Consider the following 220,966-nt stretch of genomic DNA (forward strand, 5'->3'; position numbering starts at 1 on the left):
TTGATTATGATGCACTTTAATATAGATTTCTTTGTATTTCTTATGTTAGCATTAATTGTGCATCTGTGATCCATGGGTTTAAAGTTTTCATCAAATTTGGAAATTTCTTTTTTCAAATATATTTCCCCATTCTCCATTCAGGGCCTTCAACTACACATGTATTAGGCTGTTTGAAGTTGTCCCACAGCTTACTGATGCACTTTGTTTTTTATTTTTTATATTTCTTTTTTATCTCTGTTTTATTTTGGACAGTTTGTATTGTGACGTCTTCAAATTAACTAATCTTTTCTTCTACAATGTCTAAACTGCCTAATCTGATTAATTTTTCACCTCACAAATTGTAGTCACTAGAGTTCAATTTCAGTCTTTTCATATCTTATTTGCCTTTATTCAACCTTTTGAACATATGGGAAATAGTTATTATAGCTGCTTTAATGTCTTTGTCTGATTCTAACATCTGTGTTAGTTTTAGGTTAGTTTTAATTAATTGATTATTTTCCTTATTATAAGTTGTATTTTCTATGTCTCTGCATGTATTTTTGTATAATCTTTCATTAGGTGTCAGCCATTGTGAACTTTACCTTGTTACAGGCTGGATATTTTTATAATCCTATAAATATGTTTGAGCTTTATTCTGCAATGTGTTGCTTAGAAATTGGATTCTTTAGGGTCTTGCTTTTATAATTTATTAGGAGGCTCTGGAGTAGTAGTTAGTCTAGAGCTAATTATTCCCCATTATTGAGGCAAGATCTTCCTGAATACTCTACACAATGCCCATAAATTTTGAGTTTTTCAATCCGACCATTGATGACAGACATGATTCCTGGTCCTGTGTAAGCACCAATGCTTGTTTCCTCTCATTCTTTCAGATGATTCTTTCTCAAGCCCCGGGTTTCCTCACATGCATGTGCTGATCTGTATTCTAGTGAATGTTTTTTTTATTTTGAATTTTATTTAATGTATGTTTTTATACAGCAGGTTCTTGTTAGTTATCCATTTTATACATATTAGTGTATACATGTCTTTCCCAATCTCCCAATTCATCAGACCACCACCACCCCCCGACACTTTCCCCCTTGGTGTCCATACGTTTGTTCTCTACATCTGTGTCTCTGTTTTTGCCCTGCAAACCAGTTCATCTGTACCATTTTTCTAGGTTCCACATATATGCGTTAATATACGATATTTGTTTTTCTCTTTCTGACTTACTTCATTCTGTATGACAGTCTCTAGATCCATCCATGTCTCAACAAATGACCCAATTTCGTTCATTTTTATGGCTGAGTAATATTCCATTGTATATATGTACCACATCTTCTTTATCCATTCGTCTGTCGATGGGCATTTATGTTGCTTCCATGACTTGGCTATTTTAAATAGTGCTGCAATGAACATTGGGGTGCATGTGTCTTTTTGAATTATGGTTTTCTCTGGGTATATGCCCAGTAGTGGGATTGCTGGGTCATATGGTAATTCTATTTTTAGTTTTTTAAGGAACCTCCATGCTGTTCTCTACAGTGGCTGTATCAATTTACATTCCCACCAACAGTGCAAGAGGGTTCCCTTTTCTCCACACCCTCTCCAGCATTTGTTGTTTGTAGATTTTCTGATGATGCCCATTCTAACTGGTGTGAGGTAATACCTCATTGTAATTTTGATTTGCAGTTCTCTAATAATTAGGGATGTTGAGCAGCTTTTCATGTGCTTCTTGGCCATCAGTATGTCTTCTTTGGAGAAATGTCTATTTAGGTCTTCTGCCCATTTTTGGATTCAGTTGTTTGTCTTTTTAATATTGAGCTGCATGAGCAGTTTATATATTTTAGAGATTAATCCTTTGTCCATTGATTCATTTGCAAATATTTTCTCCCATTCTGAGGGTTGTCTTTTCGTCTATTTGTACTTTTCATTTGCTTTGCAAAACCTTTTAAGTTTCATTAGGTCCCATTTGTTTGTTTTTTATTTTATTTCCATTACTCTAGGAGGTGGATCAAAAAAGATCTTGCTGTGATTTATGTCAAAGAGTGTTCTTCCTATGCTTTCCTCTAAGAGTTTTATAGTGTCTGGTCTTACATTTAGGTCTCTAATCCATTTTGAGTTTATTTTTGTGTATGGTGTTAGGGAGTGTTCTAATTTCATTCTTTTACATGTAGCTGTCCAGTTTTCCCAGCACCACTTACTGAAGAGACTGTGTTTTCTCCATTGTGTATTCTTGCCTCCTTTGTGATAGATTAGTTGACCATAGGTGCGTGGGTTTATCTCTGGGCTTTCTATCCTGTTCCGTTGATCTATATATATGTTTTTGTGCCAGTACCATATTGTCTTGATTACTGTAGGTTTGTAGTATAGTCTGAAGTCAGGGAGTCTGATTCCTCCAGCTCCGTTTTTTTCCCTCAAGACTGCTTTGGCTATTCGGAATCTTTTATGTCTCCATCCAAATTTTGAGATATTTTGTTCTAGTTCTGATAAAAATGCCATTGGTAATTTGATAGGATTGCATTGAATCTGTAGATTGCTTTGGATAGTATAGTCATTTTCACATCATTGATTCTTCCAGTCCAAGAACATGGTATATCTCTCCATCTGTTTGTATCATCTTTAATTTCTTTCATCAGTGTCTTATAGTTTTCTGCATACAGGTCTTTTGTCTCTTTAGGTAGGTGTATTCCTAGCTATTTTATTCTTTTTGTTGCAGTGGTAAATGGGAGTGTTTCCTTAATTTCTCTTTCAGATTTTTCATCATTAGTGTATAGGAATGCAAGAGATTTCTGTGCATTAATTTTGTATCCTGCAACTTTACCAAATTCATTGATTAGCTCTAGTAGTTTTCTGGTGGCATCTTTAGGATTCTCTATGTATAGTTTCATGTCATCTGAAAACAGTGAGAGTTTTACGTAGTATTTTCCAATTTATATTCTTTTTATATCTTTTTCTTCTCTGATTGTCATGGCTAGGACTTCCAAAACTATGTTGCATAATAGTGGCGAGAGTGGACATCCTTGTCTTGTTCCTGATCTTCGAGGAAGTGCTTTCAGTTTTTCACCATTGAGAATGATGTTTGCTGTGTGTTTGTCATATATGGCCTTTATTATGTTGAGGTAGGTTCCCTCTTTGCCCACTTTCTGGAGAGTTTTTATCATAAATGGGAGTTGAATTTTGTCAAAAGCTTTTTCTGAATCTATTGAGATGGTCATATGGTTTTTATATTTCAATTTGTTAATATAGTGTATCACATTGATTGATTTGCATATATTGAAGAAGCCTTGCATCCCTGGGATAAATCCCACTTTCTCATGGTGTATGATCCTTTTAATGTGTTGTTGGATTCTGTTTGCTAGTATTTGGTTGACAATTTTTGCATCTATATTCATCAGTGATATTGGCCTGTAATTTTCTTTTTTTGTAGTATCTTTGTCTGGTTTTGGTATCAGGGTGATGGTGGCCTCATAGAATGAGTTTGAGAGTGTTCCTCCTCCTGCAATTTTTTGGAAGAATTTGAGAAGGATGGGTATTAGCTCTTCTCTAAATGTTTGATAGAATTCACCTGGGAAGCCATCTGGTCCTGGACTTTTGTTTGTTGGAAGATTTTTAATCATAGCTTCAATTTCGTTACTTGTGATTGGTCTGTTCATATTTTCTCTTTCTTCCTGGTTCAGTATTAGAAGGTTATACCTTTCTAAGAATTTGTCCATTTCTTCCAGGTTGTCCATTTTATTGGCATACAGTTGCTTGTAGTAGTCTCTTAGGATGCTTTGTTTTTCTGCACTGTCTGTTGTAACTTCTCCTTTTTCATTTCTAATTTTATTGATTTGTGTTCTCCCTCTCCCTCTTTTTCTTGATGAGTCTGGCAAAAGGTTTATCAATTTTGTCTATCTTCTCAAAGAATGAGCTTTTAGTTTTATTGATCTTTGCTATTGTTTTGTTTGTTTCTATGTCATTTATTTCTGCTCTGATCTTTATGATTTCTTTCCTTCTACTAACTTTGGGGTTTTTTTTGTTCTTCTTCTAGTTCCTTTAGGTGCAAGTTTAGATTGTTTATTTGAGATTTTTCTTGTTTCTTGAGGTAAGATTGTATTGCTATAAACTTACTTCTTAGAACTGCTTTTGCTGCATCCCATATGTTTTGAATCATCGTGTTTTTGTTGTCATCTGTCTCTAGGTATTTGTTGATTTCCTCTTTGATTTCTTCAGTGATTTCTTCGTTGTTTAGTAACATATTTTTTAGCCTCCATGTGTTTGTGGTTTTTGTGTTTTTTTCCCCTGTAATTGATTTCTAATCTCAAAGTGTTGTGGTCAGAAAAGGTGTTTGATATGATTCAATTTTCTTAAATTTACCGAGGCTTGATTTGTGACCCAAAATGTGATCTATCCTGGAGAATGTTCTGTGTGCACTTGAGAAGAAAGTGTAATCTGCTGTTTTTGGATGGAATGTCCTATAAATATCAGTTAAATCTGTCTGGTCTATTGTGTCATTTAAAGCTTGTGTTTCCTTGTTAACTTTCTGTTTGGATGATCTGCCCATTGGTGTAAGTGAGATGTTAAAGTCTGCCACTAGTATTATGTTACTGTTGATTTCCTCTTTTATAGCTGTTAGCAGTTGCCTTATGTATTGAGGTGCTCCTATGTTGGGTGCATATATATTTATAATTGTTATATTTTCTTCTTGGTTTGATCTCTTGATCATTATGTAGTGTCCTTCCTTGTCTCTTGTAACGTCTTTATTTTAAGGTCTATTTTATCTGATATGAGTATTGCTACTCCAGCTTTCTTTTGATTTCCATTTGCATGGAATATCTTTTTCCATCCCCTCACTTTCAGTCTGTATGTGTCCCTAGGTCTGAAGTGGGTCTCTTGTAGGCAGCATATATATGGGTCTTGTTTTTGTATCCATTCAGTGAGCCCGTGTCTTTTGGTTGGAGCATTTAATCCATTCATGTTTAAGGTAATTATCGATATGTATGTTCCTATGACCATTTTCTTAATTGTTATGGGTTTGTTTTTGTAGGTCCTTTTCTTCTCTTGTGTTTCCCACTTAGAGAAGTTTCTTTAGCATTTGTTGTAAACCTGGTTTGGTGGTGCTGAATTCTCTTAGCTTTTGTTTGTCTGGAAAGCTTTTGCTTTCTCCATGGAATCTGAATGAGATCCTTGTCAGCTAGAGTAATCTTGGTCGTAGGTTCTTCCCTTTCATCACTTTAAATATATCATGCCACTCTCTTCTGGCTTGTAGAGTTTCTGCTGAGAAATCAGCTGTTAACCTTATGGAAGTTCCCTTGTATGTTATTTGTCATTTTTCCCTTGTTGCTTTCAATAATTTTTCTTTGTGTTTTATTTTTGTGGATTTGATTACTATGTGTCTTGGCGTGTTTCTCCTTGGGTTTATCCTGCCTGGGACTCTCTGCACTATCTGGACTTGGGTGGATATTTTCTTTTCCATGTTAGGGAAGTTTTCAACTGTAATCTCTTCAAATATTTTCTCTGGTCCTTTCTCTCTCTCTTGTCCTTCTGGGACCCCTATAATGTGAATGTTGTTGCATTTAATGTTGTCCCAGAGGTCTCTTAGGCTGTCTTCATTTCTTTTCATTCTTCCTTCTTTATTCTGTTCCGCAGCAGTGAATTCCACCATTCTGTCTTCCAGGTCACTTATCCGTTCTTCTGCCTCAGTTATTCTCCTATTGATTCCTTCTACTGTATTTTTCATTTCAGTTTTTGTATTGTTCATCTCTGTTTGTTTGTTCTTTAATTCTTCTAGGTTTTTGTTAAACATTTCTTGCATCTTCTCTGTCTTTGCCTCCATTCTTTTTCCAAGGTCCTGGATCATCTTCACTATCATTATTCTGAATTCTTTTTCTGGAAGGTTGCCTATCTCCACTTCATTTAGTTATTTTGCTGGGGTTTTATCTTGTTTCTTCATCTGGTACAAAGTCCTCTGCCTTTTCATTTTGTCTGTCTTTCTCTGAATGTGGTTTTCCTTCTCCGGCTGCAGAATTGTAGTTCTTCTTGCTTCTGCTTTCTGCCCTCTGGTGGATGAGACTATCTAAGAGGCTTGTGGAAGTTTCCTGATGGGAGGGACTGGTGGTGGGTAGAGCTGACTGTTGCTCTGGTGGGCAGAGCTCAGTAAAACTTTAATCTGCTTGTCTGCTGACGGGTGGGGCTGGGTTCCCTCCCTGTTGGTTGTTTGGCCTGAGGTGACCCAACGCTGGAGCCTACCCGGCTCTCTGGTGGGGCTAATGGCAGACTCTGGGAGGGCTAATGCCAAGGAGTACTTTCCAGAACTTCTGCTGCCAGTGTCCTTGTCCCCCCCGCCTCTGTAGGAGACCCTCCAACACTAACAGGTAGGCCTGGTTCAGTCTCCTATGGGGTCACTGCTTCTTCCCCTTGGTCCCGATGCACACACTACTTTGTGTGTGCCCTCCAAGAGTGGAGTCTCTGTTTCCCCCAGTCCTGTCGAAGTCCTGTAATCAAATCCCGCTAGCCTTCAAAGTCTGATTCTCTAGGAATTCCTCCTCCCGTTGCCAGACCCCCAGGTTGGGAAGCATGATGTGGGGCCCAGAACCTTCACTCCAGTGGGTGGACTTCTGTGGTATGAGTGTTCTCCAGTCTGTGAGTCACCCACCCAGCAGTTATGGGATTTGATTTTATTGTGATTGCGCCCCTCCTACTGTCTCATTGTGGCTTCTCCTTTGTCTTTGGATGTGGGGTATCTTTTTTGGTGAGTGCCAGTGTTTTCCTATCCATGATTGTTCAGCAGTTAGTTGTGATTCTGGTGCTCTTGCAAGAGGGAGTGAGCGCACATCCTTCTACTCTGTCATCTTGAACCAATCTCCTCTAGTGAATTCTTGAGGGATTCTCTCTGTGCAGCTCTGTAACCACCTTGGTCTACCTGGACCCTTGGCTCAATCTTCTTGACTCAGAGACTTCTGTGGGCTCTGTCCAGGTGCCCACTTCCTGCACCCCGTCCTGGAAACTGTTTCAAGACAGTAAGCTGAATCAGGTGTTGGCTCACCTTGTTGTTTTTCTGTGTCTCAGGGGTCACTGCCCTTCATTGTTTGATGTCCAGTGTCTTAAAGTTACACATATTTTTCTGATTTATTGTTGTTGTTCTTCTTTCAAGTGGAAGAATAAATCTAGTCCCTCTTATTTCATCTTGACTGGAAGCAGAAGTCTTTCCAAGTTATATTTTTGAAAGTTAAATTTCATTCAAAGGTAATTATAGGCAACAATTAGATGAATCTTCCCCTGAACGCTTTTCTTTTAAAGAACATTATCCACCAACACCCCTTTGTCTAATTTTAAAGTAATTTCTAGGATTGCTAGGATCTGGATAGAAATAGTTAAGCCAAAAGGTAAATTATATAGACATTTCCCCCAACTATGCATCTTGCTTATCATTTAGCAATGATTCCTAATCAAATGTAAGACTGCTCTTGCGGGCTCATTCTCCCTCTCCTAGGGTTTCAGAAGCTGAAAACCTTCCCCACTCCCACCCACCAGCCCCAGCCAGAAAGCACATGTGGTTGCATCTATTTATCAAATTATTCCAATCAGGGCTTCCCTGGTGGCGCAGTGGTTAAGAGTCCACCTGCCGATGCAGGGGACACGGGTTCGTGCCCCGGTCTGGGAAAATCCCACATGCCGCGGAGCGGCTGGGCCCGTGAGCCATGGCTTCTGGGCCTGCGCGTCCGGAGCCTGAATATTCCAATCAGTCCAGGTAACATCACACAGAAATTGTGGGCAGAAGGAACCTTGACCAAGTCACCTGATGTTCTCGTTTCATTTTCTCCCATCTCTAGCTACAAACACAAGTCTGCTCAGTTGCATTGTTTTGAGAATAAAATGTACAGGGATTTGAACTTAAAATCTGTCTTCTTCCCCCAAATAATTACATCATTACTCTGTACTTTTTAAATGAATTGACACTGAATCCCCTGCCCGCTCACCTCAAAAGTTAATATTTAACATTTTTGTTTCTTCTGCCATTTTAGGAGTTGTTATGGAAGTTACCTGTGTATTGGTTTAGCAAATAGAAACTGGGTACATGAGGAACAACTGTGCAGTATTAATTGGAAACTGAATATAAAAATAGATGAGAATTGAGACTTTACTTTTCAAACAAAAAACCTTGGCTGGTTTGGTTTTAGTAATTCATTTAAGACTTACTTTCTGCTAATTATTTACTATTTTGTGACTTCTTTTACTTAATTCGTTTTTAATCTGTAATTTCAGTTCTCTGAGATCAAAGGGCTGACTAACAGGGTGAATGAATTCACCTCTTCCTGGTGCCTCGGGCATCACTGTGCTTTAAGGTTACAAGGCTAGGGAAGGAAATATTTCTGGTTGTTGTCATCAGAGCTTGAAATCCCATTGGGGTGACGGGATACGTTCATAGAAAGATAAACATATATCAAGCACCAAAGGCTGGAAGAGACAGAAAGAGCAGGAGTAATGTACATGAAGAAGCCATCACCATGGCCTCCAGTTTAAGAAACAGATCATATAAGCCCTTCAGTATGAACTTCTTCATCCAGTCCAAGTACAATCACAGTCACCCACCTTTCATTTTTCCAACAACGTGCTTGAGTACCCACGTGCCTTATTCACGAAAAGTTCAGTGTTTCCTTCTCTCCTTGGATCATCTTCATATATGCTCCCCCACCCACTGTGTTTAAGAAACCTGGGTCTCACTCAGTCTTCCTCAGTGCAGATGGATGGTTTTGGAAATACACAGAGTCATGTTTTTCTGGACCAGATACTGACTGTTGCACTATTTGGTACCAGGAATGGATCACAAAAAAACAGACCCTCAAGATGGGAATCTGAGATTGGTCGTCAAATTGTTTGGGCTGGAATATAGTGACAACCCTATGGCCAATGAAAAATAGGACCCGGGTAGGGTATGGCATCAATGCCAAAAGAGGTGTTTGAATTATGGCCTGTGACTGCCTTGGATGAAGTACTTCTCAAAGGCAAGGCTTTGGGACACTGAGTGGCTACTGCATTTAACGTTTCATTTCATTGGGAGCGATGGTGCCAGGATCGTGTGGTTGGATGGCTACTCTTTACTGTACCAAAGAGCCTTAAGTAAAGAAAATGACAAGCTCAGGACTTTAAATACTCAATTTAAGGCCATCAGAGAACCCAAGAACTTCTGTGATAGCCCTAGAATAATCACTGATCTCTTGTAGCCACAGAACTGATAGAGACCTACAGTTGGATGATTTGGTCTGAAGAATTACGAGAGAAACTGATTTAGCAGCCTCTCCAGTTTTCTGGCATAAACCTTAGGGCATTAATTGAGAACTGGGACTCTGAGAACCGAGATGGGGACATTTGTGTGGATTCGAACAAATAAAATGATTTTGAAACACCAGAGGTCCCTAAGTCACCATTACAAATGGATTCACTCTCTTCTCTGTGTCCAAGGAGACGAGACTCCTTGTCCTGGTTGAAAACACCCTGTTAGGTTGGAGTGCTATTTTATAGGAAAAGGTACATGCTTTGGGTCAGAAATTAAATGAATATTCCTCCCACAGTCAGACACTGGTCCAGGATATAGGTGGTAGAAGTTGGAATAGCACCTCTCAGTCTCACACCTGAAATTTGCTTCCCATTCCTGCATTTTTAATGTCTGAAGGTTTAGTGGACTTACTTTATTTCTGAGGGGAGCATGTGTCCACCAGGAGACACATCAATGGTTCCAGGTAAACTGCTTCTCTTGCCACTGAATCAATACGCAGAGAAGGAGGTAAATTACTGACTGGAGTAATTGATTACAATTATAAGAGGATGTAGGGTTGCTACCACACGGTGGGGCAGGTAAGACTTAGTCAAACCAGGGACTCTCTGGAATGCCTCTTAATACCCTCAAGTCCAGTAATTAAGGTTAAAAGAATGACTGTATTCATCCAATTAAGGATGCTGATCCTTCAGGAATGAAGATTTAGGTCACAATACCACATAAAGAATCCCAACCAGCTGACTTCCTGGCTGAAGTGAAAGGGAAGATGGAATGGGTAATAGGAAACAATTAGAAATATCAACTAAAGGCTCAGGATCAGCTATAGAAATGAGGGCTACAGCAGCTGGGCATGTTTTCTACTTTGTTGTTATGTACATGTTGTTTATGATGAACCTCGAGAACGTTATGCTAAGTGAAGTAAGCCTGTCACAAAAGGACAAATACTGTATGATCTCACTTATATGAGTTACCTAGAGGAGTCAAATTCGGAGAGGAAAAAAGTAGTTGCCAGGGGCTGGGGGAGCAGCGAATGGAGAGATATTGTTTAATGGGTACAGAGTTTCAGTCTGTGAAGATAAAGAAGTTCTGGAGGGACTTCCCTGGTGGTCCAGTGGCTAGGACTCTGTACTCCCAATGCAGGGGGCCTGGGTTCAATCCCTGGCCAGGGGACTAGATTCCACATGCATGCAGCAACTAACAGTTCTCATGCCACAACTAAGGAGCCCACATGCAGCAACTAAGACCCAGCACAACCAAATAAATAAATAAATATTAAAAAAAAAAAAGAAATTCTGGAGATGGATGGTAGTGATGGTAGCACAACACTATGGAAGTACTTAACTGCCACTGAAGCGTACCTTAACAGTGATTAAAATGGCAAATGTTACATTGTGTGTATTTTACCATAGTTTCTTTAAAAAGCAGAAGACTGTTCGAGTTGTCAGATGTAGGCTCAAATATGGGTAGCAGAGCGTGTATGGAGTAGTCAGAGGTGGCAGAGCAAAACGAGCTTTTGCTCAACTCGTGTCTCCTACCCCTAAGTCCATCCTTCTTCTCCTTTTTTATTTTTAAGAAAAAAAGAAGTCCATGTTCTTTAATGTACAAAAAAGTATGAGTAGAACCAAAAGTAAATTAAACATTCTCACATTTGTTTACACCACAATCTAGTTCTTTATATTACCTTTACTATATATATATATATTTTTTTTTTTTGCGGTACGCGGGCCTCTCACTGTTGTGGCCTCTCCCGTTGCAGAGCACAGGCTCCGGACGCGCAGGCTCAGCGGCCATGGCTCACGGGCCCAGCCGCTCCGCGGCACGTGGGATCCTCCCGGACCGGGGCACGAACCCGTGTCCCCTGCATCGGCAGGTGGACTCTCAACCACTGCGCCACCAGGGAAGCCCCAGTCAACTATCTTTTAAAGAGACTTAAATACTCAGAAAGCCACTTTCTAGAAAAATATTATAAATGAGAAGCAATGGGGCAGAGAGTTGAGCATGAGCTGTGACTTTTTTTTTTTTTTTTTTTTTGCGGTATGCGGGCCTCTCACCATTGTGGCCTCTCCTGTTGCAGAGCACAGGCTCCGGACGCGCAGGCTCAGCGGCCATGGCTCACGGGCCCAGCCGCTCCGCGGCACGTGGGATCTTCCCGGACCGGGGCACGAACCCGTGTTCCCTGCATCAGAAAGTAGGTGGCAATTTAGGGATTGGGAAAGAGATAAAACCCCAAACAGCATTTCGACTGTGTTTACTCTATGCTGTGTATACAGCCATCCTTTAATAGGCTCCTCTAGAGAGCTGGGGCTAGGATTCTGGAGACTACTTTTCCCAGACTCCCTTGCTGGCTTGTTCCTGTTAGATTCTGTCAGCAGGAGGTACCAGAGGGAGACCTGAGGCCAGAGGAGGGAAAGGAGACTTCATATGTTGGTTTCTGCCAGCATTCCTCCAGCTCCTGGCACCGTCTCCAGCCACAGCCCAAGTCCTCTCTCAGCGAGGCTAGGAGCAGTGGCAGTTGGAGCCCCAGTGGAGCTGAGCTCCTTAATGCCCTGTCCACACCTCCTGGTTTCCCAGAACTCGTCTCGTCTCTGAGCCCCTGTGGAGTCAGGCCTCTTCCTCAGGGGTCCACACAGCTGCTGGGGCCTTGCCTGAGCACCGGTTGAGTGGACATTGCCCTCAGGAGTCTGAACAGCACCTGTAGTGCCCTTCTCTCAAGCTTTAGTTCTGTCACCCCACCTCTTCTCTTCTGTTTCCTCAACCCAAGGGATTTTATCTGCCTCCTGCAGTTATTTGTTTCAGGGTTACCTCAGTATCTCCATTGTGCTCTCAGATTTCCAATACCTAGGTAGCCAGTTTTTTACGTTAAATCCCTTCTGTTTAAAGTACTAGTGTGGTTTCTCTTTTCCTGATTGGATCCTGATTTATACAAGTCAAAACTAAGGGATTAGCAGAAAAAAGAGGGGAGAGAGAGGGAGGCAGGGAGGGAAGGAGAGGTTTAATAGACCATTGACCCTCCCCTATACCTGGCAGAAGCAACCTTAAAACCACCAGATAGAAAAACTCACAAACCATGTCACATGGAACTCCCACAGAGAAGATAATCTCCTTTGAAGGCCATTACAGTTTGCAAAATCCCAATTACCAGATTAAACAGCAGTTTAGAAATAGCTGAAAAGTGACTTAGTAAATTGGAAGAGAAATCTGAAACTATGCAGATTGTAGCACAGAGAAATGAAGAGATGAAATATATGAAAGCATGATTAAGAGAAACGAAGGTTGGGATGTATGAAACTAGAGGAGAACTGAGGGAGAACAGGTAACAAGGTCGTTTTTGAAGAGAAAATTGTCCAGAATTGAAGAAAAATACGGACCTCTATCTCAAACAGGGCTTTAAAATGACAATAAAATATACGTGTAGTGTTTTCTACTTATATATAACGTATGTATTATATTATTACACTCATCAGTCATAAAAGAGATTTTCAGATTGGACAAGAAACACCGTCTATGGGGAAATTCCCTGGCAGTCCAGTGGTTAGGGCTCTGAGCTCTCACTGCCAGGGGCCTGGGTTCAATCCCTGGTCTGGGAACTAAGATCCTGCAAGCCACATGGCGTGGCAAAAAAAAGAAAGAAAGAAATACCACCTATGCCATTTGTAAGAAATCCGCCTAAAACATAATGAAATCCCAGGTTTAAAGTGAAGGAAAATGATATACGAAGAAAACATTTCCCCCAACAAAGTTGGTATAACAATATTAAATGTTATGGACTGAAGGTGTGTGTCCCTCCAACCCCAATTCATATGTTGAAGCCCTAAACCGCTGTGTGACTGTGTTTAGAGGTAGGGCCTTTAGGGAGGTAATCAAGGTTAGATGAGGTCATAAGGGTAGGGCCTTGATCCAGTAGGACTAGTGGCCTTGTAAGAAGAGAGAGAGAGTCCAGAGTTCTCTTGCTCTCTTGCTCTCTCTCGCTCTCTCTCTCTCTCTGCAAGCACACACTAAGGAAATACCATGTGTGTACACAGCGAGAAGGCAGCCCTCTGAAAGCCAGAAAGAATATTCACTAGAAACCAACCATGCTGGCACCCTGATTTAGAACTTCCAGCCTCCAGGACCGTGAGAAAATAAATTTCTGATTTTTTTAGCCACCCAGTTTGTGTTTTGTTATGGCAGCCTGACCTGAGTAATACATTAATAGTAGATAAAGTAGATCCTGTGGCAAACAAACAAACAAACAAACAAAAAACAAAAGAAAGAAAAGAAAAGAAAAAAGACAAAGTATTATTATGGATAAAGAGGATCAATATAGGATTTTTAAAAAATCACAGAGAGTCAGGAGGGGGAATTTGATGATCAATAATATTATAGGACTTTTAAAAAAATCACAGAAAGTCAGGAGGGGGAATTGGATGAAGGCAGTCAAAAGGTACAAACTTCCAGTTATAAGATACATAAGTACTAAGGGTGTGATGTACAACATGATAAATATAATGAACACTGCTCTATGTTACATATGAAAGTTAAGAGAGTAGATCCTAAGCGTCTCATCACAAGGAAAAAATATCTTTTTCTTTAATTTTGTATTTATGTGAGATGATGGCAATTCACTAAACGTATTGTGACAATCATTTCATGTAAATCAAATCATTATGCTGTACACCTTAAACTTATGCAGTACTATATGTCAATTATATCTCAATAAAACTGAAAGAAAACAAAACAAAATTGCAGAAAGTTAAAACAATCCTGAGTTTGTACACTCTGATGATTTAGCATCAATATATAAATCAAAAGTACATAGAATCAAAAGATCATTTGATAGGGACTTCCTTGGTGGTCCAGTGGTAAAGAATCTGCCTTACAATGAAGGGGACATGGGTTCAATCCCTGGTCGGGGAACCAATATCCCACATGCTGCGGGGCAACTAATCCCGCACGTCACAACTACTGAGCTCGCGTGCCTCAACGTGAGAGCCCACGTGCCGCAAACTGTAGAGCCCACGCACCCTGGAGCCTGCACACCACAACTAGAGAGAGAAAACCCGGACGCCACAACTAGAGAGAAGCCCGCGCGCCACAACAAAGAGCCCACATGCCTCAACGAAGATCCCATGTGCCACAACTAAGACCCGATGCAGCCTAAAAAAATAAATAAATAATAATTTTTTTAAAAAAAGATCATTTAGTAAATCCACACATATAGAGATTTTCATACATGCTGCTTAGAAACTCCAGATCAAATACAAAATTAATATAAATGTAAAATTAGTAAGCTTGATCTCAAAGATGTATAGAACTCTGTCCAACAAATAGAGAATTATTAAGTACATTTGAAATATTTTTATAAATGTATTAGGACACAAAAGAATTAAAAGAATTGATATCATGGAGAAGACGCTTGTTGACCATGATTCAGTAAAATTAAAAATAAATTGGAAAAAATTAACCCCAAAGAATATATATTTTATATATTGGGAAACCAAAGCCGGTTGTTTGAAAAGCATAATAGCATAGGTAAAGGTCTGGCAAGGTTAGTCAAGGGAAAAAACAGAGAAAGAGAAGGAAAAGAAATTTTAATTTAAGGTTGAAAAAGGGTGTGTAAAAAAGTCAGAATGCTATAAAGCAATTTAATGCAAATGAAAACCCATAATATATTTTAATAATACTTAATAAGTTCACTTCAACAATCCAGAGATAGTGTAATACCAGAAAATAATGTAATTTATCATATAACAGATATAGGGAGAAAACCTACATGATATCAATAGATTATAAAATCATTTTATAGCATTCAATATCAATGCACAATTAAGTCTCCCCACTCCACCCAGAAATGTAAACTACAATTAGAAGGGAAATCCCTTAGCCTTAAGGGAACCTAGGAGAAATCTATATCAAATACCATATTTTAGTGGTTGGAAATTAGAAAATGTCTCTTCAAAATCAGGAACCAGATAAGGATGCTCATTATCACAACTTCTATTGAGTATCTCTATCTTTCTCCTGAATAGCACAAAGGCTTTAAAATTCTTTAATTCAGAGAGGGCATACCATTCCCTGAATACACTTACAAATATGCTTTGGAAAGGAGAAAATGGATCCACAAGGAAAGTGTGGGATCCAAGAAGCAACAAAGATGCATAAAATTATCCAACGCTTTAGACATGTCAGTGGGGACACGATTATATTATGATTTTAAAGTTTAGGGAATTTATTCCACTCATTCTTTTTTATTTAACAAACATTTGTTCATATCCTATCATAGGAAGTAGGTGTTTAAACATTTTATTATGGAAATTTTCAAACATACCCAAAAGCAGAATAGTACAATGAACTTAAGCAATTATTAACAATGAAACAAGCTTCATCAATTATTCTTCAGCAATTATTAACAATGAAACAAGCTTCATCAATTATTAATTTTTTCATTAAACTCTTCACTTTTGCTGCTTGCCTCCAGTATTTAACCCAACTCCCAGATAGGTATAATTTCACCAATAGATACTCCCATACACATCTCTAAGAGATAAAGACTTGAGAAAGATAAACACAATACCCTTATCCCATTTAATAATCACCTTAACATCATGTAATATGTATATGCTCAGTACTATGTGTCAAGAACATGTTGAGAGGACTTCCCTGGTGGCGCAGTGGTTAAGAATCCGCCTGCCAATGCAGGGGACACGGGTTCGAGCCCTGGTCCGAGAAGATCCCACATGCCGCAGAGCAGCTAAGCCTGTGCGCCGCAACTACTGAGCCTGCGCTCTAGAGCCTGCGAGCCACAACTACTGAGCCCACGCACCTACAACCCGTGCTCTGCAATACGAGAAGCCATGGCAATGAGAAGCCCATGCACAGCAATGAAGAGTAGCCCCCACCTCGCTGCAACTAGAGGAAGCCCGCGAGCAGCAACGAAGACCCAATGCAGCCATAAATAAATGAATTTATTAAAAAAAAAAACATGTTGAGAAACTTAGATGCCTGCTGAAATCTTTATACAGGATCTCGCTACAGTTTTCTTTGGATCCATCAGTCTTTATAAGCATATGCATTTAATTTGGTGTTACATTCCTATATTTATTGAACCCAAGAGGTCATTCCAATGATCACTGCTTCCTTTTCTAAATCGCCACAGGCCATCAGTTTAATAATGCATTTTGGAATTTTACTTGACAGCATTTTCTGGAATGATTCATTTCTTCCCTTTAAAATGCTGGATAAATAGCTTCAGTCTTTTTTTTTTGGAATAAAAATTTTTATTAGTATAATTGCTGTGCAATATTATATAAGTTACAGGTATGCAATATAGTGATGCACAATTTTTAAAGGTTATACTCCATTTATAGTTTTTGTAAAATATTGGCTATATTCTGTTGTACAGTGTATCCTTATAGCTTTTTTAAAATCTAATTTAATTTATTTTTTTATACAGCAGGTTCCTATTAGTCATCCATTTGATACACATCAGTGTGTACATGTCAATCCCAATCTCCCAATTCATCCCACCACCACCACCCCGCCACTTCCCCACCTTGGTGTCCATACGTTCGTTCTCTACATCTGTGTCTCTAATTAGCTTCAGTCTTATCTTGCTACCAGTCCTTTTCTTTTGTCGTTATTATGCAATAACCTAATCAGATAGTCTGCCACCCAACACCTGAGTCAGATATTTAAAATGCTCTTGAGGAGAGGTCGGAACATACGTGGAGAGGTGGGAGGGGCTGCAGTGTGGAGGTCAGGAGCCCACAAAGGTAACTTTTCCCCCGTCACAGTGATGGAGGACCTGGGTCTGGTGAAAATGCTATGGTGTTTGCCTTTGCTGCATGTTACGTGCCCCACACCCTGCCGATGCAGGGGACACGGGTTCGTGCCCCGGTCCAGGAGGATCCCACATGCCGCGGAGCGGCTGGGCCCGTGAGCCGTGGCCGCTGAGCCTGCGCGTCCGGAGCCTGTGCTCCACAACGGGAGAGGCCACAGCAGTGAGAGGCCCGCGTACCAAACAAAAAAAGAAAAAAAAGCTGAGCGAAAAAGCCAATCAATACTTCAGACCCTCATGCCTTTTCCATCCTCAGCCCTCCCCTCCTTGTCCTTCTCTGTCAAGCCACTCAAATATCCAGGGCTAAGCTTTTAAACAACAGAGAAGTTAGCTTAAGAAAGAGTCCAGGTCTGAGACAGAACTCTGGGGAGACCCGGATGGATGTGAGGGCAAGTCCAAGGGCAGATACAAGGGCAGAGGGGAATAGAAGGGTGGAGATGGTGGGGGCAGGGCAGGGGGCGGACCGGCCGAGGGGTTGGGGGACACTCATTCGTCTCATCCTCTTCCCCACCTCTCAGTCACGGGCTCACTCAGCAGTCAGGGGGCCGGTTATGGAGACATGACAAGGCTTCTCTCGGCCTCAGCCCTGCTCTTCTGGGGAAGGTGAGTGAAGTATGCGCTACACCTGTTTAAAAAGCATGGCCATAAATGCATGCACAGCGATGCACCCCTGAGGTTACACACAGCCCCTGGCGAGGTCGGTAGGGAGACTCTCTCCTCTGCATTCTAGGTCTGGGAGGCATCTGCCGGCGAGGTCCCTGACAGGTTCCCCTGTGAACTCTGGGCCGAGTTCTTAATTCATTCGATCCACTTCCCCAGGGAGCTCCCCTGTGTGGCTTTTTGTCTAATCTGAGTTTTCCAAGTGATGTCCCTATACCTTGCAAAACTTCCCAGAGCCAACTTGGACAAAGGCCAAAGAGGACTTCAATTAATCCCATCCTTTTCATGTCTGGGTTTATCATTGAGATCAAGGCCTCTTTTCCATAGGGAAATTGGAAGCTCTCTTACTATGAATGAAAACAGAAGCGGTTGGTTAACAGCACCAGTTCTTAATTACCTGTTGGTTTTGTCTTGGCAAAGCTTTCCTGACCTGAAAGAGGGAAAAAAAAAAAAAAAAAAAGGTAGTGTTCTTAATAGCTTCTTTGAAATACATTTGTTGTTCAATGCTGGTCTTCCTGGGCTTAGTCTCCTAGCCTCGAGCTGGATAAATTCAGGACTGGGAACTACCGGGACACAGAGGTGATTTGAATGAACAGTCTGTAACTTGTTTTCTTCCTGCTATTTGGTATTTTCTCTGTCATGTATAAATCATCTGATCCAGACTTTCTGGAGTGCCTCCAGAGATTTCTTTTCTTTTTAGTTATGGTAAAAATTACATAAGATTTACCATCGAAACCATTTCTAAGTGTACAGTTCAGTTGTGTCAAGTACATTCACGTTGTTTCAGGATCAGTCTCCAGAATGCTTTTCATTTTGCAAAACTGAAACTCTGTACCCGTTAAACAACAGCCTCTCGTTCCTCTCCCCCCAGCCCCTGGCGACCACCGTTCTTTCTGTCTCGATGAATTTGACTACTCTACGTGCCTTGTGAGTAGAGTCACACGCTAGTTGTCCTTTTGTGTCTGGCTTATTTCACGGAACATAATGTCCTCAAGGTTCACCCATGTCGTAGCATGAGCTCCACAGATTTTCACATCATCCATCTGACTTTTTCTGAGCTTTTTCCTTTCCCCCACTTTCATACGACTGAGCTAACAACAGATAAATCTGTTCATTAAAAAAATTATTCTTTCAGGACTTCCCTGGTGGCCCAGTGGTTAAAGACTCTGCGCTTCCACTGCAGGGGACACAGGTTTGATCCCTGGTCAGGGAACTAAGAATCTGCATGCCGCATGGTGCAGCCACACACACAAAAAAATTATTCTTTTCAAGGAGGGAAGCAAGAGAATTTAAGACAAAAAGGTGTATTTGAAAGAGGAGAGAAAGAAGGCAGGTAGAGAGGCTTTGAAAGCACTGCTGCAGCAGCAGCATGGGAAGGAGTAGAAGCAGCAGAGCAGTAGAATTGGGGATGACACGAGGGGACACTGGCCATCCTGTCCCCAAGGAAACTCTGATGGGGAGTCTTCCTCATCACCAGCCCTGCCTCCGAGCAGCCTGAAGAGTGGAATCCCTACCCCTGATGCCACCGTGCCTCTAGGAAAATCTTTTTTTTTTTTTTTTTTTTTTTGCGGTACGCGGGCCTCTCACTGTTGTGGCCTCTCCCGTTGCGGAGCACAGGCTCCGGACGCGCAGGCCCAGCGGCCATGGCTCACGGGCCCAGCCGCTCCGCGGCATGTGGGATCCTCCTGGACTGGGGCTCGAACCCGTGTCCCCTGCTTCGGCAGGCAGACTCTCAACCACTGCGCCACCAGGGAAGCCCCACAAATGGGTTTTTGTTTGCAAAACTATTGGCCTGTTAGTTTGAGTGATGGATGTTAGAAAGGGCCACTTCTTGGAGACATTAAAAGTATCTGGGGCTTCCCTGGTGGCGCAGTGGTTGAGAGTCCGCCTGCCGATGCAGGGGACACGGGTTCGTGCCCCGGTCCGGGAAGATCCCACATGCCGCGGAGCGGCTGGGCCCGTGAGCCATGGCCGCTGAGCCTGCGCTCTGCAACGGGAGAGGCCACAACAGTGAGAGGCCCGCGTACCGCAAAAAAAAAAAAAAAAAAAAAAAAGTATCTGATATGTGTGGACAAGGTAAAATAGCTTGAAAATGCCACCCTCTCCACTGCCTCAGACACCTACCTGCCTTACATGAACATGGAGAAGTATCCACTGAAGCCCCCAGCTTGCACCTCTTACAGATGGGGCTCGTGGCTTCCTGGGTCCAGGAAATTGGTTTAGGGAAATTTCTGACCACACGATATCAGAAAGAGGGCGCAGAATGTTGCTTTGGGAAAGTTGTCCAAGTGAATCCTTTAAAGAGTGGGAAAAGTAGGTTGGAATTCCTGTGTATCAGTCAGTCTTAGCTGGCTTGTGTTTTGGTAACAAACAGTACCCTGACTCTCAGGGGCTTCCAGCAACCAAAGCTGTTGGCATGTTGGCCACAGGTCGGCTGAGGTCCTGCTCTGCATCTCTTTCATCCCACGAGCCTGAGCGAGGAGCCCCTCTGTAGGATATACTGGTCTCAAGGCACAGGGCAGGGAATGATGGTGAGACCAAAGGAAGGATCTTAAAACCTCTACTTGGAAGTGACACACATCACTTCCACTCACCTTTTATTAGCCAGAGCAAAGCACATGGCCAAGGCTGAGGTTGCCGGGTCGGTGGCAGTGGCAGGGAACATGGACACAGGCACAACCTACTAACCCTCCAAGGCTGGCGAGCTGGGAGTGGGTCGAGCTTGCAGAACTGGTTGCATGAATGGTGTTGTGCCTTCTGTGCTGATAACTGTTGGCCTAATAAATATCTCTGGCTGAAGCTGGTTTTACTCTAACTTTGTAGTGAGGCTGGAGGGGGAGTGGATTCGTTGACAGCTCCCCTTATCTAGCAAAAGAGCCCAAGTTATGCACACACCTCCCCCGACTCCCTGAGAAAGGCAGATGGCCCCACGAGTGCTGCTGGACTCTCATTCCGTGGAGCCTTTTCAAAGCTTGGCTTCTGCAGTTTTCCCCAATCTCTCTTATGCATCATCAAATTCTTCCTTTTTACTGAATCATTCCCATCAGCACATAAATATGCAGACGTTTTTCTCATGGACCTTGAGGGCATTATGCTAAGTGAAAGAAGTCAGACAGAGAAAGACAGATATCATGTGATTTCACTTATATGTGAATCGAAAAAACAGACAAACAAAAAACAAGCTCATTGATGCTGAGAACGGATTGGTGGTGCCTGAGGCGGGGATGGGGGCAGGGGGCTTGGGTGAAAGGAGTGAAGGTGGTCGAAAGGCACAGAGTTCCAGGTACAAGATAAATAAGTCCTGGGTGTAATGTACAGCATGTGACTATAGTTAACAATACTCTACTGTATACTTGAAAGTTGTTAAGAGATTTGGTCTTGAAAGTTCTCATTATGAGAAAAAAAAATTGAAACTGTGTAGCGATGGATGTTAGTTAACTAGGCTTACTGTGGTGGTCATTTTGCAATATATACATCTAGCAAATCATTATGTTGTATACCTTAAACTAATACAATGTTATATGTCAACTGTATTTCAACAAAAAGCAAAACAAACAAAAAAAACCCCAAATTCTTTTAAACCCTCAGCCTCCTTCGGTTATTGCCTTTTGCCTGTTTCTTTTCCAAGAAAAACATCTTTAAAAAATTGTCTCCACTACTCTTTCTACTCCTTCAATATTGAATCATTCACTAACCCGCCTCGGTCTGCCAGCACCTCCTCACTAACCCGCCTCGGTCTGCCTGCACCTTCAGGATGCCACAAAACCCTCTGCAGAGATCACCAGGAACCTCCCTGTTCTATGTCCAGTAGACATTTCCAGTTTGCTTGTGTTGGCCTCTCCGTGGCATCCAATACCACTGCCTACGGGGTCCACTGAAACACTCTCTTCTCCTCACTTCCTCGACAGGACCCTCTCCTAGTTTTCCTTGTGTCTCTGCTCAGTCTCTCCCGAATGGAGCTCTGATGTCTTTTCTGAGCTCCACACACTGATGTCTAGCGTGCTCTGCCTTTTCCCTCATATCACTAAGGGCACTGCCCCATGGCCAGACATGCATTCCCAAACACTCTAATTGTTATGACCTGCCTTCTCTCTCTCCCCTCTCCTCCAGCCCGTTTCCAAGTCCAAACGTTTCTACCTACAATTTCTTGACTGTCTCTCTGCTGCCACCGTGCAGTCTAGGTGGCTACCACCTTCTGCTTACAGAGTGACAGCAGCTTCTTAAAACAGGCTTGTTTCACTACCAGTGAAAGAGGATTTTGAAAACCCCAAGAGATTTGTTTTGGCCAGAATTTAAAGAGCTTACAGTAATATCCTTATTTGGAATTTGTGATTTAAAGGAAGGAAGGATTAAATACAGTTGTGCTTTATTCAAGGATTCCCAGTTAAGCGCCTTTAAAAACATATTTTGAGCACATACACACACAGAGACACAGAGACACAGCTGGCTGTTTCAGGTGTGGTTTTCATTGAACCAGCTCTGTAAGAGGGAGAATTCTGGGTGTGCTGGATTGGAAGGAGAGGAAGTAGTTCTGGGCTTTCCCAGGTGATCTGGGGGGGTCCACACCTCCTCCAGCAGGGACCATGGGGTTCTGGCTCCAGGTGGCCCTCAGGCCGCAGGGCAGACTCGAGAATGGAGGGCTTGTCATGCACCTGTGCCCTGACCTCCAGATGATTCCTGGACAAAACCCAGAGCACCCTTGGAGATGATAGCAAAGTGTGGGAGGAGATTTATTTTTCTTCCCATATAAATCAGTGTAATTTGATACCACTTTTCTACTGCCTCCACCAGAGGGACTAGAAAGTGTCTGGCACCCTAGTTGGCACTGTGGTATTTCTAGTTGAATAAATAAGCATCTTTTTTTTTTTTTTACAGTTTTAAATTTTATTATTTTTTTGAATTTTATTTTTTTTTTATACAGCAGGTTCTTATTAGTTACCTATTTTATGCATATTAGTATATACATGTCAATCCCAACCTCCCAATTCATCCCACCACTACCCACCCACCAGCCGCTTTCCCCCCTTGGTGTCCATACGTTTGTTCTCTACATCTGTGTCTCTATTTCTGCCTTGCAAACTGGTTCATATGTACCATTTTTTCTAGGTTCCACATATATGCGTTAATATACGATATTTGTTTTTCTCTTTCTGACTTACTTCATTCTGTATGACGGTCTCTGGATCCATCCACGGCTCTACAAATGACCCAATTTCGTTCCTATTTATGGCTGAGTAATAGTCCATTGTATATATGCACCACATCTTCTTTATCCATTCGTCTGTTGATGGGCATTTAGGTTGCTTCCATGACCTGGCTATTGTAAACAGTGCTGCAGTGAACATTGGGGTGCATGTGTCGTTTTGAATTATGGTTTTCTCAGGGTATATGCCCAGTAGTGGGATTGCTGGATCATATGGTAATTCTATTTTTCATTTTTTAAGGAACCTCCATACTGTTCTCCATAGTGGCTGTATCAGTTTACATTCCCACCAACAGTGCAAGAGGGTTCCCTTTTCTCCACGCCCTCTCCAGCATTTGTTGTTTGCAGATTTTCTGATGATGCCCATTCTAACTGGTGTGAGGTGATACCTCATTGTAGTTTTGATTTGCATTTCTCTAATAATTAGGGATGTTGAGCATAAAGAAGCATCTTGAAATATAAACTTTGTTACCTTTTTATTTTATTTTATTTTCTTGCGGTACACAGGCCTCTCACTGTTGGGGCCCCTCCCGTTGCGGAGCACAGGCTCCGGACGCGCAGGTTCAGCGGCCATGGCTCACGGGCCCAGCCGCTCCGTGGCATGTGGGATCCTCCCGGACCGGGGCACGAACCTGCGTCCCCTGCATTGGCAGGCGGACTCTCAACCACTGCGCCACCAGGGAAGCCCTACCTTTTTATTTTTGAAGGAACCAAAAGTCTTTCCTAAACCACAGCTTTCATTCAAAATGAGTAACATAGCAGAATGTCAACCATTAGTTTTTCTTAAAAATCTCTATTTCTGCTCAATTATTCAATTGTTAATTGTGCACTAAAGTATTTAAAAATGAATTTTAAGGTGGGAAAGGGATCTATTAATGATCCATGCTATGAAAGCAATTGCGCCTTTGCTTTTATATATATATAGAAAGAAAAGGAAAAAAGTCAGTGTCGTGCCAGGTATGACCCATGAACTTCCTTTTCATAGTTCTTTTCCTTCCTCTTCTTCAAAACAAATAAATCACTAAACCGATAACCCAAAACAACCCCCCACGACAACTTATTCCTTTTAATAAAAGATTAATCAGTGGCATGTCGTTTGGGAAGAGGGGAGCAAAACCCAGTCTTCAGCAACTGTGGGCTCTTCCTGGGGAATAAGCACCTCATCCTGGCGAGACTTTCCCAGCTGTGTTGCTGACAGATGGAACCAGAGAGAGAGGAGGGAGGCGAGGGGATACATTTCAGGGGCTGTATGAACGAGCTGAGCATAAATCTGTTCAATAGATTAGGCTTCCGTTTTCCCTTTCTGCAGTATGAGAAATATTAGAGGTAACTGAGATAGAAGTCCTTTGTGTATGCAAAGTCTCATTGATGGTGTCCCCTCAGCAAACATAATACAGTCTTGAATGTATACATGTTCCGGCCCCAGATGAGTGCTGTGTGCTTAGTGAGTTCCGGGTGCTGTGCTTGGTGGTCATTCCATTTTTTTCCGCCGAATGGCCTCCCCTGAGCAGGGCCTCTCCCTTTCTCCATGCGAATCTAAAGCGAAGGTGCCACGGGGGAGCTGGGACTGGGGAGCAAGCCATTTGATCCTAAAGTCTACAGTCCCCGCCTCTGCTCTGCACCGCCTTCACGTCCTCAGCCTTCACCCGCTTCCTCGGGTTCAGGCGCCCTCCGTGGGCCCCAACCCTGCAGAGCTGCGGGCACATCAGCCACCATTAGTGTCCTAATGGTGCATGGCGCCATCTGGTGGCCAAACTAGGCAACTGTAGGGATCCACACTACATCCACTGTATTTGGGAAGCATGACTGCTTTATTTGGGGTGACAACAGAGCTCTCTAGCTGTTCTTTTCTTTTCTCTTTTTTTTTCTTTTCTCACAGGATAACATTAACTCATATGCTCAAAGAAATTCATGTTCCCATTTTAACTGACTCATGGTAGGAACAGGAAGTGTTTATGTGGACAGAAATGGAAAAGGGGAGGATCGCAGGAGCAAAAATGGGTTACAAGGAGCATTTTATTTTATTTTTAAATTTCATTTAATTAATTAATTTATTTATTTTTGGCTGCATTGGGTCTTCGTTGATGCACGTGGGCTTTCTCTATTTGCGGCGAGCAGGGGCTACTCTTCGTTGCGGTGCATGGGCTTCTCATTGCAGTGGCTTGTCTTTTCGCGGAGCACAGGCTCTAGGTGCATGGGCTCAGTAGTTGTGGCGCGCGGGCTCTAGAGCGCAGGCTCAGTAGTTGTGGCGCACGGGCTTAGTTGCTCTGCAGCATGTGGGATCTTCCCGGACCAGGGATCAAACCTGTGTCCCCTGCATTGGCAGGCGGATTCTTAACCACTGCGCCACCAGGGATGTCCCGGAGCATTTTATTATTAATGTAGTACTGATGCCTCTTTTTCTGGCATGATTCAAAGACAGAAGTACAAATGTGCAGAGGTATTGTGGTAGTAGCACTTTCAGAAGTATATACCATACATCTACATATACAGACTTCTCTCTTACATTATACAATATATATGTTCTCTCTCTTACATATATACAATATGTATATTCCCCACTTCCATTAATGTGAAATGTAAGCAGGACTAACAAAGCCCGGTACATGTTTACTCATCCTCACTTGTACATCTGCTAGCGTTTCCTGACTGCTCTGCGGAAGTTATGACCCATTTCCCTGCCTGGGTTCATTTTAGGATAATAAGACGGTGATTTGTTTTGTCCAAACCTGTGCTACATGACTGTGAATGCTGGGAATTTCTTTGACAGAGACCAAAGTCTGCCTCTCAAGTACTATACTATGCCTTTTCTATATTCTTCGGCAGTAGTCAATTCTGCTTAGGAGACAAGAAATGCAGGCAGAATGGATGAAACTCCTAAGTGTTAAGTATAGATAGTAGGTAAGCAAGTAGCTTATGAAACATAAGCAAACCTAATAGGATATATTAGATATAGCTAATAAGTAAGTTGATCATCTGAAAGCCATGCTAAAAGTAAGCAGAATAAAAGGAATATACAATGGGACAAGCTTTATTCTTCATAGATAGAAAGATGGAGAGACCAAGTCACCGTGCTTGCCCTAAGCTGGCAGCTGGGTCATGCCCACGTCAACCACACATCGGTGATGCCCAGTATATCCCATCTGGTCCTGTATGTGCTCTGCCCGAGAAAAGTGAAGTAGAACGTTGAGCTGCACAGGAGGCTAACTGGCAAGCTCCAGCTGTGGCCAGGTGCGCACACCTGAGTCTCTCTGATAGAGCAGGTGGTGTGTTGGCCCCCATGCCTGCTGTCCTTTGGGTCTGCTTGCTCTACACGCAATACTGGTCCTCACATGCGTGCTGCCAGGAGGCGATGCAGCAGAAAAAGGGAGAGGGAGAGGGAGGGAGAGAGAGAAGAGAGACAGGACATGTGAAATTTGTATGATCTGGGATTCAGGCAGAGTGGTCCTTGTTCCCCCCTTACACCCCATCCCCTAAGCCTGTGCACCTTTTGGACCATGAGTCTTTCTGATCCATGACTGCTGGGGTACCTCACCTCAGTGGTACCCTTGGAGGCTAACATCACATCCAGGTAATTCCTACATAACAAGTACAGGTAAGGGCTAAGGTGTTGAGAACCCAGAATTTCTATGTAGGAGGGGCTAAGGGACAACAATTTGTTGGAAAAGAGGCCGGGGACTGTCTTAAAGTTGTATTTACATAGCAAACACTGTTTAGAGCGATGGAGGTAAGTGGGGGCACTTTAAACCATCAGTCACTGAGTTTAAAAACGTTTATCCTTGGGAGGCACACACAGACTGAAATCCGCACTGACCTCGAATGACAGCAGGTGCCCTGCTGAGAGCAGCTTGGGTTTGGGGGGAAGAAGACAAAGGAGGAGTTGCTGATGATGGAGGAAGCCACCAACAGGAAGAGACCGGTAAGGAAAAGGTGGCCACAGTTGGGCTAGAAAAACCTGGGAGCTGCACACCTGGGGAAAGTCCTGGTCCACACAGGCCTGGTTCTGCCCAGGCCCCAGAGAGCAACCCTGAGTGTGGAGGAGACAGACCTGGAGACACCGGAAAAAAGAAGCCAGGACTCCAACCTCCCAGGAGAGTAAATCCACAGGGGACTCTGCTCACCTCAGGGAAGCAGGGGGCTGCCCCACGTGGTTGCGAAATGCAGTCTCCACTCCTGCGTGGGAGACTGGCTGATGCTTCTGAGGACATGGAAACCTTTTTACACACAGTTCTCATTGTGCATGGTTAATGTTTCTATGATTTCCTATTTCTTCTCCCCCAACATTTTATTTTGAAATTTTTCAACCAGAGAGGTTGAACGTATAGTGCAAAGAACACGCAGACACCCTCATCCAGGTTCATCAGTTATCCACAATGTCTTGCCACTTTTGCTTTGTATATACTTATTTTTCTGAACTATTTGAAGGTAAGTTGCCTATATTTTGACACTGTGACATTAGGTTAGAATCATTAGCTGTGCTCCGAGCAACACAGAAGAGTCCTAAAAGTACAGTGTTGACGACAAACAACAGAGTGAGATACATTAACAGAACAATATATTTTATATACTACATTTTTATAAATCAATAAAACCTGCACATCAAACAACCATGTACCTTTTTAAAAGAATACAGAACAAAAGAAGGCACAATAAACACCAGAGGACAGTGGTTTGTTTATGGAAGAGAGGAAAATGGAAGAGGAGACGAGGGACAAAAGGAATCAAACAGGAGAGCAGCTTCCCACAGTGCAAAGAGGCTGTTACGTCATGAACTGAGGCATACGATGAACCCGACCATCTGCACCTAAAATCAGAAATGAAAGCCAGAAAGGAACGGAAACAACAGACAAGAAGATGGGAGGGAGAAGAGAGAGGGAGGGAGGGAAATAATAAATGAATTTATGCCAAGTGAGGGGAATCCTGGAATTTCAGATTTCTGCAAATTCTTTTGGTTTACCTGCTCTCAATTCATATTTAGCTTCATTTGGAAAGTAGTTGTATGTGTTTAGGGGAAAGAGCTCTCCTGAAAAAAAAAGAAGAGTGATAAACCCCTTTCTTAGTACATTATATTTTTCTTAATCATGAGTCAAATTCTCAGAAAAGATATGCTTGTTTCTACATTTAAGATGGAAACCCAGGGAATTCCCTGGCCGTCCAGTGGTTAGGACTCTGCACTCTCATTGCCACAGGTTGGAGTTCAGTCCTTAGTCGGGGAACTAAAATCCCACAAGCCTTGCGGTGAGGCCAAGAAAACCCAGCAATTTAAAATGACAAACCACTTATTTTCTTATATCATGCAAATCAAATTTTAAGCTAGATTTTTTTTAAACTTAAAGACATTAATATCCACCTCTTTTGGTCAATATCTTGATTTCAGGGTTTAATTAGAGCCCCGTCAAACATTCTTCCAAATATTTACTAACTAGCACTGAAAATTAAGTAAACAATTCTGTCTATAAGTAATTATTAGTATCTTAGTTTGCCTGCCAGAATTTTATGCACTTTGATTGTTTTTCAGATGTAAACACAGGTTAAAGTCTCCTTTCTGACATGAAGATTCAGAGGATTAGAACATGAGAAAGAAAACCGAGAGAAACACTACCTGGGTGAGTCTGTAAACGTTTTGGGCATAAGCACATTCCTAGCTCACCTCCCCCCACCCCTCCGGAAGGGAAAGAAGAGGTGATTTCTCCGGAAGAATTCAGCTGAACTTTGATCACTATCTATTGTCAAAATTGCTAAGAGATACCAAATTTTATTGTTTTTGAGCTTTTGCAAAGCTTCCTGGATTTCAAAAGGCAAATGCAGATGAGGTTGGAGGGAAGAATCCATCATAATTAATCATAGAAAAAAGGGGAAGAATTAAGTCTGCAAAGACAGAAACGTTAGAAATAGCCAGTTTAAATCATGGAACACTCGGCTAGAGGGATGGCAGCGGGGTGCTGTGAGTGGAGCTGTAATTCCAGGTTTTCTTTGAAGGGGGGTGGAAATCTGTGAACCCTTACAGGCTCATAAATTTTATTATATCACAAATACCTCCCCTCCTAAGTTAGTGTGAAGATTATGGCATCATACATGTAGAGCACAGTGAAAGTGCTGAATAAATGTCAGCTATCGTTATTATTGTTCCCAGAAAGATGAGGGTACTGACATCAGGGTGACCAACCCTTTCCGTTTGCCCAGATGCTCTAGGTTTTAACACTGAATGTCCTGTGTCCTGTGAGTCCCCTCACCCCCAGGACACAAGCAGTTCCAGGTTTTCAGCTTTTGTTGGGGTCGAGGAGGGTGGAGGAAAGTGACTGAATTCCTATTTTCCACCATCAAACGATAATCTCCTGTCAGAGGCCCAGCATTTCCTGTTTCTACCCTATCTTTCCCTCACACTGTCACCTGCCTGCAAAAAAGAAGGAAATTCTTGTCCTGGGAGACAAATCAGCACATTGTCCTGAGGAGGGCGGCCTGAGACTCCATCGGGACTTGGTGTTTTCGGCACCACTCAGCAGCTACCAGCAGAGGGCACACTCCAGCCTACCCTGATCCCTGTCTGTATCCCCTCCCCTGAGTTTCTGCCTCCTATGAAGTCTTAGTACATTGCTCTTCCAAGCTTAGATGTGTGCATCCCTTTTCCTCTCCTGTTTTTCCCTCCCTTCCTTTCTTTCTCCTTTCTTCCTTCCTTCCCTCCCTTCTTCTCTCCTTACTTCCTCTCTCCCTCCTTCCCTTCGTTTCCGTGAGTAAAGTTGCAAGGAACACAAGCTCACAATCACAAGTCACGAAGCACACATTTTAACAACCACTATGAATGACAGATTTAATAGGAAAAAATATGATCAATCCCACCTGCAAAATCTACAGCTATGAAGATAATCAGACACAAAATATAAAATAAGTATCTTTAATACTTAATAAAATAGGGCATTTGAATTATGACTAAAGAACAAGACATTAGAAAAAAAGAAACAGAAAAATTTGAAAAAAATAAAGTAGAACTTCTACAGATAAAAAAAAAGGAATTTAGATATTAGAGACTCTAGATGGGTTAACAGCAGATTATACATAGCTGAAGAAAAAATTAATGTATCAATATATAGCTGAAAAAATCCCCAGAATGCAGCATGGAGAAATAAAGAGATAAAAAATGTTAAAGAGGGCTTCCCTGGTGGCGCAGTGGTTAAGAATCCGCCTGCCAATGCAGGGGACACAGGTTCGAGCCCTGGTCCGGGAAGATCCCACATGCCGCTGAGCAACTAAGCCCGTGCACCACAGCTACTTAGCCTGCACTCTAAAGCCCGCGAGCCACAACTACTGAGCCTGCGTGCCACAACTACTGAGTCCACGTGCCACAACTACTGAGCCCGTGCGCCTAGAGCCCGTGCTCCACAACAAGAGAAGCCACCACAATGAGAAGCCCGTGCACTGCAACGAAGAGTAGCCCCCGCTCGCCGCAACTAGAGAAAGCCCGCACACAGCAACGAAGACCCAACACAGCCAAAAATAAATAAATAAAATAAATAAATTTTTAAAAAATGTTAAAGAGAGTTTGAGCCATAGGACAAACTAAAAATAGTTCTTACCAGAGTTACGAAGGAGATAAAGAAAGGATAGGGACAGAGGGTAATATCTTGAGAGGAAAGGAACTAATAGTTTTCCCAAACTGATAGAAGATATGAATTATCGGTTTCAAAGGTTTAGTAAATCCCTGAAAAGACTTAAAAAGAAAATCTACATGTAGAAAATCAAAGTGAAACTGACAAAACCAAAGACAATCTTAAAACCAGCCAAAGAGAAAACACAGATTCATTTACAAAGAAATGACAAATCAGACTCTTGATTTCTCAACAGCAATGATGGAAGCCAAATCAAAATGGAATTATAGGGCTTCCCTGGTGGCGCAGTGGTTGAGAGTCCGCCTGCTGATGCAGGGGACATGGGTTCGTGCCCCGGTCCGGGAAGATCCCACATGCTGCGGAGCAGCTGGGCCCGTGAGCCATGGCCGCTGAGCCTGTGCGTCCGGAGCCTGTGCTCCACAACTGGAGAGGCCACAACAGTGAGAGGCCCGTGTACCGCAAAAAAAAAAAAAAAAAAAAAGGAATTATACTTCAAAGTACTGAGTCAAAATAACTGTCTACTTATAACTGTATACAGCAAAAGTATCTACCAAAAGCAAGCATAGAGTAAGTATATTATCTGACACACAAAAACTGAGAGAGGTAACTACCAACGGTCCCTCACTTCTGTTTCTAGAGAAACTTCTCAAGAATAGGGTTTAAATGCAAGAGGGAAGAGATATGGGGATATATGTATATGTATAGCTGATTCACTTTGTTATAAAGCAGAAACTAACACAGCATTGTAAAGCAATTATACTCCAATAAAGTTGTTAAAATAAAAAAAAGAATAGACTTTAGGAAGAAGAAAATAAACTCACAGGGAATGTTTGAGAAGCACAATGAAATAACAAGCAAAAAAGAAAAAAGGTAAACAATGACAGCACACAGTAATAATAATACTTAGTGTGGAGTTAACACTTGTGGAGGTAGAAATCCAATTTGTGGGGCTAAAAACCAAACAACATAACAAATAAAGTAATAACATAGACTAGAAGAGGAGTTATTAATGTTAAACATTTTAAGGTCCTGTGTTATTCAGAAGGAGAGTAAAGACAATAATTTTATATATTAAATTAGATATGTATTAACATTTCTAGAGCAACCATTAAACAATACAAATAGTGTATAACTTCCAATTTAATAGAATGGAAAAATTGAGGTGTGGAAAAAAACTCAACTCAAAAAATGCAAGAAAGAAGGAAAACTATATGTATATACAAGAAAAAATAAGAAATAATATGTTAGGGACTTCCCTGGTGGCGCAGTGATTAAGAATCCGCCTGCCAGTGCAGGGGGCACGGGTTCGATCCCTGGTCCGGGAAGATCCCACATGCCACAGAGAGCTAAGCTCGTGCGCCACAACTACTGAGCCTGCGCTCTAGAGCCCGCGAGCCACAACTACTGAAGCCCACGCGCCTAGAGCCCATGCTCTCAACAAGAGAAGCCACCCAATGAGAAACCCGGGAACCACAACGAAGAGTAGCCCCCGCTCGCCGCAACTAGAGAAAAGCCCGCGTGCAGCGACAAAGACCCAAGGCAGCCAAAAATTAAAAAAAAAAAAAAAAAGAAAGAAAGAAAAATAAAAAAAGAAAAAGAAAGAAGAATTGAAAAAAAAAGGAAATCATAAGTTAGAGAAAATAGATGTTAGAGTGAGTCCTAAGTTTAAATCTGGCAAAAAAATGTAACAAGGCCTTTCTGAATTAGAGTGTGTAACTGAAAGACATTAAAGATGGGTTAAATGAAGAGACATGATATTCATTGACAGGAAGACTCAATTTTATAATGTTCTCCACTTTCCTCTAACAAGCATCCTAATAAGTATGTATGTGTGTAACTCCACTTATTCTAAAATACATAAGGCACAGCAAAAAGCTAAAAACAAAAAAAAAAGTCCGAGACACTCTTAAAAAAGAAGAGCAAGGTAAGAGACACCAGCAAGATCTCAAGACACAGTTATAACATTTGAGTAATTAAGCAAGTGTTGTACTGGTGCAGGAATAGACAAGCAGGTAGATGGAACAGAGCAGAGAACCCAAACACAGACCATGCAAATATCGATACCTGACATGACGGAGGTAACATCAGAGATCAACAGGGAAACCAGGGACATTCAGTAAAGATAGAAAAAATGTGTTTCCGTTTTAAAAAAATGAATTATAATAGATGGCAAACCATAAAACACACACACAAAATCAGTTCTGGATGATTTAAGAACTTAAATGTGAAGGCTAAAACTTTGAATTGGAGGGAATTCCCTGGCGGTCCAGTGGTTAGGACTCGGTGCTTTCACTGCTAAGGGCGAGGTCATCAAGATCTCAAAAACACAAATCATTTAGGGAAAACTTGATAAATATGACTACATTGAAATTAAGACTCTTTATCAAATGGCCCATAAAGACAAACAACAAACTAGGGGAAGCTATTTCCAACATAAATAACCAACAAAAGATTACTCTCCAGAGTATTATAGAACTAAAGATAAATTTATTTAAAAATCAAGCATCTCAGTGGAAAAAAATGGGCAAAAACTACAAACGTCTTTGTAGACAAAAACACGAAGAGTCCATAACCACAAAAAGATGCTCAACCTCATTGGTAATCAGAAAGTACAAAGCAGTAATCATAATGTGGTACCTTTACACCCGTCAGACTGGACAAAAGAAAAAAACAATTCTGAGAACACCACAATACCAAGTGTTATGAAATAGCGTGGTGGAGACACAGCCTCTGGCAGCGGGACTGTGTACTGCTGTGAGGACATACTCGTTAGAGCAATTAAAATCATCTATAAATAGAAGATGGGTATTTCCTCCTTCCTAGCAATTCTCTTTCTAGGATTTACCTTGGAAAAGCACTTGCACCTGTACTCAAGGAGAAACGTGTGAGAATGTTTATAGCTGCTACAATTAGTGATATTAAGGGGTAGAGGGTGAGGGGGAAGCAACATGCATATTCATCTCCAGGAAGACAGATAAATTGTAGCATGTTTAATAAAATACTATGTTCAGCTACAGTAATTGATGAACGATAGCTATATTCCTGAACACAGATGAATCTCACAAACATAACGTGTGAAATAATAGGTGACAGAAGGAAACCTAAACGATGATTCCACTTATATAAACATTCAGAAGTACACAAGCGTAAAGCAATGGGTCAAAGAAGCCTTAACTGTTACTGTATAATTTGCACTTTGTAATATCTGGTCCCTGCATGGTTCATTAAGCTTCAGGCTAACAGAAAATTAAACATTAACTATGTGGCAGGAAAAAAATCTGCGAACTCAAAACCTTCAGAATCCATCTACAAACTTTTAGTAAATATCCGTGCAGGAAGTTAGAAAGATCGTCTTAGGCTACCTTTAAAATGCCATCAGTAAATCAGACTTGATCCTAAGTTCTGGTCCTTCCTCAGGCCGCCCGAGCATGAAGTACTGTCACCTGCCCGCATTAACTTGCTGCAACACTGGTCCAAGCGGGTTGTGTCCGCTGCATGCCTAGACCACCGCAGCGATCTGTCTGGACAGTGTCCCTGGAGACGCCTGAGCGACATGTCCAGGGCACAGATCTCGGCTCTGGTGTTTGGCGTCGGGGGCTTTGGCGCTCTTGTCGCTGCCACCGCATCCAATGAGTGGAAAGTAACTACCCGAGCATCCTCGGTGATAACGGCCACTTGGGTTTACCAGGGTCTGTGGATGAACTGCGCAGGTAACGCGTTGGGTTCTTTCCATTGTCGACCGCACTTTACTATCTTCAAAGTAGAAGGTAAATATAATAGCTTTGTTTGGGGTAGAAGTAAAATGTTGCTTTTCCCCTTACTGTGCTGAAGTGGCTGTATACAGTTGGCTGTGAACTGAGTGCTTAACCCAAGTGCCAAGATTGGCCTAGGATGGACGGGGTCTTTTACATGGCAAAGGAGAGTTAGGAATAACTTTATGGGTATTTTAGAAAAGTACCTAGCGAATAATAGACTCCAAAGAAAGTGACTGGCTTCTTTCACAAACTAGTTCAATTTGCCTTGCATCATGGAGGCATTATATACTATATTTGTACATATATTATATATACTTACATATTTATACACACATGCCGTCAGCAGATCACACATTATTCTAAATTCCTGTATTTCTCAGGCCATCTGAGCATAAAATCCATACACACATATGTATATTCATATATATATATTCACAGTGATAGAAGCATATGAGAAGACAGAGAGTGTTGAGAGAGGGAGGAATTCTGCTTTTAGAGGAGTTTCCATATTTTTTTAAAAAAACTCATATTTAGGGCTTCCCTGGTGGCGCAGTGGTTGAGAGTCCACCTGCCGATGCAGGGGACGCGGGTTCGTGCCCCGGTCCGGGAAGATCCCACATGCCGCAGAGCAGCTGGGCCCGTGAGCCATGGCCGCTGAGCCTGCGCGTCCGGAGCCTGTGCTCCGCAGCGGGAGAGGCCACGACAGTGAGAGGCCCGTGTACCGACTGCGAAAAAAAAAAAAATCATATTTAGTGATAAAATAGCTGAGCAAGAAAATTTTAAAAGGTATTTAGGTGAAAGAAAATACCCATGATCTTTCCCTTCTTGCTACTTGGTTTTATTAAAAATATATATGTAGACAAGCTTTCAATGTTTTGCACATTAGGAACTATTACAAGCATATGTATGTTAAAGAGGGAAAACATTTTAAAGGCATTTTCAGGGAATTCTCTGGCAGTCCAGTGGTTTGGACTCCGTGCTTTCACTGCTGAGGGCCCAGGTTCGATCCCTGGTTGGGGAACTAATATCCCACAAGCGTGCGCGGTGTGGCCAAGGAAGGAAGGAAGGAAGGAAGGAGGAAAGAAAGACATTTTCAGTATAATCCATAAGAATATTGAATCATTATGTTGTACACCTGAAACTAATATAATATTGTAAATCACCTATACTTCAAAAAAAAGGAAAAGGGCATTTTCATACCTCAGCATACCTCCAGGGGCACAATTATTGGCTGTTGGCTTGTATGTCATTATAAGAATCACTATCTGTATCCGCTTTCTGCCTATTTGATTATTTCTACAAATCTGCCACAAGTTGTGGGTTTATTATATTTAAAATTGACCCTGGTATTTGATAATATACAGACTTTTCACAATCAAATGGCAACACTGTACCCTGGCCCCAGTAAAGAAAATGAAATAAAATTTTAACTAGGAAGTTACCAAAGCATCATATTTGATGGGATTTTGTGTCAAGTATTCACGTTATTAGTCCACAGTGCGTGCCAAAGAATAAAGAGAGGATACTTATTTAAAGCCAGGAGATTCTAATGACAATCGAGGGACGTGTTCAAGCTTGGACACCCCAGTTAGGCCTCCAAATAACATGGACTTTCCTGAGCACCCATTAGAGGAATCAATGCTGGTCTCTCTTCAGTCCCAGCTACTAAACTTACTTTGGGATATTTCAAAATTGTTCCTTCTAAAAAAAAAAAAAAAATTGTTCCTTCTACTACAGAAGGTTTCCCTAGGTGCAGGGAAAACTGTTAAAGGAGAAGAGAATTATGGGGACACGGTTGTCATTCCACAGACCTCTTGGCCCATTCCCACCTTGAGGCAGCAGGTAGAAGTTATGTCATGTGGCTAAGTGCATTTCTTTGTTCTTTACTGAGCTCATCCTTTAAAAATATATATATATATATTTTTCTTATTATTCTTCATTCTGTATTCCTTAATGAAGCCCAGGTATTGTGAAAAATAGGTGTTCGACCTTACCTCCAAAGTAGATTTCTGTTAGGATTTCAACAGCTGCTTCCAAATGCATCTTGGGAAACGTGGAGTTAGAAATTTTGCTTCTAAATAGTGTTGGTGGCGGTCCAAATAATCTTCCACCCTTAAAACTTGACCCTTTTGATTTTGCTTCTCAACAGTAAAAATAACGTATTCTATGTCTGCCATGTACCCTGCACACGAGAGGTAATTTGGAAAACCTTGTCCACTGACAATGCTTCAATTAGAATTTGTAAAATTCATTTAACATAATCTCTCCACTTTCTTCATCCTGAATCAAAATCTTTATCAAAGATACAAGTTGCTACAGAAATCTATATTCAACATCAGGAACACTGATTCATATTTCCAAAGGAAATGGACACTCACCAGTTTGGATTTCCTCATTCACACGGAGTCATTGCTGACGAGGCTGGTTGCTTTTCCTTTATTCCTGTTTGAAAACACAACAGTGGGGTGTTGGGAAGCTTTCTATGCCAATAGGCTCTCAAACGTCACAATGATTCCAAATTGAGAAAAGAACCCACAATCCAAAGAGGAACGAAAATGGTTATATCGCATTTTAAAATAATAAACGATTTAAGCCAACATCATCAATTTGAGACAAATCTTCTTAGACTTAGGCCACATTAAGCCTCCTCTAAGAAAGAACAACAGAAAATCTTTTTAAACTGCTAGATTTTTTTTTCCTTGCTGGTTACATAACGTCACTGTCAAAGTCATACCTTCTAGTTGCTAACTAACCCTCTTAGATGACCCAGTATAGCTACAGTTTTTTAGGAATTCATTTACATTAGTAGTGACTACAACCTTAAAAGATTTGATGTAAGCCAGCATTTCTTTGGACAAGGGGCATTTCCAATTGTGAAAAACACAGGCCCCCTTCAACTATAGTTCTGTGGAATCAATTTCAGGACAACACCATAGGGACACTTGTAATTCAATCCTCATTGTGGACTGAAAACTTCTTGACTCAATTTCAAAAGCAACTCACTGTCTTTAGATGCAATATCCACTCTAGGCTGTGTCTCTTGTTGTGTTGTGTTGTGTTTTTCTCTCCTCTCGATGTTAGTAGAGAGTTTTAACTGTGAAAGCAAAGCATCTCTCACAGGGAGAGCAGCAGTAATTTCTGACGGGGAAGGCTGGATCCAGAAAGCATTGCTCCAAGGAGAGAGTAAAGCTGAGTCATGGTTGCCTCGAGGGCAGGGACCTGGTCTGTGATGTTCTCCTTGTGCTCCAGGCACACAATGGGCTCTGGATACATATTTGCAAAATGACTGAATGAACAAAATAATGAGGAGACAGTTTGTGATGAGGGCAAGATTGTATTCCTGGACGAAGGCTGGGGTGTTGAGGAATGATTTAGGATGGGTACTCAGGCAGGAAAAAGGAAGATCACTGGACAGCAATCCAGCTGACTGAGCTTCAAGTTCTGACTCTTTTATTAGCTAGTCTCACGATCTTGACCTTGGTAATGAAACTCTCTGTGCCTCATTCATAAATTTCCTCCTCCATAAATTGAGAGGGCTGGAGGCCAGGAGTCCCTTAAGGTATGTTTCTACTTGAAGTTCTCTCAAGAACTTTACAGTCCTTGACCACCTCGAAGTAGAAGTTCAGTACAGAATGATGGCTGTGGGACTTCCCTGCTGGTCCAGTGGTTGAGAATCTGCGCTTCCACTGCAGGGGATGCAGATTTGCTCCCTGGTCAGGGCAACTAAGATCCCAAGATCACGCATGCCCTTTGGGTGCGGCCAAAAAAAAAAAAAAAAAAAGCTGGCTGTAAGAGGCTCCTCTAACCCTCTAACATAATTGATCCTGATAGCCCTTTTCTCCCCCTCCCATTATCTATTATCTTGCCGGCTTCCTGGTTCCTGACAGTATAGAATCTTATCTGCATCTGTGTGGAGATAGGTCTAAATGACCTAAATGACCATATGACTCAAGTGAGTGTGCCAGGGTTTCGGTGGAATGGAGCTAAACACTACTCTGGAAGCTGGCGGTCACAGGATGCTGGCTGCGTGTAGGAGTGTGGACCGCTCCTCACCTGCCTATCCTTCACCTCTCTCCCCATCCCCTTAACAGCCAGGCCATAAGGATGGGGGGAAAGGAATGGCATTTGCTAAAGAAAAGGGTTTCTGTGGGTGTTTATTCTCATAGGGGATAGTTTGGGGCCATCTGATGTTATAACTTTATTTTTTTTATTATTATTTTTTGCGGCACGCGGGCCTCTCACTGTTGTGGCCTCTCCCGTTGCGGAGCACAGGCTCCGGACGCGCAGGCTCAGCAGCCATGGCTCACGGGCCCAGCCGCTCCGCGGCATGTGGGATCTTCCCGGACCGGGGCTCGAACCCGCGTCCCCTGCATCGGCAGGAGGACTCTCAACCGCTGCGCCACCAGGGAAGCCCTGATGTCATAACCTTAGATTTCTTCCTGGTTGAAATGTGTGCCTTAGTCCACAATGAAATAGCAGTGAAAATTGGCTTGAGTAATTTAGATGCTTCGAAAATATTTTCAAAATAACACATTTGATAGATCTGTGTACACTTGGAAGGCATTTACCTTTAATCTCAGGACAGGTGTCCATTTGCTAAGATTCTTAGTGCTTTCTGAGACTTAATTTCATTACATAAGCCTAAGGTTAATTTTAATTTAGTTTTATTTTCTTGCTGTGTTCCAAATGCATATATAGTTATCTAAAAGTGTATGGAGGGCTTCCCTGGTGGTGCAGTGGTTGAGAGTCCGCCTGCCGATGCAGGGGACGCAGGTTCGTGCCCTGGTCCAGGAAGATCCCACATGCCGTGGAGCGGCTGGGCCCGTGAGCCATGGCCGCTGAGCCTGCGCGTCCGGAGCCTGTGCTCCACAACGGGAGAGGCCACAACAGTGAGGGGCCCGCATACCGAAAAAAAAATAAAATAAAAAATAAAAGTGGATGGAAAAACTCAAGTTCTGTCTTTGGCAGTTCTCACCCCCAAAATAAGTATAAGAAACATTTGATGTGTTTTTATCCTAACAAAAAATGGCATAGTTTTATGTTTACTGACACAATCAATGACCCAAGGTAGGTGAATTGTATTTTCTCAGTAGATTCTGGACAGGAGGAGCCGCCAGAAAGTTGTCTCTGTGCCAAGAGGATTGGACCCACATGCTGAAACATGCCCACACCTTGTGGCGGTGAGGATGGTGCCAGAGCCCAGGCAGCCCACAAGTGGACCTGGTCCCAAGTCAGTCTGCTGCAGGGTGTTCAGAGGTTTTCAGGACAGCCTGTGTCCATCAGTAGCTCCTCTCTTAGAGGCCAGGACCTTATCTTACTTATTCTGATATCCTCGGCACCCACCATTATGGCTGGCTCCAGGCAGGCTCTCAATAAAATTTGTGGATTGAACAAATGGAAGAAGAAATCAGCATTTAATAGATGCATAGGGACTCTCCTCTCATGTCACCAAGCTCTGGCAAAGGGAGAAGCCCTAGGGAAGTGCTTAGGAGAAGAGTCATGAGTGTTGTGTTGTTTTTTTTTTATAAATTTATTTATTTATTTTTATTTTTGGCTGCATTGGGTCTTTGTTGTTGTGCGTGGGCTTTTCTCTAGTTGAGGCAAGCGGGGGCTACTCTTCTTTGCAGTGCATGGGCTTCTCATTGCGTTGGCTTCTGTTGTTGCAGAGCACAGACTCTAGGCACACGAGCTTCAGTAGTTGTGGCACTCGGTCTCAGTAGTTATGGCTTGTGGGCTCTAGAGTGCAGGCTCAGTAGTTGTGGCGCACGGGCTTAGTTGCTCCACGGCATGTGGGATCTTCCCGGACCAGGGATCGACCCCGTGTCCCCTGCATTGGCAGGCAGATCCTTAACCACTATGCCACCAGGGAAGCCCACCATGAGTGTTTTTTTATGATGAGATTCAAGAAGCACTTTTTGAAGAGCAGGATGATTTAGAGCTTTGCTTCTTGAAGTGTGGTCCTCAGACCAGCAGCGTCTGTATCACTTGGGAGCTTGCTAGACATGCACACTCTCAGGCCCCACCACAGACCCATAGAATCAGAATCTGCACTTTAACAACATCTCCAGGTGTCCCCCATGCACGTTAAAAGGTAAGAAATTCTGTATAAAGCTTGGACTTCGAGTCTGATGGACTCAGCATTTACTAAGGGTCTTAATCTCCCTGTGCTTCAATTTTCTTACCTGTGAAATGGTGATGAAATGAGATAACATAGGCAAAGTGCCTTATACAGTGCCAGACACAGAGACATGCACCATAAAGGGTAGCAGTCATTCCAATAAATAGAGATTTCAATGCCTGGAGAGCTCACATCTCAACAGTAGGAAGGTGACCATTACTTCTGCTCCATCTATTTTTTTCCAGCCAGGACTGCAGTAGCTGCTTCCTGGAATCCAAAACCTAATAGAAGGATGCCTCTGACGTCTTGTTGCATGTCTTATGTGATATTTATAACAAAGCAAAGGCTATTGTGCTCTTTGGACTATAGTTTATGCTTATCCTACAGGTAAGGATTTGCTGTACCTCATAAGGCAAGACCACACTTTATTTAGAAGTCAGTTTCTCACCACAGATGTGGGACCGTTCCTTGTGTCAATCACATGTTGCATCTGCAGAAATGGGGAGAAAAGGCCCCCTCTGGGCTCCATGGTAGGGGATAGAGCTTCACCAGACCTAGGACGTGTTTGTGTTCTGGACAGTCAAAAAAGGACAAAGGTTTCCAGGAGTATTCCTGGCGCTGAGAACTGGGAAAAACTTTGTGACAAACAGTTTAATATACTGATTTGAATCACATTTGCATTTTACAAAGTGCTTTCACATATATTATCACATTTATCCAAAAGATGGTATTCTGTAGTCCCCATTTTACAGACAAATTAACTGAGGCTCACGAGAGAACATATTTATAACTTTGTATGGTCATCTATAGAGCTTTTGGGGAAATGTTCAGCCTTTAGTACTAGCCCAAAACCTGTGTTTAAATCCCAACTCGGCCATTAATTCTTCGTGTGACCTGGGATAAGTCACTTAAATTCATTTTGTTTCCCTTCCTCCCCGCCCCCCCCCTTTCTCTCTTTCTCTCTTTCTCTCTTTCTTTCTCCCTGCAGAGTGGCTTGCAGGATCTTATTTCCCCGACCCGGGGTTGGAACCCTTGCCCCCTGCAGTGGAAGCACAGAGTCCTAACCACTGAACCAATAGGGAATTCCCTCCCTTTCTTATCTATAAGATGATAATGATGATATCTAGTTACATACCAAAAGTTTGTAGGAAGATCAAGAAAAAGAACCCTATTACATGAAATAGACTAGTATATGTTTTTAAATGTACCTGGACTTAGTTTTAATCAGGGATGGTAGGACACACAGACATGAAATGCTGTCATGAAGGAAGAAGTTTTTACACTCACAGATCCCTAGAAGTAGGAGGCCTGGTTCCCCACACAGGACCCTGCTGGGAAGCTCCAGAGCCGGTCAGAAGGCAGAAGGAGTGAGAGGAAAGCACCTGCCAGAGGCTTTGTTGAGTTGTCTGGCCCCCCCCCCCCCCCCCCCCCCCCCCCCCCCCCCCCCCCCGGCGCCGGGTTGATTAAGGTGGAGGAATGTTGGTTTGATGTGCGAAAACTTGACAAAGGACGTCACTGGGGTGTGTGCTTTGGATTAGCTGATTTGTCTCTGAAAGCTGCACCTGTGTGTTATCTCTAAGAATCTGCTGGCCCCGGGAGGGCAGTCCTCCCCTCTGCTCACCTGCCACACGAGAGGGCCTCCATGCCAGAGCACGGAGAATGCAGAAAATAAGGAAAGGCGGTGAGCGCGGTACGAACACGAGATCCTTTGGTGGTGTTTGCGTAGGGAGGCCAGGAAGGCTATCCCACCTCCCCTTTGTGGCTTCTCATGCTTATCTGCTCGTCAGTATTTGTCTTCTCGTGGTGAATATTGTGTGTAGAAAAGGCTCAGGCGTATTTCTCTCCGGGCCCACTGCTCCTCTCTCGCTCATTGCCCGTCCGACCGCACGTGCGGCAAGCTGGCGCTCCTGCGTCTCCTCTGCTCGATTCCCTTACAGACTAACTCGCATCCTCAAGGGGATGAACTCAAAGGACACCTGAGCAAAGAGCATACTGGGGTTGGTAGTTTTAAAACTTACTGCCGCTGTGCGTTTTTAAGTAATTCCAGAGCACTTCAGAAAGCAGTACTGCTCTTAGACAAAGCCAGAACAACTGATCTGAATATTTAAGTAAATATTTAAACGGAAATATTTAAACTGATCTGAATTTCAGGAGAAAATTAAGAATTTTTTAATTCTTTTTTTTTTTTTTTTGCGGTATGCGGGCCTCTCACTGTTGTGGCCTCTCCCGTTGCGGGGCACAGGCTCCGGATGCGCAGGCTCAGCGGCCATGGCTCACGGGCCCAGCCGCTCTGCGGCATGTGGGATCTTCCCGGACCGGGGCACGAACCCGCGTCCCCTGCATCGGCAGGCGGACTCTCAACCACTGCGCCACCAAGGAAGCCCTCCTTAATTCTTTCTTAAGAAAATTAAGAATTGATCTACAATTAAGCTTTGGCCAGATTTTTGTACGCATTACAGGAAAAACTGATGGCCCAAAATTAACAATTTGGTAAATGGCTATGAGGCCATATTACGACTACAGAAGGAACCCTGTAAGTAGTTAAGTCACTTATTCATTAATGAGTTCCTTTCATCAAAGCATTCGTTAGATTCCCGGCACAGAATATAGGTTCTGGGGGCTCAGTGAGGAAAGCACAGGGGCCTATCTCCGTGGATGTGCTGCTTAGAGGGCGATGATCATTTAGCAAACGATTAGCCCGATAGAACGATAAGTGTTATCTGGGTTTAAGTTCAGGGCATAGGCAGACTTCCCAGAAAAGCCAGTGCTTGAACTGTCTTGAAAGATGGGTAGAAGTTCACCCAGGAGGAAGAAAGGGGGGACATTTCGGGTCACGGAACTCATCCTGCTCTACAACTTATTAACTGCGTGACACCAGGCAAAATGCTTAACATATGAGCTCCCCCGTCTGTAAAATGGGAGTAATATTATCTACTTCAGAGGGTGGTGGTGAAGATGAAGTGAGTTAATTTGTGTAGAGCGTTCAGAGCACGGCCTGGCACGTACGAGCAAAGACCTCCAAGCAGAAAGGAGCCGAGCGCCTCGGGGACCAGCGAGCACATTGGAAAGACTCCACGTGGATGTGCGGGAGGACGTCAAGATGGGGTGCAGGTGCACATGGAGGGGGACTTGCAAAGGGACCTGTAAGCTCTATGAGGGGATTTTGACTTTGTCTTAGAGGAGCCGGAAAGCCGTTGAAACATTTTGAGCAGAGAATCCCTGACAGGACTTGCATTTCAGAAAGATCCTGCAGTATTTCATGTGAGAACCTGAACCTCATGTGAGGGCAACAGTGGGAACAGACAAGGAAGGTACTTAGAGGTAGAACTGATAAGACCGAGTAACTTGGTGACTCATGAGGGATGAAGGGGTCACGGGTGCTCCGAGGTGCCTGCCCAGAGACTTGGGGGCAGTGGAAGGGGAAGCTGGCTACAGAGCAGGTCCCACCCTAAGTTCCATCCCTTCTCCCAGGACAGTATTTTCCAATACATACCAAGATCTCAAGCAGTCAGGTTCTCAACTTAATGTTTGGCTTTAAAAATCGATTGGATAGAATGAGAGAGAATAGTTAGACTGAATTTAATTTAAAAAAAAAAACAAGCTGTGCTTCTTAGATGTTTAGTAAAAAAACAACAGGAAAAGGTAGCAGCCATAAAGATTAATGCAATCCGAAGTGCCAATAATAGCATAAGAATGTCCAAATTGGAAGGGTAATAGCCCCTCACTCCTGCATATTCCATAGTCAAATTGCATAGTGCTGGTCTTGGGCACCATATCTTAAGGAACGTGAATACAAACCACATTCATTGATGTGAGAGGAGGGTAACTAGGAAGACGAGAGATCTTGAAATAAATTCACATGGGCAATTGTTTCATCTGGAAAAAAGGAAAAGAATATGATGGGTAAGGGTGTGAGAGGGATGGAGGAAGGGGAAGAAGATGAGTACCACTCCTGGGTAGACGTTACGAGGGAATCAGAGTTAGGGGCTCTCTGAAGAAGCTTCTATCAGAGTTGCCCAACAACGGAACAGGCTGTCCCACAAAGAACTGACTAGAAGTGTCTAGAGGAGGCTGATGCTCCTCTACTCAAAAGGTGGTAGAAATAATTCCTGCATTGGCCGGGAAGACACACTGGGTAATCTCTAAGGTCTTTTCCGGTTTGAGATCTGAGATTCTGTGAACATGTAAAAATAAAAAGAAATATTTAAACATCAATATCCCTGAAATTGGGGGCATTCCCTTGACCCCTGCCCTTCTCCCTGGTCATTGCCTTCATTCTAAGGTCACATCTGGTCCTTTCATTCAGATGTTAACATTATGAAAAATCTTAGACACCATTCACAGTGTTCCCTTTGGGCCTTAGAAAACGGCTTGTATTTGAAAGGGGCAACGGAGAAATCAGAATGTGGTAAGAATGGCTCTGACTGTTCGGATTACTCTAACAGACTCACTCTCTGAGGACTTTCTATCCTCTGCGTGGTTCTGGGCTGAGTCCTTCTCTTGGTAATCAGTGACTCTGAGATACAGATGGAGCTGTTGGTCTTGTCCATGAATCCTCCAGCCATGCGTGACCACAGCCAGCAGAAAACAGAGCTCTGCGTCTCTTCATCCGATAGACTCTGAAGAGGGGCTGGGCGGCGGGGCCGTTTCTCTGAGGGTTTACTTTCTGCACGTTATAAGCAGCTGGGTAAGAAGGGCAGGGTGAGCACAAAGCACCACTCACTGCAAACAGACCAGACCACACGCCAGAACCTTCTCAAGATAGCCTGGTACCACCCGGGTTATCTGCGATACAAAGCATGTCTGAGGATGACTGCTTTGGAAATAGTTGTTCTTTCACGGGTCTTACTTTCTTTTAACTCAAATAGTTGAGATGAGGAGTGGAAATCATTTTCCAACAGTAAGTTGTTTCCTTCCTGAATTTTTTTCCTGTCAGGATTTTCTCTTCGTTCCCTGTTCCCTGACCACACACACCCGACTGCTCAACTGCGCTTCACTAGCTTCTTAAAATATTTGTAATTATCTTCCATTATTAACTTAATTGACAGGCCTTCTTTTCCTATTTACAGATCTGGATTCTTCCCTTAATCAGCATGAAATTTTTTTAACCTTTCACCCTGTCTTATATCTTATACTTTTCATTTTATTTTTTTCTATGCGTAAAAGTTACGCTTTACACTACATCAGTCTATGGGAACAAATGCTGTATCTTTACATTTCTGCCCCAGTTCAAATGGAATCCAGGCAGAAACTCCAGACTTTTCCGCGGGCCGCTGCCCTGAATATCTCCGAGCTTCCTGGCAGTGCTTGTAATGATCTCATTTCGTACTTGCTGTTGTCTCAGGGGAGAACTCAGGTTCTTCTCAATAGGGCGCAAGTCCCACCACCACCAACACCACCACGGCTCCACCTCAAACTCCATCAGCCTTTCCTCTAAGTAAACACACAAGGAGAGTAAAAGCTATGCATTCTATGCAAACATAGCTTTTAGAAAAGACTCCCAGGCATAACTCTCCCAACAACATCACTGTGCACAAGCTCATTCCACCTAGAAATCCAGTGCCCTCATTTCTCCTCAAGGTCATATTCCATCACTGCTGGCCTCTGCATCCACCCTCTTTCTCCCTCCCTCCCTATGTCAACTACAGAGAGACACGTCCCAAGGGTTCCAAGACAGTGACAATTTCAGTTCACCTTTGGGTAGGTGTTTCCCACAAATATACCCACAGTCAGGATGGCCAAGTCAGGATACGTGTTGGTGTTGGTGCCACATTGGACCAAGACCCTTGTCTTCCTCGCCAACAATTTACAAGTTTTTATTTATTTTCGGCTGCATTGGGTCTTCGTTGCTGCGCACGGGCTTTCTCTAGTTGTGGCGAGCAGGGGCTACTCTTCTTTGCGGTGCGTGGGCTTCTCATTGGGGTGGCTTCTCTTGTTGTGGAGCACGGGCTCTAGGCACACGGGCTTCAGTAGTTGCAGCATGTGGGCTCAGTAGTTGTGGCTCACAGGCTCTAGAGCGCAGGCTCAGTAGTTGTGGCACATGCACTTAGTTGCTCTGCGGCATGTGGGATCTTCCTGGACCTGGGCTCGAGCCCCTGTCCCCTGTGTTGGCCGGCGGATTCTTAACCACTGCACCGCCAGGGAAGCCCTCTCCAACAATTTGAAGAAGATCGATGCTGAGGCCACATCACTGCTCAGGCTCCCCTCCCTCTCTCCCCTCCCTTTTATGGGGTTGATGGCAGGGTGGGAAGGGAAGTGCTGTCCTTTCTACACTCTGGCCTCATCGTAGAGGTTCAGTGGAGATGGTAGTAGAGCAGGTAGTGTGTGAGGATGATAGGATGGAAGGGGGTCTGGGGGACGATGTGAGGGTCTTAGTGCCTTTCAGAAAACTTGACTATGTCGACTGAAAAAAATATGCAACCTAAAAGCTGAGAATTATATTTTATTTGGCGGACAAAAATGAGGACTTGGGAATTCCCTGGTGGTCCAGTAGTTAGGACTCCAAGCTTTCACTGCTGAGGGTGCGGGTTCAATCCCTGGTAAGGGAACTAAGATCCTGCAAGCCGTGCAGCACGACCAAAAAAACCGAGGAATTAAGCCCGGGACACAGCCTCTCGGATAACTCTGGGAGACTGCTCTGAAGAGGTAACGGAGGAGCCAAGATATATAGGAGTTTTTGCAACAAAGAACAGGTAGTCGGAACATGAAAAGATTACTGTTAATTAAAGAAAACCAGACATCTCAAGTATGTCTGGGAAGATCAAGAGTCTGGGCTCACTAAAATCATTCCTTTGATGTGCACCTCAGTTATCTGGGGCCAGTGTCCTGTGCTTTCTCTTCCTGAGGGTCCTCAGGATGCATCATTGGGGGTGACTGCAGAGCTGACTCATTCATTCACCCTGCAGATACTAATGGAGTCCCTCCCTGTACTATTCATTGTTCAGCACTGGAGACACAATAGAAAACAAGGACAAACAAAGTCCTTGCCTTCATGGAGCTTAGGTTTTAGTGGGAACAGGAGGAAATGAGGGGGGTTCAATCGACTGAATGTCTCTCCCAAATTCATACTTTGAAATTCTAACCCTCAGTGTGATGGTTTTAGGAGATGGGGCCTTTGGGCAGTGATTAGTGCCTTTATAAAAGGGACCCCAGAGAGCTCTCTCCCTCTCTTTCCACCACGTGGGGACACAATGGGGGTTTGACAGTCTGCCAACCAGAAGAGTGTTCTCACCAGAACCTGACCAGGCTGGCACCCTGTTCTCAGACTTCCAGCCTTCAGAACTGTGAGAAATACACTTCTGTTGTTTATAAGCTCCCGCCCCCGTCGAACTCTGTGGTACTTTGTTATAGCAGCCCAAACTAGCTAAGACATAGGGGCTTGGGGAATAGCCCTCAAATGCCATACATGTCATAAGTATCCTTTCTGGATGAATGTTCGTCAGCTTCATCTCCCTAAACCTTTTCAGTAACACTCTGTTATGGCATTTCTGTTGCTTTCCATACCTTCTTTCATTGAATTTTGAAGAACTACAGTTTGACCAACAAGGAGCCAAGGTTGGGGCATAGATGGATTAAATGGAAATTTTCTCAGTGTGTTTCAAAACTATAAGAATATTTGGTCCTACTTATTAAGTAGTTTATTTATTTATTTGGTCTCCTTGGGTCTTCGTTGCTGCGCGCAGGCTTTCTCTAGTTGCAGTGAGCGGGGACCACTCTTCGTTGTGGCGTGCGGGCTTCTCATTGCGGTGGCTTCTCTTGTTGCGGAGCACGGGATCTAGGCGCGGGGGCTTCAGTAGTTGTGGCTCTTGGGCTCTAGAGCACAGGCTCAGTAGTTGTGGCTCACAGGCTTAGTTGCTCCGCGGCATATGGGATCTTCCTGGACCAGGGCTCAAACCCGTGTCGCCTGCATTGGCAGGTGGATTCTTAACCACTGTGCCACCAGGGAAGTCCCTGTCAATTAGTTTTTGCTAAAGGTCATTCCTTCTAAAGCTACATAGACTCATGGCAATGCTCAAAGCAAAAAGTGTGCCTGATACTCTGTACCGAGGATTATTTTCTATAGCCAGTAAAATAGATTTAAAAAATTCTCTTCCTGTAGCCTACTGGCTAGGGGCCCTGGGATTCAATCCAACCCAAACACACACATCCTATCCAGTAGTGCAGTGTGATGTCGTTAGCCTTTTCCCTCACAGTATGTTCAAAGAAATTGTTCAAGGTTATTTCTTTGTGAAGTTTTTGATTGGATTAAAACACCAACATAATTGAATTTAAACTGTCCAATGGCAATTTTTTTTTTATTAAAAATAAAACAAATCCTAAACTCCTGGGGAACAGAACCAGTAGCTTATATTTCTCTCTCTATTGCACAGCACTTACCTAGCTCAGTGCCTGGTACAAATAAGAACTCTGTAAGTTCATTTGTTGGATGAATGAATTTACTTATTCATGAATAAATTCTTTATTCATGAGTGAACTTATTTATTCACTCATTACTTTTCTTCCTTTCCTTGCATTTTATCTGCCATTTTCTTTATTCTTGGGACTCAGTAATACTTTTCCTATCATTTTCAATAAGAGAGCTGAATAAATGCATATTGACCTGACTTGAAAAGAGTAATGGAAACAGACAGAAAACCTTTAGCAATTGGACCCAAAACCTCCCAGTGAGTTGCAGATTAATCCAGTGAACTATTCCGGATGTTTTGGATTAAGGAATTCTATCCCAGACAGGTCACACTCTCTTACTAACCTTGGGTCTGGTTGAAGGAAGATTCCTCTAATCCAAAACATCCTGCGATTTTAATTTAATTACAAAGCAGCACGTTGTACAAGTGAGGTTGGACTTCAAGATGATGTGGCAGGAAGTCCCTGCTTTGATAATGAAAACAGATGCCATCTAGAGCAATAAAAATGACTGCACCAGGCCAAGCAGTCAGAGACAGGTCCAAACAAGCTGGAATGGCTTTTAACGTGATGTTAGGAGCAATATAATTCTGTGTCATTTGGGGTTAAACTTTTTTTTTTTTTTACACCATACAGGAAAATCAACTCAAAATTTATTATAGACTTTTTTTTTCCTAACGTCTTTATTGGAGTATAATTGCTTTACAATGGTGTGCTAGCTTCCGCCCTACAACAAAATGAATCAGTCACACATACACACATGTTCCCATATCTCTTCCCTCTTGCGTCTCCCTCCCTCCCACCCTCCCTATCCCACCCCTCTAGGTGGTCACAAAGCACCGAGCTGATCTCCCTGTGCTATGCGGCTGCTTCCCACCAGCTATCTACCTTACGTTTGGTAGTGTATATATGTCCATGCCTCTCTCCCGCTTTGTCACAGCTTACCCTTCCCCCTCCCCATATCCTCAAGTCCATTCTCTACTAGGTCTGTGTCTTTATTCCTGTTTTACTCCTAGGTTCTTCATGACATTTTTTTCCCCTTAAATTCCATATATATGTGTTAGCATACGGTATTTGTCTCTCTCTTTCTGACTTAACTTCACTCTGTATGACAGACTCTAGGTCTATCCACCTCATTACAAATAGCTCAATTTCGTTTCTCTTTATGGCTGAGTACTATGGGGTTAAACTTTAATTTCACAGTTTTTAAATATAAAACTACTTTGCTATTTGCACACCAAGTAGACCGTCTAGCCATCTTTAATCTTTTTCCTTACTTCTCGAAACACAACTTATTTTTATGTTCTGCCAACTCTTCTTTCTGACCTCTTACATCTGTCTGTTTGTTGTCCCCATAAGATCCCAACTCTTTCCAACCTCTGCTCTCCTGTCCTGTCCCACTTTGCTCTAAGGAACTCCAAGAAGCAAAGGTAACCCCCCTGCTCAAGAACATTTGAATATCTATCCATCCATCCATCCATCCACCCATCCATTCAACATCTATTAAGTATCTTCTATGTGTAAGGCATTTTGCTTGGTTTGTGAGGGCAGATCAAAGAAAACCAAGTTATTGTTTCCATTCTTCAAGAGAGATTTAAACTTGAAGGCAAGATTGAAGCAGAAGGGGGAACAGGAAAAAGATGGAGCTGATACACATAAATATAAGACACGTAGAGGCCCTACCAGGTCGTAAATAGGTCCCAAACCAAACTCATCATGTTCCCCCACAAACCACTTCCTTTTCCAGCCTTCCTCGTGTGGTCATGCTCCACAGCTGCTCCTCTGTCTTCAGGTAGCATTTTATTGTACCCATCTCACGTCCACCTCTATCGTTGTCATTTATGCATTTGTCCACTTCTTGAGGAGGACTCTGTCTTGAACCTGGAATCTGATGGCAGATCTGATTCCTAGTCACCGCCTCATCTCTGGAGATGACTCCAGTTTCCAGAGGACAAGACACTTCTCGAGGCCTTGATTTATGCTAAAAACCACTTTACTTTTTTCCTTCGCCATTGATCCCCATTTCTTCTCATCTCCAAATTATTTGGCTTTTCTTGCTGTGTGGTTGAATCTCCAGAATTCTACCTAAGTGTTCCTTCCACTGTCCCACACTGTGCCTCAGTCCCATCAGCGTGAATGTTTTCCTGACCTACTATAGCAACGGCTTATGAAGCCCAGGGTTCCCTTTGGGCGGGGGGAATCTGCATTATTCTAGGAAAAAAAGAACTTTGAAATGAAACAACTTAAGCTTCCTAAACCAAACTCCTGAAGGCTGCTCTGCTTTTAAAATCAAAACTAACTATTCCTATCACAACGCAAATGCTTGAACTCTCTGTGCTTCTGTGAGATACAGAACACGAGAAACTGCCCTTTAAAGAACACTTTGCATGCAGGATTTAAGCTCTATTACTAGGTCAGCCTTTTTTTCCCTCTCCACATCCTTGTAAAATGTTTACAAGCTTCCCAACATTTTCACACAGTCTATAATACACACAGACACCCTTTACCCAAGCCTAGGATTCCTTGTGGGTTGGGGGAGGAAGCACGGGATAGGGATGAAGACGAGATGGAGAGATGCTAATAAAATGATCACCACTGACGGGAAAAGCTGTGAAAGATGCTGGAAGGGCAAGAGAGGCCACAGAACATCTCTTCAGTGGAATGCCGGATTATGATCTTTGCAGGTTGTTTTATTCTATAGAGTTGAACATGTTTGTTTTTCACTAGGCTATTTTACAACTCCGTTAAGGTAGAAGTTAACTTGCAGAAAACTAATAGTGATACAAATGATTCCTGTTCACAGCAGTGCAAACGATCCTGTTCATGGCAACCGAAAGGAATTTTGTCAGGGAGAGACTATAAAAACCAGTTGTAAAAGAGGCATGTACCACAACGTTCATTGCAGCTCTATTTATTTATTTATTTAGTTTTAACATCTTTATTGGGGTATAATTGCTTTACAATGGTGTGTTAGTTTTTGCTTTATAACAAGGTGAATCAGTTATACATATACATATGTTCCCATATCTCTTCCCTCTTGCATCTCCCTCCGTCCCACCCTCCCTATCCCACCGCTCCAGGCGGTCACAAAGCACCGAGCTGATCTCCCTGTGCAGCTCTATTTACAATAGCCAGGACATGGAAGCAACCTAAGTGTCCATTGACAGATGAATGGATAAAGAAGATGTGGCACATATATACAATGGAATATTACTCAGCTATAAAAAGAAACGAAATTGAGTTATTTGTAGTGAGGTGGATGGATCTAGAGTCTGTCATACAGAGTGAAGTAAGTCAGAAAGAGAAAAACAAATACCGTATGCTAACACATATGTATGGAATCCAAAAAAAAAAAAAAAAGATCATGAAGAACCTAGGGGCAGGATGGGAATAAAGACGCAGATCTACTAGAGAATGGACTTGAGGACCCAGGGAGGGGGAAGGGTAAGCTGGGACGAAGTGAGAGAGTGGCATGGATATATATATACTACCAAATGTAAAATAGAAAGCTAGTGGGAAGCAGCCGCATAGCACAGGGAGATCAGCTCGGTGCTTTGTGACCACCTAGAGGGGTGGGATAGGGAGGGTGGGAGGGAGGGAGACGCAAGAGGGAAGAGATATGGGAACATATGTATATGTATAACTGATTCACTTCGTTATAAAGCGGAAACTAACACACCATTGTAAAGCAATTATACTCCAATAAAGATATAAAAAAAACAAAAAACAAAAACCAGTTGTAATATCTTACTGATTCCATCGTGAATTAATAATAGTTAATAATAAATAACTCACAGATTAATGATGACCATTTATTATTTGCATGAGAGTCATGATTTTACCTTTTTAAGAATTAATTACCCTCTAACGCTGCGTCACTGGGTTGCTTTCAGATTACAATCCTTATTGTCACTTCTGCTTATTTTATTCATTCAGCCTGTAAGGAGAAGTGTCTAAGTTTATTAATAGCGTAACTGATTTTCTTTGATCATTCTTTGAATATTTTTCAGAAGTAAATAACTTTCATAAAGGCAAAGAATTTGCTATCAAAGGAAACCAAGAGTTCCAGATGAGTAGTCAATAGCACCGAGGGCTGGAGATGGTTCTGTCACATGCGCCCCTTTGGCACAGGTGGTTGGGAGCCACTCCGAAGATGGAAGGAAGGGAAAAGAAATCAGGGCCTGGTGACTGCTTGACAGAGGAGGGCGCTCTTGGGCCAGAACACATTGAAGTGTTTGAGGCATTAAGTGCTTAGAAAAGAAGACCAAAAAGAAAAAAAAAAAAAAGTTGGTCAAATACCATCTTATTCTAAATAGCAGCTGAGTGTTAGCTAGAAAAAAAAAAAGGAGGGGGAAGAATTTGTGAGGGGATCTGGAAGCAACCAGAAATGGGGAAAAGATAAGCAACTCTAAGGATTCTGCGATGCTACAATTCAGAGCTTTTAGCAGTTCAGTTCCTGCCAAGTATTTATCTGATTGGAAGGGAAAAGACCATCTGTGGGTTCAGGGATACAAAAGAGAAACACCTAATTTATGCTTGTTCCACTGATCAGAGATTATAAGCTGCTTGCGCGGGACTGAGGCCTCCACAACCTGTTTGCTTTGGAGGACACAAACTCCTGCCCTCCAGGGGCTCACCACTAGTGGAGGAAAGAGAAATAAAAAGGGAGTAACGGGGCTTCCCTGGTGGCGCAGTTGTTGAGAGTTCGCCTGCCGATGCAGGGGACACGGGGATGCAGGGGACACGGGTTCGTGCCCCGGTCCAGGAAGATCCCACATGCCGCAGAGCGGCTGGGCCCGTGAGCCATGGCCGCTGAGCCTGCGCGTCCGGAGCCTGTGCTCCGCAGCGGGAGAGGCCACAAGAGTGAGAGGCCCGCGTACCACAAAAAGGAAAAGAAAAAAAAAAAAATTAAAAAAAAAAAAAAAGACTGGCAAAGCGTCCTGAGGTGGGTGAACCCTGATGGGATTTGCCTTTTGGGAGGATCGTTCTGGTGGTCGAGGGGATAAAGATGGGGGTGGCATAAGGGTGGGACAGACCTGTGTGGAGGCTGTTCTCTGGAGCACACGCGGCAGGTTTAAACTTGGGCGGCTTAAACAACAGAAATTCATTCTCTCACAGTTCTGGAGGCCAGAACTCCAAAGTCAAGGTGTGGGAAGTGGTGGCTGCCTCTGGGGGCTGCGAGGACAGTCTGTTCCCTGCCTCTCTCCTCGTTTCTGGTGATGTGTTGACAATCTCTGGTGTTCCTTGGCTTGGAGACACAGCACCACCATGTCTGCCTGCATCTTCCGCGGGTGTTCTCCCTGTGTCCAAACGTCCCCTTTTCATAAGGACACCAATCATACCAGCTGGATTAGGACCCGCCCTAGTGACCTCACCTTAATTACATCTGCAACACCTCAAAGCCACATTCTGAAGGACAGAGTTGCAGGACGTCAGGCTGGTGTGAAATGGAAGGGGCCAGGGCTTATGGGCAGGCACTGGCAACTCTCACCCATGTTATTAAACACTGGCTATAGAACAGTCTACAGCGTGGAGGAGTGCCTTCTCAAGGGTTGTACTCCTGTAATTATTTCTTTTTCTACTTCTTTTCTGTTCCTCCTCACAGCAAAATTTCTCACAGGAGTTGTTATAACCACTGTCTCCACACCTTCACACACTGTTTTCTGCTCAACACAGTTTTATAGGGTTTCTCTCTCTCTCTGTCTTTAAAATGCTGCTTTTTCTAAGTCAAAAATCTCCACTTTGCCTAATCAGATTGTTACTCTTCTGTTGTCAGAAGCATAGGTTCCAGCTTTTCCTGCACGTCTGTGATAGCACATTGTCTCCCACCTCAGTCTCCTTGGGTGGGTCTCTACCTGTAAATGTTGGAGGGCTTCAGGGCTCTATCTTTGGTTTCTCTGTCCCTCTCTCTCCTTTTGGTTTGTTCCTATACATCTTATTTCTTTAATGAAAATTCGTAAATAACTCTAGGAAAATGTCAACACGTGGGCCCCTCACTGCTGTGGCCTCTCCCATTGCGGAGCGGAGGCTCCGGACGCTCAGGCTCAGCGGCCATGGTTCACGGGCCCAGCCGCTCCGCGGCATGTGGGATCTTCCCGGACTGGGGTGCGAACCCGCGTCCCCTGCATCAGCAGGCGGACTCCCAACCACTGCACCACCACGGAAGCCCTCAACACTTTATATAATCTGTTTTGGATATATGTACATTTGAAAAATAAAATTGGGCGTATTTTTAGCATTCTTATTTTTTTTGCGGTACGCGGGCCTTTCACTGCTGTGGCCTCTCCCGTTGCGGAGCACAGGCTCTGGACGCGCAGGCTCAGCGGCCATGGCTCACGGGCCCAGCCCCTCCGCGGCATGTGGGACTTTTCCGGACCGAGACACGAACCCGTGTCTCCTGCATCGGCAGGCAGACTCTCAACCACTGCACCACCACGGAAGCCCTCAACACTTTATATAATCTGTTTTGGATATATGTATATTTGAAAAATAAAATTGGGCGTATTTTTAGCATTCTTGAAATATTTCATATTAAAAGAAGAAGGGAAATTTACTAATCATTTAGGAACACTTATAAAGTCATTAGCAAGCCAAAACACCTTCTGATAACATTCACTTCTTCAGCTGTCATTCTTCGGGCAATTTCAGTCTCACAGAAGACAACTGAGACCAAGAGGCATCTAAGTTGCCAAAATTGTGTGTCCAAACTCATCATTATTTTTCCTAGCCGAGACTCTCAGATCCTTACTTTAAAGCCTATTAAATCTTACTTAACAAGCCAGTTTAAAAATAGTAAAAAGTAAAATACTATTAGAAAAGGAAAGAGAAGAAAAATATATAAAAAACGGACATGAAAGTTTTAAAAGATAAATGGTTGCTATTAAATGTATGTAAGTAAATCCACAAACCCCTACACCTGTGTCTCATTAGGCCCTAAGGGTATTGGACCAAATGGCACAACACTACTTGCTGATAATGATACCAAATAATTAATAATGTTTGTCATCATATTCTGCCCACTCTAAGAATGGAGGGACATCGGCAACACATTTTAGAAAAATGCCCATCAAAAAAGTCAATATGTTTTGTTTTAATACTGAAACACAGTGGACTTCCTTTCTGTTGTTCATATTACAGTAGAAGCCTTCACTCAAAGGTGTGACCCGAAGGATGGGAATTGCACACACAGTAAGTTGTAAGCTCTGTGAGGGTAGGAAACATACGTTTCATTTAGATTCAATTTGCTAATTTTATACCCATAGCTTCCCTGAGAGTGCAGTTGAAAATAGACTGTCTAGATGGAGTGAAGGGAAGTCCCTTTTCAGAAAACAAAAAAGAATTCTAGAGTTCTTTATGTTCGGGAAGAGCATTTCAGCTTTTTAACCCCTGAATGTCATATATCTATGATTATCCAAAACAGAGATTTCACATTAATATAATGCAATGCAAATTAATTTTATAAATATATTTCTTACCTCAAATTCTATTTCTCTTAGTTCAACTGAAGTCCCATTTAATAAACAGAAAAAAAGTTTAATGAAGAAAAAATGGACCTGCTGATGGTAATTTGCAAGGGATGGAAGGAGGTTAATGATGATCACTTTGGTAGTGTGTTATACATTACTTTTTAAAAATTGACAGGAGATAGGCTAAGTCTGGCCTTCTAATTTTCCTGATTGGGTTGGAGAAAGCTGTATCTCTATCGGATGATGTATAAGCCTGTGAAATTCTCTAAGGGATCCATGGGACAATTTATTAATATGAATCTCAGTCTCTAACTTAAAAAAAATCTCTTTATGTTCTCTATTATAACACTTCACCTTTTGCATATATAATCTTCATCGATATCTTATTAGTATTCCATAGATTTTCCTTCTTTCTCTCTTTTTTTTTGCAGGGCAAGTACAGAGATTTCTCATATCTGCCCTGTCCCCGCACTCCATAGCCTCCCCACTACCAACATTCCTCCACCAGAGTGATACTTTTGCTACAATTGATGAATCTACACTGACACATCGTAGTCACCTGAAATCCATAGGTTTTTTAAAAATATATTTTATTTATTTATTGGCTGCATCAGGTCTTAGTTGCGGCACGTGGGATATTTCCTTGCGGTGCGTGCATTCTTGTTGTGGCATGCGGGCTTCTCTCTAGTTGTGGCACGTGGACTCAAGGGTGCACGGGCTCTGTAATTTGCGGCACATGGACTCTTTTGTTGAGGCGCGCGAGCTCAGTAGTAGTGGCGTGCGAGCTCAGTAGTAGTGGCGTGCGGGCTTAGTTGCCCCACGGCATGCGGGATCTTAGGTCCCCAACCAGTGATCGAACCCTCGTCCCCTGCATTGCAAGGTGGATTCTTTACCACTGGACCACCAGGGAAGTCCCCCGGAGTCCATAGCTTACGTTAGGGTTCACTCTTGGTATTGTGCATTCCATGGTTTTGGACAAATATATAATGACATTTCCATCATTATGGTATCATACAGAGTATTTCCATTGTCCTAAAATCCTCTGTGCTCCACCAGTTCATCCCTCACTCCCACCTCCACCCTCGGGCAGCCACTGATCTTTTTATTGACTCCATAGTTTTGCCTTTCTGTCATATACTTAGAATCATAAAGTATGTGTAGCCTTTTCAGACTGGCTTCTTTCACTTAGTTACAAGCATTTAAGTTTCCTTCATGTTGTTTCATGTCTTGGTAGCTCATTGCTTTTTAGTGCTGAATAATACTCCACTGTCTGGATGAACCAGTTTATTTATCCATTCACCTACTGAAGGACGTTTTGGTTACTTCCAGGTTTTGGCAGTTATGAATAAAGCTTCCATAGATTCAAAAAAATTCCTTTCCTTCAAAATTAAGCATATAGTCAGTGAGTTGACTTCCAATATGCATCCAAACCAGACTGAAGAGTTACCTCCTTTGTTCTACTTCATACTCTCTCCATCTTTGCAGGAATTGCATTATTACTATTAGCATATTAATTTTTCCATCTTCTATTCATTTATTTTAAAGAATGCAGGAAAATGTAATAAAACACCAAAATGGACCTACAAACAAGTGCCATTATAAGGCAGACTTGGTTGTTTTATGGAAACTGAACCAGTTGACTGACAGGCAGAGATGGATGGCAGTGCTTGATAGCGGCTGGATGAAAGTCTAAATCTGAAATAAGAAAAGCGGTTTGAGGGCAGCAGAGTAAAGGCTGCAGTCCTATAGGACACACAGACGTGTGCTAGAAACAGCCTGCCTGGCAATCCTGATTAACGAGTAAAGACTTAAGTTGACTGACTATTGAAAAATGATAAATGACACATACATACACACTAGTTGGTGAAAGGCGTGGAAACTGTGGTCTCAATTTAGAGAGAGTGGCATCTCTGACAGGATACGGGCAAGCTATACTACATAGTTTGATTCTGAGCTTTGCATGGACACATGACATGGCGTTACATGTATCCTTACAGATCAGCTCATTCTGAAGAGCTTGCACCTCAGGCTTTCTGACCTAAACTACTAGATTTGGGTCAAAGGCCAGCTGCTCTTTCCCAATTGCTTCTTATCCAAAGCTGCCACCTTATCTTGGTTCCTCTGTGTAGTAGACAGTGGTCAGTAGTTAAATGCCATCAGCAGGCAGAACCCAGCAAAACCCACTGCAAAGTAGAAGAAGAAGAATATCCTTAGCTACCAAAGCTCAGGCGTAGTCAAAGGTTAGGAGTCCAGAAAGAACCTACAGTTGAGTCAATAAAAGTATTAACCATCAGCGCAGTAAACAGGGTTCAGTGCACAAGTCAGGGAGCTGGCTGATCCTCAGTCCACAGGTGAGGTGACATACGACATGCGGTTGCCATGAAAGAGAAATGAAGGGATGGGAGTGGCAGGCAGAGTCTAATAGCCTCTTTGCTAAAATCCTCACAACTTCTCTGTTGCTTTCGTCACTGCACTCTCAGGATACAGCTTTTGTAAGTTCTTCCATTCTGGCCACTGTTCAAAGCTTTCAATACCGTTTTTTTTGGTTTGTTTGTCTTGTTTTTTTGCGATACGCGGGCCTCTCACTGCTGTGGCCTCTCCGATTGCGGAGCACAGGCTCCGGTCGCGCAGGCTCCTGACGCGCAGGCTCAGCGGCCATGGCTCACAGGCCCACCCACTCCGCGGCATGTGAGATCCTCCCGGACCGGGGCACGAACCCGTGTGCCCTGCATCGGCAGGCGGATTTTCTACCACTGCGCCACCAGGGAAGCCCCTTTCAATACCGTTTTATCTGTTCCTCTTGCAGAACTATTCCCTTCGTCCTTCTTTGATGCTCTTCCTTACTTTATGTAGGTCTTTGTTTCTGACATTATTTTCCTTCTCAATGAAGAACTGCTTTTAACATTTTTTGCAAAGCAAGTCCACCGGCAGCAAAGTCCCTCAGTTTTTGTTTGTCTGAAAAGAATATTTCTCCTTCAGTTTTGAAAGATCATTTCACAAGGTACAGAATTCTAGGTTGGTGATTTTTTTTCTCTCAACACTTAAAATTTTTCACTCCACTCTCTTCTTGTTTGCATGATTTCTGAAGAGAAGTTGGATGTAATTCTTATCTTTATTCCTCTATAGCCAAAGTGTTTTTCTTTAATTTGAAAATAGTATACCTAGTTGTAGGAGTTGGGTTTTTTTTTTTTTTGACATTAATTCTGCTTGGTGTTTTCTGAGCTTCCTGGACCTGTGGTTTGGTGTTTGACATTAATTGGGGGAAATTTTGAATCATTATTGTTTTAAACGTTTCTTTTGTCCCTTTCTCTCTTGCTTCTCCTTCTGGAATTCTCAGTAAGCAGATGTGGAATCTTTTGTATTTGTTCCTCAGTCCTGGATATTCTGGTTTTTCTAGCCTTCGTTCTCTTTGCCTTTTGGCTTGTGTGGATTCTGTTGATATATCCTCTAGCTCAGCCACTCCTCCCTCAGCTGTGGCCAGTCTGCTAATAAGCCCATCAGAGGCATTCTTCATTTCGGTTACTGTGCTTTTTATCTCTAGCATTTCTTTTTGGTTCTTTCTGAGGATTTCCATCTCTCTGCTTACGCTGCTCATCTGTTTTTGCATGCTGTCTACTTTATCCATTAGAGCCCTTGGTGTATTAATCATAGTTGCATTTAAATTCCTGGTCTGATCATTCCAACATCCCTGCCACATCTGGTTCTGACGCATGCTCTGTCTCTTCAAAAAAAATTTTCTTTTTGGCTTTTGGTGTGCCTTGTAACTTTTTTTGGATATGCAGACACAATGTCCTGGGTTAAAGGAACTGCTGTAACAAGGCCTTAGTAATGAGGTGGTGAGGTGTGAGGGCAGGCAGTTCCCACAATTAAGTCTCAATCCCCCAGTGAGCTTCTGCCTCTGGACCATGAATTTCACAAGTGTTTCTCATTTTTTTCTCCCCCCACCCCTTCCCTTATGTGGGACAGGATGGCTAGAGACAGCTGGAACTGGGTATTTCTCTTCCCCCAGGTCAGTTAGGCTCAGTTAACACCCCAGCAGGTTAGACTCTGGTTAACTAGTTTCCCCCAAGGGCAAGCCTTGGAGTCTTGGGGTCTATTTCAAATTGGCACTTTCCCCCCACCCCCAGCAGGAAGGCTGAGGGATTTTTCTCTGGTATTTTCTGTAGGATCCTGGTGGAGCTCCTGGAGGAAAATCTCACCGTGTTGTGAGTCCTCGCATGACTGGGTCCCCCTGTAGTTTCTAACTCTCATTGTCACACTAAGCCTGCAGCAGTTGTCAGTTATAGTTCTGGTTTTCCTCCCCAGGCACAGGTCCCCCTGGTGGTTTTGCTCTGGGAAGCCTCCATTTCCTCTCTTCACTGGGGGGGCCTCCCCAGTCTCGGGGGTGGCAGTTTGCCTAGTGACCTCCCCTCTCTTCCAGATGCAACAGGTCTCTCTTCCCTTTAAAAAAAATCTACACTCACCCAAGTTATCTTATCCAATGCCATGGATTTTTTGTTTTCACTTTTTGGGGATCTTTTTTTCTCCCAGATTTGGACAAGGCTGGCTCCTTCTTGGTTTCCCATTTCAGCTCAAGTTTCTTGACTGTGCAATTTAAATCGGGGTTTGCTGGCCGTCTCCAACTACTCTCTTTTATTTCCTCTTGAGGAGATAAAACTTACATGCCTTTTTTACCATTGATCCCCAGTTTAGAAGGGTGTCTGATGGATGTTCAAAAAACACTTGTTTAAAAATGACTTATTTAATCATTCTGCTATTGCTGAACGTAGAATGTTTATAAATTCTATTATATTGTAATAAGCACTGCTCTGATAAACATGTGTACATAAATAAATTTGTACATATATGTGTCTATAATGACTTTTTTTTTTTTTTTTTTTTTGCGGTACGCGGGCCTCTCGCTGCTGTGGCCTCTCCCGTTGCGGAGCACACGGGCCCAGCCGCTCCGCGGCATGTGGGATCTTCCCGGACCGGGTCACGAACCCGTGTCCCCTGCATCGGCAGGCGGACTCTCAACCACTGCGCCACCAGGGAAGCCCCCCAGGGGACATTTTTGAGTAGCAAAGGCGGTCAGAGCCTGAGCCTCCTCTCTCCACCTTCTGGGGTGCGTGGGCTCAGAGCAAGCACTTTTGGCAGAGTTTGCAGCCAGGTACTAGTAAGTGGGTGCCTGCGCGCTGGACCCGGTGTGCTGTTTAGCCCGCCTACCCGCCTCCATCAACTGCGCCTGCGGCCTTGCCTCACACCTGCCTGTGGCTCCTGGCAGCGTCCGCTCGGACCCCCTTCGTCCGGCAGCCCTGCACCTTGCGCGCTGGCTTCGCCTCCCAGGCCTCTAACAGCTGCGCGTAGAGGGCGCTCCTCCCCTCCCCGCCCCCGACACTAGGCGTTCCCGGAAGGCGGCGTGGCTGGGGGTAGACGCGCACGGAGCGGCCGCGGGTGCTCCACTCCAGGTTCTTACGGAGCGGAGGCGCCCGGGGCTCCAGACTCCCCGCTAGCGCCGGCAAGATGCTGCCGGCGTACCCGGAGGTGCCGCCCAGCCCGCTGCAGGACGCGAACCTCTGCTCCCGCCTGTTCTGGTGAGCGCCCCGCCTGAGCTGCGACGCCCCGCTAACGCGGGCCCCTGCCGGACGCCGCCGGCGCCCTTTAAGCGGGCAGAGTGTTGGGCAGAGGGAGCGCTTTCCGCCGCCGCTGGAGCCTCCCCACGCCGGCGGCGTGTTCCCCTTTGCGCCCGGGCGCGTGGGCCGGGCGGGAGCAGGCCCGGGGAGGGAGACCCGGCGACCTGGTGACTGGGGCACAGGGTCTGCCTCCCTTGCCGCTAGTCGCCCCGCCAACCTGCAACGCCAGAGAGCAGGAGGCGGGGAGGCTGAGACCCGAGGCTGCCCCGGGGGCGTCACCACCCAGCGGGAGGAGGGACTGCAGTCCCTGCACCCCACCGTTAGCCGGCTTCCCCCATGCCGCTCAGGAATTCGCAGTTTTGAACTAAAGCTGTAGCCTTTTTACCCCAAAGCAATCAGCTTATTAACAACCTCCTGTATCTAGTTAGCGCCCTGGACCGCTGCCGGCTTCCAGTAATATCACCACCTCTTCCCATATATCTTATGTGACAGCGCGTTCCAACTGCACCCGGCTCCCTCTGTCCTTGTGTTTATGACCACGTCTCTCTCTGCCTCCCTCTCTCCGTGTGTGTCTTTCACTGTATGTCCTGGTACCTAATCATAGCAAATTTCGTGTTGGTGAAAAACACTTATTTTTTATTTAAGGATTAAAAAACACTTATTTTTTATTTAATATTTATTCTATTCTTGAAGACGTTTTGATTGGGACACACAGCCACTACTGGAGTGTGTATTTGACCAGCTCCTTTCCCTATTTCGAATATTTCCACTTCCACCTTTGAGGACCACTCTGGGGATGGGGTCCCTGAAGCCTGAGGGGTCTTATCCATATCTTTAGCCTTTGGAGAAGCAGTGCATGGTCTTGATGCAGGTGGTCCTGCCTAGGAATCATTTGGTCCTGAAACCACTGAAGGTTCCTTGAACTGGGAGGAAACACACAGATAAAAAACGGCTCAGAGAGGTGAAGCTCTTAACTAAAGTTTTCCATCTAGTAGCTGGGACTACTAACAAGATGGGCCTGCAACTTGGGGCTTTTTTTTTTTCTTTTGGTTATTTATTTGGCTGCATTGGGTCTTAGCTGTGGCACACGAGATCTTTCGTTGCAACGCGTGGGCTTCTCTCTAGTTGTGGTTTGTGGGCTCCAGAGCGCGTGGGCTCAGTAGTTGCAACACACAGGCTTAGTTGTCCCGTGACATGTGGGATCTTAGTTCAGCGACCAGGGATCGAACCCTTGTCCCCTGTATTGGAAGGTGGATTTTTTTTTTTTTTTTTTTGGCTGCGTTAGGTCTTCATTGCTGTGCACGGGCTTTTCTCTCTAGTTGCGGCGAGCGGGGGCTACTCTTTGTTCTGGCTTCTCTTGTTGCGGAGCACAGGCTCTAGGCACGTGGGCTTCAGTAGTTGTAGCACTCGGGCTCAGTAGTTGCAGCATGTGGGCTCTAGGGCACAGGCTCAGTAGTTGTGGCGCACGGGCTTAGTTGCTCCGCGGCATGTGGGATCTTCCCGGACCAGGGCTCGAGCCCGTGTCCCCTGCATTGGCAGGCGGATTCTTAACCACTGTGCCACCAGGGAAGTCCAAACCTTGGGGCTTTAATCACACTTGGGTGATTATTAGATCTTTTGTTTCTGGACCTTAACCCATTCATCTTTCCCGCAAATTCTGATGTTTTCTTTTTCTATGGGATGGTCTAGGGGATCCACAGGGGATGGGAGCTCCTATGCTTGTTTTGATTGTGGTGTATTCAGTGTGTGTAGCTACCTCTCTTGGCTATTTTATGGCCCGTAAGGCAAGAGGGGCCTAGAAGAAGGTGTATGGGTGTAGTTAAAGTAAATACTAACAAAGTAGACACATGTCTCCTTAACTTCAGGCAGGGCATGGAACTCTCCAAACACCTTCTGTTTGTGCATTTTCAAAATGTATGTGGGTGGAAATGGGAAGGTGAAGGCTTCTCATTGATTTTGGTAGGCACCCATTTCCAGTTTTCCTGCTGGAAGGAAAGGAGCTATTACCTCTTCTTTTACACCTGAAGGCACTGAAGCAGAGAGGTTGAGTAAGCTGCCTACCATCACATAGCAAGTGAGTGGTGGTGCAGGATCCCAAACCAGGCGGTCTTGTTCTGGAGCCTATGTTCCTTGTGTAGGTAACTGCTGTACTTGTCACCGAATTGGTCGCCTGGACTCATGCCAGGGTCCTAGCCCAGGCTGAGAACCCTTATCTTGGCCGGGGCGGTTGTTTTTCCATCCGGATTCCCACAGCCAGTAATTAAACTGATGATGAGTCTGAAACAGCACAAGCTTTATTCAATGGCCAAAGAATGGAGAAGCAGGAACTTAGTTCGCAAATCAACTTCTCAACCCAGTTTGGGCTGAGGCACTGTATATATATAGGAGGGTCGAGGTAAAAGGGAGGGAATTGAGTCAAGAGAGGGAGGAATATTCATGACTTATCTGAAACAGGCTCTTGTAACAGGTGAAATAGCTCACCCATCCTCACATAGCTTGTAAATGACAGAACTAGGATTATGCCCAAAGCCCGGTTTCTTTTTTTTTTTAATTATTTTAAAATTTTTTTTTATTTTTTGCGGTACACGGGCCTCTCACTGTTGTGCCCTCTCCTGTTGCGGAGCACAGGCTCTGGACGCGCAGACTCAGCGGCCATGGCTCACGGGCCCAGCCACTCCACGGCATGTGGGATCTTCCCGGGCCAGGGCACGAACCCGCGTCCCCTGCATCGGCAGGCAGACTCTCAACCACCGCGCCACCAGGGAAGCCCAAACCACAGAAATTTATTGTTTCACAGTTCTGGAAGCTAGAAGTCTGAAATCAAGATGTCAGGAGGTTCAAGATCTCTCTGAATCCTGCAAGGGGTGAGAAATGGAATATTGCCTGCCGTATCAGTAAACAAGGATGTCACACTCATCAGCGACTGCAGCGCTCCAGAATGAGCTGGTGAGCCCTGAGGAAACTCAGGAAGGGAGACTCAGGATGTGAAAACACAGGATACTGGCCCCAGATAGCTGAGGTGCATATCGAGGGAATGATTTCGGTGAGCCCAGACTCTTGCGTCTTCCCATACATAGAAAAGCACTAAATTCCTTAACTTGGGATATCTGGTTTTCTTTAATTAACAGTAATCTTTCGTTCCTACTACCTGCCCTTTGTTGGAAAACTCCTCTGTATCCTAGCTCCGCCTCGCCTCCTTGGAGCAGTTTTCTCGTAGTTACTTGAGATGCTGCCTGCTGGGCTTCAAGTCCTAAGAATACTGCAGAATAAAACAGCACCGTCAACTTTTAGATTGTGAATATATTTTTTTAGTCGATGGGGGAATCCTTCCTTGCCTCTGTTAGCTTCTGGCGGTTGCAGGCACACCTTGGCGTTCCTTGGCTTGTAGCTGCCATCACTCCAACCTCTGTCTCCATCGTCGTGTGGTGGTTTTCTGTCTGTGTGTCTGTCTGTCTCTGCATCTCTCATAAGGCCACCAAGGATATTGGATTCAGGGCCTGCAGCCGACTCTGGCCTCTGTATCCCGACACGGAATTAAATCTCGGAGACAGAGTTTTGGGTGAAGTAGAAAAGAATAGCTTTATTCCGTTGCCAGGCAAAGGGGGCCACAGTGGGCTAATGCCCTCAAAACTGTGTGTCCCAACCTGGAGGGGGTAGTGAGAAGTTTTATATTAATGGTTCAAAGAGGGCGTGGTCAGCTGGTGGACAGTCTTCTGATTGGTTGGTGGGGAGGTAAGTGGGCGTCAACATCATCGACCTTCTGGTTCCAGCTGGTCTGGGGTCTATGTGCTTAACCGTTAACTTGTCCCACCTCGTGTGGGTTTCAGTATCTGCAAAACAGCTAAAAGATATCTCTCTGTGTATCCCTGGAAGGGGAACCAGGACCCTGCCCGCAAGGCTGTACTATTGTTTCTCTTGACTGTTTCTCCTTGTCTCCCATCCCCTCCCTCCCCTGATTAACAACAGCTTGAACCTGCCTGTTGGAACTCAGGGAAGGTCGTGGAGGCTGAACGAAGCCTATTTCCTGTAATCAAAGAAATGTGCGACTCAGAAAGGCTTTTGAGCCCGGGAGCCCTGCAGGGTCCTGCTCAGTATCAGGCCCACCCTACTCCAGTGTGATCTCACCTTAATGGATTACATCTGCAACAACCCAATTTCCCAATGAAGTCACGTTTTGAGGTAACTGTGGTTAGGACTTCAATATAGCTTTTCTGTGGGGATACAGTTCACCCCATAACAAGTTCCGTGGTTAGTATGATCCTCCAGGGTGTTAGGGACCCAGACTCCTTCTCTCTTGTTACTCCTCTGCATGTGGCCTTGACCCAGCTGGTAACCTCCGAGGCCTAGGCCGTGGGGTGGATGAAGGTCCCGGACGTTGTCACTTTCCACCGGCCTGGATGTAGTCACATGGCTACACCTATCTGCTCGGGGGTGCTGGAGAGAGAGGGCCTCCTTCCAGGCTGCCAGGTGCCAGCTGAAATCTGGGGTTTGTTATCTCAGAAGAACGAGAGCAGATTTGGGGGACAGCCAGCAGTCTTTGCCACACATTCACAGTTCTTGGGGGGCGGGGAGTGGGCAGCGAGGGTGGTATTTCTCTACCACTGTAGCTTTTCTCGTTGAATTATGTCCAGCATTTGCAGGGCAAGAGGGAGTTTTCCTATATATGATTATGTTAGTTCAGTACTGGTTCGCAGGACTTGGTCTGTTCAGCTGAATTGCATTGAATAGCTCCTAAGTGGTATGAAAATAATAAGGGGGAGATGCAGCCATTCCTGCTGTCGAGGAGAGAGGGCACTGACTAAGGAGAGACAAGTGATTGTGAATAGATGCTTGTAAACTATTTTTTAAGAGATAGAAACTTAATAAGAGCTTTTCATTTTTAGAGCAATGATCTGAGTGATAGTTAATGACAAGCAGTGATATTGAGTTAACGTGTGTGAGAAGACCAGAGTATACTTAAGTGCCCAGGAAAACGTCACGACTCAAGACAGGCAGAGCCAGGGTTTTCGTTGAGTCTCTGCCATTTGTCTTGTGTTCCCAGCCTGTCCTGTGCCACCTGATTCCTGAAGGCCTGGGAATGGCCTTCCTCTCTGTGTTCCTAGTATGTCACATGGTGCTTGGTATATGGTGGGATTCAGGAAATATTTATGGAATCAGTTCCTACCCACTCCAACTCCCCTGTTTGTTGTTAGTAACACAAGAGTAAAACAATAAAAATGTCCAGGTTTTACATGTGTTGGAGTTTGGAGCCGTATTTTCTCCTTAAGGAGGATCTAGTAAACCAGTATCCTTGTTGAGAAAGTTACAACTTTTCTCATGGCCTGGAAGTCTTTGTTTTATTTATATATATATATATATACACACACACACACATACACACACACACAAACATATGTAATATATATAATATATATAATAATCTATACATGTATACTATGTATACTGTATGATTGTATATACTATATGCTATAATAATAGTATATATTATTCTATATATTATTTAGTATGTTCTGATGTGAACCAACATTTTAAATATAGTTGGCAAAATGATATCTAAGCTGTATAAAGTTTTTTCTTGCAAATTCCAGGAAAGCGATTATTTTTGTTTGCATTTTGTTCCTGCAGTTTAAACAATCTGTTTTTCCTTTTCTGTAGACTTTTCCGTTACTTGATGAGATATCCCAGTGCAACCCTCAGCTGCCATCAGATGGTAAAACCGTAGTGGACGTGCAAGATTTCACTGCCTTTTGGGATGAGGTAACAAATTCTTCATCCTAAGATCTTGACTGCTAACAGACAACTGAAGACATAGATTTTTCAGAGAATTTTCAGACTTTACTCATGTTGTAAAGTGTGATTTGCTCATTTACTGGAAGTATGTTATAAAAATTCTCAAAATCAGGAATAGGTTTGCAACTACTGGAGATTAAGTATAAAATCAGCCTAAGACATTTGACATGTTGCTCTCTATCTCATTTTCAGGAGAGCTTTCAAAGTATTAGCACATTTTGAACTTCAAGTACGTACGTTTGTAATGTTAGACTTTATAGGATTGGACAGACAAAATGCTGCAGTATGGAATGGGTTAACTAACAGGTACATAAACAGTTGTTACAGACCAGAGGCTTTGGGGAATCAGTGTACGTTTTTTGCCTTGAATTCTCAGATCATCTTATTACATATGGAGTGAAGCCATGGATCTTCATACAGATCTTTACTGTCGGGCAGGGTGGAGGCTCCGCATCTTAAGCTTCTAGATGGTTCTGGCTACTTTGGTGGCAGCCAGGGACGGGGAGGCGACAGCAGGAGGACATAGTGAGCACCAGTGATTCCCAGTTGGAGGGTTGCGCTGTGTGGCAAGCTGACAGGGAGAACTGGTGATTTTCCAACACTTGGTTTATTTATGATGTGCAGGCAAACAGAAAACACAGGGTCTGCTCTCAAGAAGTTGTCAATATTGCACACCCTGTGCAGCCCCTTTACCGACGACTGAAACGCGCCCCCTGCCCCCTGGTTTCATGGTCCTCTGTGCACATGGATGTACCTCCAGTGTGGTATTTCTCATCATAATGCACATTTATGGAAAGCATCATTAAAGTTCCATTATAAAGGCGACTCTGTGTGAATGCTAACACGTACTTTGAATGACCCATTATCAAATTTCTTTTGTACCAAACTATGTAGCATTTTAAAATGAGCTCCTTTGTTCTTCTTTCAAGAACTTAGTAACATGTTCTCAGACTTCTGTGCAACTTGCATTATGCTACAGAACACCCTATTCTGTTGTCCTGGCCTTGCCTATGGAAGGATTCTGCTCCACGCTGGGGTCGTTAGTAATTAGGACCTGTCGACTTAGGTCATGGGTGAGAGAGCCCTCGGAGCGGGAGGGGCACAGACATTGGAGGTTTTGGGGAGAAGCTGCTTCTGAATGAAGGCCATGCTGGGTTGGGAGGCAGGAGATAGACATGAGCTTTGTAACCTGCTCCGCTATACAGCCAGGTGGGCAGGTGGGGGAGGTTTTCGGGGACCCAGGTCTCATTCATGAAATGATGGGACTTGGTCTCAGTCTTGAAGCTTTAAAATAAATGGTCCTGTGAGAGCCTCCAAATCGCCACGGGGCAGGGATTTCAAACGGTCTCTGTTACAGAGTGGGGCTCAGCTGATGATCAGATGATCATCCCTCAGACCGTCCTTGTTGAGTCAGTGCCCCCTGAGCCTGTATAATCAGGAGACAGTCCCCGGTACCCCTGCGCTGTCTAGTGCTGCCCCCTTCTGGTCACGGCTGAGCAGTGCCCGATCCTGAAGCCTGAACAGGGAGGGAACTCAGTGTCTGGCCCTGACGGACTGTGAAGGGCTAACGGGAAGCTGTTGTTTGTATGTGGCTCATTGTTTTCTTGTCGTAACTGAGTGAAAGGTAGTAAAATGGGAACCCTAGGCGTCAGACAGGAAGAAAGGAATGGAGAAGCTTAAAAAATGTTTCTCATGTATTAAAATCTAGCCTCTTATTGATAGATTTGTAATACCTATAAAATCTGGGGCTAGTTTTTTTGGTGATGAAAAATAATTGTCATTTTTTTTTAGTATGTGAATGTTTTATAATTAGTTTAGTTCTCTCCAGCAAAATTTTTCATTTTGAAGATGATGCAGACTCTGCCTTTCGATCTTTCGGGCATTTTACTAATCAAGTGTAACCACTCTTTTTTTTCTTTTTAAACGTTAGCAGTTACTGACAGTTTTCTTAACACATGCATACACTCTTAGTCTCTCAGGAATACGACCTGCGATTGGCACGATGAGTACTTTGTCCTTCTCCCTCGCGTTGGACTGTGTGCTGTCGCAGGTATCTTCATGGTTTTTGTTTTTCTTACAGTAGAAGTACTTTATTGCCCCTGTTTAGCCAGGACAGGTAATGCATGAAACATGTATAAACATGAGGCTTTATCACTCTGACCCATGATGTCATAATTAATTTTTTAATAGAGTTTTTTTTAATTAATTTATTTATTCATTTATATTTGGCTGTGTTGGGTCCCCTGCATTGGCAGGTGGATTCTTAACCACTACGCCACCAGGGAAGTCCCCATAATTAATTTCTTTATTCCCCATTTTTTGTTGCAGTTGGTGTTCAATTAGAGCTCTCGTGGAATTAGAGCTTTGACCGTTATTTGTAAGAGTTAATTTACCAAGAGTGACTTTATCCTATAAAGTGCCCCTTTGCATGCTGAGCGTTACTGAGATTCATTCTTTATCAAATGAAAATGGAGCGATTAGTGGAGATTTCAAATTATTTGTTAGTAAAGGGCCAGGCATGTATGCACTTATGCTGCCACCTTGTGGAGATTAATGAAATAGTTAAAACCAAGGGTCATAATGAAACCTTACAAATGATTAAAAACCTCGTACTGAATATTCTATTAAGTACATTATTTTAATAAGCTAGTAAGCACGTTGTGTTTTCCTTCCTGGTGCCTCATGTTACACAGTTGGGAACTGCTTGTCGGGACTTTGGACGTCTCAGTGAAGGAAATGATTTATGTGACAGCTGTTCAGGACAGACTGAGACCGTGGGGACTTCTTTCTGTCACAGTGGGCCCTCCAGGAGGTCTGGAGGTTGTAATGGCTCTTCCGGGAAGCTCTGAGCATTTCCTCGTGTGACTTGAGTTGGTCCCGTCAGTGCACGTGTAGTGAGTGTGCAGCCATGTGCTGGAGCTAAAGATACAGACGTGAGCAAGCCGCAGACGCCTCTGCCCTCCAGAGGCAGCCAGGTTCTGGGGCGAGACAGACACGCAGGCAGATCATTTCAGCCCAGTGTGGCGAGCGCTGTGATGCTGTGGACACAGACGCGCCACCCCTGTGTGTTGCAAGAGATTTTAAGGACATGTGCACATGCTAGTCTCCTGTGTTCTGTACAACAAAATACAGAACTCTAAACGTGGGATGTGTACACAAGAGGGGGATGTGTACACAAGAGGGGGATGACTTCCTTTATGACGGACTTTTGCTCTTTGGACACAACTCACTTCAGAGTTCTTTTAATAATTTTGGATATATTCTTCACACACAGGTTTTTAAGAGCAAGTATTTGTCAATAAAGGATACCTGGATGCAAGAACAGCTGCATTATACATCAGATACATGAAATACACGTCCTGCTGGGCTGCTCTGCTAGTTAAGAATGTTAAACATTCTTAATTAGTCTTTGCTGAATATAGCACTTTATTAATAATCCTTATCAACCATTAGTTTACCTTGACCAATGGTGTTATTCTTCCTTTTTTTTTTGTCCTGACTGCCTTAATCCTATTCTAAACGAAAGCGTTTAGAATACTGTACTTAATCCTATTCCTTCAGAATAAGATTCTGAATGAAAGGGTTTAGAATCTTATTTTTTCGTTATTCTAAAGGAAAGGGTTCTATCGTTTATCAAGCGCCCAGGGTGGGGACAGTTGTTCTGCGGGGCGTGTCCGTCCTGAGTGCTGCCTGTTCACGCGTGTGTGTTGCCATCTGTTTCAGTCGTCACTGTTGAGTGCTGTGCTGGGGGAGCTGCCCCCGAGCCAGGGGCTGGTCAGCGTGCACGGGAGGATCGCGTATGTTTCTCAGCAGCCCTGGGTGTTTCCAGGAACTCTGAGGAGTAATATTCTATTTGGGAAGAAATATGAAAAAGAACGATATGAAAAAGTAATAAAGGCTTGTGCTTTGAAAAAAGTGAGTCATGACTTTTGAGTTGCATATATTCGAATTTCAAATAATGAGAGCGTTGGTTTAAACTACAAGGTTTGTTAAAAGTTTCTTTCAAATTTTGAAAGATCTTTTCATGTTTAATACTTTAATCTCGTCTTCTGAGTAAATATGCACACATGTGTGTCACTATTTGAATCCTGATGTGATACCAACAATCATAGAATGTCTTTTTTGGGGAGGGAGTTGTTTCACTTTGTGAAGTTTTATTCACTTTTAACTTCTCTTTTTAATGGGCAATTACAAAAATTTGTAAAAAATAGAGAGCACAGTGTAATGAACTCTCAGTTACCCGCCCCCAGCTTCAGCCAGGATCGGCTCGTGGCCAGTCTTGCTGTATCTCTACCCCTGCCCACTGCCAGCCCCACTCCCACCCCAGATTATTCTGAAGCAGATCCTAGGCCTCAGATTAGTTCATCTGTAAACATTTCACTAGTTTTCTCTAAAAGATAGGAAAGCCTCTGGAAAAAAGTCGCCACGTTATTGCACCTGAAAAGTAACCAAAATTCCTGAATATCGTCAACCTTCGAGTCGTGTTTGCATGTTGTTAATCATCTCACTGAGAAGTCTCATTCGCTGGTGGTTTGAATCAGGCTCCACATAAGGTCTGCCTCCTGCGCTTGGTTTCTGCCTCCTCCTTCCCTTTCAGTCTGTAGGCTTCCCTCTCCACTTCATTTTTGACTTGTGTTTTATTATTTAAGGAAAGCGGAACGCTTTAACATTTCTTCTTATTATTGCATTGTTTCACTGGGGGAAAGGTTGTTTTCACAAATGGCTTTGAGTTTCATAGAAAATGGCAACTGAAAACATTTAACTCTGTTGGGATTTAAATGAACTTAGTGAATGAATGACGAAAACTGAACTTATCTGATAGGAGAATGTAATTTGGCAAAAAGAAAGAAAAATGTAAATACTGATAAATACGATGTTACTCTCTTGGATGATAAAAATCAGTGAATGATAGCATTAAAGGGCTCCCTCCGAGTCTGTTCAGTGCATTCTGGACGTCTGACTGCCCTTTTATGCTGCGAGGAAGAGGCTGGGACAGGCTTTCAAGGGCGTGGTGTTGAGGGCTCCAAACCCGCCCGCTTTGTGAGGAAAGAGTAATTCTGCTTGAACAATGGCTTGAACATCATAGATTGCATCAGTTGATGTGGACAAAACAGAATTGCTTGCTCGTTTACTGGGCTTCTATTTCTTTCTCCCAGGTTATTGTTAATGGGAGATTGTGCATTTGCAGAAATGACATAAGTTAGCAGTAATGAGCTAGGTTTTTGTTAAGTGGTATATATATTGTGGAAGAAAAGAAGGGGGAAAGCACATGTATAACAGTGAGAACGGTAGCTCTCATTTATTCAGAGTCCACGTGCAAATCATTTTTCTGTCGCTCACAGACGCTCATGCGCGCACATAAAAAGTATAGGGGTTATTAATGTTTTGTGAGTCCTCGATGTCACCACCCTCATTCTGTAGTTGGTAAAACTGAGGCTTGGAGAGATGAAACCGCTGTCCCCAACATTTGCACCTCACGTTCAGTCTGTCCCTGCATGACTCTAGACTCCATGCTTTTCCACGGTGTCATGCTGCCTCTCAAATGAAGAAATTTAAAAGAAGGAACTTTTTAAACAGCGGGTGATGGATGAAGGTAAGGTTGAATGTGGAATAAGCAGATCTCAGACATTTCCTCTTTACCTTTAATCACGTCCAGCTCCCGATTCCCAGATCATACTGCAGAGACCTAGGCCAGTGTGTGGGTGTTTCTTTCACGACCTTGCCTTTCTGGTGACGCTCAGCCCTGTCTTTCCCCCCAACATTTGAGCATCTCTGGAGGAAAGCAGATGTTGAGATAGGGGCTTCCATTCAGCGTTTTCCCCGGCGATTGAGGCTTTGCCCCAGCCCCGTGGGGTGATGGGCCCAGTAACTCGGGCTGTGTCCTGGGGCTTCACCCACCCTCGGGTGTCCCTGCGGCACAGACTCTGGTGGGAAGGGGCCCCTGCGGGATTGGGCTGCACAGCGATTCTTCTGTACGTGATGTGAGGTTTATAAACACGGACTGCTCTCCCGTTGTGCTGCGTGATCGGGACATAGAGTTGGGGCCCTCGTGCCCATTCCCTCCTTGGCAGGAAGGGAGGCCCAGGGCGGAGAAGGAGTGGAGAGCGGAGTCCTGGCCTCGGCTTTGTCACTTGCTGCTGTCACTTTGGACACGTCCTGTTTCCTGCCTGGGCCTCTGACGTTTCTGCAGCAAAATGAAGGCCTTGGGTCAGAGGGTTTCCAAGAGGTTTTGCTGCTGCTCTGAAATGTCGTCTATGACTCTGATTAGCAAGGGGTCAGCAAGGTCTTTACGACACCTGGGAACCACTTAATGAGTAATGAGATCCTCTGCTTATCTCCTTCTGGAATCCCTGTGTCAGTGGATGGGCATAAGACAGTCACAGATAATAGTGGCATTCTGGAATTATTTTGGCCTGTAGATACAGAGACTGCACAGGTAGTAGAAAAGCCTTGGCCTTTAGAGAGAAACAGTCTTGGGTGGTAACTCCAGGTATATGTCTGTTTCCTCTCTTATTAAATGGGGGAGGTGTGGCATTACTGTAAAGACTACAGGCAGTGCCTATAAAATGCAAATATGCCAGGTTTTTAGTAAATTGTAGCTATTGTTACTCTTATAGCCCTTTTCTCTACATCCATACATATGTACTGTAGGTACATATAAATATAATAAAGGTTTCTCCTTACAGATCTCCTTACCTCCCACTTCCCCCAAATCCTGAGGAAAAAAAACAAAAAAAGCAACATTTCTTGTATTACATATGTTAATAACAACACAGATGTATTATACTAGGTCTAGTTAACGTAATTACATATGTTAATAATAATATAAATGCATTATACTATATCTAGTTGAAGTAAACATTAAAGCTCATTGAGCTGAAAACTTTTATGTAACAAAGTAGAGAGATAAGACGTAATCACATTTGGCAACATCGATTCAGGCTGATGACATCAACTCCAAGGCCCAGGAGTCAGAAGGCTCAGGGATTGGGTCTCAGGGTCTCTGTTGACCAGGTGTGTGATTTCGGTTGATTGTCTGAACCTTACAAGCCTGTTTCTTCATCTGTAAAGTGGAGATAATAATACTGTCAACCTCATGAGGTTGTTTTGAGGATGAAATGCAGTAATGATTTTAAAGCACCTGATTGCTAGGGATGTAACACGTACTCTATAAATGTTAGAGTGATTTTGAAAATAAATTAGCTATTAATTATAAGCTCAGCTAGTTTTTGGTAGAATCACATCCATAAAATGTGACATGTAAGAAGGAAGGAGTATTTAACTTCCATTTTTGAGTTAATATTTATATAGGTGCTCTGCACATAGTACATTATATAAATCGACAATAAAAATATTCTGTTACCATAACACAAGTAATATAGTATGTCACATTTGTCTACATATTATCTTCAGCCACTTGAAGGCTCTTAAAAACTTTCAGGCGATACATATTTAAAGGTATCACAGTGATAAATTCTAGTTTAATATTTTCTCACATAGATCGCTTGAATTTACAAACCCCTCTTGGGTGCCCACAGCTTGTACTTTTATTTCATATTTACCACATTCCTGCCAACTTGGACACTTTCAGATTGCCTTGACAGTCATAGAATAATAAGTTTATTGATACTTCCTTATCTAGGTATAGAGGTCTTCAAGTCCTGAATTATTTTAGTATTGCCTTCATTTCAAATATACTTTTCAGTCACCACTTGGATAGCATGATGTGAAAGAGCAGAAGGCTATGAACTGCCGTGAGCTTGTTCAGATTCCAGCTCTTCTGTTTAAAAGCTGACAGTCCTCAGACCAACGATGTAACCTCACTTAGTCTCAGTTTCCTCATCTGTGAAATGGGGCCAGTACTTACTGTGCAGCTTGTTGTGAGGATTAGAGATAATCGGTATCAGGGTTCAGAACAGTGCTTGGTGCACAGAGCTTCCCCACTCCAGGAGCTGAGAGAAGGTCCTTCATGAAAGATGTAAGCAAAGCCTTAGGAACCCAGCAGGAAAAGAGACGACTCCAGGATGGTTTCATGGAAGAGTGTGTTTGGGCTGAGCCTGGAAAGATGGGCAGGATATTGACAGGTTGTGCGAGGAGGGCCAATTCCAAATGGAAGAAAAACTGTGAAGAAAGGCAGAGAGACCCCCTGCTGTTTGACTCTGGAACCCAGCCCTCCTCTGCCAGGACCTCACATCTGTCTCTGCTCCGTGATGTTTCTACTGTAAGTCTCCACCATCGCTGAAGGGCCCTCGATGTGCTTCAGGACGGGTGGCATCAAACCAGCGTCGCCATTTCCTTGTGTTTCTCTAGTCTATATACTGCTTTTCAGTGCAAGTTGGTGAAATTTAACTGAAAGGTAACAATGCCTCCAGTGGGAGGAACTATAATATATGCTCAACTCAGGCTTTTCCCTTTAACCTAATTGGAAAATGGTGGCTGGGAAATTAGCCTGACTTGGATTTTACTTCAAATCCTTTGAAATGGTTTTCCCATTTGGGGCTGGTCCATAAATAATTTGCAGAGTAAATAACACACTTGAAGTCCTACTACCAGACTCAGAGAGCCTGTTTCATATGGCCTAACTGTGCTAAATGAAAGAGATTTAAGTGCCTCTTCTAGAATGTGGTGAAGATTGCTGTGCTATAGCTAGGTGCAGTTTTGAGAAGGAAACCAAAATGACATAAAATCAAGGCACAAAATCTAAGTGGAACAGTTTGCAAGGACTGTCAACAGTGAAACGGAGGCTAAGTAACCGTGTGTGCGCATGTGTGCGTGTGTTTAAGGCTGGAAACCTATCTTAAAATGGCTCATTGTTTTTCGTGAAAACCAAAAGCAAGAGATGGTATAAACTTCTGAGCCTAACAAAGAAATAATGTAAAATAATGATGAATTTTCACGACAGAGCAATTGCTCCCTTTCATTTGATGCAACCCAGTGAGGGTGCAGGGGACCTGTGTGTGCCAGTGTGTCTTTCTGGCTGTCAGGGAGGGTTATGATGGAGATGGTATTTCTCTTCTTCTTAGGGTCATGTGATTTCCCTGTTGTGATTCACACTGTGAATGGGGTCCCACTGTTGGTTTGATGAGAAAATAGGGATAAGTCACCAATAGCAAGTTATAATCAATTCATGTCCTTTTTCCACTTACAGAGGGTGTTCATACACTTCTTTTTTTTTTTAAACATCTTTATTGGAGTATAATTGCTTTACAATGTTGTGTTAGTTCTGCTGTATAACAAAGTGAATCAGCTATACGTATACATATATCCCCATATCGCCTCCCTCTTACGTCTCCCTCTCTCCCTCCCTGTCCCACCCCTCTAGGTGGTCACAGAGCACCGAGCTGATCTCCCTGTGCTATGCGGCTGCTTCCCACTAGCCATCCATTTTACATTTGGTAGTGTATATATGTCCATGCCACACTCTCACTACGTCCCAGCTTACCCTTCTCCCTCCCCCTGTCCTCAAGTCCAGGACAGGAATAAAGATGATTCTCACAGCATCCTTGAGTTTACTGACTCTTGTTTCTGCAGCACATTCTGTAGAAGAGGGAAATGAGACTTAGGGAGATCAAACGACTTGTTTATCATGGAGGCCCCAGTGTGCCACTTGCTTTCTCCCCAAATTTGCTGAAGTAGAGACAAAGAAATGAGGGCTTCATCTGCAGAAAGATAGTGCTGTGTATCCTAGGTTGATGCCTGAGGGGTTTAGTAGATGACAAACTCCCCACAAACTCTGCTTGTCTGTGCCACGTTGTGTCCAGTGATAATTATAGGCAATCTAAGTAAAGGTTTCTAATATAACACTGTGTAACTTAAATCTGGTTGTAATCTTGTCATTTGGGGGATATTCTTGTCATCTTTTCTTTTTTTCCCAGGTACTCTGATTGGTCTACTTACTTCTTAAATAATATTCAAGTAGAACTTTTGATAGATTCCCAGATCCTCAAGTCAAACCTTCACATCCTTCTTAAACTTGAGTTTTTCTTGCTTCCACGGACAGGCGCCTACTTAGTCCAGCTGATCTGCTTGGTGTCCCTCGAGCACACTGTTTGCTTCACTTTTGTCTTTCCTGCCCAGCTGTTCTTCTCCCATTTCTTGTATAGACCTTGTCTGTCACTCTGTCAGTCTGTCTTAAGTATCACTGTGAAGACAGAGGTCAGGTGTTATCCCTTCTCTGAAAGTGGGAAGCTGAGGCCGAGATCAGCAAGATGTCCAGTTTAAGACACACTTATTCCTTGATTAAAAAAAAGTCCTGTGCCTTCACCAGCCTGGGACACCAGCCCTCACACTTGGGCCTCTAGCACAGACCTTCCCACTTGCATATCCAGCTGCACTGTGACATCACCAAGAGGTCATCTCAGCTTGTCCACAAGCGAAGTCTCCTAAACCTGCGTCCACCATCTTCCCCAACCCAGTAAATGGAGACCCTGTTCTTCCCCTTCCTCATGCCCCACACAACACAGTCCTCTTCTCTTACCTCCTACACCTGTCCCATCGCAGGCCTTATAGACTCCACCTTCCCAGTGTGTGTGGAGTGTGTGACCCTGTCTCTCCGTCCTCACTTCTCCCACTCTGGTCCTGGCCACCGTCGTCTCTCACCTGGGTTACTGCCGTGGCCTCCTAACTGGTGTCCTCTCTCACCCTCCCCCCTTACTGTCTGTTCTCCACAAAGAGGCAGAAGTGATTCCTTAAAAGTCTCAGACTGTGTCAGGCCCCCCATTCCCCTCCCCCTTTTACTGGGCTGACACCAGGGCTCCTCCTGCCCTGACTCTGCCCTCGTTCTCCTCATTCTCACTCTGCTTCTGCTCTCCGGGCCTCCTTGCTTGTCCCGGGACACCTTGGCCGTCTGCCCCATAGCCTTTGTACTCGCTCACTGCTCTGTGCGGAGCACCCTCTCCAGGTCAGTGTAAGACCCTTCACCCTCCAGAACATCTGCTCCAACCCCGTCTGAACAGGGCCCTTCTCGACCCCAGTAGTGACTCACTTTCCCTCCTTTACTCCCTATCCCCCTAAGTAGGCTTCTTTTTTCTTCTAGTCCTTAGTACTTGCACTCATGTTAATTTTCCATCTCCCACCGTGGAAAGCAACTCTAGGGACTGTGTTTCCTCATGGCTGAATTCACTGTGCCCGGAACAGTGCCTGGCATATAGTCGATCCTCAATAAGTATCTGTTAAAATGACCTAATGCATAAATGCTGTGAAAAACTACAGAATGTAAACACACGAAGAACCCCGAGAGATGTGTTTTAAAATGTTTAAGGTTACGGTTTAGTCACTATGAAATGTACCCATTGCTTTTGATCAAATACTTGTATGAAGAACTAATGCTAAAAAAGGTTAGGATGGCAGGAGGAGAACACATTTGAAATCTTTCTCTTTTTCCCCTTTTCTGTCTCCATGTAGGATTTACAGCTTTTGGAGGATGGAGACCTAACCGTGATAGGAGACCGGGGAACCACGCTGAGTGGAGGCCAGAAAGCCCGGGTCAGCCTCGCCAGGAAACGCCAGGTAAATGGCGTTTCAGTTGCCTTCCTGCCCCTCCCTCCTCCATGGCTCCTAGTGGAAGCGAGCACGCAGACCCCGCTCACCGGGTGGGCCCTGTGTGAAGCAGGGTCTTGGCCCTTTTCCATGGGCTCTTGGAATGAATAATGATTTGCTGGACACCATCTTGATTCAAAGATGGGACACGGGAAGCTTGAAGCGTCCTTCTCCTGACATCTCTCTGCGTTTCCTAGAGCCGTGTATCAGGATGCAGACGTCTACCTCCTGGACGATCCGCTCAGTGCAGTAGATGCAGAAGTGAGCAGGCACCTGTTCGAGCTGTGAGTTTGCTCCTGTTTTCTATCATTTCTGCTTTCCAGGAGCCCCGCAGAGATCAGGGAAGAGAGCTCAGGAGGGCGTTTGTGCTTCAGGAGACTCGGCTCATTCTGCCCTGGTGTCCCTGTCCCCCTCCCTTCCCTCCACAGCAGATCCGTCCTAGAGAACTTTTGCATGAGGATGAGGTCGAGATAGGAAAATGCAGAAGGAGCTTGCAGTGTGTGGAGGCCAGTGGAGTCCATGCTTTGGGGAGGAGAGGAACAGATGGCAGATTTCCCCTTGCTGCTTGTAGTTGACAGCCACACATTGTGGGTGGATCCAGCCCCAGCAGTAAGAAAGGCGACGTACGTACGGTGTTTAAATCAGAGAGTGGGACTCAGTAGCCTGGCACTTGGCTGCCGGTCCTTTTCCTCCATCAGTTGTTTAAGGCATGTTAGAATCCAAGTTCTCAGTAGTGACATAGGGCTTCCATGGAAAGGCCTTGTTGGTTTATGCTTATTATTGTATCGGTTTGGAAATACTTAATGAAGCCTAGAATTTAAGAATGATTTTTCTTCCACCTCAGAGTATGACCTCAGATATTTAACATTGCTTCATGGATGCTTACCGGAATTAATACTTAGACCCACATTGTAGGGTTAAGTTGAATTTCAAACTCGGTATCTAATACCTGGTTGAAATGCTGACTTTCACTTGGAGTTTCCGGAATTTGTTGTCAGTGGCTCTTGGTTGGCCACGGAACCCCAGAAGCAGAACAGCTCTATGCTTTTCTGTGTATCATGTGTCCCAACACACGCTGACTGAGGCCTCTGTGGAGTCTAGACTGGCCTCTTCGAAAGCCTCGTGAACTTGCTTTTTCTGAAACGCCACCCACATCTACCCCACGGTTAGTTACCTTGCTGTTCACCTTGTTAAAGCCAACGAGCCCTTCCAGCTGCACTTATTAAAGCCCTACTGTGTGCACTGAGATCCATGCCCTTACAGATGTTGTTGCACAAAACCTCTCAGTTTACAGAGGAGAACAGTGAGCCAGGAGAGGGGAAGGACCCACACGGGGCAGAATAAGGGAGACTGAGACGTTCAGCTCTCATTTCTGCCTCTAAGGAATCTGTCTCTATGGAGATTGTTAAGACAGATGCCTGGGAAAGGTCAGCAGAGTCGCGGTTTAGAGGTTTGGATATAGGATGGTAAATGCTAAGTGGAAGTAGAAGTGGGCAGCTGTAGGCTTTCAGGTGAAGTTGGAAAGCTCCCTGTGCACTGGCCTTAGCGGGAAGTGCCCTGTGGGCCTGCAGGCTGGAAGGGTTTGTGGAGGCTGAGAATAGGATTCAGTTCCTTTTGCTAAAGGAATAGTAGAAGCACAGGTGTAGAGGTAGGAAGAGGCAAGGCTGTGAGAAGGACAGCAGGCACGTCCTCAACTGGAGGATGCAGGTCGTACAGCAAAGAGAAGCTATTTGGAAATTCTCGCTGTCAGTCCCTCTGTTAGTTTGCCAGGGCTCTGTCTGTCCAGGCTGCTCTCACAGGAGACCGTAGACTGGGTGGTTTATAAATAACAGAAATCTCACAGTTCTGGAGGCTGGGGAAGCCCGAGGGCAGGGTGCTGGCAGATCGGGTGTCTGGTGAGGGCCCGATTCCTGTGTGTTCATATGGTGGAAGGGGTGAGGGAGCTGTGTGGGTCCCTTTTATGAGGGCACTAATCCCATTCATGAAGGCTCTACACTCATGACCTGTTCACCTCCCAGCTGCCCCATCTCCAGTACCTTCACAGTGGGGATTAGGTTTAATGTGTATGAAATTTGAGGACACATCATTGTCTATAGCAGGCTGTCACAGATGCGGGGGCGGGGAGCTTAAACAATAGAAATTAGTGTTCTCACAGTTCTGGAAGCTAGAAGTCCAAGATCAAGGTGTGGACTTCTGTTGGCACCCTCCTCACTGTGTCCTGTCTTTTCCTCTGGTCTTTCCTCTCTTCACATGCACCCCTGTGTCTCTGTCCTTACGTCTCAGTCTCTTGTTCTAAGGACACCAGTCAGATTGGATTAGCCCCCACCCTAGTTAAGAATAACAATTACCTCTGTAAAGGCCCTGACACCAAATTCTAAGGTACTGTAGCTACGGTGTCAACAGGTGACTTTGGGGAGACATGATTGATTTACAGCAGGTCTAGAATAGCAAAGTAGAGAGACTTGAGCAGAGCAGAGCAGCAGTGTGAGAGCGAGACGGGGGAGGCAGCCCTGAGCTCTGGATACGAGGAGCTGGGATTCCACGTCCCCTAAGCAGGGGTCGGGGGCAGGTTCCACCAGAGTCAGTCTGTACCTGTGCTTAGTGTTAAGGTGATGAAAGAGCTCTGCAGATGGATCGTGATGATGGCTGCACAGCAGCGTGAGTGTACTTAATGCCACTGAGGTGTACGCTTGAAACAGTTAAAATGGTAAATTCCATGTTACATACATCTTAACACACACACAAAAAGTGCACGGTAGCATCGAATCTTTCAGCACACAAGAGCAGGGCAGCCGACACGTGGCATGGCCTCCAGCTCTCTGGTCTGACTGCCTTTCCCACCCTCTCCTGATCGTCACTTGATGAATTTTCCCTTAGAGAAGTGTCTGTGTCTTGTCACGAGTCCAGTGACAGGCACTAGTGCTGTGACACAGGTTCCCCACTGCCACCCTCCCGGGTCTTGAGTAGCTCAGCCTCCCTGTTCCCAGCGCCCTGCCCTGCATTCACAGATGTCTGTCACTCAGTCCTGTGTGTGTCTGCCCAAGTTCTCCATCACTCCAAGAACGGTTTCCGCTGGCCACTGCATTCATGTCACAGGGAGGAGAGAGGACGTGTTCTGATTGCCACGGATCCGTGGGCTTATACAGAGGCTCTCCCAAGTTCTTTTTCCAGCGCAGGAAGTGTTTATAGAGTCCTTTCCAGCCTTTTGGATGTAATGACCTTGGATGTACACTTGATAGAAGCAGCCTTGTTCAGACTGTTGTTTGCTAATCAGAAGCACATTTTTTGGGAAAACATAGGGCAGGGAGCAGGAAGGCAGTTCAGGAAGTCACTCGGCAGCACCTGGAGAATGTTCTCGAGTTAGAAGATTGGATGGAACAGTGTGCTGTGAAGGATGGTGGTCGTGTCGAAGCTCAGTAATGGGGAGTGTTTTGTATTAAAAGTGAACGAAGCGCAATTCTACTTGCTGTTGACAGTTTCCTTCAGTCATGAATATATATTGAATGTTGTTAAGGTTTGTGAATTTTCCAACTCTACGTTGTAAACCTTAAGTGGATTCTCTCACCTACAGAAGGTTAGAGCCTTAGGTGAACTGATGCAGTCTCACCTGTGTCCAGCTGTGGATCCCGTTTTGGTTCAGAGACCCCCACGTCGCCAGACCACCCCCCCCGGCTCCTGCGTCACCAGCTCTTCGGGCCTGTCCTGATCAGATGCCCTCGCTGCTGTCCACACAGTTCGCCCTCTCTGCTCCAGCCCCTCACAGACCTCCCTCATGTTCAGGCTGCAGATCCAGGTCCTCAGACGGAGAACGAGCCCCTTTGCCATCTGCCCCCATCAGCCTTTCCAGCTGGCCCTCACACCCACTCGGCCTTCCAGCCGTGCCGGCTTTGTGACGGGCCCTTTCTCACACCTGTCTGTCTGTAGATACTGCTCCCTCTGTGCCAGAGCCCCTGCCTTTCCCTCCTGTTCCCTCAGGGGGAGCCTGTGCCCTTCTGTCTTCCCACAGCCCTCGGTGGGTTGCACTTGACCATTCATCAGTCCTCCCCACCCTCTAAGCTGTGAATGCATGAAGACGCCTTAGCAGGGCATGTTCTGTCCCAGGACCCTTGGACCTGCTGTGCCTTCTTCTAGGGACGTTTCCCCAGATAGGCTCCCGTGTCACCCCCATCTAAGGCAGCAGCCCCCCTTGCTTTCCTTCAGAGCACACATCACGGCCCGACAGTGCATTTTCTGTACTTGTTCAGTGTGTCCCTCTGTTCACGGTGCGGAGTAGTGTCCGCTTTCCTCACCTGTGGATGTATGCTCGACAGTTAGGACTGTGCCTGGTATCTCACCAAAGCCTGTCGAATGAATGAATGTAGACAGGTGCTCTTTTTCATTCTTATTTGATTCACTCTGCTACGGGATGTACCCCCTGTTAACACAGCCCTTATATAGGAATATATATAGTATTATAGGATTAACACAGCCCTTATATAGGAATAATGCTTAAAGAACTCATCCCTGAATCAATTATTTTTGTATGGTATGTCTTGGAAATCTTTACTCTTAAAAACTTGGAAGATAGATTATTTTCCTAGAGATTTGGATTAAAAGTCTTAATTAGGAATAAATTTGTGGCCATCAACTGATCACTTTATTGTAATTATTTATATTACCTTTTCTGCGATGGAATTACAGGAAGAAAACATTCTAAAACTTTTGGGTAGCTCTGTCTTGGACATGGCAGCCCATTAGATTTGATGAACATCTGCCTTCAGTGGCTATTGACAGATAATTTTGAATTTAGGAGAAACAGTTCCATGAAAAGCTTTAGTGCTAAGTCTGAAAAGGTGTTTGCTTGGTCAAGAAATTTAGTACAAAATCTGAACTAAGACATGTCAAAAGGTGATGATGAGCCTGGGGCTGAGTCCCTAGGGGTCTGCATTTAAAACGTGGAGCAGTCTGGGGGGTTACTGTAAACACACACGTAAGGTTGGATACCGAGGGTGTTTGTTGGGCTGCACCCCGCAGCCTGCAAGGCCTGTGTTTGCCCAGCTTAGACCTAAGAAAGAGCCCGGAGTCAGCGACGGAGACACGGATGGTTCAGTGGCCACGGTGAGCTTCCATGTCTGAAGCAGGGTCCTGGAGGGACACCCCACCATGTGTGGTGGACATGGCAGCAGTCTGGGTTCCTGGCGGGGAGGCGGGGGAGAGGGAAGATGACCAGTTACAGGGGAATTGACCTCAGGCTGGCTCGTCGGTTACCATGGGAACCAGGGGAGGAGCACACCCCTCACTGCCCCTCTGGTAAGCATAGTGGAGCGTCCTGATCTAAAGCTAGAACAGTCATTAGCTGGGGCCTGGGGCAAGTGTGTAGGAAGGTCAGTCGTGTGATTGGGGTGTAGGTGATGCAGGCACTGAGCGAGCAGGGGATGTACAGAGAGCAAGGGAACAGCCATCTCGGGGGGCCTGACCACACAGGGGTCTTGGCTATAGAGAATTGCTGTGTCTTTGAGCTGTTGGATAATTTCCACTGTGATTTGTGCCGTTTGGATTCTGTTCTTTCATTTTCATATTTGGAAGGTGTTCAGTCCTAATGAAAAAGGATTTGCTTCCTGGACGGGACTGGGAGTGTCGTAGAGACTGGCGGAGGCCACGCTAGCATTCATTTTCTATCTAATATTATCTGGGAAGAAGTGTCTAGAAAATGCACTCTGGCAAAGGTTACCAAGAATCTGTTCATTTTTTTGTTGTTAATATGTACATTATATGTCATAAATAATCAGAAAACTAAGAAAAATGTACCCATTTTTATATGACACAAATCCGTCTTCTCCCATTCCCACAAGGTGATAAAATAGTGTTTTGGTTCAGTCAAGTTTTGGAATCTCAGTATTGCTCAATTGTTTTTCATTATGAAACATGTAAATAATTGTTAAGCTGAGTCTTTGAAAGAAAAAAACCTCAGCTGTCGGTGCCTCTTTCACTGGACGGCTTTTTAGAATTTTTTAGCAGAGCTAGATTCAAGTTTGCTGCTGAATGAATTTGAGGCCTAGTCAGAATCATTGGCTTATATTTAGTTTGTATTGTTTATACTGGTATTTAAACTACACATCTTTGACTGCTATGTTGTCTTTGTCTCATTATGTTTCTAAATACAGGTTTTCAGCTTGGAGCACCCCACTAACGTGCTTTTGCACGCTGTACCTTTTACATTTGTAGGTGTGTTCGCCAAGCCCTGCACGAGAAGATCGCAATCCTAGTGACACGTCAGTCGCAGTACCTAAAAGCTGCAAGTCAGATTCTGGTATTGAAAGATGTAAGTAGCTTCTAGAAGCCTGTGGAACTTGCTGGCACTCAGGTGTGTGGAAGGCCACGCCTCCCAGCAGGTCACTCTCCTTGAGTTCATGGTAAACAGCCTCTTCTCCCTCAGTTTTATGCCCCCTTCTTCTCAGAGCTGGTATTCACGCCTTTGAGGATGAATCCGAAGACCTGTAGAAATGTCACTGTTACACCCTAGGCCACATACACCCTAACGTATATGAAAGTGCTGCTGCAGAGTTACTGAATTATCACTGTTGTAGTGAAATTTATTAAGGGTAACGATGCTATTTTATTTAGAACTGTTTGTGTCCCCTTTCCACAACTTAAGTCAGAGTATTAGTATTTGGAAATTAGAGACACTAAGACCTGTTTGTATCCATGTGATTGTCATGCTTGCTTTGCCTGAAGAGTACCTTCCATTAACACCCGAAGGGAGGTGAGCACCCCAGTCAGAGACGCCCACGCTGCTGCTGTAGCCAGTTGCTGGTCTCACTGCCCCACACCCGTGAGAGCCTGTGCGGCGGTAGGACAAGGCCCTGCCTTCGTGGGGCTTCTGTTCTTATGGGGACAGATGTGATGAAAGAGAGAGGGGGTGGGGCTGATATCCTGACTCTCTGGGGAGCTGGTGCCTCTCGGGCCTGAGTGACACGAAGGTGCGGGCCATCCAGGCACCTCGGGGAGGGGGGTCCTAAGGAAGGAGCTGAGCTGGCAGGTGGAGGAATGGCAGGAAGGCCAGCGTGTCTGAGGAGAGGGAGCAGGGGGCCGTGGAGGCCGCTGGTCTCTGAGCAGTGGGTGGCGGGCCAGGAAGTGGGATGGAAGCCACTGGATGGTCCAGAGCAGGGGAGTGACGTGGTCTGACGTGAGATTTAAAAGATTCCTCTGGGGCTTCCCTGGTGGCGCAGTGGTGGAGAGTCTGCCTGCCGATGCAGGGGACACGGGTTCGTGCCCCAGTCCGGGAAGATCCCACATGCTGCGGAGCGGCTGGGCCCGTGAGCCATGGCCGCTGAGCCTGCGCGTCCGGAGCCTGTGCTCCGCAACGGGAGAGGCCACAGCAGTGAGAGGCCCGCGTACAGAAAAAAAAAAAAAAAAAAAGATTCCTCTGATGTTCACTGGAGGGGCGACAGCAAAACTGTTAGAAGTCTCAGTACAGTTGAGAAGACAGAGGTGTGGGCTCAGGCTAGTGTGTCAGTTTCAGGAGCTGCCATAACAAAGTACTGCAAACTGGGCGGCTTAAAGCAACAGAAATGTATCATCTCACTGCTGTGGAGGCTCCAGGTCCCAAATCAAGGTGCTGGCAGGGCCGTGCGCTCCCTGGAGGCTCTAGGGGAGAATCCTCCCTTCCAGCTTCTGGGGTTCACCGGCCTTCCTTGTGGTTCCTTGGCTTACAGCTGCAGGACTCTAGTCTCTGCCTCTGATGTCACGTGGCCATTGTCCCCGTGTCTGTCTGAGTCTCTGCTCTTCTCATAAGGACATCAGTCATATTGGATTTAGGGCCACCCTACTCAGTATGACCTCATCTTAACTTGATTACATCTGCAAAGACCCTGTTTCCAAATAAGGTCCTTTACAGGTGTCGTGTTTATAGCTTGAACGTATCTTTATTTTGGAGGGGGGCCACCGTTCAACCCGCAGCTCCTAGCATGGTTAGGGGTGGACTGGAGATTAGTGAGAATTTTTCAGACTTGGTGGTGGTTTGATGCTTTACTCCTCGGCTTGTGTGCCTCTGTGCCTGAGCACCTCCATCCTTAACCACCGTCTGTTCCAGCAGGCCCTTGGTAAACTTCCTGACTCATCAGATGAATTTCTGCTCCAAGTAAGATATTGAATTAAAATGCAGAACCTCTACCTCTGTAGTAGCAGTTCCATGGTCAGCTCTCCTCTACTCCTCCAGGAATGGGGGGCTCATCTCTCAAACTGGAGAGCAGTGGATTTCACGCACAGAGGGGGTGATACTAGTGTATAAAACCCCAGCATTGGCACTATTATGAGCACGAATCAGTGGGCAGAATAACCTATTCAGCCAGTCCCTGGATGTTTTAGGGACCCCTTATTGCTTCTTTTGAGGACACTACCCTCAATTTTACTACTATCAGAACAACCATTTGTCCACTGGTGAGCACCCCTGGGTGGGTTGGGGTCCATCCTTACTGTTTGTCTGGTCCCTCTCTCACAGCAGAGAGGGGATGACTGCTCTCTCGTCCCCTCAGAATTATCAGTGATTGGCTGCCCAGTAAAATTGCTGTCTTTGTACCATTAGTTGTTTTCTTTTGCATCTTACAGATACTAAGTGGAAAGTGATAATTTCATCAAATAAGGTGTATGAATTTTGCCTCCCAAGTGGAACAAGAAACAGTGTATCACGAATAATTTTCTAATTCTGCAGTGTCAGGTGGTACCCAGAGGCTTCACTGGGCTTCTCCTAGTGGACCACCTCAGGGGATAGAACGAGAGGGGTACCAGCTGGGGTCGTGGGCCACCTTCTTTACCTGACCTGTCTTAACCAGACATACCCTACTTTAATTAGTTTTTCATCCTGGGGTTTTGCCCAATATTTTGTTTGCTACTGAGTGAATCAGCTGAGTCTTGTTTCATGGGGTCAGAAAATAGTGAAAACATCTGCACATTATTTTATATAACTTCGTAAGGGAGGGAAACTGCAATGATGTGTCACACGTGTTCAAAGAAAACGATGAGATCGGCTGTAGCGTAAGCAGCTGCCTGATGTGGGGAAGCCTGGTTGGCTGCTTGTGATGGGGTGTGATCGATTCTGGCTTAGGTTTTGGTTTGCTGGCACGGGCTGCCAAGGCATTAGAGCCATCCCGGTCTCATGGCCTCCTTGTTTATGAGCTGTTTCATCAGCTGGAATATTGAATTTTCAGTTGGAAATTTCCTGTGTTTGTGGGGCAGTTGTGAAGACCATGTAGACGCAGCTCGTGGGTTCTCCATCCAGGGCTGGTTCCCACATCGCTCGTCTCAGTGGGGCCCGTGATACTATGACAAGTGTCAGCGAAGATCTGATGAGTGACCCTTACCTATGCACGTGCGCTCGTGCCCACCTCTGGGTCAGTCTTAAGTTTCTTTCCTGGAATATCCTTCCCAATTGACTGTTTTTTTAAATCCTGCTTGTCACATGAGGCTTCTTTCAATTTCCATGTTGTCTAAACAGACTGTGTTGATAATATCACCAGCCTCTGTGCTTTTTGATTCCGAAGCGCCCGTGGTAGTTATGTCAATGGCCTCCGTTTTTAACACATGAGCACACATTTCTTTCACATCCCCCAGTACCTAACACAGGGTTTGGCAGAGATCAGGATGCTCAGTTCTGCTTCGAGTTGGAGTAGATTCGTCAACCAGAATTCCAAACCTAAGGATCATTTTCTTTGGAAAATCATAATTTAAGACCAGTTAACTTTTCTTGATTAGTATTTAGAATAGATTAGTATTATCGAATGCAAATGCATTCCTCTCAAATTCTTTCTTTTAGGGCAAGATAGTGCAAAAGGGGACTTACACTACATTTCCGAAATCTGGGGTAGATTTTGAAGATATCCTTTTAAAGAAGGTGAATGAGCAGGCTGAACTGTCTCCAGTTCCAGGAACTCCCACTCTAAGGAATCAGACCTCTGAGTCCTCAGTTTGGTCTCTCAACAGTCTTCCAGACCCTCGCTGCAAGATGCCGCTCCAGAGGACCAAGATGTGAGTTTCTCATCCTGCAAACGCCCTGGTCTGTCCACTCTTGGTGGACCTATGGACCTTCAGTCTGCTCTGCTCATGACATCTTTGTCCCAAAGTAGATCCTAAGTTTCCAAGGCCTTATTCCACGGAATTGGTAGAATTAAATTGCTCCCTGAATGGGGTTCTCCCTTGGGTGTAGGATGGAGAATCTTATGGAGATCAGTAGTGGGTGTACTGCTATGAATTTCTGGGTGTGTGTGGCTCACACTGATAGGAGAACTCTTCAGTTTACCATAGTTACATCCTCCTTGCTCTGCTGGCTCCTGGCTTCCTTTATGCATCTAGAGGCGTAATGTTAAGACCTCCTTACATGGAGTCCTGCTGTGGCCCAGATTAAATCAGCTCCTTTCTGTGTGTTAACTGGCACTGTAGGTGACTCATGGTATTATTCTGCCCCCTTGTCAGATGGTCTGTGATGGGCCAGAGGTAGCCTGTGCAAAGGACCTGACACACAGCAGACAGTTTGGAATTAGTTCCCATCTTCCTTTCTTACCATTCAAGACCAAACCGCATCTTATCCACCTTCAATCCCAGTGGCCAGCATAGAGCCCAGGACATCCTTGGCTCCTGTGACTCTATAATGCATTCTAAGTCCTCCAGACAGAAAGGCACTAGATCTCCCTTAAAAACATACACAGGTGTTCCTCGATATCCAAACCCTCACTTTCAAACCCAGGATCCTGGATGATTCTGATAAGTATTTAGATTAGTCCCGCACATTCCAAACTCAGGAATCCCTCTCTGAAATTCAGGAACCAGGTAGATTCTGATCATATGCTGCTCCCCTGCTATCCAAACTCACACGTCTCCAGCTCACCGTGTGAACTCAGTTTACTGTATTTGGCTAGTATCTTGAGCCCCAAGTACGTTTTATGTTTCCATCTTCGAGTGACACAAATAATCTAGAGGGATACACTAGCTCCATGCCATTTAGTGTGTTGTTTTGGAACAAGCTTCTGCATTTATACTTGAATCAGGTATGTTGTGTGTGTGCTGAGGCCCGTGATCGGTTTAAAGCAAAGCCACCCAACAGTGAATAACTTTGTGCAAATGATGTTTCCTTGTTTCTAATAGATTCCTAGGAATAGGATGGCTGGGTCCAAGGGTGAATGCATGCATGGTTTTGCTAGATAGTTCCGCATCCTTCTCTGTAGGAGATGGACCGTCTTGCACTCCTACCAGCGTATGAGATGTGTCTGTTTTTCCACAGCTTTGCAATGGAGTGAATTGTTGAACTTCTAGAATTCGGGGGTTCATTATTTAAAATTTTGTCTCTCACTGTCATTTTTGCCTCGCAGACTGAGCATATACAGGTTACACTACCACTGGAGGGCTATTCGGAGGGAAGAGTTCACTTTAAGACCTACATGAATTACTTCACAGCCGGTGCTCACTGGCTTACCATCATTTTCCTTCTTCTGGTAAACATCGCAGCTCAGGTAAGTAAGGACATTTATTGTGGTTTGTGCCCTCAACTTGATATATATGTACTATTTATACTGTATTTATTTTATTATTATTTTTAATATGTGTATTAAGAGATTTATTTCAAAGAATTGGCTCATGAGACTGTGGGATCTAGCTGGGTGAATATGAAATCAGTAAGGCAGGCCTGTGGGCTGATTCAGGCCGCTGACCCTGCAGTCTTGAGGCAGAATTTCTTCCTTTTCCAAGAATCCTCAGGTTTTCCTGTTAAGGCCTTTGACTGACTGGATGAGGCCCACCACATTGTTGAGGGTGATCTCCTTTACTTAAGTTGACTGACTGTAGATGTGAACCACATCTACAAAATACCTTCACAGCAACATCTAGCCGAGTGTTTGGTTGAATCACTGGAGACTGGCCTGGCCAAGCTGACACAGAAAACTGACCGTCACAGTACCTGTCAAGCGTTTTTCCTTCAAAAAATCCTGACATTTACACTATTCCTACTGCATTTTGCAGTCCACTTGGATTTGCATTGAAATGCGTTATCTGTGGGGAGCAAAGTAAGTGAGGCTTTCTGGTATTACATAGGCATGATAGAGAGCTTTTAGGAAAGAAAGGATGTCGCTTAGAGATTTTAAAATGTCACATGCCCTTCCCTGACCTGTGGTTCTCTGGGGTGTGGGGCTTGCCCCTGACCTGAGCTGGAAGGGCCGTCTCCGTTCTCTGGAGCCTTTCCGTCACCCATTCTAGTGAGTGGGGTTTTGAGGGGGTCAGTCAGGTCAGTGTTTGAGTGATTGTTGTTTCCTGCTCCAGGTTGCCTACGTCCTTCAGGATTGGTGGCTTTCATACTGGTGAGTGATTCCTGGTCTGACCCAAAGTGCTAAAAACTCAAGAGGAAGCCGCAGTTGCCCACAGAGTCGGGGGGGAGGTGGGGCTTGTTCAGCCCCCTCTTCTGATCCTCACGTAGTTTCCCTGCTGTCGTGATTCAAACTCAGTCTTTATGAGGTAGATGGACACAGGGCCTTGTGAGCTGGGAACCATTTTCCAACATAAAACACATCTTCCAAATTGAGGGGTTTTTTGGTTGTGATTTATCTAAATTCTATCCATAGCACAATATTTTTTTTCTTCCCTGTTCCACAGGGCGAGTGGACAGAGTACACTGTACGCCATGGTGTATGGAAAAGGAAACCTAACTGAGGTGCCTGATCCCGACTGGTCCTTCACAGTTTGTTCAGGTAAAATCGAGTAATCTGGTCTATTGTACGAGAGTCTGAGGTGCTTACAATGAGCCTGTGTGAGCAACTAGGGCGTCCAGGAGTAACTCGGTAATGTCTTAGCGGGTTAAGATTCTGCGTTGCATCTACTCTGTGAATTAATTAGAATGATTATTTTAAAAATCTACTAGAACAAAGAGGTTAAGTGAAGACTCTTAATTTGCTCTGTACTGGATTTTGGAAGTTAAACCAGGACTGCACATTCAGAAAATCAGCCACTATGGAAGTGTGTGGCTATTGTCTATTCTAGTAAGTTGCTTTAGCTAAATCTTATTTCATTAGATGGATGGGCAAGAGGATTAGAAACAGATCCCCACCGTGTGGTTCCGATTGTTCCAATTCTGTCTGAATAAAACCTGGCTTTTATTGAACTTGGATGAATCCTTTGGCAGCAAGGGCCCCCAAACAAAAGCATTATTTCCTCACAGGTAGGCAAAGCCCCTTTTCACCATACCGCTCATCTCTTGGGCTTCACTAATTACTTAAGAGGGAAGCTAAGCAGGGAGAAATCCAGTGTCTGGGAACTAGGATTGCTTCTCTTTTCTTACCTTGAAATTACAATGTTATCGTGTCCGCAACTGTGTGATTAATTTACCATCTGGCTTGCTAGACTAACATTAACACGGCTCTCTGCTTTCAAAAGAGTGCTTAGAATATATGTAGTGTTACATACGTTTTAGAGGAAATACTCATCTAAAATATTAAATATTCCCATGGGAAACCCTCATACAACCTTTCTGCAGAGAACCCACTCATTGAAATTTGGTGTTTATTGTGTTGATCTCTTGCTAAGAAACCTAAATCCATTAGTTGTTTACCTTCTGAATTGGTGGACTATGGGAACTTGAAGAAGAAAGGGAATCTGTTATACATTCACATAGGATGATGGGCTAAGGCAAATGCATGGTGATGGAATTCAGGAATTTGAGCAGCTTTCAGAGTTGAAATAAGCGATGTGTCAGCTGGAGGGGAGAAAAAAAGTACTTGATGGAATATTTATTATAGAAGTTATGTCCACTCTCTTTAGCATTGTCAGTTCAAGAGATGTTAGGGCTATTTTAATTTTTATATGCATAGCAGGTACCGATTTATGTTGTTGATAAAATGTAAGTTTAAGTGATTATGTTCATTTCCAAATGCTTCACATTTCTATAAAACACTTAGAGATTAGTTGCTCATTTAATTATGTCATGTTAAAATATAATTTGTATTTTCTTGCAATTCAGTTATTTAAGAGATTTTCTGCTTGCAACTTAATGTGATGTTTTCATACTCTTTAAAGCTACTTGGGCATGGAATTAACTACTTTATGTGGAATTAAATTTCGATGTAAATTTACCATTTACAAGGAAACGGTAAGTCATTTCTCCTGTTCCCTGTTAATTCATGATGGTACCAAAGCATTCCTCAATTTTAGATTATGGGACATGTTTTAATTAATAAGATTTGAAATACGGAAAAAGGAAGATCAACTACTTTTTATGTGAATTTTTGCTCCGGACGCGCAGGCCCAGCGGCCATGGCTCACGGGCCCAGCCTCTCCCCGGCATGTGGGATCTTCCCGGACCGGGGCACAAACCCATGTCCCCTGCATCGGCAGGTGGACTCTCAACCACTGCACCACCAGGGAAGCCCATCAACTACTTTTTATAATTTTCTTTCTTCTGAGTTTTTATTAGAACTTGTAATTGAATTAGGAAAGCATAGAATGAAATTGTGGTTTATACATGATTTTTTTTTCCCATGTGGTTTCTGTTTAATGAGAGGAACATAGTGATTTTTATATTCTTCCTTAAATGTATCTTGTGAATGTATTAAACTGTTAAAAATAATCCATTATATATATAAATTTATTCTATATTCTATTTATGAATTTATATATAAATTATATTTATAGAATAAAATACATAATATCTTTATAAACGGCCTGCCATGCTTTAGCATCATGGAAGGAAAGGCAGAGATCTTGTGCTGAATGATGTTTCTTTATTTCAGTTCTAACTGTAGCTACTGTCCTTTTTGGCATCACAAGATCTCTGTTGATATTCTGCGTTCTTGTTAATTCTTCACAAATTTGGCACAACAAAATGTTGGAGTCCATTTTGAGAGCTCCGGTATTGTTCTTTGATAGAAATCCAATAGGAAAGTCGGACACCAAGTTTCTCAGCATATGTCTTGTTAATGCATTTAGTGCCTGATTACATTTGATATTTGAAATTGGAGGAGATTCTTGGGAGAAAATCACTGTGCACGTTGATCCATCTTGTACAAAAAGCTTTACTGATATTTTTTTCCTACCAGAGAAAATCTGAATTTAAGATCATATAAGCTTTTATTCCAATCTATGTGTATGTGGAAAGATAAATGAACGTTCACTTTGCAGAATGATTTAGGAATCTATTTTTTGTGTGGTGTATGAAACACCCTACACTCGATACAGATGTGTTTCAAAGTTGTTGAAGAGTTGCTAAAACGTTGGCTGTGTCACATAGTGTTAAGCTAGGTTGTCCCCTCGGAAGGAACTTCTTACAAAGAATCTCTACACGAGACAGGCTGTGTGTTTCTTTCTTTCATTTCCCATCCATTTCTGGGGTCACAGTGCTCTGACATGTGCCTATACTTTGAGGTTTACCTAAAATGGTAATGAGAGTGGTTCAAGATGGCAGAGTAGAAGGTCGTGTGCTTACTACCTCTTGTGAGAGCACCGTAATCACAACTAACTGCTGAACAGTCATTGACAGGAAGACACTGGAACTCACCAAAAAAGATACCCCACATCCAAAGACAAAACAGAAGCCACAGTGAGATGGTAGGAGGGGCGCAATCACAGTAAAATCAAATCCCATTACCGCTGGGTGAGCAACTCACAAACTGGAGAACAGCTATAACACAGAAGTCCACCCACTGGAGTGAAGGTTCTAAGCCCTACGTCAGGCTTCCCAACCTGGGGGTCCAGCAATGGGAGCAGGAATCCCCAGAGAATCAGACTTTGAAAGCTACCGGGATTTGACTGCAGGACTTCGATGGGACGGGGGAAACAGATACTCCACACTTGGAGGGCACACACAAAGTAGTGTGCACAACAGGACCCAGGGGAAGGAGCAGTGACCCCATAGGAGACTGAACCAGACCTACCTGCTAGTGTTGGAGGGTCTCCTGCAGAGGCAGGGGGTGGCTATGGCTCACTGCAGGGACAAGGGCACTGGCAGCAGAAGTTCTGGGAAGTACTCATTGGTGAGAGCCCTCCCGGAGTCCACCATTAGCCCCACCAAAGAGCCTGTAGTCTTCAGTGCTGGGTTGTCTCAGGCCAAACAACCAGCAGGGAGGGAACTCAGCCCCGCCAATCAGCAGACAAGCAGATTAAAGTTTTACTGAGCTCTGCCCACCCGAGCAACAGCCAGCTCTACCCACCACCAGTCCCTCCCATCAGGAAGCTTGTACAAGCCTCTTAGATAGCCTCATCCACCAGGGCAGACAGCAGAAGCAAGAGCTACAGTCCTGCAGCCTGTGGAACGAAAACCATAATCATAGAAATGTAGACAAAATGAAAAGGCAGAGGACTATATCCCAGTTGAAGGAACAAGATAAAACCCCAGAGAAACAGCTAAATGAAGTGGAGATAGGCAACCTTTCAGAAAAAGAATTCAGAATAATGGTAGTGAAGATGATCCAGGACCTTGGAAAAAGAATAGAGGCAACGATTGAGAAGATGCAAGAAATATTTAACAAAGACCTAGAAGAATTAAAGAACAAACAAACAGAGATAAACAATACAATAACAGATGAAAAACACACTAGAAGGAATCAATAGTAGAATAACTGACGCAGAAGAACGGATAAGTGACCTGGAAGACAGAATGGTGGGAATCACTGCTGCGGAACAGAATAAAGAAAAGAGAAATGAAGATGGCCTAAGAGACCTCAGGGACAACATTAAACACACCAACATTCGCGTTATAGGGGACCCAGAAGGAGAAGAGAGGGGGAAAGGACCTGAGAAAATATTCAAAGAGATTATAGTCAAAAACTTCCCTAGCATGGGAAAGGAAATAGCCACCCAAGTCCAGGAAGTGCAGAGAGTCCCAAACAGGATAAACCCAAGCAGAAACATGCTGAGACACATAGTAATCAAATGGACAAAAATTAAAGACAAAGAAAAATTATTAAAAGCAACATGGGAAAAATGACAAATAATATACAAGGGAACTCCCGTAAGGTTAACAGCTGATTTCTCAGCAGAAACTCTGCAAGCCAAGAGGGAGTGGCGTGATATATTTAAAGTGATGAAAGGGAAGAACTTCAACCAAGAATACTCTACCCAGCAAGGATCTCATTCAGATTCTATGGAGAAATCAAAAGTGTTACAAACAAGCAAAAGCTAAGAGAATTCAGCACCACCAAACCAGCTCTACAACAAATGCTAAGTGGGAAACACAAGAGAAGAAAAAGACCTAAAAAAACAAACCACCCAAAATTAAGAAAATGGTAATAGAAACATACATATTGGCAATTACCTTAAATGTGAATGGATTAAATGCTCCAACCAGAAGACACAGGCTCACTGAATGGATACAAAAACAAGACTGTAGACAGTATATATTCTGTCTACAAGAGACCCACTTCAGACCTAGGGACACATACAGACTGAAAGTGAGGGGATGGAAAAAGATATTCCATGCAAGTGGAAATCACAAGAAAGCTGGAGTAGCAATACTCCTATCAGATAGAATAGACTTTAAAATAAAAAATGTTACAAGAGACAAGGAAGGACCCTATATAATGATCAAGGGATCAATCCAAGAAGATATAACAATTATAAATATATATGCACCCAACATAGGAGCACCTCAATACATAAGGCAAATGCTAACAGCTATAAAAGAGGAAATCGACAGTAACAGAATAATAGTGGGGACTTTTAACACCTCACTTACAGCAATGGACAGATCATCAAGACAGAAAATTAATAAGGAAACACAAGCTTTAAATGACACAATAGACCAGATAGATTTAATTGATATTTATGGGATTATTCTATCCGAAAACAGCAGATTACACTTTCTCAAGTGCACACGGAACATTCTCCAGGATAGATCACATCTTGGGTCACAAATCAAGCCTCAGTAAATTTAAGAAAATCGAAATCGTATCGAGCATCTTTTCTGACCACAGTGCTATGAAATTAGAAATAAATTACAGGAAGAAGACGATAATGAATGTGAACAAATGGAGGCTAAACAATATGCTACTAAATAACCAAGAGATCACTAAAGAAATTCAAGAGGAATTCAGATAATACCTAGAGACAAATTACAGTGAAAACATGATGATCCAAAACCTATGGGATGCAGCAAAAGCAGTTCTAAGAGGGAAGTTTATAGCAATACAATTCTACTGCAAGAAACATGAAAAATCTCAAATAAACAACCTAACCTTACACCTAAAGGAACTAGAGAAAGAAGAACAAACAAAACCCAAAGTTAATAGAAGGAAAGAAATCATAAAGATCAGAGCAGAAGTAAATGAAATAGAAACAAAGAAAACAGTAACAAAGATCAATGAAGCTAAAAGCTGGTTCTTTGAGAAGATAAACAAAATTGATAAACCTTTAGCTAGACTCATCAAGAAAAAGAGGGAGAGGACTCAAATCAATAAAATTAGAAATGAAAAAGGAGAAGTTACAATGGACACCACAGAAATACAAAGCATCATAAGAGACTACTACAGGCAACTCTGTGCCAATAAAATGGGCAAATTCTTAGAAAGGTATAACCTTCCAAGACTGAACCAGGAAGAAATAGAAAATATGAACAGACCAATCACAAGTAATGAAATTGAAACTATGATTAAAAATCTTCCAACAGATGGCTTCCCAGGTGAATTCTATCAAACATTTAGAGAAGAGCTAACACCCATCCTTCTCAAACTCTTCCAAAAAAGTTGCAGAGGAAGGAACACTCCCAAACTCATTCTACAAGGCCACCATCACCCTGATACCAAAACCAAAGATACTATAAAAGAAGAAAATTACAGGCCAATATCACTGATGAATATAGATGCAAAAATCCTCAACAAAATACTAGCAAACAGAATCCAACAACACATTAAAAGGATCATACACTGTGTCAAGTGGGATTTATCCCAGGGGTGCAAAGATTCTTCAATATATGCAAATCAATCAATGTAATACACCATATTAACAAATTGAAGTATAAAAACCATATGATCGTCTCAATAGATGCAGAAAAAGCTTTTGACAAAATCCAACACCCATTTATGATAAAAACTCTCCAGAAAGTGGGCATAGAGGGAACCTACCTCAACATAATAAAGGCCATATATGACAAACCTACAGTCAGCAATCATACTCAATGGTGAAAAGCTGAAAGCGTTTTCTCTAAGATCAGGAACAAGACAAGGATGTCCACTCTTGCCACTATTATTCAACATAGTTTTGGAAATCCTAGCCACGGCAATCAGAGAAGAAAAAGAAATAAAAGGAATACAAATTGGAAAGAAGAAGTAAAACTGTCACTGTTTGCAGATGTCATGATACTATACATAGAAGGTCCTAAAGATGCCACCAGAAAACTACTAGAGCTAAACAATGAATTTGGTAAAGTTGCAGGATACAAAATTAATGCATAGAGATTTCTTGCATTCCTGTACACTAACAACAAAAGATCAGAAAGAGAAATTAAAGAAACAATCCGATTCACCATTGCAACGAAAAGAATAAAATACCCAGGAATAAACCTACCTAAGGAGGTAAAAGACCTGTGCTCAGAAAACTATAGGACACTGATGAAAGAAATCAAAGATGATACAAACAGATGGAGAGATATACCATGTTCTTGGATTGGAAGAATCAATATTGTGAAAATGAGTGTACTACCCAAAGCAATCTACAGATTCAGTGCAATCCCTATCAAGTTACCAATGGCATTTTTTTAAAAAATAAATTTTATTTATTTATTTATTTGGCTGCGTTGGGTCTTCGTTTCTATGCGAGGGCTTTCTCTAGTTGCGGCGAGCGGGGGCCACTCTTCATTGCGGTGCACGGGCCTCTCGTTGTCACGGCCTCTCCTGTTGCGGAGCACAGGCTCCAGATGCACAGGCTCACTAGTTGTGGCTCACGGGCCCAGTTGCTCCGTGGCATGTGGGATCTTCCCAGACCAGGGCTCGAACCCGTGTCCCCTGCATTGGCAGGCAGATTCTCAACCACTGCGCCACCAGGGAAGCCCACCAAGGGCATTTTTTACAGAACTAGAACAAAACATCTTAAAGTTTATATGGAGACAAAAAAGACCCCACATAGCCAAAGCAATCTTGAGGCGAAAAAACGGAGCTGGAGGAATCAGACTCCCTGACTTCAGACTATACTACAAAGCTACAGTAATCAAGACAATATGGTACTGGCACAAAAAACAGAAATATAGATCAATAGAACAGGATAGAAAGCCCAGAGATAAACCCATGCACCTATGGTCAACTAATCTATGACAAAGGAGGCAAGGATAGACAATGGAGAAAATACAGTCTCTTCAGTAAGTGGTGCTGGGAAAATTGGACAGCTACATGTTAAGGAATGAAATTAGAACACGCCCTAACACCATACACAAAAATACACTCAGAATGGATTAGAGACCTAAATGTGAGACCAGACACTATAAAACTGTTAGAGGAAAACATAGGAAGAACACTCTTTGACATAAATCACAGCAAGATTTTTTTTGACCCACCTCCTAGAATAATGGAAATAAAAGAAAAATAAATGGGAGCTAATGAAACTGAAAAGCTTTTGCACAGCAAAGAAAGCTGTAAACAAGACGAAAAAACAACCCTCAGAATGGGAGAAAATATTTGCAAACGAACCAACGGACAAAGGATTAATCTCCAAAATATGTAAATGGCTCTTGCAGCTCAATATCAAAACAACAAACAACCCAATGAAAAAATGGGATGAAGACCTAAGTAGACATTTCTGCAAAGAAGACGTACAGATGGCCAAGAGGCACATGAAAAGCTGCTCAACATCACTAATTATTAGAGAAATGCAAATCAAAACTACAATGAGGTATCACCTCACACTAGTTAGAATGGGCATCATCAGAAAATCTACAAACAACAAATGCTGGAGAGGGTGTGGTGAAAAGGGAACCCTCTTACACTGTTGGTAAGAATGTAAATTGATACAGCCACTATGGAGAACAGTATTGAGGTTCCTTAAAAAACTAAAAATAGAATTACCGTATGACCCAGCAATCCCACTACTGGGTATATACCCAGAGAAAACCGTAATTCACAAAGACACATGCACCCCAATGTTCATTGCAGCACTCTTTACAATATCCAGGTCATGGAAGCAACCTAAGTGTCCATCGACAGACGAATGGATAAAGAAGATGTGGTACATATATACAATGGAATATTACTCAGTCATAAAAAGGAATGAAATTGGGTCATTTGTGTGGATGGACCTAGAGACTGTTATACAGTGTGAAGCAAATCAGAAAGAGAGAAACAAATATCATATATTAAAGCATATATGAGGAATCTAGAAAAATGATACAGATGAACTGGTTTTCAGGGCAGAAATAGAGACACAGATGTAGAGAACAAACGTATGGACACCAAGGGGGGAAAGCGGGGGGCGGGGGGAGGGTGGGATGAATTGGGAGATTGGGATTGACACTAATATGTATAAAGTAGATAACTAATAAGAACCTGTTGTATAGCACAGGGAACTCTACTTCTCTGTATGGTAGAAACGAATACAACATTGTAAAACAACTATACCCCAATTAAAAATAAAATCTTCAGTGACTGTTTACCATACGCCAAGCACTGTGCAGAGAGCGGCCTGAGAACTGATGGAGCAGCATCTTGGTCTGGGAGAAGCTCTGTATCCACAGAAGGAGAGAAGCCATGGTGTGACGTGCCTGCCATCCTAGGAGAAAAGGGCAAAGAGAACGTCTTCTGGAAGTTCACGGAATGACGCTAGATTTGGAAGCTGCCTGGAGATGATAGGGTTTGGACTCCACTTTCAGAGAAGAACAAGATACCGTTGTGGAGGAAGCTGCCAACCGGAGCTTAGAATCAGGGCCTTTAAGTACGGGGTATCCTAAGGGATAGTATGATGTTAAATTCATTAAATTCGTACGTTCTGACGTTAAAAAAATAAATAAAATGGTAATAAAAAATGAATTAAGATATAAGATTGGTAAAATGTAAACATCCTCTTCAATAAAATTAGCTGTATAAATTGTACCGTGGACTTTTGGTGACACGTAAGAGGCTTTGTGGCATGTAGCAGGTGGGTCTTCGGTAGTAAGTTTCTTGATCTGAGTGTCCCTCTAGGTTTCCCACTGGTTGCTTCCTCCACCCTGAGGCCTTCCACCTGTCTTGCTTCGGAAGGTAGCCTCCTGACCTGGGTTCCTATGAAGAGTTCGTTCATCAGCATACATGCCCACTCTGTTCAGTTGTTTAGACTCGTGATAAGGCCCAGAGTGGCTTTGTTTTTGCAGGTGATGATTGATAGCAACTGTCAAGGCAGGGATGTGGGCTGGAAGGAAGATGGGAGTGGCCTTGGCCTGGCCATCAACTAGCTGCGTGACCGAGGCCAAAGCAGATAGATACTCTTGGACACGCACATCTCAAGGCAGGATGTTGTCTGCCTTGGTTTAAAAGTATGGACTCTGGGGCTTCCCTGGTGGCGCAGTGGTTGAGAGTCCGCCTGCCGATGCAGGGGACACGGGTTTGTGCCCTGGTCCGGGAGGATCCCACATGCCGCGGAGTGGCTGGGCCCATGAGCCATGGCCGCGGAGCCTGTGTGTCCGGAGCCTGTGCGTCTGGACCCTGTGCTCTGCAACGGGAGAGGCCACAACAGTGAGAGGCCCGTGTACTGTAAAAGTATGGACTCTGGAGCCAACTGCCTGAGTTCAATCCTTGTTCTGGTTACTAATAGTGATAGCTGGTTATAATTATGTTAATACTTACGTGCTAGTTACTTAAATTCTCTGTTTCTCGGTTTTCTTATCTGTAAAACGGGGATACTACTCACACCTACCTTATCTATATCTTAATATTGTAGACATTAAGCAGGTTCATATAGTCACAATGCTGAGAACGTGGTCAGTGCCTAATGAATCTTCGTGACACTGACTACGTGGTGTCTGGGAACTTCCTCTCCTGTGAAATGGGAATAACTGCTGCCCCTCCTGTTTCACAAGACTGTCGTGAGGATTACATGAGACTGTTGAGGGCAGCATCTTGTGTGGATTTTTTCAGCACATGTTGTTTAGTCCAGGCCCCGTGTGGAGCACAGGGTGGTGAACTGCAGAGGCCCACACAGATCGCGTCTTATGAAGCCGTGGAGAGAAAGCAATTGGAGGAGTACATGCTGTTACAGCTGTGAAGTCCCTCCACTTTGTCAGTTAATGTGAAAACGACAGCCATAAAGTTGGGAGCATTAAGTGGGACTGGATGTCTGTTATCACAGCCTGAGTGCTCGTGACCAGTTAACCAGGCTCTTCATGTTCAAGACCTGTAGGCTTCTCCAGACGCTGAGTTGTTATTCAAGGATTTAGGACCAAGTTTAAATCTTCGAGGTCACTAATCTTAGAGCAGCCGGCACACCAGTGTTATCTTGCCTCCCCCTCCTGTATCTATTAGCGGGACTTCATTCCTTCAAGAAAATACAAGCCAAAATAAGTACTGCAAACACAGGCCTAGTTAGCCCAGAAGGTTTAGGGCTCATGAATTATTTACTCTTTAGTAAATAGATTAAATCTATTTAATCTACTCTTTAGCGGTAGATTAAATTGAACGCTTCTCTGTAGCTTATTTTCAAAAGTGGAATTTGGACTAGGTTATTTATGGTCGGCTTTGGTTCTGGTATGGGATGTCATGAAGAGAAAACCACACATGTTGGTTCTGTGGAAGCTGTGGTGCACGGAACCAGACTATCCAAGCTTCCAAGTTCTGTTGTCTGTCAATCAAGGAAGAGAAACTGTCAAACACCTAATACGTTTCCCTGGGATTTAGTTTATATTCAGGATGAATCTTGGCACTTATTTGGGTTAAATATTTGATACCTGATAGTTTTACCTTATAAACTCCAGGCCCTTAAGAAGCAAAGAGGAGTAATTGATCCATTGTAACATATCAGTAGACATTTAAAAACTGTTATTGGACAGGGTGTTGGGATGTAGGTGGAGATGTTGCTTAGTTGCCTAAAGGCCTCTTGCTGCTGAGTACCAGAACTTGGTGGTGTTTCCACTGACGGTTTCCTAAATCCTGTTGCTCTATTTCACGACATTCTTTAGGCTGCCACCATACTGATGGCCTGTTCTAACAGCAAAGACTAAGAAAATGCGGAGCGCCCTGACTTCCGCAGCTCCCTCTCCTGTTCTCAGGCTCGTCCAAGCTGAATGAGTTTGTGTAAGGTGATGCAGGAAGTCCAGGCTGGCCCGCCTGCCTTAGTGGCTCCCTCATGCACGCAGGGGTCCTTTTCAGCCTGGTGACCGTCTCCGTGTTCCACTGAACACCCTCTCCATTGGACCCATTTTGCCCCATCCCCTTGCACGGTACCTGGAAGGTTCAGGTATATTTTCTTTGCCCCTTTGGAGGGACTCCGCTCTTTTTCTCCATTGGCTGATTGGACGTAGATCCCATTTCTCACCAGGACAATGGATCTTTTATTGTCCTCCCTGCCCCACCACATTCCACTGGACTCAGAGCCTGGCCTTGACCCAGGACTCCTGGATGCTGAATCTCTGCAACGGCTGATTCTAATCAAAAGAATTAGGTTCTAGAACCATTAGTGAAAGATGAAAAGGCTGTGGCCCATATAAACAAGTTCACAATATCAAAGAGTTCACGAAACACATCTGTTCTGACTTACCCTCAAGGTCAGGTGTGGCCTAGTATGGGGTCTTTTTTTGCTGGTGCCTAACACCACTTTGTGGTAAAGAATGGGGCTCAAAAAGACACATACTACATCATGGCGAACCTCAAAAACATTACACTGAGTGAAAAAAGTGAGACCAAGAGACCACATTATTGTACAATTCCATTTGGATGTTATGTCCTGAAAAAGCAAATTTATAGAGAAAGAAAGTAGATTAGTGGTTGCCTGAGGCTGGGAGTGGGAATAGGGAGTCCTGTAAATGGCACAAGGGATCTTACTGTGGGCATAAAAGTGTCTTAAAACTGATTTTTGGTGACGGTTGCATCACTCAGTAAAGTTACAAAGATTCATTGAATTGTACACCTGAAATGGGCGAATTTCATGAGGTGTAAAATATACCTCAATAAAAATATACCTCGGTATTTTATATGTAAATATACCTTTTTTTTGTTGTTTTAAAAAAAATAATAAGGCCCAGATTAGACATGGGAACTTCCAAGTTTTAAATTACAGTTTGGTTATAAGTAAGCAGAGGAGTCCTGGGTATGGGTCAGGTGTTAGAATTCTAGAGGTGACTGACTCCCGCTTAGATTGTAGACTCAGTTCTTAAAATATGATCATCCTGAATTTGTATTTTGACAAGAAGTTCAAATGTCATCTTTCATGATATTCTGTCTTATGGACAAGATAGAAAACTGTGAACCAGAGCAGTTAGGAGGACCCTGATTGGTTCTTGGATACCATGGACTTCAAGGGGGTTACCTCCCTCCTCCTCTCTTCCCCCCCTTTTCCTCCCTCCCTCCTCCCTTTTACCTCCTTCTTCCTCCTGACCCTCTTTCCCTGTCTTTCTCTTGCTCTCCCCTCCCTGCTTCACCTTTTTACACAATATGCAGTTATCGTAGAAAGTCCAAAAAAATTAAAATTGTACGTAATACATTATAGACTTGTTTCAGACTTGTTCGGGTTGTTTTCTACTTCTGACTTGACAAATATGCCACATTCAACCTTTTGATGAACTTATTAACTCTTGGGGATATGTTCCTAGAAATGGAATTTTGAGGTTAGAAGGGATGCACTCTTAGAGTTGTTTATACATATCGCTCAATTGTTCCCCCAAATCTACCTGTGCAGAGCGATGTGGATTTTCATTTTACATGTGTACAAAATGTGATCTGGCCTCCAGAATTTACTGTTATTGTTGGCTTCATGATTCACTATATCCTATGCAGGATAGGGGAGGTGGTGAAACCAATTTACCCCAGTACCTGGGGTACTGATTTTAATCCTGAGCACAAGGCATTAACTGAGACTGGCCATCTGAGTCTGGTCAAGAGGCAGCGGCCAAGATAGGACACCGAGCCTTATGAGGGATCATTGAGGCACCCAGGAGTAGTTGCTGGAGAGGATATGATTCACTTCAGTCGAGTATTTGAAAGGCTGTCATATCAAGAGAAATTAGGTTCCCTTTGTGTGGTTATAAGGGCAGAAGAAGCGGCAGAGGTTGGATGTTCTAGGAAGGCAAGATTCGGTTTGATGTGAGAAATCCCTGTCTAACAGAACAGACTGAAAATGGATTGGGTTCCCGGTGTTCATGTGAATCCCCCTTCCCTCTACCTCCCTGGAGATACTCCAGCAGGGAGCGCATGTCATTTGGATGAAGAGCCATGGCATGTGTGTGAAGGGAATTCATCTTAAGGGTTTCATTTGGAGACTTTTGAGAAAACTTTAACACTATGAGGCCATGAACTTAAAATCACAGCTCTGTTTCCAACAGTCTGTCCCTAAGCCCGATGAAATACTCTGCAAATACCATTCATTCTCTTAATGTTTCTTAGCGCAAGGAAGTAGCTACTGAACTTTCTGATTTCACATTTTCTACACTCAGCTCATTGGTGAACAAGACTTTAGTTTTTTGACCTGCTTTGACGTTCGGTTCCATTTTTGTAGTCATTGTATGTGGGGAGATAGTTTTTCTCATTGTTTTTGTTTTCCTTGTATTTTACACTATTTGCCAACCCTGGGTCTCTCAGACCTTAAGACTTGCACATCTGGTGAAAGGTAAAGGGGTAGTTTTCACTTACTGTTCATCCCTGAGTAGCCTTTTCATCTTAAAAAATTCCTGTACTGCTTTCAACACCTTCTAAGAAAAATCATACTTGCAGTGTTTCTGAATCCTGCTATGTTAAAAAGTTGCATTTTTCCGTCAAAGAAATCACAAGCATTTAAACTATGTCTTTTGTGACGTGTGTTTTCCTTATTTCTATATTGCTACTTTGGGAAGTTAAAAAATGACTGGGAGGCCGCACAATCCATAAGAATATGTGGAAAAATTGTCCATCTAATTTTAATATTTTTAAAGCAGAATTGATTAAATCATAGCCCAAGCTCTTGCCCCTCGAAGTGTGATCTGGGAAATAGTTTAAAGGTGGGGGGGTCACCTGACAGCTGGGAAGAAATGCAGACTCTCTAGCTCCCCCAGCACTCCTGAATCAGCAAGTGCATTTTAACAGGTGGACATTCCTACAACTTTCCGAGGTGACGTGATGCTGCAGACCCTGGGGGGAATAGTCAGTATCTCACCTTGGTGGCTGAGCACCTGTTAACTCACCGGGCATTGTGACTGGGTTCTTCACCTGCACGAGCCCTTTTAATCCTGAGAATCACCTTCTAAAGCAAGCATTCCTAGAGGCTCCGAAAATTTGTCCCTGGTCCTCCAAACGTGTCACTAAAAGACGGTTTCTGGAGTCTGTATTTCCTAAGAATTGAGGCCCAGCCTGTAACGGCCTGGCCTGGCCAAGGGCGAAAGCCTCCAACGTCTGCAGACCCCAGCTTGGGCGCACCCTGTGCTTCCGGTGAGCCAGGCGCCCCGCGGAGGACAGCAGAGCTGGCTCATCCCGGCAGCGGAAACTCAGCGCCCAGCCTCTGCTCATTCAGTGTCCAGCTGTGGCTTGGTGTGAAGGGCCTCGGGAGAAAGTCACCTCTGACAGGTCAGGAAGAGCACCTAGAGGCCCCACATCTCACCTGCAGGCGGGCTTCCTGGAGCCTCAGTTATGAAAGAAGTTCAGGGGCCTAGATAACACATTTCTCAGGAGTTGCTACCCCAAAATACGCTATATGTTTGTGTGTGTGTGTGTGTGTGTGTGCGTGTCTTCAATTTCTTTAAATTTAATCATAAAACGACTAGTGTCGACTGAAAAAATATGTACAACCTAAAAGTTGAGAGTTATGCTTTATTCTGTGGACAAAACTGAGGACTTAAGCCCGGGCCACGCCTCTGAGAGCGCTCTGAGACACTGCTCCAAAGAGGCAAGGCAGGGGCGGAGCCAGGATACATTGGAGTTTTTGCAACAAAGAACAGGTAGCCAGCATATCAAAAGATTACTGTTAATAAAAGAAAACCAGATATCTCAAGTTAGGGAATTTACTGCTTTTCTATGTATGGGAAGATGCAACAGTCCAGGCTCACTGAAATCATTCCTTTGATGTGCACCTCAGCTATCCGGGGCCAGTATCCTGTGTTTTCTCATCCTGAGTTTCCTCAGGGTGCACCATCGCGGGGTTGGCTGCAGTGCCTGATGGCTGCAGTGCCTGATGGCTGCAGCATCCTTTGTTTACTTGATACAGCAGGCGGCATTTTTAGTTTACACTATTTATTAGAAATTATTTCTCATCTTCCAATCCTGCAGCCTTTAGGATACACTGTTTTCGTGGCTTCTGAGAAGGGAAATAAAATCAGTGATGATCTTTAGTCACTAAGTAATGTTTCTGTTTTCCTGCTTCCATCCCTCTGGTCTTCTTGGATGCTTAAGCATCAGTCTGTGTTTGTCACACCCAGTGCACCTCTGAAAATAACAACTTATTACCCCAGTAGAGTAAACTCACAACTTGGAAATGGCAGGAATCTACAATTTCCCAAAATGTGAGGTCCTGTGAACCATCTGGAGGGAAAACATTACAGAGAAGTTATAATTATGTTTATTTAAAAAGTATCACTTAGCAAAATTACTTTTGATCACTAAAGCAAAATTAGTGTGACAATTAGGATTAATTTAGGTATTGTGCAACTGTTTATTTGCTGACTTAGCACTTGGAATGAGTCTTAGACGGGATGGATCTAAAAGGAGGGAACATTCTCAAATCCACCAGCCCTTCCCGATACTGCCACAAGATTTTCCCCGTATTCTTTTTTTTAAAATAAGTTTATTTATTTTATTTTTAGCTGCATTGGGTCTTCGTTGCTGTGCGCAGGCTTCCTCTGGTTGCGGTGAGCGGGGACTACTCTTCGTTGCGGTGTGCAGGATTCTCAACGTGGTGGTTTCTCTTGTTGCGGAGCACGGGCTGTAGGCATTTAGGCTTCAGTAATTGTGGTGCGTGGGCTCAGTAGTTGTGGCGCGCGGGCTCTAGAACACAGGCTCGGTGGTTGTGGTGCACGGGCTTAGTTGCTCCGTGGCATGTGGGATCTTCCCAGACCAGGGCTCGAACCCGCGTCCCCTGCATTGGCAGGCGGATTCTTAACCACTACGCCACCAGGGAAGCCCCTCCCCCCAGTCTTTTGTAATAAAAACCAGGTTTCAGTTTCGGCTCCCCCACCCACTGTCATTTGGTGGCATTTTTTTTTTTTTTTTTTTTTGCGGTACGCGGGCCTCTCACTGTCGTGGCCTCTCCCGTTGCGGAGCACAGGCTCCAGACGGGCAGGTTCAGCGGCCACGGCTCACGGGCCCAGCCGCTCCATGGCATGTGGGATCTTCCCGGACCGGGGCACGAACCCATGTCCCCTGCATCAGCAGGCGGACTCTCAACCACTGCGTGGTGGCATTTTTGTTTCTCTTTAGATATCATTCTATTTTCTCTTTCTTTCCCACTGACATTGGCTTATTTCATATGAATCTGTAATATATTACATACATATACTTTAAAAATATTGTTTTAATTTGTTTGTGAATTGTTTCTCTTAAAGGGCCTGTCTGGGGAAATGAGTAATTTCTCATATCCTGTTCTTGCAGGAAGAATTTTGAATCGTTTCTCCAAAGACATTGGGCATATGGATGACTTGCTGCCCCTGACATTTCTTGATTTCATCCAGGTAAGGTAACAGTCATGTCAGAGTTCTCACAGCGCAAAGCAAAGTGCCTGTTTTTCAAGGCCTTTTCACAGGGGCTGAGATGGGCCTTTCAGCCTGACTGTGTTATCTTAATTAAGTAAAAGGCCATGTTTGTAAGAGAAAGGTGTGGTTGTGATCGGGAGGCTGAGTTAACATGAGTGACACCTGCTGTAGGAGTGGCTACACAGTCACGGTCAAGGTTGGTTCGAAGCAGTGACATGCTTGGTAAGTGGTTCTCCCGCTGCCGTTCAGCTGTCTGGCGTGGATTCCCTTTACTGTGAGCACATTTCAAAACAGAGAATCACCTCTCATGGTAGCCTAGATTAACTAAATTATGCATCGGATTACCACAAAGGACAGATATTTACTGCACCAGTTTTTTTTTTTTTTGGATAAAGCCAGGTGGGGTTACTTACAAAGAAAGGAATAGTAATAATAAGGTGAAAATAATACTTGAGCAAAGACAACAGAGAGCAGTAATGGAAGATACAGAGATATGGGATCAAAGTCATCTCAGAAAATGTCTTTTTTTGTTTTTATAGACAGCTTTTCTTTTCACACGTTGATTGCTCTGTCTTAAGGTGTCTTTAAAAAAAAAAAAGACAGAAATACCCACAGGAATATCTTGTATCCAGCCTTTGTTTTGTCTGTGAACTTGAGGTTCTAAAGAATAATGTTGGGTCATCTCATCTCTCATCCTCTCATTCAGTATTGTTGCTCATGTGGGATGTTTTTTCTGTTACTGAATTTTGTCTGCTTTAAAGTGATTCAGGCTGTGGGGACTTTCTTCATTAATTAATTAATTTTGGTAATGAAATGTATTTATCAGAAGCTGCACAGAGACACGCAGCAATGAATATCTCACTGCAAACAGCATAGCCTATGGGCAGAGGCTTCCACTGTTTACCAACGTGAACTAAGCGGTGACTCAGAGGCAGAGTACTTTTACTGCAAAGATGTTTGATGGGATATGTCTGATTTTATTTTTCTCTTCTGCAAACTTATTTTATAAATATGTCCTGCTGGGTTAAGCCATGTGATTTATCCCCAGAAGCGGTCTTTCACTATAACAGTGTCACGTTTTGACAGTGATCATTAATTACATTGAGATTTTGTGAAAGGTTCTGTTTCTTTGCTACTACAGGCAAGGCCAAGGTTAGGTTTCCGAAGCTGGCCGGCCCACCGTGTGCTGAGCCCGTGGTTAGTTAACCATCATGATCAGAATCCGTCACATGTTTTTGTATGACGTACAGAGGGACAGGGATAGATGCTACTTGATTTCAGATAAAACATGCGCAGTCGTGTGAGGAGAGAAAATTCTGGTCTCACTGATTCCCAGTCCCAGCTCTGCCACTTTTAGTTCAGTTATTTTGAAGTTTGGGACCTCCAGGTGGAGGCGTCCTGCAGGTCATTGGAAGTAAGAGTCTGGTGTTTGAGAGAGAGACCTGGGATGAGCCTGGTGCCTGTGTATTCTTCACTGAGCAGGTAATAGCTGAATCTGTGACAATGGATCAGATTGCCCAGAGAGGGCTTCCCTGGTGGCGCAGTGGTTGAGAGTCCGCCTGCCGATGCAGGGGACGCGGGTTCGTGCCCCGGTCCGGGAAGATCCCACGTGCCGCGGAGCGGCTGGGCCCGTGAGCCATGGCCGCTGAGCCTGCGCGTCCGGAGCCTGTGCTCTGCAACGGGAGAGGCCGCAACAGTGAGAGGCCCGTGTACAGCAAAAAAAAAAAAAAAGATTGCCCAGAGAGAGTGAAGCATTTTTAGGGACCAAGATCAGAAACTTACGGAAGCCTCCATATTCAGAGAGGAGGGAAGCAGAGGAGACACACAATGAACAGCAAGGAAGAGAGGAGGAAATAGGTTGGGGAACCGAGGAAGGGCAGGCCTGTTCAACGCAAAGGAGAAGGTAAGTCCCTGGAAAGTTGTCAGGTGATTTAGAAATCAGGAGGCTTCTGGTGACCTAAGAAGCAGGTTTCAGATGGGCGGGGCCGGACTGCAAAGGGCTGCAAATTCAGGAGGCGTGGAGGAAGCTGAAGTGAAGGCAGGCTACTCCTGGAAGGAGTCTGAGTAAAACCAGAGAGAGGCCCATCCGGAATGTAGGGTCTGCGGAGGAGTTGCTGGTTGGGTGTTTAGTTTTGGGGTTGGGGGTGTGTGGTGGGTAATATTTTCCTCTGCCCCTCCTTCCCCTCAACAAACAGGGATTAGCATTGACGCCCTGAAGTATGGGGGTGAGTCAGGCAGGAATCCTCCCCTCCAGGCCCCCAAGGGGAGGGAGACACACAGAGATCCACCCCTGGCCGCCTTTGGAATCCTAATTGTGGCAGCGCCCTGGGGGAAGTCCTGGAAGGCAAACTGGGTGTGGGGCTGGAGGTAGTAAGGGAGCCTGGTCCAGGAGGTGGGCGTGGCTTCTAGAAAGCGACCTTTGATCCCAGATGAGAGGTAAAGGCTGCTGTGGATAGTGGGGCAGGAGGGGCTGCTGAAGCCGTGTTCCCAGTGGGAACCAGTCTTTTCTCTCTGTCGTCAACTGAGAGTGGAATCGGGAAGGGGCTTGAAGGTGTTTGTTCAGTTCTGTTTTAAAGGACATAGTTAGTGCCAAATGTGCTCGAACTCATTTTTGATGATTCTGCTTATCCTTGGTATATTTGATAAACCTTGGAAGATACTTGATCATTTTTATTTTTACTACTTCTAAAGTGTTTATTCCATATACTTTTCCTCATCTAATTCCTTGTCATTCCCGTAAATGAGATATCAGATAATTCATTTAATATCTTGTAATAGTGATGCCAAGTATGGCTGATGAAAACCCTGGATTCTGAGTAGTGGTCCACACTGCAGGACAGTCCATTCCCACAGGCAGTGTCATTCAGAGACCACATCCCAACAGAGGGGCGATCACGAGTTTGTACACCATCATGTACACTGACTCTTGCAGCTACCAGATATGTTGCCTGTCCAGTCACATTATAGTTGCTGTGGCCAAAGTGGAGCTGTTTGCAGTTCCAAAGGAAGAAGGAAGGCAGCATAAAAAAAAAATTATGTAGTGTGATTCCACATGATAATCATTTATGACGTCAACAGCTTTAAAGTGTGGTGGAGTGGGGAGCCTCGCGGTCTCCCTTTCCAAGCTTGAGTCCTAGCTCTCCCTCTTACTGTCTCTGCCCCACAAAGCCACACCTCCTTATCTGTAAAATAAAGAAAATAATACCAAATTCCGTAAGGGTTGTTGGGAAAACAAAATGAAGTCGTTTTAATAAAATTCTTTGCATAACATGTAAGTGCATGTTGAGCACTAAATAATGGGTAGTTATTTTTGAAAGACCACATGTAGGGACTCTCCTGGTGGTCCAGTGGCTAGGACTCCATCCTCCCAGTGCAGGGGGCCTGGGTTCGATCTCTGGTCAGGGAACTAGATCCCACATGCCTCAACTAAGAGTTTGCATGCCACAACTAAAAGATCCCACATGCCGCAACGAAGATCGACGATCCTGTGTGCCGCAACTAAGACCCTGTGCAGCCAAATAAATAAATACATAAAAATTTTAAAATAAATAAACACCACATGTATTTTTTGTTTTGTTTTTGTTTTTTTGCGGTATGTGGGCCTCTCACTGCTGTGGCCTCTCCCGTCGCAGAGCACATGTTCCGGACACGCAGGCTCAGCGGCCATGGCTCACAGGCCCAGCCGCTCCACGGCATGTGGGATCCTCCCGGACCGGGGCATGAACCTGCGTCCCCTGCATCGGCAGGCGGACCCTCTACCGCTGCGCCACCAGGGAAGCCCTGTATTTTTAAGTAGGAGAAATAGTCTGATAATGGCATTATGTTGCATTAAAATGATTGTCACAGACAGTTTCCAGGCTCATAAATATCGCCTCGTGAGTTTGTATTACAGAGATTCTAGGTTTGTAATCCCTGAAGATATTAATGGACACTTTCCCATGTAGACTCACAGAATAAAAATCAATTATTTTCAAGATAGACCATTGAGCACGAAATATTTCAAATTAATGTAGTTTTCATACGATTTGCCAGAGTCCCAGATAACATTAAGGAATGTTAATTATCTACAATTCTTGTCATTAAAATCATCACTTCCAAGAAGTCTTCCTATTAGTAAAATAAGTGAAGACGAAGGTAAGATGTGGAAGTCAGGTTTAGGCATTTTAATTTTGTTTAAAAAAGTTTGGGACTGCTCTGAGCATGTGAACTTGCACACAGCTGCCCTCAGCAAAATGCTGTAATTTATTGAGGAAAATTGAATTGCAAAACCTTTTTCCCCACACACCCCTCATTCAGGGGAAAAAAAAAATCAGCAGCTTGGCTGAGCTCAAACAACTGACTTTTCATATCCTTTCACGGACACAAAGGGCTAATCCTGAGGTTGCTTGAGCCACCAATGCTGGCAGTGGTGGGGACCACCATGGAACGTGTCATTCCCTCCTCACCACACACAAAACACATTGACTGCAGCTTTATGAAGTGAAAATGCCCAAGAAAAAGAAAATGTGAAGGAGGTGTTCTCAGTCATTTCTTTCCAGAGGGGGGAGCGCAAAAGAACAAGCTGCTGCATCTGGATATTGAGAACAAAGCCAGCCTGAGACCAGGGGCTCATAGCTTGGGTCACTTGCTTTTATAGAAGCAAAGAGTGGAACTGCCTTTGCTTGTCTCAGTACCACTGACCCTTGCATTTCATTGTGTAGAGATGTCAGGGAAAGTGTGTAGAAAGCATCTCAGCCTCTCTCACTGAACAATGACTTTGTCATTTTGAGGTTTCTGTGGTGTGTTGATCCCGTCCCCACCCTCTCCCTCAAATCCCCATTGGAGATATTTATTTTAATATATATTTCATACTATTCCTTTGTGAATAGTTTCTTCCAGTCTGTGGCTTGCCTTTTTACATCCTTAATGGAGATCAAGTTTCAATTCTGATGAAGTCTAACATGTACCCTTTTGTTTCTTTTGTAGCTCATGTTTTTGTATCCTAAGCAATCTTTTTATCCTTAGGAGCGTGAAGATATTGATACTTTCCTATTCTGTCTTTTTAGAAATTGATGCATCTTGTGTTATTTTTTGTGTATGGAAGAGTAGTACATGGTTGAGGTTTATTTTTTTCCAGTTATTCTAGCCACATTTGTTAAAAACACTTTTATGCACTGAATTGGCACCTTGGTTAAAAATCATTTGACTGTATTTGAGGACGTCTGCGTCTGTATACTTTATTTTGTTCCACCGACCTGCTTATCTATCCTTATACCAATATTGCAGTCTTGGTTATTATACATTTTAGTAAGACTTGAAATCCAGTAGTTTAAGTCTTCTAATTTTGTACTTCTTTGTCAAGCTTGTTTTGATCATTCTAGATTCTTTTCTGTGTAAATTTTAGAAGCCTTTTCAAGTTGTTTTATCCTGCTGGAATTTTTATTAATATTTTCTTTTATCTATAGATTGATTTGAGGACTCTGAGTCTTAACAGTGTTGAATCTGCAATTATGAATATGGTATCTCTCCACTTATTTAGGTTTTCTTTAATTTTAGGAATGTTTTGTAATTTTTAGTATAGACATCTTACACTTCTTTGGTTTAATTTATTCCTGAATAGTTGATGTTTTTTTCATGACATTATTGTATTGTTTTTAATACCATTTTCAACTGCTTGTTGCTAGTTTATAGAAATATAGTTGATTTATTTGTGAATTCATTTTGCATTTCCTGGAGTTGGTGGTGGTGCTTTTAAAAATTCTGTAGGGTTTTGTACATAAGCAGTCATGTCAGCTGTAAATAATGACAGTTTTACTTCTCCATTTCCAATATTTATTTTCCTTTCTAGACTTATTGTTGTGGCTAGAGTTTCCAGTACAGCATGGAATAGAAGTGATAAGACATTCTTGTACTCTTAGGGCAAAATCTTTCAATATTTTTTCATTATGAATGATCTGAACTGTGATTTTCTAGGTAGATATCTGTTATCAGATTGAAAACTTTTCCTTTAATTCCTCAATTGCCAAGAGTTTTACTTTTTTTTTTTTTAAATCAAGAATAGGTGTTGAGGGCTTTTCTGGTGACGCAGTGGTTGAGAGTCCGCCTGCCGGTGCAGGGAACACGGGTTCGCGCCCCGGTCCGGGAGGATCCCACATACCGCGGAGCGGCTGGGCCCGTGAGCCATGGCCACTGGGCCTGCGCATCCGGAGCCTGTGCTCCGCAATGGGAGAGGCCACAACAGTGAGAGGCCTGCGTACCGCAAAAAAAAAAAAAGAATAGGTGTTGAATTTGGACAAATATTTTTTCTACATCTCTTCAGATAATCATATGATTATTCACCTTTATTCTTTTAATGTGAATTATAGTGATTGGTAGTTGAAGGTTAACCTTACATTCCTGGAATAAACTCCACTTGGTCATGATATAGTATCTTTTTTTAATGTATTATTGTATGTAATTTGTTAATGTTTGGCAAGAATTTTTGTTTCTGTTGTTCATGAGAATATTGGCCTGTAATTTGCTTTTCTTGAACTGTTTTGTCAGCTTTTGGTATCAGAATTATGCAGGCCTCAAAAAAGAGGAAATATTTCCATTTTGTGGTGGTCAGTTTTATGTGTCAACCTGACCAGACTACATTCTCCAGTTATTCAATCAAAAGGTAATCTAGGTGTTGTTGTGTAGGTATTTTGTAGATGTGATTAAAGTCCATAATCAGTTGATTTTAAGTAAGAACGATTATCCTGGATAGTCTGGGTGGGCACAGTTCAGTCAGTTGGAAGGGCTTAGGAGCTAAGCCTTCCCTGAAGAAAAAGAAATTCTGCCTGTGGGTAATAGCCTCAGCTTCTGCACAAGAGTTCCAGCGTATCCTTTGTAACAGCCAGCCATGTGAATTTTGGACTTGCCTAGCCAAGTTTGATTGTGGAGTATTATCATTTTTATATTGTTAGATTCAGTTTATTGGTATGTTGTTTCATGTTCCTAAGACAGTTTGGTTTATAGTTTTTCTTTCTTTTAATGTCTTTGTCTGGTTTTTACATCATAATGCTGTACTCAAATTTCCTGGAAGAGTTTGGTAAAACTTCTTTTGTACAATTTATTTGTGTAGCCCTCTTGGCCTAAAGTCTTTTCTGTAGATACAAATTCTTTTTTTTTTTTTTTTGGGCCACGCTGTGCAACTTGCAGGCTCTTAGTTCCCCAACCAGGGATTGAACCTGGCACCCCGGCACCCTGGCAGTGACAGCGCCAAGTCCTAACCTCTGAACCACCAGGGAATTCCCCTGGATTCAAATTCTTAATTCAATATGGAATTATTCAGATTTTCTGTGTCTTACGTCAGTCTTTGTATGTCATTTTTCAAGACATTTGTCCTTTGCATTAAAATTTAAAAATTTATCAGCACAATGTTTATTACATCCTCTTTATAATACCCATGGTATCTCTTGTGCTATCCTCTTTTAATTCAAATTAATGGTAAATTTCCCATTTTTGTTTTTGTTTTGTTTTTTTCCTTACATTTCATGGTGCTTTCAAAGAACCAAGCTTTGTATTTGTTGATTTTTCTGCTTAGAAGTTAGTTTTCTATTACATTCATGTCTACTTTTTTCTTATTTCCATTCTTCTACATACATTAGTTTAATATGCTGTTTTTTTTTTTAAATTATAAGATACATTTTAAATTCTTGACTTTTAGCTTTTTCTTTTTGTAGGACTTTATTTTTTTGTTCGGGCATTTTTGCAGTTCACAACAAAATTACGAGGACGATATAGAGATTTCCCATGTATTCTCTGCAGCCTTTAAAAAAATGTTTAAACTGTAAATGTACCTCTAATCACAGCTTTAGTTTGCAGCCCTCAAATTTTAATATTAGTAGATTTTCATTTTCTTTTGCCAAAATACTTGCTAATTTTATTACAATTTTTGAACTAGGTGATATTTTCAAGTGTATTAGTGAGCTTCCAAACATTTATTAATTTTCTAGTTACCTTTTTGTCACCGATTTCTACTTAAATCCATGTAGGTTAGGATATGTTGTGTACAATTTCTGTCCCTTGAAGTTTGTTGATTCTTGCTTTAGTATAGCATACATGTAACTGAAAAGAACGTATTATGTAGTTATTTACTGCAGTGTTATGTAGTTATTTACTGCAGTGTTATGTAGTTATTTACTGCAGTATTGTATATTTCTTAATTAGGTCAAGTTTGTTAATCATGTTTTCAAAACCTTCTGTATCCCTCTTGATGTTTATCTGCTTGTTTTATCAGTTATCGAGGTGAGTTTAATTCTCCCACTGTGAGTATGGAATTGCCTATTTCTCCTGAGTCCTGTCAGATTTTCCTTTATATATTTTGAAGCTATGTTATTAAAGGATGATACAAATTTAGATTTTAAAAAATACCTTCTGGATAAATCAACCCTTTATTCTTATGAAACGTTTTCTTTATTTCTAGGAATCCTTCCTAACTTCATGTTCATAGTGGTGTAGATAGATACTCCAGCTTTCTTTTGGCTAGTGTTTTTATGGGGTACCTTTTTCAACGTTTCATCTCCACCTTCATGTGCTATTATTTTTAAGGTGTGCCTTTTTAAAAGCAGCAAATAAATGGACTTCAGTCTTGAATTTTGTAATAAGCACGAACCCTGACAAAAGGTAGAAAGGAAACTGTTGATCAATGAGATACGCTGAACACAAGGGAAGAAGTGCACTATGTTTCCCCCGTGCTTTCTGTTGCGTTGATTAACAAACTGTAAACCAGACACCACCATTCACTCTTCAGTGGAGTTAGCTGTGACTCTCAATTGGGAGCTAACTGAAGGATACACAGGTCCCAGAGCCGGTGTGGTTGTGAAAAGATCCAAGGCAGCCAAATGAGAGATGAAGGTGTGCTTAGTGTATCCCAAGGAAAAGACAAGTTTAGAAAAGCTTAGACGTAGGGTTTGTGTACATCTCATCACACAGATGACACCGCAGTGTTCTGATTGAACGGAGTTAACCGAGGTGGGTGAGGTCAAAGGAAACAGAGGTGAGAAACGAGGGATCTGGGAACCAGAGCTGATCTCTGAACCTCCTGAGAGGTGCAAGGTACTCTGTCAGCTTACATGCAGACTCAACGCTAACCTTAGGTTGGCATTAAGTTTAGGAGCTTACATTTAGGAGCCTTCCATGTGTTTCCTTTTGCTTCTATTTATACTGTAATTGAAGGGTAATGAGTATTGTAGGATAGGAGTTACATTTTATTTCTTAATTCTTTCAGAGTTTTCTGTAGTCTGTTCAGAATTTTACTGTCTCCACAAGAATCTTATGTTAGCCAGCAGCACAATCTATGTGATAGCTACTTCATTGAAAGGTTATTTTTTAATCTCATATGTTTCCAGAATGAATAGGTTGAAGAGTCTCTCCTACACCCACATCAGGAAACAGCTTACTAATCAAAAGCTAGTTGTCATCTTTTTCCCTCTCTAAATCACAAGGAAATCTTGCCTTGTTTTCTTGCCAAAAGTTTATTGCACTTAAGTTATATCTTTTGCAAAATCAGTGATAGTTTAAGGAAATCTGGATGATTTGTACTTACCACAGCTTGAAACAGAAATTCTTAAGAGTCTGACCGTAGAATTAAAAGCTTTGAAATTCTTTTGAGGTGTTAGCGATCTTAATGATCCTGGTTTTATTTTTTAATACTGTAAACAAATAATAAAAGTAATGTCTACTGATTAAGTGGTTTTATGATTAAATATATATTTCACATCGTGCCTAAAATAGATATCAGAGTGAGCAAGACAGAATTAAATAATAGAGAGTGAGCCCAAAGTATGAATGGCATATTTATTTGCATTAAATAGGAAGAATACATTGTTACTGATTGTTTATAGAAAGCATGTTCTTTCACATAAGCTTCACAGAGACTATCCGGAACAGAATCCCTTGGAATTAAGTTTAAAGTAACATGTGGGTAGATACCTAGGAATTCCTAGAGGACTGTAAGCAATTTGGAAGTTAAATGCCAAGGAGGCAGATGGGGCCTTCTATTTCAAACTGTGCTTGTGAAAGGAATATGTTCAGATCTGCAATATTATAATACAGTGTTAATTCTATAGGTCGAGACTTTCTGGTGAAATTTTAATGTTTTTAACCACCATCCAAATACAGGTGTTACACATTTAAACTACTCAGCCTCATTTTGTGTCCTTGGCGTTTATGTATTTATTAAAATTAGATAGGTTTTTTTTTTTTCAAGTCATTTTGCTTTCTGGGCTTAGACCTCATCTTTCTTATGAAATTTTCTTTTTTCTTATTTAAAGAATAATTCTTAAATTGACACATGTTAGTGTGTTCTATAGGCGAGCACGTTTTTTTTTTTTTTTTGCGGTACGCGGGCCTCTCACTGTTGTGGCCTCTCCTGTTGCGGAGCACAGGCTCCGGATGCGCAGGCTCAGCGGCCATGGCTCACGGGCCCAGCCGCTCCGCGGCATGTGGGATCTTCCCAGACCGGGGCACGAACCCATGTCCCCTGCATCGGCAGGCGCACTCCCAACCACTGCGCCACCAGGGAAGCCCCGAGCCCTTTGTTTTGATCTTACCTCTGCTTCCCAGGTAATCTGCCGGGCTGGGTTAGTCATAAAAGACCCTCACCTGGGGAGAGCCAGATTATTGAAACTGGTGAATGTTGTCCAATCAAATGATGTGAATCTGCTAAAAAACTGTAATTTGGATTTTTTCCTAATTGACATTTCAGCAGGTTTTTTTCCTGACAACCAACAATGGCAAGCCAAGTTACTTTACTTAAGGCTAGACATAGAAGGAGCTGGAAGGACCCTCCCCGTGAGCGCGAAGGGTGTAGCAGAGTGGGACACATCAATTAATCTGGTGGCTGTAAGAAATTGTTCAGCTGTAGGTATAACAGGAGAGAGGTCAGACAGCCCTATTTTTCTCTGCTTATGATTGTTATTGTTCCTTCAGAATTCCATTCCTCTTCTGAGTTTTATACTGATACCAAGGCAGAGACTGGGAGAAACAGGGTCTACATCCAGATCATGCAGTTTGGTTCACAAGGGCTCCTGGTCATAAAGTCACAGTTCTGGAAGCTTCCTCCTCCTTCCAGGCCCCTCCTGCCTGCAGCTGTGGCTCTGGGATTTCCTGAGTATGAACAGTTCCTGGCTTTCTCTAAGGAACGTACTAGCTTTCCGGGAAAACTTAGGACAACTACTTACCTCCCAGCTTCATGTTTCTTAATCTGTAAATGGAAAGGACAGTGCTTAGTTTTCTTATTCACAAGATGGTCGTGAGGATCCCCTGAGAAAACTGATTTGGAAGAGCTGTGAAACGGTAACCTGCATCTCTGTGATTCAGGCATTACCCCGCTAACCCGTCCCTCAGAGATGCGCCGGGGCCAGCTGCCCTGGATGACAAGGCGGGGAGGGCCCTGCGCTGGAGAGCACAGCATGCAGGTGCTGGCTCTGAGAGGACACAGAACAACTGGTGTTAACTCAGACAAGCATCTCAACCTTCCCAGCCCAGCTCCTTTTGGGTCAAAATTTCCATCAAATGTGATTACTACCTGCAAATTATGCATGCCACTTTCTGTTAAACCAGCCTGTGAAATTCAGTTGTCAGTCTCTTAGAATCCTCGAAAAAGTGTTCACACGTTCTTCGCTGTGTTTCCCCAGCGCTCTGTGACCTGTACAGGTCACCATGGATTTGTATCCATCTGAGACTGTAAAACTCAGAGGCCTTAGCTGAGGCTGTGTGAATCTGCACGTCCCCCCAACCCTGCCCCGCTTTCACAGCAGGCAGATGCTAAGTGCTGATTGCGTTCCTGTCGCCTGAAGCTGTACGCCATGATATCATACTTCTCCCGAGAAAGATGGATGTTTAAATCAGCATCCTTCAGTGCCCTGGGTTCCTATTCTGTCTGCTGTCTTTTTAAGCCAAGATCATTTCCTGAGATAAAATCACCTCGTGGGATGAGATGATGATTAAGTGAATGTTCATGGAACTCTTAGCACAGTGCCTTGCATACAGTGAACACCTGGTAGACGGCATCTGCTGTTGTTATAATCATTAGCCTTTGAAATGGACATTTTAAATACTTTGCATAATGACAGAAAGTTGGGAGCAGGCTTAAATGTGTCATAATGGCTGTAACCTGGGCTCTCCAGCTCCGTGACTTGTGTTTTGCCGTCTTGATCAAGTTGCTTTTCCTCTCCCTGTGCCTCAGTGTCTCCATCTGTAAGGTGAGAGAATACTATTACTCGATAGGGCTACTGTGAGGATCAACTAAGTAAATACACGTGAAGTATTAAATGTACAGCTGGTACACATTCAGCACTCAGTATATACTAAGTATGGTTAGAAAACCAAGAAAGAAAGAGGAATTCCTACTCCCAGAGGTCAGCATTTGAACTTTTTCCTACTTTTCCGGACACTGACTTTGTAATTAACCACTTCTTTACCCCTGCACATATAGACGAAGCTTCTGAATTCCTCATCTGCGGCACCTGCTTGCTCATCTCTCTGGTAGCACCTACTGACTCATGATAGTTTGGGATTCAAGTCCTACTCTGAGTCTTGAATATTCTCATCTGTGGAAAATAGTGATGCCCGCCTCACAGGGCTAGAGTGTATCACAAGAGCTAATACCTAGAAAGTTCTTACAGTGTTTGACACACGCAATAAATAAATACAAGGACCACCTATAATTTTATTTCTTTGGATGGGAAAGCATTCCCTACCATTCCAACAAGTCTTTCAAGGAAAGGAATGCAATCCTAACAAAAGAGCCAAGTTTGGCTTTGAAAAGAATCCTTGACAAGGAGGCCTCTGTATCTCTTTCTGCTCTTTTAGACGTTTCTCCTTGTGATTGGCGTGGCAGGCGTGATGGTGGCTGTGATTCCTTGGACTGTGATGCCCCTGGTTCCCCTTGGCATCATTTTCTTTGTTCTTCGGCAATATTTCTCAGAGACGTCAAGAGATGTCAAACGCCTGGAATGTGCAGGTGAGTTCCCCGGGGCTCTCAGGTTGGGATGGCAACTCAGCCTGGCTTCCATTTGTGCTGTAATGGACCAGACCCCTGAAATTCTGCAGACTCTGTCTTCTGGAATTTCTCACTAAGTTAACATTAGGTAATTAGATATTATGGCCACTGTGAGTCCATGTGGCCCTTAAGGCAAATGGAGCTGGTGGCGGGTCAGCTGCAGCTTTGCATTTTAGCACGAGGAGGACGAATTGAGCACCGTGAGGACAGGGGACTGTTTCTGTCTTGTTCATGACATGCTTCCTCACACACAGCATCTACTCCATAAATACTTTTCTTAAAAATACAATATTTCATCATGCTGGAACTAATGAAGAAGGGAAACGGGATTTTTCTTCTCCAAAAGTTACTAGAAGTGACAAGGAAAGGAAAAGATTAGGAAAAGGAAAGGAGACATCAGGAAACGTATGTCAGAAGTAATATATTTGAAAGATACATTCTTTCTCATGTTCAAAGATGGCAATTAAGTTGCACTTGTTAAATGCTTTGAAAAAAGGTAAGTGCTGTTATTTTCAGGTTTGCAGTTATCATCACCAGTATTTGGTGTGGTACCACCCTGTTTGTGGTCCCCCTTCCCCAATGCTGTTCATATAAATGGCTGCTGAAAATAATCCCCTGAGAAGGACACAGGAGGGGGAATCCGTTCCATACGCATGTAGTTTATTACTCCATTCAACTTCCTAGTTTTAGAATAATGGGAAACACATTTTATGATTAATTATTCTATTCTGCAGGTAATCAGAGAGGATGAAATAATTCAGAGCTTATCTCGCTATTAATGCACAAACATATTTCATTAATATTGAAACAAAAAATTATAAGTAGAATTGTTATGTATTTTTTAAAAAGGTATAAGGACAATAGCCAAAAAGGAAGGAAGGAAGATGTTTACATCAGAAATCCCAGCCATGGGTAGTTATTGCAAATTAATACCAACTTAACTTTCTAGAAACCAAGCCAACAAGAGAAGCATACTGATCCCAAGGTTCTTCGTATCTACTAAGTGGAAAAACATCTAAACTCATCGAGACAAAGGAGTTTTTTTGTTGTGGTATTTTATTTGTGTGTTTTTTTAAAGTAATTAATTCTTTTTTTTTTTTTTTTAAAGAAGATGTTGGGGGTAGGAGTTTATTAATTATTTATTTTTACTGTGTTGGGTCTTTGTTTCTGTGTGAGGGCTTTTCTCTAGTTGTGGCAAGCGGGGGCCACTCTTCATCATGGTGCGCGGGACTCTCACTATCGTGGCCTCTCTTGTTGTGGAGCACAGGCTCCAGACGCTCAGGCTCAGTAGTTGTGGCTCACGGGCCCAGTTGCTCCGCGGCATGTGGGATCCTCCCAGACCAGGGCTCGAACCCGTGTCCTCTGCATTAGCAGGCAGATTCCCAACCACTGCGCCACCAGGGAAGCCCCTAAAGTAATGAATTCTTAAGAGGCATTTATCCTAAGTAGCTACGTAAAGGATAGTGGGCATCAGTTTCATAAAAGCTGTAGAAAAAACGTTCAGTCATCAAGAGAACCAGCTAAAGCCCCGTGAGGTCTGGTTTTGTGAGGTGTTTGAATGGACTGTGGAGCAGTAGAGTCCAGATGTGTGCGCTGTTCTGCCCGTGTGACTTGGTAGGATGGTAGGACCTGGGGAAGCAGAAGAGGAAGTGATGAGCTCCATCCAGTCTTCTGTGTACGCAAGGCTTCAGGTGTTTCATGATTTGAGGCCACTCACGAAATGGAGTCATTCAGTAGTCTTGTTGCAAAGCAGATCTGGTCCATTCAAAGAGGAGTTGTACCAGAAGGAATGCTTGACAGAGATGTTTGCCTGGGGCAAGGGCCGCCTCCCATCCGTATGAAAGTGGAGAGGAGGGCACCTCCGGAGGCTTTTTTAAAGAATCAGTACAGGAATTCTTCAGTGTTTGTTACGGGTTTTGAAAACTTGGGCACAGCTCCTGTGGAGTATTTGTGTTTTCGGCACCCCTAGTAGGCTGTGACAGTGTTAGACCGTAAGTTCAATCTGGATACCCCCTCCTCCACTCCCCCAGATAACTAAATGTGGTGGTCAGTTCATTAGAACTGGTTATGTTTTCTCTCTAGATAGTGGGTCTGTGTCATAAATAATAACACTGCTGTTTTCTCTGTACAGTAAATGACAGTATGTCTTAAGGCCACTGCTAGAGCCACTAGCAAAAAGAAGGACGTCTGATTGCTATGGCCAGACGACATAAACCTGCTTCATTTTTGTGCTCTGAAGAACTACTAAAGTCCTGAGGTTTATTTTCATTTATTTATTTATTTTTAACATCTTTATTGGAGTATAATTGCTTTACAATGGTGTGTTAGTTTCCGCTTTATAACAAAGTGAATCAGCCATACATATACATATGTTCCCACACCTCTTCCCTCTTGCATCTCCCTCCCTCCCACCCTCCCTATCCCACCCCTCCAGGCGGTCACAGAGCACCGACCTGAGGTTTAGTTTCAGATCCTACTGCCTAGCTGCCACTGGAAGCTTAGGTTAACTTTTGTCATCTTAATGACAAATCTGCAGCTGATTATAATGGGGTTTTTTTTTGCATATTTTTGCAAAAGCGAGCGTAGCAGTGGTCAGTCAGGGAGCAGTACATAAAACCAAGATGAAGTTTGGTTGCCTTTCTCTCGCCAGCTTTATCCACTTGGCGGTGCCTGAATGCTGAAGCCGAATCCAAGGTCACAGACTCACACTGTCCGTCCCTGACAACAGCAGGTTATAGCCTAGTTCACGGCGGGGAAAGAAAATCGTAAGGGTCCTCCCTGCCCAGCAGCCTGGAGCCCACCTGTTCCTTGATGTGCAGGAGCCAGACCCTGGTGCTCGTGTTCAGTGTGCTCTTAGAGAAGATGCCAGGAAATGAATGTGACACCAGGCCCCAGACCCACATGAAGTCACTCAAAAGAGAACGGACATTAAGGCCACGGTCAGATTCTAAAAGAGTGATGTGAGTGTCACATGCAGAGTGACCTCCAGAAGCCTCAGGTATCCAGCAGGCAGTTATAAAAACATCCATCAGGTTCGTGGAGCGGAGTCAAGACCATTCAGAGACGCCTTGGCTGCCCGGGTCCTATGGGCAAGAGGGCAATGCGATACCCAGGCTCCGTGACCTGCAAAGAGACTCTTGATGCAGGTTCAGGGGAAGTCCCAGGATGCAGGGAGACAGTAGACTGTCCCTTCACCTTCGTATCTCACCCCAGTCCTGTGCCTGGCACTGTTCCAGTTTTATCCCAGCCCTTAAGTTACTAATCTGAGGTGGAGACAACACATAGGTAGCTCATCAAAATTCAGTGTGGTGAGCACTCTCACAGAGAATTAAATTGAAAAACGCTGCTGCCTCAAAAATTAGTGGATAGTACTCAGCCATGAAAAGGAATGAAATATTGCCCTTTGCAGCACAATGGTTGGACCTAGAGAATATTATTCTTAGTAAAGTAAGTCAGAGAAGGGCAGTCTAAATACTATATGATATCACTTATATGTGGAATCTAAAAAAACAATACAAATGACTATGTATACAACACAGAAACAGACTCAGAGACATAGAAAACAAACTTACGGTTACCAGAGCAGGCAGGGAGGGAGGGAGGAACAAATTAGGAGTATGGGATTAACAGACACACACCACTATACATAAAGTAGGTGAGCAACAAGGATTTACTGTATAGCACAGGGGATTCTATGCAATAACTTGTAATAACCTATAATGGAACATAATCAGAAAAAAACTGAATCACTATGCTATATACCTGAAACTAACACATTATTGCAAATCAACTAGACTTCATTAAGTTTTTAAAAAATTAGTGAACAATTTCCAACTGGAGGGATATCAGGGAAGAATTTGGAGGGAAGCATGTTTGAGGAGGACCTTGATGAATGAGCTAGTAAAGAATTTCTTTATCTAAATCTAGCTGTGATTTGAATTTGGTCAAAGATAGGCTCAGGGGCTTCCCTGGTGGCGCAGTGGTTGGGAGTCTGCCTGCCGATGGGGGCGGACACAGGTTTGTGCCCCGGTCCGGGAGGATCCCACATGCCGTGGAGCCGCTGGGCCCGTGAGCCGTGGCCACTGAGCCTGCGCGTCCGGAACCTCTGCTCCGCGACGGGAGAGGCCACAACAGTGAGAGGCCCGCGTGCCGCAAAAAAAAAAAAAAAAAAAAAAAGATAGGTTCAGAGAGAATCTTCATTTCCAGGTCATAAAAGTGAAGCTTGGTGTGACCAGGAGTTGGAGGTTTCATGTGGAGGACCCTCTACAGAAGGGGCATCATCCCTCTTCTCCCAGGCAGCCCACCAGGAAGCCCTTTGGCAGGATGTGCAACCACAGAGCACGAGAGGCAGTTGGTTTCCTTGCATCCAGCCTCCCTAACTTTCTTTGTTGTTTGTCTGTCTCTGCTTCGCCAGCACAGAGCCTAGTGTTTTCCCACTTAGCATCTTCCTTCCGGGGACTCTGGACCATCCGGGCGAACAATGCTGAACAGAAGTTTCAGGAACTGTTCGATGCGCACCAGGATTTGCATTCAGGTCTGTAAGTTTCTGGACATGATTTCAAAGGATGGGAGGTGCTGCCTTCTGAGGCTTGAGTCCTTGTCAGGTGGCCTTGCCGGCCCACACCTCTCTCTGCGCCTCCCCAGCCCTTCCTCTCAGCCTCCCCTCTGAACTTCCCTCTTCCGCTGTCACACCCCTGCTTTTCTCCCCTCACTGGCTTGCATTGTCCTTCCATCACTGTGACCTGTGGCTTTCTGTCCCTTTAGGGCAGGAGTCAGCAAACTTTGTTTTGCAAAGAGCCAGAGAATAATAATTTAGGCTTTGTCTGCCATACTATCTCTGTTGTAACTTTTCAACTTTCCTGTTTTAGCACAAAGACAGACAAAGATAACACATCAGCAAATGGCCAGTGGCTGTGGTCCAATAAAACTTTATTTTCAGAACAGGTGGTGGGCTGTTTTTGGCCCCCAGGCTGTAGTTTGCGGACTCTCTTTTCACAGCATGAAGGGCAGCAGATGTGATTGAGGAAAATAATTTCCTGATTTGCCGCCCACTTGATGTGTATTATTCTTTGTACCAGTGAAGTTTTTTCTAGGTAGAAATTTCAGAATTTTCTCTAAGTCTATAAAATCCTGGCTCAGTTATCCAATCTTTATTGTATTTTGAAGATAAAGTGGCATTTTGAAAGCCACATGCAGATCCCGTTAGCTGATGGCTCGTAAGAATAAACGCTATGCAGGGCCTGCAGTAAGTGCAGAAGGTGCTGGAAACACAGTGTGAGCTGAGCTCTCTGCTACTGGAGAAAAGGGAACAGTTGACATGTGAGAGGATGAGCCTCACTGAGGCCCAGCACTGCAGGAAATGTACCAACGAGACCATTTTTCCATGTTCTTTATTATGACTCTTGCCATCTTGTCTAATATACACTGTTTGGTTCTAATAAATTGTATTATAGCATTTATAGCGTGTGATTCCACAGTGTGGTCCATGTGAAGTCATTTGTGTCTTGATGAGACCTTTTATCTTTTTCTTTTCTTTCTTTGAATGGGTGGAGGTCTTCGCAGCTGTAGCAAGCTGACCTTCTGAACATTCCAGGTAGTGTCCTATAGTTGGGAGGAGAGAACCAAGTTTACCATTAAGCTTTTTGTTCAGCTTAGCACTTTAGGTTTTAGCTTTAGGGCTACTCAGATCTCGGTTTTGGGTATTGAGGTGAGAAAGATTCCCTGTAGGAAAGAACAGTATCCTCCCTGCTGTGTGGGTACCAGATGAGCAGGTTGGCCTGAGTGCCATGAACTCACCATCCCTAACTATTCCATAGGAACAACATTGAATAAGAGACAATGAGAGTAGTATTTAGATTTAAAAGCAGTGGTTCTTAAAACCCATTGCCTTGTGTTTCGTGGTTTCATCTGCAGCTACATTGGACGTAGTAAGTGAAATTACATAATGATCCTTGAAACCGTAATGACGAAGGTCTGAATAATGACATTATTCCTCACCTGTATAATACTGTAAAATGTATGTCAATCCTGTTGGGATTAATAAACGCATCTAACATTCTTTCTAAATTTATAGTGGGTTTTTTTTTTTTCACTGTATTATTGTCTCAATCAACAGATAGTAAAAGTATGAGTAATACTGTCATTGCATGAAATGATTTAAATATGTAAAGGGGTCTTCTTGGTAGAGTGACAGAAGGAGCTGAGCAAGGGGTTGAGAATGAGACTGACTTTATTCCCCTTCTTCTTCCTCATTCAGCTTTGGATGCTGGTAAGGTGGGCCTGGCGCTGTCTCTCGCCCTCACGCTCATGGGGATGACCCAGTGGTGCGTCTGGCAAAGCGTCAGAGTTGAGAATATGGTGATGTTTGTCTTATCTTACCGTTCTTAGCTTTTTCAAGTCTCCTTGCCATTAAATGGCATAAAAGCAATTCTTATGTAAAATAGTAAAACTGTTATTTTTACGTCATAGGTAAAAGATTTTTTTATATCCTCCTCCATCTGTTTAAAGTTAATGTAAAATACGATATATATATATCTTTTTCTCAGTCTTATGTGTGCCGTATCAGCAGGTTGTATATTCATCACAAGCTGTCTTCAAATATAATAAATGTCTCTGTAAGAGGGAGGTTCTGAAATCCTGGAGAGAATATAAGCTAATTTCTTAGGGGTTTGTTTATTTTTGTTTCTTAAGGGGTAATTCCTCATTTTTGGTAAAAGAAGAATTCAGTATTTTGAGGTTTGTTTATTTAATTAATAGGTTCCTCTGTCCCCCATTTTAGCATTTGATCTTGTATGTGTTGAACACCTGAATTTGCTGGTGTCCCTTTTTTCTGGTAGGATAAGCCCCGTCTCAGAATGAGCTATCAAAGGTGTCAAATTAAAGTTGTTTAAAAGGCCTTAGTCAATATGTAAATTATAGTCTCTTTTGAATATTAGCATCTTTTCTCCTAAAGGGAGAGAAACAATAAAAACAAAATCTTTCCATTTCTTTCTTCTAATAGAGTAGAAAGTGATTAATTATTAAAATGAGGTTTGATGGCCATCCAGTCTGCTCATCTATGACAGATGGCCCTTCTGTGGCAACACATTACTGACTGGCGTCCATAAGTATTCTTTTCTTTAACAAAATTCTTTTGCTTTTTATTCAGGTGTGAAAAGTGGATCAATAAAATCTTTGCATTCATTTCTCTAATTCTTTAATTTTAATATAGTGTTGAAGGAAGTAGCTGTAAAGGACAGTGTTACAAGGCCATAAACAAGTTTGCAGATCATCAAAGGCTTCATCAAACTCCTACTTCTGTCCTTTGTGTTTGCTAAGACCTTAGATATTCTTAGCCATAGAAACACAGATGTAAAGATAGAAAAGCAGAATGCTTCATGTACAATCTCTGAACATCCATGAACAAGATCTTCCCTTCCTAACTCATGTGATGTCATATGTGTTTCAGATGATTTCAGTAGAAAGAGTGATTGAATATACAGACCTCGAGAAAGAAGCACCCTGGAAATACTTCTTTCATCTTCCACCACCAGCCTGGCCCCATGAAGGACAGATTTTCTTTCAAAATATTAACTTAAGGTACAGCTTGGATGGGCCTCTGGTATTGAAGGACCTGTCATTAATTCAAGAGAAAAGGTTTGTTTAAGCCATTTGCCTCTTTAAAATCCAGCTTAAGATTTAGCACTGCATCTGCTGTTGGGTTCCTTGCCGGTGTGTCAGGGGGACTCTTTGTTCCTCCTGGATGCAGATTAGATCAGTGACACTGGAGGTGAATCTTTCTTGGAAACCGACCATGGAATGGGGATCCCAGCATTTCTTTCCCTGTGTGGGGAGCTGCCTCACGGTAGTTGGTGGGCCCTGGAGCGTCTTTGAAATGCAGAATCTCAGGCCCACCCAGACTTCTTGACTCAGAATCACATTTAAACAAGACCTCCCAGTAAAGTCATTTCTCTCCCATAGGCAATTTTTTAAAAAATTTATTTATTTTTATTTTTGGCTGCATTGGGTCTTCGTTGCTGCACGCAGGCTTTCTCTAGTTGCGGCGAGCGGGGGCTACTCTTCATTGCGGTGCGTGGGCTTCTCATCGCAGTGGCTTCTCTTGTTGTGGAGCACGGGCTCTAGGTGCGTGGGCTTCAGTAGTTGCGGCACGCAAGCTCAGTAGTTGTGGCTTACGAGCTCTAGAGCACAGGCTCAGTAGTTGTGGCACGTGGGCTTAGTTGCTCCGCGGCATGTGGGATCTTCCTGGACCAGGGCTTGAACCCGTGTCCCCTGCATTGGCAGGTGGATTCTTAACCACTGCGCCACCAGGGAAGTCCCTCATAGGCAATTTTTGATGACTGATAACCTGTGATTTCCAAGAAATGTCCTTTGACAGTTTGCAGTTGAGCTGATGAATCACCTAACCCCTCTTGTGTCTTAGCATGCGGCTCTAGAAAGTTCTGTGCCACTTACCCTACAAATTTACTTACTTTTATATTCTGCAAATCATGCCTTTACACTATAATCTAATTCTGTGTGATTCCAGTGCATTTATTTGCATCTTTTCAGTGGAGTCTGTCTTCATCACAGGCAGTTTTCATCCTGCTGTCTGGCCTTCCCCACACCAGCCTCCTGTGGGTACTATAGGTATTTCACCACAGGCTCGGCCCTGCCTGGGCTCCGAGTCAGAGACAGCCCAGTGTAGCAGTGTATGTGCAGCTCTTTCACTACCTGACGGGCTCAAAAATTACTCTTGCTGCCCGAAGCAGGGCACTAGGTCTGTTTGGCCTGTTTCCCAGGCACTAGGTGCCCACTTAGCTGCAGGTTTCTCTGCCAGCGCAGCTGTGGGTGCCAGTTCTTCCTGCTGACAGCCAGCCCCCCTGAGCTCAGGTACCTGTGTCCATGTCTTGCTTTAACTGTCTGGCATAGGATCTATATGGTGGGCCTGTTCTTTTAACTGCAGCTACACCTCTCCCCACTTTCTCTTCTAGCTACACAGAGGGGCATAATAAGCTGCCAGGCCATCCAGGTCATAAGGAGGCCTCAGCAGAATGGAAAAGAGGCCGATGCGTGTATTTGAGTCCCGTGCTGTGACTCACGGGCTCTGTTGTTTCAGGCAGACTAATTAATCTTACTAAGTCTCAGTCTTTTCTTTTGCAAAATGGAAGTGATAGGACCTAACCTCTAGGGTTGTTGAACAACTTAAACAAGATAAGGCACTGCGCAGTGGTTGACAGTCTGCCTGCCGATGCAAGGGACACAGGTTCGTGACCCGGTCCAGGAAGATCCCACGTGCCGTGGAGCGGCTGGGCCCGTGAGCCATGGCCGCTGAGCTTGCGCGTCCGGAGCCTGTTCTCCGCAACGGGATAGGCCACAACAGTGAGAGGCCCGCGTACAGCAAAAAAAAAAAAAAAAAAATAGATAAGGCACTTAAAGCACCAGCATGGAGACTAGCATAGAGTAAATTCCTGGACAAAGATTGTTGTCATTTTCATAGTGTGTAAATGACCGTAACCACTTATACTGTATCAATTGTCTGCCCCATGAAAATGTGAGGTTGGCCATTTGCAATTGTATGTATGGTGGCAGGATCCACCTGTCATGTCTTTTCTCTGCCCAACTTATTGTATACCTAAATAATATGGTAATCAATTTTCCATAAATTTCTCCAGCTTGAGTTAAAAATCTCAGCTCCCTACATAATGCCTCTTTGTCTCAGGACACCACAGGTACCACAAAGGCAAATCCAATACAGATCCTGCTGTCAACACATACAGTCCAGTTGAAAAAATAAGAAAAAGGCCATATTAGCTTTGTAAGATAGAAGGAGGTCATCATTTTTATGGAACTTTAGAACAAGATGGTATCACGTCTATTAGGGTTGAGAGGAGTCCACAGGAGGGGTCAGGGAGAGCATTTCTGAGGAATTAGGCCGGTGAGGCAGACTTAGTGATATATGGTTAGGGTTTCAGCAGGTGGAAATGCATGTGGAAGGCATTCCGGAAGGTGGGACCAGCTTGAGCAAAGGCACAATGCCCTGATTCAGTGAATGAAGAACCAGGCACCTGCAGAGCATTCAGGGAAAAGAACTGCCAGGTGTATAGCACACATTTTCACGTTCAGCCGTCACGACTACCTAGTAACCCCAGGGAAGCTGCCTCGTGGAGGTGGAGGATGGAGAGGTTAGCGGGGACGGTTTTGTAGCAGACTTCCCGGGGTGGAGTGACGGACACAGAGCCAGCTTCGGGAGTTTAATCTGAGAAGTGGGTGCACGTGGACCAGAGTGGGCAGATGCGGAAGGCAGGGAGCTAGTAGCTGCTGGGCCTCCAGCAAGACATCAGGGAAAGTGATTCCACTTTTCGGAATCAAACTGATGTTAAGTAAAACAAAGTTATAACACCTGGGTTTGCGAATGTGCACCTAGGTTTATGAGTGGGAGTAGAAAATGGTATCCGGAATTCCCTGGCAGCCCAGGGGTTAAGACCCAGCACTTCCACTGCCGTGGGCCCGGGTTCAATCCCTGTATGGTTAGCTAAGATCCCCCAAGCCATGCAGCACGGCGAAAATTTAAAAAAAAAAAAGGAAAACAAAATGTTATCATATTTCTGGAGGGTAGGTTGGCGCTACTTAACAGCTTCCTCTGAAAATGTTCATACCTGTTTCTTATCAGTTGCACACCTAAGAATTTCTCTTAAGGAAATAATGAAGGTTGTTTGCAAAGATTTCGCTTCAACGATATTTAACAGAGTTATTTATAATAGCAAAATATTGGAGACCATCTACCTATCCGGAAATTGGGGGTTTGTTAAATAAATGATCACATATACTGTAATATTATGTAGCCATTAAAATAAATACTTTTACGAAATACTGAATGAAAGCAGATTACAACAGTATGTTCATGTTAATCCCATTCTGTTTAAGTATATGAGCTTGTATCTTCAAGAACACATCAACATACAAGTCTAGAAGGTAAAAACATCAACATCTTAAGAATGGTTTTTAATCAGAGTGCTGGGGTATAGCTAGAATTTACTTTTCAAATTCATTTGCACTGATTATGATCAAGGAAAGAGTTTCAAAGGAGAGAGACTCAGTGAGGGATTGAGTCATGAAACACTGCAGTAGTAGAATCTGCAGGGCTTGGCACCATGCTGGACTCAGGGAAAGCTGGAAGTAAGGTGGACATTGTGAGCCCATGAGCATTTTACCCGACCAGCATTTTACCTGCATTATATTGATTCCTTAATCTTATCCTTAATGCACTTAATTTCTCTCTACTTTGGCTTTAATAACTAGACTGAAACTTGCATGTGTCTTTCCAAGGAGCAATTGTAAGTATTAAGTTGTTTATAAAATGACTTTTGAACTGCTCAGATGAAAGGTCCCATATAAGTAGCAAATGTTGTTTGTGTTGTTGTTGATCTCATTATGTGTATTTTGGCTGCTGGATACTGTCTTTTACGACACTGAGACCTGCATTTTATAATTTTAAGATGTTTCCTTTCAAGATAGGGTATAATTACGATATTGAACATCAGGAAGTGATTGAGTTTCTCTACCAAAGAATAATTCCTCTTAAATAGTAGATCCCTGAGAAAATGAGTACTTGTTTATGTATAACAGTTCTTACTTGACTTGTTGACATCTCTGTAAAATTACCCACATGATTCTCAGGTCAAAATGCCTAGAGAGTAGGAATAAAGCTAATTTAAAAGTGAACTTCTTATGGGCCACTTAGGGTGGGGTCCCCAACCCCCAGGCCGCAGACTGGTACCAGTCGCAGCCTGTTGGGAGCTGGGCCGCACAGCAGGAGGTGAGCAGCGGGCGAGCAAGTGAAGCTTCATCTGCCGCTCCCCATCGCTCCCCATCGCTCCCCATCGCTCCCTCGGACTACCGCCTGAGCCATCCCCACACCTCCAGCCCCGCCTGTCCGTGGAGAAATTGTCTTCCACGAAACCAGTCCCTGGTGCCAAAAAGGGTGTGGACTGCTGACTTAGGAGACTGCTAGCTTTTTTTTTTTAAGTTTTATATATATATATATATTTTAACATCGTTATTAGAGTATAATTGCTTTACAGTGGTGTGTCAGTTTCTGCTTTATAACGAAGTGAATCAGCTATACATATACATATGTCCCCATATCTCTTGTTTTGTTTTTTTTTGTTTGTTTTTTTGCGGTGCGATGGCCTCTTACTGTTGCGCGGAGCACAGGCTCCGGACGCGCAGGCTCAGCGGCCATGGCTCACGGGCCCAGCCGCTCCGTGGCATCTTCCACGAACCCGCGTCCCCTGCATTGGCAGGCGGACTCTCAACCACTGTGCCACCAGGGAAGACCCTGTCCCCATATCTCTTGCATCTCCCTCCCTCCCACCCTCCCTATCCCACCCCTCTAGGTGGTCACAAAGCACCGAGCTGATCTCCCTGTGCTATGCGGCTGCTTCCCACTAGCTATTTTACGTTTGGTCGTGTATATATGTCCATGCCAGAGACTGCTAGCTTTTCACTGCCAGTAGATTGATTCTGTTATTTTTAACTCTTTTTGGGACCAGGGGGTCTCAACCAGGGGACATTTGTCAATATCTGATATTTTTGGTTGCCAAAATGTGGGAGGTGCTTCTGGTATCTAGTGGGTAGAGTCCCTGGCTACTGCTAAACATCCTACAGTAATACACAGGACAGGCCCCTGAGCCCCCAACAATGAATTATCTAGCCCGTAATGTCAACAGTGCCATGGTTGAGAAACTTACAGACTACTCTTTATATAGAACGTTAAAAATTCATCTTCAACAGCCAGGGTTTCTCCTAGCTTTGTTGCATATTGTGAATTCTTAATCCCGATGGATCTCTTTACAGGTTGGCATTGTGGGAAGAACAGGAGCTGGAAAAAGTTCCCTCATCGCTGCCCTTTTTAGACTGTCAGAACCTGAAGGTGAAATTTCCGTCTACGGGATCTTGACAGCCATAATTGGATTTCACCATTTAAAGAAGAAAATGTCAGGTGTACCTCAGGTATGCACATCAGAACATTCTCACATGTTCTTTTTATAAGGCACCTAAGTTTAGCTGCTTTTAAGTTGATTAGTTTTTTCAAATTGCATGAAAGTGTTGATCTGTTTTCCCCCAATAGAGCATATTTTTAGCAGCAGGTGTTTTCAGCAGATACTTTCCTCAGATACCAGGGTTTGTTTGTTCTTTCATTTGTTTCGTGTGCATGTGATTTAATAACTGACCCAGACAAATTTTCTGGACTCACACTTCCTCAGGTGCCACAGTTTTATCCACTGATAACCACAGAATACTGAGAACAAAATGATAAATGATTAGTGTAGCACTGGAGAGGTTCCTATAGAAAAACACGAATTTCAAGTGTCTTAAAGATGGAATTTTGCTGTAGGAAATAAAGGTACCATTTCAAAGGTGATTATCTCCCTGGAAGGCTTTGTGAAACTGTGGAGCTTTGAGGATTACAGGGTGTATTGATGCTCTGGGGAACCTTTTAGAATTCAACCCTTAATAAATGATTAACCAGGCAGGCAGTACAGAATAACGAGGAAGAGCACAGGACACGGAATCCCATCTCTGTGCACCTCAGTCTTCTCCCCCTTACAAGGCAGCTGACAGGACCAACTCTTCGAGCTGCTGTGAGGACTACATAAGTCAGTGCATGTGGAGTGCTTCCCGTAGACCCCATACACAGTTGCTGTGACGGTGGAGCGTTGAATTGACCTTCTCTTCCTGGGCTCTGATTCTGTTCTCTTTTGTTCTGCTTCTTAAAGACGTATGACTTTCAGGTATTGTCTTAGAGATTGGATTATCTGCACAGTAGAAGCTCCTGCCATTCCTTATGGTTCACCCACCCAACATAATTCAGTGAATTTTATTGAGCAATTACTATCCTCCAGGTATATACCCAAGGGCGACATAGGCCCTGTGCCTTCATCTGCCATCCTGCCCTCTGCTTTGACAGCCTTGCTGATTTTGTTTTTTTAATTTTGAGGGTTTTCTTTTAAATTCTCTACGATTATCTGGCCATCAAGGGAAGCTCAGAGAAACACCCTCTTGAGATGAGAAACACAAAGAGGAGTCGACACAAAAAGATCCAGGCAAGTGTTCATCCTGGAATGTGCGTATAATGAGCTCTGTAATGCCTGTTGATTAGGAACCATATACAACATGGCACCCAAAGGAAGGAGGACGTGGACTTGTGTCTTATGACTGAGTACAGCAGTTGCTACCTACCCCTGGCCTCTAAAATACCTGGAATTACTATAAGTATTTTTGAAATCAAGATATTCCTTCCAGACCACAATGAGATGCCACTTCACACCCCTTAAGATGTCTACTATCAAAAAAAAAAAAAAAAAGAAAGAAAATAACAAGTGTTGACTAGGATGTGGAGAAATTACAATCCTCGTGCATTGCTGGTAGGAGTGTAAAATGGTGCAGCCACTGTGGAAAACAAGATGGAGTTTCCTCAAAAAAGTTAAAAATCTAATTACTATATGATCCAGAAATTCTGCATAAGGTTATAAACCCAAAAGAATTGAAACAGGGTCTTGAAGAGCTCTCTGTACGAGCATGTTCATAGCAGCATTATTCTCAATTGCAAAAAGGTGGAGGCACCCAAGGGTGCATCAACAGATGAATGGATAAACAAAATGTGGTACATATGTATACAATGCAGTATTATTCAGCCTTATAAAAGAAGGAAATTCAGACACATGCTACAACACAGATGAACCTTGAGAACATTACGCCAGGTGAAGTAAGCCAGTCGCAAAGGACAAATACGGTATGATGCTACTAATATGAGGTACCTAGAATAGTCAGTTCATGGAGACAAGAAGTAGGATGGTGGCTGCCAGGATGGAGAAGTGGGGAGTTGTTGTTTAATGGGTACCGAGTTTCACTTTTGCAAGATGAAAGGAGCTCTGTGGCTGGATGGTGGTGAGGGCTGTACAACAATGTGAATGTATTTAATGCCACTGAACTGTACACTCAAAAATGGTTAAAGTGGTAAATTTTATGTGTATTTTACCACAATTAAAAAGAAAATTTTTAAGAGATCCCTTTCAGGAAAACTGGGAAGAACTTTTCAGTACATATAATCCCTGTATTTAAAGATTCCCTCTGGCTATTAAGATTCGTGACTTGGTGATTACAGTAGAAAATAAATGAGTTTAGATTCCCAAGTTTTAAGTTTTGATTGTACCCATTTCTGAAATGGCCAAATGAGACTATTTAGCAGAAATAACGGGCATCTCTCTAAAGTCCTTTCATATCCTCGGATGAAAGGATCTGGAAGCGTGCCCTGCATTATCTTTAACGTTTCTTAATAAGAAAAGGCTGTATGTGTGTGTACGTAAAGAACTCTATAAATAAAGAAAGCTTGGATGGTTCTTGGCTCTGCCGAAAATGTTTGGAGGCACATCTGAGCAAAGACTAAATATACCTTGACATCACCAGGGTTTGGTTCTATTCCATCAGTTTCTACCCTACTTTTGAGCATGCTCTGTGTACACACTCCAGAGAGTGTGTTTATAAAACAGCGCTAAGCTTTGTATCCATGTAGATGATGATCACCAACCACTGTAAACACAGAACCTTTATTTTCCACTTTTCATGTGTTTGTCTCCAGGGCGCAGTGTTGGTTGATTAGAGGGAGAGAATCTGTAGACACTGTGCAATGTGTAAAGGTCCCAGGAAATCATTCAGGAGGCAGCCAGGGATAGAATATTTAAGAGCGTAGACTGAGTGTCAGTATGACCCACATCTTTATTCCTGTTCTGCCTCATACGAGTGTGTGACCTTGATGAAGTCACTCGGCTTCCAAGCTTCATAGTCCTCCTCATTCTTAAACCGGGTCTGGGAACTGCTGCCACACAGATGTGCTGTGAAGATGTAAGTGCGTGTGAAAACATTTGTGGCCCATGCCTGGTTCTTGGGAACACTCAGTCGATAGGAACTATCATTGTTCTTAAGGATCAGGGCACTAAACTTTTAGGTATTATTTCTATTTATATAAAAAGAGTAACACATTTTGGACTGACTTTGCTCTTTAATTTCTGTTAATGTGTCCTTGGTGATTTTCTTTATATTTATTGCTTATAATAGAAACCAAATTGTTTCCATCAGGATTGCAGCCTATATGGAAATTCAAATATGGGTAACACTATGAAAAGTTGTATTCTTCAAATAACTCACACATGCTAGAGTCTAAACATAAACCTATGTTTTTTAATATACAAAATTATCATTTCTAAAAAACAAAACCAAATTGTTTATATAAATTCAAAGAGTAAAGCAAAAAAAAAAAAAACCACAGTAGGAGTTTTGGGGAAAAGCATTAACAGAGAAATGTATCTAATATTTTCTACCAAGAACAAGAAGAGAGAATATCACTTTTTTGTGTTCTTTTGATTTCTGGCTCCCCTCCCACCAGGTTCTTTCCTGACTACCACCCTGTACCCACCTGTACTTTCCAGTTCCCCACCAAGACCTCCGGCATTTTTTTCTCATCCCTCCCCACATTCTCGACTATATTCTTCCTCTCCTTGAAGAGAGGGCCTGTGTCTCTCATTTCTGTTGCTCTAGTGCTTGTTGCAGGCCCTGACAAGTTACACAAGTATTAATAATAAGTCCTGACAATTGCAGAATCCTTAACACATTTTAGCCTCTTTTCCTAATTCTCACAAATCTCTCGTCATCCTTATCTGACAGATTTAAAAACCAAGGCATTGTGAGTTTACCCCACTTACCAAGTCAGCAGCAGAGCCAGGATTCAAATTGTGTGTGTGTGTGTTTGGTTTTTTTAGATTGAAGTATAGTTGATTTACAGTGTTGTTTCAATTGTATAGCAAAGTGATTTTATATATATAAAAGTTATATATACGTAAATTTTTCAGATTCTTTTGTAATACAGGTTATTGCATGATATTGAATATAGTTCCATTTGCTACAAAGTAGGACCTTATTTATCTATTTTATATATAGTAGTGTATATTTGTTAATCCCAAATTCCTAATTTATCCCTCCTCGTCAATTTTCCCTTTGGTAACAATTAGTTTGTTTTCTATGTCTGTAAGTCTATTTCTGTTTTGTAATTAAGTTTATTTCTATCATTTTTTTAGATTCCACATATAAGGGATATGTGATATTTGTCTTTCTCTGTCTGACTTACTTCACTTAGTATGACAATCTCTAGCTCCATCTGTGTTGCTGCAAATGGCATTATTTCATTCTTTTTTATGGCTGAGCAATATTCCAGTGTGTGTGTGTGTGTGTGTGTGTGTGTGTGTGTATTATTTCTATGTCTTCGCTATTGTAAGTAGTACTGCTGTGGACACTGGGGTGCATGTATCTTTTTGAATTAGGGTTTTCATCTTTTCCAGATATATCACCAGGAATGGAATTTCTGGATCATATGTTAACTCTTTTTTCAGTTTTTTAGGGAACCTCCATACTGTTTTCCATAATAGCTGCACCAATTTACATTCCCACCAATGGTGTAGGAGGGCCCCCCTTTCTCCACATCATCTCCACCATTTATTTTTTGTAGATTTTTTAATGATGGCCATTTTGACTGGTGTGAGGTGATACCTCATTGTAATTTTGATTTGCATTTCTCTAATAATTAGTGACATTGAGCATCTTTTCATGTGCCTGTTGGCCATCTGTATGTCTTCTTTGGAGAAATGTCTGTTTAGATCTTATGCCTATTCTTTGATTGGGTTGTTTGGTTTTTTGATATTGAGCTCTATAAGTTGTTGTATATACAGAAATCTGTTGCATTTCTATACACCAACAACAAAATATCAGAAAGAGAAATTATGGAAACAATCCCATTTACCACTGCATCAAAAAAAAAAAGAAAACCTAGGAATAAACCTACTTAAGGAGGCAAAAGACCTGTACTCCAAAAACTTTTAAGATTCTGATGAAAAAAATGGAAGACAACACAGATGGAAATGTGTACTGTGTTCTTGGATTGGAAGAATCAATACTGTTAAAATGACCATACTATCAGAGCAATCTACAGATTTAATGCAATCCCTATAAAATTACCAATGACATTTTTCACATAACTAGAACAAAAATTTTTTAAATATGTATGGAAACAGAAAAGACCCTGAATAGTCAAAACAACTTTGAGAAAGAAGTAAGAAGCTGGAGGAATCACACTCCCTGACTTGAGGCTACACTAAAAAGCCACAGTAATGAAAACAGTATGGTACTGGCACAAAAATCAGACCCATAGATCAATGGAACAGAACAGAAAGCCCAGAAATAAAACCACACACTTATGGTCAGTTAATCTAAGACAAAGGAGGCAAGAATATACAATGGAGAAAAGACAGTCTCTTCAGTAAGTGGTACTGGGAAACCTGGACAGCTACACATAAAAGAATGAAATTAGAACATTCTCAACACCATATACAAAAATAAACTCAAAATGAATTAGACTATTAAACACCTAGAGGAAAACACAGGCAGAACACTCTTTGACATAATTTGCAGCAATATTTTCTTGGATCTCTTAGAGTAATGGAAACAACAAAAATAAACAAATGGGACCTAACTAAAGGATTTTGCACAGCAAGGGAGACCATGAACAAAATGAAAAGACAGCCTACGGAATGGGAAAAAATATTTGCAAATGATGCAACCCACAAAGGATTAATTTCCAAAATACACAAACAGGATTCAAATTTAATTTATGGAGATTTCTGACTCCATAACCTGAGAAGCTAACCACTCTGCTAATGACTTCAACGCACTGTTGACCGCTGACACAATAGAACTGCTTCATATCGTGATTTCAAGTGTGTGTGCACGTGCGCGCACAGAGAGGAACAAAAATTTCACAATATTACTCTTGCTCTGTACTCTGATATTTTCTATTATATCAGTTCTAGTTCATATAAAAGACAAAATGATGGTCATGAGGTACAAAATGGACATCATGATCCACTGGATGTGCCTGCAGGTTGACAAACACCACCCCTCACTGTTCCCCTGTTGGGCTGGGCTCCCGGTCATTGTTAGCATCACACCAGGAGCTTCACTGTTGTTCCAGATTCTCATAGCAGCCCCACAGGGTTAGCCCTGTTTTCCAGTTAGGGAACTGAGTCTTGAGGAGATTAGTAACTTACCCTGAGTCAAATAGCAGTAGAATCAGAATTTAAAACTGTCTGACTCCAAATTTATTTCTTTTCAATAAATGTTTGTCGAACTTAATGATGTTCTCATCAGATGTTTTCCCCATTTTTCCTACCACCCCATCCAAAATGATTCTCCAAAGCATAACAAAAGTGAGTAAGTATAGAGCAAAGGGGGAAGACACTACTCCTAATGCTATGTCCCTCATTTGGAGAGTATCAGTTTAGAAATGTGTTATTCACTTATATGTCATGGTCTAATAAGTGTCAGGAGAAGGTACTCAAAATCTTACCCTAAAGAGCCAAGAGCGCTTTCTCTTTACAATGTCTAGCTGGCTGTGGAGGTGGAGAGAGTCTGGTTGTTTGGTTACTTGAAGTTTATTATCTAAGTGCAGAAAACTTACATCCCTCTTCTTCTAAAATGAGTAGGAAGCAGTGTTGCATGTGTCTCAACACCCTGATTTAGGGAACCTACGAAACTGCGAGCAAACTGCAGAGGGGAGCCCAGTGCTGTTTCTTTGAGTCGCCCCGCTTAGGTGGGCCAGGCCTCCATCATCTTCCCTGGCTCCCTGTGATCCTGGGAGTAGCAGCGAGCTTCCAGGATGTTCTCTCTCCCAGGCTTATCGCCGTCACTGCTGACCCCCCCATGAGCATGTCGGAATTGGGGGAGATGTGATAGCAGCAAAGACCTGCATAGGAACCAGAGGCAGGGGAGTGGTGACAATCAGTCTTGGAGTCCTGAGGGGAACTTTCAAAAACAAGTACTGTATTTGTAAGAATGAACTCCGCAAACCGTGTTCAAAATTTCAGGAATAAGCAAAAAATGGAAGCACTTCCTAGGTAATTTCCTTAGACAAAACAGGTATATGAAATGTATGCAGCATTCGTGCTCGCCATCTGAAGTAATGAAGTATGTTCCCCAGAAAGAACACCAAGGTGAGATTATATTCAGGGAGTAGCTTGCTTATCTGAAAGGATCTGGAAAAATGGATTTCAGAACTTCTTTGGATGATCTCTTACACCTAGAGGCCCTTGTCCTCTTGGCACAAAGAAAATGTTTTCAGTTGAAGAGGGCTTCCATGCAAATGCAGTATTTATGATCGCAGCCCAAGGGTTGGCACAGATCAGCAGCCATCATCGTTATCATGATTAAACAGATCGATATTTTGTATTTAATAGGTTTTATTTTAAATCAAAGCAAAAGCTAAGTACTTTTTTAAATAGCCTGCTCTGCTCTTTTGGTATTTACATTCCCTGAGTTTTCTTCAGTGGGTTAAAGAAGGTGAACCACAGCTGTCTCTTTAAGACTTCTCCCTGGTTACCTGGTTTTCTTTCCCTTTTTTTCTTGTTGCGAACAAAACTGAAAGAGAGAAGAGGCAGATGTGCTGTTACTAGTAAAGAAATACAACTGGATTCTAGCCTAATGCAGTCGGCCCTTTGTCTCTGACACTGAAGTCTTCATTAAATCCCTTGGAACTGCTCCCTGGAGCCGCTGGAAGAGAACTTAACGGGACTTAAATTCTCTTTCCTTTGTTGGCAAAGGATCTTCTTTTCTTCTAAGTGTGGATGATGATCAGTTCATTCAGAGGCTACAGGACTTAAAAAAGGAGAGCAAGAGGGAAACCAAGATTTAAAGTGATTTCAGATGATTCCCTTATTCGTGAAACAGGTACACTAGTTGACCCTTCAATAAGGTCCTCCAATTAGAAATGAGAACACACCTCTTAGGAAACAGCAGCAGTAGCTGCTTTTGATGATAGATTTTAATAGAGGGCAGTTTCCCAGTTTGGCACTGAAACAGGGCAAACTGTTGTGTATTATCTGCTTAATTTGTAACCACTTGTACTGCTTTTGCCTTGATCCCAAGTTGTTTTAAGCTTAGAAGGTTAGTGGGTAGGGTTTCTTTTTAAGATAATGAGGGTCTTGTCTTCTTCCAGCAGAGTATGCAAAAGACCCAGTAAGACTACAGTTTTCAGTCTTGCAGTTGTGTTGAGGGATGATTAAATGCTCTAATTTAGAGTGGCCATTTTTGGGTCACACGCCTAATATGAACTTGTGTTATGTTAGTAACAAAGGAAAAAATTACGAATATGGCACAAAGGATTAAATTAGAGAAGTGTAAACTTTCAACCATGATGAAGACAGTTGTGAAGCTAGTGCTCCATTTAAAATATTACATTGAATAAGAGTATTTGTTTTCCTGACTCTGCTGTGCCAGCTAACTCTTAAGTGAGGTTTAATTGTGTACCTTCAGAAAAAAATATACATGGGCCAGTAAATTTAGTGTATATTTACATGAAGTTTGTGTGTCCTACCATAAATCGCTACACTGAAGTGTTCTGCCTGCACTTATTTATAAGATTAATTTATTAACTTCATTGCTTAGAGGTGGGTAATTTAAATAATCATATCTATCAGAAATGATCATTAATTTGCCCTTTTCTGCTCTTGCCAGTATGTGTCTACTGTGAGCACTTTTCTTACCTTTTGAAGATAATATAATGGTCTCTTATTTGGCAGGTGATGAAGGTAGAATGAGTAGAAACCAAAATGAACACGATGCATAAAACACACTGACATATTTAAACGGACATTTTTCAAAAACTGCCTGCTGGCTTTAAAGAAAAGTGTAGCTTCCATCAGTTGATGTTATAATAAATCATTATTTTTTAAAAAATTGAAGTATAGTTGATTTACAAAACTGTGTTAATTTCTGCTGTACAGCAAAGTGATTCAGTCACACACACACACACACATTCTTTTTTATATTCTTTTCCATTATGGTTTATCACAGGATATTGAATATAGTTCCCTGTGCTATACAGCCGCACCTTGTTGTTTATCCATTCTCTATATAATAGTTTGTATCTGCTAACCCCAGGCCATCCATCCCCCATCCCACCTCCCCCTTGGCAACTGCAAGTCTGTTCTCTGTATCTCTGAGTCTGTTTCTGTTTAAGTTCATTTGTGTCATATTTTAGATTCCACATAAAAGTGATATCATGTGGTATTTGTCTTTCTCTTTCTAACTTACTTCACTTAGTATGATAATCTCTAGGTCCATCCATGTTGCTGCAAATGGCATTATTTCATTCTTTTTTATGACTGACTAGTATTCCATTGTATATATGTACCACATCTTGTTTTTTTCAGAAATTTATTTTTAACAGCTTTATTGGAGTATAATTGCTTTACAATGTTGTGTTAGTTTCTTCTGTATAACAAAGTGAATCAGATTTATGTATACATATATCCCCATATCTCCTCCCTCTTGAGTCTCCCTCCCACCCTCCCTATCCCACCCCCTAGGTGGTCACAAAGCACCGAGCTGATCTCTGTGCTATGCAGCTGCTTCCCACTAGCTATCTATTTTACATTTTATGCACCACATCTTTATCCATTCATCTGTCAATGAACATTTAGGTTGTTTGCATGTTTTGGCTATTGTGAATAGTGCTTCTATGAACATAGGGGGTGCGTGTATCTTTTTCAATAATAGTTTTGTCTGGATATATGCCCAGAAGTGGAATTGGAACCTCCATACTGTTTTCCACAGTGGCTGCACCAACTTACCTTCCCACCAACAGTGGAGGAGTGTTCCCTTTTCTCCACACCCTCTTCAGCATTTGTTATTTGTAAGCTTTTCAATGATGGCCATTCTGACTGGTGTGGGGTGGTACCTCTTTGTAGTTTTGCTTTGCATTTCTCTAATAATTAGTGATGTTGAGCATCTTTTCATGTGCCTGTTAGTCATCTGTATGTCCTCTTTGGAAAAATGTCTATTTAGGTCTTCTGCCCAGTTTACAATTGGGTTGTTTGGTTTTTTGTTGTTGAGTAGTATGAGCTGTTTGTATATTTTGAAAATTAAGCCCTTGTCAGTCTCATCATTTGCAAATATTTTCTCCCAGCACATAGGTTGCCTTTTTGTTTTATGGTTTTCTTTGGTGTACAAAAGCTTGTAACTTTGATTAGTCCTATTTGCTTATTTTTGCTCTTATTTTTATTGCCTTGGGAGACTAACCTAAAAAAAACATTGGTATGATTTGTGTCAGAGAATGTTTTGCCTGTCTTCTCTTCTAGGAGCTTTATGGTCTTATGATTAAGTCTTTAAGCCATTTTGTCTTTTATGTCTTATTTTATGTCTTATCTATGTCCTGTCTTTTATGCCTTTTATGTCCTATTTTGTCATTTATGGTCTTATGATTAAGTCTTTAAGCCATTTTGAGTTTACTTTTGTGTATGGTGTGAGGGTGTGTTCTAACTTCAGTGATTTACATGCACTGTCCAACTTTCCCAACACCACTTGCTAAAGAGAGTGTCTTTTCTCCATTGTATAGTTTTGCCTCCTTCATCAAAGATCAGTTGACTGTAGGTGTGCAGGTTTATTTCTGGGCTCTCTATTCTGTTCCGTTTATCCATAGTCTGTTTTTATGCCAATACCATGCCATTTTGATTACCGTAGCTTTGTGGTATTGTCTGAAGTCTGGGAGGGTTATGCCTCCTCCTGCTTTGTTCTTTTTCCTCAGGATTGCTTTGGCAATTCTGGGTCTTCTATGGTTCCATATAAATTTTAGGAGTATTGGTTCTAGTTCTGTTAAAAATGTCCCAGGTAATTTGGTAACAATTGCCTTAAATCTGTGGATTGCTTTGGGTAGTATAGTCATTTTAACAATATTAATTCTTCCAATCTAAGAGCTTGGGATAGCTTTCCATTTCCTTGAATCACCTTCAGTTTCCTTTATTAATGTTTTCTAGTTGTCAGCAAAAAAGTCTTTCACCTCGGGGATTCCCTGGTGGCGCAGTGGTTGAGGGTCCCCTGCCGATGCGGGGGACGCGGGTTCGTGCCCTGGTCTGGGGGGATCCCACATGCTGCGGAGCGGCTGGGCCCGTGAGCCATGGCCGCTGGGTCTGCACGTTCGGAGCCTGTGCTACGCAATGGGAGAGGCCACGGCAGTGAGAGGCCCGCATACCCCACACACACAAAAAAAGTCTTTCACCTCCTTCATCAGGTTTATTCCTAAGTATTTTAATTTTTTATATATGATTTTAAAAGCGATTTTTTTTTTACATTCCCTTTCTGATATTTCACTGTTAGTGTAAAGAAATGCAACCAATTTCTGTATGTTAATCTTGGGTCCTGCTACCTTGCTGAATTCATTTATCAGTTCTAGTAGTTTTTGTGTGGAGTCTTTAGGGTTGTCTATATATAGTATCACGTCTTCTATACATAATGACATCTTTACCACTTCTCTTCCAATTCAGATACCTTTAATTTCCTTTTCCTGTCTGATTCCTGTCTAAAATATCATTATTTTCATTCAATTTTTTATTGAAATTTTACTGATTTTGAAATACATATTTGGCATATCATAACAAAGAGAAATATTCTTATTTACTAAACCGTGTTCTTCCATCAAATACTGCTAAATAAACACGTGAAGTTGCCCAATATGTCCTTTTAGACTGACAGTGTAGACTTAAGTGGGGACCCTTACTGCAGTGGGAAATCCTTAAAACTTATTTTTTTTTCTTTTTATGACAATCAGAAGTGGTTTGATGATAATTAGCAGAACATCCTTAAGGCCTAAAGAGTGTCTGAGGGCTCTGATTAAAGCTCAGAATGAAGCAGCTGCAGGCATTGGTCAGGGTCTCAGAAATGAGGGACTCCTCTTTCTGCAAAGAATGCCACTTTCATCCCCCAGTCGTTGGGGAGCTTCATCCCCTTTGAGGAGTTTCCTAAAGAGAAGGTGAGGGAGGTGACAATAGAGAGAGGCTTTGATTATGAAATAGGTGATTGAACTTTTAAGTGGGTATCCCTGTTCTCTTGAGCGACAAAAACCACCCTTCCCAAACGTGCTGATACTGTGAGCCCATTCGTTGCTCAAGAAGGTTTATCTTTTAAAAACAAAGAGGTTTTTTTTTTTGTGGATTAGCTCAGGCAATGCCTCTATAGAGTGTACATTGAAAACCAGGTGGACACTTCAAACCTTAGACCTCTTGCAGGATGTAAGTTTGCTCTATGAGAGGGGCCTGAAGGAAAAAATGTGATGGGCAGAGAAACGTTCTTGTCGTTATTATAAGCAAAGAGACCCTGTCTCACTTCTCCCAGTTGGGCTCAAAGCTGGTTCATTAACCTGGCCTCTTTCAGGCCCTTTATCTCCTCAAACACCAGTCTTTGAAGAGGCCCTCATTTGGGCCCCAGAGTAGAATCCTGCCCATGGTTTAGAGCATTGGGGGGAAGGTGGAGGAGAGTCAGAGGAGAGGGAGGAATACTGGGGACCAGCCTCCCCTCGACTGGCCACGTCATTTGTGTAAACCTCATGGAAACAGCTAAAGGAAGAGAAGTCGCCTGCATATTAGAATCCTAGAGGTAATAATAATTACAAGGAGTAAAAAATTTTTATAAAAGTCTAAGTAAAATGATGGTTATTCCCCTGACAAGGAATTCTTACCTTTGCTTACATGGTTGCTTAATCTTTGATCCTAAATTTGAGAGTTGTAAGGGAGACCTTAAATTTGGCTCCAGGGATTTTTCAGTTCAATTCAATCATTTTGAAATGTCATACGACCAGTGATTTTCAGAGCTTTGGAGGCATACTGTCCACTTAATCAACTTTGTGCCGATAAAGCTCCCTTTATAATGTCTTTTTAATTTGGGATTTTGCTTAGGGATACATCTTCTTTGGTGGCACACCATGTGTCTTTTGCATCCATTCCTCTCACCAGACTTAAAACGAAGACAATAGGGAAAGTAGGTACAGGAGGCTCTCTGAGTGTCGTTCTTCACGGGCAGAGAAAAGAAATGTCTGCCTTCTTCGTCTTTCTTCTCAGGCTTTTGTGAAGTGAGGAGGAATAGTCCAGCCCCATGACCAGGCAGGATTTGAGGCTGGTGATTCCGAGCAGTTCCTGGGCACTTGTGGAAGACTCAGATCTCCTCTTGTTCCCACATGTGTACATCACATTGTTCTATCCCCGTCACTGAAAGGAGCCAACTGGGCTCTTCTCTGCTGCCCATATTCTTGTGCCCTGGCTTACTAGAGCCTTCCAGAAGAAAATGTAAATGACCTGCATAAGCTTACGTACAAGATTCTCTCTTGAAACCCAGAAAGGCATATATTTCCAGAGTAATTTCCTTGTGGTTCCTCTCAAAGCAGATGCATAAGAAAAGCTTTTTAAATTAAAATAATTTTATTATGGCTCATGTCACAGTGGGTTTCAGGTTATCCTGCCCTTGCAGTTAGTAATGATGTTCTGTGAGGCCTGTAATCTTGATGCACAGGTGAGATAACAGGGGGATCAGCTGATGCAGAATCAGAAGCAGTCTCTTCATGAACAGAGGTGCCACGGGCTCCCATACCTGACATTCTCTTTGCACATATGGAGATGTTCCTTTCACATATATGGAGAGATTCCCCATCCCAGAAGGCTGTTGTACCAATGGAGAAGATATCCTAGTTCCTTCTTCAGTGCCAATGTGCAACAATTGAACAATTTTGCTTTGAGGCACAAACCTCAACTAATCATGCTGTTGGTATTTCCCAGTATCACACCAAGATTGACAATCAGTTTATCTAGCTCTCTTGATGTAAAGTTACTCAAATTAGTATATCCTCATTTTTTTTCTGAGCAGATATTACCAGGAAGGTATTTTTAAAAAAACCAAATCTTCCTTTCTCTTCTTCTTCTTTTTTTTTTTTTTTTTGCAGCATGTGGGCCTCTCGCTGTTGTGGCCTCTCCCGTTGTGGAGCGTAGGCTCAGCGGCCATGGCTCACGGGCCCAGCTGCTCCGCGGCATGTGGGATCTTCCTGGACCGGGGCACGAACCCGTGTCCCCTGCATCGGCAGGTGGACTCTCAACCACTGCGCCACCAGGGAAGCCCCAACTTCTTCTTAAGATGACACATTTCCACACTTTCTTGTTAGTGTTCAATCATCCAGAAGATATTCTGGAGCATACTTTGTACAGTGGAAAATTAATTTGGAGATACTATTTTGTAAAAAAGCATTTGCAACCTTATTAATGATTATAGGGAATTTTGGTGGTTTGTTTTGTATTTTAATTCTGTTCTGTGAGCATTCAAACATGATGAAAAGAGTTTAAGGTAATAACATTCACTATTTTGGGGTATTTAGGAACCGGTTTTATTCACTGGAACAATGAGGAAAAATCTGGATCCCTTTAATGAGCATACGGATGAGGAACTGTGGAATGCCTTAGAAGAGGTAATTTATTGAATGTAATTAACTTGTTAGCATCAGTATGTGTGTGTGTACATTTACAGCAGCACAGGTAATTAAGGGGAGCTTATTGGTTTAACTGACTTTATTTAGCTCCAAGGAGAACACTGATGACATGGGTACATGTGTAAATTAAAACATGTTTAATGGTGATGAAAACCAACAAGATAATGCCTTATGCTTTCATTTTAGCTTTTCCCTAGAACCCAAAGCAACTAGGTACATTATCTTGTCCTTAGTAGAACACTAAACTAGAAGTTATAATTATGAGTTCAAATTCTACTAAGTGACCTAGTGAATTAGTTACCTTAATTACTTTGCAATGTTCATTGTATTCCTCTGATCTTAGGGAATATCAACTAAGTGGAGACAATAGTAGTTTTTCATTATTAACTGAAAGATAAATGAGATCATACCAACAAAATGCCATGAAGTTTCATAAGAGAGTGTCTATAAAGGTAAATTATATAATTGGAATGTGATGATAGTTATTTATTGGCGATCATGTCCTTTTAATGCCGCAGCATGAATGCAGGTAAGAGAACCCTGGAGCTTTTGCTCAGTTTTTATATGGATCGGTTCATTTCTAGAGGATTTTCTGTTATTTGTGTCATGTTTCCCTTTGGCCCACTTCTTTGAATTTCCTCACCCTTGCGTGAAAAGGATTTTGACTTGTTAAATTGCTGTTGGCTTGTATATTTTGATACAAATTATTTTGTGTATTGGTCCTAGTTTTGCAAATTGATTCTACTAATGGCAGAAACTGTATCTAGACTTCTAAACCATAAACAGACTTCTAATTTCTCATAGGACCTAGTTCAGTCTTATTCTTTTAAAAAAGTAAGCACTTAATAAATAGGTACTAAATGTTTGATTGATCTCATTTCAGAGAAGTGTGGCTTATTTCTTTAAAAAAAATTTTTTTTACACATATCCAAATGACTGTTCACACTGTTGTTTTGAATTGGTGTGTTTGTCATTTAGTGTCACCCTTCCAGGGAAGCTCCGAAATCTGTAATATATAGATGAGCTTTGACTGTGGGCAAGCAGATTTGGAGGCCTGACAGTTTCCTGCAGGGAATTCTGGTTTCTGAAGGCATGGCGGCACTGAGTCTTTACAAACTACCCCTCTTTCCAGCAACTGTGGGGATTTTATTTTCCTAAATCAGGCTGATTGCTTCTCCTTCTCCTACTTGAGAAGCAGTGGACCTCTGATTTCATTTAAGCTTACGAGTCTTTCTACAGTGAAATTCTAGAAGAGAAGAGGTGGGGAGAGCAGTTAACCATTAAATATAAAGAAAGAAAAAAAATATAAAGAAAGAAGGATGCTCCACTGCTCTTGAACTCACAAAACAGATTTAATGGCGAAACTGTGACATCTTAAAAAAAAAAAAAACTGGAAGTACTGGTAAATTATTTGTTTCCAAGCTCGAGATCTCTCTTAACGGAGTCTCAGGTAGTAAAATTACTCTAGAATTTTGGACAGAGAGGAAATGTTAATTGGGAGACAAATCCTGTAAAAAACTATCTTAGAACTGGGCCCTAACTTATACTTAATTCATCTGTAGGAGCCAAAATTTAGATAAAATTTAGTAGCCTCTCAATTCTAAACGATGAGGTGGTGGAAGTGGTAGACAACACTGAGATCTACCTTTATTTAAACTACATTTGGAACTTACTGTAAAAAGAAAGAAACATGAGTCTATTTCACAAAGTGAAGTGTGTGGTTTCCATGTATTGCTTCCGGAATTGACCCTATTACTTTACTGATATGTCTTAGAGTGAGAAATCATCCCATCATTTTGTTTAGGAATTGTTTCTTTATGATTTTTTAAAATAAAACCTACCACATCTTTTATTGAAAAACATACAAATATGTCATAAAGAAATAATTCCCAGAGAAACAGAATGATGGGATGATTTCTCACTCTAAGACGTTGCACTAAAGCAATGAGGTCAATTTTTTTTTTTAAATGAGGTCAGTTTTTAAGTGAACTAAAAAACTCCAGTCATTGGTTAATAAATGATGCCAAACTAGACATGTGAACCCAAACTCATAGAGTTGGCCTGCAAGTGAGAGGGCACCACTATGTTTTCCTCTTTAAGAACTTCAATTAAAAGAAAAAGATGCTTAAAAAAATTTTTTTTTAGGTCCTCTTAGTTCTGTCTCCTCCTTCTCCCTTGGTGGAGATGGACGTTCAGAAGGGAGACAGTCCTAATAATGGTGCCTGTCTCATCTTGGTTACTTTTCAAAATATGCTAAAATATGTTTTTCTTATACTGAAGAATAGCCTGCTGGCTGTAAACTGAAGAAAGTTCATCAGAAATTGGTGCCAATTAGGGCACCTAAAAAGCAAGGGCAGCTCTACAAATATAGTGTAAGTAGTGAGTGAAGAAGATGAAGCACTTTATCACTCAAAGGTTAAAAGAGCACAGTAGATAAAACTCTGGAAATGAATCATCGATGTGTTGCTTCTATTAAAAAACAAAAACAAAACAGCTTAGATACTGGGATTTACAATTGAGAGTGCTATGTCATGTCAAAACTGTGAAGAAATCACCGTTATGTTCTATGTTGATACGTTGATCCTCTGTTAGGACACAAGTATGTCTCATCATACTGAAAAGCAAGATACAGAAATCTGCGGCCTGTGCATCGGGAACCACGTGATTCAGTCCTGGCTTTGGCGACAGGTCACATTTCCATTTCTCTGGGCCTTGTATTTAGGTGAGCAGGCTCTCCTTTTACTTCATTTACTGCTGGCTCTGCTCTACTGAAAGCTCTTCCCCATCTGTTGACTGCATTTCACTCTCTCTTTCCAGCCCACACCAGCCTTTCTTTTTGAACAGAACATTCCATAAAATGTGGAAACCATCTGACATCTGTGTTAACTTCCCATGAGGGGCGTTGGCACCTGGTTGGTAGATACAGTACACGCAGATTACTTTGAAAATGTTTATGACGATAGAAATAAGGTGCCCTATAAGTTCAGTTTATTTATATATTTATTTTTTAAATTTTATTTTTGGCTGCATTGGGTCTTCGTTGCTGCGCCCGGGCTTTCTCTAGTTGCGGTGAGCGGGAGCCACTCTTCATCGTGGTGCATGGGTTTCTCATTGCGGTGGCTTCTCTTGTTGTGGAGCATGGGCTCTGGGCGCATGGGCTTCAGTAGTTGTGGCACGTGGGCTCAGTAGTTGTGGCTCACGGGTTCTAGGGCACGGGCTCAGTATTGTGGCGCACGGGCTTAGTTGTTCCACGGCATGTGGGATCTTCCCGGACCAGGGCTTGAACCCGTGTCCCCTGCATTGGCAGGCGGATTCTTAACCACTGCACCACGAGGGAAGCCCCCATAAGTTCAGTTTGTTACCTTTCAGTTTTGCTATAGTTTATTATTTTCCGAAGCTCAAAAAAGATCTGAAGTATTCTATACTGAGTTGTATAGTTTTTAATAGTATTATATGCTCCATTTTCCTTAAATTATAACTTTTTTAAGTTCTTTCCACAGTTTAAAGTATGATGTTATGATATCTTGGAGCCAGTTAATTGTTTAATAATATATTCCTTTTATACTTATATTTAATAAGAAAATAGTGTTATATATAAATTATCTATTTATATGGATTTATTTTCTAATTTATAGGAACAGACATGTCACAAGAAGAGATGAACTTGTGGCTTCATTCATACAGCCAACAAATATCTACTGAGAGCTTTCTAGACAGCCATTGTTTCAGATTCTGGGGTTATCACAGTCATTAAAAGAAACAAAGTCTCTACCCTTTTGGAACTTAAATTCTCCTGGAGAAGATGGAAAACAAGCCAATGCATATGTAACAAAGTCTCAGTGCTGATACTTGCAAAGGAGAAAAATAAAGAATAGGAAGAGGGGCTAGCTGACAGCATTATTAATAATGGGCAGTATCTGTTGATCTCTTTGTATCAATCACTGTTGTAAATTCTACACATAATGACTCATTTTATACTCTGACAATGTTAGGAGGTAAACACCTTTATTATACTATAGTCTATTTAGAGTTTAGGAAGCTAAGATAAACTTCAGGAAGTTGCCCAATTGGCAGAGCCAGGTAGGACTTATGCCCAGGCTGTCTGGCTGCAAGGCTCCAATTTTTTTGTTTTAAAATTTTCAGATCACAAGAACGTGGAAGGAGTAGTATGATGAACACATATGCACCTTCACCTTGATTCACCAGCTGTTAATATTTTTCCACATTTGCTTCCTCTGTTCCATATATTTTGCTGAACTGCTTGTAAGTTGTAGAAATGTTTATTAAAAGTTGCAGTTCACCTTTAAATACATAAATATACACCTTGCAAGAACAAGGACATTCTCTCACATAACACAGTTTTCTAAATCAAGAAATTTAATAGTAATATCACACTATTATCTGTTTTCAGATTCTCCAGTTGTAACTCCTAGTTATTACTGTCTACTGCCTCTATTGTGTTTTTTTCCATTCTAATACTAAATTATACTGGGTTGGCCAAAAAGTTAGTCCAGTTTTAAGTAAAAATAAAAGACATTTTTCATGTTCACCAAGACCTTTATTGAATGATGTATTCGTTAACGGAATGAACTTTTTGGCCAATCCAATAACTTAAATATATGATTATACTATAGAAAGCCTTCATATTCTTATTATTCTCATAACCATCCCTGATTCATAAATGAAGACAGAATCTCAGAAAACAGTATTTTCTGAAAAACACTGCTTCTCACAACCCTTATTCCTCATGAGGCAAATATGGACAACTGGAAGGAAAGTAAAAAACCAGATTAGTGATGAGATGCCATCCCAGTAAGGGGCAAGTGTAAAATTATTTCTTCAAAGTCAGGATGTCAGTTTTAAGAAACACCAACCCACTTGCACCACAATACAAATCTTACTCTTTAGATTTTTGTACTTTTCATGCAGTCAGTAAATACGAATACCATATTTAATCCTAACTCTGAATTCCCCTTTCTTGGGATTGGACTTCATCAGGAGCACAGTTTGGGATCACATTCATAGAAGTGCTCTAGCATTTAGGATACCACGAAAATATTGCCCACTCACTCTTGGTGTTTTGTTATTTGACACTATAATTGTGTCCCTGCTCATTGGCCATCACTCATCAATCTGTTGGTGTCTTAATTTGAAATGTATTTACTCTTTGTTCTTTAACTTCAAATATAGCCTGAGTTTGGTTCTTGTTCTGTAGTACTTCTCCAAAATAAATATTCGTTGAATTGATCCCTACCACCCAATGTACTTTCAGATTAACTTCGGAAGTTAAAAGTTTGGTTTTCTTTTTTATCTTATGATTACAGTTTTATGAAGATACATTAATATAAACACCACCTATACCCATAGTCTGGGGAAAATAAGATGTTATGTTGTATCCTGTTTTTCATGGATTTTCATTCAAAATGAAAAATGTCAAAAATGACATTTTTGACATTGAAGAAAATGCACTTAACTGGTCCAGTATTTATGAGATTAAACTTGGGAAAGAACCATTACCAGAATAGGCTCCAGGATTACTAATGTATGAGGTGCAGTTTGCCATTGTTTGAATTCGTATTTTTTTAAACTTTTAGACCTTCCAAAATTGTAAAGTGCTGATAAGATTATATCTAAAAGAACCATACTTCCTGTTATATATATATATATATATATATATATATATATATATGTATGTATTTTTTAAAGTTTCCCTTTAATGTACCAACCCATATGCAAAATGTACTTTGGTAAACTTGACTCAACCATAAAATCCTTTTAACTTTTCCATTTAAACCACACTGGGAGAAATAGCTTCATTTTTTGAGAAACTTCCTTAACTAATCCTTAGGTGGGGTTTCTGGTAGGTGTCATGTGGCAGGGAAGGGGGACACTGATATTTTCCTGTCCTGACTTGACTCTACATCTTTCTCAGTGAATGTTAATTGGAAATAGCTCTCCCCATCACGTGGCTGTACATGTAAGATACATAAGAAGTCACGAGGACTTCAAAGCTCTAATGTCTAAGAGGACTGTCTGCTTCAGTAGCAGTTTGTTCAGGAAAAATGTTCTTTCTGTATCCACAGGTATAATTTAAAGAAGCCATCAAAAGTGTTCCTGGCAAAATGGATACTGAATTAGCAGAATCAGGATCGAACTTCAGTGCTGGACAGAGACAACTGGTGTGTCTTGCTAGGACTATTCTCAGGAAAAGTCAGATATTGATTATTGACAAAGCCACATCAAATGTGGACCCAAGGTATGGAGCTGAGGTCCATGAAACCTGGTATCCAAAATTTAAGTGTTGTAAATGGAAAACATTTAGTGATGCCGAGAAATGTTTCTAAGTGTTCTCTTTGCCCGAAAGATATCTCTTGTTAACATTAATTCCAGAAAACAAAAGAAAAAACTAAAGCATGTTATATGGTGTTAATTGTTGTTACTAGGCATCCTATGAGAGCTAGATTCCTAAATCCAGCTCCTGATAGTTTCAAGCAATTTTGAGGGAAGACTATTTTCCATTGTTTTATGAAAAATAGTAAATTTCTAAGACTTTTTATACTTAGTTTTTTTAGGAACAAGATTATGTCTTGAAATATTGATTTTAAAAACATTATAAAATATCATGGTATTTTAAAGTCTTAAGTCCACTTTTCCTGTCTATACTGAACTAAATCAACTTTTCTGATTCCAGAACTGATGAGTTAATACAAAAATAGTCCATGAGAAATTTGTTCAGTGCACTGTGCTAACCACCACAAACAGATTGACCACCATTATTGACAGCGACAGGATAATGGTAAGACCTTCACCTGTGGAATTTCACTTGTTTCCATTTATGTTCAATTTTTCAACACATCCTTCCTTGTAAAACTTGATACGAAGGAACCTCCAATAATTTAATTTTCTCTTAGTTTCTCCTCTCATTCCTGACAATAACTCAAGTACTTAAGTATACTTTCACAATGTGCTATTAAATAATATATCCAGTAATTTCATATTTTCATGTTAACACATTACTGACTGGGGGATTTTTGCAGAAATTAACACCCGTGGCTGGCGATTTGTTATGTAAGTGAATATTGAAATGTCTCTGGTCAATAATGTTCAGATAATAAAAGACATACATCTCTGGTCCATAATGAGTTAAAAGTTTATTAAATTGTCATTTTTTTAAGATGGCCAACCATGAAAATATTCCAAACCCAACTTATGGCTTCATATTTCAGAGAGGTAGAAGATGGTCATCTTGGCTGTGTCACAATTGTTTCAGCATTTTTGGATTCCCTTAATCAAAAAATTAGCCTTTCATTTAGACTGCCATGAGGTTGTTGGCTAAGGTTGCAGAATTTCTCAGCTGTTGCTGTCAGAGGGGAGTCCATGAGAAGAAAGGGCCTAGTGAGAAAAACAAAGTATTTCAACAGAAAGGATTTAATATAGGAAATTTGTTACACAGGAATTGGAGGGCTAGAAAAATGAAACACTGGGGTAATAATTTTAGGAAGCAGCTACTGTGTCCTAGGACAGATCTCCAGAACTAAGAACTCAGAAAAGAAGCTCTAAAGAGTCAGTGCTCAGACTTCCAAGGAGAGGTCACTGCCTAGTTGCTGGCCATATTTGTGAGGGAGCACAATAAGGCTAGTTCTCCATGTGCTAATAGAAGCTGGGAGCTGGAGTCAGGTCCCACTGCTGAGATGATGCTGCAGGAGCAGCAGAAACCAGGTAGACCATTAGCTCTGATTCCCACCTTCAGTCTCCCTCTGGTGCCCCCTACTGACAAAACCTAACAGAGGCCAGCTGGCCAAAGGTCTTCTGACATGAGATTTGCAGAGACCCAGCCTTTGCATCACAGATGAGAGTACAGAAACAAAAGTGGATCAGGGGCTGAGATACTGCATATAAACAACTAGTAAGTCTCACACAGTAAATCTGGACTCTGCACACAAAGCTTGGGCCTCTGGATATCTGTCTAGTGTCTTCCTTCCAGGTTTGATTGGCTTTTTCTTCCTTAGTAATTTAATATTTCCTTCCTTCCTCCCTCTATTACTTTTCTCTCTCATTTTCATCTTCATTCTTTGTTCTTTCCCTGCTGAGTTTCAATAAATGTTAGGGTGTGGCTTCATAAAATGATAAGGGAATCATCCCTTAAAGGAAAAAACCTTTGGCTGCATATAATCTCAGGGAATGCAGGGTATTTTAAGGTTAACCTGTAGCCTGTGACAGTGAGCTGATTTCACTCATCTTATGGATGGTATAACTACTGTGAGGAGACCCTACAGTATCCAGTGATGCTGATTAGTAATGAAATAGATAAAGAATGCCTGCATATAATGCATAGGAGGCAACAGATGAAGTTATTTAACCAGTGAATTTGATGGTCCATAAAAAAACAGGTAATAATCAGTAATACCCAAACTTCCTTATGTTTAATGATAATGGTACTCTCTCTCTTGACTTCTTAGGCCGTTTCTGGAATATCACCTCCCATCCTACTTCACATTCATTGTCAGATGGGATCATCAGTGGGGGCATTGAGTAGATAGCAGAGTGTCAGCACTGAAGCAGTGCCTTTAGCCTCACTCCCCCGAGCTGGACGTGCACAGGAGTGAGCTCTGGGGAGGCAGACGACAGGAGTGGAGCATCCCCAACCAAAGGGATGCTCTGGGCTCCAAGCAGTGCGTCTGGTCATCTGGAATAGGACATCACAGTAGGAAGCAGGCCTCTCCTGCAGACTTTCATGAGGGATCAGGTAACATTCCAAGATTGTAGGACAGTGACTCTTAAATTCCAGAAACGTTTAGCATCAGGCATCCTTAGTCCCTCATTTTGTTTTTTTTTTAAAAATTATTTGGTTGCACCAGGTCTTAGTTGCGGCAGGACTCCTTAGTTGTGGCTCGCTGACTCCTTAGTTGCGGCATGCAGGCTCCTTAGTTGTGGCACGCAGAGCATGTGGGATCTAGTTCCCTGACCAGGGATCGAAACTGGGCCCCCTGCATTGGGAGCATGGAGTCTTAACCACTGCGTGCCATCAGGGAAGTCCCTCTCATTTTGTGGTCTTGAATGAATGCTAATTGGAAAAGTAACATTTTAGTTCTACTTTTTACCATCACTTTGTTGTTCTTAGCTCTCAGCATTGCAGCATTGTATTTCTCAGACTATCCCCAAAAGTGTCCTCCTTCCACAATAAACGAATGATGCTGTGAAATCTACCTGTTTCAAGCCCCTTGTCAGGCTTTAGAGGCAGCAGCAGAAAGATGGCTTGACCTCTAGCTCAGTTAGGGGTCCATTCAAATAAATTCTTTTCTCCTAAATGTACCCTGGAGTTTTATTTTTGGTTTTTGGTATTGCAGTCACCTTGCAATATATGGTCGGTTAGGGAAACAGTGAGGCAGGACAAAATTTGGCAGACGTGTCAGCTCTTCAGTCCTAAGTTTTATCCATCAGCACTTGATCCACAGGTGTGAACGTCCATAGATGTGAATCAATCAACTTTGTTGCCGTTATCAAAATATGTCCATTTGTTTAATGCTTTACTTACCAGTATCTTCTGGTAAATTTCTATAGCCTCAAATTTTTCCCTCTTGGTCAGTGTCTTTGAACAAATCTTTAACATGGTTTTACAAAGCAGTTTACATCCTGGTCCTCCCCACCTTTCTAGTTTTGTCAGCTCTCCCTCTTTCCTTTAGAGCTAAAACCACATTGATGGTCTTTCAGTTCTCCAAATGCAGTGTTCACGCTCTCTTACAGCTGTGCCCTTTCTCGACTGTTGGCGGCTTAGACTAAGGTGCTAGCGGTGGAAATGGTGAGATGGTTGGATTTGGGGTGGATAACAAAGTGGAGCCAAGTGGACTGTGTGATGGATCGAACGTGGGATCTGAGGGAAGAGAGAGGAGTTGATACTGGTTTCTGGGTGTGGAGACTGACCATCTGGGTGAATGGGGAAGACAGAGGGAGAAGGGAAATGCAAGGGTTCTCTTTGGAGCCTGTCACCTTTGCGATGACCGATGTTTTTCATGGTGGACCTTGTCCTTCACTCTGGAGCTGCCCTTCCCACTCCTGTGTTGGGAGACCTTCGGTTTAGGGCTCCCTGGCCAAGATTTCATCAGTGATAACACGGGGAGGTCCCACCAGGAGTTGTAAACTTGGCCACTTGTTTATATCCTGGTCCTAGCTGGTTGCGGTCGCTGACTCCTTTGGTAGGAATGGCAGGATTAGACCTCAGAGGACCCAAGAGACATGCATCCCCTAGCTTCAGAGCTGGGGAATTGTCTTCTGTGCTCCATCCACCACAGGTGTAAACCCTGTATTTTGTTCTAGGCTTATGATTATCAGTTGGCTTTCAATTCAACAAAAACACCAATAAATAATCTTTCTCAAAACTCTGATTTATTTTTAAACTGATTTTTGAGGCAGTTTTTTTTTCCTGCTTGCTTTAGAAATAAAGGCATACCTTTTTCTATTGCACTTCACAGATACTTTTTTTTTTTTTTTTACATATTGAAGGTTTGTCACATCTCTGTGTAGAGCAAGTCTATCCGTGCCATTTTTCCAACAATATTGCTCACTCCGTGTCTTTATCACATTTTGGTAATTCTCACAGTATTTCAAACTTTTTCACCATCACTGCATCTGTTATGGTGATCTGTGATCAGTGATCTTTGATGTTACTACTGTGACTTGCTAAAGACTCTGATGATGGTTAGTATTTTTTAGCAATAAATTATTTTTAAATTAAGGTCTGTACATTGTTTTTTTCCACACAATGCTACTGCACACTTGACAGGCTGCAGTATAGTGTAAATCAGGAAATTCATGTGACTCACTTGATTGCAATACTCACTTTATTCTGGTGTTCTGGAACTGAACCTGCAGTATCTCCGAGGGAAGCCTGTACCTCTTTCCTTTGTGGAAAGCAAGTGATTGTTCTGAAAGCTTTGTTTTTTTTTTTAAGTAATGACAGATTCCAGAAACCCAATCCAGAATATCAAACCATACTCTCAGGGATTGGGCCTGTATTTTTTTTTTTTAAACATCTTTATTGGAGTATAATTGCTTTACAATGGTGTGTTAGTTTCTGCTGTATAACAAAGTGAATCAGCCATACATATACATATATCCCCATATCTCTTCCCTCTTGCGTCTCCCTCCCTCCCACCCTCCCTATCCCACCCCTCTAGGTGGTCACAAAGCACCAAACTGATCTCTGTGTGCTATGCGGCTGCTTCCCACTAGCTATCGATTTTCCATTTAGTAGTGTATATATGTCCATGCCACTCACTCACTTTGTCCCAGCTTACCCTTCCCCCTCCCCGTGTCCTCAAGTCCATTCTCTAGTAGGTCTGCGTCTTTATTCCCATCCCGCTCCTAGGTTCTTCATGACCCTTTTTTTTTTTAAGATTCCATATTTATGTGTTACCATACAGTATTTGATTTTCTCTTTCTGACTTACTTCACTCTGCATGACAGACTCTAGGTCCATCCACCTCATTACAAATACTCAATTTCGTTTCTTTTTATGGCTGAGTAATATTCCACTGTATATATGTACCACATCTTCTTTATCCATTCATCTGTCATTGGACATTTAGGTTGTTTCCATGTCCTGGCTATTGTAAATAGTGCTGCAGTGAGCATTGGGGTACATGTGTCCTTTTGAGTTATGGTTTTCTCAGGGTATATGCCTAGCAGTGGGATTGCTGGGTCATATGGTAGTTCTATTTTTAGTTAAGGAACCTCCCTACTGTTCTCCACAGCGTCTGTATCAATCTACATTCCCACCAACAGTGCAAGAGGGTTCCCTTTGCTCCACACCCTCTCCAGCATTTATTATTCGTAGATTTTTTGATGATGCCCATTCTGACTGGTGTGAGGTGATACCTCACTGTAGTTTTGATTTGCATTTCTCTAATAATTAGTGATGTTGAGCATCCTTTAATATGCCCCTTGGCCATCTGTATGTCCTTGGAGAGATGTCTATTTAGGTCTTCCACCCATTTTTTTATTGGGTTGTTTGTTTTTCTGGCTATTGAGTTCCATGAGCTGTTTGTGTATTCAGGAGATTAATCCTGTTGCTTCGTTTACAAATATTTTCTCCCATTCTGAGGGTTGTCTTTTTGTTTTATGCTTTTTTGCTGTGAAAAAGCTTTTAAGTTTAATTAGGTCCCATTTGTTTCTGTTTTTTTAAAAATTTAATTTTTTTATTACTTCTGGGTACGCTGGGTCTTTCTTGCTGCAAGCAGGCTTTCTCTAGTTGCGGCGAGCGGGCTTCTCATTGCAGTGGCTTCTCTTGTTGTGGAGCACGGGTTCTAGGCATGCCAGCTTCAGTAGTTGTGGCACGCAGGCTCAGTAGCTGTGGCACGCGAGCTCTAGAGTGCAGGCTCAGTAATTGTGGCACACAGGCTTAGCTGCTCCGCGGCATGTGAGATCTTCCCAGGCCAGGGCTCGAACCCATGTCCCCTGCATTGACAGGTGAATTCTTAACCACTGCGCCACCAGGGAAGCCCTATTTGTTTTTGTTTGTTTTTGTGGTACACGGGCCTCTTACTGTTGTGGCCTCTCCTGTTGCGGAGCACAGGCTCCGGACGCACAGGCTTAGGGGTCATGGCTCACAGGCCCAGCTGCTCCGCGGCATGTGGGATCTTCCCAGACCGGGGCATGAACCCGCGTCCCCTGCATTGGCAGGCAGGCTCTCAACCACTGCGCCACCAGGGAAGCCCACCCTAATTGTTTTTATTTTCACTACTCTAGGAGGTGGGTCAAAAAAGATCTTGCTGTGCTTTATGTCAAAGAGTGTTTTTCATATGTTTTCTTCTAAGAGTTTTATACTGTCTGGTGTTACATTTAGGCCTTTAATCCATTTTGAGTTTATTTTTGTGTATGGTGTTAGGTAGTGTTCTAATTTCATTCTTTTACATGCAGCTGTCCAGTTTTCCCAGCACCACTTATTGAAATGTCTTTTCTCCATTGTATACTCTTGCCTCTTCTGTCATAAATTAGTTGACCATATGTGCATGGGTTTATATCTGGGCTTTTAATCCTGTACCATTGATCTATATTTGTTTTTGTGCAAATACCATGATGTCTGGATTAATGTAGCTTTGTAGTATAGTCTGAAGTCAGGGAGCCTGATTCTTCCAGCTCTGGTTTTCTTTCTCAAGATGGCTTTGGCTATTCAGGGTAAAATTTTTTGTTCTAATTCTGTGAAGAATGCCACTGGTAATTTGATAGGGATTGCATTGAATCTGTAGATTGTTTTGGGTAGTATACTCATTTTCACAACACTGATTCTTCCAATCCAAGAACGTGGTATATTTCTCCATCTGTTTCTGTCATGTTTGATTTCTTTCATCAGTGTTTTATAGGTTTCTCAGTACAGGTCTTTTGCCTCCTTAGGTAGGTCTCTTCCTAGGTATTTTATTCTTTTTGTTATGATGGTGAATGGGATTGTTTCCTTAATTTCTCTTTCTCATCTTTCGTTGTTACTGTATAGGAATGCAAGAGATTTCTGTGCATTAATTTTGTATGCATCAACCTTACCAAATTCACTGATTAGTTCTAGTATCTTTCTGGTGACATCTTTAGGATTTTCTGTGTATAGTATCATGTCATCTGCAAACAGTGACAGTTTTACTTCTTCTTTTCCAATTTGTTGCTTTTATTTCTTTTTCTTCTCTGATTGCCGTGGCTAGGACTTTCAAAACTATGTTGAATAATAGTGGTGAGAGTGGGCAACCTTGTCTTCTTCCTGATCTTTAGAGGAAATGCTTTCAGTTTTTCACCATTGAGAATGATGTTTGCTGTGGGTTTGTCATATATGGCCTTTATTATGTTGAAGTAGGTTCCCTCTATGCCCATTTACTGGAGAGTTTTTATCATATAAATGGGTGTTGAATTTTGTCAAAAGCTTCTGCATTTGTCAAGATGATCATGTTTTTTATTCCTTAATTTGTTAATATGGTGTAGCACATTAATTAATTTGCATATATTAAAGAATCCTTACTTACATTCCTGGAACAAATCCCACTTGATCATCATGTATAATCCTTTTAATGTGTTGTTGGATTCTGTTTGCTGGTATTTTGTTGAGAATTTTTGCATCTATGTTCATCAGGGATATTGGTCTGTAATTTTCTTTTTTCTGTGGTATCTTCGTCTGGTTTTGGTATCAGGGTGATGGTGGCCTTGTAGAACGAATTTGGGGGTGTTCCTCCCTCTGCAATTTTTTGGAACAGTTTGCGCAGGATAGGTGTTAGCTCTTTCTAAATGTTTGATAGAATTTGCCTGTGAAGCTGTCTGGTACTGGTACTGGACTTTTGTTTGTTGGAAGATTTTTAATTACAGTTTCATTACTTGTGATAGGTCTGTTTATAGTTTCTAATTATTCCTGGTACAGTCTTGGAAAATTGTACCTTTGCAAGAATTTGTTCATTTCTTCTAGGTTGTCCATTATATTGGCATATAGTTGCTCACAGTAGTCTCTTATGATCCTTTGTATTTCTGAGGTGTCAGTTGCAATTTCTCCTTTTTCATTTCCAATTTTATTGATTTGCCCTCTCCCTTTGTTTCTTGATGAGTCTGGCTAAAGGTTTATCAGTTTTGTTTATCTTCTCAAAGAACCAGCTCTTAGTTTTATTGATCTTTGCTATTGTTTCCTTCATTTCTTTTTCATTTATTTCTGCTCTGATCTTTATGATTTCTTTCCTTCTACTGACTTTGCGTTTTGTTTGTTCTTCTTTTTCTAGTTGCTTTACGTGTAAGGTTAGATTGTTTATTTCACATTTTTCTTGTTTCTTCAGGTGAGACTGAATTGCTATAAACTTCCCTCTTAGACCTGCTTTTGCTGCATCCCATAGGTTTTGGGTCACTGTGTTTTCACTGTCATTTGTTTCTATGTATTTTTTTTTCTCTTTGATTTCTTCAGTGATCTCTTGGTTTTTTAGTACCACACTGTTCAGCCTCCATGTATTTGTGTTTTTTTACAGTTTTTTTTCCTGTAATTCATTTCTAATCTCATAGTGTTGTGGTTGCAAAAGATGCTTGATACAATTTCAATTTTCTTAAATTTTCTGAGGCTTGATTTGTGACCCAAGATATCATCTATCTTGGAAAATGTTCCATGTGCACTTGAGAAGAAAGTATATGCTGCCACTTTTGGGTAGAATGTCCTATATCAATTAAATCTACTATCATTGTGTTACTGTTGATTTCCCCTTTTATAGTTGTTAGCATTTCCCTTATGTATCGAGGTGCCCCCATGTTGGGTGCATAAATATTTACAGTTGTTACATGTTCTTCTTTGATTGATCCCTTGATCATTATGTAGTGTCCTTCCTTGTCTCTTGTACCAGTCTTTATTTTAAAGTCTATTTTATCTGATATGAGTGTTGCTACTCCAGCTTTGAGTTCCATGTGCATGGAATATTTTTTTCCATCCCCTCACTTTCAGTCTGTGTGTCCCCCTAGGGCTGAAGTGGGTCTCTTGTAGACAGCACATATATGGGCCTTGTTTTTGTATCCATTCAGCCAGTCTCTGTCTTTTGGTTGAGGCATTTAATCCATTTACATTTAAGGTAATTGTCAATATGTATGTTCCTATTGCGATTTTCATAATTATTTTAGTTTTTCGTGTTTTTTTTTTCTCTGTGTCTTTTTCTTCTCTTATGTTTCCCGCCTAGAGGAGTTCCTTTAGCATTTGTTGTAAAGCTGGTTTGGTGGTGCTGAATTCTCTTAGCTTTTGCTTGTCTGTAAAACTTTTGATTTCTTGGTCAAATCTGAATGAGATCCTTGCTGGGTAGAGTAATCTTGGTTGTAGGTTTTTCTCTTTCATCACTTTAAGTATATCCTGCCACTCCCTTCTGGCTTGCAGAGTTCCTGCTGAAAAATAAGCTGATAACCTTATGGGGATTCTCTTGTATGTTATTTTTTACTTTTCCCTTGCTGCTTTTAATATTTTTTCTTTGAATTTTATTTTTGTTTGTTTGATTAATATGCATCTGGGTGTGTTTCTCCTAGGGTTTATCCGTATGTGACTCTCTAAGATTCCTGGGTGGCTATTTCCTTTCCCGTGTTAGGGACGTTTTCGACTATAATCTCTTCGAATATTTTCTGAGACCCTCTCTTTTTCTCTTCTTCTTCTGGGACCCCTATAATTCGAATGTTGGTGCGTTTAGTGTTGTCCCAGAGGTCTCTGAGATTGTCTTCAGTTCTTTTCATTCTTTATTCTGCTCCTCAGCAGTTATTGCCACCATTCTGTCTTCCAGCTCACTTATTCGTTCTTCTGTCTCAGTTATTCTGCTATTGATTCCTTCTAGTGTATTTTTTATTTCAGTTATTGTATTGTTCATCTCTGTTTGTCCTTTATTTCTTCTAGGTCTTTGTTAAACGCTTCTTGTATTTTCTCGATGTGTGCCTCCATTCTATTTCTGAGATTTTGGATCATCTTTACTATCATTACTCTGAATTGTTTTCAGGTAGGTTGCCTATTTCCTCTTCATTTATTTGGTCTTGTAGGTTTTTACCTTCATCTGCTCCTTCATCTGTAACATATTTTTTTGTCATCTTTTCTTTTTTTTGATGGGTGGGACTGTGTTCCTGTCTTACTGGTTGTTTGGCCTGAGGCTTCCAGCACTGGAGTTTGTAGTCCAGTTGTTCAGGGGTTGCTCCAATCCCCAGAGTCTGGTAGGTGCCCTAGTTGTGGGGACATGTGAACTCTGCATCCCCCTACTCCACTATCTTGACCACTTTTCTGCCCTTAGGAGACTTAATAAATGTTTCCAATTAAATGACATGGGATGGAATTAACTGCAATACTAGATATGGAAGAACAACCTGTGTCCTGTTTAGAGTTGCTGCATTATTCTCTTAAGATACAGTTACTCTACATGAAGAACTAAGTACCACCTAACATCAGAACTATCTTTATAGCTATGTCATTTGGGCCAACTGTTTCAGATTCTTTTTTTCCCTCTAAAACCATTATGCAAAGCCACTAATAAGTAGAAAGGCAGAGTTAAGACCTCCTTCCTCTCCCTTTTAATTTTCAACTAGGGATATATCAATGTGCATAAAAGGGCTGAACAGCAGACAGCTGAAGACAGAAAGAAAAAGAAGCAAAGAAAGATAACTTGTGAAAACAGATTCAGATCCTCGGCAATTCAGATTGGGCTGTTCCCGGGTACTGTGCAGGCTGTGAGCATTAGAATTTGAAGCTCAGTTTCTTACTTGCTTCTTTAGTGTTAGTTTAAGAAAAAATTGGATTTCTAGGGGTTTCTTCTGTGCAGAGAAATTCTGCTAATGCTGCTTATGTAGCAGCTCTTTTTGCCAGCCTTTCACTCTCAGAATAATAAACTACAATCAAAGCCAAGTTGAAGAAGCATCTTAACCTCTCACACAAGGGATTCTGCTCCTCTTAGTAACTAACATAATTCAGGACCCTGTCGACTGAAAAAGAAAAAAAAAAAGCACAACCTGGAAGTTGAGTGTTACGTTTTATGTGGTGGACATTGTGAGGACTTAGGGACAAAGCATCTCATAACATTGAGAAATGGTTCTGAAGAGGCAAGGGGATGAGCCAGTATACGTAAGAGTTTTTGCAACAAAAGACCAGGTAGTCAGAACATTAAAAGATTACTGTTAATCAAAGAAAACCAGACATCCCAAGTTAATGAATTTAGTGCTTTTCTATACATGGGAAGATGCAAAGTCTGGGCTCATTGAAATTCCTTTGATATGCACCTCAGCTGTCTGAGGCCAGTATCCTGTTTTTCTCATCCTGAGTCTCCTCAGCGTGCACTGTTGGGGGTGGCCGCACACATTCTGGTTCTATCCTGAGTTCCCTCAGGGCTTATTGTCAGGGCAGCTGTAGTGTGGTGGCTTGATGGCTGCAACATCCTTTGTTCACTGATATGACAGGCAATTTTTTAGTTCACAACCCTAAAGAAATTCTGGAGGCATTTACTTTTTTCCCAAATACTAAGATTCTGTCAAACCAACTTAACAATTGCTGTCAGGTCACTGCCATCTGGTTTGTATGACATCAACCTGATTTTAGATAGAGTTTGATTTTCTTAAATCAAGAAATTTCCCAACTCTGTGTATCTGTATAAATAGCCGTTAAAGCTCAGAGTCTGAGAACTAAAAGCACTAACTAATGATAACCACCCCAAATGCCCTGGGCAGAATATAAAATGCCAGACTGCTGAGTGCTCTACTTGATGCACTGGGGTGACCTAAATGGGGGGGAATCCAAAAGGGAGGGGATATATTTATATGTATGGCTGATTCATTTTGCTGTGCAGCAGAAGCTAACACAACGTTGTAAAGCAACTGTACTCCAATAAAAATTAAAGAAATCATAGTCTAAAACTCATTTTTCTTCCCTTCCTATAACATTATAGTAATAAAAGGTCAGGTTAGGCCTTTATCTGCCTAGTAAAACAAGTTAATCAAACCATTAAAATACCAGCCAGGCCTACCACCCAAACAGATTTTTTCTATTCTTCCCCTCCTGTTCCTTTACAAAATATTGTCTCAGTTATAATACTTTATTGTGAAACATTGTGTGCAATGAGTTTTTTTCCTGCTGATTAACAGGTTTTGGATTCAGGGAGACTAGAAGAATAGGATAAGCCATATGATTTGCTGCAAGATAGAGACGGCCTGTTTTACAAGATGGTGCAACAACTGGGCAAGGATGAGGCTGCTGCCCTCACTGAAACAGTAGAACAGGTAAGCCTGCCACAGGGAGTTGTGATTAAAGTTTGTCTCCAGGATTTACTCTTCACACGATCTCTACCAGGTGTCTGGTGATAAGCACTCTGTGCCCTTTTCAATTATAAGCCTCCAGAGACAAAGCTTCATGACTGAGTCTTAACAACACTGCAAGTTGAAGGTGGGTCTGCTGAGCACCTGCAGAAGCGGTGAGGGTGGGGTGCAGGACGTGCATGTGCACATGTGCCTGAGAGATTTCAGATTGGACTTTCCACGTGTTTCGACTTCATGGGTTCAGATTCCCATACAGCACAGAACACTCTCATTTTGCAGACCCTCTACGTTTCATTCTGAGGGGTGCTCAGCACATTGTGATACGAGTGCTGTCAAGGAACATCCAGGAAGTTTGAGGGGAAAAACATCTGGAATATTTCTGGCCTGGGGAGATTTACCAGGGAAAGGTGTAGGTCACTTCTATTTTCTCATCTTCTAGGAGTAAAGAAAACTCCTACATGATACTGTCACTTTCTCCCTAATTCTTTGTTGTTTAGAATTAGGTCCAGTTGCCCCCCTATGCTTCCTGTAACTTCTAGAAGATGAAATTGTCATCAGGACAAATCAAGAATTCACAGTAACCCTAACACTGTAGTCTGAATGGTGCTTGAAGGTTTACAAAGTATTTTCAGAGATGAGATGTGTGAAAGCACTAAGCACTGTACATGGCGTGAGAAAGGTGCTTGATGAGTAACATTTGGGTCACGTACATTTCTAACAATGGTCAGGTGGTAGTATCTCCTATAGATGTGATGACTGAGGTCTGGTTTAAGGGTTAGCCATTGTCATGCAGCTGCCTGTAATTCTTTCTGGAACAAGGTGGGAGTGGGGTTGATGGAAGGAGGGAGGGAGGGAGGGGAGGTCTGGTGTTCTTGCCCACTGAGATGCGTGGCTCACATGGGAAGAGGTTTCCGACTGTATATGATATCTTCCCATCAAAACTTTATCTCTGGGCATTAAATTATGGGTGCATTTTTCCTCATTTATACTTTTCTGCATTTCTGCATAAAATTACTTGTATAATATTTAATCCATCAGTTAAAGAAAACATGTCCCAGTATCTAAGTAATTCTTTAGAAAGGTTTATCTAAAATGTAGCCTAAGTTCCCTCTGTCACTGTTTCATCTCATTCCTCCTCCTTAGAAATGAAGAGCAGTACCTTCCACTGTTCACAGAGTAGGAAATAGTCCAGGGTCACAGAGCTGGCTGAAGAATGGGCAGAGTTGGAGTTCATATCTAGGTTTAGGGATGATGAAGTCTGTGTTCTGAACTTTTCCTAAGTACTTATATTGTATGCAAACATACAGAAGGTGCCCTTGGAGCCCTATGTCTTTTTATGCCTGAAATTCACACAGCACTTTCATTTACTAGAGTGAGACCTTCCTTCTGAAGACCTGATAATAATTTGAGATTCCCTGTATAACCCAGTCACAAAATGGCCAGGAATCTCCCAAACCCTTTTGGTCTTTTGACCTTAGGCATTTCACATCTAAGAGAGATGTCCCCACCTGTGTGTCAGTCTTCATTTAAAAAGTGTCTTATAATAGGGTTCAACATCCTCATTTTACAGGTGAGGAAACTAAGGCCCCTTAGAAGGAAGGTGGTCTTCTATATATAACTAGTGTTAAGCTAGTTTGCAGCAGATACACAATTAGAAATCTGTTCTTTCAGTATATGTTTTAAATCAACTGTAACATAAATACAAAAGCAGGGATAGGTCATAGAAGTAGAAATCCTGTGATTCCTGATCTAGTAATCCTGCACCTACTTTAACAAGATTAATGTTAAGTTACATTTGTGTAGTTCTTTATAATTTATTGTACATTCTTCTCACATGTATGATTGCACTTCATCCTCATCATGGTCTTTTATCCCAGGTCATGGATGAGGAGACTGGGTCCAGGGCTCACCTAAGGTCACAGAACTGGTCCAGGGAGCACAGGGGGTGAATTGGTGGGGGAGGCTGAGTTCCGCCCTAGGCACTCTGCTCTGTGTCAAGCCTGAGAACGCTGCTTCTTTCATGTGGTAGCCAAGGCGGGCCAGTCACCCAAGTTCACAGGGTGGCAGAACATCACTCTTGGATTTCAGTTCTGCCACTGGCTCAGGTCACCTCTACAGAAAGACATAAGGAAATACGTATCTTGATTCCCATCCTAGTTGAATATCCTCTTGACATTATTTCTGCATATGCTCAGTCTTCTTAGGAGAACAACCTGTCAGACTGTCAACTTTTTAAACGTGCAAGCATCAGATATCAATGCACTGTTCAGAGCTGTAACACAGGGAGGACTAGCCTAAGTCAAGCTTTTCACTCTAACAAAACAATTCATTCGTTTGAAAAGAAAACATCTGGGGAGAGGTGCTTCCAAGCCACGTTTTCTTGACCCCATAGTTGCTTCTCTGAAAACGTTGGTGCAGGCAAGCTGAATCAGTCTGATTTACCCTTTTAGATGATCCGTGAAATCGTAGAGAAAGTACTTTTTAGATACATAAAGCTGAATGATGCGTTAGTTTGCTAGGGCTGCCATACAAGGACCACATAGTATGCAACTTAAACAATGGACATTTATTTCCTCACAGCTCTGGAGGTTGGAAGTCTGAAGTTAAAGTGTTGGTAGGGTTGTTTTCCTCTGAGGCCTCTCTCCTTGGCTTGGAGGTGCTGTCTTCTCTCTGTGTCTTTGCATGGTCATCCGTCTGTGTGCCTGTGTCCTAATCTCTTCCTATAAGGACACCAGTCATATTACATTAGGGCCCACCTATATGACTTCACTTTAACTTATTCACCTCTTTAAAGATCCTGTCTCTAAATACAGTCACGGAGAGAGGCATGGATATATATACACTAACAAACGTAAGGTAGAAAGCTAGTGGGAAGCAGCCGCATGGCACAGGGATATCGGCTCGGTGCTTTGTGACCACCTGGAGGGGTGGGATAGGGAGGGTGGGAGGGAGGGAGATGCAAGAGGGAAGAGATATGGGAACATATGTATATGTATAACTGATTCACTTTGTTATAAAGCAGAAACTAACACACCACTGTAAAGCAATTATACCCCAATAAAGATGTTAAAATAAATAAATAAATACAGTCACATTCTGAGGTACTGGGGGTTAGGACTTCAACATATAAAATAGAAGGTGACAGGACTCAGCCCATAACAAAGGATGAATGCCTGTCATTCAGTTTCTTCTGTGATGAAGCAGACATGACTGAGGTTTTTTGGAAGTTTCTTTGTTCCCAGTGTGTAACAGAGGTGTCATTTTATCTACTCATGAAATCACTAGATACAACCCAAAAGTTATGAAATCCTAATATCCTAGGAGCCTGGACCAGTTTGAATAGGCTGCAGGAGGCACTTAGCAGCGATGTGGCCTTATGTCCCCCAAGGTCTCTGAGCCTCAGGGTCCTCACCTGTATGCAGTGCAGGGATTACAGCACTGCTTAGCTTCTTCACACTTATTACAGGGATCAGATGAGATAGCAGATGCCTAAGTGCTTTCAGATGAGATAGCAGATGCCTAAGTGCTTTGAGAATATAGAGCGTTTTACAATATAAAATGGGATTTTTTAAAAGGCTATAGATTAAACCCTTCCCTCCCAATAATAATTAAAAAAATGCATCCACAGTTCTTTTAAATAGCTTTAGAGACTCTAAATAATTAAAATGTATTATTTTTAATAATCAGTTTTTAAACAAATGATATACCTAATGCTACAAAATTCAAAAACTTTACTTTTTAAAAAAAATCTGTACATTTTTTATTTCATACATTTGTCATGTTTAAGAGAACTTGGCATATTGGAATAGTGAATACAATTTAAAATATCTAGTTACTAATTTACACTTGTGATTTTAAGATGAAAAGTATAAAAATATTTTATCACAACTTCTTTACTATATTTAAGAATCTACATCATTAGAGTTGGTTTTTTTAATCTTTATTGGAGTATAATTGCTTTACAATGTTGTGTTTTCTGCTGTATAACAAAGTGAATCAGCTGTATGTATACATATATCCCCACATCCCCTTCCTCTTGCATCTCCCTCCCACCTTCCCTATCCAACCCCTCTATGTGGTCACAAAGCACTGAGCTGATCTCCCTGTGCAATGCAGCTGCTTCCCACTAGCTATCTATTTTACACTTGGTAGTGTATATATGTCCATGCCACTCTATCACTTCGTCCCAGCTTCCCCTTCCCCCTCCCCTTCCCCATCCTCAAATCCATTCTCTACATCTGCATCTTTATTCCTGTCCTGCCCCTAGGTTCATTAAAACCACTTTTTTTTTAGATTCCATTTTTATGTAAAAACTTTACTTTTTTAAATAGGTTTTTAAAATTTATGAAGAAGTCACTCTGCGACTCCTGTCATCACACAGCTCCTCCCCCAGGATGGAGCCCCAGCACAATTGCTGACTGTTCTGTTGACATGTTCTGTGCATCAGTAAGAACTTGTGCATATGTGGCCTTCCTTGTTTTTAAGTACAAATGATAGTTGTTCCTTGATTTTTCATGTAAATATCTCTTTTTAATGGCTACATAGTATTTATGCTCTCTCCATTCCCTACTCCTCATTTTCCCTTTTTTTTTGTTTTTGCGGTACGCGGGCCTTTCACTGCTGTGGCCTCTCCCGTTGCGGAGCACAGGCTCTGGACGCGCAGGCTCAGCGGCCATGGCTCACGGGCCCAGCCGCTCCGCGGCATGGGGGATCCTCCCGGACCGGGGCACGAACCCATGTCCCCTGCATCGGCAGGCGGACTCTCAACCACTGCGCCACCAGGGAAGCCCTCATTTTCCCTTCTAATGAACTGTTAGTTTTATGTTTTCTCCCCCAAAGAAGGAACTCTCACATTCACTTACTACTTGTATTCTTTTTGATAATTTATCACTTTCTGCATTTCATCTTTAATCATTCCTTCCTTCCTTTGGTTTATTTTGTTTCTTCTTACTTCTTGAATACATTTGTTTTCTTTCTTTTTTATTAATATAAATATTTTAAGGCTGTGAACTTTTCTCTGAATACTGTTCTAGCTATATCCCATAGGTTCTGGTGTGTAGTGCTTTCATCATAGTTAGGTTTTTATTTATAGATTCTGCAATTTTGTTGTCATTTTCTCTTTGGCCTAAGAATTATTTGAGAAAGAGATCTTTAAAATTTCCTGTGGATAGAGGATTTTTTTATGTTTGTATGTTTTCTAGTTTACTCATTTCATTGCCTTATGATTAAAAAAAAAAAGTCCTCTGTACCATTTCCACCCAGAAACAGTGTTTAATAATACTTTAAGTTCTAGTTTATAGGTAATTTTTGTGAATGTTCTTTGGGCATTTAAAAAGATGGACTACTGGCTATTTAAGGTATAGAGTTTAATTTTTAATTATAGTGGTTTTATTAATTACATTATTTAGGTTTTCTCTATTCTTATTTTGGTCCATTTGATGTGACTTGGACCTAGAGAAGTGAATTAGTCTCATACTGTACCAAGTTACATTTTATAGTTCTTGTAATTTGTTTTGATAATTTCAGTGCTATAATTTTTCAGTCCCTGGATATTTATGACTTAAGTTTTTCACTATGAATTACATTTTCTACTATTTTAAAGTGCCTTTTTTTGTTTTGTTTTGTTTTGTTTTAAATTTTATTGGAGTATAGTTGATTTACAATGCTGTATTACTTTCAGGGTGCACAGCAAAGTGATTCAGTTATACATATATTCATTCTTTTTCAGATTGTTTTCTCATATAGGTTATCACAGAATATTGAGTAGATTTCCCTGTGCTATTCAGTAGGTCCTTGTTGGTTATCTATTGGGTTGGCCAAAACGTTCCTTCAGTTTTTTCCGTAAGTCAGCTCTAGTAGTGCTTAGTTGTCTTTAACTTCATTCAAAACAATTTTGTTACATTGTATTGTGACAGCTGTCATATCAGCGTGCAATTAAAAAAATAACTTAAAATTGGTGAATTTTTGTGTAGCCATTTTAATATTGAAGATTGAAGAAAAAAGCAACATTTTTGGCATATTATGCTTTATTATTTCAAGAAAGGTAAAAGCGCAATTGAAATGCAGAAAAACATTTGTGCAGTGTATGGAGAAGGTGCTGTGACTGAATGTATCAAAAGTGGTTTGTGAAGTTTCATGCTGGAGATTTCTTGCTAGATGATGCTCCACAGTTGGGTAGACCAGTTTAAGTTGACAGCAATCAAATCAAGACATTAATTGAGAACAATCAACGTTATACCATGCAGGAGATAGATGACATACTCAAAATATCCAAATCAAGCACTGAAAATCATTTGCACCAGCTTGGTTATGTTAATCGCTTTGATGTTTGGTTTCCACATACGTTAAGCACAAGAAACTTTCTTGACCATATTTCCACGTGTAATTCTCTACTGAAACTAATGTAAACGGTCCGTTTTTAAAACAAATTGTGACGGGAGATGAAAAGTGGATACTGTACAGTAATGTGGAACAGAAGAGATTGTGGGGCAGGTGAAATGAACCACCACCAAGCACACCAAAGGCACCGGTGGTCTTCATCCAAAGAAGGTGATGTTGTGTATATGGTGGGATTGGAAGGGAGTCCTCTATTATGAGCTCCTTCCAGAAATCCAACGATTAATTCCAGCAAGTTCGGCTGATGCCACAATCTTGGCTCTGTTCACCAATGCCAAAAAGAAATACAAAGAGAAATTTTAGCAGAACAAGAAAAAGTAGCTTTTATTCTTTACCAGGCCAAGAGAGGACACAGCAGGTTACCACCTCAAGAACTGTGGCCCCCCCATCCCTGGGGAATAGGGAAAGGTTTTATAGGCTAAGACTCCATGGTCTGGGGTAGGTGATAAGGCTCAAACTAATGACGGTCTTGATTTCCTCCTTCTGCAAATTTATGGCCAAAAGCTGGCATCAGGTGGCTCAGCAACCAGGTCGGGTGTCCCTGAAGTTATCAGCCATGTCCTTGTTTTTGAAATGCAGAATGCTACAGGGGAGTGTAGGGGGAGAAGAATGCCAGGTGCAGAGTATAATTCATATGGAGTCAGAGAGTAACTGGCTTTGTTTAGCTTTGTGAAGGACAAGTCTAGCTACAAGTGTGTGTTAGTAGTAACAGCTAAAGAATAACCAAGACTGCTTAACTCTTGCAGGCCTGTTTGGCTGGTATGTGCCTAAGGCCATTTACTCATTTCTGGTTTTGCTGCAACACTGCTCCCAATGAGACCAACTGAAAGCAGCACTTGACGAAAAGCATCTGGAATTAGTCAACAGAAAATGCATAATCTTCCATCAGGATAATGCAAGACCGCATGTTTTTTTGATGACCAGGCAAAAACCATTACAGCTTGGCTGGGAAGTTCTGATTCATCTGCCATATCATCTGCCATATTCACCAGACATTGCATCTTCGGATTTCCATTTATTTCGGTCTTTCCAAAGTTCTCATAATGGAAAAAGTTTCAGTTCCCTGGAAGGCTATAAAAGGTACCTGGAACAGTTCTTTCCTCAAACAGACAATAAGTTTTGGGAAGATGGAATTATGAAGTTGCCTGAAAAAAGGCAGAAAGTAGTGGAACAAAATGGTGAATATTTTTCAATGAAGTTCTTGGAGAAAATGAAAAATGTCTTATTTTTACTTAAAAACTGAAGGAATTTTTTTGGCCAGCCCAAAATTTTACATATAGAAGTGAGTGTATGTTAATCCCAAGCTCCTGATTTATCCCTCCTCCCCCAACGTTTCCCCTTTGGTAACCAGTAGTTTGTTTTCTATGTCTGTGAGTCTATTTATGTATTGTAAATAACTTCATTTGTATCATGTTTTTAAGATTCCACATATAAGTGATATCACAGGATATTTGTCTTTTTTTGTCTGACTTACTTCGTATGATAATCTCTAGGTCCACACATGTTGCTGCAGATGGCATTATTTCATTCTTTTTATGGCTGTGTAATATTCCATTGTGTATATATGCCATGTCTTCTTTATCCATTCATCTGTCAAAGGACATTTAGGTGCTTCCATGTCTTGGCTATTCTAAGTAGTGCTGCAATGAACATTGGGGTGTATGTATCCTTTTGAACCATGGTTTTCTCCAAATATATGCCCAGGAATGGGATTCCTGGATAATATGGTAGTTCTATTTTTAGTTTTTTAAGGAACTTCCATACTGTTCCCCATAGTGGTTGTACCAATTTACATTCCTACCAATAGTGTAGTAGGGTTCCCTTTCCTCCACACCCTTGCCAGCATTTATTGTTTTAGGCTTTCTGATTATGTCTATTCTGACCAGTGTGAGGTGATACTTCATTGTAGTTTTGATTTGCATTTCTCTGATAATTAGTGATGTTGAGCATCTTTTCACATGCTTTATGGTCATCTGTATGTCTTCTTTGGAGAAATGTCTATTTAGGTCTTCTGCCCACTTTTTGATTGGGTTGTTTGGGTTTTTTTCTTTTTTTGATACTGAGCTATATGAACTGTTTGTATATTTTGGAAATTAATACCTTGTTGGTCATCACATCATTTGCAAATATCTTCTCCCAGTCTGTAGGTTGTCTTGTCATTTTGTTTATTGTTTCCTTTGCTGTACAAAGCTTCTAAGTTTAATTAGGTCCCATTTGCATATTTTTGTTTTTATTTTCATTACTCTAGGGAGTGGATCAAAAAAGACATTTCTGCAATTTATGTCAGAGTTCTGCCTATGTTTTCCTCTAAGAGTTTATAGCCTTACATTTTTTTGTGTGTATGGTGTTTGAGAATGCTCTGATTTCATTCTCTTACATGTAGCTGTCCAGTTTTCCCAGCACCACTGAATTAAAGAGACTGTCTTTTCTCCACTGTACAGTCTTGCCTCCTTTCTCATAGGTTAATTGACAAAACTATAGGTGTGTGGATTTATTTCTAGGCTTTCTATCCTGTTCCATTGATCTATATTTCTGTTTGTGCACTGGTACCATGTGGTTTTGATGTAGCTTTGCAGTATAGTCTGAAGTCAGGGAGCGTGAGTCCTCCAGCTCCATTTTTCTTTCTCAGGATTGCTTTGGCTATTCAGGGTCTTCTGTGTTTCCATACAAATTTAAAATTTTTTTGGTTCTAGTTCTGTGAAAAGTTATCATTGGTGATTTGATAGGGATTGCACTGAATCTGTAGATTGCCTTGGGTAGTATAGTCATGTTGACAATATTGATTTTTCCAATCCAAGAACACAGTATATATTTCCATCTGTTTGTGTCACCTTCGATTTCTTTCACCAGCGTCTTATAGTTTTCAGAGTACCAGTCTTTTGTCTCCTTAGGTAGGTTTATTTCTAGGTAGTTTATTCTTTTTGATGCAATGGTAAATGGGGTTGTTTCCTTAATTTCTCTGATTTTTTTGTTAGTATATAGGAATGCAAGACATTTCTGTGTGTTACTTTAGTATCCTGCGTTAAGGAATTCATGGATGAGTTCTAGTAGTTTTCTGGTGGCATCTTTAGAATTTTCTATGTATAGTATTTTGTCATCTGCAAACAGTGCCAGTTTTACTTCTTTCCAATTTGGATTCCTTTTCTTTCTTTTTCTTCTGATTGCCATGGTTAGGACTTCCAAATCTATGTTGAATAAAGGTAAGAGTGGACATCCTTGTCTTGTCCTGATCTTAGAGGGAATGCTTTCAGCTTTTCACCATTGAGTATGTTGTTAGCTGTGGGTTTGTCCTTTATGGCCTTTATTATGTTAAGGCAGCTTCCCTCTATGCCCACTTTCTGGAGTTTTTATCATAAATGGGTGTTGGATTTTGTCAAAAGCTTTTTCTGCATCTCTAGAGATGATCATATGGTTTTTACTCCTCAGTTTGTTAATGTGGTGTATCACACTTATTGATTTGCAAATACTGAAGAATCCTTGCATCCCTGGGATAAATCCCACTTGATCATGGTGTATGATCCTTTTAATGTGTTGTTGGATTTGGTCTGCTAGTATTTTGTTGAGGATTTTTGCATCAATGTTCATCAGAGATATAGCCTGTAATTTTCTTTTTTTGTGGTATTCTTTGTCTGGTTTTGGAATCAGGGTGATGATGGCCTCATAGAACGAATTTGGGAGTGTTCCTCCCTCTGCAGTTTTTTGGAAGAGTTTCAGAAAGATAGGTGTTAATTCTCTAAATGTTTGATATAATTCTCTTGTGAAGCCATCTTGTCCTGGAGTTTTTGTTTGAAGTTTTAAAATCACTGCTTCAATTTAGTACTTGTGATTGGTCTGTTCATATTTTCTATTTCTTCGTGGTTCAGTCTTGGAAGGTTGTACCTTTCTAAGAATTTGTCCATTTCTTCCAGGTTGTCCATTTTATTGGCATAGAGTTGCTTGTAGTAGTTTCTTATGCTCCTTTGTATTTCTGTGGTGTCAGTTGTAACTTCTTTTTCATTCTAATTTTATTGATTTGAGCCCTCTCCCTTTTTTTCTTGATGAGTTTGGCTTAAGGTTTTTCAACTTTCTCTTTTCAAAGAACCAGCTTTTACTTTCATTGGTCTTTTCTGGTTTTCTTCGTCTCTACTTCATTTATTTCTGCTCTGATCTTTATGATTTCTTTCTTTCTACTAATTTGGGTTTTGTTTGTTGTTCTTTCTCTAGTTACTTTAGGTGTAAGGTTAGGTTGTTTATTTGAGATTTTTCAAATAAACTTCCCTCTTCAAACTGCATTTGCTGCAGCCCATAGGTTTTGGCTTGTGTTTTCATTTTTCTCTAGGTATTTTTTGATTTCCTCTTTGATTTCTTCAGTGATCCATTGGTTGTTTAGTAACATATTGTTTAGCCTCCACGTGTTTGTGTTTTATACATTTTCTTTTCTGTAATTGATTTCTAATCTCATAGTGTTGTGATCAGAAAAGATGCTGGATATGATTTCAGTTTTCTTAAATTTACAAAAAATGACGGTTAGATGCCCTGAAGCAGGTGGCAATGCCTTAACCATTTGCATGTTGTCAGGCCCAAGGACCTCTTCCATCCTTATCAAGGGGAGTGCTAACCTTCTCTTCTTTCATACAACACTCAAGTGCCTTTCTTTGATTCATTTAATGTTTCTGACCCTGAATCCAACGTGGTTCAAAACTGAAATTAAGTCCCCAGTTTTCATTTGCCTGATATGTCTTTGATTGTCTTTTGATATCAGATTGTAGATGTGTCTCCTGCAATGGCAAGTATTATAGTTAGGTTTAGCTCTGAGATTTAATCTTAGCCCTCAGGGGTATGTTTTATCTTAGTTCTGTTATGCTTTCAGTTTTTTTTAAAACCTTTTATTTTGTAGTCTGTAATTTTTGTTTTTTTGTTCATTATTTTGTGTGTTGCTTTAATTTCTTCCAGGAATACTTTACTTCCTTATTATTGACTTCACATTATAAACCTTTTCTCCATTCTACCAACAAATTTTAGTGTTTAAATGGTTTTTCTTCTACTGTTTACCTTCAAATCTTTAAAAATACTTAAACCTCTATTATTTTACTTACCTGTGTTAAATGATACTTTTTGCATCTCTAGTTGACTAAAGTTTGTTCCGTCTGTTCCTTGTATACTGTTTTTAAAAGTTTGGGTTGTGAGTCCTTAGTGGGCCTGTGAAATCCATTTAGTCAGTCATGACCAGCATGTTTTCCATTTAGTCAGTCATGACCAGCATGTTTTAAGAAATGAAATAGAAAAGAATGGAATGGACGAAGAATAGCAATGTATCTTTCCTAGCAATAGTAAATATTTCATTAAATTCCTTTCAGGATAGATGAATATAAATATAGACAGTGAAATCTGTACTGGTACTCAATGTAAATTTAAATATATTTACTACTGTGGGTGGCAGTACAAATAAAAGTTTGAAAACAAGGCTCTATATCATCTAGTGCATTGGAGTTAGAATCCCTGACTTATTGTAAATATAGTTAACCCTTGAACAGTACAGGTTTGAACTGCACAGGTTAACTTGTATTCACCTTTTTAAAAATTTGTACTGCAGTACTACATGATCCACAGTTGGTTCCATCTGTAGATATGGAGGGTGACTGCAGTGTTATATACAGAGTGTCTAGCGGATCAGCGCCCCAACCTCTATGTTGCTCAAGGGTTAACTGTATGAAATATTTACCTGCTGCAGCTCTAAGTTGATAAAACTTGATCTTCTTCCCTGGATTCTTAAAGGATTCTTTCTGTATTTTGAAGGTCATTAGTTTTTCCTAGGACACCATGCACTCTTGACCTCTAGATTCAAGTCTTTTATTTCTAAGCATTTGCTTGAATTACATCTTTGAATTTATTTGATTAGACTCTCCTCTTTACAGCAATCGATAATGTATATGTTGCTATCCTTTGTCTATTTTATAAAGCTATTATCTCCTTAATCCTTTTAAATTTTTCATTAATTTAGTTATTTGCCTTGCTTTCTCAATCCTATCCTCCATGTCTCATGTTGTTTTTCCAGCAGTGACTAATCTTCATGCTGCCTTTTAGAATGATCATTTCTTTGATGTTTTCATTTTTCTCTTCCATTTCACTTTCAGCCTCTGTCAACTCATGTTTCATCATTGTTGCTGTGCCATGTTTTCCTGTACTCTTGGATGTCCACAGGTTGACTGTTCTACTACATTTTCTTTGAATGTATTGTTATATTTTTTAATAATTTTCATCTTTTCAGTATTTTCTCATCCATCATATGCTCATCTTACTCCTTGTCTTCATTTTTGTTTGTGTATTTTACAGATCCTATACTACTTTTTTATTACTGTTATTCCTACTACTCACCTTTGAATTGAGTTTTTTTTAGACCATAGTATCTGTGGGATAGTTGTGGCTAGGGCATCATTTGAGACTAAAGGGAATTCTGTGCTTAACACAGAAGTTCCACGTGGTCTAGAGAGAAAAAATAAGTGAGAGAGAAATCGAGAACACATATTCATTTAGCCTGTATTCCTCCCCAGCCTGCAGAGATGGGCAGTCAACGGTGCTTGCATTTCAAAATCTCTCTTCTCCTAGGACCTCACCAATCTACATGCTTCAGGCAAAGATATTGATTCTATATGATTCCTCACTGGCATTTGCCCCTTAGTCGGAGAGCTATGATCTGCTACCCTTATGTACCATCTCTGTCATGCCACAGCCCACTGGATCCAGTTGCTTAATGTAGCCTGTCCAGATATTTTGTCACTTGGAATTTCAAATGACTCCTGATTTCATCAAAGATTGGGCTTATTTATCTCCCAATATCCTTGCTGTTCAGGGTGATTTCTGAAAGGATAAGGGGAAAAAATATTCATTGTTCCGTTAAGTTAAAAGCAAAAATTCTTTCTAACTCTCCAGCAGTCTTTAACTTTGGTAATATACTTGCCAGTATGTACACAAAGTTAGACCTTTCAAGATGAGGAGTTTGAGGGTTACTGGGATCGAATTAGGGCCATGCAGTTCATGGAGAATGAACGTATAGTCTTGAGCCAGAATTCTACATATATTGAAGCACTGATTGCTGGCTTTTATCCATGCAGGTGAGCTTTTATTGCTCTGTTGCTCTTAGTAAGATCTAATTCCATGATGGTGGTTTTATTTACAAGCTGGAGTTTAAATACTAGACTGTTTTAACCTACATTGGAGGAACTACAATGAACCACGCCTGAGAGAAGAAGGGGAAGAGGGCCAAGAAACGCACCACTCACTGGTCTTACGTTCTGCTTACCATAAATTGAATATTTTTGGCATTATCTCTTTTAATCTTCACGACCATTCTGAGCTGGAATTATTATCCCTCAGATGGAGAAACTGAGGCAGAAGAACCTAGGTAACTTCTCAAAGTCACAGATTAGAAAGAGTAATTTTTTTAACCACTTTTCTGCCACCCAGGTTACCATGTTCACTGAGCTAAATGTGTCTCAACTGGGCTTCTTTTAAGATAAAACTACAAGATTCACAAAAGGGCCTCTGAGATGTTCTGTTTTCATCATTCAATCTGACTGATGCTGCTACTTTCCGTGGACTAAGGGGCCACGTCTCTTGAGCAGCATCATAATCACAACCAACACTTAGCTCAGCATGTTTTAAACCTGCAGTTTGTGGCCATCACTTAGTTCCTATGAGGTAGGTCATTGTCTTATTTCACAAATGCAGTAGCCCGTGCACAGAAAGCTTAAATGATTTTTCCAGGGTCAGCAGTGGTTCCAGAAGAGAGAAAGAGGTGAGACTGGGTCTCTCCATTCAGGCTCAGCCCATTCACAAGGACTCTGCTAACAAGCGTTCAGTCATCTCAACCCTCTTCATAACCCACCCTATGAAAAAGACACCTTCTTTCACTTCTGCTGTCAGCCAGAGTGCAGTCTACACCATGAGAAAGAGAAGGGTCAAATCAAGGCTTTTATACACAGAAAGCTTGTTTTCAGTATTTGGTTTCAATTATTGCAGACCATGAAGCAAAGGCCATTTTGGTTAAAAGGTGCTAGTAATAACATTTTCTGGGCTCCCCTGGTGGCACAGTGGTTACGAGCCCGCCTGCTAATGCAGGGGAGACGGGTTCGAGCCCTGGTCTGGGAAGATCCCACATGCCGCAGAGCAACTAAGCCCATGTGCCACAACTACTGAAGCCCGTGCTCTGCAACAAGAGAAGCCACTGCAATAAGAAAGCCCACACACTGCAACAAAGAGTAGCCCCTGCTCGCCGCAACTAGAGAAAGCCTGTGCGCAGCAACAAAGACCCAACACGGGCAAAAATAAATAAATTAAAAAATTTTTTTCTTTTAAAAAATTACATTGAGAGGAGTTCTGGGGAAAGGAACCAGGTGATTTTGGGAGGACCGTCAAGCAGTAGAAAGTTAAAAGTATTTCCATTTGTCTTTTGGCTGTTTTTAGTTTCACCAAGAGAGTACATAATAACCACACAAAATATGGCTAGCTTTAAAAAATGGAGGAGAGAGATCATATGCAATTAGCCTCCCCCCAAAGGCCTTATTTTTTTAAATTCTTGCATTATAATGGAAATAGCCTCAGATTTCACCCAGTGGGGTCCACGCATTCTTGGAGAATTTCTTTTTCTGCTTAACTTAAGAGACATTTTAATATATAGCATTTCATATTCAGTGCTGTTTGGAGGCGGGTAGCAAGTATGCAAGCAACAAGAGAAAAAGAAAGTACACTTGATATGAAGGTAGGTGTCTCAGTGCTTTTCTATTTCATGTGTGATGTCCATTATCTCTCGTGATAACTTTGTTGACAGCACCCACAAATGTATTTGGTCCCAGGTTTTATAAAATAGATCCATAATCCTATGTTTAGGCGACCCAGATCCTGACACAAGTCAGCCTCAGATAGATGGTACATTTTCTGTTATAAAGACTCAAAACATTTCACATTCTTCTTTGGGGGAAAAAAATGACATTTGAAGTCCTTTTTCAAAGAAATACATTTTGAGATAACAGCTTACAAACCTTGACATTATTTCATTTTGTTCTGCACATCTGTCAAGGAACTGAGATACACTACAGCTACTAAAAACTGATGATTGTGGAACAGAGAAACTTGACAGCATTTCATTTCCTTTATGTTCTGATTGTACATTTAGCAGAAAACCTTTATTTCTTCCAGTTCAGCTAGAAATTGGTAGAATTCAAGAACTCAAAGGCCTGGCAAAGACCTGTCCTATTATTTGGTATCATCTATCTTTTTCGAAGTTGCTTGGTTGAGTCTTTGTTAAAGCTTTTGATTCTCTTTTCATTCCTGTGACCCATCATCCACAGATCACATTTCTATAGGCCCTATAACTGCTTTGCTGCACAAATTAAATGCCAGCATATTTCATACATATATGCCAGTGTTTCAGTGCTTGTCAGTACAAGTTTATAAAATATAGGGATGACAACCTGATATTAACATCCAAATCTGGTGTGCTCACTTTATGTGTGAAAATGAGAAACCCTTTTCAGACTAGATTTCCCAGCCTGTCACCCTGTTTTTAATATATCTCCAGGTTTTGAGTCAGTAAAATGATTCTGCTTATCAATTTAATATAGTGATAAAACATATCTGTGAATCAGAATGATCAGAACTCAAGTGGATCTACAGGTTGTCTGGTATTAAGCTCAGCCCCGTTGAGGGTTTTAATGGGGCTACTTCCTCCATAGAATAAATACATCCCTGGTTTTTTTAATTGTGGCTCCAGTAGTGATATGATTTGCTTCACATAAAGAAGTGGACCTAGAAATGCATTGCCTTAGGGAGGAGGACTTTAAAACTTTTAAACGTGTTGTTTCTGTCTTTTTTCCCCTCAGGTGCACTTCAAAATGACATAGACAGATATTACTCACAGTGACCATGTGGTTATGAACGCTTCCAATGGACAGCCCCCAGCCTTAACAATTTTTAAGTCAGCACCGTGATTCTACCATGAGGTCAAGTCTATTCCAAAGGTATTTCTCCAATAGTTTTTGCTCTGCATAAGCTACACTGTATTTTCTTTACACCAGCAACAAATATTTACACATACAAGATGTTCGTTTATTTGGATTATTTTCTCCAATTTCACCCAACGATTCTAAGCTCTTACAAAAGGATTATTTTTCTTACCTAAATCAGAGGTACAGGCCACCAATAAAAGCTGTCTCCCAGTTTTTGTGCCTTGACAGACTCCAGAGACAAAGCACATTTTCTAAGGTGCAAGACAAAGCTGTCACAGATGTTTCTTACTATTCCCCAAATTATATACCCCTGGTCCAATTATATCAGGGATTCTATTTAGTTGACGTGTGTGAAGTTGCCATTTTGTCTCACCACTTCCGTTAACAGAACTGGGTTCCATACCCAAAGACCTCTGGTTAAAATAGTAAGAGAAAACTAATAGGAAAAACAAAAAATATACCTTAGTTTAAGTGACATTGTATGAGAAAGAGGCATCCCCTCTCCAGAAAAAAAAAAAATAGATATAGGGTTAAAATACAGAAGGACAATATTATATGTTCTAAAAGAGAAGGGAGAAAAATATACTTTTTCAAAATAGGAGCCCTTCTAGGGGATTTCATAATGAAGGACAGATGTATGATCGATTGTCTTTTAGACTGAAGATCTTATTTAATTATTTTATTGTGGTAAAATATATATAACATGAAATTTGCCATATAACCATTTTTAAGCATACAATTCAGTGTCATTAATCACATTTACAGTGTTGTGCAACCATCAATGTCTGGTTAATTTTTGGTAATTATTTTAGGACTATTCAGTTTGTTATTTCTATAGAGTCATTTTTGGTACAATTTATTTCTCTAGGAGTGGATCTCCTGTGAGTTTTGAACTTGACTGACATAAACTTATTCACAATATCTTATATGTTTAAACTCTGCAGCACCTATAATTGTGGGGTTTTTTTGCTTTTTAAGGCTTGATTGATCCGTTCTGGTTTTTTAAACATTTTCTAGTTCATTATGTTATTCTTTCTTTCCTTCAACTTTTCATTTATTTTGAGATTTTTTTCCTCAATTCTTAAACTGGAAACTTATATTAGAAAAAGAATTAAGTTAAAAATTAAGTACATAAAGCATACTTTTGTTTCCTAAGACCCACCTTAGCTGCAACCTACAAGTTTTGGTGCTTAGCACTGATCAATAACCATAGTATTAGGTAATTTCTAATTTAACTCAATTATATCTTTTACCCATGAGTTATTCATAAGTATAATGTCCTCTAAATTTCAAATGCTAATGTACTTTTTCTATTAGATTGAACCATGTGAAACTGCTAACATTCAACCTTTTTTTAACTTATAAAATGGCAGTTTCATATGGTTCAACATAATAGTTTTCTTTTGTTATTAATAGATAATTTCATTTTGGTCAGACAACATTAGATTGAGGATTTTAAACCAAAGGTAACCACATTTACCCACAAAGTCCTTGTTTCCACCATTTTGTATTTTACTTGGTGATTCTAAAATGTTATATGTAATTTTCAAATAAAAATCCTCCCCAAGTACTAGAATGTTTTCTGATACATGCTGCAAGTTGGTTCTCTGGGATACAAACCCAGATGGAGTTTAGTGTTGGGATGTTTATTAGGGGTGCCCTTGGGACCAATACTTGCAGAAGCGAGAGGGAAGAAACAAGTTAGGGCAGAGGGAGAAATCAAGCTGGAACACTAGCCAATGACTTTAGATGACCCCATGGGGGCTCTGGAATGAAGACGGCCCTTCAGGGTTTCCTGACATGTCCAATGGCCAGGCCCTTATACCTCCACCTTGATGGGTCACTGCATACAGGCTGCCCCCAGAGGAGCTGATGGCTAAAAACTGCCCACTAGCACCACGTCCAGCAGCTGGGGCAACAAGTCCTTGAAGGGAGGTCTGGACAGTACCTCTCCATGCCCCCCCATGGCATGTGTCACAACTCCAGAGGTAGATAATTAAAATGTACTGTGGCAGAAAACTCTTGGTGACATTTAAGTCAGAATGACTAAGTGATCCTCCTCAATACCCTGTGGTCTAAAAAAAAGAGAAGAAGGTCCATGTAGGGTCAGCCCAGTTTTCTCTAGGGTCAGCCCAGTTTTCACCTCTTCTAGGAAGCCACCCTTAAGATCAATCCTCATCCTAGGTAACTCGTATTTCTGTAATACCCTGACCGCCTCTCATTTGTTAAACTGAACCATACTTGGTTAGTGTCCTGTTGTTGCTATCTTGAAATAATTTCTAAACAATGGACCCTGCTTTTTCCATTTTGCACTGGGCCCTTTAAAATATGTAGCCTGCCCTGACTATGAGTATTTGTAGGTGGCCTGTTTTCTCACTGTTAGTTCCCTGGTCACAAGAAAAGAAAGAATGGAGTGCTCATGGAATAGGCAAGTCCAGCCTGTATATAGTTTAAAGGGGGGATCAGGTCTTGAAATAAACCCACACACTACTCATGGTCAGTTAATCTAGAACAAAGAATATAGGCAAAAATATACAATGGGGAAAAGATATTCTCTTCAATAAGTGGTGCTGGGAAATCTGACCAGCTACATGTAAAAGAATGAAATTAGAACATTCTCTAACACCACATACAAAAATAAACTCAAAATGGATTAAAGACCTAAACATAAGGCCAGACACTATAAAACTCTTAGAGGAAAACATAGGCAGCACTCTGACATAAACTGCAGCAATGTCTTTTTTTGATCTACCTCCTAGAGTAATGAAAATAAAACCAAAAATATGCAAATGGGACCTAATTAAACTTAAAAGCTTTTGCACAGCAAAGGAAACAACAAACAAAATGAAAGAAAACCTATGGACTGGGAGAGCATATTTGCAAATGATGTTTTGACCAACAAAGTATTAATTTCCAAAATATACAAACAGCTCGTATAGCTCAGTATCAAAAAAACAACCCCATCAAAAAATGGGCAGAAGACCTAAATAGACATTTCTCCAAAAAAGACATACATTGGCCAACAGGCACATGAAAAGAAGCTCAATATCACTATTAGAGAAATGTAAATCAAAACTACAGTGAGGTATCACCTCACACCGGTCAGAAAGGCCATGATCAAAAAGTCTACAAATAATAAATGCTGGAGAGGGTGCAGAGAAAAGAGAACCCTCCTATACTGTTGGTGGGAATGTAAATGGGTACAGCCAGTATGGAAAACAGCATGGAGGTTCCTTAAGAAACTAAAAATATGGGCTTCCCTGGTGGCGCAGTGGTTAAGAGTCCGCCTGCCGATGCAGGGGTCACGGGTTTGTGACCCGGTCTGGGAGGATCCCACATGCCGCGGAGTGGCTGGGCCTGTGAGCCATGGCCACTAAGCCTGCGTGTCCAGAGCCTGTGCTCCGCAACGGGAGAGGCCACAACAGTGAGAGGCCCGCATACCGCAAAAAAAACCCACAAAAAACTAAAAATAGAGTTACCATATGATCCAGCAATACCACTCCTGGGCATATATCCGGAAAAGACAGAAACTCTAATTCAAAAAGATACATGCACCCCGATGATCACAGCAACACTATTTACAATAGCCACGACGTGGAAACAACCTAAACGTCCATCGATAAATGAATGGATAAAGAAGATGTGGTATATATATTCAATGGATTACTCAGCCGTAAAAAAGAATGAAATAATGCCATTTGCAGCAACATGGATGGAGCTAGAGATCATACTAAGTGAAATAAGTCAGGCAGGGAAAAACAAATACCATATGATATCACTTACATCTGTAATCTAAACTATGATTCAAGTAACCTTATTTACAAAACAAGCAGACTCACAGATACAGAAAAGAAACTTATGGTTACCAAAGGGGAAACTGGGGGAGAGATAAATTAGGAGTTTGGGATTAACAGATACACACTACTATATATAAAATAGATAAACAGCAAGGACCTACTGTTATAGCACAGGGAACTGTACTCAATATCTTGTAATAACCTATAAAGGAAAAGAATCTGAAAAAAATATATATGCATAACTGAATCTTTGCTATATACCTGAAACTAACACAACATTGTAAATCAACTATACTTCAATTAAAAAAGATACTAAGTCCTTCTTCAAAAAAAATAAAGGGATCAGATCCTGCCAACAGAAGTGCACGTGGTAATACCTAGTGAGTTCACCTGGCCACCACTCCTCACTTGCGCTCTGTAGGTGGGTTCCCAAGCTGTCTTCCCTCATGTTACCCACAGGCACTCAGGATAGCCATGCCTGTATGTGTGTTTACATACAGGTAATATTCCAAGACTCTGGGCGCTGCAAGGAAGCAACAGTACCTAGCACTCTTCACCTTTATCAATGGCCCTACACCTACCATGAAAAATTATAACCCATTAGATAACAGGGACTTCCCTGGTGGTGCAGTGGTTAAGAATCCACCTGCCAATGCAGGGGACACGGGTTCGAGCCCTGGTCCGGGAAGATCCCACATGCCGTGGAGCAACTAAGCCTGTGCGCCACAACTACTGAGCCTGCACTCTAGAGCCCGCAAGCCACAACTACTGAACCCGCGTGCCACAACTACTGAAGCCTGCATGCCTAGAGCCCATGCTCCGCAACAAGAGAAGCCACTGCAGTGAAAAGCCTGCGCACCACAACAAAGAGAAGCCCCCGCTCGCCGCAACTAGAGAAAGCCTGTGCGCAGCAACGAAGACCCAACACAGCCAAAATTAATTAGAAAAAAAAATTTTAATTAAAAAAATAACAAAAGAATCCATGAATTTTTACTGCTCCATAAACAGGAGAGAAGGGAAATATCTTGTATAATTAAATGCAAAGAAATACAGAAGGAACAATGGATGCAGAAAATTATCCACTGAAGAAAAAGCTAATGGGTGAAACTTTGATGTGGGGCACAATATTGACATAATATCAAATTATCTCTCTGCAAATTACTTATTAATTATAAAAGGAAAAAACAACTGTACAGAGGATCGCCCCCAAAACCTATTCAAATCCATTATGCATTATTTAAATGATTTAATATGCAGAGGTATCCCAAAGATTAACACCATTTTACTGATTTTACAGGGTAAGGAAATTTCCAAGGCCAGACAACAGCCACCCGTGAAGGCAGAGATCACTATCCTCTTATTTATTGTGTCATTCCCAGCATAATATAGATACAGAGGAGACGCTCAAGAATCATTTGTTGAATAAGTGAATGCCTATGAATTATTAAAGAAGCAATAAGAGAGACTGAGCTTCAGATTTTGCTAACCCTGGTAGGTTGGCACCTCTAAAGCACCCCAGTCCAGGAGTCAGAAGACTGGTTTCTAGTCCCAGCAGTGGTATTGAGGCCTCAGGGCCTCAACTGTCCCCCCGATCTCCTTCTCCACTCCAGTTCAGCATCTCCATGACCCTTAATATCTCTAGGTCTCAATTTACTTCCAAAACCAAAAGTATAAATCTGTGAGCTTTACCAATAAACAGGTTTGAAACGTGTTGGGCCACGTATCTTACAGTTATTTCCTACAGAGAACACTCAGGGAATTGACACTAGGACTTACCCTGAAAGGCCCTCTTTAAAATTCTGCTTGCACAGGAAAAGATGCTCAAAATCAATAATAGTTAGGGAAATGCAAATCAAAACCACAATGAGATACCACTTCACACATATTAGGAGGGCTACTATGGGAGAAAAAAAAGGAGAAAAGAAGGTTTGGCAAGGATGTGGAGAAACTGGAACCCTTGCACACTGATGGTGGGGATGTAAAATGGTATAGTCACAAAGGACAGAAACTGTATGATTCTACTTACATGAAGGTACTCAGAGCAGTCAAATTCAGAGAGAAACAAAGTGGCACTGTGGTTGCCGGGGCGGTAAGGAAGGAGAGTGGGGAGTTAGTGTTTAATGACACACTAAGGCAGGATGAAAAGAGTTCTGGAAATTGATTGCACAATGATGTGAATATATATAACAACACTGGACCAAATGCTTAAAAGTAGTTCAGATGGTAAATTTTATGTTGTGTGCATTTCACCACTATTTTTTTTAATTAAATGAGAAAAAAAAATTCCACTCGATGTGCCTCAGGTAGAAATCTTCCTGGGTCAGAGTCTAGACTTTGCCACTTTCTGGTTGTTATGACCTTGGACTAGCCCCATAACATCTCAGTATTGGCCTCTGGCAAATGGGGAGAACACATGGAGATGACACCTCCCAAGGCTGCTGAGGGATCAACTGAGAGGATCAGCGATGCTCTGAACAGGACAAAGTTCCACGAAACAAAGAGCAGCCTTCGCCACGACAGCGCTCTTGAGTAACCCCATGTGGGCCCAGCAGAAAGCCTCTGACAACTTTGATAGATGAAGTCACAACAATAGTAGAGCCTGCTGGGAAGAAGACAGACTCCTCTTCTTTCCCAGCAAAGACTCAGCCAGTGAAAAACTCTTTTCTACAGCCCTCCCAACTTCCTTTTGCTATGTGTAAGAGTTCTTCTTCCCTTGCCCTTTGGGAACTTGCACGTGACTCCATGGTGGCAGACCTTGAATTGCAATTCTCTGCTGATCCCGAATAAACCCATTTTCCTGGAGAAATATCTGACACTCTATTTGTTTCAGGTCAACCAAAGGAAGGGAGTTAACAAGATCTGGGGACCCCGGAAGACTCAGAAAGGCAAATTATCCACTTGACACATCTGAGTGGACACTAGTTGACACCTCTCAGGCTGACCAGATGCAGGACTATAAAGACCCAAAAAACCAAGAATAAACTACAGGAGATAAATTTGTTACACTGTTTATTTTGTCATAAAGACACAGTAGAAAATTATAATACACCTTCAGGCTGTTCTACATTTGCTTGGGGCTGTAGTTATTGTATAAAATTACCAAAACTCATCAAACTAAATGGTTAGGAAAGGGGAAGAGGTCAAGGCCAGAGAAAATGCCCTTGAAAGCTCACCCAGTCTCCATCTACATCATTTGGATTTCTGACTGTTAACGAAGAACAAGATTAATACAAGTGGTATTCTGAAAATAGTGCAAAGAATCCTAGTTTGAAATTAAACATTTCTATGCGCTCATGATCACTAGTTACAGAGGGCCTAACAGGACCAACCTTTCTAAAACATCACAGCACTCAGCCAGTTTGCACTCCCCCTTATGTCATCATCTTTCTGAGATAAGAGTCTCCAGAGAGTTTGTCTTGACACCAGTGGCAGTTTCCACAACTGCATTCCCTTTGCAACGTGGCAGTTCACTGACTGAGGTGTGGCCAGCATCGGGAGAGCCAGGATTTAACCACTCCCTGATGGGCCAAGTGCATCTGGCCCAAGACACTGTTCAACCCTCATCTCTTGGGACAGGTCCTGCACTAACCCCCAACCTGCTGGCCTCCGAGATGAGGGTGGGAGAGAAGTGCAGAGCACACCCCAGAGGCCTGCAGTGCAGGACAGTGGGGACATAACCAAGGAGAGTCTCAGCAGACTGGACAATCTAGTACCTAGCTGGACACAGTTATAAACTGTGCCCCTTACTTTCAATGACGGGGGAAAGGAAGAATTAGTCAATAATCCATGATGGGGAAATGGGATGTTTCGGAAAAAACGGGGCCTAGCTTATATCAAATACTATAAGAATTTCTAGCTGCCTTTATTGTTAGATAAGGAATAATAAAAGAGCTACAATAAAATGCTTATGGAGATTTAGATGATGCTGGGATCTTAAAAAAGACATAGTACAAAAGCAACAGGAGAAAAAAAGCTCAATATAATTAATGATATATAATTTAAAACCCCTAAACTAAATTACAATACAAATGAAAATCTGGCAAAATATTATAAGCACTACTGCAAGTTATTTCAAAAATATAAATGCCTCATAGGAAAAAACCCATTAGAGACAATTCAAAAATGACAAATAGATGGTCAATATACACAAAAACTTCCATCTCTATAAATCAAATAAATTCAAATTAAAACTGACATTATTTTAGACTGAGAAAAAATGTAATTCAGGTACTCAAAGTTGACAATGAAATAAGCACACAAACAGCTATAAAGAGGGCAATTCTGTCCAAACCTGATGGAAAACAATTTGGCCTTTCACCAGTTAGTCTGCTTCTAGGAATATAGAAAAAGGAAAAATGCCCCAAAGTACATGGTCACGGATATGCATCACATCATAATTAGAAATAAACTGTTAAACAAAAATGAAAGACTGCATAAATTGCAATACCATGTTTCAAAGATTATGTAATGCCCATAAATAAATGTAAACCACAGAAAATTAAGAAGGATTCAGGATTCAAAATTGTTTAGTTTTATAGAAAAGATGTGGCGTGTGCAGATGTGCATAAAGATTTCTAGGGGAAAGACTAAGAAACCACCAAAATATCAGCAAGTGTACTTGGCTAACAGAAAGAAATCCTTATTCCTTTCTTCTTTTATAGTTTTAAATTTCTTACAGAAATAGAAAAATATATATTCTTTTCTAAAGTTCACAATTACCACTAGCCATAATGTATTACTCCTCTTAGACCTTAAGTCCAAACTTAGCTGTGAAAACACTAAAACCCCAGTGAAGCTGAAATGGAGCAGGACCCTGTGGTCCTTCCCCCCGTGTCCTCTGCCTGCCTTTTGTCTGTGGAAAAACTTTAGCCAAAGCATAAGTTTAATCAGAAAAGTGAGAAAATACAGAAGCAAAGGAAAACAGTCCACCAGGACAAAACAGTTTAGTCATTAAGCAGAGTCAAGGACCTTAGTTCCTCCTCAAGGGCTACAGATAATATTCTGAGCCACATCCTGTGAGCTGTCTTGTAGATACTGAAACCCACCAGGTGGAAGACGTCAACTACATGATGACCAGACTGTAGCTGTGACATAAGCTGCCACAGTTCCGAAAACTGGCCTCAAGGAAATGGGAACAAACCGACCCTGGGACTGAAGATTAACGGTACTTAAAACAATCAAGATGACGCTGGTCAGACCACCAGTGACCAATTTCAAGATGACTGTCAGAGCTGACTGTGCTGTTTCTGCATGCAGCCCTCTCCATCTGTCTATGAAAGCTCTTGCCCACTGAATGTCGGGGTGGGGAGGGGGGAGTCGGCCTTCGGACAGGCATCTGCCCTCCCTCCCATTGCCAGCATCCGAAATAAAGCAAACTTTCCTTTCCACCAACCTTGCCTCTTTATTGGTTTTTGAGCGGCGAGCAGCCCGACCCCACTTTCGGTTACAAGATCATTCGTATAAAAGTCAGTAAGCTAGTTACTGGCATCATTTACAAGTTTAGAAAACAGATGAAATTTGAGAAAAGCAAATACCCAATGAAAAGATGAAAACTCAGTTTTTCTCTACAAAATGGGCCTCATCTCTGGGCAGCACTTGCTGGCTGGGCTCATTTCAGCTTTCCTGGAGCAGTGAGAGGGGGACACAAGGAAATCACTAAAGTACCTCAGACTTTACAGACAGATGGTAATCATGGTCAACATCTAACCCCTTTTTAAAAGTTAATACTGAAATAACAATGCCAATGGGAGGAGTGGCTTGAAGCAGTGGCCAGCCTCAACCTTCCATCAGAATCACCTGGAACACTTGTTTAAACACCATCCCCAGAGTTTCTAATTTTACAAAATTGGTTTAGAATGAGTGCGGGGCAATCTGCATTTCTAACAAGCTCCCCGGTGACCAGGACGCTGCAGGTCTGAGCGCCATACTTTAAGAACAGCCACCCTAAAGCTTGGTAACAGAGATGTTTCACTTGCATCATCTCCAACAGCAAGAACTTTAAGAACTTCCCTTGAGAAACTCCTGTCTACAAAAACAAAGGTGTGTTTGGAATCGCCTTTTCCCTGCATTTAAGAACAAGTATCCACATCGAAGCAGCTCAGTAGAGCAGCTACATACAGGGTGAACGAGGGCTCGGGAGCCAGACTGCCTGGTTTGGGATCCTGCACCACCACTCACTAGCTGCGTGATGGTAGGCAACTTACGCAACCTCTCTGCTTCAGTGCCTTCAGCTCCTTCCCCTCCAGAGGGAAAACTGGAAATGGGTGCCTACCAAAATCAGTGAGAAGTCTTCACCTTCCCATTTCCATGCATACACACTTTGAAAATCCACAAACAGAAGATGCTTCAAGTGTTCCTTGCCCTGCCTGAAGTTCGCCCACTTTGCTATTATTTACGTTAACCACCCCCCCACATTCCTTCTAGGCCCCTCTCTCCTTAAGGGCCACCATATGACCAAGAGATGTAGCTACACACCCTGAATACACCACAGTCAAAACAAGCACTGGAGCTCCCATCCCCTGGGGATCCCATAGGCTGTCCCATAATAAAAGGAAATATCAGAATTTGGGAAAGATGAATGGGTTAGGGTCCAGTAACAAAAAATCTAATAATCACCCAAGTGTAATTACAGTCCACCTAGTCAGTAGTTCCAGCTAGATGGAAAACTTTAGTTAAAAGCTTCAGCTCTCTGAGCCATTTTCCATCTGTAGGTTTCCTCCCAGTTTAGGGACCTGTCAGTTTCAGGACCCTAGGACTCCTGGGCAGGACCACCTGCATCAAGACCATGCACTGCTTCTCTGAAGGCTAGTGATCTGGATAAGACCCCACAGGCTCCAGGGACCCATCCCCTGAATGGTCCTCAAAGGTGGAAATGAAACATTAACAATAAGGAAAGGGCTGGTCATATATAATACACATTCCAGTCGTGGCTGCGAGTCCCAGGCAAATGCAAAACATGTTCAACAACAGTGTCCCCGTTCATTAAATACAAAAGAGTGATTTTTACCCACAGGAAATTTGCTACCAGTAGGTACCAGGACATACAGTGAGAGACGCACACGGAGAGAGGGAGGCAGAGAGACGTGGTCATAGACACAAGGACAGAGGGACCGGGTGGAGGTGGAACGCAGCTGCCACATAAGGAAGACGGGAAAAGGTGGGGGCGTTATTGGAAGATGGCAACGGTGCAGGGCGCTAATTAGATAAAGGAAGCTGTTCATAAGCTGCTTGCTTGGGGGGGGCGGGGGGGGGGGAAGCGTGCAGTTTTAATTCAGAACTGCGAATTCCTGAGCAGTACTGGGCAAGCGGGGTAAGTGTGGAGTGCGCGGGGTCCAGTCCGTTCTCCCACTGGGCAGTGACTCCTCCTGGGCAGCCTCGGTTCTCTACTTCCCCCGTCCTGCTCGCCCTGCTCCCGGACGCTGCAGGCTGGCGGGGCGGCAAAGCAGGGAGACCGGTGCCCAAGCCACCAGGTCTCCGGGTCCCCCTTCCCCGGCCCTGCTCCCGCCCGCCCAGTGTTCCCGGGCGCAGGCCGAGACCAAGTGGCCGGCGTGGGGAAGCCCCACCGACAGCAAAAAGCCGTCCTCGGCCCGCCAAAGGCGCCGGCGGCGTCAGGCACTGGCCCTCCAGCGGCGGGATGTTGCAGCTCAGGCGGAGCGTGCACCGTAAGAACACGGAGGAGCAGAGGTTCGCCTCCTGCAGCGGGCTAGACGGCACCGTCCGGGACACTGGCCGCTCCTGGAGGCGCCGGCGGGGATGCTGGAGACCGGACCGCCTCGCTGGTCCGCTGGGCGGGAGCCCAAGAACCACCTGCTTCTGGGAGGGGAGCGCCCACGGCCCACCGGTCCCTGCCTCCCGGGGTCGCCTCGGGGGCGTCCGCTACGCGCCGCTGCCTCAGCTGCTGGGAGCCGGGTGTGGGGCGGCGGGACGAAGGGGCGGCCAGGCGGAATCTGCCTGGAGCCACAGGGAGGTACGAGGCGAGGGGCCAGAGCAGTTGATGGAGACGGGTAAGCCAACTGCGCAGCACAGCGGGTCGGCACCCAAACGCCCACTTACTCGCACCTGGCTGCAAACTCTACCAAAGTGCTTACTCTGAGACCAGGCACCGACCCAGAAGGTGGAGAGAGGGGAGGCGCAGACTCTGCTCTCCTCTGCTGCTCTGAAACACCCCCTGTCTTCAGGGAAGACCAGGAGAAAGATGGCACAAGGCATTAGCAGCCCGCCCTCATCACGACCAAACAAGGGTTTGTAGGAGGTTCTCCAGCTGTAACCAAGCAGGACCCTGTGGGGCCTTCCTGGGACAGACACACACACACACACACACCCTTATGTCCTCTGCCTGTCTCTTGTTTGTAGAAAAGCTTTAGTCTCCCAGGCCTCCCCTGAGTTACAAAAGGCTGGCTCCGAAATTAACCATTGAAAGAATGTGAACATGTAATAACAAAAAAAATTTAAACAATAGGTCAGCCACGTTACAGTCACAGAACCTTTAGTTCCTCCCCAAAGGACACAGATAGCACTGGCACACATTCCTCAGTTGTTTGGCACATACTAAAACCTCTTGCAGATGGAAGAAGTTAACTGCATGATGACCACGAGCAGGTAGCCTCCAGACCTGGAGCCTAAGGACTGATGTTGATAACCCCTGTGACACCACTGTGTTAACTCACCGTCAACCAATCAGAGGACAGTGCACGAGCTGACTGCTGTACTGTGGAAGAAGAATGCCGCCTGCCATATCAGTAAACTAAGAATATTGGGGCGTCAAACCCTCAGCCACTGCAGCCACCCCCAAGTGTGCACCCTGAGCGGATTCAGGATGGAGAAAAAGAGGATACTGGTCCTAGATAGTTGATGTGCATGTCAAAGGAGTGATTTCAATAAGCCCAGACTCTTGCATCTTCACATACATAGGAAAACGCTAGGGAATTCCCTGGCGGTCCAGTGTTAAGGCTCTGCACTTTCACTGTTGTGGACACAGGTTCAATCCCTGGTCAGGGAACTAAGATCCCACAAGCCTCACAGAGCGGCCAAGAAAAAAAAAAAAGTGCTAAATTCATTAACTTCAGATGTCTGGTCTTCTTTAATTAACAGCAATCTTTTGATGCTCTGACTACCTGGTTTTTGTTGCAAAAACTCCTATATATCCTGCCTCCTCCATTACCTCCTGGGAGCAGACCTTTGGAGCTATCTCTGAGCTACAGGGTTTAAGTCCTCAGCAAGTCGGCTGAATAAAAGATAATTCTCAAGTTAGTACCCTGGACTCTCTCCCCCACCTTGCCTTTAAAAATCCTCCCCTGAAATCCATCAAGGAGGATAAACCTTTCTCTGCTCAGAACATGGACACTTCGGTTTATCTGGCATCACTGTGCCTTGGGTACGGGAACTTGGGTTTGACAACACAGCCTGAGGCCAACACAAAGCAGGATTTAGCCCAGATTATGTTTGTAGAGCTACAAAGACTTAAAGAAAGGTAGAAAATTAGGGGCACTCAGATGATTTTGGAAGATGAATGCATGATGTCACTGGGGACAGCCTTTTGGCATCTCACATGTTACATTGTGCGAGGGACCTCTATAAGCTTTTTGCTGCCCTTGAAGATTGGGAAAGGGGAATACTGGGAGAGAGAGCCTGCCGTATGATTTCTTTCATCGCATGCTCAGAGCCTAGATAAATAACAATGGCACATGTTACAGAAAACAGGTCATGCGCATTTCTCGGGACCTTACTTCCATTTTAACTCTAACAATGCCCTATTCAAGAAGGTATTATTATCCCTATTGTACAGATGAGAAAAATGAGGCTCAAGGACAGCACTTGTTCAAAGTCTTTGAATTAGTAAATAATGAATCCTGATTTGGACTCAAGTCTGAGTCCAGTATGGTCTGTCTCACTGGTGGATGGACAGTGTGTGTGGAAATTACCTAGAATACATGGTTTGAATGAATGACTGTAGGATTGAATGAACAAAATCTTGGGCTTCCACTCATAAGTGTTTAGTTATTTGTGTGGCTATCTTACCAGCTCAGCAGTTTCTCTTCCCTTTCACCCTAAATGAAGGAAGATCAAAGTTCTTGATGCTTATAACAAGATCCCATTATTATTCTTTAATACTTACCCATATACCTCAGTTAAAATAGTGTTATTAATAATGGCTTTTAGCTTCAGTTATGCAAGATGAATACGTTCTGCAGAACTGGTGTACAGCAATGTGGCTTTAATAGACAATATTGTACTGTGTATTTTAATTTGCTGAGAGAGTAGATCTTAAGTGTTCTCAACATAGAAAAAGAAAATGGTTAGGGTGTGAAATGGTTATGTTGACTGGCTTGGTTGTGGTGAATATTTCTCAGTGTATACGTAAATCAAGTCATAAGATTGTACATCTTAAATATGTACAAGTTTTGATGGTCAGTTATACCTTAATAAAGCTGGAGGGAAATGACATTTAAAGAATGCCTTAAAAGGGACTTCCCTGGTGGTGCAGTGGTTAAGAATCCGCCTGCCAACACAAGGGACACAGGTTCGATCCCTAGTCCGGGAAGATCTCACATGTCGCGGAGCAACTAAGCCCATACACCACAACTACTGAGTCTGCACTCTAGAGCCTATGAGCCACAACTACTGAAGCTCGCGCGCCTAGAACCTGTGCTCCACAACAAGAGAAGCCACCGCAATGAGAAGCCTGCACACCACAAAGAAGAGTAGCTCCTGCTCGCCACAACTAGAGAAAAGCCCCTGTGCAGCAGCAAAGACCCAACACAACCCCCCCCAAAAATGCCTTAATGTATTCAAACATTTTTTATAAATCAAACATATAAGAATGGCAAAATGTTGATAATTTTCAACTGATAGGCATGATGGGGGTTTATTATACTACTTTTTTTTTTTTTGGCCACACCACGCAGCATGTGGGAGCATGTGGGAGCACGTGGGATCTTAGTTCCCTGACCAGGGATTGAACCCGGGCCACAGCGGTGAAAGCACCGAGTCCTAACCACTATACCACCAGCGAACTCCCTGAAAATTGTAATTTTTCAATTACCTACTTTCTGGTGTTAGCTCTTTCTCAGATAATGCAATCTACAACCTACATAATCAGTCCTCACCTGATTTAGAGCTCTCTTTGACATTCCCTACATTTTCCAGCCCTGCAAATGCTCAACTACTAGTTCTACTTCAAAAGATGAAGAGATTTCTTGCTAAAGTTGGACGTCTAGTGACTTCCTTTGTCAGGCTTCCCCAAACTGTTCTCTCCAGGCGCCACAACTATCTCAGGACCATAATTAGCTGTCTCCAAACGGCCACATACACTCAGTCCCTTCAGCTTCTGCTGTCTTTTTTTAAACTAAGATCTTTTGAAACTTCTCAGCATTCTTTTCTGAACATTAACTAATAAGGTGTTTAAAAGACATATTGAAAAAATCAGTGTTAAATTGTACAGGGAAGACTGGATATGAAGCCAGGGGACCAGCGATCTAGATGCTTCACTTATTACCTAAATGTCTCAGGTCTAAAATGGGAAATCCCCACTCTTCCTACTTCCTATAGTGTTATTTTGAGCCGTAGAATTTGTGCATGCACTTTGTAAAAACCTAAAATCTAAGGCAACATACAAATAAAAGGTTTGGTTTTTTTTTTCATTTTCTTTCATTGAACAGATGTTTAGGGAGTGCCTTCTAGGTGCACGACCATTAGGCCAGGCACAGAGCTTACAAACATGGGGGAGATGTCATAAGACTTCTTTCTGCACTTGTTTACTGATCTTAAATGGTTCAACACTATAACTAAAAAGACAATAACGAGTGTTAAAGAGGATGTGGAGAAACTGGAACCCTCATACATTGCTGGTGGGAATGTAAGATGGTACAGCTGCAAAGTTACCATATAACCCAGCAATTCTACTCCTAGTTACCTACCCAAGGTAAATGAAAACGTATATCCACTTAGATACAAATGTTATAGCAGCACTATTCATAAAAACAAAAAAGTGTATTGGGGGTGGGGGAAACCAAGTGTACATCAGCTGATGAGTGGATAAATAAAATGTGGTATTACATGCAATGGAACACTGTTTGGCAAGATAGACATACTGATGCATGCTATGATGTGATCCTTTTGAATGGAATTCAGAATGTCAAGGGCCTTTCAGTAATTGAAAAAGCAATTACTTTGGGTCCCTGCCCTGGCCCTCCCAGATTCAGCTAAACCTTAGGACCTTTACATCCATGAGAGAAGGGGAATCACCCTTGGGGTATTAGCTCAAGACTGGGACCCCTTACTCAGTGGTTGCTTATTTCTCTAAACAATTAGATCAGACTGCTAAGGGATGGCCTCCTTGCCTACGGGCAGCAGCAGCTACTACAACTCTGCTAAAGGAGGCTGAAAAGTTAACGTTTGGTCAGCCAGTCACTCCATGGACCCCCATGTCAGGTTCAGGCTTTAATAAGTTCTAAGGGAACAGAATGGCTATCCCCTGAAGGTCAAGTTCAGGCTATGCTTTTAGATAACCCAATGGTTACCATAAAAACCTGTCACACACTAAATCCGACTACCCTGTTACCCACAGAAACAGGGCCTCTGGAGCCTGACTGTACAGAAACCACAGACATGATCTATTCCAGTCGCCCGACCTAGGAAGTGAGCCTCTCCCAAACACAGAAGAGGAATGGTTCACAGATGGGAGCAGCTTCATAAGAGAGGGAAAAAGGCTGGTGGGACCCACAGTGACCTCCCAGACCCGAGTCATAGAGGCACGAAGCCTAACCCCAGGGACTTCAGCCCAAAAGGTGAGCTGATAGCACTCACCTGAGCACTGGAGCTCGGGACAGGGAAGATCTTAAATGTTTACACAGACTCCCGGTATGCATATGCCATCCTACACACACACGGGGCTATTTGGAAAGAAAGGGGTATGCTTACTGCAGAGAATAAGCAGGTAAAACATGGCTTAAACATACTGAGACTCCTAAAAGCAGCTCGTTCTTCTGGGAAAAGTGACAGTGATTCACTGTAGGGGTCATCAAACAGGGAATGTGGAGATTATAAAGGGAAACGACAAGCAGAAGCAGCCACCAAAAGGGTGGCCCTAGAACCAGTAACTTGGTAATTACCCTCTACCTAAGAGGCCAGATCCACCCAACTACTCCCCAGTCTATACAAAGGAAGCAGCAGACAAGCCCAGAAGTGGGGCTTCACTATGTAACCCAGCAAGACCCTATGGAGCCTTCCAGGACAGACGCCCGCCCTCCTCTCCATGTCCTCTGCCTGCCTCTTGTTTGTAGAAAAGCTTTAGTCTCCCAGGCCTCCCTTGAGTCACAAAAGGCTGGCTCAAGAATTAAAGATTGAAAGACTGTGAACATGTAGTAAAAAAAAAAAAAAAAATTTAAACAATAGATCAGCCATAGAGCAGTCACAGAATCATTATTTCCTCCGTGAAGGACATAAATTACACTGTCTGATTCACATCCCTGAGTTGTTTTCTGATACTAGAACCCCCACCAGATGGAAGAAATTAATTGCATGACCATGAGCACATGGCACCCAGACCACCTGGGGCCAGAGAACTGATGTTAACCCCCGTGACACCCCGTTACCTCACCATCAACCAGAGGACTGTGCACCAGCTGATCATGTACCCTGCAAATCTCTCCCTCACCTTGCCTTTAAAAACCCTTCCCTGAATAAAGACGCAGACGTAGAAAATGGACTTGAGGACACAGGGAGGGGGAAGGGTAAGCTGGAACGAGGTGAGAGAACAGCAGTGACATATATACACTACCAAATGTAAAATGGATGGCTAGTGGGAAGCAGCCGCACAGCACAGGGAGTTCAGCTCAGTGCTTTGTGACCACCTAGAGGGGTGGGATAGGGAGGGTGGGAGGGAAACACAAGAGGGAGGAGATATGGGGATATATGTACATGTATGGCTGATTTACTTTGTTATAAAGCAGAAACTAACACACCACTGTAAAGCAATTATACTCTAATAAAGATGTTAAAATGAGTATAAAAATAAAAACCCTTCCCTGAAATCCATTGGGGAATTCCAGTTTTCTGAGCATTAGCCACTTGTACTCTCTTTATGCACCTGTAATAAATGCTACACCTTTCTTCATCACAACTTGGTGTCAGTAAACTGGCTTTATTGTGAGAAGGCAAGCTGACCCTAATTCAGTTTGGTAACGGAGATCTAGGAGGCCTTGGGGGGCTACTTAATGAACATGAGCAATACTTCTTTCCCCAAACTGCAGTTTGTCAAGCCATCAGATAGTCTCATCAAGGAACTCACTACAGGCGGGAAGCTCTATATAACTGGTTAGTTGAGCTCACGATAACACCCGGCATAAAAAGCATAGTCAGTCTGATAGTTGAGACGCGCACCATCGGCACAATGAACATCCCAAACACCAGACCCCCCAGAGCCCCCCAGATAAAACCCATTCAGACCAGAGGGACATATTCTGGAGAAGAATGGCAGACTGATCTCACTGTCATGCCGAGAGCACAGGGCAACTTCAGGTATCTCTAGGTGCTAGTGGGCACGTGTTCACGGTGGGTAGAAGGGTTCCCCACTAGAACTGAAACATTAGCCAAAGTGGCTAAAGTATCACTAAAAGAGATAATCCCCAGGTTTGGGCTCCCAGGATCCTTACAAAGTGCTAATGGCCCAGCATTCCTGTCTCAAGTGACAAAGGGGATAACAAGTGCCCTGGGCATAAAATGGACTTTTCACTAAGCCTGGAAACCCCAATCATCAGGGAAAGTAGAGCGGTCCAATCAACCCTTAAAAGGAACCTTGGTCAAGCTATGCCAGGGGACTCAAAAAATTTGGATTAAATCACTCCCAATTGAGCTGCTCCACATTCCGTTAGCCCCAAGGGATAATTTAAAGTCAAGTGCAGTTGAGCTCACCTTCAGTAAACCCACTCCCCAAGCGCAGGAGCCTCCTTGAACTGGAACGACTCGAGTGAGACGTCCATGAAATGGAACGACTCGAGTGTGTCCTCCAGGTAGGAGACACCGTGGTAACCAGGTGCTGCCCGCACCCTCCGACCTGCCCCCCACCCCTTCCGGCCCCAGGACCAGGTGTATCTGAAAACCTGGAAAAGCTGCAGCCCCGCGATACCAGCGACTCCTAAGAGGAACGGACCCCACTTGGTGATGCTACGCACCCACCCGCCCGGAAGCCGCTGGGCGTCACTCCATGGGGACAAGACACCCGCGTGAAGGGGGCCCCGGAGCCCCAACCTCCAGAGGGACAACCTGGGGAAACGGACCCCCCTGATTACTCGTGCGAACCCCTCTCTGACCTAAAGCTTCTCTTCCGAAAAATCAACAAAAGTCTCTCTCAAAAGAGCAGACGACTAATTGTAGGAATCAACTGTGCTCAGAGGGGAGCTAGTGACCTTGGCCGGGGGAACCATATACAACACTGACATCATAAAAAAGCTAACAGCCACCCTGGCCACAGCGGCCAACGAGACCGACCCGGACTTCCAGATGTGACAAAAGGCCGCCGACTCACTGGCCGGTATGGTCCTGGGGGACCGAGTTGCCCCGGATCATCCTTAGCTTCCCCGGGGAGGAGGGGGGCGGGGGTCTGTGCACCGGGCAGCACATGGAGCTGTTTCCACGTGGACGCACGCGGCCTAATTGGAGGAGGCGCGGACAGACCACTGGGAAGGCCGCTTGGCTGCAGAAACCAGGCCGCCTGACCTCGTGAACACTTCTGGAGCCGGGGAAACGCCGCTGGGGCTGGGCCTTTCCTGGGCCCCTTAATGACCCTCCGGATCTATAAAGCGCCAGACGGCGGTCACTCACGGACGCAACAGTTAGGGCTGGGGCCCCGGGGGGCCACCAGACACGGCTACAGGCGGCGGGAGACGTCCTGCTCCTCCCCCCGGGGCCTGACGACCCCACACTCAGCAGGAAACAGCTCCAGGAGCCGAACCTGCGCCCCTCAGCACCCCTCAGGAACGAGGCGCAGGACGGAAGCCAGAGGAGGGACGTGTCACCGGCAAAGCCCACCAACAAGTCCCGGGGAGGAAACACAGAATCTGGGTCGTAAAATAAAATCTTACCTTTTTTCTCTCCCTTTGTGCTTAGTCGAGTTTCACTTGCTCCCAGGTCGACCCGTGCAGAAGCCTCGCTGCCGACCCTTCAGACCGGAGTCTGCCGTGCAAGATGGCCGCCGACGCCGCACTCGGCGGCCCGTGTGCAGAGCCGCTGCGCACGGCACTGCGAGCTGGAGCCGTGAGCAGCGCGGCTGAGCCCGCCCCTCGAGAGCCCCGCCCCTCGAGAGCCCCGCCCCTCGAGAGCCCCGCCCCTCGAGAGCCCCGCCCCTCCCCTCCGACAGGAGCTCGGAAAAGCAGCCCTGCTGGTTTGGGGCGGCGAACGTGTGGTCTAGACCACGAGCTCTTATCTCTCCATGATCTAATCAAAGAATAAAGCTCTCCTGTCCTTCTAAACCAAACTAAGTCTCATTCTGTTGGTACGAGCAACACGGGGCGGAAGGACTCCTGTTGGGGTCTGACTCGGGAGGGTCAGTACTAGAACCGGAAGCAATCAGACCCCCTTCTGCCCAGTAACGGTGTACTGACATCTCCCAGAGACCTAGATAAGGGAGAAGCAGGGAGCTAGCTAAGAAAATTATTGGTTTCTTAGATGTGAGTGCAGTCTGCATCGTTCCCTTGAAAAGTGGTTATTTACTCTTGGAAACTTGTGCCTCCCCTCCTGATAGAAGCCAGGTGAGGTTTATAGACCTTCTTGTTCTATCAGGTCAGAGGCTTAAAGAAACAGACACTCAGGAACCTCTCAGGTGGGATTCTGGAAGAAATCCCTCTCAGGTGGGATTCTGGAAGAAAATCCGTTGTCCGGGAGACCCAGGCTCACACGAGACCCAGGAGCCAGCAGCATCAAGTGTTTTCTCCTTCAGACGCCCCACCCCACTGACCTGAGCCCCAGCAAACGCCCCTGTCGCTCTAAACGGAGTGATTTAGACTTGAGACTTGGCGACTGGCCAGGGGAATGGAGCCTGACGCAGGTGATGAGACCCTCCTGGGGATGAGGTTTTCCTACGAGGACGGGTCTCCTGAAGGTGATGGGTAGAGATTCACGTGAAGAGAGTTGAACAAGGGCCCTCAATAAAAAACCAGGGGCAAGAGGAATGGTGTGGACCCTGGGGAGTTCCCACGAAGGGATCTTTCTGCAAAAGGCCCAGTTCTTTAAGTGATTTCCCTTTTAGAATCTGGGAAAAGACAAGTTGTCAAAAACTTTAGCTATTTCCCTTCTGCACTGAAATAAATACCCTTTTGAGTTTATTCCAGCTCTTGAGTTAACTGAATTAGAATATCCCTGCCCAGTGCAGTGCTGCAGAGACCAGGAAATGAACTCAACAGTATTTGGGTGGACAGACCCATCCGGACCCTCAGTCTTCAATCCTCTCTCCGCTTCCCTCCTTCAGCATTCCACCCACTCTGGAAAAAGAATCTGGTCTTGTTTGTGTTGGGAAATATTCATAGTCAGATGGCAAAAGGATAACGCAAGATATAAAGTTCATTTTCACTCCTTTGTCGTTTGTTGATGCAAGGCTCGTTCAGGGTCAAAGTGTAATCAAGGAAATGATTGAAGATCAGCAAGGTAGGGTATTTCCAGGCTAGTTTTTGAATGAGGGGAATCTAGAGATTTGGAGAGCAAACCCTGAGAAGTGAGGGCAGTGGAGAGAGGGCTCTGGAATGAACTTGCATGAGTCACTGGCAGCAAACCTTAGCAGTGAGGGCTGCAACTGTCCGATGTCCCAGCCATCAGCCCACCTGTCTGCAGAGGCCAGCTCGTTCTTTCTTATTGTAATTGTGCCCTCCTTCCCTTGGTTTTTACACAAAGACTAATAGTTCTCTCTCCCGTGCCTGCCTGTAAGGAAGGATTGTGAGTTCCCAACCCTAAAATACTTGGAATTCGTTGGATAAAAGATCCTGCCCTTATTTCTCTACCTACAGAGTGCAGTTTTCTGCAGGAGAGGAAAGGTTGTGTTTTCTGCTCGTATAAAGAAAAAATAGTAACCAAAACCCCTTTCAAATCAAAGTATTTTTCTTGAGTCAAAAGCATCTCCTGAGCCTCCAGCCAAGTCCATGAAAAGGCTTCGTTAGATGATCTAAAGCTACCAGGGTTCATAAAAGTCATCATATCATTCACACTGAGCTTGAGAAGTCTGTCCTTTCTCTGCTTCTCACATGCAGGGGAAATTGAATGAGAAACTTTCATGTCATTTCTACCCTACCCACACTCTTTTCTTTCTGACTTAATGAATATAGTCACTCAGAAGATAACCAGTCATGTTATGGTCTATTTTACTGTGAAAGTGTTATTATTAAATTAATGACAATGTAAGTAATCACATAACATTTGGAAAACAATATGAAAAACAATTCTTTTCTTCATGGTCAGGTCTATTTTACTGTAAAAGTGTTTACAGTAAACACTTTAAAATTTGGAAAACATTATGAAAAACTCAATTCTTTTCTTCATGGTCAGAAGGGTGATGCCTTTCCATCCACCTCCCAATATTTCTACTGGACAAAGGTGACCACGAATCATCACCACAAACCACAGAGCCAACAGCCAGTACACTGTCCTACCCATTCTCACTTAGAAGTGAGCAGAAGACTCTTTTAGATCCCAATTAACAAGTATAGAAGGGGTGGCAGAAATTTTAAAAATTACCTTGAGGTAAACATCACAGTAATAATAGTTGCAGGTAAGAATACTGCTAAAATTAATAGGCAAAAATATGAGAAACAGGATATTGGCATAGACTGAAAGTATATCCCCACAAAACCCCTAGTAAGCTGGAAGGGAAATAGTAAATTTACCGTGGAGAAACCTGTGATTGAGTTAATATCACCAATGCCGAAACATATCTACATCATGGGTCTCCTAATATGATGTCAGCTTGACTGTCTGCAGAGTGCCCAGATTCACCATTGTTTCTGGGTGAGTCTGTGAGGACGATGAGCATTTGAATCAGTGGACTCTTTAAAGTAGATTGCCCTCCCCAGTGTGGGTTGCCACCCCCCAACCTCTTAAGGGCCTGAATAGAAGCAGGGCGGAAGACAGAGGAATTCACTCCTTTTTTTGCTCTCTCACTGCTGGAGGCGACATCCAATCTCATCTTCTCCTGCCCTTGGACTGGGATTTACACCGTCAGCTCCCTTGGCTCTCAGGCTTTCAGACTTGAACTGAATTACACCACTGGCTTTCCTGGGTCTCCAGTTTTCAGGGGGGACAGATTATGGGACTTCTTAATCAGTTCCTCATAATAAATCTCAAATATATATATATGAGAAAAGGAAGGTTGGGGAGCTGGGATTGGGAAGCAACTATTTGATTTCAAAGTCTACTTTGCCCACTTCTGCTCTGCACCGTCTCCACGTCCTCAGCCTTCACTCGCTTCCTCAGGTTTGTCGTATTGTTTTTGTCCCTTGTCAGGGTCACCACCCCTCCATGGGCCGCAAGCCGGCACAGCAGCCTGCACCGTAGTAGCCATTGCGTCTTACTGGTGCATGGCGCCATCTCGTGGCCAAACTAGGCAACTGTCGAAATCAACATTACATCCACTGTATTTGGGACACGTGACTGCTTTATTTGGGGTGACAACAGAGCTCTCTAGCTGTTTTCTCTTCTCTTCTTTACTTTTGTTTAAGCGGAGTAACATTAAGTCACATATGCTCAAAGAAATTCATGTTCCTATTTTAACTCACTCCTGGCAGGAGCAAGAAGTGTACGCGTTAATAGAAATGGAAATAGGGAGGATTGCAGGACCAAGAAGGGGTTGCAAAGAGCATTTTATTATGAATGAAGTACTGATGGCTCTTTTTCCAGCTTGATGCAAAGAGAGAAGTACAAACGTGCATGAGGTGGGGACTTCCCTGGTGGTCCGGTGGTAAAGAATCCATCTTCCAACGAAGGGGACGCGGGTTCCATCCCTGGCGGGCTAACTAAGATCCCACATGCCGCTGGGCAACTAAACCCATGCGCCACAACTACTGAGCTCGCATGCCTCAGCGAGAGAGCCCATGCACCACAACTAGAGAGAAGCCCGCAAGCTGCAACAAAAGATCCCACACGCCTCAATGAAGATCCCACGTGCTGCAACTAAGACCTGACACGGCCAAAAAAATAAAGAAATTAATTTAAAAAAACACGCATGAGGTATTCTGATAGTTACACTGTTCAGAAGTATCTAGCATTGTGAAAACAGATCTCTCTCTCCATATATGTATATCTATTCCCCACTTCAATAAATGTGAAATATAAGACATTACTATCAAAGCTCATTACCCATTTACTCATCCTTAGATGTACATCTGAGAGTGTTCCATGACTCCTCTGGGGAAATTATGACTGACTTTCCCTGCCTAGGTTGATTTCAGGACAATATGAAGGTGACTTGTTTTCCCCAAACCTCTGCTACATGACTGTGAGTGCTGGGAATTCCTTTGATAGAAACCAAAGCTTGTCTCCTTCTCAAGTACTTTTGCCGTATTCTTTGGCAATAATCAATTCTGCTGTAGAAGACAAGAAAAACAGGCAGAACGGATGAAACGCCCAAGTGTTAAGTATAGAGAGTAGGTAAGCAAGTAGCTTATGCAATATAAGCAAACCTAATAGGATATATTAAATATAGCTAATAAGTAAGTTATCATCTGAAAGGCATGCAAAAGATAAGTATGATAAAAGGAATATGTAATGGGACAAACAATATTCTTCATAGATAGAAAGATGGAGAGACCAAGTCACCGTGCTTGCCCTAAGCTGGCAGCTGGGTCATGCTGACGCCAACCACATGTTGGCAATGCCCAGTATATGCCACCTGCTTCCGTATGTGCTCTGCCCAAGAAAAGTGAATTAAAGCGCCAAGAGCTAGGCAGGCTAACTGGCAAGCTCCAGCTGTGGCCAGGTGCGCACACCTGAGTCTCTCTGATAGAGCAGGTGGTGTGTTGGCCCCCATGCCTGCTGTCCTTTGGGTCTGCTTGCTCTACACGCAATACTGGTCCTCACATGCGTGCTGCCAGGAGGCGATGCAGCAGAAAAAGGGAGAGGGAGAGGGAGGGAGAGAGAGAAGAGAGACAGGACATGTGAAATTTGTATGATCTGGGATTCAGGCAGAGTGGTCCTTGTTCCCCCCTTACACCCCATCCCCTAAGCCTGTGCACCTTTTGGACCATGAGTCTTTCTGATCCATGACTGCTGGGGTACCTCACCTCAGTGGTACCCTTGGAGGCTAACATCACATCCAGGTAATTCCTACATAACAAGTACAGGTAAGGGCTAAGGTGTTGAGAACCCAGAATTTCTATGTAGGAGGGGCTAAGGGACAACAATTTGTTGGAAAAGAGGCCGGGGACTGTCTTAAAGTTGTATTTACATAGCAAACACTGTTTAGAGTGATGGAGGTAAGTGGGGGCACTTTAAACCATCAGTCACTGAGTTTAAAAACGTTTATCCTTGGGAGGCACACACAGACTGAAATTCGCACTGACCTCGAATGACAGCAGGTGCCCTGCTGAGAGCAGCTTGGGTTTGGGGGGAAGAAGACAAAGGAGGGGTTGCTGATGATGGAGGAAGCCACCAACAGGAAGAGACCGGTAAGGAAAAGGTGGCCACAGTTGGGCTAGAAAAACCTGGGAGCTGCACACCTGGGGAAAGTCCTGGTCCACACAGGCCTGGTTCTGCCCAGGCCCCAGAGAGCAACCCTGAGTGTGGAGGAGACAGACCTGGAGACACCGGAAAAAAGAAGCCAGGACTCCAACCTCCCAGGAGAGTAAATCCACAGGGGACTCTGCTCACTTCAGGGAAGCAGGGGGCTGCCCCACGTGGTCGCGAAATGCAGTCTCCACTCCTGCGTGGGAGACTGGCTGATGCTTCTGAGGACATGGAAACCTTTTTACACACAGTTCTCATTGTGCATGGTTAATGTTTCTATGATTTCCTATTTCTTCTCCCCCAACATTTTATTTTGAAATTTTCAACCAGAGAAGTTGAACGTATAGTGCAAAGAACACGCAGACACCTCATCCAGGGTCATCAGTTATCAACAACGTCTTGCCACCTTTGCTTTATATATACTTATTTTTCTGAACCATTTGAAGGTAAGTTGCCTACATTTTGACATTGTGATATTAGGTTAGAATCATCACATGTGCTCTGAACAACATATAAGAGTCTTAAAAGTACAGTGTCGACAAAAAGCAACAGTGAGGGCTTCCCTGGTGGCGCAGTGGTTGAGAGTCCGCCTGCCGATGCAGGGGACGCAGGTTCGTGCTCCGGTCCGGGAATATCCCACATGTTGTGGAGCGGCTGGGCCCGTGAGCCATGGCCGCTGAGCCTGCGTGTCCGGAGCCTGTGCTCCGCAACAGGAGAGGCCACAGCAGTGAGAGGCCCGCGTACCGCAAAAAAAGAAAAAAAAAAAAGCAACAGTGAGATACATTAACAGAACAATATATTTTATACACTACATTTTTATAAATCAATAAAACCTGCACATCAAACAACCATGTACCTTTTTAAAAGAATACAGAACAAAAGAAGGCACAATACACACCAGAGGACAGTGGTTTGTTTATGGAAGAGAGGAAAATGGAAGTGGAGACGAGGGACAAAAGGAATCAAACAAGAGAGCAGCTTCCCACAGTGCAAAGAGGCTGTTATGTTATAAACCGAGGTGTGTGATAAACCCAACCAACTGCACCTAAAATCAGAAATGAAAGTAAGAAAGGAACGGAAAAAACAGACAAGAAGGTGGAAGGGAGAAGAGAGAGGGAGGGAGGGAAATAACAAACGAATTTATCCCAAATGAGGGGAATCCTGGAATATCAGATTTCTGCAAATTTTGCTGTGTTACCTAATCTCGATTCATATCTAGCTTCATTTAGAAAGTAGTTATATGTTTTTCAGGGAAAGAGCTCTCAAAAAAAAAAAAAAAAAAAAGACTGCCTGATAAACCTCTTTCTTAGTACGTTATACTGTATTTTTCTTCTTCACACTATGAGAATTCCCAGAAAAGATATGCCTGGCTCTACATTTAAGATGGAAACCAGCAATTCAAAATGAAAAACCACGTATTTTCTTATATCATTCAAATGAAATTTTAGCCAAGATTCCTTAAAACTTAGAAACATTAATGTTCACCTCTTTTGGTCAATATCTTGATTCCAGGGCTTAATTAGAATGTTGTCAAACATTCTTCCAAACGTGTAATAACTAGCAATAAAAATTAGATAAACAATTCTATCTATAAGTAGTTATTAGTCTCTTATTTTCCTGCCAGAATTTTATGCGTTTTGATTTTTTTCAGATGTAAATACATATTTAAGTCTCCTTTCTGACATAAAGAATCAGAGGAATAGAATATGAGAAAGAAAACCGAGAGAAACACTGGGCGAGTCTGCAAATGTTTTGGGCATAAACACTACCTAGTTCACCTCTCCCTGGGGGGAAAAAGAAGAGGTGATTTCTCTGGAAGAATTCAGCCAAATTTTGTTCACTATCCCACTGTCAAAATTACCAAGAGATACCAAATCTTAAATGTTTTTGATCTTTTTTTTTTTTTTTTTTTTTTGCCTTACGCAGGCGTCTCACTGTTGTGGCCTCTCCCGTTGCGGAGCACAGACTCCGGACGCGCAGGCTCAGCGGCCATGGCTCACGGGCCCAGCCGCTCCGCGGCATGTGGGATCTTCCCGGACCGGGACACGAACCCGTGTCCCCTGCATCAGCAGGCGGACTCTCAACCACTGCGTCACCAGGGAAACCCTGTTTTTGATCTTTTGCAAAGCTTCCTGGAATTCAAAAAACAATTGCTGATGGGGGTGGAGGGAAGAATCCATTGTAATTAATCATAGAAAAAAGGGAAAGAATTAAGTTTGCGAAGACAGAAACATTGAAAATAGCCAGTTTAAATCATGGAACACTCGACTAGAGGGATGGCAGTGGACTGTTGTGAGTAGAGCTGCATTTACAGGGTTTTCTTTGGCGGGGGGAGAGGGCAGAATCTGTGAACTCTTCCAGGCTAATAAATTTTATTATATCACAAATAATTCCCTCCTAAGTTGATGTGAAGATTATGACATAAGACATGTAGAGCACAGAAAAAAGTGCTAAATAAATATCATCTATTGTTGTTATTCCCAGAAAAATGAGGCTACTGAGCTCAGACTGACCAACCCTTTTGATTTGCCCAGATGGTCTAGGTTTTCGCACTGAATATCTTGTGTCCTGTGAATTCCCTCACCCCTGGATTCACAAATAGCTCCAAGTTTTCGGCTTTTATTGGTGTTGGGGAGGGTGGAGGAAAGTGACTGAATTCCTATTTTCCACAATCAAACGATAATCTCCTGTCAGAAGCCCAGTATTTCCTGTTTCAACCTTATCTTCCCCGCACACTGCCACCTGCCTGCAAAAAAGAAGGAATATCTTGTCCTGGGAGACAAGTCAGCACATTGCCCTGAAGAGGGCTGCCTAAGGCTCCATCTGGATTTGGTGTTCTCTGCACCACTCAGCAGCTACCAGCAGAGGGCACACTCCAACCTACCTTGCTCATTGTCTGTATCCCCTCCCCTGACCCACCTAGAGTTTCTGCCTCCTATGAAGTCTTAGTACATTGCTCTTCCAAGTTAAGATGTGTGCATCCTTTTTCCTCTCCCTTCCTTCCCTCTCTCCTTCCTCCCTCTGTCCTTCCCTCCCTTTCATTTCCATGAATAAAGTTGCAAGGAACATGAGCTCTCTTAAAAGTAAGAGAGTCAAACTTATAGGAATTATAGGAAAAAATATAATCAATCCAACCATCAAAAACTACAGATATGAGAATAATGAGATACAGAATATAAAGTAAGCATCTTTAATACTTAAAAAATAAAATATGGAGACCTTCAGGATGGCGGAGGAGTAAGACGTGGAGATCATCTTCCTCCCCAAAAATACATCAGAAATACACCTACATGTGGAAGAACTCCTACAAAACACCTACTGAACGGTGGCAGAAGACCTCAGACCTCCCAAAAGGCAAGAAACTCCCCACGTACCTGGGTAGGGCAAAAGAAAAAACAGAGACAAAAGAATAGGGACAGTACCTGCCGCTCGGGGAGGGAGCTGTGAAGGAGGAAAGGTTTTCACACACCAGGAAGCCCCTTCACTGGCACAGACGGTGCGTGGCGGGGGCGGGGTTAGCTTTGGACACACAGAGGAGAGTGCAGCAACAAGGGGTGCAGAGGGCAAAGCGGAGAGATTCCTGCACAGAGGATCGGTGCTGACCAGCACTCTCCAGCCCGAGAGGCTTGTCTGCTCACCTGCCGGGGTGGTCGGGGGCTGGGAGCTGAGGCTCGGGCTTCAGAGGTCAGACCCCAGGGAGAGGACTGGGGTTGGCTGCATGAACACAGCCTGAAGTGGGCTAGTGCGCCACAGCTAGCCGGGAGGGAGTCCGGGAAAAAGTCTGGAAATGCCTAAGAGGCAAGAGACGATTGTTTCCTGGTGTGCGAGGAGAGGGAATTCAGAGCACTGCCTAAACGAGCTCCAGAGACGGATGCGAGCCGTGGCTATCAGCGCGGACCCCAGAGACAGGCATGGGACACTAAGGCTGCTGCTGCCGCCATCAAGAAGCCTGTGTACGAGCACAGGTCACTCTCCACACCCCCTTCCGGGGAGCCTGTGCAGCCCGCCACTGCCAGGGTCCCGGGATCCAGGGACAACTTCCCCGGGAGAACACACGGCGCGCCTCAGGCTGTTGCAACATCATGCTGGCCTCTGCCGCCGCAGGCTCACCCCGTATCCGTACCCTTCCCTCCCCCTGGCCTGAGTGAGCCAGAGCCCCTGAATCAGCGGCTCCTTTAACCCCATCCTGTCTGGGCGGGGAACAGATGCCCTCAGGAGACCTACACGCAGAGGCGGGGCCAAATCCAAAGCTGAGCCCCGGGAGCTGTGCGAACAAAGAAAAGAAAGGGAAATTTCTCCCAGCAGCCTCAGGAGCAGCGGATTAAAGCTCCACAATCAACTTGATGTACCTGCATCTGTGGAATACATGAATAGACAATGAATCATCCCAAAATTGAGGCGGTGGACTTTGGGAATAACTGTAGACTTGGGGTTTCCTTTCTGCATCTAATTTGTTTCTGGTTTTATGTTTATCTTAGTTTAGTATTTAGAGTTTATTATCACTGGTAGATTTGTGTATAGATTTGGTTGTTGTGTTCCTTTTTATTTTTGTACATATATATATATAGTGTGTGTGTGTGAATGTGTATGTGTATGCTTCTTTGTGTGAGTTTGTCTATATAGCTTTGATTTCCATTTATTTTTTTTTAGTATAGTTTTTAGCACTTGTTATCACTGGTGGATTTGTTTTTTGGTTTGGTTGCTCTCTTCTTTTATTACTTAAAAACATCTTATTTTTAATAATTTTTTAAAATAACTTTCTTTTCTTTCTTTCTTTCTTTCTCTCTCTTTCTCTCTTTCTCTCTTTCTTTCTTTCTTTCTTGCTCCCTTTCTTCTGAGCCATGTGGCTGACAGGGTCTTGGTGCTCCAGCCAGGTGTCAGGCCTGTGCCTCTGAGGTGGGAGAGCCAAGTTCAGGACATTGGTCCACCAGAGACCTCCCAGCTCCATGTAATAACAAACAGTAAAAGCTCTCCCAGAGATCTCCATCTCAACGCTAAGACCCAGCTCCACTCAACGTCCAGCAAGCTCCAGTGCTGGACACCCCATGCCAAACAACTAGCAAGACAGGAACACAACCCCACCCATTAGCAGAGAGGCTGCCTAAAATCATAAGAAGGTCACAGACACCCCAAAACACACCACCGGATGTGGTCCTACCCATCAGAAAGATAAGATCCAGCCTCATCCACCAGAACACAGGCACCAGTCCCCTCTACCAGGAAGCCCACACAGCCCACCGAACCAAGCTTAGCCACTGGGGGCAGACACCAAAAACAACGGGAACCACAAACCCACAGCCTGTGAAAAGGAGACCCCAAACACAGTAAGTTAAGCAAAATGAGAAAATAGAGAAACACAAAGCAGATGAAAGAGCAAGGCAAAAACCCACCAGACCAAACAAATGAGGAGGAAATAGGCAGTCTACCTGAAAAAGAATTCAGAGTAATGATAGTAAAGATGATCCAAAATCTTGGAAATAAAATGGAGAATATACAAGAAATGTTTAACAAGGACCTAGAAGAACTGAAGAGCAAACAAACAATGATGAACAACACAATAAATGAAATTAAAAATTCTCTAGATGGAATCAATAGCAGAATAAATGAGGCAGAAGAACAGATAAGTGACCTGGAAAATAAAATAGTGGAAATAACTACCCTAGAGCAGAATAAAGAAAAAAGGATGAAAAGAATTGAGGACAGTCACAGAGACCTCTGGGACAACATTAAACACACCAAACTTTCGAATTATAGGGGTTCCAGAAGAAGAGAAAAAGAAAGGGACTGAGAAAATATTTGAAGAGATTATGTAGTTGAAAATTTCCCTAATATGGGAAAGGAAATAGTTAATCAAGGCCAGGAAGTGCAGAGTCCCATACAGGATAAATCCAAGGAGAAACACGCCAAGACACATATTAACCAAACTATCAAAAATTAAATACAGAGAAAAAATATTAAAAGCAGCAAGGGAAAAACAACAAATAACATATGAGGGAATCCCCATAAGGTTAAAAACTGATCTTTCAGCAGAAACTCTGCAAGCCAGAAGGGAGTGGCAGGACATATTTAAAGTGATGAAAGGGGAAAACCTACAACAAAGATTACTATACCCAGCAACTATCTCATTCAGATTCCACGGAGAAATTAAAACCTTTACAGACAAGCAAAAGCTAAGAGAATTCAGCACCACCAAATCAGCTTTACAACAAATGCTAAAGGAATTTCTCTAGGCAGGAAACACAAGAGAAGGAAAAGACCTACAATAACAGACACAAAACAATTAAGAAAATGGTAATAGGAACATACATATCAATAATTGCCTTAAATGTAAATGGATTAAATGCTCCAACCAAAAGACATAGACTGGCTGAATGGATACAAACACAAGACCCACATATATGCTATCTAAAAGAGACCCACTTCAGACCTAGGGACACATACAGACTGAAAGTGAGGGGATGGAAAAAGATATTCCATGCAAATGGAAATAAAAAGAAAGCTGGAGTAACAATTCTCATATCAGACAAAATAGACTTTAAAATAAAGACTATTACAAGAGACAAAGAAGGACACTACATAATGATCAAGGGGTCAATCCAAGAAGAAGATATAACAACTGTAAATATTTATTCACCCAACATAGGAGCACCTCAATACATAAGACAAATGCTAACAGCCATAAAAGGGGAAATCGACAGTAACACAGTAATCGTAGGGGACTTTAACACCCCACTTTCAACAATGGACAGATCATCCAAAATGAAAATAAATAAGGAAACACAAGCTTTAAATGATACATTAAACAAGATGGACTTAATTGATATTTATAGGACATTCCATCCAAAAACAACAGAATACACTTTCTTCTCAAGTGCTTATGGAACATTCTCCAGGACAGATCATATCTTGGGTCACAAATCAAGCCTTGATAAATATAAGAAAATTGAAATCGTATCAAGTATCTTTTCTGACCACAACGCTATGAGACTAGATATCAATTACAGGAAAAAATCTGTAAAAAGTACAAACACATGGATGATAAACAATACACTACTTAATAACCAAGAGATCACTGAAGAAATCAAAGAGGAAATCAAAAAATACCTAGAAATAAATGACAATGACCACCCAAAACCTATGGGATGCAGCAACAGCAGTTCTAAGAGGGAAGTTTATAGCAATACAGCCCTACCTCAAGAAATAAGAAATATCTCAAGTAAACAACCTAACCTTACACCTAAAGCACTTAGAGAAAGAAGAACAGAAAAACCCTAAAGTTAGCAGAAGGAAAACAATCATAAAGATCAGATCAGAAATAAATGAAAAAGAAATGAAGAAAACAATAGCAAAGATCAATAAAACTAAAAGCTGGTTCTTTGAGAAGATAAAGAAAATTGATAAACCATTAGCCAGATTCATTAGCAAAAAAAGGGAGAAGACTCAAATCAATAGAATTAGAAACGAAAAAGGAGAAGGAACAACTGACACTGCAGAAATACAAAGGATCATGAGAGATTACTACAAGCAACTATACGCCAATGAAATGGACAACCTGGAAGAAATGGACAAATTCTTAGAAAAGCACAACCTTCCAAGACTGAACCAGGAAGAAATAGAAAATATAAACAGACCAATCTCAAGCACCGAAATTGAAACTGTGATTACAACTCTTCCAACAAACAAAAGCCCAGGACAAGATGGCTTCACAGGCGAATTCTATCAAACATTTAGAGAAGAGCTAACACCTATCCTTCTCAAACTCTTCCAAAATATAGCAGAGGGAGGAACATTCCCAAACTCATTCTACAAGGCCACCATTACCCTGATACCAAAACCAGACTAAGATGTCACAAAGAAAGAAAACTACAGGCCAATATCACTGATGAACATAGATGCAAAAATCCTCAACAAAATATTAGCAAACAGAACCCAACACCACATTAAAAGGATCATACACCATGATCAAGTGGGGTTTATCCTAGGAATGCAAAGATTCTTCAATATGTGCAAATCAATCAATGTGATACACCACATTAACAAACTGAAGGAGAAAAACCATATGATCATCTCAATAGATGCAGAAAAAGCTTTTGAGAAAATTCAACACCCATTTATGATAAAAACCCTCCAGAAAGTAGGCATAGGGTGAACTTACCTCAACATAATAAAGGCCACATATGACAAACCCACAGCCAACATTGTTCTCACTGGTGAAAAACTGAAATCATTTCCTCTAAGATCAGGAACAAGACAAGGTTGTCCACTCTCACCACTATTATTCAACATAGTTTTGGAAGTTTTAGCCACAGCAATCAGAGAAGAAAAAGAAATAAAAGGAATCCAAATTGGAAAAGAAGTAAAGCTGTCACTGTTTGCAGATGATATGATACTATACATAGGAGAATCCTAAAGAGGCTACCAGAAAACTACTAGAGCTAATCAATGAATTTGGTAAAGTAGCAGGATACAAAATTAATGCTCAGAAATCTCTTGCATTCCTACACACTAATGATGAAAAATCTGAAAGAGAAATTAAGGAAACACTCCCATTGACCACTGCAACAAAAAGAATAAAATACCTAGGAATTAAACCTACCTAAGGAGACAAAAGACTGGTATGCAGAAAACTATAAGACACTGATGAAAGATACAAACAGATGGAGAGATATACTATGTTCTTGGATTGGAAGAATCAACACTGTGAAAATGACTATACTACCCAAAGCAATCTACAGATTCAATCTTTATCAAACTACCAATGGCATTTTTCACAGAACTAGAACAAAAAATTTCACAATTTGTATGGAAACACAAAAGACCCGGAATAGCCAAAGCAATCTTGAGAAAGAAAAATGGAGCTGGAGGAATCAGGCTCCCAGACTTCAGACTATACTACAAAGCTACAGTAATTGAGACAGTATGGTACTGGCACAAAAACAGAAATATAGGTCCATGGAACAGGATAGAAAGCCCAGAGATAAACCCATGCACATATGGTCACCTTATTTTTGATAAAGGAGGCAAGAATATACCACAGAGAAAAGACAGCCTCTTCAATAAGTGGTGCTAGGAAAATTGGACAGCTACATGTAAAAGAATGAAATTAGAATACTCCCTAACACCGTACACAAAAATAAATTCAAAATGGATTAAACACCTAAATGTAAGGCCAGACACTATAAAACTCTTAGAGGAAAACATAGCCAGAACACTCTTTGACATAAATCACTGTAAGATCCTTTTTGACCCATCTCCTAGAGAAATGGAAATAAAAACAAAAATAAACAAATGGAACCTAATGAAACTTCAAAGCTTTTGCACAGCAAAGGAAACCATAAACAAGACAAAAAATCAACCCTCAGAATGGGAGAAAATATTTGCAAACAAAGCAACTGAGAGAGGATTAAACTCCAAAATTTATAAGCAGCTCATGCAGCTCAATATCAGAAAAACAAACAACCTAATCCAAGAATGGGCAGAAGACCTAAATAGATATTTCTCCAAAGAAGATATACAAATTGCCAACAAAGACATGAAAGGATGCTCAACATCACTAATCATTAGAGAAATGCAAATCAAAACTAAAATGAGGTATCACCTCACACCAGTCAGAATGGCCATCGTCAAAAAATCTACAAACAATAAATGCTGGAGAGGGCGTGGAGAAAAGGCAACCCTCTTGCACTGTTGGTGGGAATGTAAATTGTTACAGCCACTATGGAGAACAGTATGGAGGTTCCTTAAAAAACTAAAAATAGAACTACCATATGACCCAGCAATCCCACTACTGGGCATATACCCTGAGCAAACCATAATTCAAAAAGAGTCATGTACCACAATGTTCATTGCAGCTCTATTTACAATAGCCAGAACATGGAAGCAACCTAAGTGCCCATCGACAGATGAATGGATAAAGAAGAGTGGCACATATATACAATGGAATAGTACTCGGCCATAAAAAGAAACGAAATTGAGTTATTTGTAGTGAGATGGGTGGACATAGAGCCTGTCATACAGAGTGAAGTAAGTCAGAAAGAGAAAAACAAATCCCATATGCTAACACATATATATGGAATCTTAAAAAAAAGGAGAGGGTTATGAAGAACCTAGGGGCAGGACGGGAATAAAGACACAGACCTAGTAGAGAATGGACTTGAGGACACGGGGAGCGGGAAGGGTAAGCTGGGATGAAGTGAGAGAGTGGCATAGACATATATACACTACCAAACGTAAAATAGATAGCTAGTGGGAAGCAGCTGCATAGCACAGGGAGATCAGCTCGGTGCTTTGTGACCACCTAGAGGGGTGGGATAGGGAGGGTGGGAGGGAGACGCAAGAGGGAGGAGATATGGGGATACATGTATATGTATGGCTGATTCACTTTGTTATAAAGCAGAAACTAACACACCATTGTAGAGCAATTATACTCCAATAAAGATGTTAAAATAAATAAATAAAATAAAAAATTAAAAAAATAAAATATGGCCTTTGAATTATGACTAAAGGACAAGAGATTAGAAAAAGAAACAGGAAGATTTGAAAAAGAATAAAATGGAACTTCCAGAATTATTTTAAAAAGGAGAGTAATAGAAATTAGAAACTCTGGATGGGTTAACAGCAGATTATATATAGTTGAAGAAAAAATTTAAAAATTAGAACATATGTCTGAAAAAATTCCCAGAATTCATCATGGAGCAATAAAGAAGTAAATAATGTTAAAGAGATTTTGAGACATAGGACCAACTAAAAAAATAGAGCTTGTCAGAGTCACAGAAGGAGATAAAGAAAGGATAGGGACAGAGGTGATATCTGGAGAAGGAAGGGACTAATGGTTGTCCAGAATTGATGAAAGCAATGAATCATCAGTTTCAAAAAGTTCAGTAAATCCCAAATAAGATTTTTTTTTAAATCCACACTTAGAAAATTAGTGAAACTGCCAAAACCAAAGACAAACACAATCTTAAAACCAAAGAGAAAATACAA

General features: G+C 42.5%; 1 protein-coding gene across 1 annotated transcript; it reads left to right on the forward strand.

Moving 5' to 3' along the window:
- Positions 1-60,224: 60,224 nt before the first annotated feature.
- LOC309974609 (ATP-binding cassette sub-family C member 4-like) lies at positions 60,225-184,627 on the forward strand (the record flags this gene model as incomplete). The annotated part of the gene is given in 29 exon segments (XM_082859267.1): positions 60,225-60,266; positions 61,670-61,830; positions 61,903-62,188; positions 66,911-66,970; positions 67,525-67,626; positions 71,383-71,574; positions 79,063-79,167; positions 79,408-79,481; positions 85,402-85,498; positions 88,988-89,143; positions 89,146-89,199; positions 90,537-90,677; positions 91,480-91,517; positions 91,810-91,904; positions 93,939-94,089; positions 108,862-108,937; positions 121,778-121,928; positions 126,382-126,501; positions 128,224-128,324; positions 129,415-129,606; positions 134,802-134,957; positions 149,239-149,328; positions 155,433-155,435; positions 155,439-155,605; positions 156,041-156,060; positions 156,063-156,145; positions 167,938-167,964; positions 167,968-168,093; positions 184,383-184,627. Coding segments are annotated over 29 exon segments (3,153 nt in total). The 3' UTR covers positions 184,470-184,627.
- Between the last annotated feature and the right edge of the window lie 36,339 nt (positions 184,628-220,966).

This window comes from Leucopleurus acutus (assembly GCF_964270905.1).
Source record: "Leucopleurus acutus genome assembly, chromosome: 18".
NCBI lineage: Eukaryota > Metazoa > Chordata > Mammalia > Artiodactyla > Delphinidae > Leucopleurus > Leucopleurus acutus.